Here is a 212,725-nt window from a genome sequence, read left to right on the forward strand (position 1 = left end):
AGGTGGCTGCAGACCACCTGTGCTGTTACAGCCTGTGTGCTCTGCTTATGGGACTTCACCCCTCTGCAGGATGCCTCACATCTTCAACAGCCCTGCAGAGGAAGCAACACATGATAGCAGCTCACACCTCTGCCTCCAATTCGCCCTGCCATGCTGACAGAAGGAGCCTGTCCCATTTTGTATTTGGTTTAATTTACTTGTGAACTATGTGATCACCTTTCAGAAATAGAGAAGGAGCCAAGTTAAAATTCATCTGTATACTTCTTGTATTTGCCTATTAAAGATAATTTCTTATACTTCTCAGTCTATACCTCAATTAAGGCATGGCAGTCACTTAGTTGAGCCAGCCCAATCAGCTCTGGGTAGGAAGTGAGAAAGATCAGTATAACTAAAGCTGCAAGGAAGCTGCAAGCAGGCACAGTGTAACTTTATTTTGAAGAAGAGAATAAGAAAAGATTCACCCACAGGAGAGTGCATAGCACCTCTGTTCCTACTGACAGTGCCCACGTATCCTCTGATGACCACATGAGTTCAGGACCAAGCTGAACTTGTCCTGTCACCACATCTCCTATAGCGCAAGTTGTTTTTGCTAGAAGTCTGTTAATCCAGTATGGAGTGAATCCAGCTTTGTTCAGCTTGTGAAATCAGAGCCTGAGGTGGAATAGATGCAGATCATTCTATTTGCCCACATCAGAGATCCTTTACAAGATACCTATCTAAGTGAAGATACTGGAGAGAGAATTAACCTACTTGAATAACTAGTGGTTTTAACTGCTATGAATTACAAAACGTTCCCCTGAAGAAGGGAACTCAAGTTTCCCTGGATGACCAATTATACAGCAGTACAGGGACAACATTCTCATTGTTGTGCTGTAATTTCACATTCAGCCAGGCTTAATGAATTAACATGCACTGCAGCCTGGTGAGAGGGCTTACAAACAAATACATTGTAGTCACCAAAATAAATGTGACACTATAAAAGCTTGGGGAGGCAGAGGGAAAATTGGTGGACTAAGCTGAGCACTAAGGCTCCTTATCAACAGAGGACGAGGTTTGTTGTACTGACAGTAAATAAAAAAAGCACCCAGAAACCAGGTAAGCAGCTGAACTGCAGTCTGCAGTGTAAGCACTTCAAATTCACCAAGGCAAATTCACTTTGCCATCTGAACCTCCCATCACCCAATCTTCTCTCACCTTATTTAGAAGCTGAGTAACAGCAGGGTCTTATCTTGGGAAGTCACTCTCAGCTCAGCTGGGGAACAGTAAACTGGAAGCAGCATTTTCCACTATAAACACATTAATTGGCCATTTTCCCCACTCAACGTGTGCACAACTTGCAACACTAATGGGAGCTATGCAGGCTTGTCAGTTTGCTGCAGACATCTTTTCTTTGGGTCACTGCAAGCTCAACTGTCTTTCATTATAAAGACATTCATCAACTCTAAACAAGACCAATTTATTTCCCTTGAAAATAATTTTCTTAGTCCCCCTGTATAGGAGATTAAGATGAAAGCTGGTATGTCAGATGCAGGTACAAAACTTCATCATGAGTTGTTACAAGAGCCAGAACAAGGTTTTTGTCTCATGAATGATATTCATATTTTCAGGATTGAACTTTATGAATTAGAACAGTGAATAGAAAAACTAAGGTTTGGATTAGAAGATATTAGAGGTTAGAAGATGCTGTGCTACAGAAATCTGTTCAGATACAGTGACTTTATAAACAAATGTACTTCTCCAGCACTTTGGATTTCACAGTATGTGGACCACTACCAGGTTGAAAGGGTGCATGAAAAGGCAGATGCAGGCAATTTACAGCAAAACACACCAGTGTTTATTCTGCTGCAAATTTTGCTCCATGGCAAACTTGATTGTTAAGCAGAGTCCAAATGAAGCCTGCATACATTTGCCTAAGTGTATTCTACAAAATGTGTAGACATTTTACAGTTGTCAGTTTCACCCTGAAAACAGAATTTGGCCCAGTTTTTCTACTCATTGTAAACAGATTCTTTTCCTGAATTCCCAGACAATTAAATTGGTCCTTAGCTTAGACTATAAAAGTAACCATAAATTACTCTTGTTTGTGAGAAACATCTATTTGTATGCATATTTCATACAATAATTTTCCATTGTTGAGAACTCACATTCAGAGACCTTAATATGAATTTTCCTATTAAATCTGTCCTAGGAAGTCACTATTTAAAATCTCTCCCTCTCCTTTAAATTTCTCAGGATTAAAATAATTACTTCTATTTAATGTGTGATTGCAGACTCACCTGACCTGTCTCTGCAAGAGATCTGACAATGCCCAGGTCAGTATTTTCCCTAGTAAGAAAGCTCTTTGTACAGCTCACCCTGGGAAGCTGCTGAGCAGCCCATGCTTCAGCTAATAACCAGATTAGTTTTCCCATTTCCCACTTAGAACTTCCGTGGTGCTTGAATGGTGGAGGAAATTACAGCAAGTGGAAAATGAGCAAAGCAGAAAGGACAGACACTTCAAAAGACAAAGATTTTCTCCGCCAGTTATTTTGCAGCTGCCCTTAGCTGATCAGACCTCATTGATAATGTGAGGAAATATGGGGATGTTAGAAACAAATTACAAGGTTAAGTGAAAGCAAACTGGAATCCTGGCTTCTATTTGAAAAAAAAAAAACCTATTGTCTTTAGATGTACACATGTGGCAGTCACAGATGAAGATAAAAGCTGCAGACATGGCTCTGGGAGTGTGACATATAGTCGATGGATTGAAAGGCTTGCAACATAGGCAGAGTTGGTATTGCAACCTATTATTAAAGATAGCCACATTAGTCATAATATGATCCTATGCTAAGAACACTGGCAAGGTTTATTTTGAAGCAATCAATAGCTCGTAGTGAGGACTTGAAATTTGGCAGGAGGATATTCTTCACATTGTGCACAGGCTTTTTGTTTTCCCTTTGAAATCTCACATGAAGCTATCCAAAATATAAACTCTGGAGATATTGTGGTTTACGCATATGCAGTAAACACTTGTTAGAGTTCATCATCCAAAGCATCACATGGCTTGTCAGTGCCTGAATCTCTTACTGAGTCTGGATTTGATTGAACTGCTCTTTCACCTGCTCCATCCCTCAGAATGACTGGACCAAGAGGATACTGAAACATGCAGGAGGAGATCAGTATGGCAGTGTCAGGACTAAACAGATTTGTCAAGATATGAGGGAGTTGTGAAGACCCTTGACAATTTTGATGGCATAAAGCTCTCAGTGAGACTGGAATTATCAGGACAAGGATACTGGCTCTTGGAATCAATGGATCGGAGCAAGAAGAGCTCATGAAGAATTTGAGGTGTGTTTCATCAAATGCTTGCAGAAAGATGGAAGGTGGTTTCACAGTTAAGGAAGCTGTCCTGGGGAGATGAATTCAGCTGCAGAATGTGATGCCAGTGCGAACACTTACACTGTATTTTTCAGAAAAGATTATTAATTTATGTTGTCTCTGGTCCACAGCTAAGCAGAGGCTCTTCAGACTGATTTGCAGAAGTGCAGAGCAATTTACACTTTATAATAAAAACCGCTCTGAAAGAAATCAGGCCTTCCATATCTCAAAGCTTATATAAATGTCTTCTTCCAGCCTAAATATCTCCAGCTGTTAAAAAGGACCATATTTTCTAATCTCAAAAACATATAAAGAAAAAAATAATATAACCTACGTACTGAATAACAAAGATCATATAAAAATAAGACATGCAAGCCAAAATAGAGCTCACTTGATAATAACAGCTATTAACTATGCAGTGAGAGCTCTACAGAAGTCCCTTATCATTCAGCAATGCTGCTGCTGCTTCCCTGTGATCCTGCTGTAACACGGGAGGATGCACCTGCAGCCACACCCCGACAGGCAGCCCTGGAGGCAGTGCTGCTGGTTCCTGCTGTGCTGCTTTTACGCCTTCCATCTATTATTGCTCAAGATTAGGATAGCCAATGCCAGCGCAAGGATGTGCAACACCGTGTCATCATTTTAGAGAGATACATCACTGGATCAAAAGATGTCGATAAGAAGTCTTCATTATTAGTTGAGAAACCAGGGATATTAGAAAAGGACTTGACAAGTCCTTTTAGGTTTCCTCCTTCATTCTTCTGCCAGAGAGAGATTCTCCTCAGTTCACCCATCTTCAGGAAATCCTAATACCTTCGTTACTGACCGAGTTTCTTCATGCCTTCAGAAGCACGGTGCTCACAGAAATAATCTTCCTGTCCTCCTCCAACCCCCAAATCCATGACAGTCTGAAAGCAGAACTTTGAACCAGAAAAGTGAGAAATTTATTAGAACAGTCATTCTCAATGTGTGAGCCATGGCCTAAGGGTGATGACTACAAATAAGTGTCACAGATTTATGAGCACATTGCCACATCCGTCCTCATGGGAAAAAAGGCTATAGGTCATCATAGTGAAACAAAGGATTCAGAGTCTGAGTGTAAAACCAACAGCTAAAATAGATATTACATTGGTAAAATACAGCACTGACCTTAAAAAAAAAAAAAGATTTGCATTTAGCTTTTTACTTGCTTTCGAGAGAGATTTGCCAATTTTTTCTTTATAAGCTCTAATTTCTTTACATCACCTTTTCTAACATCTTTGAAAAAAACTGCCAACACGTCCTGGCTGCGTACCTTCTGAAAGGGTTTTGCTTCAGGATTATGAAATACTTTCTTATAGTCCTTCAAAGGAACAGCTTGCAACACGTGTGTGCCCAAGTGTGCAAATAGAATCGTATGCGAGTCAGAATGGCAGTATTCCAACACTGGGGAAGAGCACCTCAAGTGATAGAACCAATGTAAGGGTAAACGTCAGGGATTGCTGACACTTTGTGCACAGATGGGTTTATATTCCTTGCAGCTGGTTCATTAAGTAGCAGGGCATAAATCCAGGGTGACTGTGGAGAGCCAGTTGGTGCTTAATGTGAACACGACTTAAATGGGACAGCCACAGTCCATGAGTCTTTTTTGCTGCTTTTTTATACTGGTCTAAACTTCAGGTTACTGGGCACAACATGTGAATTATATTTAAATTCCTGTCCTTCTCTGATTTCCAGGTGTTCACTGTCAGATTAATGTTAGCGGTAGGTTGCAGGTTAGGACTTGTATGTATGCGATTTTGTATCTCAGTATGTTAGTCTGAAATTTTGTGAAGCAGTTTTAGAGATTAAGGTATCCGTATCACATCTATAACTCCTGTACATTTAGTGATAAGTACTTCTAGTGATAAAGTGTTAATGCTTTTTTACTGGGATAACTGCCATGCTAAGAAGGCTGACATGCCAACAAGCCAAAAATATCCCAAGCCCATTCATAAAGTGACTCCCAGGTAGCTCTAAAACAGCACTGACTGTAGACTTTACATTTATCCATGTGCAAAAAGCATTCCCTGAAATGTTAACGTTTCATTTGGTAAAAGAACAAGAGCATAAACGCTGACTGGTTTTGAGTTTTGGCTTTTTCTACCCTTTCTGTCTTGACTCTAATGAACATATAATTGGTTAGAGCTGTGTTTATCCCTACAGTGAGCTGGCAAGCCCAGATAACCGTCTAGATTCTTAGATATAAATAGGCACAGTTCCAGTGTGTTTAAGGAAGAAATGCTGATTTAACCCAGCTGAAAGCTTGGCCTGTTACAGTTCATGTTTTATTTATTCTTCTTCCATATGGATCTGTATCTTCCAGCGGTATAGATATAGTATGGCAAATTGAATCTGGATAACGTATCTTCTCTCATTCTCCACTGTAGAATACAGAAGGGTAGAGTTTTTCTTCTAGTTAAATATCTTCCAAGAGTCTTGTATCAATGGGACATCCCCATAGTCACAAGTATGATCTGTGTCTGTGTACGTAAAATTCTAGGAATAGATGAGAGAACTGCAAATGCTAGTCTGACATAAATAATGTAATTCCTACATAGCAAGTTGTACATTGCAAGCAGCTTTTTCTGGCAATGCTTTATATGATTTCTTAACGCCCAGGTAATTCTGTGCTTCCTGCCAAACATGCAGTCTTTGGGGAGAGATTTTTCAGGGTTGCCAATTTACATTCAAAAGTCTTTGCATACATTTACTAAAACAGCTGAATTCGTTGCAAATACGTGTGGATGTGTGTGAGCAGAATTCGATTTTGGTTTTGATTTTTCCCCTCCAGTGAGGGAAAAAATAATCTGTATCAAACGGGCAGGAATCGTAGAATCATGTCTGCTTGAGTAGATGAGCTGCATTTTCTGCAGAACGACAGGCAGATGGGAACAGAGTCTGCCATGGGAGAAACCCAACAAACACTGAGAAAAAAATTCCAAAGAAAGGATTCTGGGTGAATGGGAACCCAAGGCTTTTTGGAGGGGTTACAGGCATTTATACTGACCTGTATGCAGGAGGATTTTAGCTACTGTACCAGGATCGAGTCTGAGATACTCCTAGGTACAGGGGAAAGGCACAGAAAAGCTGCCCCATGCTGAGTGGGGACCTTTTGTACCCTGTGACTGTCAGATCTGACGGAATGGAAACCACTGAACAGCTCTGTCGTAGCTGAGGTAATGATTCTTGTTGACTGTTTTCCTTTTGCTGCAAAGATAGGAAGAGTCACACTGTGCCTGACATCTAAGGAGATTCCACAAGCAATTCGCCTGAGTCAGCAGGGCCTTTGCTGCTGCCTGCAGATAGATGGCATAAGCCAGAGCTCGGCTATCTGCAGCACAACTCTGGGGGGATGTGATGGAGGGAGCCTGGAAAAGGGACCAGATTTCATTACACAGTTTAAATACCTTATAAATATATATAATATATCGTAGTTGTTTCCAGTCCTGATCAGCTTTCAGAATCCCACTCTTTCCTAACTGCAGCCTGTCACTTCCTTGACTAATCCTCTCTCTTGCTGCCTTAAGTTAACACCTCTTTATTTCAGAAATTGGCTTTTTTAGATTTATACTCCACTAATTGGCTTTTTCACCCTCTGAACCTTTTCTGCTTCCTCCCGCATGCAATCCAGCCCCTTTCACCACCTAATCCCCTCTTTTCACACTTCGATTCCACCATTCTCTTTTTCCTTCTTTTTATTTCCTCCCGAAATGAGCTCGTACTCTTTTGCTACAACCCCTGAGGGTCCGGTGTTAAAAATCTCTGACTTATGTTGTGGTGCTAAAAATTTCTGACTTTCCCTGACTTTCATTATCTGACACTTGCAAAATAGGCTCTGTTCCTACAACATGTGTGGACATGCCAAGCTTGAATTCTTGTGCAATCAGACTTGTGTCTGTATTGCCAACTTTTATGGTTTTCTCTTGAGGCAGGGGATCTTTGTTTTTTTTCTGAAAGCCCAAATGTAAGGAGGCCATGTTAAAAATGCTCTGCTTCACAGAAGAGAAAAAAAAGGCAGAGAAGAAATAACTTCTAGCTCTCCTCGTTGTAGAAGCAGGTGGAAAATACAAATTATACAAACATTAGAGTCAGAGGGAACATAACTCAATTATCTTTATCTCTCTCTATATAAATCTCTTTATTGCAATCTCTTAATCTTATTGAAGGTGATACAGTTTTTGAATATCTGCAATGCTGAGCACATGTAATCAAACATATTTGCGATTCCTTGTGTTCACTTATTAAGTTATCACTGGCTTTTTCTAAATAAAAACCGAGTAAGTCAGAAAGATAGATTGCCTATACGGTATCAGAACAATGCTCTACCCAGTGTGTACAAAAGATTCAAAGAAAGGAAAACAGAGAACCAAAGCAGTGCCGCTCTAAAGGGGTATTTTAGAACATCTGGTCTCTACTGGAAGAAGCATTTCGCCAAAAATGGGGAAAAAAATATATTAAATAAAAAAGTAAAATCTTTACATGTATTCAAAAGCAAAACTTTAACGAAGAGGCTTTGATCTGCAAATGTAATTAGCATTAGAATTAGAGATGGAATGGAGATTTGTCTAAAAGCATTAATTCAAATCCCACGCCTGATTTTTTCTTATCACTGCTGTAATTCTAACAGTGCCTGTGGCAGATTCAGAAATCAGAAGAAAGGGACAAGGGCAGTAGGTCTCCCACTAGCAAAAAAAAAAGGGGGGGTGAGAGAGGGAAAAAAAAGTGTGAGATGGAATTAATCTATAATATCCCCAACCCAGCCCTGTTTTCAATGTATGAATTATTTATCTTCCAATCTCAAAACGCCAATAGATCTGTATGTGCCATTACTTTGATCTCATGCTGCTCCCCAGCACCGCAATGCCTACAAGATGGCTGTGGTAACCTATAGGCTTCAGGTATATTTCCTTTTAATAAAAGACCCAAACGTCGACTGCAAGTTGGTTCTGAAAAGTCTGGAATAAGCTTTTTTTTCTGGAAGCGATGGCTCCTTCCATCCCGCTGTGATGTGTGTGTGCTCTGGGCATGGTGTGCTGTCACACCTGGCTAAGCAACTCCACTTACCTCGGCTCCAGTGCCAGTAACAGTGAACAGTTTGGCCTGTTTGTTTGGTAAAACACAAACGGAGGTAGAAAGGTTAAAATGGACTCCTTTGTGATGTGTGGTCCTTTGTATTAAGACAGCTAATCAGTGTTTGAAGGGATGTTTGAGTTTAGGATTAACCTCTTTCCCTAGTCCCCCGAGCATCAGAGCATACATACGTGCAGACAAAGCGTTTTGTTTAGTCAACTGTAGTACCCGATACCTCTTTCAATGGAGAAGAGAAGGCAGCTCTGTGCTTTGATTCCTAAATCATAGGGCCTCCCAGTTTATTCACATATGCTTTTAAACACGCTTGATTCTCTGTACTCACCAAAAGCTACAGACATTAAAAACCTCACCCATTGCATTCGGCCCAAACGGTGCCCAGCTCAGTGCTCCCTGACAGAAGCCAAAGTTCAGATTCAGACATCTCAGCCTCTGCTCCATGCAATTGTTTCTCTAAATTGTGCTCTCTGTAAAATAATCACATGATGATTGCCCACTTAACAGAACGATTTGGCATTTATGGTTTTCAAGCCAACATTTTTATTGTTATTACTATTATTAAAACTACAGTTTTGCTTGATCATTTTTACAGTTCTTACCTTTTTTTTTTTTTTTTTTTTTCCTAAGAAAGAAAATAACTTTAGCGGGAACAAAGGCTGAGAGGCTGAGCAAAAGGCAGCCATAAGAGCCTTATCAAAGCCCCAACAGAGTGGGAATAATTATTCACACTCTGTTGGGGGTTCTAGAAAGACCATCTGAGGAAAGGATCACTCAGTCTTTTCAACATGTGAAATTAAAGGAAACGACTAGAAATTCGGTATGGGGTGGGGAGAGGGGAGCAAAGCAGGGGCGGCTGAGAGGAAGATGTGGTTTTTCCCCTTGCACTTTGCTCACCCATTAACTGACCACAGCCCAGCTGAGTGCCTGCACGGTGCCAACCAGGACTGTGAGCAGCTTCAGCCACGGGATAACGGCAGAGCTGTGTTATCAGCCACTTTTGATGGAGCTGTTCTGTTCACTGTCTCCCACTGGTGTGCTCGTTGTTTGTTCTGCACATGGAGACAAATATCTAAGCTTTAACTGATCAACCTAATTGTTCACTGTAAAACAAACACCTTTGTGCTATCTCCCAAGCTGTCCCTCATTCTGGAGGAAAGCATCTCTTAAATATTCATGGGGCAGCCTCACACTAACCGAATGAAACTTTCATTTTTAACCATTTGGCTGCTTGTTTTTTGAAGTTCACAACCTGTCACAATGATCAATATTGTTTAATTATTTCACAGGACGATCCCATCTGTCTTTACCCATTACTTCACACTGCAGCTCTCTGAGACAAAGTCCTTCCCTCATTTTTAGTGTCAGACGTCCCTCAGTGGAGCCTTAAAGACGTGGCCTCAGCTCTACAGTAACACAGCAGAGTCCAAGAAGGCTCAAACCATCACTGTGCTGCTGATGTCCCTAGGAGTTAGACAAATAATTTACACAAATGGGAAACTGAGGCAGAGAGCTGTGATTTACCCAGGGTCACACAGGAGGTTTGGGCAGAGCTGGAGCTTGGATAAAGCTTTTACAACTACAGGAGTCATCTAATGACCACCAAGTGAACTTAGTTTTTTTCAAAAACAAATCAAAACAAAACACAAGTGAAAACCTGTAATTAAAATTGAAAGAACTCTGGCCATTTGTAAAGTAAGACCTGCCTACCTACAGACTGGAGATAGCCCTTGGCATACTGGAGCCCTGCTCTGAGTTCAGGAGTTTCTCTCTTCATAATTTTTCCCTCTGACTTCAGCTCAGTGTAAAGCAACAATATGCTGCACTGGGCAAAGCCTCTGATTTTGGCAGGCATCGTGTCATGTTGATGGGCCCCCAGTGCCTGTAGCAAATGCTCACTTATCAGTGTCCCTGAAAGCAGCCATGTGTTTGGAGCAACGTATCAAAAGGATTACTGGAATGATTATTTTTATGATATTCTGAAAAATACTGCTTTTATTAAGCAGGCTGAATGTTCTGCACTGGCCATTCAAACAGCTCAGCATGTTTGCTAGCTCAGCATATCTGCTGTGATTAGGAATTATTGATAAGGATTGTAAGTTTTGTTTTGTTTTAACGTACAATTGAAGTCAACACTGGCAGGATTAAAATCTTCATTTGGAATGAAAACCCATCATTGCCTCTTATTTGCTCAGGAGTAGGTTTTTGGAGTAACTTTACAGTCAGCATTGTAGATGGCTTTGTGTTTGAGATAAGGCTGGTGACTGCTCGGATGGCACCTCACCTGCAATTTCAACCACATAGAATGCTGGTTTGACTCAAATACATTTCCTTCCAACTAAACCAGCCTCTGAATAAGTATGTTTAAAACTAAAGGTGATCTCTCAGCCCATTGATTGGGTCTTCTGCTTCTTGAATGTGTCAGACAAAGATTCTATACGGTTTTCTGGCTTGGGTTTTTGTTGAGAAGTGAGATAATCTCTTTGGAGATGGCCATGTTAATAAAGTGCAGCTTGACTCAACAGAAAAAGTCCTGACCAGCTGTTTTCATCTCTGATCATCTTCTAGATAAAGAATACTTCTGCCACTGAGTAATGAACAGCCCAAGCAGCCTACTGATCTTAGCCTGTGACTTCTGTGATCAGGAAGCTATGGAGACTTTTTTAGGTAGGATAGAATACTAAGCTCAAGATTTATTTTATAGGGGAAAAGAAAGATGTTTCCACTCTGAATTCATAAAAACAAAGAGCCATGCCTGAGCCTGAAAACTGCTGGACATTAGGCAAAAAGTTAACTAGGAGATGTAATCAAGTTGTCCACATGTCTAAATTATACATTCTTAAAGAGAAACGGAATCTAAACTGTTCACTGATTTGTGCCTCATGCTACATAATATTGTACTATTTTATTTTGTGAATTATGCTGTTGTCTAGCTACCAAGGTGGTGACAAATGGCCAGAAACAAAGCAAAACCAGGGATCTGGGAAGTGATTGCTAGTGACAGAGGATGGAGGTAAAACCACAACCAGAGCCCAGCGTGCCCTGCTGCTGAATATCTACTGGCCTCTTCCACTGAATGAGCTAAATCTTGTTGGGTTTGTGTTAGTGAAACTGCAGATCCCCAGCACAAAATTTTACCCATAGGCCTAGCTGAGCTGTGTTATAAATGTGCTCTGTACCAAGGGAAAAGTATTCTCTAGTGTCAAAAAATTGTTGGTGTTGCTTTGATTATTTTTTATTAAAAAAAAAAAAAAAAAAATACTTTCAAAGTGAAAAAGAGGATTTTTTTTTTTTTAATCTTAAAAGGGAAAAAAACAGCAGGGTGTTGCTTTCCTTAGTCTATATGCCCTTTAAAATCCGGCAGAGAATACCCTATTAATTTATTTTCTCTTTCCCAGCATCAGCCAGGTTTTGAAAGATGCCCATCAGATTGCAGATCTGTAGCTGACTTATTATTAGACCCGATGCAATGATGGAGGAATCATGAACAATTTTTTCCCCATACTCCCAGTGGCAACAACTGGTGACCACATGGCAAAAGCCCCGCTGATTTTTCCTCCGAAGCAAACTAAAGCAGATAAGGTCTGTCTCCCTCCACTGATACACAATGTAGGGATGTGCCTCTGTTATAACCCCCGCGCCACAGTTATTGTTAGCAGGTCAAAGCACTGAATATCAATAGACTAATTCCTTCACCCCTCCAACCCGTTCTCTGACTGGAATGTAAACTTCTATTGCACAGCTTTCACCTTTGGCCCTCGCCATCTTCATGGCTCCATACTTCAAAGAATTCTGCTCATGTAGAAAATGCCTTATTGAAGGAATGGTCATAGCTGCACAATTATTTCAAAAAAACTCGACATTGTATTTCAGCTGAGGACAGGAGAACTGGCGAAAGTCTGAATCACTTTCAAGATTCAGATCTAAATCCTGAGGTTTAGAAATATGAAAGTCAAAACTACAATAGTCCAAACACACAGAGCCTATTCTTTGCACCTTGAAATGTGGGAAATTAAAGAGCTGCTCTCAGTTTGACTACTCACCTTTCCATTTTTTGAGGCACCCAACAAAGTTCCCTGTGCTAATGAATACAGGTTTTGATTGTTGGATTACACAGATTATTTTCTGTCATCTTCCAGTCCTTTAAACAATTGCTTTCTTTGAAATCCCTTATGCAAGAAGCATGTGACCTTACAACACTCTTATTTCTCTTTTGTATTTAACATCACAGTCCCCTCTGCGACTATACACAATATGGGGAATGCAATAGGTCAGGTGAGGTGGTAGCTAAAAACGTAGGGTGCTCAACTATTGAAGCTAACACAAAATACACAGAAGAAAAGAGGGCTACAAGGAAAATGACTTAAAGGTAAACATTATTTTTCACATCACTTTTTGTTACAGTTTAAAAAAAAACAAGGAACCCATGATTGTATGTGAAACAGGATGCAAATACAGGGAAAACAGAAAATTAAATGGGATGTAAACATGTCATACAAGGGGGCCAGACTGCCTGGAACAAAACAACAGAGGTATCTCTGAGCCTAGCAAAGCAGTAAATAGCTTGTCCCTGAATCTGGTCCTAAAAATGTTTTACACTTCTACATCTTCCACTTCAGCACCATCCTGCATTTCACAGTCAGAATTATGTGCTTCCTGTTATCTTTAGGGAACAGATAGACAACACTCAGAGATACTGAGGCATGACTGTTAAAGCAACAAAATAGTAAGTGCTGGTTAAGTGCTGATGAGTGTTTTTGATTCTGTGTTGAGCTGCAGACATGATTTAAACGCAGGGTCAGTTCCATGTGCATTGGGCCATACTTTCTGAAGGCGAGGTTTTCAGGGAATTATTATTTGGTATTTGTTGTGTAGTACAATTCTTGATTGGGATTTCAATGCAGGAAAACACTTTGGGCACAGCAGGCTTGAAACAATGAACTGAACCTAACTTTGTCCAGCTCAGCATTCAGAATTGTTATTGGCAGGGATTTGTAGAAAGGAACCAGAAACCATAATTCAGCAAATTCGTTCTATCACTGCTCAACTTTCCGTCCTCTTAGTAAATTATTAACCTCAGCAACAACTCCGTTAGCAAAAGATTAGAGGCTGGATTCTGGCACCCTTGTTGTTATTGGTTAGCATTGTGAAGAGTCCTGTTGAATGCTACAGAAACATTATTTAAGGTGCTACAACTCTATAAGAAGAAAAGCATCAGCATTTGTGTTCAGTTACAGCATTAAAAAAATTGCTGAAGATTCATTTGGAAGGGCACTCTTTGCCCATTTCACAGAGCATCCCTCAGCTGGATTCCAGATACAGGAAAAGCAGACCTGGCCATTCAGTTTTTCAACCCAATATCTTCATAGAGTCCCTACATACAGCAATCTCAACCACCTCCTTCACTTAGTCTTACCCTTTTCAGTTTCTCTTCAGTTAAGTATACATACCTGTCATTTTACAACAATACAACTGTTTGGCAACCCATATAAAACAACCTATATTATATGTAGGCACTGAGGTTTCATCTCTTGCTTCTCTCAGCTATTATGAACCAAGAGTTATCATTTCAGCTTTCTGGAAAGCACTTGATACAGTCAGTTCCTTTTAGAACATATTTTGTTGGAAACTGTTAGAAAATTCAATAGAGAGACTTTGATCATGATCCATTCATTGACTTTTTTGGACTAACTCTTATATGGGATTTAAAGTGGATTTGAAGCTTCTGTTTCTAAAGCAAAGCATCTTTTCCAAATTCCTGCAGTGCCTCGTGGCATCAGCTTTGCTTTTGAAATAGAGAATGAGGATGCAAAGATATTAAAGCTAAGCTCAGAGAAACATGATTTTTCACCCCCTCTAGAAAAATAGAAACATCTTTGCTCTTTCTTTGAATACATAATTAGTGTTAATTGAAGAACCATGTCAAGAAATTTATATGGAGGGACAGGATATAGAATGCTCAGGGATTTTCATATCAGTGCCAGACCCAATAAAATGAAGATCTGCAGTCATACACTTCATGGATACTCGTGTCACATACAAGACCTACAAGCCATCATTCATTTTCCACTCATACTGTAGTCCTCACAAGCAGCTCCCCAATACAATTGTACCAGTTCAAAATCCTGGGGAGTACAGGCTGAGTCCTGCCATTATGCTGGCTGTGTTTTGTGGGGCTGCTCAACCTATGGGCAATAGCTGCTCAGGCAAATAGCCATACCCTCCTGGTTACACTGCCTCAGCTCTCTTGACTGAATGGAGAAGAGCTTGCTTTTTTTCTGGTAGACTCATTTGCTGCTGTACTTCATAAAAACGGCTGAGCTCACAGTGGTTCTACTGACTTCAAGAGATGAGTATGAAAAAATTGTTCTCAGCTTCTTTGATGATATGATGTAAGTATCCCTAAACTCTGTGAAAATTTAATTTTCAAATTAAATATTTCACAGAAAGGGCTTTCAGATAGCTAGCACTCAGCAAAATTTCCATCGAAATCTCAGGTTTCTATTCTAACAAAAAAAAAAGTCATAAGAAAACCTTAAGTACTATGAGCTTCTTAGAAAAAAATAGTTTTTAAGCAAAAAACTATTTTTCTTAAGCGCATCCTTATAAAAGACTGAAACTTCTCTGAGTGCTAACTCATGTCACATGTCTAACTCCCTCATTCATCAAAACGAGAAAATTACATAACACAGAATTCCCATTCAGCTTTAAAAATTTTCCAGCTGTTCAGCAGTTCCCTGGATCCAAATCAAAGTCTGCAGATCCTCTGGGGGTAAAATCTCTACTGAACTAATAGCACAGTCTGCATTGAATTGCATTATTAAGAACATCCATGGTGGCTCCATGAATCTGCCTGGATGCGGATCAGCTGCTCCTAATTGAATCATGGGCTACATCATTGTGTCCTTATGTCCTTGGTATCACTGTTTTGGTTTTTTTGTTTGTTTGTTTTATTCCTGATATCTTATATTCTTGCTTCCTTTCTTCAAAATTCTGTCTCTGGCAATTTGACACTAAAAATAGCCTTCTGAAGGTGTATTTCCAAAGTAATGGGGCATTGAAATGGAGGCAAACGCCATCCTCATCTTTGGGATTGCATATCTATCTGTAAGGCAGCCTCAGGTTTGTTTAAAGTGAAAAGCAGAATGATTTTTTTCTTTTTTTCGAATCACTGGTTTTCTGGTTATCATTTATAGGTGTTTACTGTAGATCTAATGACCACGTCCTTTACTTTGAAACTGGAAGAAAAACACAGTGAAAAATTGTTCTCTTCTACATGTGCTGTATTCTGGTTCAAGTAGACCCTCGTTGATCCATGAAAAAAGAGTGGTTTTTTTTAGTGCTCATTCTGTACATAGCAACATGCAAAGCCCAGACTTGTGCAACAAGATAAAAACTTGAACCAATGTTCAACTAAGCGTCAGTTGCAGGAGTTCCTTAATGCTGGAGGAATTCCTTGGATGCTTGGGTCTTTCTGAGCGTCTTCTATGGAATCTTTTACTCAAGTCACTAAGAAGACATTGCACATGGGAATGAATGGTAGAAATATCCAAGCAATGTTAAAAAAAATTGTTGCTCTGGTACTGGAAGTGGCTTTGGCAGCACAGGACTCCATTTGGAGCACTTTGTTCTGTTGAACAGAAGCAAAATTCAGTCACCTGCTCTCAGTTTTATTATTTTACTTTGCTAATTCACGTCTGTTACTACCTTTAAAGCTTACAACTGAAATGGAAAGTTGTGAATTTTAGTATAATTAAGTGTGATGATCTTTATAAAGGGTTTTGCTTCAGGTTTGTGTGCACGTAAATTCTATAATGATTAAGTAGATCTTCTACATCAGACTAACCATTTGAAACAGTTGTTCTGAATTGGAATGAGTTTATTTTCCTGTTCAAAATGTGTTCAGTATAAAGATTTGTGTTTCAGTGGCAGATAAAGAAAATCCAATAAACAAGCAAAATAAACCTTCAGTATCAAGTCATATGCTAAGGCCAACTTGAAGAGAAACTGTTTGGCTGTTCAAAAAGTAGTCAGTAATCCCATTACATAGTGACTACAGTTTGCTGCAAAGCAGTCCTGAAAAGTTGAAGAAATAGAATGTTTTGGACAGAGACTGTAAATGGAAGCAAGGCTGGCAGTTTCGTCCTCCATCAAATGTTCCTTTTTCAAAGATGAATCATTTCAAAGGGTAAAAATGGACATAAACAGAACAAGCTTACAAGATTTTATTCTTTTTTTTTTTTTTTTTGAGTGTGAAGACTTAAATGCTAGTTTTCATTTCTTAAAATATGCTAATTGATTTATTTAGTGAATAAAAGAAGGGAAGAAAAGCACTTCACTGTATTGCAGAAAGAATTATCCCTTATAATGGATCAAAAATTTGAGGGAATAATTTAGGGGAAGCTTCTGTTAAATAAATTAGAATAAAAACCTTGAAAAGGTTTTACTTGATGATATATGCAGGAAGTTGTGAATCTTCTATCAGCAGATAATACCAGTTCAATTCAGCATGTGATTGCTTGTAGCTTGTTAGGGAACATCTGACACTGGGCTCAGTCAGAGGCAGAGACAGAGCCAATGAGAACCAGCGAATTCAGTTCGTTCTAAGAACAATTCTGGAGGTCTTTTGGGATCCCTGCACACCTCTTCTGGGTTCTTTCAGAAGTCTAATGGGAGTGTGGAATGTAAATTCAAATCTTTCTCCCCGTGAACATACATTTTACCCCAGTTCTACCTTCATATGCTTCTAACATTAATTTATTTATTCCCTCTTGCCATTCAAAAGATTTGCCATCAAAATAGCTATCAGAAAATAAGCTAGGAATAAACCACGGATAAAAAAAATCCCATTAGACATTGCTAGGGCCAGCATTTCATTTTAGGAATTACCTTGGAACTGCCTGTACCGATGTCAGGACCCACAGAGCTCATACTGCTTCTGAGCAGAACCTGGCTCTATGCAAGTTCCTCAAATCCAATTGGGCATGCAGTGTTTGTAATGATTGAAGTGATGTCCTGTTTTGCAACACCCACGAGCCTTCGAGTTTTTCGACATGTTTTATAACTGTTTGTGCTATCCAGTTAAAAAAATAAACAGAACAAAACAGAAAGCTTGTAAAAGAGACAATTAAGTGTCTTAGGTTGAGATGCTCCATAATTTATTGCAGATATATGAGAGAACATTTGTAGAATGCGTTTAATTCATTTAAAAGTAATGCAAACATTGATATAAATTAAAACTCCAGAATGCTCTCTCACATCTTTTCTCTCCCCATGAGAGGTGAATGAAAATGATTTATTACTCATAGATTATAATTGCTTAAAATAGGTTATGATGTAAGAAAAAAAACCTAATCCCTTCTACCAGGCAGGAGCAAAATTCTACAGACAGAGAAATTACATCTAACGCCAGTATGCTAAGGAAGAAACATCCTTCGTCTCCCTTTGGGGAAACTCTAAGAACATCTTTTTAGAACTGTCAAAATTCACAAGCTGTAATAAATTATTCTTTTTCATTACCCATTTATTAAGTAGGCTGTTTGGTATAATAGCAGAAAAATTCTGTTTAATTTTTGCAGTATTACACTACTGTGATTTCTCATTTGAAACAGACTAGTTATCAAGAGCAGTGATGTGTTTTATTTTGTACGTTGGGACCATCCTTCCTCTGAATTCTGATGAAGACAACTTTTAGAGCATGTAATGCTCTGCCTGTCAGAACGGGTGCATGTCAGGGAGGTGCCTGGCTCAGTGGAGTTGCTACCCTTTGGACTAGTACGTGTATGCTCTTGGATTGCAAGTGCAGTTAAGTTGTGCACACGAGAACCACCGCTGCTTTTCTACAATCTCTTCGTTAACATACATCACAGTGCTTGGTACTTTTTCCTCTTTGAAATTCTGGATCCCATCCTTCTTCTCTCTCAGATCTTGAGGAATAATTTATGATGAAAGGAGTTCAGTCACTGATTGCAGCATTTGTATTAGCATATTTGATTCAGTTACTTGAAGAATTAAAGTGGACATTGGATAGAAGATTTAGTACCACGTCAAACAGGAAATCTGAGGAAAAACAGATCACAAGACAAAGATTTTTTTTTTAAAATGGCACTGTTGTAAATAATAGTTGTTATAGGGAGCCCATTAACAAGTGCAAAATTCTGACTGAAATGTAATACTTTTTGCTGGATAAATGGCTAAAACTTGGGCATGGGAGATGAGAAATCTGCAATCATGTCCTGGCTCCATTACGGATCTTTGTATTGTCACAGATCTTTGCATGAGACATTTATTTACATTACAATCCAAAGTTCTACTCAGGGTAAAGCTGCTTTGCCCCAGTGGTGTAAGTGAAACACTGAAAACGCAAAATGAAAGCAAAAATGCATCTTCAGGTTTGCATAAGTTGGAGTGAATGCTCATGCTCTACCCAATGCTTATCACGCATTAAGAGCTTTGGAATCCAAGACCCAAAGTTAACAAACACACTGTAAGTGGGTTTTTTGGGAATACCATCAGCTCTCGCTCAGCTGTCATGGGCCACATCCTTCCCATGCACAAGTCCAAATGTCTGAGGTATAGTACTAAAATAGCAGCTACACTTCCAAGGGCAGGCACTGTGCAACTCAGGGGAGCTGTCAGATCAGATCCCCTGCTGGTAAAATGAAACTCTTGTGGCTCACCTGGCATTACACCATGCTTCTCCTGTGGTCTGCTATGCTTTTTGGACAGGGTTGCATATGTGGTAACTCATAAACTACACAGTGGAGCTCAAAACTTCAGATTGCAAAAGCAGAGAGAATAGGTGACTAAAATATTTGGGGTGAAATTTACTGCCCTCTTGCTCCCCAAAAAGGAAACAGAAAGACAAAATAAAACCTACCTATTACCTATGCCCTGAGAGGCAAGAAGCCAGGCGTGCTGGCTTGCTGGCTTTGGTTGAAAATATATAAATAAGTGGTGGTTATAAAACCCACATTGTATCTTCACAGCCAGCAGCGACATAAAGCTGCTTTCTTCAGCTAGGAAGTGGATTACATTTTTATAACTAATCCACAGCTCTTTGGCTGAAAAGATTTGCTAAACCCCCCCCTCACTACGTTTTCTTTTAGGTCTGTGCACTCTTAAAGCTTGCTTCCACCTTCTTTCACCTACTTCCCAAAAGTGTGTGCGTGGCTATTTCTGGGGATTTGCAGTATGTAACTGTATTTGTGCCTGGCATTGTTAGACAGGATTCACAGACAGGGAAAAAAAAAACAAAAAAAAAAACCACCAACAAACAATTCAGTGCTTCACTGATCCATAAAATCATTATAGGCAGCATTTCAGCTTCAACAAGTGCCAAAAATTCTCCTTTTTTTCCCCCTGAATATAAAAAATAAAGCAGAAACAAAAATAACAAGGCTATTAATCTTTCATTAAGTTAAAGGGATGAAAAGGAATCGCTTAAAGTATCATTCTTTACTTGCACCACAAGATTGGATGCCCCCTGCTAACTTCAAAGGCTCCAAAAGAAGCTGGTTAATATTGTTGGCACAGAACCAGACTGTGGTTTACTTTAGTTTTTGTGATTTTTTTTTTTTTTTTTTAAACGAAAGAAAACATTAAGGATTGGACACTGATTGCTGAGTAACAGCTATTGAAAGGAGCTGCCTTTTGTGCTGCTACCAGCAATATGTCAATTTTCAGACGTGTAATAGCTGTTCAAAAAATCGTGTCCATCACTGCATGAGGGCAAAAGTCTCTAGCGTTGCTCCTATTTGTTCTGTGGTTTCAGATCAGATACAAATCATTACTTTTGCTGTGTGCCAAAGTGTTTGGACTTGCAGTGGCTTTGCTGAAACATGGGCTTGGTCTGTCCTGAGTGCCACACAGAGACACAGACAGACCCATCACGAGGTGCCAAGTCACCCACCTGCTGCCCTGCACAACTGCCATCAATTCTAATTCCTCCCCAGCCCCCAAATTTGTGTCTGCTGAAAACAAAGCTAATTGCTACCGAGTGACATAACTTTGTGGTTACACTTCTTTGTGCAGGGGTTTCTTGTCAGTGTTGTGCAAGCTGTTAAGCCATAGATTGTGGTTGCTGCTGCCTGGCAAAGGGTAAATAACAAGAAGGAGGGAAAAGGAAGGCAGGAAGTGCTTGTGATGGTTTGATGATGTGCTGATAGATTAATGTGCTTGGCTGAGTTGTGTGGTGGAGGCTCATGTAAATCCATGTTGCTTGGTGTGCGTGTGTGGCAAAGGGACAAAACTTTCAGTATATTTTGCCTTCTTTTTCAGAGATAAAATAGTTCAGCCTCCACTGCACAGCCAGCCTCCAGCCTTTTTCCTTATGTTGATAGTAAGGTTTGAACATGTACAGTGAAGCCTGCTGAGGACTGAGCGCTCAGTTCTCTGCGTGTCCATACAACTTTTCTTGGGCAAATAAGTAGAAGGCACAGGGAACATTCCTGCAACCACACAAAGCTGCCACTCCAGGTGCTGTGTGTACAGGGTGATGTGAGGTCGGTGAGCTGCAAGCAGTGCACAAGTCTGCAGAAGCTCAGCTCTCGCATGGAGGAGCTGTGGATAGCAGCCATGTGCGTTGGGAAGACCAAAAAAACAGGCATGTTCTTCTACACAGACCTAACAGAAAGCCAATCCTAGGTGCCAAAAGTTGCTAGTAGTCCTAAAGTAGCTAAAAGTGTCCTGTTCCTGTGTAAGCAAAGCACTGTCAGTGTTGGGATCTTCTAATAACAGCCATGATGCAAACTTCTAACACAAGTCCAGACTTCTGGTTGCTTGCTGTAACGCGTTTGGGTATAAAACGGCATGAGAAAGCACCAGCTGAGAAGTTCAGTGCAGTGTTTGGGAATGTTCTGGAAAAAAAAGGCAGTAGGCATTTTTAAAATAGAAGGTGTAGAAACAGGGTAATGTAATTAGAAGAATCTACTGCATTTGATCTGTTGTCATTCATCCCCTAAAACAGCACTATTGGATCTGTGCTTTTGAATCCATATTACAGAATAAATTAGGTATACCCCATTCATCCCTATGAATTTTCCTTTTCTACTTATTCCAGGCTATTAATACATAACAACAGCAAATAAATTTGGCCACTTTCCCCAAAGTGTCATTCACCCAACATCATTCCATCATACTCGCATCCATGATCTCTTCTGTCTGTTCCCTCTTGGCCAGATTCAACATTCACCAAAAAAATTACATTTAATCCAGCATCATTTGCATAAGGTGTAAATACATTCTTGCATATGCCAAATATGACAGTTATCTTTAATTCTTTCTTTCAAACCACTTTTCACGGAAAGTTTGTAATAGTGCCACTATAACAAATAATGTCCCCCCATCTTCTAATAAACCATTTTATTTGTCTGAGTTAGCTCATAAATTCTTTGGGGCAGGATAAAAGGACATGACCATTATCCCTTCTTTTATTTATTTATTGGGTTTTTTTTTGCACCAGGAAGCATATATTTCCTGCACAAAACAGCAAACTGAGCTAGTTTCACTGTTTGCTGAGCAGGTTGTCCAGTGCTTCCTATTATGAGACACCTCTCAGTCACTCATAGTTCTGCCAAACTGCGTGTTTGTCCTGAAACGTGCGATCTCAGCCAAGTGCTGCAGTCATTTCTGAGACTACGATGAAGGATAAGTTTGTTGTGTTTCTGTGCTGAAAAATTCTGGCAGACACAGAGACAATAAAGCTGTCATTTGTCTTCACAGAGCCTGAAAGCGATGTTTTTAATGCTGACGCTGTAATGATAAGTGCTACAGAAGTCTCCATTAGGAAACTACAGTTGTGTCTCAAGGCCAGTTAGTGCAGTAGGTACAAGACAGGGAGCCACACACTGAACAGTGGAGGTAAAGGGAAGCACTGAACAGCACAGATCTGTTTCTGTGTGCTGAATGAGGCATGGGTTCTCTGGGAAAAAAGAATGTAATTATGTAATTAAGAATTCTGCCATAATGTATAAACAGCAGGAGGCTAATGCTGCTTCACGAGCAACTCAACTGCTGGAATTTTCTTATTTTTAAGTGCTTGTGTTTGACCTGAATAATTTTCTTTTAACTTTTTTTCCTACATCTGTGTAATAAGTAATAGGGCCTAATGCAAACAATTCAAAATACAATTATTTCATTTGGGCATCCATGTGAGTTGCATCCATTTGGGATAGAGTGGCTTCTACACAACAAAATAAATTCTTCTTCCCTGGAAAATGAAACGTTTCCTTCTCCCAGATTTATCTGATGGGGTTTCCAGTTAGGCAGGATAAGGACTACATTCTCCAGAAGTATCTTAGCCAGAACCTGAGGAAGGATGCATAAACAAGTACATCACCTGGGCATCCTTTCCTACTTTGGGACTTATGGAATCCCTTCAGCAGGGTTGCTACCAGGGTTTTCATCTGCATCCTTTCCTTTTGCAGAAATGCAATGGGTGCATTCAGTTGTCTTCAGTGGGCTTTGGATCAGGCCTTGGGCATGAGTCAGAAGTAAGCGTAAGGAAAAATAGTACTTTAACACCCTATACAGGCCAGGTGTGTGCTGCAACTTTGAGACTTTTTACTGAATTCACACTTCACTTTGTGTAATGTTTATCACAAAAAGGTTTCTTAAGCTTAGCTAAGCAAAAAGACTTTTCAAGAGGGGAAATGGTTCGTTCACACTTGAGAGAGCTGCCCCTTAAATGTTACATTAATGGTAAGATCCTAAAAGAGCCGGTCTGAGGTGAGCAGTCTTTTTCTTTCCTTTTCTACACTATCTTTGCTGAAGTTTTCTTTTTTGCTTATAGTGAAGGAGAACACTTTTTTTTTTTTTTTTTTTTTTTTATCACCAACTTCAACCACAGGGTCAGCTTTAATTTGGGTGAGTCAGAAACATTTATCTTTGAAGTTCTCCCATGCCTGGGAATGAAGTGTTTCTCCTCATCTCAGAAGACAGACATTTTAAATAATTGAAATGCTAAAAAAAAAAAAAAAAAAAAAAAAAAAGAGAGAGAGAGGCAATAATAGCTATTTATTTAACCTGCCTTATAGCAGGCCTGATTTATATGTTTGCTGGTAGATATAAGATTTTAAGAGACGTCTTTAGTTCCTCTATGACAACGTTTATAGTTTGTTTATAGAAAGAGATCTGTGCTCCAGATTTTGCTCTAAACTCTGCTCGCCTCAGACAGTTGTTGCAGCAGATAGACTTGACCCAGTCCTCACCCTGTTTAAGATGTGTTTTATTTTTGCAGGCATTCCATAGTTGCAGGAAGCACTCAAGGCTTAATCTGGACCACTTGTCGGGTAGTGAAAGGGAAAAAGCAATACAGGGAGCAATCCTCTTGAAAAACCATACATGGGTTTAGAGAGAGCTCAGCAGGCCTGCAAATGCTGTAGGCAGCTTTGAAATCCCCAGTTTGAGATGGGCCAATGAGTCTTTGTTGTTGATGCCCCAAGGGAAAAGCTAAATGTAGTGCACATCACAGTGTGAATGCATACCAAGAATAAACAGAGATTTTGCATGGTTTGATCTGTACATCCTTTTCCTGCCTCCTTCTGCAGTTTTGGTGGAAACAAAACTGCTTAAAAGACAGAAAACCCTGGAAATATGTTGGTTCTCAGATTGTAAGTTGTATGTCCAAGTTCGTCAAGACTGAAATCTTTTGTCTTCTCATAGTTTGTGCCTGTGGGCAGGAGAGCATGCCATCAGTGCAGCTGCCTGACTGTTCAGAGGGCTGTGCACAGTGGGAGCGAGCATATGCTATCCTTGGCTTTATTTCCTTGGGAATATTAGACATATTGACACGAGTCTTTGTAATATTCTTGGCTTCTGTGGTCTTCTTTTGCTGTACCCATAGTAACCGGACTGTAAGTATGCCTGGTATTGCCAGTGCGTGTCTCTCCTCTGTGAGATCTTGTATGGTGTATATGAAGGCCTGTGGTAAGAAACTCACAACATTCTGAGTCTCAGAGCAAGCAGTCTTTGCTTCCTTTTTCTTTAGTATTTGAACTACCCATTTCTTCTGAGACCACAGTATGACTAAACAAGAAAGAACAAACCCTAAATATACTTGAGGAACACTGCAGTGAACTTTAATTTAGCTATTTTAGTTCCTTTTCCTGCTTTCATACTGAGCCTAACTAAACAATTAGTGTCACTAATTCGATGGAAACTCTTCGCAAGATTTCCCACGTGAACTAACCTCAGTTCCAAGATAAGAAAGACATGCAGTGGAGATCAGTGTGGGCACAGAGAACATTAGCCAGGCTGAAGTCAAAGTAACCACAGCAGCTGCTACTTACGAAATTCTTAACTCTCCTTGAATGAGAGATTTGGATGAAGGAACAGGAAATTCCCTGGAACTGATAAAATAAAAAAAATAATTTAAAGGTGTGTGATGTGTGCAACTATTGCTTCACCTTGCAAGAGCACTGCTGTTTGCTGCTCTGCTGAGAGGGGTTCTGTCCCTGATTTCTCAGATGGTGACAAGGATGTTGGCCCACTTGCTACTCCCATCTCTTATAAACTTTGTGGTGCTTTTGTATTTCTTGAAGCTTTGTGGAAGCCAGGCACTCACTATATTATATCAAGACTGTTTTCTCAGAGATTCTTTAGCTCCATGACTTCTGCAGATCTACTTCCCTGCTCTCTGGGCATGCTGGTTTTCAAGCAGTGTTCATGTGAGTGGATGATGGGAGGAAACAGGGTTCATTCAGTGGAAGGAGTAGTCCAACTAAATAACCCTTGTGTCATGTGAGTTCTTGTGAAATTGATGTAGATAAAAGTATTGATGGTTTGAAAATTAGTTCTTCTGTCCTTCTCTCCTGGGCCTTAGAGAGCTCTCAGATGAGATCTGGGCTATTTGGCTGATGTCTCTTTTTTGTGTTCTTTCATTTCACCATTCTGTGCTCAAGCACATATCCCTGAACACAGGACGTTTGCTTATGAAATAAGATTTTTCTTTAGAGATGTCTTTGGATAAGATTTAACAGATTAAGGGGTTAAATGAAAGGATGGAAGAAGTAGAAATAGTTCATCTTTTGGTATTCTGTTAAGAAACACCTAACGCATGTACACACTCTAATCTTACCAACCCCATAAAACAAATGGAAAGTTAATGAAGCAAAACCCTCAGTCTAATATAAAGACAACTACCCACCTGAAAAATGATAAGCAGCTTTCACATTCCTTCTTTGGACAATGCTCCCCTCACACAGACCTGAGAACAAACCCAGTGCAAGAATCATTCGTGCTACTACTGAGCATTATGTAAGGCTAAACATAGAATTGAATGGCAATCTTCTCAGACCATTCTCTTTCCTAAGTTGCAGCATGCATACCATGACACATTCCTCAACTGTTGTTAATTTAAGGGGTTGAAGCAGAAAAGAGGAGATTCTGGAAATGTCATGCTGTTCCATGTGGGTTAACTTAAGCTGGGGTATCTATGTTTCCAGTTTGAGGATTCAGAGTGACTTGGTGGAAGACTCTCATTTGCTCTTTTTCTATCTACTGTTTCTCTTTAATCTGGAAATCAAGAGGACCAAGATTTAATATTAGAATTCTGCACAGCAGATTGTTAGCAGTATTATGAAAAATAATTTATATATTAGAAAAAAAAAATAAGGACTTTTTAGTCTTAAGTAGATATAAAATGAAATACTTTTTTTTGATTATATACATCTGTATCTGGGCAGTTAAGATTTTAGAAAGATTAATTTGTCATTTTCTTTCGTAATGGAACCCTCAGACCTATATTATTATCTCTCCACTTATCTAGCTAAGCTCATTGTCTTCAAGCTTTTAACATATGTTCTTAACTATGTTCAGGAATCACTGCAAAAATATCTTTTTTGTTTGTTTGTTTGCTCCCTCTTATTCCTTTGTCCTTCTGGGAGCTGCACAGTTCTAACAAACATCACTGTACAGAAAGAATATCCCACTGCTCAATTTTTTTCTGCCTTTGCTGAGTTCTGTTTTCATTTAGACACATAGCCAAAATTCCATACTTGATCAGACTAGTGCTATAGTATCCTGTCTTTAAGAAAGCTAGTAACAGATGCTGCATAGGAAGGAGAAAGGAATGCTTTGGTTCGGAACCCAGGGGTAACCTGCCTATGGGGAATGATTTCTCCCCAAGCCCTAGCAGTTGGAGACTTAGTTATGCCCTAAAGTATAAAGCTTTATATCCTCTGAAAAAAACTGCATTTTTTCTTTTTCTGTTCCTCTTTTTTTTTTTTTTTTTGATAGCTATCACAATTTCTCAAAAGTTTTTGTGAAGTACGTAATTCTTCATGGAGTCCCATTAAGTTCTTGCCTCCACACTTTGTAGGGTAACAATGAGTTCAATAACCCAATTACGTTCAGTTATGAAATAAATTTTTTCTCAGTCACTTTCCTTTTTGGTCTATTTCAATTTAATTAAATGGACAACAGTTAAAGTATACTTTTCCATCTTGAAAAATAAATTCCTCATCGTAACTTCATCATATCATAGAACTTACCCCGTTCTTTATTTCTCACTTTGAATAATTCGGAGTTTTTACACTGATGAGAGACTGTTTAAGCAACCATCTCACTTATCTGCTGTAGAAACAATATTTTAAACATGCAATTTTCCATGAAAGAAGCTAGTTCAACAAGTAATTCTCGTCTGTCTTTGATGGATCATTTGCTCAGACATAATGAATTCTGCAACATCTGATAACTTTATTTCTCATAAAATAATCACAGTAAAATAATGAGTTACTGTATCATTACTTTCGCTTTGTTTCTCACTGCTTGCCTTTTTCACTTGAAAGAAGTCCTTGAGTTCTTGATTAGTCTTCATGGCTTAAAGGACTTGTCTTTGGCCAGGTTGAAAGAAAAAATCAGTCAGATTCTTTACTTTTCACTAAGCATTGCTCTGAAATAATGAATCGTATCCTTTTCCATGACACAAAACATCAAGGGTGGCTTCCTGCTCACTATGGAAAGACATAGGTCCATCTTTATCATTGGGATGAAACACTTGTTAACATAATCTGTGCAGTGGTTCGGGTATGTTAGCCTGCTAGACCTCTGATGAGATAAGCCAGAGATCTTAAGAAGAAGAAAGAGATGGAGAAACAGAGATTCATAGGAGAAAAAGAAAGTGGGAGAGAAAAAAATGATTTTAGATGGTATCAAACAAATGAAAAGTGAAGTATTTTACTGTCAGTTCTCTCCCACCAAATTTGCCTCTGCCCAGTTCAATCCTGGTACCTTCACTTAGGTCAGAGATTTATTAAAATGCAATGAAGTAACAATATTTCTGGAAACTTTGAACCATCCTGGAATGCTTCAAGAATTCTTCCTAAAGGGTCTGATCCAAAACCCACAGTAGTAAATGCTTCCCATTGATTTCAAGAGGCTTTCAATTTTGCCATGATCTTGCATCATTTAACTGAATGCTGAAAGGTTGCTGGCAAGGTGTTCAAGAAGTCACTACTGCTGTTATTAAGAGAATTCATCATTAATAGAAATAAAATACCAGACTGTATTTGCTGAAATAGTAACAATACCTCTCCGTCTGATAGCTGTGCACAATTAAAATCATGACAAATTCAACACTGAAAGGTCTGAAGAGTTAAGATTCATCAAAAATTTGAAAGCTGTAGAATTTGCACTGACAGAAAGGGCTTGCATTTACTTCTCAAACAATCTTTATTTTAAAAGTATGTGCACTTTTTCAAATGTTATTTCATGTCCTGTTCCTAGCAATGACCTCTACTATCTGTGCTGGACTTAGATATTATTTTTTTACAGAAAAGAGATCTCTTTAATCAGCTTAAAAAACATTGTGAACTGAAACAGCTCTTATTTAAAAGTTTAACTTTACTTTCATCAATTTATAATCAGAGTTCCTCTGGTATGTTTGATTCCTGACAAACAAGGATAAAAGTCTTGTGCCCCCATTGCTAATGAGATGATAAAACAGCAGGGATCAAGTTTTTAATTACTACAGGCTATGCACTGGAGAGGTACCAATGATATTTTCTATTGCATGTCTAAGTTGTAACTTCAGGCTTATGACAGTCATGCTGTGTTCCTCTGCCTTTGATGATCACTCATCTTTGTCTCCTGAGAACATACAAAAATTTCTGAGCTTGGATCCTGGGGGGCTTGCAATTATTGCTGTAACCTGGCACAGGTTCCAGTGTAGTACCATTGCTGCTCAGCAAGGATCTGATGTCTGAATGGAGGATAGCACATGCAAAACACTATGAAGTTTTCTTCTCAAACAATCTGGATTCTCAATTTACTTGTATGCAAGTCCCTTTAATAATTATGATTTTAATTAAGCTCAAGAATAATTTAATATTGTTTCTCTTTTTCCTATCAGAAGCACAATCTATTACCTTCTCATTTATGAAGAACTACAGCCACAGGCACACAGCAATGCACGTTTTTGGCACTAGGGGACTCAGGTCATGGAACACAGAAGCGTGTTTTTGGCAATGGTCGTCATTCCTACCCACATTTACAAGCTTGCTGAGCAAGTTTTTCAGTGTATAAGATTAATAATGATGCAAGAGATTTAAATGCATTTTCTAGTAGTAAATAATTCCATTATTAGAAAGAGAACTGAAGCAGATAATTTTGCAGACCTTCCCTTCCCCAGCTTCACAGATCTCAGCTACACTGGTCAATCTGCATTTGGCCACTATTCTATTTATTCAGATGTTTATTTTCCCTTTTCCTCCACAATGCTGACTTAGATAAGAGTGAATATTTCCTTTGGCTCCAGTGCAAGGCAAACACAAGGAGAGCCACCCATTCTGCTAACATAGACAAAGCAGAGATGAGACAAGAATGAGGGCATCTTTAGGTTACAAAGAAAGCCATCCCTGTCAGTCACTTTAGGATTGGATCACTGCTTAGAACACCAGAGGAAAACATGGTGTCTCCTCACCGTGAGGAACTTCTGAGAGATTTTATCCTTTAACACAAGGTTTGTTTTCTCATGAAGAATTTCTGAAGTCAGGCAATAAACACACCTCTTCAAGAAGAATCTGTCTCAGTGAAGGCCATGTACCTATGAAAGTTTGCTCTGAATCTGCTGCATCTTTTTCCTGCCACATTTGCAAAGCTCTGCCCTGTTCCACAAAATTATCATCATTTCCACTAAATTATGTTGAAAGAACACTCTATGGGCAAGTATTTCCTCTCAATTTTATGTTGTCTTTTCTGTTTAGCCTCTGCTTGATGTGAGGAGATGTGTGTGTACCCAAAATGAAGCTTCAGTTCATACTTTGTCTATGCAGTCAAATCTTAACCCAGGGAGCGTTCCATCTGGGGAAGAAATTAATACCAATCCAGCATGAAATGGAGTCACAAAAGGGGAAAAGAGAAGGAAATCAAGAACACGATGTCCTCCATGAATGCTGATACAGAAAAAATAGGGAAGTACTATTTCTTCATCTAAACTTGAAGATTTTATAGTAGCATCATTTGAGTATGGAAAAAAAAAATTAAGGAAGTTCCTACTTGCCGAGATGTTACAAAATACAACATGAAAGCAAACTAAGATATTAATTTCAGCAAGAATTGTGTATTCTGATCTGACTTGAATTCTCCAGAGATTGCACGTCAAACAAACACTGCAAAAACCAAGAGACCTGATGACCCACTTCTCTCTAGTTTAAGGATAAAACCCAACTGCTTAGTAGCCCTATCCAAACTGGCTGTAAATAATCATTCTTAAGAAAAACAGAGTGGTAATACTAACTTCAAAAAGTACCTCACAAATTTGGAAACTTTTGTTAAATAACCAACCACAATTAATGCACTTGGCTGCAGAATTCAATTGCATTTTAGAAGCAAATCATGAAGGAGATTTCATACTTGTTTTGTTTCAGCACTGATATGACAGATCAAAAATGTTCATGTTAGGGCTTCTGACTAGAAACCAAGCAGAGCTTAAATGCATTGATTTATTTTACAAATGTTGGGCATCCAAGAAATAAGACTATAGTTCTGTAGGGGCTATCAATGACACGAAAAAATTATACAGCTCATATGAACTCACAGAATCACAGAATCACAGAATCACAGAATGACCTGGGTTGGAGGGGACCTCAAGGATCATGTAGTTCCAACCCCCCTGCCTAGCAGGGCCACCAAACATACACCTTTACTAGATCAGGTTGCCCAGAGCCTCGTCCAACCTGGTCTTGAACACCTCCAAGGACGGGGCATCCACAACATCCCTGGGCAGCCTGTTCCAGGACCTAACCACCCTCCTAGTAAAATACTTCCCCCTAACATCCAACCTAAATCTTCCCTCTTTTAACTTAAAACCATTTCCCCGTGTCCTGCTATTATCAGCCCTTATGAAGAGTTTACTCCCCTCCTGGGAGTAAGTTCCCTTCAGATATTGAAAGGCTGCAATGAGGTCGCCCCGCAACCTTCTCTTCTCCAGGCTGAACAAACCCAACTCCCTCAGCCTGTCCTCATAGGGGAGGTGCTCCAGCCCCCTGATCATCTTCGTGGCCCTCCTCTGGACCCTTTCCAAAATCTCCATGTCTTTTTTGTACTGAGGGCTCCACACCTGAACACAGTACTCCAGATGGGGCCTCACAAGAGCAGAGTAGAGAGGGACAATCACCTCCCTATCCCTGCTGACCACCCCTCTCCTGATGGAGCCCAGGATCCCATTTGCTTTCCGGGCTGCCAGAGCGCACTGCTGGCTCATGTTAAGTTTCTCATCTATCAGGACCCCTAGGTCTTTCTCTGCCGAGCTGCTCTCAAGGACAACTCCCCCCAGCCTGTACAGGTGCCTGGGGTTCTTCCGGCCCAAGTGCAAAACCTTGCACTTTGCCTTATTGAACCTCATTAGGTTCACCCGAGCCCAGCTTTCAAGCCTGTCAAGGTCCCTCTGAATGGCCTCCATTCCCTCCACCGTATCGACTGCACCACTCAGCTTGGTGTCATCAGCAAACTTGCTGAGGGTGCACTCCATTCCCTCATCGATGTCATTAATAAAGATGTTAAAGAGCACCGGTCCCAAGACAGACCCTTGAGGGACACCGCTCGTTACCGGCCTCCACCTGGACATAGAGCCATTGACCACCACCCTCTGTCTGCGGCCTTTCAACCAATTGCTTATCCATCTAGTTGTCCACCCGTCAAATCCACTTCCCTCCAGTTTGGAGATGAGGATGTGATGGGGGACCATGTCAAAGGCCTTGCTCAGGTCCAGGTAAATGACATCAGTTGCCTTCCCTTCGTCCACCAATGCCGTCACTCCATCATAGAAGGCCACAAGATTAGTTAAGCATGACCTTCCCCTGGTGAAGCCATGCTGGCTATCTAGGATCACGTGCTCGTTCTTTATGTGATCAAGCATATTGTCCAGGAGGATCTGTTCCATAATCTTCCCAGGCACGGAGGTGAGACTCACCGGCCTGTAGTTACCCGGGTCCTCCCTGCTCCCCTTCTTGTAAATGGGAGTGACGTGACCCTTCCTCCAATCGTCCGGGACCTCACCTGACAGCCACGACTTCTCAAACCAATGCATAAACAGAATCAAGAGACATTTAATATGCTTTGTAATAGAACATGAAATGATGTTGACCATAAAATGCATATAATATAAACTGCAGAAATTACACCATTTTAATGATCTGTTCCTTGAAAAGAAAATGTGAAGTATTTAAAAGATTTAGCAAAACGTGTGCATAGATTGTATAAGTCATCATGGGTATCAATTATATCTCAAAAAAGTGTACAGCTCTTATAACACCAATGACTGCTTTTAATTACAGATGCAGTGTAATTTTCTTAATTTTAATGAGTCTTTTTCTATTATAGGATTAACTTGCACTGAAGCTGAAGAGGCCAAAAGAATTTTGAATTAGAATTCCAAAGACATTTGAGAAGCACACAGAACAGCAGATTGTTTTGGAATACATTGGTTTTGGCTCAAGTGCAGTCCGAAGTACTTTCTCATTCAATGAGACATCTCACAGGATCATGGCTTTTTATCCAGAATTGTAAAAGGTAAATATTGCAATGAGCTACAAGTGTAAAGATATCACAGATTCCTGTCTCTATAAAATACATTTGCATAACTGAAGTTAGGACATTACATCGTTATAATCCTTAATGTAGAGGTACATCAATAACACTAACTCTTTTAAGTTCCTGTGCGTAGTTCTAAGTCCTGTTTGATTGACATACTGTATCTATAATGAGTATGTACTATTGTAATAGCAGCAATGTACCGGCCAAATTTCATCTGGTAGGCAAAGTAATAAGTGACATACTACATCAAGGTCAAAGAACCACTTGGAATAATCCTGAATCAAAAACAAAAACAAAACCCAGAGGCTTTTCATTCATCATTAGCATCACCACAATGCATTCTAAAAATATTGAAAACGTTTTACTGAAAAATGATAGAATGCAGTTCACTATAGGCCAGAGTGGAGAACCAGTGATTTGAGAGGATACATCACTCCATATCGTGGGTGCTCTAGTTTTTGTCCCCTTCTTTGCCTTGCTTACCCAAAGGCTGATCACGGTCAACAACTTGCTACCTATGTTCAGAACATTTTTTTTTAATTTTAGCACATTCTTAGGCTACTGGTCACCAATGAAATCTAATGTGAGACATAAAGATGAGGGACTTTAGGATCACAAACAATTTATGGGAAGCATCTGCTTTTGTGCAGACATGTGAAGTGTCAGTATAGAGATTAGAAGGCATTGTTCAGTGTGGAGAGCGGGCTCTAGAACACAGAAAGAAAGGAAGGTCAGGAACATTATACATCCATGATGCTAAAACTATGCCAACTTGAAGAGTTCTTGTTTACAAAGAGGTGAACACAGTTCTTGAGGCTACAGCTGCACCTGATGAGTGATTTCAGTATGCTGAGGACATCAGCATTTGGAATCCCATTTTCTTCAGCAAATTTCTTTCCTGTGATTTTTCCGTTCCTGTGACTTTTCCTGTAGTGTATATCAATAACATTATTTTGCTTATACAAAAAGAAAACTAGATAATAGGTGGTTCTTATGTCAAGAGGACTGTAGTGCTTTTCTCTGACTGCTGGGTGGCCTTAATATTTAACTCATAAATGGGCAAATGTCAAAGCAGATCTCCTACTGTGCCTGACTCCCTCTAACAATTAGGTGCTGTTTTATTGTTCTGGGGCTTAGTTGTGAGTACAGCTGTCAGCTGACATAACTGGTAATGGAAGGACCGCATTCCTTATAGCTAGACAACTCCCTTCAAAATTCAGGACATATTTACAGCCATCAGATTTGCAGTATCAGGTTCCAGACTATAGCTGTGCACAGCATACTTATATCTGAACCTAATTTACTGCACTCTTAAAATATACATATTTAACCCCACTTTCCCCCTGGAAAAAGAGAAGGGAAGGGAAGGGAAGGGAAGGGAAGGGAAGGGAAGGGAAGGGAAGGGAAGGGAAGGGAAGGGAAGGGAAGGGAAGGGAAGGGAAGGGAAGGGAAGGGAAGGGAAGGGAAGGGAAGGGAAGGGAAGGGAAGGGAAGGGAAGGGAAGGGAAGGGAAGGGAAGGGAAGGGAAGGGAAGGGAAGGGAAGGGAAGGGAAGGGAAGGGAAGGGAAGGGATCAGAGCTTCTGTCCTGCTACAAGCATACTTTGTGCAGCTTTGGAAGAACCAAACAGCTTCATGGCCCCACTGGAAATTCTCTCTTCCTTGGAACTGCTGTACAGCATAACCCTGCTCTACTGGTTTCAGCTCCCTTCCCTCTCACACAGGTCACAGAGAGTACAGGACAAGAACAAAGCAGCAGTGAGCACTGCTGGGTCCCCAGACACTGCAGTGGACCTTTGGAGAGAGAAATAATTAACATAATTTAGTAGCTTGCTAAAAAAGCAAGGTAAAAAAAAAAAAAAAAAAAAAAAGACAGCTCAGCTGCGAAGGTTGTTGGGAGCATGGATAGGCAGAGGGCTCATATTTATATTCACTTAAGAGAAGTACAACAGCCATATGCCTTGCCTGTCTTGGTTCTGTCTGAAAGGTGTTTTATCATCCTATCATCGTTTTTCAGACACACTCTGTAGACTCCTGTGATACTTGGAAGGGCAACAAATTTCTGTTGAGTCTGATGGCTAATGAGGAATCACTTCCCCATCCTGACATACTAGTTCTTCAAAGGCTCCGGGTGGCAATGCCAATTCAGTGCCTGCCAGAAAAGCTTGCTGTGCTGGGTGAAGGGCCCTAGGGAGGCAAGGGTTTAGAGCAGTAGTGTTGCTGGGCAGTGCCAGCACCTGTCCTGCTCAAGGTGCTTCTGTGCAAGCTGTCCTGCAAGGATACAGGTGTGTGTCCCCAGCCACCACCTCTGAGCAGGCAGTGGGTGGCACACAGAGATGGTCATTCCAGACATCCCTCCCATGGCCTGAACCAGACTAGATAGCAATGAGAACAAAGCATGGATGCATACTGTTCCCTCTGACACATGGTGATGTGCTCCAGGCTGTGCTGAGATGTGCTGGAGCAGCCTTTTTCAGGAGGTATTCCTGAAAAGGAAGATGCTGCTTCTTGCTGCTTTAGCCAGAAGGTGCACACAGGCCTAATGCTGCAGGATTTGTAGCTCTTTGTGTACTTAACACAAGGCATCAGTGATGTTCTACACAAAACCTTTTCCCTGTCAGCAGCTGTCAGGCTTGTTATAAGCTGCAGTGGAGCAACCAGTCAGGACTTGTGTCTTTCTTGGGGAAAGCATTGTTGTGAGCATCGCTGTGCTCCTTTATTCCAGAAAATCAAATTTACTCTTCTCTATTCCATATTCTAACCATAATTTCCTGCAGCAAACGTATCGTCCTTCCAGCATGGAAAATAAGGCAAAAACAACTCATTCAAAGCTAGTAGTATTTAGAAAGAGCATATAGAAAACTTTGAATCTGTGACACCTCTGTTCCTAACCTTACATCAACAAAACCTTCTTTTGTATCAGTGGCACTTTTTCAGTAGAGATTGTATCAGCCACAGCTTGTTACCAGAGGCAGAAATTATCAGAGAAAGAAAAACAACAAATAATCTAACAGTAAATATTAGAAGTTTATTAGTAGTTGCATACTGACCCTAATGGAGATGTTAATTCTCTGAATTATCTGGTTATCTGAATAGGAAGAAGTGGGGAGGAAAAAAAAAAGGAAAAATAAGGCAAATAAGATATTTCATCTGCTTTCTAAATGCTGCTAATCATTCACCCCAGTTTTTGTCAGATAAGAAAGTTCCAGCAGTGGCTATTTGTGAGTACTTCATGCAGTGAGACTTTTAAAAAATTATTTTTGCCCAGGAGACAAATGTGTAACCATATGATTTTTTCCCCCTGCTATGTTAAAAATGCATTTATATTTTTTCAAGCACACCCCGATTAAAGAGGGCACATCTGTTTTAAGTCCTTCTTTATGAAAATTACTGAGCTTCCTCTGAAAGCTTATCTTTTAATTTCAAAATTCTTTGTAGCAATAACTTAGATAATAACCAACCATATTTCTGTCTTCTTTGGGAAAAAAAAAAAAAAAAAAAAAGAGAGAGAGAGAGAGGGGGAGAGAGAAAGAAAGAACCATTTTGAGCTTTGAACTCCCCCTCCCTCCCCTCTCTGGGTCTCCTTTGAAAAGGCCCCCCTCATTTGCGTTTAAAATGGATGTTTCATACTGGTTGATTAGTGTTAGTATGGGATACCAGCCGCTCTGAGCCCAAGGCTCAGCTTGAGATCTGCGGATTATTCATCAACTTCCCCGGCAGGGGGGACCGTTTCTCACTTTCACTGCACAGCAGCAAAGTGTTCAGCTTTGCTTTTTAAGATTTTTTTCCCTTTTCACAAACTTTTTTTTTTTTTTCCTCCCCCTATGAAGGGGTTACTTGAGTGTACATAACACCAGATCACTTTTAATACCGAGCCTCCCCCACTCCGACTGGCTTTCTTGCCCTGAGTAGCACGTAATGGATCGGGATGTATTTACCATATGTCTGTCTCCTTACAACCATTGTTTAAGGCAAAGATCGTTTGAATATGTAAACTGAAACTTGGAGAGCACTTGATCTTATCATTATATTAAGGCTCTATTATAGCATCTCACTTTTTTCTTGTTTTTCTATACGTCTCACTGATGCTTTTTTATCATATATATTAGGTTAGAATAGGTGTAGAGGATGTATGTTAGGACATGTCTGTAATAACAATACTTCAACAGCACTTATTATCACGGCATTCAGCATGTAGAGCACCAAGTCTGAGCAGAATTGTTATTTGGTGTTGGCTACCTGTTTGTTTGCAATCTCTTATTGTTGTTAATAGCTGTACCTGCAGTGCTAATGCTTCAGAACCAATGAAAAGGGAGTTTTGCCTGTGCAGAACAAAAGCAAATAGCACACAATTTTGTGTGCCTAAAATCTAGCCCACTTTCGTGTCATCTGATCTCACAAAAGATGGGATCCCTACAAATGTGAGGTCTCTCAGCTCTGTAAGATATTATGGATAAGGGAATACAATAGCAACACGAAGTTGTTCTAGGCATTTATTTGTGTGCATACACATATTCCTTTGCTCCTTTGTCTCCAGCTGCCTTTAGGCATTCATTCTTCCTTGAACACAGTGAATAGATATGGAGTTATAATGGCTACAAAAGGGCCCAATTACATTCTTTTTGCTTTAGCCACCTAAAACAGGGATGAATCTTGATAATAATTTAGAAAAATCTATTGCTGATAGAAAGAAACCAGCACCTGCAGAACATTACCATGCTAACAGTATTCTGCAGAATATTCCTGAGCTTTGGAGCTCATTGCATGAACTGATGGAGTCCAGACAAGAAGATCAAATCGAAATTCCAACATTTAGGTGGCAGAGACTGACATACTGAGACACAGGATGATTTGGTGCAGTGCTCACAATCAATCATTCGTCTTTAAACTAACAGCTATCATGAGCTGATTTTTCCCTTTTCTCCCCTGCTCTCATCCCTGAGGAAGAAGCAAGAAAGACATATTTCATTTGGTACTTATAGTGAATTATGCTTCTGGGATGCTTTCCATCTGCCTACAAGGAGCTTAGGAGGAGTCAGAGGTGCTCGCTGTTGAACTTGATCAACAACTTATCCCTGTCAGAATCAGGTGAATGCAGCACTGAACATGGAGGTACTGCACACATAAAATGCCCACTACAATGATGCCAATACAATGCATTTTAGAACCCATGCACAAATGATAGTGCCGAACCATCCGATGTCTTCAGCTGACTCATGAAAACCACAACAACAGTACCTCAAATAAGTGTTTTCTGTTCTTAATTAACGACATAGCTTAACAACACAAATGGGTTTCTATCTCCTCTGCTAGGTCAGCTGTATAAGCTCTTTTCTTTGTAAGAGCCCTGCATTGGGTAGCATCATGGATCAGATTCCAGCCCATAACGCATTTTAAATAGAAGAGAATTGCTACATCTTCAAATTAATGTTATACAGATCAGGATCCTCACTACTGCATTCATCACCATGCTTTCCCACTGAAGTCTATTGGGAATCCATGCAGCAGGCAACAACCCAACATTTTAAAAGTTAGCCCAAATAAAATCTTATAAAATCGTGGCCTGCAAATGTTCCAAGGAAAGTGAGTGACATGGTGACAGATGTTGTGTGTGCAGGTAGATGTGTATTTTGCTCAAGACAAAATGTGTCAGTATGATTTAAATTCGATCGCAAAATTAATTATTGGGATTTTTAAGCCATTTGGTCATTAAAGTATCTTCAGAATAAAGAAAATAATTCTGGTGTTTATTGTTTTAGTTCAATTTACATTGGTAGTATAAGGAGCTGACAAGAAATGATGACAAATAAGCTATTGTAACCCTTTGGGAGTTTATTAGGTCATTTGTGCGACCATTGAATAGAGTCATTTGTTACCCTCAGGTGTTTGAGAGCCTCTTTACCCTTGGGAAAGGAATTTAACAAAGGAGTGTATTTCAAAGAAGGCACTCTGTGTTTTCCACCCTTTTTCTGAAGTGTTTTCAAACACACTCCAAGCTAAAAATTCTCAGAAGTGAGAAAAAGAGGTATATATCAGACGACCCCTGAAGCAGCTGACAATCCCAGGGAGCAGAAGATAGGGTCAGACTCTAGATGCTTGAATCCCAAATACATTTTCACCATAGGAGGCCCTGATTTATTTTTGCCCTACCCACTGGTGACAAACTTTGAAATGCACAATACAAAAGCATTGGACTAATGCCCTACTTGCATTTTTTTATTTGGCTGAAATGTGACATGTCTTGGTTTTTTTTTGTCTGGTTCCAAAAGACATTGGTTGGGTCCTTTGTTGCAAAAAGATATTGCATCTGCCTTAATCTATATATCTTCTTAATTAAATAAAGGATTTGCATTTGTTTAGGCTATAAGAAAACAAGTTGTCAGGCAGTTCAATATAGCCACGGTGAGGAATCTGCTAAACACAAAATTAACAAAAAATTAACTACATTTCTAATTATCATACATTTCTAATTGTCATCTAGGTAGTTATTTGGCCTGAAAGCAATGGTCCAGGCAATCTCTCCAGTCCAAAGAAGAGTAAGAAAGAAGACAAAGGAAAAGGAAAGCTCGCAGTGAATCTGTGTATGTACATTTTACATTTCTTTTTTATTTCCTCAAATAGCAGCAGTGAAATTTTACTCATGATTCCTTCCTAAAATGTGCAGAGTAAGCAGTTTTAGCATCACCCAACTTGCACTTTGTTCAGGAGGTGCTATCCAGTGAGTTCACTAGTTCATTATTTCTGCTTAATTATCATACTTAGAGATGAAAATCTGTGGAAATTAAAAGGCTTGTTGTGGCAGTGATGAAATAACAACACAGCCTTACTGAGTAGTGAAAATTTACCGTGTGGAAATCCTGAATTTAATAAAAACAGTTGATGTAGACCAAGTAATGAACAAGTTTGATGGTTTTTGTTTTTTTCCATGCTGACTGTTGCTGCTGGATCCAAGGCAAGATCAGTCCTCTTTGTTTCAGGAAAAGAAGCCTTTCTATTCAAATTTTGTTTAAAATAGCTTGTATTTGTAGAACCTCTCAGAGAAGTGAGACAGAGAGAAATAAGCAAATCACAGAATGAAAAAATGCAAATTTAGGATGATCCTTAAAATAATAACCAGTATCAAGTATGGGAAAATGTTGACATCATCTTTTCATCTTGTCTTGAAGTACTGCACTCATTTCTGGCTATTTCATCAGAAAGGTATGGGTAAGTTTTCATTAAACTGCACTGAAAAAGACTGATTTTAGAAGCACAGAAATTTTACTCTTATATTCTGTAATCAAGAAAAAAAAAAAGGAATGGTCTCTTGTGCTACAGTGACCTATCCGCGTGAATTTGGCTTCGTTAATCACAAAGGATAAATCTTGCAAATTACAGTTGTCATTAATTTTAAACTAACACTGATCAGTCCTGCAGCACCACAGCTCTGTTCTTCATTGTGCCGCTAACAATGTAGAAAAGGTACCAATGACTCCAACAATTCTATATATTGGCTCAATGACTGATTTGTATTTTTTGTCTGTGCAATCAGAAGTTCCTTCTTGTCGCTGCAAGGCCGTAAACCTGGGTTTAGTGGGAACCATTTGAAGAACTCTTTAAGAGTTTAGAAGAATTTTGTCTCCTCCTACAAAATTCACTTTAAAATGTGGGTAAGGCTTCAAAGGGTTGGAAGGTGGTGCTTTGAGTGATAGTGGGAGGCTGGAAGGCATCACTGTGGTTTTACAGTGCCCACCAGTCTCCTTTCCATGGCGGAGTGTCAGGCAGGAGTTAACTGCATGTTTGAGGAAAACAGAACAAAGCAGTGTGAAAAAGAACCTGTTTTCACATCTTTCAGAGTTCTGGATGGGGTTTTGTTTTCCTTGACAGAAGCTTGAATGTAGTGTGACATTTTTGGCCTATGTTTTTTGGGAGCTGACTATTGCCTGTCTGTGTGTACATAGCACATAAGAAATAGCATAACACTGTCTGTGTTCTTTCAGGCAGGCAGGAATTTATGCAATCCCAACACCCTTCACAAGCAGTTATAGAGGTTCCCACACTATCTCAGGGAAGGTCCTACAGATTTTGTCACTCCAATTCTTCCGTCACTGAAAAAATCCACTTCAAGCAGTTTGTAGCTCAGATGGAAACTATAGCAGGATTTCAAATTTTGCACCTGAGTTCAGCAAATTGAAACTCAGTGTAATAAAGATGCCTGGCTATGATCCAGAGTTCCCTTTCATAGTAAACAGGACTCAGAAGGAGCCTTAGGTAGCCAGTGCATTGAGCCAGCATGAAGTCTGCATACTGGACTTGAATCTACCTGTCCCTTCTTTGCATTTATAAAGATGGATGCAGGCTTGACTCAATAAAGGAAAGCTTTGCAAAGTAACAGTAATTCCCTCCCCATATTGCCTGTAATGCATGCACTTGTTCATACCAAGGAGGAGACTACAGTTGTTTTTTGTATTGTGAGTTATTTCTTGCTCTTATTCAGGGCTGCAAATGTGCAGTCATCCACTTACACTCCACCTTGAACTCTCTCTCAAGCCAAGCATCCTCCAGCTCTTATCTATCTTCAAACAGCAGCATCTATCTTTTTTGATTACACAAGGTGGATCTTTCACAAAGAAAGCTGATTCTTATGGCTCCTCTTGTCTCTTGCTTTTTCATTTCACAGTTGGACTCACTTTGCTTATGGTTCATGCAAATAAGCCACGTGTGCTTGGAAGTAATCCCTGATGAGGAATGGTTGAGGTTAGGTTGCTCTATGGGATTTCATGCAGCCTACAAAACCTCTTTGCTGAGGCTGAATTTGAGAGCACGGAGAAATTAAACTGTCTGTAGGTGGATGCTCTAACAGTGACAGTTGCTTATTCCTGGCTGCTGCTCATACTTGGTTTCTGTCTTTCTCAATGGCCTTCCAGTGTCTTTCCCATGTTATCATGGATGTAATCCACACAAGGAGTGCTTCTAACTTGAGAGTCTTGTTTGCTCCTGAACTGCCTCTGGTGTAAAGAATCTGACAAGTTTTGTCAAGGCAGTTTTGTGCTGGGAAAGTACAAAACAGTAACTTGGAGTGCCTGGGGAAATTTATAATCAGAATGTTCAGGGCACATGAAACTAGGCACCTTCAAGAAAAGGCAGCGTCCAAGCAAAGCATTCCAGTATTGCAGTTTTGTATTCAAGTTCTATGTCATACACTGCAAGTACACACAGAGTCCATCTGCTCTCCCTTCACCCATCAGAACACAAGATGTCAAAAGTGACACCAGGTCTTGACAATCAAATATAGGAGGAAAAGATCACTTTTATCTGTGATACCCACTTGTGCAAATGCTATATGAAATGTGACTTAACAGTTTACAAAATGTACAGCAGAAAGTCAATCTTTCAGGAACAGTAATCAATTTTAAGCATTATATTTTCTCTGGATCGCTTACAATAATGAAGCAATAGAATGTGATTAAACACTGCCACTTGTGGAAATGTTTAGATGTACATGGATAAATGCAGCATCCTTTGCAAAAGGTCAAGGAATACTAAATGTACACGTTCTATTTTCTGCTTAAATACAATAAAGAGAGTTGCTTTCATGCAATAAGACATTCAGGTTAAACTACTATGGAAACAATACAGTGTATGCAGTTTGGTTGATGCAGATACCCAAGTGTAGAAGCTGTGAGAAACCTGTTTGGTACTTAGTTGTCTCCTCCATTCTTCTCAGCCATGCAGATCAGACACTATTTGCAGGGAGCGAAGAGCGAGGTGATTTTTCTAATGCCTTAGTACTGTTGAGAGATTTGATCTGCACTTTTATAACTAAAGATATCACTTGTGGATTGTGTTCCTTGTTCTGGTGGGAGCATATCTGCCAGATAACCAGGAGTTTGACCACTCTTCCTGAAAAGTTACTGGAATAGCACACTGAAATCGTTACTTCACTTGCTTGGATAGTTCTAAAGATTGTGACTGTGGATCTGATAATTTCAGCAGCAATGCTGTGCACAAAGGAGAAGCAAGGCTGTCCTCTGACACTGGACCAGTGACACCAGTACCTAAATCCAGCACTGTGATCCTGTGAAAACACTGTGCTGCAAGTCCACTCATTCTCATGCATGCATAGCACTGATAAATGTCTTGGTAAAAACATTTCAAAAATGATTTTGCAACTTAAGAAAACATACTTTAGCAATTACCATTTCCTTTACCATGAAACCAAATTCACTGTACATTACAGCTTTAAAGCTGAGATCTGAGGTTCAGATCAACTCTTTAATCCTAACTGTGGCTTCAGGTACTTCCTGATATTTATGAGAAATGCTCCAGGCCTGCAGCTGGGCTTTGAACAAAAAAATAATGAACTTCGTTGACTGTGAACAAAGTTCCACATTATTTTAAAGAAAGTTAAGCTATGACATTTTTTAATCCAATGCTAAATCACATAACCCAAATTCTCTGCATAATTCAGGAATGTTCAGAGCAATAAAAAGACAATTAGATCAAACCTGCTTGCTAAATGAGCTGAAATCAATCTATCTGAACTTGAGGATTTTCACTAGTCTTTCTCCTGAAATACGTCTCATTACTCTTTGGATGAATACAATACTTTTACTACGTAATACCTGATTGAAAAGACTTGTTCAGTTCTATTCCAGTGTACTCCATAAACTGTCTCCTCTTATAATTTAAAAATGTAAAAAGAGCAATATGACATCTTACAGAATTGCACACTTATATTCGTGCAACAAGTTTTACAAATCATTTATCATAGGTCCTGTTTCTGTTTTTAATGTGACCTCTTCATTCAATGTTACTAGTTATTCAGAACTTACATCAAATCACTTCTTGCTCACTCCGCACATCAGATGTCAGCTCAGAATGATGTGAAATTGCAGAAATTAAGAGAAAATAAAGCTGAGTTGATTCAGTGTGGGAAATTTTGGCAGGGATATGATGGTTCATAAACAAAAAGGGCAGTTTCTTTTCAGGAAAAGAGGGCTCAGGGCACTGTCTGACAAAACAGGGCTTGGAGTGAGCAGTGATGATAACTGTAGTGATCAGATACTCTGGTAAACAGTGAGCACATGAAACAGAAAAACAGCTTTTTTCTATTGAATCAAAACAAGTTGTTGTCAAGAGGAGCAGGGGAGAGTCCTTTGCAATAGATGAGAAGCGAGTCAATGAAGTTTAGGAGGAGAATTGCTGACAATAAAAGTTTAGACATAAGAATTAAGAATCTTAAGGAAAAACAGAAATTAGGGATGAAACAATAGACTACAGAAGAGCAGAGAAAATATAGTTGAAAAATTTGTTTTCCCCACTCCCAAGGCAAAATGCACACGCTGTATTTGTTGTGTGGAGAGTTGGGTATTATCTCTTTAGTAGCAGATTTTTTCCCTAACATGCCTTTTGCTTTCTGTTTTGGTATGTAAATAATAGCTTCCCAGTCCCCCACATTTCACTCACAGTAGCACAAACACCAGGCCCCTCTGTGCAGGCCAACCAGATCCTCTACCCCGAGCATAATTACAGTAAATTAAATGTGACATTAAGAATTTGCATTGGGATGAAGCAAGACTGTTAACTCATGAGATATTTCTGATACTAAGTCAGCTTTTAAAACCTTGTCTCTCTCTTAAAAAGATAAGAATGTAAAAATACTGTGATTGAGATTGTGAGTTCTCACGGGAATGTGAATTTTAAAGTTTAGTTTTGATTAATTCCTATTTGATTTTTTTACAGAATATTTAAAAGGATTCAGGCCCAACATGTTGGTCTCTTGAGAATAGGGCCACATGTGACTTACTGTGTTCTGCTGTGAGATGTTCCTTGATTTTTATTTCCTTCATCACAGCAGACAATACTTCTAAATCTGATATCTTGAAGTATTGCCTTTTCTGGAGATAGAACCAAAGAACTGTGGATACCTGAACCTGGTGTTATAAAAGGAGTATAAAGACAAGACATTCAGCTCACACTGCTGGGAATGTACAATATGGTTATATTCTATGCTAAAGGTACCGAAGTGAGCATATTCTTCAATGTATGCATTCAAATCATTTATTTATTTGTCATTCAGGATCCCAAAGTGCTGCTAACTACACAAGTTAACAGCTGTCTGCTCATACAGTTCCTGGCTCCTACCTCCTCAGGCATCTTTTTCCTGTTTATACTTGTACATCAGATGGGCCTTTGGAAAAATCCCTGATTTTCTTTTGTTCTGTTTTCTTTGTTCTGTTTCCATGCAGTCTTTTCCCCTTTGGAGATGACATGTATGGGAAATGGCTTATTGTAGCAACAGGAGACAGAAGCAAAAACAACTGCATCATGGGTAAAGCAAACATCAAAGCAAAGCACAAGCCAAGTAGCTGTGAAAAAAATGATTTCGTATGTGATACTTCAGTGTGTTGAAATCCAACATTGGTAGATTTTTTGGCAACACAGAAGAAATAAAACACAAGCGGCTACCACTTTCAAAATCTCATTTTCCTCTGCATTTTTTACTAGAACCAGACAAGACTGTGGACACAACACACTTGCTGCAGTTGGTGCATTGCCATCTCTTAGCTTTTCTAAGATGTGAAAATACATTAACCTACCTGTAGGGATGGTTTTAACCAGACTTGAATTGGATTAAAAAAAAAAAAACAAAACCAAGTCTGAAAGACCGTGAAAAGCAAATTGGAACCCATCTTTCATTAAATACTAATTACCTGTCTGACAACCCACGTACAAAAATTAGTGTGCTTATTGCAGATGTATTGTTATCGTGGATGTATGTGTATTGCTGTAGGTAGCCAACATGATTAAGTACTTTTAGCAATTTGTATCTAAAGATAATTAAGTTCTGCAGTGAAATGGAAGGAATCTGGCATAAAAGAAAATAAACATTAAGGATGGCAGATATTTTAAGTGAATAAACAAATATAACTATTTCCAACACACACATTCTCCTTTCTCACAGTTTACATAATGTAAACGGCTCTGACAACATCTTCACATTCTGTTTATCGTTAAATAGAGCTGAGCTAAGAAAATCTGCATATTGTGTTTCTGCAGCTTCAACCTCCTGACCCGCTGGAGAGTTCTGCAGGCTACCGAGCAATGAAAGTTCCCTCTGTGGGTAAAGAGCCCATGGCAAGCAGTAATCAGCGCTGCAAAAGCAGCAAACATGCCTCATCTAAGTAAGTGTATGTGTGGAGTTTGTTAAATATTTATCCAGATTTATATTTGAGTAATAAAAATTACATGCTGGAAGTACTTCAACTATCTTTAAGCAGCAATATCCACACTTCCGTAGTTTGAACGCTTTTATTTTTAGTTTGTAAAAGAGAATCTGGTTTCCTAAGAGGGTTACTACGCTGACATTAATTAGAAGCACAACAAAAAAGGCTTTGGAAGCAAACTGACAATCCAAATCAAACAAAAGAAGGTATTTTTATTATTTATGTTAATACCACCACTCCTTTTCCACCTGGAATAACAGAGAACAAAGCAAAGCAACTTTGTCCTCTATTCATTGCAGGTAGCTGAAAAATTGCAAATGACCTGACGAGATCCCTCTGGTCTTTTATGAAGGTACGGTTTTAATTAGATAACGTTATCTCCTGTCCCTTGAAGTCGGTATCTCCAGATGCATCACAGCCACCTAAGCCTCCCGTAAAGGCACACTTACAGCAATAGAAAGCTGCACGTGAGCCTTGGCTCTGCCTGCACGGCTGTGTTCCCACTGCAGTGGGGGAAAGCTTGCAGACAGAGGCCATCAGAGCCCATTCCCACTGAAGGCCGATTACTTTCAAGCCATAAGATTTGCTGGTTCTGTGGTACCTAAAATAGACACCATGATTCTCTGGAAGCAATCACAGCAATTGAACCAGCCTTGGTAATTAGGAAAAGGCTTTTTTTTTTTTTTTTTTTCAGCTGGATGGCCGTCTGCTGATGAACGTCTCTCAATGGAGGGATGATTGCTCACGTATTCTTAATTGTTGATGCTTAATTGGATTGTGTCCAGTCCTCGATTCCAACTGCTTCTATGCAGAGTGTATTTAAGTCCATTTGTGCCTATTTTTGTCCACATTCTGTGCATGCCTGGAACAGAACAACAAGTTTTAACAGCAGCTTTGTACACGCTACTGACAAACGCAATCCTTCACAGAAACAACTTTCATTTCTTGTTTTATTGCTCCACCTTCTGGTTAACTCACGTTTATTTTTCAAGCAAGATCTGGAGCGGGAATGGAATCACACCTAGCTGGGAAACTCCCTCACAAAAGCTACAAAGCTCTCAACGGCCGCTCGTTCCGCAGGGCGCGCCGCGAGGCGGAACTATCGCGCCTGGCACGCAGCCCTCGGCTGGCAGCGGCCCCCCGTCGGCACTCTTCGGCACTCTTCGGCAGCTCTCGGCCTTCGGGAGCCAATCAGAGAACTCCTTGCGTTCCCGCTTTAGCTCGCTAGCGCGTGCAGGCTGAGGAGAGTTCCGCGGGCCGGGCCTGAGGGAGGCGGCAACGACGACGACCGTTGGTGGCGGATTTCTGTGGTCCGGGAAGCCCGGCGGGGAGATAGGCGTGTGGTATTGTGGAGAGGGTGGTCTCCTGTGTGTCGCTGGAGTGGGAGCGGCGTCGCTTTGTGACTGAGGTAATACTGAGGGCATGGCCGGGCTGGTGGGGGAGGGGAAGCGGATTTGCGGCCGAGAACGGCGGAGCCGGAAGGGATGGGCGCTGTGTGAGGAGCCGGGGTCTCTGGGGGCCGTTTGGTTGGCTGTGTGCTACAAATAAAGCGTTTGCTGCCCCGCTGGTAATGTAGTGAGTTAGTCTGCGTCGAGTTGGTAAGTGTAACCTCAGAGTGGCGTTGGTGGGCTCAGAGTTTGAAGTTCTGGCCGTGTCTTCACAGCTTGAGAATGCCTGGCTGTGCTGTTAGGCTTCGGTTGGCTGTAAGGAGCTGTTAATTACCCACACCGCATGGGCAAATGAAATAGTGCTGCTTATAATATAGCTTTGAGTAAGACTGAGCACTAATGGGTGCTTTTTCTTCGAAGGGAACATGACGGGAAGAGCTAGAGCCAGAGCGAGAGGGAGGCCACCAAGTCAGGAGTCTGCCATTCCTTCTGTGGGAGCTGCATCTGTAAGTTGGTTCTCTTTAATTAGCACAGCTGTGCCTTGAAATGTGCTGCTGCCCACTGTTTTAGTATGTATGTGTTAAATGAAACTCCTGTGCAGGTTGGCACTCGTATCCTGTAGACTGCATGCATCTTTCTCTGTGAAGCTGGGTTTCGGAAGTGCTTCCAAAGTCATTTCATAGGAGGGTGCAGAAGGAAGAAGAGCTGACTTCTAGATAATCCCTGTTGTCCTTGGCACTGGACTGATACAGAGGCATTGTAACACTGCAAAGTTGATTCTGCTCTTTTTTTTTTATCAAAAAGAATTAGTGAGATTAAGGAGATCAGAGATCTCTTTACATAACTTTCTGACAACCTGTGATTGTTTGGGGAGGGGGGGCAGGGAGCCTTTCTGAAGGGAGAAACTGCAGCCTTCAAGGAGGTTGTCAAGAAGGTGGAGCTAGGCTCTTTGTATTGGTGCATGGTCGGAATATGAGGGAACACAAATCCAAATGAGTTGTTCTGACTGGATTGAAAGTGTATAGGAATTCCGGGAGAGAAAGGCTGGCAGGTTGTGTGTTGGTGTAATAGGTTCTGCTTTGTTGCAGGACAGAGCCTTTCAGCTCTCTGGCTCAGGTTTCGCCGTTATCCGTGATATTGGCCTGTTGCTTGCTTGTACTTAGAATAGTGAACTTGATTTTTCAACTTGGGGAATAACTAACCATACTTGTGGGGCAAACTGATAATCTGGTCAACGTTAAACTGAATTGTGGGATTGTTTGTGGCTAACAGACATGCTTTGTAGTTGCTAAATAGCATAAATCTCTGTAACTTCCCTGGGAACTTGAGTTGTTTTGTGGAGAGAAGATCTCGAGCTAGTACAGCTTATTCTGAAAGTATTTGTGCAAGCATGATGCTTTTTAATATTACGTATTAAACTGAACATCAGGGTTAGAAGAGCTGTTTTTATAAAATAGACATTTACTTGAATTATCAGTGGAGATACTGAGAATGAGAGTAGTCCAGATATTCTGTGCGGGGCCTGGAGAGAGAAGATTTACATTTACTGCTGTTAAATGAGCATCATCCCAAACCCCATTGTTTTAGAAGGAAATTTGAATATACTGCTACACTTGGGTGCTTGGATATTCTGGACTTGATCAGTGACTTTGCTTTGTTGTATACCCAAAATGCTGTTTCTTCAGTTGTACTGGAAAAAGTTGTTCTCAACTATTGCAGGCTCAGAAGGCTTTGCCCAGTCGTCCACCTGGGCAGAAGCAATCTCTGCAGCCGTGTCGTCCTCCAGCACTGGCAGAAGAACCTGGTGGCCGTGGGCGACAGAGAGGCCCTCAGGATGCTCCAAAGACACTAGGTCAGAAGGAGGATAAAAAAATTAATTTCCCACAAGAATATGTATTTTGAAGGGACTGCAGTTAATGTGCTCTTCGTGCAGCATTTCCAATTCTTTTCAAAATAACATCCGTTACTACACTTTTGATAAGTTTAGCGTTTACCTTGTGATGATGGTGTTGTCTTGGTTCGGTGATGCTGCATGTTAGAATGACTTTTGAGAACTAACTATAGTAGAGCTTGAACAGAATATGATCTTCTGTATCAAAACAGTGAATAAATAAGATTCTTTTCCTCTGTCTCAAAACAACAGGATTACAGATTTCGGCAGGGTTTCAGGAACTGTCTTTAGCAGATAGGGGCGGACGTCGTCGGGATTTCCATGACCTCGGGGTAAATACTCGACAAGCCATAGAGCACGTTCGAGAATCAAAAATGGGTATGTTCAGGTTAGATCATAAACAAATATAACCAAGTTGAAATGAACAGTAATTTTGCTTTCTTTCTTTTTTACATCCCCTTGGGAGCCAAGTTTAAAAAATAAATAAAAAATCCTTATTATGTGCTAGAAGAAGATATGAGTTGTTCCTGACACCTGAAGAAGAACAGTAAGATGATGTGTGACAGATGTTGTGTAGCATTTAAATTGCAGGGATTCAGATGTGAGTGGTAGTCAATGTATGTTCCTGATGTCCACTTCTGTAAGCAGCACTGCATTGCAGGGCTCTTATAGGTTTGCTTATGGAGTTCTGGATTCATAACACACTTGAACAAACTTGTAAAGATCTGCAAAAAATGTACAACTTGAGACCTGTTCTGAAGAAACAGTTTAGTTTAAGTAGAAGGTAATTAACTTCTGCCCTTAAGATGAAGTAGTGAAAAGAAGTAGAAGCAGGCTGCTGTAGTTGTCCCACCTCATTGCTACACCCCTGTCCTAGAGTTCTGTGCTGACAATAGTTTTATATTGCAAGTGGCTCTGAGGGATATCACAGCAGTACTACTGCACCTGCAGCAGTCTGTGCTGGCTGAATGGTCCAGCAGTGGTGAGAAGTAATTCTGCTCAAGTCACTTTGGGCCATAAGCAGAGTAGCTCTTATCTGTATTTTTTATTCAGAATTCTGCTAATGCAACTAGATTGCTGTACCGAGGCAGCTGTATTGTTTTCTCTTTGTACTTTTGTACAGGTTTCTGGTAGAATGTACGTGCTTCATAGGATGTTTTGTTTCCATCTGAGGTGTTACATTTCAGATAGGAAAAATGGGTGATCCAAATCAGATTAAAGTGCATAATCCTTACTGGCTGCAGTGTGCTTTAAAAAATTATTATTATGCTTGTAGTTTTAAGTCTAAAAGAAACTAAAATGAAACTTAGGGAAAAAAAAAAAAGTTGGGAAAAAATGTGACCTGGAGTTTGTTCTCACTGTGTAGTGTTTTTATTTTTAAATCTTGAGATATCAAAGGACATGTCATATCTTCATGTATGAATGGGAAAGTGGGCATCTATGCTGATTGGTACTTGTGTTAGTTCCTGTTCAGTGTTCATGATTCACAAAAAAAAAGTAAATTGTCCATTTGTGTTTTGGTGGCAGTTCATCTCTTTAATATACAGTAGCTGCCCTTTAGGAGGTTAAGTAACTGATGTGAAAGCGTACCTCCTTTGATGTAGGAGTTTTCCTGAGGGACAAAGGAATTATAAAAAATCTCTGGTGACAGTAAAAATGCAATGCACGTGGAGTAATTTCTATGAATGTTACTATTGTAGGACGGTTGCTGAATGTAACTATGTGTATGACTTAATATTTTAATTTTTCAAAGTTATTAAAACTGTATAGAATGGTAAAGCTGATGTAATTACTACTGTGTTCGCTTCTCATTTTAGGCTCTTCAGGTGCTGTGATAAAATTAATTGCAAATTTTTTTCGTCTCACATCTCGACCCCAATGGGCTTTGTATCAATACCATATAGACTATAATCCTGAGATGGAAGCACGTCGCCTTCGATCAGCTTTGCTCTTTCAGCATGAAGACCTAATTGGAAAGACACATGCATTTGATGGTTCAATATTATTCTTGCCAAAAAGACTGCCAAATAAGGTGTGATACGAGAGTACTGTCTTGCTTTTCTTTTGGCTTGTGTTTCATGACATTTCTTGTTTCATACTAGTCTGGTTCGACTTAAGGAATAGATGTCTCGGAGCAACATTTAGTTGAATTGAATATGATAGTATAAGCTAATTTGTTTCCATAGAGAAATTGGGTAATAAACTTTTGATTCTAATGCTCAGACTCTGCAGACTGGCATACTCCTCTGCATAGAAGCAGATAGTACAGACTGTATTTTTCCATTAGCTGTCTTTCTGCTTGGATCTTTTCATAACTTGCATGTTCTGACATCCACTGTCATGGAAAGGCTGGATGTACTGGTTATACATAGTAAGGTTTTAGTAGCTTGGGGGGGGCTCTGCGGTTGCCCCTGTGGGAGGAGTTCAAGTCTGCCCTGTTACATACAGTTATTTTCAGCTGCAACAGACCAATGTTGAGCCTGTCAGCAGAGCTGGTGGCACTTCTGTGAAAGCATGGCAAAGGGGGGAAAAGTCTGAGCAGTGCGAGTGTGAGAAGAAAGGAGCAACAGAGGATAACTGCTGACTGTACCAACTGGCTCTGCCTGTTTTTACTGAGTGTGACCAATGGCATTAATAAAGGCAGGGGAAAAGAGTCTGGAGTGAAGGAGGGAAGTTGTTTACTCCCATGTGCTTTAATGTTTGTCTCTGCTCCCCCAGTATCTTGCACAGGATGCCTGGGGTGGTAGTCCCCATTCTGTCTCTCACCCAAACAAACCAAGCATTCTAGGCTGCAGTTTTCAGCTATAATAGGAAATCCAGTTCCTGTTTCAGTAAAGTCTCAAGGTTATTAATGAAAATTTGAATATACTAGTACAATCTGATATTAATGAAGCAAAGTCTACGTATAACCTGTTTGCCTTTAGTTTTATTTATCTAAGTTCACCTTTTTCAGGTTACTGAAGTATTTTCTAAGACCCGAAATGGAGAAGATGTGAGGATCACAATCACATTGACTAATGAGTTACCACCTACTTCACCTACATGTCTGCAGTTTTACAACATCATTTTTAGAAGGTTTGCTTGCTCAGCTGTCTTTGTAAGAAGTGATTTGAAAAATATCTGGCTTAATGTTTCATTTCCAGAGAGTGGACTACAGATCAATATGATAAATGTAAACTTTCCAGCCTTTATAGCTACCATTTCTGTGTGGCCAGCCACATCTGGTAATGTTTTAGAGTGTGGCTGCATGGTGTTGATGTGCACTGGTGTTGAGGGACTGAAACTGCTTGCTTACAGAAACTGTGGATGTCCCATCCTTGGAGGTGCTCAAGGCTGGGTTGGGTGGGGCCCTGAGCAGGTGGTTGGCAGCTGTGCCCATGCAGAGAGTTTGAATTGGATGGCCTTCAAGGTCCTTTCCAACCCAAACCATTCTATGATCCAGGTGGTTTTGGTACGTGTTAGTGTAAAATTAGTTTATGCCTTTTCCCTGAGCAGGTTGATTCACACTGCAATGCTTATTCATCTAGGCAGTTAGCCCCTTTCCTGCCCTCTTCTCCTATGTGTGGATTTGCCTGTTAAAGCAAAAAGTAGTTCTGGACCATGAATGGAAACAGTTGCACGAGAGGTGGGACCATAGATAGTTTGATAAATAATAATGGTAAATAATAACTTTATTTCACCTTCCAGGCTTTTGAAGATGATGAATTTGCAGCAAATTGGACGTAACTATTACAACCCTAAGGACCCAGTCAGCATCCCTAATCACAGGTTTGACAAAATGGACACCCAAGGGAGACAGAGAATGATTTTTCAGTGTTGCTCCAGTTGCTTATCTTATAATAAAGTCATAGATTTAAAAAAATGTTATTCCCAAGGAGCATGAGACCTCCTTGCTAAACATCCTTCTGTGTAACATCTGATCATTCTTTAGCAGTGTGTGTTCTGTTATTACGTTGAACTCACATGACAGAAACCCTGCATAAATGACCATAAAGCTGAAACCTTTGAACCTTTTGAATTTACTTCTAAAGTTCAGCAATGTCCAGCCTTTGTTTTGACAGCCATTTAAGCTGCCGAGGAAATTCCTATCGGCCATATGCCAGTGGACAGGTAGTTTTGCAGCTTGTCGATTGCAAGATGATGTGTTTTAACTCTGTCTCCCTCACCAGGATCCAATAGAATATGACTGATGCTTCTAGGTAGCTCTAGGTCTGCTGTACGTGTTGACAACCTTGAGTTTGGCTGGTGCCCCTTGATATGGCTGCAGCATGCACATTGCTGTTGGTCTAGCCTACATAACCTGCTTGGTGTAAGAAACTAGACAGAGTTCTAATAGATAAACTACTGGTCTTTTTAACACAACCCTTGAACACTCATATACTGTATACTTAAGATATTTAAGTAGAATTTTGAAACACTGTTTTTATGGGAGTTTGGTGATATTGCTGTATCACAAATTGTTTAAATCTTAAGTTGTCTAAAGATACTTGCATTTAAAATACTTCTTAAAATTAGTTTTTGTTATCTCACGTGTATTGGATAATGGTTTATTTGTATCTTGATGGCTTCAAGTGTCTGAGACAGTGGACAGAAATGACTCAAGGGTCTGAATAGAGATGCTTTAAATCACTGTATGCATTTTAAGATCCTCTTTGTTCCCTTTTGATAGGTTGATGGTTTGGCCAGGCTTCACAAGTTCTATTCTCCAGTATGAGGAGAGCATTATGTTATGTGCAGATGTGAGCCATAAGATTCTTCGTAGTGAAACAGTTTTGGATTTTATGTATAGTCTCTATGAACAGGTTGAAGAGAGAAGATTTAGAGATGCCTGTGCAAAGGAGCTGATAGGTGTAATTGTTCTTACGAAGTAAGTCTCTTTGGAATCTTCTAAGAGATCTGTTTTGTTTGGTTTTTTTTTGTGGTCCATGTCTTGAAGAATACAATGAGGTGTTGGAAAGCCAAAAAATTTTAGCATTGTCCCATTAGCAAATTAACTGAGGTGACAGCATTTACAGAAGCAGGAAATGCATATTGGATTAATTCTGTTTTCATTTGGTGTGTGCAGTGCAGTGTATCTTTTAGTAGAATTGATACCTGTCATAAAAGGAAAGTTGTAGTTGCTGCTGCTCATATGAGCAAAACTTCCAACTTATATGAGTATTGTCATTAATTTTTTCTTCATAGTTTTGTTTCATTTGTAGTTGAGTTAATGATTAAAAAAAAAATCAAAAACTGATGAAATGGTTTATTCAGGTACAATAACAGAACATACAGAGTTGATGACATCGACTGGGATGCCAATCCACAGTGTACTTTTAGACGAGCAGACGGCTCTGAAATCAGCTATATAGACTACTACAAAAGGGTATGGAAACTTACCTGTCAGTTTGTGTGGTATGCTTGAACATGGAATTTTAGAGCATTGTTGGAAGCTCTACCTATGATGCAGTTGTCTTTAATAATTTGTAATTTGAATGTAACTGTTTAGAGTAGGAAATTGTGCAATAAGACCAGGAAGGGGAACAGGGAGCTCCTGGCAAAACTCAAACACAAAATGGAAGTATACAGAGTAAAAGCAGGGACAAGCAAGCTGGAGTGAATAGATGGTGTCCCAGCATGCAGGGATGAGGTTAGGAAAGCTGAAGCCCAGTTGCAATTTAATGTTGTGAGGTGTGTAAAAGGTAACAAGAAATGCTGAGTTGGAGAAGCTAGTTCTGCAAACTTTCTAGTAACATGGATGATGAGGAACTCATTAAGGCATGCTTGACTGGTGTGATAAGTTTCTGTGATGAGTGACTGGTCTGTTAGAGGAAGGAATGCCATGGATATTGTCTACCTAGACTTAGAAGTCAGGGCTGAAAGCCTTACTGTAAGATCCTTGTGGAGAAGTGGATGAGGTATGAGCTGGATGAGAGACAGTGAGAGGTGGGGGTTGAAAACTGGCTGAATAGCTGGGTTCCAAGGCATAAAATCAGGCTGGAGGACAGTAACTAGAGTCTTGGAACTTGCCCTGTTTAACATCTCTACTAATAGTTTGGATAATGGACAGAGCATACCTTCAGCAGAAAGGTTGTTGATGATTTTCTGGAGGTTGAAATATGTGGACAACATCTTAAGGAAATTACATTTTATTAGTTTTAGGCCATTTGAGACAAAGTTTATGTATGAATTTATAGCTCAGCCTTCTCTAAAATTAAACCTCCCTTTGAAACACAGTGAACATCGTTTTCTACTGCAAAAAAGAATGTGGCTTCGTTTAGATTATAAACTAGGATGAGTTTTCTTTCCCTTCTAGCCTTTGCTGTGATCTTGCTCTTTTGTTTTTTAAACGGTATTTTTTTCTGAGGTGTGATTCTCTTTAAGAATAAGAAAGAGTTAAACTGTGAAGTATGTTTTGCTGTCAGCCTTTTTTTTTTTTGTCCTGTCTAAATTAAATTAGTGACTGCTAAACAGACCAACTCTTGCCAGATGCATGGAAAAGTTGCAGAAGGGTTGAATTTCAGACTTGTGAGGAATCTTGTTTGATTCATGGGATGTATTGAATTAAATTGCTCTACAGGATAGGAACCTTGTCCATTAACTAACTGAAATGAGCATCCTAATCTTGTATTAGGTACTTTGGGTGGTATTGCCTCAAGCTAGGCAGGACTGTTTCTGCTGTCTCTTGCAAGTCAATATCTTAAAAATTAATAATCTTATCTCATTAATAAAGAGAACAGTGCTTCCTTGTTTGGCTTTTCCTGATGAAAACAACTTCCCCTAAGTTAACATGTAAATTGGAGGGGGGAAAAAAAGTGGAAGGCTGCTTTTTTTATTTTTTGAAAGAAATTTTCTGAAATAAGCATTAAGAAAACTTGGTGTTTAATAGAGTGGCATGCAATATATATTTCTAATACAGCAATATAATCAAGAAATCAGTGACTTGAACCAGCCCGTCTTGATCAGTCAGTGTCGGAGGAAGAGAGGAAACGTGATGGTAGGACCTGTGGTTCTAATCCCAGAGCTGTGCTATCTAACAGGTACTGTAGCAGTAGTTTTCTCATATCAAAGCATCTGTCAAGCCATGCCTCTCACTGTAACTGGTATTTTGACTGCATCCATTACAGATATGCTGCTGTGGTGGTGGCGGTTCTTTCTTCTGGGGAGACTCTGGACCTTAATAAAGGTCTTAAACCCCTTTGAAGTGGTGGGTTTTGACTGTTTCCTGGGCAGCCATAGATGGAAAATATTTATTATGTGGAGGTCTGGTAACTGCTGCAGATACCTCACCTGAAGTTCAACAATTGCATGTGAATTCCACCAGTTCTAGATGGATACCTGGAGTGGTTTGCAAGTTGTTCAGTTTCAAGTTCTGAATAAAAGCATAGTACTTTGACTAGGAGACTTCACTGTCAGCTCTGACATCCTAGTCAGCTCTGCTGGCCCGTGAGGCACCTTCCTCGTCCTTAAGTAGCTCCTAAACTTATAGCAAATGCTAAAAGCCCATTATTCACCTTAGAATTCAGCATGTTTTGATCATGGATCAATGCAACAGCTGTGCCTATCTTACACAATGACCTGGGCAGTCTCACTGACAGAAAACGAAGAGATAGTGCTACCAGGAAAGGATTACTGAGCATTGAAATTTAATGATTTAAGTTAGAAGAGAAAGCTTAAAGACACTCTTGTTGATCTTTAAGAAGATTTGGTATCATGGTATTATAAAAATTTTTAAATGTTGAACTTGAGAGTGCAAATCTGATACCAGTGTGTTCAGCAGGTAGAGAATTTAACCTTGTTTACTTTTGCTTATGAAATGAATGAGTAAAGCTATTTTGGAAATCTCTGATTCTTCTAGACTTTGGCACTATTAAAATTTGGCTCTGTACTGGTAATCTTCAGTGCATGGGAAAATGAATTCAAAGCTCTGGTGTTCTGACAGAAATTGTTAACACTAGCATGAGTGCCTTCCAATGTAGGGATTCATTTTTCATCTGTTCAGCAAACTTCCTTTTGCTTACTTGCCCTTCAGAAAACCAAAGGGGGGCAATAAGGAAACTGTAAAATACAGTAAAGTTGTCTAAATAGTACTATGCTAAGAAAAGACTGAGGAGCTTCTATAGTGCAGAGACAGTGAGAACTTTCAGTAAACCCATGTAATATGGGAGGAAACAATGCGTAGAAGTAGTATGTTATTAGGAAAAAGCAAAACTTCTGTACTGTACAATCATTTACAAAAGAATCAGTAGGTACAGTGGTATGGAGTGTATTCTTACAATTTAATGCAGACAAGCATTAAAATGCTTTACATAGCGTTAATTACTGCATACAAATAATTATGTCTCAACTAATGCAGCTTGTAAGTGAACTGACAAGGAAAAACTCCAGTTCTAGACTTCAGAGTTCTCTTAGTCTTTAGTCTAATCTGTTTTTGTTATTGACAGGATTAACTGAGAAGATGAGGAATGATTTTAACATGATGAAAGACTTGTCTGTTCATACACGACTTTCGCCTGAGCAAAGACAACGTGAAATTGGAAAGCTTATTGACTACATGAAAAAGTATGTTCCCTAGGTATCTCCTGTACTTCTTGTCATACGCATTTGTTGTGACAAACTTATTTCTTGCAAAAGTTTTGTAAATCTTAATTAAAAAAAAAAAGTCTCAGCAAGAATGAACTTGTTTTAATTGAAGTGCTGTCTTCAAACAGAGATGAATGTGTTCAGAAGGAACTCCGGGACTGGGGTTTAAGCTTTGATTCTAACTTACTATCCTTTACGGGAAGAGTTGTTCAAGCAGAAAAGATCCTTCAAGCAGGAAATGTGGTAAGTAAATTTTCCTGATCTGTCCCCAGTGAAGCAAGTTCTTTAAAGGATGAAATGCTGCTTGTTGGAGGAAGGATTGTGAGAGAAAACTGCACGCAAGTCACTGTCCATGTGATTTAAATGTGACTGTCCACGTTCTGTTTAAAAATCCTTGGCTTGCCTTACAGTTGTCTTCCTTGCAAAACAGTCCCTTCTGTCTGAACAAAGAGCTTTCAGATACAAAAGTAGGAGAATACAGTTGTTTGTAGTTAATTTCCATTTATTAAAATACCAAGGCTTTCAAATGAAAAGCCACTAAGTTGTTCTGTGGGCAGAACACACACAGAATCTATTCACTCCAAGCTGGGTAAGTCTTTAATATGAATTAATGAGATTCCATGAAATTGTGAATTTCTGTAAGACATAATGTTTGGTTTGTAGTAGTTTGTGCTATAAAGGATTTGATGGTTTTCAATGGATGCTAGATAGAAAATATTCTTTAACAGTACTTAGCTAAGTATTTTTTTCATATTGAAAACATCTTACCCCTTCTATCTGGGGAAAATAGATATTAATACGTGAATGGCTTTGTAGCTATATCCAGCCAAAGCCTGCACAGCAAGTAGTTACTTAAAATGAGGGAAACATTTAAAGAGTGTAGGATGCCTTGTTAGGTGAAGTTCTGCTGATGTCTGAGTGACATTAGTAGGGAAAAAAAACAAAGCACCCACAAAACAGCACGAGAGTACTTCTATATATTCTAGGTAAATGTGTTTGCAGTCTGTCTTTGAAGTGTTTGATAAAGTGGTGTTTCTCTTCCATTTGTTATTTACAGTTTGATTACAATCCTCAGTTTGCTGATTGGTCACGAGAAACCAGGGTAGCTCCATTAATCCGCGCCAAGCCTTTGGACAACTGGTTACTGATTTACACACGGCGCAACTATGATGCTGCTAATACGTTACTGCAGAATCTGTTCAAAGTCACACCATCTATGGGAATCAGGATGAACAAGGCAACCATGTAAGTACGTTAGTCTGATGGGAAAATAACTGTATTTTTAGTAAGGTCTATTTGTTAACATGATTAGTTTGGTAAATAAGATAGTATTGAATCTCAAGTTACTTACTTCTACTGTAAGGTTTTAATTTAAAAAAGAAGTTCCTTTCAGTTTGCAGGTTCTGCAGGTTACTCAAGTAAGTGATGTTTCTTACTCATACTTCTCTTAGTGGAAGCTTTCTTTGTGGGGGCTGAGGCGTGATAAAGTCAAATAGCATTAGCCATCTGATCACTGAGCAGAATGTTCTCAGATGGTCTTGTGTAATACAAGGAGTGCATGTTTTAATGTTGTCCTTCACCAGACCTTCCTTTATCATTTTTACAGATAGCATTGAATATTTGTCCTTGTTTTAAATTTTATCTCTAATCACTGTGGAAGCCTAAGGGAGGGACTTCTTAGTGATCAGAAAGTACAAATATTATGTGTTTATTAACAGCTGTAATTAGGGCACATAATACTGTGCTGATGCATAATGGGTATTTGTTTTTGCTTGAGGTTTCAGTAGCTGTTGGAACAATTAATACTTACAGGAAGAAAAACAAAACATTTCTCCTCCTTTCAGGATTGAAGTGGATGATAGAACAGAAGCTTATTTAAGGGTTTTGCAACAAAGTATTACTCCAGACACGAACATAGTATGTATAACTTCAAAGCATATTCATCTCTAATTTGTATTTTTAGACTAGTGGATTAATTCTCAGAAATAAAACTCTTGGCTTGAGGATATCTACCATCATCTCCTGTACGCCCACTCATAGTGCTGTTCATACTCAGTGCACATACCAGTAGCCTCCTGTTTAAAAAGCCTTTGTGCTTGACTCGCAAGTATAGCCACTGAAACTTTCCAGGTAGCTCTTTCATTATCAATATTTGACTGTTTCTTGAGTGTAAGAAACTTTGGAGCAGTAACAACTGCTATGTAATTCTTTGAATTCAGATTCTTAATAACTTTTTTCCCTTCAAAAGGCAGTTTGTATTTTGTCTAGTACTCGAAAGGATAAGTATGATGCTATCAAGAAATACCTATGTACGGATTGTCCTATTCCAAGTCAGTGTGTGATTGCTCGTACTTTAAGCAAGCCTCAGACTACTCTGGCCATAGTGACAAAAATTGCCTTGCAAATGAACTGTAAGATGGGTGGAGAACTTTGGAGTATTGAGATCCCAGTAAGTGTTTTGTTGTTTTTTTTTTTAATTGCTACTTTCTTTATTCAGTCTTATTTAAAAAAAAAATCTTTTTGCAAAAATAAATCGGGTGCTCTTAGTCTAGTTTGTTTTGTGTCTGTGACAAGAAGCATGAAGCTTAATTTCACGTAAAAAAAACAATTCTTAGAATTGCGTCTGTGCTTTTCTGAAGTGAACTGAAACTGCAAATGGTTACATCTTGATCTTGATAAATTTTAGGATAAAGATGATAGGTGCTCTGTCATGTCTGCATATGCTAACACATGTTTTTGTATTGATTCCTTTTAAGCTGAAACAATTAATGATTGTGGGCATCGATTGTTACCATGATACTTTATCTGGAAAGCAGTCAATTGCTGGATTTGTTGCTAGCCTGAATGAAACAATGACAAGGTAAGATTTGAATGCCAAAGGAAAAGAATCTTAATCAAAAAGAGTCTGGAATGTGGTAGGCCATTGTGAAAGCCTATGAATTGGTTTAACTGTATTTCTAACAATTATCTGTGAATAGGAATAGTTGTTTCGCTCCTGAGTTCTTCCTCGCACTACATCTGCTAAAGAATAGCCTTGTCCTTTTTCCAGAGCACTTGGCAGTGAGAGCAAATGGGATGCATGGGGGGGTGTCAGGGGGACAGGCTCGTCTCCCAGTTGAGTTCACTTGAATGACATTTTTTTTGATTGAAAGGAATTTAACATGGTGTTCAGGGACTTGTCTACCAGAAGAGTTTTGCAGAGAGAATATTCTCATAGTACACTAATTCCTGCTTGCCTGCCTTGACCCGCAGTAATCTTAAAGTCTGAGAGTAGCCATAGCCATTTTAATTTAAAAATACATATTTTTTTGAAGTAAGCCATGTAAATGTTTCAGAACTTGTCTTTTTTCTGTTGTTCACAGGTGGTTTTCACGCTGTGTTGTTCAAAGCCGTGGGCAGGAACTTGTGGATGGGCTCAAAGCCTGCTTGCAAAGTAAGGGAAAGCTTTTTGTTCTTGTGGAGGAGGAGTTAAGGAATGACAAATTCCCTTCCTCAAAAGATGTCTGTTTATGTGTCTTGAAAGGAAGCATTATCAACTTGTACTTAAATAACATATTAATGTTTTTTAATAAATATTGCTGAAGATGAGTATTATTTTTCATACGTTCTGTTGTTGATTCCTGTATCTTCTAACAGTAGCTAATAACTGTTGTCAGTGTGCATCAAAAAAGATTTAGAGGAGCATCAGTATCTCTGTTAAGGAAGTCACCCTGCAGAACAAGTGGAAGCAACATTCTAAAATAGATGTATTTTTTTTTTTTTTTCCTTTTTTCTTCTAGGGTAGGGATTTGTTTTGAATTGGCATTCCTGAAACATTCAGGGGGTGGAATGAACAGTATTTCTAGTGGAGTATTGATTTGCTCTTGTGTGTTCACACTGCATCACCATGAGATTGCTGCTTATTTCTCTTGATGGTTATTAGGAGCATTATTTTTTAACAGTGCAGATTCAGAAATGCCTTTCCATTCTTTTTTTCTTAGCTGCTCTAAGAGAATGGTTCAAGTGGAATAAGTATTTGCCCTCTCGTATTATTGTGTATCGTGATGGTGTAGGAGATGGACAGCTCAATACTTTGGTGAATTATGAAGTGCCTCAGTTTCTGGATTGCTTGAAGTCTGTTGGTAAAGACTACAAGTAAGTCCATTTCTACTAGACCCTTTTCTCATACCACAAGAGAAACAGTCAGGTTACAAAGAGTGACTGCTGATTTAGATTGTTTCTTCTTTTCATCTTTGTTTATTTTTGCTTGTGTTTAAATCACTGCTTTTCTGAGGGTTGTTTACATGATTTGAGATACCCAACATATAATAGGATAGGAAATATTTTAAATACATGTACCACGAGTATTCAGTGCACAGTGTACACACGTGTACATATTCTTCAGTCATTCTTGATGGATATGGAAATCAACAGCTGTTCTTAGTAGCAGTGAAAGCGACTGTACAATAAGACAGTCCTTAAGTTCTGCACAGTTCTGCTTTAAATGTTCCCTACCATGGGATTTCTTTAACTTGACTGATCTCTTTCTTGATCTGAATGATGAAATTATTTCCTGAAACAACAGACAAGCAGAACACAGAACAATTATAAATAGGTAAAACTGAAATGCTCACTTCCTCTGTTTAGTTTCTGTAATGGTTTGCTCTTTATCAAAAACACTGTTAAAACACAGTGTCTTCTACCTATAGAAGATAAAGGAGAGAGATAGTAGAGTCAAATTTGTATTTAGGAGAACTTTTCTGGTCTATTTGTCTCCCTGTGAAATTAAATATAAATGAATTTGGTGGGAAATAGTATCAAAGTTGCACCAGAAACTGAAAATCTAAAGTTACAAACAAGGTCCAACTTAATCTAAATTAATGAAGGCTTACCTGTGAAATTGATGTCCTGCAGAATTCTAGTTATTTTTTAATTGGAAGCTCTAGAGAATCTGCTCCTGAAATATTCTCCATTGTTGTGTTTTGTTTTTTTTTTTTCCCCAGGACAGAGTTACTTATTTTCTTCTTTCTCTTAATTCTACTTATTTCTTTTAGTCCAAGACTGACTGTGATTGTTGTGAAGAAACGAGTGAGTACCAGATTCTTTGCACAGGTTGCTGGAGGACTTAAAAACCCACCCCCTGGTACTGTCGTTGATATAGAGGTGACCAGACCAGAATGGTAAGTTCTGATATTCTTGCCATTGTTAGCAACCTGATAATGAAATAAATACATCCAATATTAAATGTGGGATCAAGTAGAATACTTTTCACACATATGCCTTTTTGACATGATGCCCTACTGTGAAATGAGTACGTGTAAGTTGTATTATTCTGCAGTATTTTCGTATGCACCTGTTGCATCTATAATAGTATTATATATGTTGTAAGTGTATATGTTTTAGTTCTTTTCTGGATTTATTTATTTTAAAGGTTAAGTACTGAGTGACTGCTGATAGGATATTATAACTGTCCTTGCCTGAAGCTAAATTTTGTCTGACTTTTGTTTTTGACATTGAATTTAAATGTTGTCACTTTTATGAGCAAACCTTGAAAATTTTCTTTGGCTGGTAATTGAAAAATCATGGGAAAAAGACTTAGAACAATTGTGTGTGTGTTCATGTAAAACATGGCAGATGCATTTCTTTAGACTTTCCTCGCCTTTCCATTTTTTCAAGTTAGACTCCATGGAACATAGGTCAGGTATTGATTAAAATGCAGAGTTTGCTGAAAATGTTACAGTGTGTCCAGATGTGATCAAAGGATGCTGGAGGATAGAATGCAGTTTTGTTGTTACAATAGCCAGTTTCGCCTTCTGTATTTTTGTATTTTACTAGCAGTGTGTTCTCATACTGCACGTGCACTGTGGCCAGCAGGTATTTCTTCTGAAAAGGATGATGTTTTTCTTGTAGAACGGAGCATTTCTGCAGTAACAATACACAAATGAGGAATATAAGGTACATGTACGTGCAGAGTGCTGCACATCAGGAGGGATGAGACCTTCATGGTCTTCATCTAAGTATGGAAATGGTCTGATTTACATTCTTGAAGATCTTCTAGCCTTTCAGGAATAGAGGAAATGAATGTTTTGTAAACATATGCTTTGGGGCTTAATGAATGTTGAGAAGTGATTCTAGAGAAACAAGCAGGAGAAACTGGTGGGTATGTCCATTGTTTTTTAAGAAAACCAGACTTCTGGGTTTTGTTTCTTCTATTACAGGTATGATTTCTTTATTGTGAGTCAGGCAGTGAGAAATGGTTGTGTCGCACCCACTCATTATAACGTAGTATATGACACTAGCAAATTGAAACCAGATCATGTGCAACGTTTAACCTACAAACTTTGCCACATGTACTATAACTGGTCGGTAAGTATTTCCTTGGGGAAAGGATAATTTTTCTCATGCTGAGCATCTCTGTGTCGTAAGAACCCATGGGAAGGTTGAAAAAAGGTATCTGATAAAAACCAGTGCAAATAAAAAATGTTTGCACAGTCCTTTTTAATGCGTTCAGTGTAAGTAATGTTTCACAGATCTGCATAAATGGCAGGGAATTGTGATTGTGAATTCCAGCACACTTTTTGTTAACTGAAATAATTCTTTTATTTTTCTCCTCCTTTCTGCAGGGTGTTATCAGAGTACCTGCTCCTTGCCAGTATGCCCATAAATTGGCTTTCCTTGTAGGACAGAGCATTCACAGGGAACCAAACATGTTGCTTTCAGACAGACTTTATTATCTCTGAAGTTACCAGTTTAACAACAAAAAAAGTTCCTTTCTAGGGAAGATAGAAGTGTGTGGTTTGGGTTGGTTTGTTTCTTTTCATGAGACACATGCATGAGTAGGTGCAGTTGTGGAACTTTGTTTCCACTGTAGCAGGAAAAAGATTGGTGATAGCAGATCTGTGTTTCGAATAAGACTTTATTCAACTGCATAGAGGAAAACATCGTTAGAGACTGCTACAGATTCATAGGTGGAGTGAACTCAATTTGGTGGCTGACATTGTTCATTACTTTTCTCATTTAACAAGCGTTCACTTGATTTCCTGTGAGGAACATAAGTATCTACATCAGCATTGACTTGAAAAAGAAAGAAAAAAAGTTGTGCTATTTACAGGGCTTTTTGGTTTTTCACTTCCAGATATTTGGAAGGGTTTAGGTGTCAGTTCAGATTGTAATTCTAAGGTTCTTGCTGGTAACTGTTGAGCAGGAGTGGCTTAATTTGCAAGGCAAAACATAGAGTACTTCAGATGTTGTATTACCAGCTGTCCTGTTAAACTAGATCAGACAGAAGTGTTTGATTAGTGCTGTTTTTTGAAACTGACTCGCAAACTGTTACTTTTCTTTGCAAGATTTTAATAAAGTTGTAATCCTGCTTCCTTGATCATGTTAAATGTATTTGTTCTGCATTAGTAAAGTCTGGCCCTAGCATTCCCTGTGCCATGCTAATGTAACTTCTATAACCAGTTTTTAGCTTTGTACAGCTTCTGGAGTTCTGCATTTTTTGATTTATTCTTTAATAAACATGAGCAGCTTCCTAAAGCTCTGAAAACAAGGAGGCTCTGCAACCTGTATTCAGTTAGGCTTTTTCTTTCCTCAGCTGAAAGAATATCTACCTCTTCCTTGCACTTGTACTTTGTAATGGGGAGGCATATGTTTTTCTTGGGAAGTGTTACACCTTACTGATGCTGTATAGTGCTACTGTAGTACTTAGTATCACTTATTTCTTCATAGTTAAGTAAAGTATTACTTCCTTGTGCCTGTCCAGGCTGTTCCTTCTCAAGTGGTTTATTTTGTTTGAGGTCAGCAAATGTGGGGTTAGTGTGACTGCTTCTGTAAGCAGCTAATGACAGCTTGGAGGTTGCTGCTGCATAGTGCTTCTCCTCTGTGTGGGTGCAGTGTTTGAATGCACAGCTTGCACAGCTACTGTAAGCATAACTCATTGCTGCTTGTGCATGTGTCTTACCTGTTACGTCTTAATCTTTAGAGAGAGAAAAGCCAGCGCAGAACCAAAACGTGGGTACAGAAGAGGTACAAAAAATACTGCACTCTACAAAATATCAAATTATTTATTTATATAAAATATATTACACAACAGTTGTACACATGCACACACCCACACAGTACTTTACCACAAATTTAGGCCATTTATTTTCTTTAATTGTTACAATCTAGCACACAGTATCTTACAGTAATTTACAGTATTATCTGAAGACACAATGGGGAAGCTTTGATCATTCATTTACAAACCTTCCATAAGTTACAAAAAGAAAGGCAGTCTGAAAAGTATGTATAAACAGTAAAAACAATTTACAAATGGACAAGAATTACAAAATAGTAACAGCCAATGACTGCCATCAGTGTAAGATTCTTTTTACTGAGTTGCCAATATTGCAGTTATTATTTTTATCACCTGTTGCAGCCTTTTTACAGGCCACGGCTTGTGTATGTAGCACGTCGTTGATGTGAGACGTGCATTTTACCTTGAATCTGACATCAGCAACATGAAGAATGCCTTTTGATTTAGGACTGTACCTCCACCAGCAAAGTTGGGGAGCAAAGGTATTATTATTTTTGGTGGTGATTTAGAACAGAGAACCAGGATCTCCAGAACTGGAGTTGGTAGAATTTGTACGCTTGAAACTGAGGGTGAGGCTCTGAATAACTTAGAATGCATTGGGTTTCAGTTTAGTGACTATCTTGACAAAATAAATCCACAGAAGAGTTTTGGTTTGGAAGCAGAAAAAAATATATATATGAAAAAAAAGTATTTTGCGCAACACTTTCAAACTCCCAGGAGTTACATCAGACACTGAATGGAGTCAGCAACATCATATTTGATCTTAAATTACCGTGATTGAGGGAGGATGAAGATAGCTGAATACACAGTACGTACAAAGTATATGTTGTATATTTATTAGACAGTACAAATCATTGTGCATTAATAAGGCAAAACATCAAGGCTGATTAAACTAGGAGTTTCAAGACCATTTCTTTAATGAGTAAGATGAGACACAGAGGGGATGATCTCTGAACTGGAAATCAGTGAATTAATGGTTGGGGTTTTTTTTCCCCTTACATATGGTTAAAGGAGAATAAAGGCTGAGATTTATCCAGTACTTGCAGGTGCTGAATAGACTTCAAACAAAATCATGTTCTTCTAATCTTAATTCCACAAAGCTGTTGGGTTTTTTTTTGTAATTTAAAGAAAACTTCTCTTTTTTTTTTCTTGCTGTTTTAAGCAATCCAGATGATTCTGTTGATGTCAGAGTTAAAAATGCAAAGGTTTGGTGAAGTTGTACTGCATAGTCATGAAAGCCCTAGTTTTGATATTAAAAAAAAAAAAAATACACAGACTGGAAGCTTTACAAGTTGTCCAGGAGCACATGAATCATTTCACTGCACCAAGCTTTTTCAGCAGTTTCTTGCCTTTGGAAAGCAGCCCCTTTTTCTTTTTCGAGGACATATCCCTGCCTCTCCCGGGACTACCAGAACCCATAGGTGACGTAGGTGACCCAGAATGAAGATGAACTGTGGGGGATGGTGCTCTCCTTGATGTACCTGTATTCTCAGGAGGAACCTATTAGGTACATTGTTATAATTTATTGAATGTTTGAAAGCTAAGAAAGCTGTTAGCATCAAGAAAGTTGGCAACATCACTTGTCCCATTACCCACTTAAACAAAAGGGTTGGTTCATTTCTTGTTTGTGCTTAAAATATGATATGGGCTTATGGAAAATAGATACATTTTGAGAAAAGTGTAGACAATAGAAAACATGCCAATGAAGCCCTATTTTGGTTATACTTTTTTAAAGAAAGTTGGCTACACTTCCCAGGCCTTAGTACTGGCCACAGAAGCTGCAAAACTGGCTTTGCATTTCAGTATGCTCTAGTACAGAAAGGAAGAGGGACACATTCAAATATAGGTTGAAGAAAAAATAAATATATTCAGTACTAGAGATCAGCACTCTGTAGAAACAAAACTGTTTCAAGGAGAAAATACTCAAACAGTAAGTGATCACATGTTTCTTAGTGTCCTTTAAATGCCCTGTCTTTAAAATTAACTAGCATACTTTACTTTATATACATATTTGAGAGGATGGCACACTGGCTTTAAAAAAAAAAAAATAGAAAAGGAAAAGAAAAGAAAAACAAAAGCTAAAATGAACCTTAATTGCAATCAAAGAAAGCTTAAAGACCCTGACTGCTTGATGTGTATGCTGCAGCTATGAGGTTGCTGAATGAAGGTGAATACTTGTACGATAACTAATGACAGCATTCCTAGATATTTTAAAGAGCTGTTTGCTTTAATCATCAAAAGTACTTGAATAAAAATGCTAAAACTACTTACTTACACTCATCCTATCGTAACTACAGTGCCCTGCTGACAAAATGTGGCAGTATCTATTAAGGTGCTGTTGTCATAGTAGAATCCATGCTGTAGGAACCTCTCTTAGCTTGTAGATCAAGTTAAAATATTAGCAGTTTACTGGCGTGTGCAACAGCGAGTTAAGCAACGGGGCTTCAAGCCTACTTTGATTTTAAATCAAGGTCTAATCCTAATGACAAAAAAAAAAACCAAAACCAACTTGGTAAAGCACCCCAAGGTACACCTGAAGATACCATATATTTAGTCTAATGCATTCATTGAGTGAGCTGCATGTTTCATACTGAGACTTCTATTGCATTGGTAAACCAAACAGTTTCTAGTATTTTAATTGAGCATTTTCTAGGAACATCTGAGTAAACTGTACCATATGGAGGGATTTTTTTTTCTTTAGAATTTTTTTTAAATCGGTCTCAGGCAAACTGGGGTATAATTGATCATGGAAAACATATTTTAAGGCAATTTAAGTAGCTATGTTGGATTGTAAGGAGTTTCTGAACCAGCTCTACCCTCGTACACTGCAGTACGCAGCAGCTTATGTTTCACTGGTACACTCTTTTAAGGGTTGGGGTGTTGTGCTTTTCTCTTGATAAAGGAACTTGGAATTCTTACATCTCAGGTTGGCTAACAATGCAATATGCAGCTTTTGTTTGCAGGGTAGTTAGACATCAAACTCGCCTTTCTTTGTTAACATAAACATTTCGCTCATGAAGAAATATGTTCCAAATGTTGACCTTCATAAAGTGAGGTCTAATTGATGTATTTCTAAGAATTCCTTTTTAAAGGATTTGTCTCCTAAAAAAAAAACAACACCTAAATTGACTTCAGCAGATACAGCAAAAGCATACAGCTTTTTCTTCTGTGGCCAGTCATTTTGGAGACATATTTCTTTTCTTTTCCCCCACAATTAAGTTTCAAGACTTGCATTAGATAGCCAGGTAGCTTTAATTGAAATCTCTATTGGTATCTTCAGTTGCTCACTTACGTGAAGGCTACATTGCCTTATTAAGGTGTGAAATGAACACTCTTCTTCTGTTTCCAAGCAGATGAGCAAAGAAATAAAAATATATATAAAATATATAATATATAAAAGTATTGCAGTGATGAAACAAAACAAAAAATGAGACACTAAACATGATTAGTTTTTCATAAAAGTCTCTAGGCAATTAATGCTGGTTGGAATAGAAAACCATAAGGAGTAAAAGCTGAACACTGTCATTGGGCTGCATTTACAGTTTGTACTTAAAGGAATGGTTCTACTGCTCTGTTCACAAAAACTTTTGCCTTTGTCTAAATAGTGCACATAGAAAAGATTGGTTCAGAAGCATTTTGCAGTAACTACTTTCACCAGGGAGAAGCTGTTTAAACTTACAGATGATGACTGAGATTCTCTAATGACTGCAATCAAATGCTAAATTTAGATTCTTCATATTTTAAATGTAGCAAGCTACTTCTTATGTTTTATATATTTGAAAGTTAATTTAAATGAGCAAGTGGGTTTAAAATGTTAAAACTCATGTCTAAATTATATATGAGACAGAATGGAATGAAAAATAAAGTAAGTTTTCAGTACTTGATTGCTTACCCTTTTTGCTTTTGTACGCATCGGTGTATCGTGAAGGTAGCGTGAGGGTGCATCAGACAGATAGACTTCAACATCATCAGGCACTTCTTCAAGAAAGTTGGAAGGAACCAGCCCCTTCTGCCCATTCAGCTCACCCTGTAACACAATGGATGTTTTAGGGAATGCTTTAATTAAATGAAATTCAGGTTACCAAGAAGGTAAGAAAATACTTTTGACTATATTTCTCAGCCAGAGAGGAAGAGGAAATGTCCACCTAAGGTTAGATTTACAGGCTTCCATTTCTGTGATCTGGCAGTGAAGACTAGCCGTTAATTTTAAAAAATTGTTCTCACCTTCCTGTTTTTGGCTTTAATCCCAGGTGATGCACCAAGACTTTTATCTAAGAAGTATACTTTGAGTAGTGTAACAGTTCAGTCACTCATCCTATTTCATATATAAAAATGATGACATGGAACCTTCATTTTGTGTGCAGGAAATTCCAAACTATGACTTGACAATTCAAATCCCTTCTCAGTAGGTGTGTATGTGAGACTTCTCAGTCATTTTAGACCAGCCTGGGCACCCAGAGTCACTGTGCAATAAATAAAGCTTACATGCTTCTGGGAATTGCAAGAACTAATGAGTATAACAGCAAAGTGAATTCCTGCATTATTTAAAAATAATGGAGAAACAAGATGAGAAACCCCATGCAGTTTCTAAATTCAGGAACTTGGGATGCATCTGGTCACAGGCTCTACACTCCAAAAGCAGTTCTGAGGCAATCAAATTATTTTTTTGGTCCTCAACAGCAGTAAAAGGGAACTGAAGGAGATAGCAGGGCTGTTTTCTGCAGCTAACATGGTGTGGATATGGAGAAATCCAAGCTGAGAATGTAGACTGAGAGCTACTGCTGGAATACTGTTTCTCAGGAGGAAATTCTCTCTCTTAAACAAATGAGAGAGTAGTATGGATCAGTTACTTGTTGCTCAAAATGCCACTGAACTCCTAATTTCAATTAAATAGCTATAATCAGAATGGAGTCTATCTAGATTCTCTTACTGGATGAAATGCCTTATCCATTAAAATAATTTATAGATTCACGTAGATTAATGTGTGATCAAAGTACACATTTTCCTGCAAACTGTATACTGTAACTATTACTTACACAGTGCTAGCAATAGCTCTGAGTTGCATCAACCCTATAAACTTGTGATCAAGTATTAAGAGTGAGCCATCTTCAGTAGAGACAGTGAAGTCTTTTGGATTCTGCTACACAGCTGCAGGAACTGCATGCCCAGCTCTGAGTGAACTTATAGCAGTTTGAAGGGACCAAGCAGGGGACAACTTACATAGTAAAATCCATCTTCATCAATTTCACCAAAAACAGTAATAATGTCCCCTGTGCAAAACGTAAGTTCAGCCTGCAAAAAAAAAGGAACATTTGTTTTGTTAGACAAACATTAATAGTTTTCTTTTTAACAGCAAGTCCTTTAATATTTTTCATTCTTCTATACTAAAACAGTGAAACTGAGGTGAACTTTAAGATCAATTGTCAGGATTTTTTAGAATGTGAAATCAAAGCACCTCTCTTAGTAGGTTGCAGGCAGCTGCAGGACTCACTGTGCCAAACAAGCTGAATGCAACCTACCCTGGAGATACTCAAAATATATAGCCTAGACAAAACTGGGCTATGCAACCAAATTGAGGCCAGCGCTGTGATGAGTAGGGTGATGAACACTTGGCTTCAGAGTTCCCCTGAAGTCACTCCTCTGGTGAGGAGGAACAGGACACATGGGAAAGAACAGCTGAGAATGTTGGGTTTTGTTTTTTTCCAAAACAAGAACTAAAAAGCATGGAGCTGAATTGGATTCTGTTCAGTAAATGTGTGTAACAGTCATCTCCAGTCTCTGACTGACAGAGCAGTGTATTTAGTTCTTTAATTGTCTGGCGTTTCATTTAAAAGTTTTTAAACTCTGATGGCCCTGGGAAAGAAGCAGAATGAGTACGAAGTTTGCAATATATCAGTGAAATTTATTTCATCTATAAACTACCTGGTAACACCGTAGGTTTGAACCAGACTTGGTTCACTGAGAAATGGAAGACAAATCTGAGTTTTGACATAGAAAGTACCAAATGCTCCAAAATTCACTCTCTTGTTTAAAAATAAATAAATTTTTTCCTACACACCAATTAAACCAAAATCAAGTTATAAAAAATTAAATGATAACTGGGAAAAGCCCTAACTATGCAGCATTTTATTTATAGCTTTCAGTGTACTGACATTCACTGCATATATAAATGAAAACTGCATCAGATCTTGACTGAGGAACTTACCATGTAACATCAAAGACAATGTAAAAAGTGATTCCATTGTTGCTGATGACAAATATGGAGAGATGGGAGACTGCATGTAGGTAAATGGAAGATAAACTCATAACAAAGATCTAGCTAATGCTCAGTTGTTTAAATGAAGATCTAGCTAATGTTCAGTGATTGCTTAAGATATTTTTACATTCTTATTAAAAAAATATTAAGAGACAAGACAGTTACAAAAGCTCAGATACATTAATTAAGAAAAGAGTCTGATATACTATGAATGCTGTTCCACTGTGCTATACTAGTGTGGTTTGAGCTGCAAAAGGCTGATTTTGAAGGAATGGTAAGGTAGGTTACAGACATTTGATAGCATGCTTGTCAGTGTGAGATAGAACAGTGTTTGGAAATAACCATCTTAAACAGAACCACAAAGCAAATTTGAAAACAATGAATGGAAAATAATCATTCTCTACTATTTGTAGCAACACCATTTTTTTTGTCCTTACAGAAATTCATTTTAGATAGATACATACACACACACACAATGCACAATCATATATCCATAACTGACAGTTTGTGGTGAGCCATAATAAATAAATCCTACAAAATATACTGCTTGATTGTTTTTCAACAAATGAAATTCTACTTGTACAGAATTTGCTGTAAATACAAGTGTATCTGAAAATGTTTCTAATTCGTAATTATTTTTTTCCGCACATTAGCTGTTACGTGTAACAGTGCTTACTAACACCAGCTACATTTGAATTAAATTATGGCTCCATAAATGGTAAACACAGTAAAAAAATATGTAAATACCTCTACATCAACGTTAGGAGAACTTTCTCTGGGATCGTAATCGTACAGTGCTACCATCCTCCTTGTAGACACTGAGTGCTGCCTGCCGCTCCGCCTGTTTCTTTCTGTTCCAGTCACAAGGAGAGGAAGGGAAGGAAAGCTATCAAAGTTATTTTGAACACAAGCCACAAGGTGCATTTTTTTCCCCACACCATACACAACAGTGCAGTAACAATGTGGTATTTCTCTAGCACAATGGTAAGATGCCATGGATTACCACAAACCTAATAACACAGATAAAGGTTTCAAACCAGCATATGCATTTCATCAATAACAGTTTGCTTGCACTCTTCATTTTAAGCTACTGAAATCTCTGAGCAGTATTTATCTGCAAATGCAAAACAAGTGCTCTGAAATCTTCTGCCATTCTTGGTTAGAAGAATCGAGTTTATGAGGATGTTCAAAGCTAGATGTCTCTGATTATGGGTTTACTCCATTTCAGTACAGTTACCACACTTACTACCTGTTCCTCTGCCCTCCCCTGGTCACTGGATTATTATTCAAATTTTTGCTGGGAGACAGCAATGAGAACTGGGCACTCAGCTGTCCCCAGACAAAAGAGGTTACCATTAACTTAGAAGTTTGCAATATTTTTCAAGACTCCTTGACAACAAAAACTCACTCTCAAGTCCTGTTTGATTTTACAAGTTTAATTTGTGGGGAACAGAAAGAAAGGAGTGAAATAGTAGCTTAAAGGAACCACATGCTATGTTTACTGATCACTATTAATATTTACCAGGAAGTCCAAAATGGGCCACATTTTAAATTTGAATGATATTAGCATGATTCTTGCAAATGATTGCTGCAGCAAGAGAAACATGCTTGTTAGTGCTACTTACAGACAGGCATTGAGGGCAGGCCTGATGAGCATTATGCAGGTGACAAAGGAAACCTGAGGTTGGGAGGCACCCTGTGACTTCTGGCAGGTGGGTGAATGTCAAAGGTTGAGCTAATGTAGGAGCAAACACTGAGTGTAGCATGCACTCACAGATTTCACATCACCCTCCAGCTGACACTGAAGCATTCAGTCAGAGATCACTTTTGCAGGGGGTGGATTTGAGTTATTTTTCCAGTTACCAATGCAAGGGAATAGAACACAAAGAGAGATCCAAAATGGAGGCATGGACCATAACAGAAGGAGGACCCAGTTCCCTGGTTTCCCAGAACCCATACTCAGATGACTACCTCAAGAGTAGCACTTTTCAGTTTGAGATACTTCTTGGGGCAAGACACTGCCTACGGTCTGGGCTCAAGGACTGTGAGCAGGAAAAGAATCCAAAAATGGTTCCCTGTGTATTTGCTATGTGACAGTATTTTCCAGCTTCTGGTTTCCAAGAGATCAAAGGCATAAAAAATATATATAAAACTAGACAGCTCAAATCATTTCAGCTAATTCACAGCTTGAATCAAGTTATTGTTTCTTAGCACAGACCTCTTTTAGACTTTCTGGATCTGCGGTGTACAGAGCGTGTGCTCTCTTTGAAACGGTCACAGTTGACTTCAGGAAAGGAATGCATACAAATAAAAGAAGAGAAGATATGAAGCTGTTCAAAGTTCTGCTTTTAAGGATTAAATGTGGGCAAAGGATTAAGAAAAATAAAGCCATATGAACACAGCATGTAAGGTGTCTGATATGACATTAAGAATATGAACAACAATATGAAGCAGACTAACAGAGCCTGCTAAACGATCCACGTGGGCAGCTTCTGTGACAGCAAGGATCTGAGCACATGGATCTCTTTGCTATTCAGACTTCATAGTTTTAAATTAAGCCAAACTGACTGCTCTCTCCAATCCATTAATAAGAGCATTTTTTGTTTGTTTTGGCTTCTCGTGTTTTTGTTTTAATGTGGCTAACAACTTAAATCCACGTTAAGCTGAAAATAACACGATGCTTTTGAATTGCTGAAATATTTAAAGGTGAACTGCTGGGGGTAGGTTGCTAACAGCTCTCAGAAATGTCTCAGAATAAAACTCAGTGCTTAAAAACGTAAAGCAGGGCAAAATTTCCATCTCAAATTGCCTTCTTCTTTCCAAGAGAATTTCTCAGCTATTTCAGAAGACACTGCTGGTTGAGTGCAATGAAAAAAAGATGGTATTTGTAGAATATGACCCTTACACAGCCAAAATATTAAAATCATAGGGTGTTAAATATATTAGTGGCTTCATTTTTCACTGGTGTTCTGTATCAACAGTGTAGTTACTTAAGTAAGAATTGAGAGCACCGAGCAGGTCTTAAAGCAGTAAGTTCCAAATATGGCTGCTGAGGATTATATTTTCTGTATTTAAATATGTCCTCATGAGAGAATTAGAAGTACCTTTAGACACTTAATCCCAGCACAGCTTCAGTTGTGTTTACAGATGTAACCACAGCAGGTTAGGTGTCCGATTCCAACAGACTTCAAATGATGTAGACTCGTGTTAACAACTACATTTGCAAAATAATGCTGTGGACAGCCAACCTATGAAGGCACATCTGTAAGACCCACTGTCTGCCAGTCCCAAGCTTCTGAAACGGATGTGCAGGTGTAAGTGCTGTTCCTAAGGAGCAGATGGGCAGTGGGGTTTACAAGTGCATGAATGGGAACATTTGTTGTATTTCTGTAGCATAAGCCAATAAATAAATGGATTTGAAATGACAGCAATTAAGAACTTAAGTTATCCTTTCCTTTCATAGACAACAGAAACTTTAGAAAATAATATCTTGAAAAGCAACAAAAATAACTTGTCTCACATTTACTCATGTTTTGGGATACAATCAGGTTTTATTTAATCTAAGAAAACAATTGTGGAAGACTCGTTTTTTTAGCAACCACTTTTACAGTTCACTTTTAAACAGGACTGAACCAGTTCCAGCCCTTTATACTTTTTTGAATTATGTTGAAAGCTTTGTAATGTATTAAGATAGTGCTATAAAATTTGCAGTTAGAAGAAAATCTTAGTTAAGATACTTGCATTGTGTACCTCTGTACAACACTGTAACAATGATGTCATGCAAGTGGTTCGTAACAGAATCATTTGGCCAATCTGCTTTTTAAGGGGTTTGTTACTGTAAAATCCATAAAATCTCACAATATGTAGTGCTATCCCAAATTATATTATACATAACCCTTTGCCACAATCCCTTTAAATTGTTGGTAAAGTAGGAAAATGTAGAAGAGTATAAATAATGACAAATAAGTGATTCATTTTATGCTTTGCAGCAGTGAGCATATCACAAGGCACCTCAGCACAGCACGCTCCAAAGCACAGGGATCTTGTTCTGTGTCTTTCAGGTAAGAAAAAGGTTGTAAAAAAATACTAGAGTAGTGAAGATAAAAAAAACCTTCTTTGCAGCAAAAGGTGTGACCAGGATTAAATATTGGTTGAATAAAGTCATCCAGTTACTGACACAGAATGTATCCCACAATGTAGTAAATTGCTGCAGAATTTAGATGCATCTGCATACAATAAAAACAAAAGGCAAAGCAGATCCAGCCAAGTTAACAGCACCCAAGAAGTAGGTGAACTGGTGCACATATATTGTTCCTTACCTATTTTCTCTACTGGTGTGTTCAAAGGAAGAAAACCTTGTTTTAGAAGCTGATCCATCATCTCCTCATCATCTGCTTGGATCTCAGAGACCATGTTACATGGGATAAGGCCGATTCTTGTACACGTTTCTCCACGATAGAATCCATCAGCATCTTTGTCCCCATAGACCTGTTATTTAAATAATAATAATGTTGGTCAATAAAGTTTTAGCATTTAGGATTCTTTACGAAGGCAAAATGGTTTCCAAGGAACAGATGATTACAGTTCAGATGTAAAATTATATTAGTTTTTACTAATGTGATTTAAATTAAAGAACTGAAACTGCTAGGTTAATTTGAATTTTGATTTCTTAAGCAGAAATTGGACTTTTTCTGTTAGCATTAAGGAAGCACAAAATCAAGTGACAACACTGAAAGTCAACAGTTTTCCTAGGAAACACGAATTAAGCTACAAAAATAGCATGAGCCTTCATCAGTGAGAACAGGTAAATAAAATTTCTGCCTTCTAAAAAGTCATACTGTTTGCCAGTGACAGACAGGCCTTTATCTAAGATTATACCACACCAAAATGATGACTTTAAGGCAAAACTGATGATTAATTTTAGATTATTTCTTGTTCAGGCAAAATCAATTTCTTTATTTCTTTTTAATAAAAACAAACAAAAATCCAATCGCTTCAGTTCAGATCAGAGTGTGAAAAAGTGACCTTTCATCAGCAGTAATGTCACGGTAACTTTATAGAGCAGGAATGTTTTCAGTTTTAACCACTTACCTGGCACGATCACTACTTCACAGTACAGCATCTGTGTAATTCATGTACAGGACAGACTTCACACAGCTCATGATGGAACTGACCCACCACCACCCCAAAGCTCAGGTGATGTATGAAAAGCACTTTGGAAATGCAAACTAAGCCACGTTCACATCAATGTGATGAGAAATAAAATGCAGATTGCATAATAATTACCATGGACCCAAACAGCAACTAAACAGCAGTCAGATAAATAACTTATATAGGATGTTTCTAGACATTTCAGTGGCAAACATGTACACATTAGCAAGGAAATAATTTAAATAAAAAATTCGGTAATTAAAGTTATCGAGTAAAGAAATAAAATAAATAAATAAATAAAAGCAGAGAAAAGTAAGTTCTTACACAATTTCCATATCTTTGGCATAAATTTGTATCAGTAAGGAGGTAAGCAAAATATCTGCTGAAGTATTTAACATTAAATGTTTGTTATTTTGTATACAGACAGGATGCAATCCAACTCAGTGGAAAGAAGTAAATATTTTAATAGTTTAAGTTACAATTAATTATATCTTTCAAGCAGGTACTGTAAAAAGTGAGGTTCAATTTCAAACAATACCTAAATCTCAGTTAAACCTCTGAGTACCAGAAGCCCCACCTCCTTCCCTTCCTCATTTCCACTCATTTTGCATCAGATTAGATATAAGGCTGTAGGAGGAAATGCTTACATCTGCTGATTCAACTGAAAAATCTGCTAGCTTTTTAAAATCTGAACAGCAAGCTGAGCAAATTTGCCTTGCAGCTGCACAATCATAATGAGGCAAGCTGTGATAGAGGGCATGAATAAAGACACGGATGGAGCATAACACTATCTCTGCCACCTGAAACAGCTCATCTTTCTTCTGCTGCCTCTTCAAGGGTCAGCTTGCACACCTTACACTGATTAGTCAGAAAAGGAACTTTTCCAGTTTCAAAGAGGAAGACTCTGGAAAAGAAATGCCTAATTTTGAACCTTAATACAGCAGCTGTGGGTACTAAAGGAGGTAAGCACTTTCACAGTACCTTTGCAGTAAAGAGGACAATTTCCTTTAGTAGTTTTCTCTGCAGGATTTGTAGCAATGGACATAGGGGGCTTCTGTCACAGTTTTGTTTTAGCATGTAACTCTGGCCATAACTACCTAAGGCAACTTTGAGCTTTTTGCCCATTACCTAATCATTTTGAAGCCCTTAGCAGGAGGCATTAGATTCCAAATCCAACAAGATTTACAGCCAGAACCTTGGAGAACAACAAAAAAAAAATCTTGGACTCTAGTCATACAAGTTGCTTTCTCCAACAGGAACAAACCTGTTACCTGTTTGTAACTCTGTTTGCCTTTAGATCTCACCTTAATGATCTGCCCTTCTTTAAATGGCAGCTCTTCCTCTGCAGCATCAGGATTTGGGGACATTGTCAGCGGGTCGTAGTCAAAGAGTGCAACAAATATTCGAGTAGAAATATCTTCTGTTCCAGGATCTGTTTCTGATTCTTCATAAATATCTGGAGAAAGATGGTCATGGCCACCATAGCCGTCTATGGAAGTAAATTCAGAAAACAACAATTCAGTAATACAAGTTGGCCTCATTCTTTAACTATTCCAGTTAATATTTAAAAAGTATTGGGCATTTCAGTGAAAACTCAATGTGTGTCCTATCGCGTTCAACATTTTTTTTAATTAGCAAGACAATTTTTTTCTTTAAAGTATATTCATAATCTGCACGGAATGGTTTGCTGATCTGCTACACCACACTAACATTTACACAAGTGAATACGGCTCAAAAAAACAGGTTTTTTTTTTTTTTAGATTTACTATAGTTTGCAGCAAATTAGGGTAGCACCTTAAGAGTGACATAACGATAGGTTTTACCATTGCTGCAAAAATAACCATGCTTTTGATCCAACTGTTTTCCAGCACAGCTGCTTCTGTTCTTCAAAACGTAAGAAAGCACATCCCAGCTGTGCTGACATACCATGTTTTAGGTACAGGGTTTAAAACACAGTTCCAATCTCTTCTCTCCAGACAGGTAAGAAGACATATAGTGCAGCAGTGTTAAATTGTGCCAGGGTTGGACCTACACTACTATTTTGTTTAAAGAGAGTCAGTAGTTAACATAGCCAGCAGTGCCTCCAACCAACACAAACACTATAAAATGTAATAAAATCCAGGAACAATGGTTAGCTATGACTGCATTTTATTATAGGCTTGGTAGGAATGATCATCCATGAGTATCACGATACTTGGCACTGTACTGCAGTCAGAGCAAGGTATCCAATCAATTAGGATATTAAAGGTGAAAACTAGCTTTTCATTTCTCGTAGCTTTCAAACTTTCCAGGTTACCTGGAGAATTCATTTAGTCCATGATTCAACAACAGATTTGAGGATGGACTTCAGTAAAACTGAATTAGAAAACTAGGCCAAAAAAAGCTAACAATGAGTGTTTTGATTGACAGGTTTCAAACACTTAAATTTTGCTTTGAAAGAGCACATGGCAGCACTTTCACAGAAACAAAAACAGGACAGCAGAAACAAACATGCTCTTTCAACATACATGAAGCCTAAGACCCCAAAATAAAGCACTTAAAATTACAGGCCACTTCAGTAAAACTTACTGTGCAAGTCCCACTCACTTAAATGGGAGCCACATACTTTTACTCTTTGCTAAACTAATACTTATCATCTAGTTTACAAGACCTTTCACAAGAATAGAGAATGTGATATTATGAACAACAATGAAAATGTAGTAGCTATATCAATGTTTTCCCAAATACAATTTTAACTGTAATCATCTCTTATGAGGAATTTCTTTTAATAGTTTGAATATTCAATACACAATATTGCAACATTGCTCTTTTTGCCACAACTCCAGATTTCATTTGATATTTGAGATGTTTAAACTACCACAAAATATTTTTAGAGGGTTGCAGCTTTAAGGGAACAGCTACTGACTCTTGGGTCCAGATAACAAGAAATAATGTGAGTAAGGAAAAATGCAAAACAGCAAAAGGAAAAATTCCAGCCAAGAAGCTTTATGCAGACACAAAGCACAGAAAGGAAGTCAGGGAGAAATGCACGTATGGGACAGAAAGCAATGGGACACAAAGGGTGGGATTCCTCTGCTCTGTTCTCTCATAGTCAGTTTGCAGTCTGTATGTGGTTTGTACTCATGCCCACCAGGTAATATGAAACTGATGGGTTAAGGGTGGGACTTCTTGTTTGTTCGTTTTTAAACTACAGATTGCTGCATCCTACTCTGACTGCAATTAATGGGTGCAAACACAAAGTATAGCTAAACATATCTCAGTTAAAAGCACTGACCTGTAATAATCTGAATCAAAATAGTCAAAGTTTGCTTCAGTGAATGAGAAAGCATTAGCTCATTAGCTACAAATCTTACTTCTCTGAAGAGGTATATACTACACATACACATGTAAATGTGTATGTAAAATCTCAGTCTTTGGATGCAGCCAGCCAGATTCCCAGCTGCTGCAGTTTACCACCATTGCATTGAATTCATTAGCTATACACCAATTTACACCTCAGGGACTGCAAGCAAGTCATGTTTTCAAACTCAACAGTCAATTACTATTTGCTTAAATTTTCAGGGACCATTTTCTTCATGCCAGAAATGAGGAAATAAAAGAAAGAAAGAAGTGCTTCCTACTCTGTACATGACCTAGGCTGCTCTTACAGGTTAAATGTGAAGACACTCCAATTCACTGAGTTATGAACTATGAAAACTGAGTTGTTGATCATGTAATGATTTCTATGTTGATGAAGCAACAAATACTATCAGCACTCCTATTATCGAACACTGTTGTGACATAACAGCTGTTTGAGCCTCTCCAGCCTATATGGAAACGTGCTCATTTTGATGAATGGTTGTTCAGGGATATACAGTAAATACTGACTGGCATTAGTAGCAGCGTAGCTTCACAAAGGTTCATGCAACGCAGTGTGCTTGGACTCAGCCAAGCATGGAGAGGTGGCTGGCTGCATAGCAGTTTCAGGATAGAGAACTGAGGGTTGTTTGTCCCTTACATCTGAGTTGGAGAAACTTACCTGACAGCAGACAGGATTTAAGAGCTAGTTCCCCTGGCATTCTGCATTGCATGCAATGTTGTCATACAGAAACCGCACTTGTTAACACGCAGCTCTAAAACGTGTCTGTCATAAAGGATGAATAATGTTCGGCATACCGTATCTATATTCAGAGGCCATGGTACGCTGCTGAGGCCATTTCTTGTGTCCACCAATGCTGCGATAATAAGCTTCTTCTTTTACAGGTGAAATATTTCCCTCACTACCTGACCGAGACCGCCCGCCTTCACTGTTACTGTCCATTGTAATTTCTATGGAGAAAAAGGGAATGATCTATTAAACATATTGTACTGTTGCCTTTGTGGAGGCTCCTGCGGGCAGGCTTTGCCTACCTTCTTTTCTGACTTGCATACAGTAGGAAGCTTTGCCAGATGCCTCAGCCTCTAGAAATCCTCCTTCAGCAGGGGAGTCACAGAAATGTGTGTTTTCTTTTTAAAAGCTTCTACATTTTGTGCTTTTTAAAATTCAAACAGGGTAAATATTATCGGTTAGATCTTTGGATAGGAATCATCTTTTATTATGAGGTTCAAATAATCCTACCTGACAGATCTGCAAGGTCAAGAGCACTGTAAACTGTGTTTCACCTTCTAAAGTATCAACCTAAAAACAAAAATTAATTAATTTACTCAAATCCTACCTTCAACAATAACTAATCCAAAGTATTTATAGCTTAATGGAGAAAACACCTCAAATAATTTATATTTTGTAAAATTTGAAGAAAGCATCTCTGGAATCCTGACAATGTTATAGTATTGAAGTTCTTTCCCACTCATTTAACCTTCCAGAGCTGCTTTAAGAACTTCCTGTAGTAAGTGATGCAGAATAACTCAGTAAATACTCCAGGCACACATGTAAAAGAATAAGCTGCTGCCAAGAAAATTGGGATCCACACTTTTGAGCACTACACTGAAGCCAATAAAATAGTTTCGTATATTTAAGCAGTCTAAACTTTGGCATATTATAATGGTAGAACTACAATAATTTCATTCTTCCAATATCCTATTTGCAGCCCTTATTCATGGGAAATTTCTGTGTCAGTGGAAGTTCTGAATAGCTAGTTCAAGTTTAAGCAATCCTCTACTGTATGATTTTGGACAGCATAATTTTACCTCGTTTTATTGATAAATGAGTTAAATACATTTAACTGGGACATTCCATCTTCTACAATTCTGTCTTCTACCATTTCGTCCAGTAAACTTCTAGGAAGCAAGTTTTGTGCACAGTTTTATCTAATGTTTATTTCCTTTGTCTGTTCTCAAAGTATTTTAATAAGTATGATGCTAGAAGTGAGAAAATGTTTCCCAACTATTTTAATTACCATTTTTTTTAGTCAGAAGTCAGGCCTCTTGGTATCTCAGCCTTTCATACTTTAAGTTGCACTAAAAGAGATAAAACCTAGGACTTCAGTTTCTGTTTAATAATGTTTGATTGATTATAAGCAATTAATTTCTTTATCTGACTCCTGATTGATTGCTACTGAACCACTAAAGAGCAGTCATTACTTGCTGCCATTTATGTCCTCACTTTGTTGACAGAAAGTGAACTCTGGCAACTTAAATTACTTCCCTATTTTTCAATTGAGTGGAAACCCGAAGTACTAATTCAAACAAACTGCCTACTCTCTCACTATTTATATAAAAAAATTAAATACTTGGCTTGAGTAGTCCAAATGTGAACAGAATGTTTACTCTCGAAGAAAAAAAAGGCTGCTTTTGGAAAAGAAAGAAAAAAGACATGAAAATCTAACAGTCCTAACACCACCTCCTGAATGCTGTTTGGTTCAGCTAACAAGTGCCTGTCAATAAAAGTACACGAGCCTCCCTGGAGATGATTCTCCTCCATACCATTTTCATATCAGTGAATTCCAATAATATCTGTATTATCCTGGTTTATAGCAGGATGTGGGGAGAGAATCAGGCCTCTGAAAAACCATGTTGTTACACTGCAGCTATTAAGACAGTTTCTTGTATTACAGCTGTATGTATTGTGACCTACAGTTTCAATAATAATAATTCCTGCTCAAGTACCAAAATAATTGTGCCCACTAAGGGGATTTTGCTTTTTTTTTTTAAAAAAAAAAAAAACACTGGCATTTTAGTGTAAGCTCATAAAAAGGGAAAATTATTTAGTATTTTTTTAAAAAAAGCACTCCTTTATGATCAGTCTCTTTCCTTCTGATAATCCCCATTGGTGATGCCTCTCATCCACACAAATGTCAGATGAGAATTGTCTAACATTGCTTTCTGCTCCTGCTGATGTGAACAGTGTTAAAAATTAAAACGAGACTGATTTTACATCTTCACGGAGTCACGTTCTGCTAATAGCTCACATTACAGTTGCTGCATTTGTTTTGCATGTGTTTCCTGATTTTTCAGTCTGAATGTTCCTTATCTGTCAACATAGAGTGCAAGTTTTACAAATATGTATTTGTCCATATTATCTTGATTCCATTATCTTTTCTGCACGACTTTTTGGATTTCCTGGTATACACCAGAATAAATTTTTACTCATAAGTAAGCCAGAATAGAGATGAAATATAGTAAACGTATGCAACTTGTAACATTTAAGAGCTTCAATTTTCTCCTGGTGAATTCCAAAAAGTAGTCAAGAAAATGGAAAGTAAATGCAAAATGACGGTTGATGAATGGGGAGATGGATGGCTGAATGGATCATCAAATGAGTACATTTATTTTACTGATGGTATTCCTGCCTGCATTGTCTTTTTCTTTTTAGGTAAGATTTAATAGTATCTAACCCAAGCAACACCCATTAATTCAATGAAAATAATCCCATTGATGTCAATGCCTAGCAATTCAGCCCCCGTGAGACCCCAGTACACTTATATTTAGCTCATATTTAGATGGAGAAGCTTTTAGTTCCATCTCACCCCATAGCTCAAGACAAGTGTCCTTTGTAAGGATCGCCTCCCCAACTCTGAGGCTGCAAAGAACAGAAATGCACCAATCTGTCCAACTAACCAATGGAAGGGACCAACATTGGTCGAGACCTTTGTGGCACTGCACTGCCATGAGAGGACCTTCGCCCTGCATGCTCCACCCTTTCAGGCCGTCCTGCAGATGATGGATTACCTAAAAGCTAAAAAAAACAACAAAAGAAAAAACAGGTTTGTAAATTACATCCATGATAACATTATGGTTATATGGTTGGAGATTAATCGGGTCAATCACATTTGGAAGCAAAAGCTCTAAAGGCAACTAAACTTAGTTTTTAACTCAAAGGTTAGCTGAAAAGTAAATATTGTTGCCTGGCAAACCTGCAAAAGGAAAAAATGGTTCCCTGATTTATGGCAGTTTTGCAACCAGGAGTCACACATCAGAACAAAAAGAAAAGAAAAGAATAATTTTGAAAACATTCTTTTGCCTTTGTTGTTGCTGCTAAAATGACATAATCTCCTGAAGAGTCGTGCAACCAGTCATGAGAGTTCATGATATTGGACTGCACTGAAAAGGCAAGCAATTTTTTGTTGTCAGCTATGCAGCTCTGACCAGTTTGCAGCATGTGAACAAGTGCATATCCTCTGTCTTTGAGCCCACTACTTTTCTATAATGGCTTTTGATTGTTAAAGCCTTTTAGATGTTTTTGGAACATGTAGAAGGGAATGTAGACACATTTCATCTCACATCACAGCTGTCTCCCTCTGTTCGTTACCCTTGCAGAAAACATTGCTATTTTAATAATGAAATGATACTATTCTAATGCTCTCCAGAGTTCATCATGCAGCCACTGAGATTGATACAGCTTGGGGATCTGTTTTAATGGGAGAAATTTTTAAGGATCATTTCAGAATAAACTGCTGGGCTAGAAGAGCAGGCAGCTGATTTCTACTGCTATATGAAATACGCTTGATCTGATTTCCACTCTGGACTGCTGTAGACAGGAAGGGCAAAGAACTTCTTTGAACTTTTGGGAGCTGGGAAGCCTATGGATACATCTATAAAAGCACAGAGACTGCTAGACTAATGGACAGAAACACAATTAGGCAGGATCACACAGAGGCATCCTTGAAAGATGTGGAACAGCCCTGTCCTCTCTCTTTCGAAGAAGCTGTTTGCCTGCATTCTCACGCAGAGATGCAGACTGCAACTTCAAAGGCAAGAAGAGATGATCTAAAAAGGAAGTCGAAGTAGCGACAGCGCAGAGAGAAGGGAGGAAATGGAAATATGATGAAACCTGTGACTCAACAAATGTGGGTCACTGTTACACTGGGGAGAGTCTTGACTGTCCACAGATGATTCATGATAAAGAGCATATCCTAAAAATTCAGTGAGTGAGATGAACAAAAAGAATATGATGAAATGGATTCGAGATATTTAAAATAATAATTACTGATGAAATATTTTTCCAGTTGAAATGCAGTGTGTGTTTTTTTTTAAAGCAACATTTAGATGGGCAAAATAAAGTAAAACATTTGATGGGAAAAATTGTAGTTCAGCTAACCCTTAATTAAAATTTAGATTCAGTTGTCCTTTAATAAAAGCAGCCATTGTTGTAATTTGTTCTGTGGGAAAATCATTGTAAAGCAAATTAAACTGATTTCAGCATGACATAAAAGATGACTGTAAAGCAAAACGCAGAACAAAAATGAATGGGGAGGAAAAAAAATGGGAAAAAATGCAGCAGATATGTCCAAAAGATGGACTCTAAAAATTAATTCAGAAAAAAAAACAAAAACAAAAAAACACAAGAGAAAGAAAACTGATTTGGCAAGCAGATGTTAGAAGGAAGATTTACTTCACACACCAGAGAGTCTTCTGCATCTCTGTGGGATGACTTTGCAAGTGGACCAGCTGCCCTAGAGTCAGCCATTTTTAAGTCGTTCTTCCAGCCTCCCTGAACATCTTCATTTGACAAATTATCTGTTCTATTACATTTCTGAGTCTCATACTTTTTTTCGTAACTGGACTTGACCTGTTCACTCCTGGGCTCTACAAAGGAAGATCCCAAGTCACCAAAATCTTCTTCAATGCTGGTTTGCCTTGTTAAAGTTTTCCTGCGAGCAAGCAATGGCCTCATGCTTTTCCTGCAGGAACAATCAGCAGTGTCTGCACAACAGCTAGATGCAACATTGGCAGAAACTGAATCGCAAGTATATCTGAACGTAAAACGAGATTCTTCTTCTTCACTTCCACAGTCCAGTCCACTGTCTGGGCTTCTTGATAAGGACCGGCTATACTTGCATCCTTTGTCATCTGCAGCAAAATCCTCCATGCCTGAAATTCTGTGCTTGGCTGGGTACCAGAAGTTGTGCTGCTGATCTTGATTGTAGGGCCTAGGTGGTCTAGAGTCTCTAGCTATTGTGGATTTCTTTTTATAGGGCATACCTAAACCCTGCTTGTACAGCAGTTCAGAGTATTCACCATCCTCTTCAGCTACTTCTGGAATACTGAAAAGCTTTTTACTGTGATGTATCTGCTGTGAAAAGTCAGGCTGTTCCAAAAAAGTGGCGTCAGTGGTCTTATTCTTATTGCACTCCTTAAGATTATGTAATGTTAAAAACCAGAGAGGGAACAAATAGTGTGTGACAAAAATAAAATGGGAGGGAAAAGGGAGAAGAAAAGAAAAATAAAGACAGAATTAGTTTTAGAGCAATGGCAAACATAAGACATGCAGCTTATTAAGTGAAAAGGATGTCATGCTTTGAATGAGAATCTGTGAAAAATAAAGACATGATTAAGAAAGTTTCTGTGTGTCAGATACAACGAGGAGTCAGTACAAACGGCTGAGTGATGCTCTAACAAGAACAAACCCATGCACTTAAAACAAAGCAATAGAAGCTGCATACAGATTCCAGCATGGTGAATGAGAATGGCATTAAAACATGGCACTAGTGCTGAGTATGATCCTTACCCCATGACAAATTGGAATTTAATTTTTCTTTGTAACCAGAACCCGTATCTGAGAATGAAAATTCTGTTCTAACAAGCTTTCTTGCTTTGCATCTATTATATTATCCTATATAAGTATGAAATATCCCTAAAACTCCTGCCACAGTAGAGAAATTTGCAAACATCATTAAAGCTTTAGATTCCTTTAGAAAATCAAAAAAAAAAAAAAAAACCACAAAAAAAGGCATCATCATTTTTAAAGCTTGGCTTCCAGGGAAAGAAACCAGAGGAGCTGGCTGCTCTCTGATGCCCCCTGGTCTGACACTGTCCTCAAATCTCCCATCATAATCTTGTACCTGCTTGATAAAGCCAGTATTTGAAAATCAGCCTATTAGTAGAACTAAGTTAAAGTCTCTGTTTATACCAGAAGTGGATACAAACAATCCCATCTTGAATAAAATAAGCATTCTGAACACAATAATGCTTTTGACATTTTTGTGTTGTAATTACACAAAACACATGTTGGTGGGACAGAAGAAACCTATGCAGTATCTTTGCTGGACTCCAAGAAGAGACTATATATGTCTGACCTATCTTAAATTATAAATATGCATCACTCCCATGAAACTTTTATGACAAACTGCCATAGAAATATGAAAAAGTCAATAAATATGAGCAGGAAAAGTTTTATCTGAGTTCAAGTACTCCTCATTCTAGAATACTCAGATCTGGTAAGTTAGCTCAGTCATCCCTTTATCATTGATGCCTGCCTTTGTTTTAAGGAACCATTGGAGGAAATAACTTCCCAATAAAGCAAGTATATGTCTGCATGCAAAACATTTTCTTGTTACTTGAGGGTATCTATTTCCTTAGGAGAAAAAAATTACAGCTGAAAGTGCATGGTTGGCATACTTTCAGATGCAAAAGGAACACAAACCTGTTTACTATGGAAAACCCAGTAAATATGCTTTTTTTGTTGCTGTTGACAAACAAAATTAGATCGAATGAAGGGGAAATTACTGAGCACTTTGGGATCAGAATCTGACCTGAAGTATGTATCCAAAAACCTAACAATACAGTGGGTAATATTTTCCACATGAGACTTTGACATCCATGAGTCCTTCCCCAGGAAGTACTCACAGGCTGAATTCTACTTCTGCAGATTAAGCACCATACCTTCCACATACACTACAACATAAACAGAGGTATGCCAGCAGAATTCAAAATGTCTAAAATGATTTACTACACCAATTAAGGGTCTGGTTAGATGTCAGAATTGACAATACTATCATAAAACTAAGGAATAGGTATAATTTCTGAAGTGTGAATAACAAGAACAGTGTAAGGACAATTTACTTTTTCTCTAGAGGAAAGGGTCAGAAGCAGCATGCAGAAGGATTTCAGATTCAACCTTTATGACAGCAGAAAAATTGAAACACTCATCAGTTTTGTTTTGAAAAAGCACCCCTCTCATTCCAGATTGAGTCAGAATAAAAGGCCTGAACTTACAGTACACGAAAGCAGTTACAATGGTCACAATTCTTTTATGTGTGTGAAAATAGCACTGTTTTTAGTTAAATAACAAAATACTAGAAGAAAAATCCACCTGTGGTTTTCCTTATCATTCAGGTTATCCAGCTTGCTAAGAGAAGAATTTAGTGTAATTGATATACACACAAAAAGCAAATACAGTTTACACAAACATACTATGGGAAAAATACGTTCTGTATTCGGTAAGTTCAATGTTCTGCATATACTCTAATTGCTGTCTTTCATGATTAATATTCTTATATAGTGTTAAAACAGAATTTCTGACAGTTATTTCCTGTTGTCTGGTGATTCCTTAATTACCCCAAATCTCCTTCTCACAAGTGTGCTTTAAAGTCAGAGAAAGAGATGGCACCGGCACTGAAAATAGGAAGAAACATATCTGACAAGAAAAGCCTAAATTGTTCTAGGTGGAATTTTTTTTCCTCCATAGGTATGCATGTTTATATAATCAACTCATTGTTTGAGTAGTACTTGCACTATTTGTCATATAAACAAGGGAAAAGATCCCAGATACAGAGCAAAAACTACAACTTCCACAATTACATATAGAAAAGCAGTCAACTAGCTAAAAGACTAGATTTCCAACGATGGAGAGGAGAAAAAAAGAGAAGGCAAGAAACAAATTCTAGGTCTACACAGCACTGTTATTTTTAATCATCTTCAAAATCCATAACTGACAGAAAAAATGCTCTGAAGGAAGAATAAAAACATGGAGGTACTCTTAAGGTTTCCCTGCAGTCACACTTACCTTAAGTGCATTGTGTGAAGTCAAACTGACTCGTCGTCTTCCTCCATCCTCCAGCTGCATTTCAGAGTACAGCTCTTCCTCGTCTTCCTCCATAATATCAGACAAATCAGAACCTCTGCTGCTCTCTGTATGGTAGTCTTCGCCGTGGCAATAGTGAGGCTAATCAGCAGAGTGAGAAAGAAAAATCTTTAATGACTGAAATTAAAATTTCTTGTGCACCACGTATGAGGACCAGAAGTATTTCCTTGGTTTGAACATCATTGTAATACTACACATAAATGACATCATGCAGGTTGCTCTTTTGTTTTAGTGAATAAAACTTTTTTTCCATTTATGCTCCCATTCAATTCAAGAAATCCAGTCTCAAATCCATAGGTGATCCAAAAGATGCATTCAAAGCATCAAATCTAGCTTTAGTCCTGATCAAATTCCTATAAAGAGGTCCTTCATGCATCAGTAAACTTGCTGACCAAATTGTAAAAGCCCTAGGATAATTCACATATCATCTGTTCTTCACAGCTGTTTGTTACATCACATAATAATTTAAAAGTGATCAGCACTTAATTATTGCAGCATGTTACCATCACTGTATAATATAGCTAGCTGATGGAATTTGAAGCTTTCATTCTGTTAAACATTGTAGGAATGGACTGGCTATAGTTGTAATGGTCTTTTAAAACTAGTTCAAATATTTTAAGTTCCAATTAGAAGGAAGATAAAGAGGAAAAAATATGTCTTACTAAATTGCTACTGTTAAGCAGGTGTGGCCTTGGTTTAATTCCTGCTTAGCCAGAATGCTACATCCAACAAACCAGATCAGAAACTAAACTCATTGTATTTCCAAGGATAAATTTTTAAATGGAGCTGAATGTCTGCAGTAAAACAATGCAAGATTATAAAATAAAAAAAAAAATCTCATGGATTATCAAATGCCAATACTACTGCAATAAATCCATGCTTGCTTGGACCATCACACCTAGAAAGCTGCCTCCACAGCTTATGTAGTGTGGTACTAACAGCAGTAGAGTACTGCTAAACAGCCATCCAATGATTTAAAGAAATCTTTTAATACAAGCACTAGATCAATTAAATTATGAAACGTAAATAGGACATGATATATAAGGAACAATTGTGCACTTCTGCCTAAGATCAATCTGTATGGAAAAGGGCACACAAACTTCACATTCAATAACTGAACTATTTCAGATCTGTGATCCATGCTACCCCTCCTCATGGGACATTTTTAAACTGAGGAGTTTAAAATTCATATTTCCTCCTCCAAAACATAATACACCAAACGTGAAGGATCTCCATGAGTGGCCATATCTAATGCTCATCAAACACTTGAAGAAAAACCCTAACATTACTTGCATCTATCTGCACATTTTTTTCCACTCATCTATAAATTAAGGCAAGTAAACTGATACGAAGTCTGAGACCTTTGACTGCAGATCAGAATACAGAATAGCACTTCTTGAAGATACCAGGAGCACATAGGCATTACAATAAAAATATCAAACTAATAATTTCTTATGGAGAGAACTACCACAGATTATGTCTCTCCATTTTTTTCCAATTGTTTCTTTACTAACAAACCACATGGTAAAAGTAATCTTTCATAAACAACGTAAATGAGCAATTAGACTTCAAATAGGTGTATCTCACTAAGCTTTAAACGTTTAATAATCAATTTGCACTTAACACACTGCAGCTGTTTTACAAGATATAATCTAACTACTGTTCCTCAGAGTATATTTTTAGTGTTTTAAAGCGATGAGGAATCCTTTCAGCCTCACACACACACACACAAAATTCTAATTATATCTGAGAAGGCTTGAAGCCAGACAGATTTCAAATCTGGCCTTGAGGACATAACCAGTACATAGCAAAGCTTAATCTCTTCAGGCTTCAAAGAATATAAATCTAAGGGTTCCCTGACTTTAAATGTTCATATCCAAGCTGTCTGGTTTTTAGAGCTCAGTAAAGCAGACACATTCCAAATAATCTTTGGATGATCTAAGTATTAAGCCCACTTGCAGCAGCTTAGTATGCTTACAGTAGATATACCCAAGTTTGTTTAACTTGGTCAAATATGAAGAAATACATATTTGTTAACAGAAAAAAACCCTAAGTTTATCTTAGTCCCTTTACAAACACTATACACAGTTTACACTGAGCTTTCTTAGTGAGATCACTAGTCCTGATAAAAAATCTTGGTCTCTTTGCATCTAGAACCATTTTAATTGTATACAGATGTAAAGATGCATCTCATTCATGAGCACATTTTGTAAGTATAGCATGATTAGATATATTAAAAAAAAAAAGAAAAATGGAAACCACTCTATGTAAAGATAACACTAAATGAAATCCTCAAGCTCCAGATTTGGAACACCTGAGATTTGGAGCAATGTTTATACATATATAAATGATTGAGCTTCTGCGATGAGCTGAACCAAAACTCCAGAAGGTTTTAGAACTGGTGCAAAAAGAAGGAAAGTCACTGCTAGGAGCCTTCAACATGTGAAGTCAGATGTTTGGCTAACAAGATTCTTCAACCATCCCAAGATGTAAGAAAGCATCTCTTTGCTAAGATTTACAACTCCTTTGAAAGTAATCTATGAAATCACTTCATGTTTGTTTCGAGTTGAATCAAACTAAAAGCACCACAGATGTGGAAAATTCTTTTGCTACATCTTTCTATTCCTTAAAGCATCCTTCCCTGAGTATATATGATTTTCTGCTAATTAGCATTACAGGTTATGGCTTTTAAGGAGTAAAAAATCCTTCCCTCTTTCCGTTTTTTCCTCCCACAGTATACATAATAGTAACACAGAAAAATCCCAGAGCCCAAATGTGACTTTTTTTTTTAATGTTCCCAGTACTTAAGACAGCTGCATAGTATGACAGTCTACAGATGCATGGTACCAAGCATTCAGTTCTCATCAGAAAGTCTAATGCAGCAGTAACAGGACATTAATCTGTTGCCACACAATTATACCAGTATGGTTAGAACAATTAGTTGCCCCGAAGACCATGCTGAGCTTCACAAAATAACTCGTTTCATATTAGATAACTGACACAAAAAAAGGCTACTTACTTGCTTTCCAAGTTCTGATCCTTTCAAGAAATCATCAACTGAAGCCCCCCTCCTTTTGACATTGGGAGAATCATATCCATCCTCCTCATCATCTGAGTTAGCGTACTGTGCTGCATTGCTCCTTTCACTAAAAACACTCCTCCTCTCCATCTATCAAACCAACAAAAAATGGAAAATTGTAAAGATGACTTGATCTTGCAACCAGTGGAGAAATGGCTAATAAGACATAAAAACTCAAGAGCACAACATTTTAATATACTCATGGTTTAAAGCAACGTTAGTTTTCCTGATTAACCTTTCAGGAGAGGCTTCCTTCCCATTCTCCCCTAACCCCTCCCAGAAGTATTTTCTGGAAACATTTCTAGTGCAGTTATGAAGCTTCTACTGTTGGTCAAACATTGATCAATGGTTAAAGGCATATTTGCTGAAAATACAACACAATTTCAGTATACAGCTGCTTCTTAAAACACTGATCTTCAGCTCTGGGAATGTATTAGATGCTCAGTAAGGTATATACTACAAAAAAAAGTATAGTTGATGGAAAATTCTACAATGAATAAAGCAAGTCCTAAAAGCTGCAAGAAAAAAGTTGGTCTTTACCCTATTGCTCTCTGCAACTCGCTGTGCAGCTTCTCTTGCCATGGCTTTTGCAACAGTATTTGGGACAGGTGTGCCTTGAGGTTGAGGGAGTATTCGGTTAGGCGATGGAGATCTTCTCCCCTGAAGTGAGCTGTGAAAGTTAGGGACGGGTGGTTCAAGTGTGTGCCCATGAACAGGGGATGCTGAACGAGTCTGCTCCCATGACTCATCTATTTTTAAATGTGGACCTAAATGTTCTTCTTTGGTTTCTGGGGCTCCGGCACTTGCTAATGGCTTAGATTTGGGAGCAGTTCTGGGGTGAGGGGATGGAGGCACCAGTAGGTCAGATGGAATGGCAGCAACAGAAGAGTCCACCGATTCCCCTTGTGCAGAGAGTGTTCGAACAGTGACTTCCTTTGCTTCAAGATTTCTTAGTCTCATTAGCTCCACCAACGTGTTCTCTGCTGTTGGAAAGATCACCTCTGCCACCTGTGTACACAAATAAGCAACATACTAGCATTGAAGATACATTACCCTCCCTTGAACCACACTGATGAAGAGCCTTCAATGTTTTAATATGGAGTGAAAGGGCAACACAACAATTAGTACCAGTTGCCTTAATTCTTTCCAACTCATATGTCCAAAAGCTGGAATGCATATAGAAAGGGAGCTAATGATCAAATAGCACAAACAAAAGAACAAGTACTGATAAAAAGCAAGAAAGCCTAGCACACACTGAAGTGCCATCACACATTTATTGCCACCTTTGTCTGCCAACAGAAATTCACCTCATGTAGATGGTACCTGTAATGCTGGAACTCACCCGTTGACCTTTCGCATAAACACCATAGCCTGTGACATTGGCACCGTGGGAGGTCCCTGTTGCTGTCAGGGCTGGTGGCTTCCAGGACACCTGTATGGTTGCTTGGGTGGACCCGGCCCGGACAGTAACATCTTGAGGTGGAGCTGGAGGACCTAAGACATGCAAGACTGGTCATCATTGAGCCTTAGAGTGGAGTCCGTAGATCAGCTTGAGAGTTGGAAACTACAGATCTCAAAGCACTTATTTTGTTCAAGAAGACAAAGTATCATTATTGAGTTACAGTGTAAAAACAGAAGCAACACTCAACATGAATTGATCCTAGGCCTTACAGCCGTTAGCTAAGCTCTATTTACAACATAGTTTGCAATTGCATTGCACTTTGCTCAGGACCAACTTTTATCCCACCAGGCTGCATAACTGCTACTTACTCTAAAAAAAAATGTTAATGGATAAATGTGAGGGAAAAGGCACCCAGAATGACACTGTTAATAAAAAATGGCTGCAAGTGACAGCAAGTGACTGGTATATATCTTTGCACTGAATGCATGTTGCATTCACAGAAATGACTTTGGAATTCTGCTTCACGATCATCAGTGCCTCCAAATCAAGATCAACAGGTCAGAAGTACACTGACACTAAGGTGCACTGGATGCATGCAAGGCAGAACTGGAACCTTTTCAATCAGCAGCATGTTGGTGTAAAGACAACTGGATTCAACATCTTCTATCTGCACTGAAGAAAAATATATATCTACTAACCTTTTAAGGCATTTAGCATACATTAGAGAAATAGTACACCAAGTACATCCTTAATTAAAAGACATTATCAACCTACTATAAATAGCTCTACTTTGGACAGGAACCAAAGTAAAACATCGTAGTTTATTAGTTCATGAATATTTCAGGCATCCTGTTCTGTTAATTTAACAGTCAAACACTGGGAAGTGCTTCATGATAAAACACTTCCGAAGGACGTTTCAGCTGCAGCCACCCCTGGGTAATAGCTGGGAGAACACAAACCTTAGCAGCTGAGAGTTTGCTTTTTCCAGTGAAAAAGCACCTCCAATTTCTGTTCATCTACTGAGACAGAAAATTACAAATACTCTGTGTGCATTCATTGCTGCCAAACACATCATCATACAAGTGTAAATTCCAAACAAGCCCCATCCTCCAGATACACAGTGCATTTCAGTGGTTTGTTATCACTGCGTTTCATCCTTCAGTATAGATGAAAATCCTTTAGCAAAGATGGAAATAAAATTCTGGTCATGTTCAGGACACCACAGGCAGAACATGAAATTTTTCCCTGTAACATCCATTGCACCTAGTGTATTTTTAACTAGCAAGACCAAAGCAGTAAAACTAACCTAACCCACTTTCTTCCCAAAATAAGATCTTGATTTAGGAGTCAGTTTCATCTTCCCTTTTTTTTCTGACAGCCTGTATTATCAATTCAGCATAATTCTTCAGCTTACAGGAAGAATGCAACTGATCTATTCCAGTATCTTGTCTCTGTCAGTGACATTCATCTGCTTTTACAGGAGACAACACCTTTCTTCCATTCTCTCAAACAAACAAACAATCCCTAGAGAGTTTATTTCTATCTTTGTAGCCTGTAACAGAGGTTGGTTTAATAAAATGCAATGCATCTCAACAGAGAACATGTCATTATTGCTTTAGCGTGCTTCAGCAACTAGAGGGAGTTAAAGACTCTTAAGAGTTTGGCCTGAAAAAAATCGCACTCAAAAGGCATTTCCCAAATAACAAAGTAGTCAAACAAATTTAATTCACCATACGGGCAATATCTCCCAGGTACAAAGTTTAAAGTGCTCTCCTCCTAGCAGATGCTGCAATAGTATCACCACTTATCCCACTGAAATGACTGAAAACAAAACAGTAAGTGCCCAAATTGAGGACATTTTTACTAAACCTATAAATCAACAAGAACAAAAGCAGCAGACATACAAGTGTAATTCCTTCTCTCAGTTCAACCAACTGTCCTGCGTGTGTCCTTACATGTAAGTCACACAACCCAAGGAAGAGACCAGAAATAATTCCTGTCCCCTTGCTGGAATTGAATCCCAGCAGGGAGTCAACACACTGCACAGTAGATGTCATTGGAATTCCACTTGCCAGGAGTCACTTGTGCTTGACTGTCTCTGCTTCAGAGGCATTCAGTGCTCTAAAAGTATGAATATAAAGTAAATCTCCTAATTGTCTTTGATTAGACAAATCTATAAGAGATGTTCATATTTTTTAGGTACTACCATACATGACGAAATCATGACATTACCCTTTCAATGTAGTACACTATTTCAGCTCTAGTCTACAACTTTACATCACAGTTTACTGGGACAAGAATCATAATTTATCTACATCTCTAATGTAAAAGCAAGGTGGGGAAAAAGGCCCTGACTTTCCAAAACATGACCAATTTATTACCTCCACAAATTCGAATTGTACCTGTGATCACAACCACACAACCAAAACTCATCTGTATCACCCTAAATCACTGTGATCCTCTAAGATGTCTATACTGCTTTCTATTCCAGGAAAGGACTGGGTCATCTGCATAAAAAGTGCATTTGGATACACAAATAACATGCTATAATAATAATCGTTTCTTTCCAGAGCTGTCCATATGAACGAAAATAAATTGCCACCAGAACTACTATAACTAAACTAATTAAAAACAAGTCGAGATTATTTTGATAAAACACATTCTAGCATGTGATGATGTTCTGCATGCCTTTCTCTAGCTTATCTCCCCAAAATGTACCAAGGAACAAGAAGGAGAGTAAAGCAGGAGAGGAATAGGAATAGGTAATGCAGATGAGTCATAGGTACCATTAAGCAATCTAATAGCCCACATCCTGTTCATGAAAGTGACACTGATTACAGCATAAAGCTAAGGGAGGCTAATTTATCTGGAATTCTTACAGAAACACAACTGGAGAGTTTGGGACAGGGAGAAAGATACCAAACCTGCTGGCAACGTAGAAAATTCCACAAAGGCTTCTTTTTTTTCTCGTTGTTCAAGGGGAAGCTGCCAGGGCATCTGATGGGGCTTTGCCATGACTTTCACCTTGTAGGCCATATTGGGTTTCAAATTAAAAAAATGGTACTTGTAGCTAGCAGCTTTGACAATGTCAAACTCTTCTTCATTAAGAAAAATGACATGACTGTAATTACTGTTTGTAGGGAGCCAGGACAGCTCAGCAGAAATCTGGGTTATGTTGTCCACTTTAAGATTAGAGGGGGCTACAACGACATCCTTCCCAACTAACAAAGTGCACTGCAGTTCATCTGAGTTACCCTTATTTGTAATGCTCTGAATTGAGATTCGGTATGTACAAGTAGAAATGTTAAGCTTTTCTATAAGAGCTTTCGTTCTGCTTCCCAAGGCTATGTTCATCCGTACTTCTTTGTCAACCAGAACATTATAGCTGTTAATGGTTCCCCATCCGGGTGGCACTACTGGCGGCTCCCAGCCCACAATGACACTTTTGGCTAGTTGTTTAATAAGGGTGATTTTTCTAGGATAAGGCACAATGTCTTCTCCAATTTCATCAATGTTCACATCCAGAGTCCCTGCACCGTTGCTGATTACGCAAGAGTCTATGTGACTTGGTGGACTGATCTCCAGGATATCTCCTTCCAAAGTAGAACCCGAATGGTTGATGAAATTCTGATCTTGTTCACTGCTTAATGTGCTCGATAAACGGGTCTCATTGTCTTGAACAAAATCCACAAAATTCGAAGGGACTAGTCCTCTCTGTCCATCTAGAAGCTCCCCTGGTGAGAAAGAAAAATGTCACTGAAGTCCTTGAGGAGCACACCCCTTGCATGTTAATGTTCTGCAGTAAGTGGATAAGATAGAAGTGAAAACTGTACATGAACAGCATTTAGAGTTTGACAAAGTAAAAATTTAGTGTAGCAAAAACCCAGAACTGCCACTAAGCTTTCTTGTCACCTTAAATCTACCAAGCAGGAAAAGTTGGCAATATAAAATGTCTTATAGTTAGCTATGCCGCAAAGGGAAAGGGTGGCTTTGTTGGTACAGAAACTCTGTTAATTAACATAATGATGATAGGGCTAATTTTAGCAACTGATTTGATAGTAGATGAAGGAGAGCACAGGGAATGTGTTTGACAGTTGAACTGATTTAAATCTGCATCAATTAGCATGAATACACAGATTCAAAAACCTACCTTCATAAAAGCCATCTTCATCCATATCTCCATACACATAAAGGTACTTTCCTGCTGTAAGAGGGAGCTCTGCTTCTGGATTTTCATTTGGTCCATCAAAAGGGTTGTAGCTGCAAAGAAGTACAGATGAAAAACATGCATGTATACTTACAACCCCCACATAGCTGGATACTAATGTGAAAAAGGTGTACAGTTCTAAGGCTACCTTAGATGGTAATTCAGTTTTGTTTTTTTTTTTTTTTTTAATATATAACCCTGGCCTAAGTTTCTATTCTGAAAGTGAATTAAGGAGATATCACTTGGAAGGTCTCTTCCAGTTCTCATCTTCTCCCTTTTCTATAAGACAGTCTTCTACAGTGAGCTCCAGCTAAACAAAGATACTTATAGACAAAACTTGTTATAAAGTTTTTAAGCATATACTCATCCCAGAGTGTGTACAGCTGCAGCCTGTTACTTAACTACTCAAAGAGTGCTCAAAGAAAGCAGGGCCATAGATTGTAGATCCACCTGCCAAAACTTCACTGCTAAAAATGTTCTTGCAATTGGGTTCTGACCAGGAACAAGAACTGGCTCCAGCTAACGATGTTTGTTACCTATAACGTGCAATACAAAGATGGACTTTCCCAGAATATCTCTGCTTCGAGGTATTGGAATTCTGATCATTATCCATCTGTAAAAGAAAAAAAAAAAAGACAGAAAGATTTCTAAAAGTTCCATGCATCATTCTCCTGACAGATGAAAAAAAATCAAAGTACATGTAATTAAGAAAAAAAAAAAATTTGATATGAATCAAAATCAGTCAAATTTACTTAGAAAGTTACTTAGAAAGATTTAAAATGTAAAGGAATTGTAAGTCAAATTCCACGGTAAAGAAATTGAGCTATTTCTTGGTATATTCTAAGATCTGAGTCTAGACATTAATTTTCCTCAAAAGCTTGCAAAGCTGACCAAAATATAGACTGGTTCTTTGTCATTTAGTAGGTAACAAAGATAGTGAGGGATGTACTTTACTTACTTCATGGTTTACTTTGAACTCTTTCAGGAAAAATGAACCTTTCCCATAAGATCTGGAGGATTTCATTAAGGTAGACATACTAGGATTAACATTAGAATCAAACAGGTAAATCGTCCAAAACTGGATTATCATTTTACAGTCTGGACAGAGTGAATACTGAAATACAACTTTCCAGCCTAAACGGGTCCCTGCTTGATTGCCAGTATGGACCAAAAGTGCCCCAGAAAAATACTGAAGCAAGTCAATTTTCTTCTGAATTAACTCTTAAGACATGGGTTAGCTTGCTAGGAAAGCACAGTACACACCATCCTGCCAACGAACCACTTTCAGTGGATAACAGCAGCTATCAAGTATTCTCCCCCATGTTGCTCTGGAGATGCAGGCAACTTTTGAAGGGTTATTGTCCTGATGTCTGAAAGCTCATAACTTATCCCATGCTTATTCCAGAAGATTGTTACTAAGAACAGAGAAGTTGCAGAGAGAGTTTTGCAGAATATCTTTTTTTTTTTTTTACTGTATCGTGTAAGTGTCCCACTATTAGATTTTATTTTCTTAAAAGACTATTTCCTAATGATTTTATTCACACACTTCCTCCCACACCTGATACCTATAAAAAAATGGAATTTAATTTCTGTTTGCTTGCATAATATAAGCATGCATCACATAATTACTTGACATTCTCAGTGAGATAACTCAAGAATAATAGAAAAATGGAATTAAATCTTACATGCACCTTTTCTGTTTCTTGCTGTTAGTTCTGCTAACCTAAATCTCATTTTTAATCTACCTTTTCTGATTTGACTAATATGGGCTGCTTTTTCTTTTGCAGCCTATTCAAAAAGCAGTTAATTCTCCCACATTTCATCTTGGTAAGGACACATATGTATTTAATTGTGGATAAACCTTAGATACATCCATGGAATTCTAAGACTCTGAAAGTCTCCGTGAAATTCCCTCTCCTCACATGCACAATTTGCCCCAGAAAATATGAATTTTTATGTCTTTTCTTTTTAAGAGTTGGTGGATGATCCTGCACCAGTCTCTGAATAAGAGAGACCCTGGCCCCATACCATGTAATTCCAGCAACAAATTTAATAAGACTCACGTCTGAATCAAATCTGCATCTTGGGGTACCAGATCTTGACTTTGACAGGAATGTAGGTTTGACAGACAATTGTTCTGGTTTGTCTCCAGATATTTGAAGGGGACGTATAAACTCCGAAATCACACAACGACTTCCAGAAGGACTTTCATGACCTGGCATGAACAAATAATAGCAAGTAAATAATAGCAAGGGGTTATTTTTTTTCTGTATTTTAGAAATCATTATAAAAACAAAACAAAACAAAAACTTCCTCTTTGTTTTTGCATTAAGAATAAAACTAACAGAAAAGAAAAATGCAAGGAATCAGTTCTTTAGAAAACACAGCAGTTTCTGGAAATGTATCTTCTTCCTTGAAATATCAAATAATGTAAAAAAAAAAAAAAAAAAAAAAAAGCGCCACATATCTTGTGTATAAAATGTTGTAAAATCCACAGACCACCAAACAGCCATTATTTTGTCGTGACTGGCAGATATCTGTCAAGGAAATCTGAACATCCTTTCAAGGGAAGAGGCAAGGAAGAGCTCCAGACTTAAATATAAATTACCCAGTGAGAACTGAAGCTGACCATTCTTGCAGTACAATTAGACATGCCGTTTTATTTATGGGACCGCTGATTCACTATGGACTACCTAAATGATCTAGAAAGGCCATTTAAATGCACCTTTTATCTGATGAATAATCAATCTTGAAGCTTTTTCTATTGGATTGTGACAACATTATATGTTTAGAGTGAATCTTTAATGTTCTAATCTATTCTGGCTAGGTTATTCCATTTCCTGGTACATTAAAAAAATAACCAATTAAGGCAAAGCAGCTGGTCAAAAACTGATCTCATTTCCATCATTTGCTTTGCCTTGAAAGCTGTCCTTGTTTTTCCCCATGTGTTCTTTTCTTCCTCACACATAATACAAATAATTATTCTTCTTGTTCAAAGAACTTGTTTGCTGCAGCACTACCATCATTATTTCAGAACAGTTGATTTTGAGAATTAGACATCCTGCCCATTCCTTTAAACACCATTTTATTGTTACCACTGCATTTACACTGAGAATGAATATAATCCAAGGATTTCTGACGTTTATACTCCAGTGCTGCAAGCCCTGAACTCTAAGAAGAATAAAAATCAGTAGGTTAAAATGCACAGATTAAGGCCTCTAAAATGTCTTCAGTACAGATCTACTTGTACTTTTTGTATTTCCAGTCGAGGACTTTTTGCAGGATTTTTGTTTGGTTTGTTTTGAAGATTTTATGAAAAAGCTATTTCTATTACTACTTGACAATAAGTACTAAGTAGCATGGAAAGGCTGACTCAGAACCTCAGAAACTTCTGTTGATTTTTATGTGAGGTCTAGGGCCTAATTAAATGAACTCCAGAGGTACAGACCAGACTTTCATGAGTTGTCAAAAGCACATTTCCCTACCTGATCACCTTAACTTTAAAATATTTACTGGTTTGAAAATCCTATCCCTGGAGACATCAACAGCTAATCCTCTTGCTATTAAGGAAATTTCTATTAATTCTTACAGCCATCAGATGCTGCCTTTTAAATTCCCTATTTAATGCACTTTAATATCCACATGGCTAAGATTTACAGCTCCAGAAAAGCCTACAGATTCATATGTACCACAGCAGTCAGTCTACTAACAGCTAAAATTTTGTATTTTAAAATCTAAGCTACACAAAGAACGAAGTTATTGAAGCGAAATGAAGGAGGGATGTCACCTTGGTTCCTTTTGAGTTGGTTTCACACTGAGCACAGCACCCTTCACCAAAAATAAGCACTCATCTATAGTGGTAGGGAAATGATTTATGATTTCTAGGCCATAAGCCTCAGAATTTTCCTAGAAGCTTAGGAAGAAAAAAATAATACTAATAAGAAATTAGCTATTTTGTCTGTCCAGTTCTTCTTTGTATCTGTTCTAAAACAGTTTTTTGGGGAATTTGTAAGCTATGGGAATTACCTGGCAATAGGAAAGTTTCTTTGTATAAATATTAGTAAAAAATCATCCATCAGGGATGATATTGAGCTAAGTTTCAATTGTTTTTGAGTAGATTTCTCAGCCTCAACAACAACATTAGACTGTCACACAGAGTCCAACACAATTTACATGCCAGTTCCCTTCAGGTGTCCTCAGGTGACTTCTTGCCTTGAAGTTTCTTAAGAATAATGAATAGTTAATAAAGATATGTAGTTAGGAGTAGTTGCCTCTGGCAACAGGCAATGATGGCTTAGCAAGAATTCAAAACAGATCTGGGCAAAGCACACTCCATTGAGTATTCATCACAATACATGCATAAGAACACCAATACAGATTTATTTTTTTAATTTTACATTCTCCAATTCTTCTAAAATTCACACCAACAATATTTTTGTGTAACTTCTTGGTTTCTGAGATACCTAGCAGCTAAGTGTTCAGCCAATTTAAGCATGGTAAAAAATTTAAATACATTTGTATGGTTTAAGTAACTACAGATAACTAAACCAAACAACTAAACCAAAAATATTTTCATTTTTGTCAGAATGTTGCATTCAGTTTTGCCATTTACTGCCCACCCCTATCTACAAATTACTTTTTATGCAGCGGCTAACAAAGCACAGGTGTCTCTGTTCTTTCTTTCTCCATGAATAATTAAACAAGATAGCAGACCAATCCTTGCCCTGAAACTGGAAAGGTTTTCCAACAAACCATTTATATGGTGTTCCGCTTCCAAAAGGAGTAGATACTTCCATAAGAAATATATCATTTTGACACTGAACAGATTTTTCACAATGACTCCTAAGAATGATTAGAGATAAATTTGCTCCAAGCAGTACTTGAATAAAACAAGAACAATCTCAGTACAGGTATAAGAAATATTCTGAAATTGAAACAAGTCACAAAACAGGATTAGGACCAAATTCTATCTTCCATTTGTATAATCAAACTCTATTTACAAAACTGAATGGCATCTTAAAGCCTACAGGGCAGAAGAGACCTGCAAATAAAATGCTTGCCGTTACCTTTGCCTAAAGAAGTGGCTATTCCATTCATTAACTGGGATAGAGATTTACTGGGAGAACCAGAGATATCTGAGGATGTCAATGAGTTACTGCTGAGGAGATCAATCTTCCCTGCTTGCTGCCGGAACTTCTCTAGCTCCCTGGACAAGAGGTTGAATTGTTCACTTTGTGTTCGGCATTTTTCCTCTAGCTCTCGGACCTTGGCCTGCACAAGCAAGACAAAACACAGACATTTAACTGAGATCAGAGCAAGCTGTAATGGGGGCCAATTTTTGTTAAGTACCAGGAATCCAGGATAGGCAAACTACTTGAGGTAAATGCACCCACTATTTGTTTGTTATTTTTTTTTGGTTTGGTTTGGTTTTTTTTTGGTCTCCATTTTCTTTTATCCCCTTAAGTTCTCACATTATGAAGAAAACCTTTTAGTAGCTCTGCAATACTGGGGTAAATACTTAACTCCCAATTTCCAAAGTGGAAATTCCTCATCGTATTTTTTTGGCAGTGCCAAGAACACTTTCAGACAGAACCTGTAGCTTCGTGACTTTTGTATCCTTTTCCAATATTTTTAAAATCTTTGGTATTTCTCTGAGGTTTGCCCATCCTCACTAATAAGTTGAATCATCCTGTATTACTAAATAAACATTTATATGTTAAAAATCAACAAGAACAGCAAAAAACAGTGTTTCATGCAGAATGTAGGATTAGCTACTGGCTGAATTCCCTTTCAAAAATAATGTTCCTTATGGTACGTGCCAAACCACACAGAAGTAATCCAGACACCAATCAAGAGGAGATTGTTTGCAAGCTTGTGAGAAGTACAAAAATATCACTGTGGGCAAACAGTTCTGTTTTAATTTTGAGGCATCAGGAAGTAACAAAGCATAATTAAGGATAAGTTTCTGTGCTGACTTGTGAAATTTGCCTACGTACAGTCTAAGAAATCTTGACATGGAACAAATGGATGGGATAAGTGAAAGGAATGATTCCTTGGCTGAGAGGAACAATAAAGGACATGGGCATTCAGGATTTCCTCTACAACTTTAATTCTAAGAAAATGTAAGAGTGGCAAAGAGACTAAAACACAAAGATACCCTTTATTTCACCCAAAGCTGTATATTTACTGCATCAACTGAATTAAGAATATATTAAAGTTTTTAATACAGCGCATTTAAATTCCAATCTGTGCCTACAAGCAGCCTGCTTGCATACATTACGAAGCACTCCCAAAGAACTAAAGCTCTCAATGTGGTTGCCCAGACAGATAAGAAAGAGTATATTAATTAATACCTGTTGAGAAAACTGAAGTATGAGCAAAATTCTTTAGAATGTCATTTGTGAGGTCTCATTTTTCTTGTAAGGAAAAACATTTGGCCTGTGCTCTGGAAATATGCCAGAGAAAAGACTGATGTTTGAGACACAGGGAGCACTCGTGCCTCATGTGCTATGACCCAAACACTGCAAGCAGACACAGTTCAACAGAGGCAGTAATAGGCTCCTTTTGTGGAAAGCTGATGCATTATATCCTAATCTTGTGTTTCATGATGAACAAATATCACATTCCTTCATTAAAATCCCCTTTACTGCATATGCCTAGTTAAGCAGCTGTGCTAACAAAGGAAGGCTGGATATTGACAAGATCCATTCAACTGTACTAAAAGTTTCTTATTCTTGAAAGAGGAAGATTTTCTCAGCTCATATGAAAAAAACGCACATACTACATAGGAATAAAACTACATATAGTACATAACACAATTACAAGGGTCTTAAAACAACTAAAGATAAACAAAATGCTCCCTATAGTCCCTGAAAGAACACAAAAGCCCAAATTTCTCACTGAAGATTGTGCTTTGGCTTGTTCCTTTTTTGTAATAAACAGATTTTTACAGCTACAATGAATTGTCAGGATACCATTTCTTTGAACTGATAAAAACACAAATTAATTTAATTCTGTTAAAGAAGTCTTGGTGTATCTATCTGACTGATTATGAAACACAATAATAATATAGATACTGTGGGAGTTTTACACAAATATTAAGTGCTTTGTTCGATTTTATATTTTCACTGTGGTTTTCAGTAACCGAAATGTGAGCCTTTGCTACTTGTCACTTTGCTGCATGAAAAAGACATTTACACGCAGTTTTAAAAGAACATCAAATGGACAATGCAGTAAAATGCTTTGGGTTTTTAGATCCTCCCCTTTCCAATGGTAAGTTTTAAAACAAGCTACTCAGTTCTTTAAGATACATTACTGACCCTTCCACACACAATTATGGAAACTCAAGCATAAAATAAAAAATAAAAACATCACAATCCAGACCCAATCAAGATGCTAAGGCTGTCATAAAAGCATATTTTTGAAAAAAAAAAATAAATTGTATTATTTATTATTTTAGAGATTATTTGCATCTCATTATTTGGCTTCTTTGGCTTTTCTAATCAAAGTCAAGACGTAGAAGCGAGCACAAAGCTGTTACTCTATAAAGTCAAATACTGTCACTAGATCCACAGCAGTACTAACAAGAGACAGCCCTGCACCCACCTTTGTTTCTTGACTTCAGTGAGGTGCTTGGTTCATTGCTAATTAGCCTGACACACTCTCCTGTAGAAAGCCCATGTGCTTATATGTCACTGCAGAACTAAGCATGTGCTCACACTCTCAGAACAACTGGATTTGTATTCTTTATCATGGCACTGCCTGTAAAGTCTATCTCAATATACAAAGTGCACCTGATCTAGCTAAAACTAAACCCACCATAGCAGTCTCTGTATGAAAAGACACACTGATTGCAGACCATATTGAATGTACTTCACTCAGGACTCGGGAAGTTTCTCATAAAATACACAGTGAGCTTAATATAAAACGAAGCAGACTTCATCTATTACAAGACAGATATTGTTTGCACAAGACAGGTAAGATGATGACCAGCTTTCTAGTGGACAGTTTGAATTCAGGCTAGTAATTCATTTCATAGCTTAACTGGCTACGTAGATGCAGTGACTTTCAGTAAGGGGCTTAATAAATCAACCCAAGGTGAAAACATAAAACTATCTTTGTACAAATCACAAAACAATCTGAATTCAAACAAAATCCACAGTCTGAAAGCTACAGTCTTGAATAAACTATCAAACCATTCTTAGTGGGCATGCTTGTCAGAAGTTTACTTTCAGAAACAGTACCTTATTCCTCATCGAAACATATCATACTTAAAAAAAAAAGATCTGATTTTGATTATTTGGTATCAGGCTAATCAATGCCAAGCATGCTTGCATAACAATGGTTTTAGCACGCATCCCATGCAAGGTTAGACAGGACTATTGTATTCATTTTAAGGGGAAAGGTGCAGGATTCAGCACAGGGAATGGAGAATATTTGCCCTAAAATACCTGCATGCTGTCCAGGGTGTTCTGGATGAAGGGCAAAGCAATAAATTCCAAACAAGACACAGTAAACAAAGATATATGAAATAAAGAAATAAAGACAGTTCTGAACACTTTTGATTTAGCATTTCAAAGTAAAATACATTGAAACAGTTAACAGGTATAAAAACCAAACATGCATTAACGCAAATCACACTATAGAAGGTTTCAGAAATCAATATCACTGCTGATCTTGAATTGCAAAAGGCAGATAAATAAATAAAATCAATGGGTCTAAGGCAACAAAAAGCAAAAGCTTAAGAAACCTTGATGGGGTTATGCAAATCAGAGTTTGCAAACAAATCAGCTAAATAGGAATTTTGTTTAGCTTGAGGGAGATAAATAACCACTTGCTTCCTTTGTTCCTACTTATATTTTCCTGCATCATATACTTTCCACCAGACATTAAATTATTATCTTATATTCTTAAAGGCACAAATTTAATATATATGATAATAATGAAAGCATATGAGTAAAAGCCTTCCTCTGAACATATTACTTTAAGTAACTAAACATTTTTTAAGAGATTATTGATGTATCAGAAAGATCACCTTCAGTTAGCACGTGACCAATAGGTACACAGAGTATCTACCATGAAAACAAAAAACCACTAAAAGCAGATTTTTAAGTGAAAATTGACAAATGCATTTGCTATACTTGATCCATGGTATTGTATGTTCTTTAGGTTAGTAATTTATGTTAAGAATTGTATGTATTGTATGTATTTATTGTATGTATGTATTGTATTGTATGTATTTAATGCTTCTTTCTTTCCTCATGCAGAAAAACTAGTTTGCTAGTTATCATAAAAAAAAACTAATTATGTGTGGAAAAAGTGAAGAAAAAAAGAATAAAAGGTAATCTGGATGTGAAACATGTTATTTACTTCTGTATCTATATTTCCTGACACTTTACCTTGTCCAAGTGCATCAAATGATATAATTGGAACTTAAAGAATCTGTTGAGTCTAGCTTTGAAAAACATTGGAAGAAATTGTTTGCTGCAGGGACCTTTTTGCAGGAGTTCTGATTTCTGCTGTATGTATACTATCTTATACAGCACTGTGGAACATCATGCATTTCTAAACAGCTGCCTGGGAAGGGAATACAAGGCTGCTACTGTTTGCATACATCATTTTACCATACATATAGTGTATGTACCCACTATAAAGTGCCATTATTTTAAAAGTCCTAGTTTAAAAACTGTAAAAATTTCACTCTGGTTGAAGACATAGGTTTTGCAATCCTTGCCCTATTCCAACTAAAACTGTCAGCAAAGTTCATGGTTTTTGAATAGGAATAAGAATTTGCTCTTATTTTCATGCCATTTCTATGCAAGAAACAACTAGTTCTGTATCCTCAGGCACAGCAGACTAGATTACTGGATTTTTCCTCAGGATAAGTTTTCAGAAAGTACCCCATGCAAATAAAGCAATTTCTATGAGCAGTTCCTAGTGATAGTACTAAGGTTTTGATGCATCCTTATGGATAATGTTGTCTTAGTATATGCAGGATTAAAAATTACTAATGCCTATCACCTGAATAATCTCTCAAAACTTTATTTAACAGTGTTTGCTTAATAAGTGCTATAGTCACTGGCAAATTCCAAAAACATATTTCAGCACAGTTGGGAAATGCTAAGAAAGGCCACTGTGGGTGACACACAGTAATAGGATTAGAGGCAGGATTAAAGAATCGAATCTTTCAGAAGTGATGATACTGTTACTGCCTTCAGAATGAAACCTCCGTAACCACAAGTAACACAAAACGTATCTTCTTACCTCTAGCAACTGAACTGCTCCTTCATGTTCCTTCTTAGCTTCAACCTGAGCCTTATTTATATACATTGAAAAAATGAAAAGAAAAATTAATTAGTCATGTCATATATAGTATGTTCTAGCCACAAAGAGTAGCATACCATATACTCAAATCCAAAGCTATTTACAGTCTTGGAGGGCTGGCTTAGGCAATCCACTATAGCACTCTGGTTCTAAGCCACCAAAATATCTGCCTTATTTTTTGGAGACAGAATCTCAGTGAAACTTAATAGCATCAGTATTTATTTGGCCCAACACAAGCATGCTCAACACTCTGCATGATTGCAACTATCTCTGAAACCTTCTAAAATAAAAATGAAAAATGAACCGTTTCAGTAAATTCTGTATTTGAGGAGATTCAGAGCAGAATCAGTATATTTGCTAAAAAAGGTGACACAAAAATTAAACTTATTCTTTACATGAAGCACCATCTCACAAAACACTTGAAGACAACCATAAGAAAGGTTGTCTGTAAATAGAAGTACATCATCTAGACTTCAATCAACTGGCCCAAAGAAGAAAAGAGGGAGTCAATGATAGCACAGAGGTTGTTTGAAGTAGCTCAGAAATCATCAAATTTTGATCACGAAAAGTCTAAGCCTTAAAAACACAAAAAAGCAGCACTCAGTAACTCTTCATTGCCCTTGCTTTACTTCCATTTAAATTTTCACTGTCTTCTTTATTGAAGCTAGAAGTTATTTATTAACCCTTGTATCAGGGTGATGGCAGTGCAATGCACAAACTTTGCCTGTTAGCTTCTCACTGCTTTTTATCAAAGACCACATTCAGAATATTTCTTATCAGAGAAATGTCTTCAAAAACTTCAGTTTAGCAGAGGGCAATGCCTCACAAACTTTCTAGATTAATCTGGAGCAACGAAGGACACTGACACAACTGTAACAACTTATCCTCATGCACAAGGGCCATCATGCTTGCTTGCTGGCTGGAAGAGAAGCCAGCCAGGCCATAAAGTCACAACAAAAAACACATATTCAGGCTATGCTTTCACTGTCATGCATGGTAATAAAACCTGTTTTGGCCCTGCACACATAGTCCTACTTCTTCCTGCACTACAGATGAGTCTTATTGCTAGCACCTGATAAAATAATGGCTCAAGGAGCATTAGTGAACATAGCAGGTAATAGAAAGCCTGGTGCTATCCATCATTACAAGTTTAATAAAATCCACCCAGCATATGAGTTTTTGATAAACGATTAGGAAAGCTGTGTCAATAGCTATCTATCTTTTTCATCAAACCATCCTATATTAAGGTTTCTTGAAGAAGACAACCTGATTCCCCTTCAATAAAAAACTTGGATGAACAATATTACATTCTTCCTTTTAGGCTGATAACCTGAAGAATTCGTACACGTATAAAGAAGAGAATGAATTTTTATTTATAATATCAAAATGTGACTGCAAATGCATCAGGCTCTACTAGTAATGTGCATTTTTTTCAAGTCTAAAAATCTGTGATTCATCTCATCATGACAATGACACAATGGAAAAGAATTTGAGCATGGAAAGGCAAAAAACAACACATGCTTGCACGCGCACACACACACATAAATCCACCAAAAGAAAAAAAAAGGAAATGAACAAAATCCCAAAATACCACCACCACCAGGAAAAAAAAAATTAAGTTCAAAATTTATGTGGAGGTTCAAATAATGGCAGTTACATGTAACTAAAACTGATGTTTTGAAATACAGCTAATAGATAATTTTCTTTTAGTCTTTTCTATTTTAACTGGAAGATTTTGGACAAATGAAACATTCTACTGGAAGCAAAACTGTAGCTATGTTTTTTTTTTTCTGCTGACAAAGTCTGTCCATGCCAGCCCTTACTCAAATTACCATTGGTGTTATTATTTCTGTGTTTTGATCTACTTCAGCAACTGGAAACATCAACATTAATATTGAGACAAAAACAACTTCAAATGACTTTGGCAAAAGTGAAACTCAATACCATGTTTTTATGTATTATAATGAATATTGAGAAGATGCACCGTAATAAAATATGTCTACTTGCAAATTAAAGAACAAGCCTAACAATGAGGTACTTAAACAGCCATTTAGTTCATGAAAAAGATCAACTGTAATGTGTATGGACCTTGACAAGGAGTTGCATTAATCTAATATAGTGGGAAAAAGTAGTGTGACTCACCAGCGACTAGAAGAGGAAGTCAAAGAAATCCTAAGTCAGTGTCAGTGAGAACGATTAACTGACAAGGGAATGATAGATTCTCTGCATTTCAATTACCACAGAATTAAGGCTGGATTCTTTCCCGACACTTAAGGAATACAAAAATATTCCCAAGCTTGATGTAAAGACGAGGAAGATGGGCTGGGATTTTGGGGTGAAAATAGGAACTACTTATGTAGCTGTGGATTTAGTTTCTTTAAACCAAGCGATTGTTGTGACATGTGCTTTATCACTGTAATTTGCTGTTACATCTTACTTTCATTTCCTTCACTTACCTTCTGCAGGAGTTCAATTTCCTGCTGTTTGGCGTTGAGGACAGCCAAGGCTTGCTCATGCTCCAACTCCAGCTGTTGCCGCCGTTCAGCAGCCTCTCGCATATGCTGTTTCAAAGAATGGAAGACAAAACTATCAGGGGATTCAACATATCTTAGACAAACTACTGCCAGTCCCAGGACTGCAGATGGTCAACATAAAAACATTCTGGTTTCACTTTTAGACAAAAGGGAATCTGAGCAGAATCTTAAATTGGTCAGTACCAAGATGAATATTGTCACTGCTAAATTCAGGTATTCTGACAGCAATATCTGAGGAGATCCGACTGTCACTGCCAGCAGTGTGGCCTCTGTGATGCCTAAGTGAACAGAAGTCTTTTTATCCATCAGTTACATTTTTATATATGACATTTAAACCAAAGTAAAGCTTGGAAAAAAATCAGTTTGACAATTCCCTAAATGCCTCATTATCTAGAGTTTGTTTCTGTCTTCCAAATGATGACCCCCCCCAAATAGCTTACTTTTGCTATTCTCTGCTCATTAGTTATGGTAAATTACACAGAATAAAACAAAAACAGATTTAGAAAAAAATGACTTCACAGTATTTTAAAAAAAAGTTTTAAGAACAGTTACTATAATGATTCAAAGCAGTATGAGGCACATTTCTTGGGAAGCTGAACAATGTCAAGATACCCTTTTAGATAGAAATCTTTTTCATTACAGGTTATTATTCTCTCAACAGCACTGTACCATTCAAACACCCTGTTTAATAAATCAGAGTTAAGAAAGATCACTAGAGATTCTGATATCTTTTCTGGCAAAAAGGGTATTAAAGATTTTTATTTTCTAAATTACATATTCTAACACTGTTCTGAGACACAGTGCCTTATCTGCACACCATGAGCTATTACACAGAACCTATTAGGAATATGCAGTTAGAAATATATGGTGGCAGTTGTCTCAAACAGGCCAAAATATCTCTTGTATACAAGAGAAAACTGTATCTAGCATATTGCTGACTTTTTAGGAGCTGGTGTCATTTCCTCTTCCAAGCCTGAGGGGAACAGATTAGGGGAGTGGAGGAAGATTGCAAAGACCACTAGAAGATCAGCAAGGTGGAAGTTCTGCGCTGCTGAATTCTTTCTCCTTCTTCCTTCAAGAGTGGCTTGCATGATCATATTGCCATCAGCTTGTGTAGGTGGTGGCAATCCATTTTTCCTTGTAATTGATATCATTTGTGAGGAAAATTAGAACTTTCCAAACACGTAAATTTGCATTTCCCTTTTTGCAACCTTTCTAGGGATCATAACAATGTTATTCTAACATCAGAAAGCAAATCCATATCTAGAGGAGCACAGAAAAATACAGTAAGATCTTCATATTTCAAAACAACTGGCAAATAATCCTCTGTCCTTCAAAGAAATTGTGAAGAAGGAACCTTTTCAGTGTATCTTTCAGATCAAAAGTGGGAATCCTGCTATGCCACAGAGAATTAACTGATGACATCACGGACATTTAAATTTTCATTAAAACTTGTTTTATACTACAGATGTCTAGCACACTTCTGAAATGGCTCTTAATGACCTCACTAAAACAGTTCTTGTTTTTCCAGCTTCCTTATGGGCAGCAGGGAGATATGACAATGAATAGCCCCTACTAGCTCCAGCCCACTCACTTCTTACACAGTACTACCTACAGCTGCAACCAAAACAAAGGAACTGATTATATCTTACAGCAGAGATTTTTACACTTCCAAAATGTGCAGCTAACCAATGTTAAAACAAGCTCAAATAGCTTTTAAGTACTAGAGTGTTGTTCCGACACAGAACTCATACATGATGTTGAATGGGGAGCAAATTTCATTGTCACCCAAGTACTTTTCTGCTCAAAGGACTTGTCATCTGTGCTTGCAGATGGGTGGGCACAATTTCAGTGACATGAAAGAGAAAAGCTGGCTGAACACATCAGAAAATCAGAACTTTTCTGTTTCAGAGGCACAGAAGATTCCCATGAGTTAGCTAATTCAGCAATTTTTCATCTTTCCTTTTCAGCTTTGTTGATATATCCTGAGATAATAGAAAGTAAACTATACTTCTCTTCTGGCAGAGAAACTAGGCTAAGTATTTCTCAAAACTTTCCACTGGTTGGAAAGCTACAAAGCATTTTTTAAACCACAAATTTCCTGAGCATATGAGGACACATGATATACACAATTAACTGCATCTGTCTGGGCAAGCTTTAAGGAGGAGATTTAGGATTTCAAGTCTCTCCAAGATACTCTGCCCACAAGCAGGACAGCATCTTCAACTATACACTGAAACCCCTACTGAGAAATGGACTTGTGAGTAAAAACACATCTTTGAATTTTTCTAAATTGAAAAGGAAGCACCAGGTTGATGATATGCCAACAACTGTATCTTAGAAAGCAAGTCTGGCTAGACACCATTAATTTATAATTAATTAATATGAGGAATATTAAACAAGCTATAGAAGTACTGCACTGCTGGACTTCACAGTGTTATACATACCTTTAGGACCTGCTCTAAGTTCTCCAGCTTGGCTTGGAGCTGGTGTTTTCCCTTTACAGCCAAATCTCGTTCTTTGGTTACTCTGATAAGCGTTTCTCTAAGATGGTCATAGTCTGACTTCACCTACAACAATAAATACACAATTAATCCTTGAATACCTTTGAATATCTGAAAAAAACATTTCTGTATATGAAAATGAAAAAGGAAAGAAGTTCAAAGAAAAAGGAAACAATAAAAGGTAGATGGAAGGGAATGTTTTTCTGTGAGGAAATTGCTTGCACCCCAAATAGGTGTATATAGGAAAGACATTTTCTTTGAAGGTCTAAAATCTGGCAACCAAATTGTGGCAATGCATAAAGATCTCAAGTTGAATAAATACATGTATTATACAGTAAATACAATAGATGACAATCAAAGCAATTCCTATATAAAAATGGACTGAGCTTTTGGTACATACTGAAATACAACTCACACATTTTAGTTCTCCTGAACTATTCATTAGTTTAAATTGACATCAGGATAAAATCAAATACGGGACAGTGCACGATCAGCCTGTGCTAGTATTTTAAATCAGGGTCTCTATAATACTGCAGGTTTCTAAAGGATCAGATACTCACCAAATAGGATTTGTTTTCCTGTTTATTTGGTGCTAACTTAACCATTTCAGCATGTTTATAGGATTTCATAGATCACCAGCAATATCAACTATTTTATAAGTGCACACAAAGCAAGAAAACATAACAATGAACTATTTCATTCCACCATGGAAAAGGCCTTTTTTTGACTTCACAATGGATAAGAGTCTGATTTATAGGAAATAACAAACATTTTATGAGTTTATATGCTATACTGATATGTAACACTAGGATTCGTACACAGCTCAGATCATATCAGGAATAACAATTTTATGTTAATAATGAAAAGTCATCCATAATAAGTATCTTCATCAAACATCCACATTTTTTTTTTCATTAAATACTGCTGTTCCCCTCTCCACAGTGCTAATAGGAGGTAAGAAAGAAAAAGAAAGAGCCAAAATTTCACGGAATTTCAGGTGTTTCATGAAACAATGTTCCAAGAAGCACCTGTTTTCCTTTGTTAACAGTAATACAAAGTGTAGAAGCATGAACAGTGCTTGCAGGATTACTGAATAAGGACAGGCAAAGCAGTATGAAGAATTGGGATAACGCTTCGACTTGTTTTAATCTAGGTGCAGCTCATCTTTATTTCTAGCTTCGGTTAGGAGAAGTGACAAGTTCTTTTTACAATTTAATTACCGTAATTCCATTTTCTTTAAGAACCAAAGGCATTAAGCAATCTCTGACATGGATCTCTCTGAGATGTTTTCTAAAGCGATGTTTTGGAAACTGATTCAGCCTATTTGCCTTCTGGCTACAGTTTGTTAATTTGCAAATTTCACCATGGACAAAACAATCTCAATGGTTGCAGCCAGACCTCATATTTGTCTTTGTAAGAGGGCACTTTAGAGTGCAGTGGACTAGAAAAAAAGAATGAAGAAAATGAAACAAATCATGTTTTCCACAAGAACTGATGCAATTACTGTCAAACTCAGGATTTTTTTTCCCCATGCACAGATTTTTCTTCTCCTCTTCCCTCATTTCTTGATAACTAAGGAAACTATTAAACAACTGATTTTCATAATCTATTAACTTCCTGCGTCCTTTGTATTGGATTTCATTGCTCAGATCAACCAATATATATTGTTGAAGAATAATGGAGTGGAAAAAAAGAAGCAATGAAGTATCACCTTCAGTGATGCAAGTTTATTATTGTCTGATCCTCAGTTAATTTACTGAGAATGAATGAAGTGGAATATTTTGGAAAAGCTTCAGGAAAATATTTCTTAGGCTTTAATTTTCTCTGCCTCTGTAATACATGATACTGGCAACCTTTGTAAAGAATCTTCTAAAACTAAATAATCACTGCAGTCTGAATAATTTTGGGGAGGGAGCAGGTAAGCATGGCAGCATTCTGATTTACGCTCTTCCCTTTTGGCAGTAAAGGGTCTATAGGAACAAACAGTACCTGTCAGGCTGCTAATGTAATTTGGGAAGGAAACGAATCAGGGAGACGTAGAGTTGCAGATATTTTACACATCTCAGGATTTTTGTTCAGGACCAAAGAGCACATACTCAGACTAATTAAAATTTAAGATCACCCAAGTGATAATCCAATTCTCTACTTTCTACAGATCAGTCTTTGAACAATGTTCTGTGTATATTTTCGTTCCCTAGATTGGAAATAACACAACTATTTCTACCAATTGCCTTCTGATAATTAATTTGTTATTTCTAGCAACACTAATAATTCTAGTATTCCTGCAGTGCCTTATTGCCAGGACTTTTTCCTTCTGAATATTGTATATCACAGAGTAGCATGATAAATGTACATAAATAGCATAAAACAGCATAAAACTTGATGAGTCCTTTTGTTTGTTTGCTTTTGTGTGGACAAAACTTGTGAAGTGCAAATGCAATGCTCCCTACCATTGTGTAAGAACTTACAGTATATGCATGAACTTGAATTACACAGAGCACATCAAAACATCAATATTTCCAGTTGATTTAAATTGAGTGCCATCATAAACAGTTCTAGTTTCATGTCAGAAATTAGGGAACATTTTGATCTGCGATGTTTCTCTGTTCAGTGCATCAACAAATTTATTTTTCATCTCACAACTTTCCACTTACTAAACGTGTCTTCATTTGTGTCAGTTAGGAAGGCCAGAATACTGCTCAAGCATATTTCACTTTCTGAACTCTTAAATGCCAAAACTACCTACACAGACCAGAAAAATAAACAGCAGGTTTATTTTGTTACATCAATGAATAACTCTGTCAGCCAATTGGTGAAAGAAGTTCTATGAGAAATGATAGCTCTCTTCAACTGACATGTTCAGGCTGAAAAATATTCTCTGCCACTCACAAATTCACTGTGTTGTACATAAATCACAAATGCTGAGTTTATGACTACTGTGTCTGAATACAGAAGTGCACCTTCTGCCCTATCTCTAGACTTCTGCAATATGTCAACTTTTCACACCACTGAATTTGTTCAGAAAAAAAATGATTCAGAAACTACCACAAAAATTGTATGATATCAGGTATCACAGAAATAGATTCCAAAGAGATAACGTCTCTTCTTTTCATATAAAAACACTAACATGCATATTCACTTGAACAGAAAAACAAGTCAAAGCCTGGTGTCACAGCACTTCTAGGGATACAAACCCTTTCAGAAGAGCTCCGCTCCAGAAATGTGACTTTGTTCCTCTTATGCAGAGTAACAACACAAAACTGCATAAATTAAATACAATTTTGTTCTTATTTGGTGCATTTAAAAGTAGCACAACTCATACTTGCCCCTTCCTAGAGCTGAATTTCAACAATTACATTGTGCATAAATGAGCAGTTGTTGTATCTGTGCTACACAGCAGAATGCATAAACATTCTCCCAGCTCCAATTGCTCAGATAAAGTTGGCCTGTTTTTCAGGTCAGCTCTCAAGGGGGAAAAGAACAAACTAGGTTTTCCCCTTCAGGGCTGAGCTCTGACTCTATTGGATTTCTGCACTCAACATTCATGTGTGTTTAGTTTCACACTTTCTTAATAGTAAGAAATAATCTGAACCACACAATCTATCCTTGGTCTCATTTTATGTATGGGGGAAGGAGAAAAAAAACAGAAAAAACAGCAGCAGTTCCTTAGAGATCTTGTTAGACAAGCAAGAACAAACAAGGTTTGTTAACAGCCAAGGTATGCTCCAAAATTCCTCATATCTTGCATATTTTTAGAACTGGTGAAAGTGAGAGGGTATACTTACAGGAAGTCTTTGATCCTACATAGGCTGGGATATAAAAATCAGTAGCACAGACACACTGAATTTTTGTAATGTGCCCTGTATAGTATTTTACAAACATTCATAGTATGATAAATCCTGACACTATAATGGTGAAAGGTAATTGTATTATTAATTTAGTGACTAAGGTTGATACTACACCTTTGTATTTTAAATTGTTTTTAGTAGTGTTTCTCAAGCTCTTCACTTCAGAAAGAAACAAACGTTACCTATATTAAAGTATTTTTAACCACGTAAGTCATCACTTTCTGATAGTAAGAGAGCTAATCTTCTTACTGACACCAAAGTACTAAGCCCTCACTGCATTAATGCTGCATGCTATTTCTACACCAGCTAGAATATAAAACTGCCTATGTAAGTGTTTATGTGATTTGGGAACCAAACAGTAAGGGCGGTGTGTAAACAACAATAAAAAGAAGAGAAAAACATTAAGGAGATGAAGAAGCTCCAGATAGATGGATGAATAAAATTGAGTAATTCTATGATCCACATCTTCCGCCCAATATAACACACTGTCACACTGCTTTTGTATATAAAAATAATTTATATTCTCATCAACTAAAAATTTCCAGTCTGCTTTGATACTGGGTGCTACATAAAAAAATTTGAGAGTACATGCACAGCCATCGCTAAATCTCACTATTTTGCTTTGTCTTAGGACTAAGTCAGACCTCCTTTGGTTTGGAAATACAGTGCTCTGTGACACAGGCGTCAGAGATATCAAAGCATGCAGCTACCACCATTTTGCAAGGCTTGGGGATGGGCTTTCATCAGCGTCTGTATGAGCTACAGCTTTTCTGATGTGAATGAGGTTGCTGAGCAACTCACTTAAGCCCTGTAGAAATCCCAGATTGGAGTTTTATTTTTAGCTAGATGTAGCCTTGTAAAGTGGCTGGTTCATGATGTTTCTTCCACTGAATACATATGTAATGAGGTAAGGCACGTCAGCCCATGCTACTTAAGCCATGCAGAATTTGCCACAGATAAAAATCACAGTACTCAGGAAGATCTTTTGTCCTGAAATGGGCAAAGAAAAAAAAAAAAAAAGAAAAAGAAAAAAGCTTACTATGAAAACAGGACCTAGAATAGCTGAGACACGGACTTATGCCATATGTCATGCTACAGGGGAAATAACAGCTGATAACAGAATTTGCAAAATTTACTGCTGGACAACGAATGGCATTTCAACATTTTATTGAGAAAGGAAGAAATTGCAAGGGAAAAATGCAGAAGGGAAGGAAAAGACACTGCCAGTGAGAAATCCTTTTTGTCAGCATTCTTTGGAAAAATTAGAGACTTTTTTTCGATCAAGTCTCATCAAAATTACTGAAAAAAAATCATCTTCTTTCCAAAGCCTAATACCAATTTGTGGTATCAAGGAAAGATGCATCAGGAATAATGCATCTCTGTACCATCTACCAGTCGGTCTTTTTCATTTGTTATTTTCACTTGAAAATAACATTTGTTTGTCAGATACATACATAACTTATTTTTAATTAAAATACTTTGTGTTTTCTAAGAGAAAATATGAACTAGAGGTGACTACTCAATCCATCTTTAACCACTATGAAGACTGACTACTGTAACAAATTAATGTATGTGTTTTGTGCATAGGATTGGTACCTACCTGGTCATATTGCAGGGCTTTGTGTGACACATTTGCATACTGAAGGCTCAGGCGACTCTTTTCTTGCACAGCATCCTTCAGTTCATTTTTCTAAAACACAAGAAAAGAGTGAGTGTTATAGACCATTTATCTCCATTACAGTACATCCTATTAAGTTCTTAAGGAAGCAATGTTTTTGCATTATTTGGTATTAACATACCATTAAGAGTAGTACCAGGCATAAAGCCAAAGGCACTGAAGGTGCAGAGGCAGAAGATTAGCTTACAATTACAGTTGGCTCTATCATAAAACCACATGTTTTCAGTAGATGATCTGATTAAAGATGTGCAGACAAACAGATGACCTGACATCACAGGCCTGGTGCAGATAAATACATATATATTTTAAAAAATGTCTTCCTGCAGATGCAACAAGGAGCTCAAACCAGCTACCTTACTGAGAGCAGGGAAGAAACTTGGCTTCCAGAGTAAAGCAATATCCTCAAACTTAGACCTAGAAGGCATTCTGAGGGGAAAAGCCAACAACTGAAATGTGTAATCATGTACGTGTCTATATTCATATATGTCACTAGATTTATGATAACTATTTCTATTTGTAGTATGTCTGCTTATAACAAATGCATATATACACGTTTAAATTCAATCATTTTTAGAGTCTGGGTAGAACACTTGCATGCTACAAGGGCAGGCAAATCCAAAATGCAGACAGAAGACAACACTGTCTAAATATCAAGATATTAACTACAGCATACAGGTGGGAAGCTATTCTCTTGACTGAACGCTACTGAACTACACCAAGACATCAAATCACAGAATTTTCAGTCTCCTACTTGCAGTTATACCATCATCTCACACTTAAGGATATCACCAACTAAAATTTCTCAAGTTCTGTTAAATCTATTGTTCAGGATGCAATTGAAAGTGACAGTCAGATCCTGAGATGCTAGACAGTTCTGAAGGACAAAATGACAACAATTTCTTAGCTCACGTTACATTTTTCAAAGGTGTGAATTAAATCAGCAAATACTTTTACAATACGAGCAAACTGCACTGAACAGTTCCTTGGATATGTGAACAAATCATCAAATTCTATTAATTACTAAAAGTTATTTGTAAAGCATTGTGTAACTATTGTGCATTTCAGTAGGCAAAGATAAGCTACGCTGGCTGCCCTGAGAAATCCTTAGAACACGCTTCTGTCAAGCGAGATTCAACATTGACTTTAATGGATCAATTTGCATTTGTTATGAATCAATATTGCTCAGCTGACTTTAATGGGGAACAAGTGACAATGCCTTATCAGTTTTTAATAAGGTTATTAAAAGGAATTCAAGCAGAAATGGAGGGGAGGAAGAGTGAAGAGCAAAGCAGTAATTGAAGGGAATCTAGACCAGCATCCTTCACATCCTATTTAAATTCTCCACAATAGAAAATACTTCCTGAGATATGGCAAAGCAATTGTGCTGGCTGATATCCTATCCAAAGAAAACACATTTATTTGCAAGGACGAACTTAAGTAGGGCAGCAACTATCTCAGTTTCATTGGTACATAGTAGTTAGTCAATTTGCTTTTGCTTTAATTTCTGTTCATAGTGGCAACTTCTTTCAGTCTTCTTTTGCACTTGTCAGAATAAAGGAACACATATGTTCCTCATCCCAACCAATTCCATAAAAATAAAGAATCCCTTGGTCAGTAGCAGGAATTGCTGCTGATAAATAAATTGCTGCTCAGAAAATACATGTAAAGACGACCAACAAGAAAGGAACTTGAATGCAAGGGTTCACTTAGCTGAAAGACATCTGTGCACATTATCAGTGTGCTTTGAAATAACATACACACATGTACTGACAACATTCCTATTGCTTGCTTTCAGAATAAGCACTAAGGAAACAGAGAATAAACAACTCAAAGGTCTCAGAGCAATAATGTGGTAAAAGCAATGATGAATGGAAGCCTTCTAAGCCTTCCTTTATTGAGCCATGTCTGCCAAAGATGTCATCGTTACCGTCAATTCAAAATTTCCCACAATTTTAGTTTAGTTTTAATGACGTATCTCTCAAAAGTGGACCCTTACAAGAGGGCTCTGACAGAAGAATTCTGGTAGATTCAGCTGCAAGTGGTTAGTAAAGAGCAGGGGCTTGGGTTGCTAAAGCTTTTGATCCATCTCCGCAAGGATGGCAAGTTTATGCAATTTTTTCCTAAAAGTTTTCTGCAACTTCTGAGATGTGCTTGGAATTTTTGGGTTTATACACAAGACTTCAGTGGGTTGGATCATGGCAAATATTGTTAACAATCTAAAATAAGCTGCCTACCCAGAATTTCCCCTTATATCCCCACATGAAAAATGATCTAGAAAGAAAAAAATATATAATTCTTTTTGGCATCATTGGCAGGCTGGAGAAAGGAGGTGCATATTCTGCTCACAGAAGAACTACTGCAGAAGATAACAAAGAAGCATACAGATGAAGTATCCATCACACTATTGAAATTCCTCCGGGTACTTTTATACAACAGTCACACGAATCTGCTACATTTGATGAATATATTTGCTCGGCATACAAGAACACACAGCAACTGAACATATATTAGCTGAATGCTGTTGTTCACACAACTCATGTAAAGTGACTTCACGTACAGTAGGTGATTCTATTATTTACTTGGCCCACATTTTCACTTATCTGTATGAAAAAGTTTTTAAACAGTACTGTTTTCATACAGTTGTTGAATACGAGAAAGCAACTGAACACAACAAAAACTAACCAAGAATACTGAAATTCTCTTGCTCATAGGAAGAAGACCAACAGACAAAACCCTTGCTCTTCCCAAAGCATTCTTGGAATAACAATTTTCTACCTGATCTATAGAAACAGGAAGCAAGTTTATTTATTATCTGACAGAAGCCTTAGCTGAAACTCAGGTCTGTGCATTGCACAAATATAAAAGAAATGGCCAGTACTCCAAACAAGTCTATCTTTTAATTTAAGAAGATAAAGAAATAGAAAAGGAGGAAACAGAAAGGGAGACATCAAGGCACTTGCCAAAGGTCATGCCCCTAACCAGGTGGCTTAGTGACAGACTTACCCCAAATCTGCCTTCCCACACATTACTCCAGTCATCTGCCATGTCCTGAAAGTAACCCGTGACGGGATTAACTGAAGCAGCACATACTTAATGCCTACACGGGAACACAAGCCAGCTTCCGTATAGCAAACGTGAACCGTACTCAACAGTTATGTCTTCTAAAAAAGATTAAAATTTCTTTAAGATTTCTTAAAGTTTAAATTTCTTAAAGATTAAAATCTCTTCTTCTTAAAATTGCTCATGGGCAGTTTTCTCCAGTGTTGAGTACTTCCAGATGCTAACTGTACTTAGAGAAACACTTTTAACAGTACTTCTCACACGTCTCCTCTTCACACCACAGAAGGAATTTCTTCTCTTGTGGCTGTGAAATAGCACCTGTATTTTTGCAAATGATAGTTATGCATTGTTTAGTATTCATGGCAGTTAGTGATTCTTTTCCTAATCCATTGACTTCAATATTTTTCAGATTAGCTAAATATAAGCCTTCAACAAAAAAGACCAAAGTTAATTAAATCATCCCAGAACTAAATTTCACCCAATAGAAAATTCATATATTAAAAGTGAATTCAAGTCATGTAGAAGAAAAGGCCATTTTACAGTTTTCTTCCATGGATGAAACAGAAGATTCAGATATGTAGCATAAAATCTCAGTAGCCCAGTCAATCTCTGAAAGATGACAGTTCATGGCTGCCCTGCATACACCACCATGCTGTATATACCCCATGTGATGGGTCAGAGGGGCACAAAAAAGGTTTGTTTTCCATTTGGGGGAAATCCAACACATTAGATTAATATCCTATTATGTTGGAAGTTGTCTTCGTAGGGATTTTATGGCTGTATCCTGAGAGTTTTGAAGCTTCAAATACATTTTAAAGGAGACAGATGTATTTTGAAAATGCTATACAGAAATAAGTAGAATCCTTTTCCATTCGCTTTCATGTACTTGACAGCTAGCATTGAATGCATTAACAACAGGGCAACACTTCTCACTTCAGTTCTTACGACTGCCAATTTCAAACAGAACCTCCAAGTCAACAAAACAAAGAGGTCAGCAAAATACATAGGGCAGCCATCACAAATGACAGATTTCCTGGCAGTGGGCTGGATACACGCTTCATGCCTCCAGGTTGTCAATGAACGCTAGGGCTTCTTCCCTACAGCCTTCCCTACTCTCAGTTTAATAGTTCTACCAGAAATCTAAAGGGAACATACCAAAGGATGCCCCCTCCCCTACTGCTTGGATCTAAGTGGAGATTTTGTGGAATTCTGCAGATCATTTTTGGACTTGACGAGATTCAGATTTTGTCAGCTCATGACAATGAACCACCACCAGACCAAAAAGCAATCCTGTGCAAAGCACTACAGTACAGTCTTCCCTCATTTTTTATCTATTTTCATAAAAGTTATTTAACTTTTGACTCTTGTTGCAAATTTAATGAGGGTTTTGTCCTTTTTTCCCCTGCTGCTCTCTGAGTTGTTCTTATTTTACTCACTGTATGTAGCAATTCCAGCAATTTAATTGTGCATAAGGAGCCATATTAGGTCTACCATTTAACTTATGCAAATCAAACCATCACAGCTGTTAATTGAGATGAGTGGAGATTAACAACTCATCAGGCCAGTTACTCCAAGACACTGTACTACACTTCTGCCAAGCCAAATGCTGACTGAATGTTAGCAGAGCACTGAGCAAGTGGAAAGGAAGTAGGACTTCACGTTTTCAAAAAATCTCACTAGTCCACAGTCTTGACATTGAATTTTAAATACTAGTTGGACTGGCTGTTATCTCTTTCTAAAGACACTGCTGCACAGCACATTTTTTAACAGCAATAACAAAAAAGACAAACAAAATAAACAACACGGGTTTGAAGAGGTTTAATTAACTGTGATAAAAGATAGCATGCATCCAAAAATTTTAGAGAGAAATGAACGTGGGAATTGAATTATAAAGATGGAAAAAACAAAAACTATGTAGAAATACTCAACTTCCCTCCTCCTCAAAAAAAAAAAAAAAAGTATTGTCACAGATAATAACGAGCTGGTGACAGAACAAGCCAAAACACAAACTTCTTTATAATATATTTAGGCAGAAGTTACACTGAACTTAGATTGCTTCTACTTAAGCTTTTTCAACAAGCAAATATGGAAAACACATACCATGTTTACATATATCACATATGTGATAGGGTGCCAGTCAGCATGTATTCATGTCAGGACTCTATATAGAGTAATTTGCAAAAAGAATCTGAAACCTTGTCTTTAGCATGTCAGACAAAATCCCAAACAGCAAGGATATTTACTGATGTATGTAAGAAATGCTTCAGGCATTTTCAGCTCAGGCATTTCAATTTAAGAAAACACTAAAGATGATCTTTTCAAAATCTTTGAAGTAAACTGAATCAGAAAATTGACAGCCCTCCCAAATGTATAAAAACACAATCAGTCCTACAGTGTGCCATTTTTTAAAGGATGCCCAGAGCATCGCAGACACACCAGCATATCCTTCACAAGAAATGAGACAATTAATAAAAATATCCATTAAAATTTATAAATAAAAACATATCAGAAATAAATGCATTACCTTATATATGAGTTGCATCTTTTAAAGTGCAGAAATGAAAGCAAAAATGTGTGTTTCTAGTAGAGCAAAAGTAGAAATTCTCCTGCAGATATGAGGACTGGCTATAAAAATTCACAGTAGGAGGATGACTTCTGTAGATTTAATACAATCTGACACCACTGTCTGGGTAACAAGGTTCTACATTGCCTGGAGAAAGGCATCTGTTGCCCTGTGTGCTAGTTTGCTCATCCATCAATTATATTTGTTTTCTTTTTTTAAAGAAAAAAAAAAAGTTACACGCTATTCATTTATTGGTAGCCTTTTTTCTTGGAGACTTGTTTTGCCAGTAACCTGGAGTGACTGCATTAGAACACACTGACTGTAATCCTACATGATGTTTCTCTATTTTGACGAAGCATGCACAGAATCACGTTATTCCAGGAGAAAACTGAAAACCAGTAGTCTAAAGGTACTTAAAGAAAAAGGGTAGAATAAACTTCTGATATTTTCTCACATACTTCTGCCATGTACATGACTCATTACTAAGGTCAAGTTTAACACCACCGTTTTTTTATTATTTTTTTTTTTTTAAGGGATAAATTTTAAAGGCAAAGATTATTCATCCTCATTCTATTATATCCAACATACCAGTAAGATAAACGTAGGACCAAAGAAAGCCCTAAAAGACGCTGAATACCTCCCTTCTCCCCATACCACAAAGGGTGCAGCACAGCTCTACCCAGTACTGTATTTCACCATTACCAACTTAATAGTTAGAACCTTGCAATTGTAATGATATATATATATATTGTAAATTAGTGGAAGGCTGATTATTTTTTATTGCATTTGAAAACTAAAGACTTTAAAATTTCTCTGTGATTCTGATTCTGAATTGTCACAGACAAGTACACATTATCAAGCAGTGCAGGAAAGTAGTCTAACATTTTATGATGTTAGTATTTAAAGACTAAAGAGCCCTATTTTACTTCAAATATTAACAGACGTGCATTTTTTTTTTTCTGCTACTACTCTTCAGACAAAGGAAGACCTATTTAGAAGTGCTTGAATTAAAAAAAATCCCTTCCCAATTAGATTTTCTTCATTTTTAAAAGAGACATTTTCATGCAAATTGTACTTAATTCTAATAAAAGAAAACAAATGCAGCTTTACCCTCTAATCAGTAGGCTGAATGTAGCATAATAAACACTACATAAAAATAGCACTACTTAAAAAGCACTACCAAATAAGGAACATGGGAACTGTAGCAATATATCATATTTGGAAATCACCAGTGCCTTGCTTGGCACACTGCAGTGACCTCGACCAGATGTTAAGAAACATAAATAAAGTACTGAATTATTTTTCACTTTAGTAAGACTCTTAAGATAATAGGCGTGCACTACCAACTCATTCCATTCATGCTCCTTTTAGAGTATTAGCTCTTCATGCACTGTTTCTCATAACTCAGCCCAGGCCACCTTTTGCAGAAGGGAAAAGGAGACAGAAAAGGAGACTTCAATATCAGATGTACCTGACTTGGAAGATCCCCCAATTTTGGAATCTTGTGTATCCGTTTTTGATTTGCTGCTCTAAGACAACAGCTATCTTTTTTTTTTTTTTTCTCTATTCTCCATTTTCTTCAGCCATGCACATCATATGAAAATGACAAAACTCTCTCATCAACGATGAAAATAAGTGATATTTTTGATATGTGAAGTACAACAGTTTTATTATCACGCCCACCCCCATAGATTGATAACACATCCCAGATCCAACTACAGCTGTGTACAGTGAATTATCAAATACACGAGTTTACACAAGTTCTTTTCAATTCATTAATTTTGGATTTACATCTACTCTGGCTGAAGTAAACGTGAACATAGTAAAAACAAAGATTTCCCAGGACAGCACTATTTAGTATTTGCAATTATGTCTGTATTTTCTGACTCTCTGTTTCCCCTGTAAGGCACATGGAATATATCACCTACACACAAAGGCCAACTTTGCACACTTCAAATTAACAACACAGAACGAAGTCTCTGACTGGCAGTAGGTGGCACTACATCTTTTGGTTAGATTCTGCAGAAAGCATTATGTAACACAAGCCCAAATTTTCAGTAACATGTCTGTAAACCTTCCCAGTATCTGCTATGGAATGTTATTATTGGATAGCTGATTAATTACTTAATGACAAAAACATACCTAACCTTGACATGGAAAAGGAATATAAAGATGTATAGCTGACAAGCAAAGAATCAACCCAAAGCAATTCTAGGCTTATTAATTTCAAAGAAAAAGAAAAAAGCAGAGGTTAATTCCCAACAACAATAGGTTATTTATACACCTTAACACAGTAATACTTGTAGGTGAGCTGTTCCAATAAGTACAATTGTATGATACTGTTAATGCTTTCAACAATGACCGCATGAAAAAAAACAATAACTGGCATAAATTTTGATAGTTTTATACCAAAGTAATGCTACCACTGAAAATGCTCCTCCATAACGTGCCTTAGCTTTTGTCAGGTTACTCTCTTGAAGATGCCCCTTCACTTTGCGATAGTCAAAGCTACTGTTTAGCATTTCCATTAAAAAACAGGTATTCATGTTCCATCATGCTGTCAGATAACAGGCAGCTGCTGGCAACACAAACACAGTCAAGGATACCATAAAAATATCTTTCTGCAGCCATAAGTAGAGAATCAATCTTAAACTTAGTATCACGGCAGTGTTTTGCATGGGACAGTATTAGAAAGTTAATCAGTTTGATTTATGGGTTGAAATAAAATCAATATTTATTCAGGGCTTTTCCTTTCAATTATTTTTACACTCACATCTCAATCACCAAATGAACTGGCACATCTGAGAGGCCAGATCTTAATTCTCATTTCCCATGGCACAATTTGAGTTTATTCACGGGTAACTTATAAACAAGCAAAAGAAAGAAATAATCTGAAATGATCCACTCCTAAGGGAGAAAGAAGCGAACACGGAGTTACTTGAAGAAAGGCATAAAGGAAATGCAGCGCAGGGTAAACAAGCTCACTGAAATGCTGGTAGCAAGCTGTCTGAAGGGGACATTGCCAGTGGTTCCCTTAAAAAATATTTTCTTACTATGTTACCATCATATGGCATAATATTTTGTTTTACATCTACAACAGGTAGTGATTTTTTCTATTGCCTGGACATCAATGGATGTGCCAAAGACATACCTTAGTTTTGTATGTCAAACAAAATGCAACCAAATATTTAAAAATAATTTAAAATGTATGGTTCTTCCTCCTGTTTTCTATAAATGCGTGGATTTCCACTCAAACTTTGTGATTATCCAGAAGGAAATTGCTGTCCACATTTTCCATTTGCTATGATTTCACAAGTGGAAGAACAAACAAAGCACGTCAGCTAGAAACACATGAACAAAGTAATTCTGATCATCACTGGAGCTCATTAGGGATAAGGTTGCTGCATCTCTTTAATTACCTACTATGTCATTAAGGTTTCTATTTGCTGATTAACAGAAGGCATACAGAAGACCGGTGAATTGCAGTGTGGGCTTGAAGATTTCTCAGTGGAATACCTTACAGGATCTTCTACAGACCATTTATGTTAATATTCTGCTAACACAACAGTTGCAGAGACTGTTATATAGAAATAGCTCATGGAGAAATCTTGTCAGCTCTGATTAAAGAGTCCGTTTCACTGTGCTATTTCTTATGATAGAAATTTCTTATTTTTCTAGAAATAGAACAAGCCTTCTTGTTCTATTTCACTGATAATTAGAATGCAATTAGTTAGATCAGCTTTCACAAACATTTCTCAAAAAGCTTTCCTTTCCATCATGCACAAAGAGGAGAGAAGACCAAACAAGATCAGCTGTTGTCATGGCAACATCATGCCCCAGCAGGTGGAAAATGCAGTCCTGTGGCACTAAAAAAGGATGAAATGTACTGAACTTAAGCATAACACCAGCTCCAGCTCAACAAGCTAAGGATGTTTTCAGAGATTGCCAACTCTTTAAGCAATAAATTTAAAGAGACAAATGTTAAAAAGAAGTGTGAGCTGTGGTGACATTAGTAATGACACAGCTGTCTCAGTAATTTTATTAGGTAGGTTATATCGACATTGTGCACAGTTCTGAAAATCTACAAAAAGTTTAGCACAATACAAAAAATAAGTGACTTGAAAGCAGAAAATATTTTTTCATTTCAATACAAACATAAGAAAAATACGCAGAATAATTTAGGATCTAGACATCAAGCTCCAAAGGTTCTGTTTTCAGAACAGGTAAGACTGTAGCCTTCAGGACTTCCGCTAAATTAAGTAAAAACCAAACACTAAATGAAATTATGCATTAAGCTAAGCAAAATGGTATGGACCACTGCTTTCCTTGCTGTACAGAATGGTATGATGATCATTCTGTAGTCCAACAAAATCTTCTTCAACTCACACAAGCTACAACTAAATGCCAACCTTAAAACCTTTCATCCCCATCCTGTTCCAAGAAAAAAAAAAAAAAGGAGAAATACATCAGCTAGGAAAACTATCATTCACCAAAAATGATTTTGTTTTTCAAAAAGCATGTCAATATTTTCTGAATTTTCTTAAGGTTCATTCAATCTTGAATCTTAGTAAAGGACCAAATTTCATTTTAGATTCATAGAATCATCAAGGTAGGCTATACACAATCAGAAGAAAGTCCCTGCCTAAATATATTTTGTCTTTCAAAGCATAAGACAAAACTGCTAAAATTAAGTCTAATTAATATATATAATTTCGGAAGCAATAATCCTTTGCTTACAGAAAAAGGAGAGTAGCTTTATAGTTTTTTAATAGCAGTAAGTGCTTGAAGACTCCTTGCAGCTTTGAGTGATAAAGATATTAGGAAAGGTTATTTGACAGAGCACAGACAGACATGATGACAGTGTATGATCACCATTAAAAAAATCTTGAATATACCTATACCTATAAATACACCCTGAGGATGTCAATAGTTTGTACAGTATTCCTTGAAGGAATACATAAGGCTTGTGTTTCACCAAGATGCACATGGTAATTAAGATAAAAAAAATGTTCACTGTTTTTGGATTCTTCCAATGGTTAGTGACACCCCTGAAAAACAGAGCCAGCCACCAGCAACAAGCACTTCTGGAAATGTTTCACAGATGATTTGACTGGCACTGAACAGCAACATGAAAGCAGTCAGAGCCAGATACTAACACAGAAATCTTGCTGTATGGTATTGCATGCAAATTTGTAAGTCTTTAAGCCTTTAAAAACTACCACAACTGCTTTGGATTCTTACTTTATTTTGCTGTCATAAATTTGCTCTGCATTTCTATAGTCTATATGGAGAATTTTCCAAGCACCTTTGACAAGAACAGACCATAGACAAGAGTCATACATATCATAAAAAGCAACACAATATCTGAACAGCATAGCTAGCATGTTATTTCTCATTATTTTCTCTTTACTAAGTCTAACTAATGCAGCCAGGGAGATATTTACTTCTCATTCTACTTTCCTTAAGATAAACTCAAAGGATCAACAAGGCCTCAACTCATGCAAGGAACTAGCTAGTAAAGAGCTGTGGAATACTGACGTTTTATCAAAACTCCATAGTATTTTCCTGTTCATTAAACTCTTAACATAAAAAAAAAAATAAGTGTAATGCTTGAAGCGTGCATTAAAGTTGCAATCAGACTTCTCTCTGCTATTTCCAGCTCTTTGCAAACATGTTATTTGGCATCAGTTAAATTTGCTTCAACGTGACTAATTAGGTGTATATAACCCTCAACCACTAATTATTTCATTTCCTAGAGTTACATGTGATAGCAATGAAATGTATTTCACCCCCACTTACTCAGAAAGTAGTCCTGTGTATACACGACTGCGTCCGTCTGCCCTCCTTAACGACAAAGGCAAAGAAAAAGAGTCAGATTCTTTTTCTGCTCATTCATGCTGCTCTGCATCATGCTGCAAAATTAAAATTAATCCTCTTTACCAGCTGAGGCTGACCTTTTAGCCACTGGCTGGAAAGGGAACATCACTCCCCTGGGGGCTGTTCGAGGGGAGGGCGTTAGGCACGCCTGACACCTCTCAGCCACCAGATGAGAAGAGGCAAAAGCACACTGAAACGGGTAATTTGGTAAGGTATGATTAGTTTTACTTACACAAGGCAGGCTGGCAAGCCATGCTCAGCTTCACGCTTCCCTAAGTACCTGCAGCAGAGAAGCCTTTTGTGATCTGTAATGTCAGTAAACATTTACATTTTGGTTTATTCTTTAAAAGTCAATTATTAACTGCTTGAGTCTGAACAGAAAGATTCTGTGAGCTTTCGCTGTCTGTGTATTCCAGCCTTCTATTCCTAATCCCTGAACTAGACCAGGGTATTCTAGGACTTAAAGCATTTATATTCACGTAAATAATCAAAGTTTATTCACAGTTGTTTCCAGGATAAAATCTTAACATGTCAGTGAAGCACAGAATTTATAAGATGTGTAAAATAGTTACAGAGAGGGCAAGAGGCTTTTGCCTTCTGTCACTCAAAACAATCTAAGTGATAGGAAATTTCATTTCTTTGAGCATAAAACCTTTTTAATGCAAGTATGCATTATGCATATCCTGAATATAACTTTTAAAATCGCTTTCTCTTATTTCATATACTATTACATAAATCTTGAAAAGATACATGGTCTTTGTTGTTGCAATTTGTACATTCACTGATATTTAATCATAGTCTTACATTAAAATATAAATGCCCTGAAAGCAGTTTGTAATTCTGAAGACCTTTAAGCTAACCAACCAGGTTGCCCTCTAATCAGAGCACAGAATTAATCTTTTGTATAAAATACCACCAAATTAGCAAATAATCTTTGTTAAGGAGAAAAATCAAAGGAGAGGAAAAGTGACGCAAGCTGGTTCTGATTTGTGATTAACAGAAAATAAATCCTGACTCGCGTGATACATAGAGGGGAAATACAATAGAATTAAACTCTGCACGGTGAAAAGCCCGCAGAAGGAACTCTCGGAACACAGTGGGACGATGCAAAGCACTGATACTACTACTGCCACTGCTACTGGATATACTATTCCACTTTATAAAATTGAACACTGAAAATTTCTCATACTGAATTAAAGATCAAAAGAAAATAATTCCAGTGCTAATAATATTTAGCTTCAGGGGTTGTCATATTTAATTTTTTCAGTTCATAAAAATCAGTTGTTGTGGCAGTCACAAGTTGAAAGCCTCGTGGAAGTTCTCAGGAAAGGCTCAAAGGACAGAAACAAGTGAAATACTGATGAACACAAGTGTACAAAGAATGCTGTGTTTGCAGTGTTTCAAGGTGCTACACAACAGAACAATGTTAACAAAAGTACTGATGCTACACTTATAAATTTTAAAGCTAACTTCTAAACGAACTGTGATTTTTAATCTCCCCAACGTAACTGAAATACACTGCCAGGTCGTACAGACTAACAAATACAATTCAGCTGCTGGCCTCTGGGGTGCCTTTTGCGACAGAACGTAGGGTGATTTTAACAGCAGCTTTCTCTATTCCCACATCTGTATAGCTCTTCATCTGAGCAACACTTTTGTTCAGGTATCATTCAACATTGATCTAGAAACCTCAAGATCAGGAAGGTTTTTCAAGACACCGCAGTAATTAACATCAACTGACTGATCAAAGCTTAACTGAGATTTTTTTTTAATATAACATTTCAAATAACTGATGGAGTGATTTATTTGATCCACTGAAGAGCTTTTAAAGTCATTTAAAGGTGTACAGCCCAAATCAAAAGACCAGTATCTAAGTTTTAAGAAAGAAAAGGCCAATGAGGTGAAAAAAAAAAAAAAAAAAAAAAGATTAAGGAGTAATGATTTCATTAATGAAGGATATTATTCATATGAAGTATCAGGTTTGCAAACAGTACCATAAATAGTAAACTAAATTTACTGTACTGTTTGCTTCACCAATTTTCTTCTTTTTCCATTCACAGATATATGAAAGGGAGAAGCCTCCATTTATAAAACACTATCCCAAAATCTGAAGAAGAATGAATGCAGTTTAAGTTTCAGGAATATGGAGATTCACTTCATTTTATTTCATCTGAGCTTTTATCACTTCATAATTTCTGAACCTTGCACATTGTGCACCAGTGCAACTGAGAAAAACAATGAACAAGTAGTTTATCTCTACTGATTAAAAAGGAAAAGTTGCTCTTGTTTTATATTTCTAGGAAGTATCAAAACTATGTTTCCACATGAATCATCAATTGAAAAATGAAAGAAATTTAAAAAATAAGATACTACATTTAAAAAGCCTCATGGTTCATCACAGCGTAGCAGTCATATATAGAGGATATTAGCATAATTTCTGAGCTCATCAATTAAAAATGAACCTACAGCTGAAATCTACTCATCAAGCATGAAATAGATCTCTCACAAGTTGATTATAATTCTGTATGCAAAATAAATCCTTGGAGGATATTTAAAAACTAAAACAAAATTTCCAGCATTTTAGACACTTGAGACCAGTTACTGTCAGCTGTATTTCTACCTGTCTATTACAAATGTCATTAATATATAATTTTATTCATATTTAAGTATTTTTAAATTACTATTTTTCCCCCCTCGATGTATTTACTTGAACCAAGGCATTCTGAAAAATCTTCATTTCTCAAGCAAACTAATTAGCTCTGATAAAGCCAAAAGAAATTAGCGTCAGTTAAATATAAACAGATAATAAATTCAAGTGATGCTTCTGAATTTCAATGGACTGAATTTCAAAACACAATGTTAATCAAGAAAAAAGTTTTAATTTTTCTCTCATTATGAATAAAGACTCTTAAATGAGGAAGCATTTTTAGGGACATGAAGAACGCCAAAAGGTGATGTAAATGTAAGTGGATGCAGGAAAGCTGGCTATCAGGATGTTTTTCAGAATAAAACTCAAGAAAAACAAAAGCAGACCCCAAGACAGCAGCAATAATTCAGTCAACTACCCTCCCTATTTTTAAAATAAAATGTACTGTACAAATGCCTGTTCTGCATCTGTGTGTAATGTTGCAGTCCACAAATGCCATGAGCGAGTGTAAATGTTGCTAAGCTTCTCTACATGACATTTAGGCAGAAACTCATACTGACACTAAGTTAAATTAAGTTGATCATGACTGCTATGGATAGCAATAAAGTGAAGAATGACACTGAAAATTTCATTCAGCTGCACATTAAGTTTTCTAAAAACAGGAGCTTTTTTTCCCCATCTATTGAATAACGACATCTGCCTCAAAAAAGTGATTACCTGAGATTGATGAGGTTCCAGAGATCAGATGTCTTGACAGATTCCCCTGCTCCAGTGACAATTAAAATGTCAGTCATTCTAATAGGCATAACAGCATACGAAATATTGATATTTCTCCTAAATTTTGCAATTCAAAATATATAACCCATGGAATTACTGTTTATGCTGCCTGTAGCACTTAACTAATTTCTACTTTCTTACAAATATTTTGACTAGAATATACATCTATGAGAACCATTTTGTAGCATCTCGTTGCAAATGATATCCAAGAGGCTGCCTTTTAGTGAACTATCATTTCAGTGTGAGTGTGCACCTCATTTGAGGATAACTTTGAACACCACAGACAATTCTTTCCCTCTTCTACATGCATTCTCACTTAAGATTCCATGAAACCCACTAGTGCCTGCAGGCATGAATAGAGAGAGTTGGACCTAGGATTTGGTTTATCATTTATCTCAATAACAATGACAACGCTTTGACTTTCTTCTTAAATTTGAATATCTCTTCATTAGCGATCTTTTCCCTCCATTAGTGTTTTACCCTTCTATTTTATGAGGCCCCAGCAAATTATTCAATTGCGTTTGACAGGAAAACATGTTACAGGCCATCTGATTTATTCATATTTTCTTTTCCTCCACTTTACACCACATTTAATGTCTGAAGTTAATTATATTATAGTTGTTAGGACTTCTTCCTGTCAATCTTTGATTCTCAAAAATAAATTAAATAAATTAGTTTCTGGAATAACTTGTGAAGATCAAAATTGCTATATATACAAAAGACAATCTATTTTCCCTTCAGATTCCCTTGATAGCACTACCACCCAGTGTGCAGCAGAAGCACAAACTCCTCCCATGTTTCTTTCTTTCATAATTATCACTAGCAAATGCTGGAGAATGGACAGAATTAGAAATAAATTAGTATCACTCATAAGTCATCATTCATTTGAAGTAGATATAGCCTAAATTCTCCTCATTGTGGATAAATAATCTACTTACGGTCAAGTCTAAATGCAAAGACACTCCCTTGAAATTATTCTGGGAAAAGAATATCATTATTCATTGGCAATATGTCAAACACAACTTTCTGTTTCCTTTGAAACTTCTCCAAATCACTAATTTTAAACCTGTGCCTCAAGTCATTTGATGTATGATAGATTATCTGCTGAATATATATCTTTCTCTTAGGCATTTTAGGTTTTATGCAGCTATGCCAAGTTTAGTTCTGCTTAACAGACCTATGAAGCTCTTCAAAAAATAAAAAATTAGTCAGGAGAAATTAGTGGCTGAAAAAAAAAAGAAAAAAAAAGCATAGTAAAATTGAGAAAGAAGTAAGATTTTCTGAGTTCTCTCCTTATTGGTACTGTAACTCACTAGAGAATCCATGTTACCACTCTCCTTTTATTTTCTGCTGAAAAGCAGGCAGATGAGGGGAGCTTGTTAAGTCCATTTGTTCAAACTTATGATTTTGTTTCAGTCTTTGTCAAAATGGAAACTGCCACTTGATTAGGAACTCAACCAAATGCCAACTCCTGCAGCCTTCAAACACTCAGACAACGCTCCGTTTACCCAGAGGAAACGAAACTCACTGCCAGCATGTTTTGTATTCAGGGTTGTTTTTTTGTTTTTTTTTTGCTCCATTCAGAGGATCAGAATCTGGGCCTTTTCTTTACTGTTTTCAGCATAATTCAGCATGATTAAGCCTTGGTGCTGCCAAGACCATATCACCTTAAATAGGTTTTAGCTACATAATTAACCAAACGACTTATCATAATTTTGTTCTTTCATTGAGAACAACTGGATTGACATTAATGCTGTCTCCTCAACTCAATCTGCTAAGCACTGCTAGCTGAACCACATGTAGGAAGGGAACGAGCATTTCCCCTGAGAGTCCCAAACAACCCACAGTGAAGGGATATGCTCCTGCACAGAAGGTGGCAATCTGAACATTATGGCAATCTACAGTCCTGCCACAGCAAACCTGCAAACTCCTAGTGTGTTCTCTGGTTAAAAACAAATTTGGAATATTTTTCTCTACTCTGCCAGATTGTCAAATAGCATTATTTCTTACGTGCAAAATGGATGTTGAAAGTTGCTCAAATGCAAAAACGTGTCCAACCCTGCCATAATATGGAAGAGAATAATTTCTAAATTTAGGAAGTAATTGCTTTGCTGTCCAGTGAAATGTACACTATAAAAATAATCTCCTCTAGGCAAGACCTCATTTTAAACTCCAATTCAGATTTCAGTGAACACAGGCACTAAACCTCTGGAAAACAAGGCCACTGTTGTAGCTTGCTGGTTGCATTGGTGCTTGCTCCGAGTCACAACAAAATCAAAGTAACAATATTTAGTGCCTCACTGTCATCCAAATTGTTTTCCAAATAAATTATACAGTACCCTCAGATATTTTTTTTTTTCCATGAAGAATCCTGACTTCTCCACTTGTGCTTTTATTACAATTCTGAACAAAATTTTTCACATTTCTAACTTTGTGAAAATGCAAGGAAGGAAAGGTTCTTGTTTTAAATACAGTCTACCCGACATTGTTGCCCTAGGGCAGTTCCATCCAAATCTGAACCCTAGGAGCACTGAGTCTTTCATTTCAGGACTTCCAGAGAACTGACTTCAAAGCTTTTGAGATCCAGAAGAGACTAGAGAACAACCTATCAAACAAGATGGCAACAGAACAGCTTGCCACCTTCCTATTTAAACTCTCAGTAGCCTTATGGTATGGGCCTTCAACACACTGCTAGTTCCCCAACAGGCTAATCAGTACCATTCATGGTTTTATGCAAGCATCAGCAGTGATTTACATGCATTTATCACACATAGACTTTAGCTTCACTTATGTTACATATTAATGAATATTATACAGAATATATCATTCAAAGATGAACACATTCCACATTTAAATGATTTTAGAATTCATAGGATTGGGCATCAATCCAGCTGGGAAAAAAAAACCAAAAAGCAACAATAACAAAAGCTAGAAACCAAATATGCAATGAGTTTTCACTAGTGTTCAGAAAGAATTAAGGTGAAAATGGAATGGGGCTGCACAAACCAGTCTGTGAACTGAAATTATAGGCAAAAGTTCAGGGAGAAAACAGGTCTCCCACCAAGTGATAAGCAAAAGCTTCTGTGATAACAAACTCCTGAAGTACTTTGTTGCCTCTGAGTATTGCCTGGCTGTGGGAAGAAGAGGAAGTTTAGGAGAATAAAGCTCCTATCTCCTACAGTAAGCCCCCTCAAAAGATTCAATCACACTGCTAGCTGCTGGCAAGACACAACCCTGGAGAGCAAGGGTTTCACACAGGTGAAAGTTTTTCAGTGGCAAAAGAAAAAAGGTAAAATGCTTTGTATTGCATTTGAAGTGTTGATGCTTAAAACATAAGGAAGAAAATGTGCGAGTTACAGCAAAGTCCCACGGATTCAAAAATTAACTGTTAACAAGGATGATACCTACAACAGCAGGGAACAGTCACCACAGATTAGAAGAGCAGCGCTTACACTTTTAGTGAGGACTCTCACTGTGCTGGAGCAGAGCTTTGAACATAGCACCATATCACTTGTAGGCCTTGACACTATATACATACAATCTGATCTTTCAAATCTAGAAAATGCACTGCCATAAATAATCAAGACTATGACAAGGATCTGTCAAATCATCTTTGGCCTTTCCTGCTTACCATGAAACTGCATTTATTTGAATAAAGTTACTACAGAATTATGACAAACCACAGGCAAAAATATTAAGCCTTTGAAGAATTCTACGTTTCTTTTTTTCATTTTGAATTGAATCCATTTTGGTTCATGCCTGATATAAAAATATTACCAAAATTACCCAAAATACAGATCAGAACAAACCCCAGTATACACAAGTGGTTTGTGTTAGGGAGTTTAACAGACATATTTAAACCTGTGAAAGAAGGTTAGGTCACTGTGACCTAAAATTCACTTCTCTTTAATCAGTGATTCTTCAAAAGAGAAGACAGCATACCAGTTATAGAGGGATTTTCCTATTCTTTTGTATAAACCTTTATTACATGTACTCAGTGCATCTACAGTACAATGACAGGCAGAGAGGTAGGCACAGAATGGCTCCTCTTTTCAACTAGGTGAGCTAACAGAATAAAGCTTCTAAAAATAATTCACTTTGTTCAGCAATAGCTTTTGTCATTGTTCTTCTTTTCAGTGTTCTTATGGTCTGTGAGAAAGGCTAATTTTTCTTCACAGATCTCTGCATGTGTTCTAACAGCTCAATCCAGGCTCTGGTTTTTCAACCTGCTTGGGAACCATTAGAGGTATTTGCAGAGTGGGAAACATTTAAGTCATTTGAATCAAACTTGCTTGAAAAAAATGTTTATCGTGATTTTCAACAGAAAAGATTCAAAATAGGAATCATGGGGGAAGAAAATTGGAAAGAAAAATATTAAAGCTTTTCTTCACTAGCAGAAATTATTCATTAACTTGCTATTAGTGAGTAGGAAAAAAAATAATAAAAGGAAAAAAGGACATTGTCTATTTCATTCAAGGCACCAGTTAAAGTGCAGTCTGGTTATATATAGTATTCATTCCTACCAAATGTCTGTATCTTTCACTTCATTAAAAGGCTGAGAACATAGGCAAGCAGCACTTTTCCACAGAGTGAACCACAATTCTCTTGCAGAAACCCACTCATTTATTTGCAGTAATGTGGAACCACACCATTGCCCTTGCCCTTTGTGACCACCCCATTCACAGCTGTGTCACATCACTGCAACTGCTGACCAGGATACAAGCTCCCTTCTCCCTCACTGACAGATGCTCTTAAAACTACGAAGACTGGAGGAGGACACGACTGATGGAAACCAGATGGAGAAGTCAGCAACATGCCCAGAGGATTCCTAATGATTCACAGATCACAGTTGGCAACTTGGCTTTGGAAAATTACAATGAACACATTATTACAGGGCTTCTGTAGCTTCTTATTTCATCAGTATTTTACAACAGCAAAACTTTTTTCCATTTCTTGATTTTTGTTTTGTTTTATATATTTGTTTTATTTTATATGAGATAAAATATTGAACCTAGATAACACTCCATGGTATTCAGTTACTTCAGCGTGGCTGAACAACATTTTTTACAGTGCTTTCCCAGCTGCTCTTTATACTTTACTAAATATGATGCTACTTTTTCCTGGAGTTAAAGATTTCCCAACCACACTTGAGGGCTTGTCTTGCCTTTAAATTTAATTATATGGTAATGTGCTAAAAATGCTGCTACATGGGAGGACTGCAGTCTTATTCATTTTATAGATAAGGATGCAGTCCTATTTCAGGAAAACTATTTCCAGAATCTGAATAATCGAGATCTTGAAAAGGGTGACTGTACGTATGGTCCCAGCTCATCTGTCAATCTCATTTTATTCATGTGACAAGAAGCTGCACTCACAAGGCTTGAATCCAAGAAACAGCACTGAAATAGAATTCTTAAACTGAAGTTTAAAAAGCCCACAAAACTTAAAAATATCATTACAACAACAAAGTTGGGAGGGGGCATGATGGAGGGAGTGGGACAACTCCTGGAAATTTTCTGTATTGGTGTTTTAACAAGATTACATAACTTAGCCTCACATAAGGCCTGTGTGTAAAGTACATGCAGAAAGGCTTAGCTCTACAAAACAGTGGTGCAGTCAAGAAATACTGACTTAAAGCTTGCATCACACCTGTCACGTAAAACTCTCTTGACCCAATCATGCACCTGCGACTTCCTTATTGGTTGATTCATTTCCTTTTAGGAAAAGAGAAGTAAGGGGGCATTTCGTTTTTTTAGTTTTTCATCATTCTCTAAGAAAGCAGTAACGAGATCTACATTTTCTTTGCTAGAAAAACAGTACTCATTTCTGAGCATTGTAGAACGTAGCTGAGTGTAGGCATTATGGTCACTGCAACGTATGTAAACTTAATATTTTGAGATGCTTTTTTCAGTGTATTCCTTTTACTTGAGCTGTCTCTTGGAATCTTACACATTCAGATCCATAAAAAGAAAAGAGATCCTTCATGGCAGGCATCATGGGTCTCACCAGAGAGGATTATAATTTCACTCAAAAAAAATCAGCTCAATTTTCAAATACACAAAATAAGTTAGAACAGGACATCTAGGATGGCAAAACAATTTGTTTATAACCTTTTTGCTCCCTAGAAAATCTAGGAGGCATTCATTATTTAATCAGCCAGTCGATAAAAATTACATGACTTTTAACACGCTTTTTAGCTGCTTTTAATTGCTAACATTTACATTGCTCTCAAAATGACAAGGTGTCTCAGCTGGAAATACAGTTAAATTTTTAATAATGCTGGAAAGCAAAGCAGCAAATCTTGCACTGTAAAATTTAAACATACACAGCTTTATATGCATGCATTTATACATATATGTAATATACTATTTATTTCATAGGATGATTTTATACTTGTATAGCATAAAATTCTTTTTACATATATAACGTAAAAACGCTATACTTATTTCTATATATATATTTATATATATGTATACACATATGCATGTACATTCTTACCATACCTATAAATTAGTGGAATTTTGTCAGTTAGGAGATGAGGCTACTACAGATCAGCAGTATAACAGGCTTGCTCACTATCATTTCATAGTTCTAATGGAAAACACTTAAAAAAAAAAAAACCTCACATGAAGTAAACACACTTTATTCATGTGCAAAGCCAGCTATCAATTACTTTGTCCTTACCTTAAAAGCTTTTCTCTCCAAGCAATTAATTTGTTTTAGTTTTACTACTCCCTCAAATGTCAAATACTTTGCAATTCTACGATCTTTAATTGAGACTGTAAATCATTAAATACAGCATACTGCCCAGGAGAGATAAGCTGTGTCTATGTGCTCTCCTTGTCTCTCTGTGGCTCTCTTAGGCCTTTTGCCTGACTAGAACTTGAACAATTTACCCAATTTTCTGTTGGAACTTCAAATTAATTCTATACTTGTTCTGTGTTTATTGATTACATTAGCCTTAGAAAGCAAAGGTGTACTAAACACAGCATTATTACTCTTATGGAACTAGGTTATTTTTTCATGATTATTTTTGCTAGAGAACTGAAAATTTCCTCGTGGTGTCACTATCAGATATCTTCTATGTTATATGACCATTTCTGATAACTTTACAGACATGTTTGCTGCCAGAACTTTAAAATATCTGTTTAAAAAAACCTCAACTGTCTGCAGTATTGGCCACAAAAGAGTTAATAACCCACAGCCCCAAGGTAGTGCTATTAGGTTGCCAAGAGACACCTCCAATGTAATTCATATTGACTTAGGGCTAAAGACAGCCAGACAGTAATGTTGTTATAACATCCCCATAGGCTTCTTGTTTCTTTGCTCCTAGCAAATTATTCAAACAAAAAACATTTTAAGAAGAGTACTAGAAAGCAATGAAGATAACCATCAACACCCACCACTACCTCATACACAACTGATAGAAGTGGACACAGTTGCTCAAACTCAATCCTTTCTCTAGATATCTTTTCTCCTTGGTCTCTTGCACCTTTTTTTCAAAAGGACATGTTAAAATTTTGGCCTCCTCCTTAGTGTATTTCTTTCTATTTAAGCCCTGGGAGTACCTCAGTTCTGTGATATAATTCTTTGGAGAATGTAAGTGAAAGTCAAATTCCCTATGAAAGAATTTAACCAGTGTGGAGAGCTGGAAGTACTTCAAAGCCATTAAGACATAAGAAGCTGTATTTACCAAAGGAAAATAATGTGTTGAAGCTTGCTGCTCTCTCTAACGAGAATGTAGGAGGTATCTTTGCTTATCTGAACAGTGAGGGTCATAGCTGTCCAACTTTCAGGACTCTCCAGTAGCTTTAAGAAAATTAAAAAACAACACAAGGAAAGTTGGAAAACTGAGGGTTTTTTTTTCAGATCAGTGGAGAGAGAATAGTGCTGATACAGAATGAGCAAACAAGGTTCCATATTTCTTCTTATACTACCAAATAAAGCCTGCAAACAATGCTTCCTGATTCAAATACAACCAATATAAACTGTGTGAGATAACCAATGCAGATAGAGACGTGCACCAGAGATGAGGAACATGCTGGTATTCCCCCTTGAAGCAGTAAAGTAACATCATAAGGGATTAATTACATAATTGCAGAAACACCCAGAACACACACTGCCACTATTATTAATTCTCCTATATTTAGGTGTCTTTTACCTCTAACTTTGCTTTTCTACATTAACTTCAGATCAATATATTGCCAAATTAGCAAAGTAACCTATATATATATACACATATATTTTTTTCTTACAGAAATACAAAAACAGTATCTCTCATGAATACATTTTTGACAACTTTGTTTATGTGCTACTTATTCCCTACTTGGTTTACATTTCAGAATCTGACAGGAACAGGGCTTAAACCATTAAACCATGTTATAGGTATTAATTAATGGTTTTCACTCATTCACCAGCTCCTGAAAGGAGAAAGATGGATTAAAAAATATATTTACAGCAGAATTTAATTATCCATTTTCAAGCCACTGGCCTCCTGGCAGAAGTCTCTCAATGCAGTGCAGAATAGGACTTGGATTAAGAATTAATTTACTGTCAGCAATGATCTACAATTTAATGACTTAATCAAGTTTGCTATAAAATTGGTAGGGAGCTCTGGAGCCTAATATTGCTGCAGAGCCTGCTGCATCTAAAGACAGGTTTCAGAGAGCCATAACATAATCATCATCCAGCAAATCTAAGATCTCTCTCATTATATAGTCAGGAACTATCTCTAGGAAGCTTAGTGCTGACATTACAAAGTTATGGGCCATATATTTGAAGTTCAATGCATACATTTGGCTCTTCCCTCCTTTTCCAGCTAAATCTCCTGAAGAAACTGTACTTCATGCATACCAAGACTAGCATGTAAATACAGACCGGTGTGTGACTCTAGCACATTTTGTTTTGTCTTTCCAAATCACAGTGCAAATATGGAAAGTAATTAATTTTAAAAAGATGAAAGGTTTCAATACACATATTTTTAACTCTATTCAGAATTCTCCCCACAGTGAGCAATAGACTACAGAGTTCTCTCTATAGGAGCACAGCTGAAGAAGAAAAAAAAAGAGATTAAGAAAATCACATAAGGATAAAATATGCTGTGGTCTGAGCCTTCATTAGAATTCTGAGATTTACAAGATCATGCTTATTTAAAAAATAAAATCAGTCTACATTTTCTGCTAGGAGCCAGCCAGTGAAGTACTGCAGTTCTAAGTGTTGAAATGGAAAACGTTATACCAGAAATTGTGGCATAAAAACTCTTACCTTGAGCTTTCAAGGCCATATTTGAATGAACCCAGGGGCTCTAATCATTCCAAAAAATATGAGTAAGTTTCTCACGTGGTGTGTTTAGCTAGGCTGAAATATTCCAAACTCTGCAAACAACCACCAGTTGCCAGAATACCCTGGGAAAAACCATCAGAGCAGCTTACCAACTTTACCACTGTCACTGTTTTATCCTAAGATTATGAATCATCCTTCTGTCTCTTTTTCTGATACCCATCCATATTTATATCACACCTGACACAATGCCACTTGTACATCCAAATGATTCTTTTTGCTGCACTGAGGACTGTCAGTTTGTTGTCGCCTTCTTTTTTTGTTTTTCAAACAACCTGAGAGCAGACTGCCATCTGCTACATGGCAACAAAATTTAATGGAATACTGGTGGAAAGGTTCAGCCTTTACAGCCATATCACCAACATTTGCCTCTGACATCATAGGCCAACATAACAAAACAAGAGGCATTACTTTCAGAACAGCCATCGTATAAAGCTGCTGTATAAAATTGTATAAAGTGTGAAGAAGATTATTACAGAGAAATACTCCTTCCTGATACATGCACTTATCCTGGAAGACCACACTCTGTCTTCATTGTTAAAGAAAATCATGGTTAAAAATGATGAAACTAGTGCGAAAATGAGACCTAGTACAACTCTAAAAGATACTGAGCTTAAGTTTGCTGAGGTGTTTGTGTCATTCAAAATCTTTGGCTAATAGCAAATTCTTGTAGTACTTATATTAATGAATATGATGATGTCAAAACTTGAGTGTGCATCAAATGTGAAAAAAGAATTATTATATTCTTATTTTCAAAAAACATCCATCCACAAAACAAAGCAAGAAAAAAGTGCATAGACATGGTAAACTATTTGTAAAATATAATAATGTGGATGGGATTGCAATTGTTTGACTGCAAGAGGTAAGCTGAAGAAATAAAGAATGCATAGACAATCTCCATAAAGAAAAGGAAAAGCTGGATTTTTAACCATAGCTTCTTTCTCTCCTGCAAAAAGTATTTCCCAACTGAGTTTAGATGTAACATATAAACCAAATGTAAGTCCTTTAATGTGTTTGACAATACTATAAATACTTGTGGGTTTCAATATTTACAGTTGTTTTAATACTAATATCTCTGCCCATCACTATACCATTTGCAATTACAGCAGTGCATTGGAAACAGCAGTTTCTACTTTTTGAACGTCCCTTTCTTATCTCAGGCACTACTTAATGTGACTAGCAGTCCTAAAACAACCCCTCCACACAACACAGTTTCAGTGCTTCATCAAATCCTGAGTTCTCCATTTACATATCAGCACCCTGCTTGGTTTCACTTTAGCTCACATGCGCACCCACCCTATATGGCACAGGTGATTGATTTATTTATTTTCAGCACAACAGGAAAATGGGTGTTCCCAAATCTCACTTTTTTTTTTTCTGAATTATTAATAAAAGATTAATTTAGTATGATCAAATATTTAATTACAATTTATGGTCTCTCAAATAAAGTTGCACCATGCTAGATTTCCTTTACAACACGGGAGAGTAACAAACAATGCTTTGCTTTGTCAATTTGGGAGTGAATTTGCTTTCTCTACAATCATCTTCAAATATATGCCACGAGTTCCTCTCTAAACAGTTGCAGAGGGCTAGATGCTAAGAGCATGCAACAGCAAAGCCCGCCCCCAGCTCAAGTGGGAAGCTAGGCTGCTCACCATCAAAATGCCAAAGGAACAAAATAGCTTACTTGTCCCAATTTCTTCATGTTATTTCTGTGTACTTATAAAAACAACACAACTCATTAATTATAACCTTTCAAGAGTGCTGTTTTTTTTTCCCCTAAACTATTAAAATTTAGAAGAACTGCAACCACAGTACTGATAGAACTATTTTTAGCCTTCGACACACAGAGAATATTAGGAAGAGTCTCATCTTTCTATTAATGCAAATTTATTTAAGCAGTCAGTGCAGGAAACTTTAAAATATGCTAATCGCTGCTTCTTTGGACTGCAGTCTCAAATGTCTTTGGTGATGTGTACCTACCACAGAGAGGCTAAGTAAAAGGATCACTGTCTATATTTACAGTGTCAGGAGGTATTCACATCTGGACAAAGTGACAGACAAACTTATTTTTTATTGCTACATTTGTGTATGTTTTACATTTTATGAATTTTTACCTTTAATATCATTTTTATATACAACACTCCTATTTCCTGGTATCTGAGCTGAATTGCCATAGTGTGTTATAAATGGAAATGCTTTTGATAATCACATGCACTGTTTTTCTTTTTAAAGTGATTCAGTGCTGATGAAAACAGGCCAGATTGACAGCCTTGCAGATTGGAGTTCCCTGTTAATCCACAAAGAACACAAGGCACTGTCAGGGCAGTAGTTGGGCTAGCTTCCCTCCAGTCTATCTTAATTTAAATCCATAAGAGAGAAAGAAAAAGTAACACAACATACATATAATATCTCCAAATTAATAGCCTGACGTGGCTGGCATACATCCTTGCCTCACTTCGTATTTTTACTCACAAAGAGAGTAATCTAAGAAAATGATGCATTTCTATGACTGGTCTGCACCCCACGAACTGCTTCACAGAACCCTTAAAAAAAACCCACACACATTTGAATTCTGCAGCACACATTATTCTAAAGACAGCATGTGATTTTAAGTGTGCAGTTAAATGAATAGATTGTTTTCATCTAATAAAGAACTGAGCTAATGTCACTAGGCTTGCCGTGGCTTGAGCACCCCTCTCATGAAAGCAAGAGGTTTTCATTTATTGGGTGTCCCATCAGAAATAATACATACTTCCTGCAGAGGTTTGCTTTGATCAGAATAAACTTACCCAAGATGGGTATATAACTCTCAAGTTTCATTATATTTACAAAACTTCATATATAATTCAGGAGCAGCGTGGCCAAAATATTGGGAATTATCATTCTAGAATGTACTTATTTAACTGGAACAAGTTGCAACAAACAAGCATCACATCTGAAAGAGCAGGCAGAGCCACTTGTTCAAATCACCAGCCCAAATCTGTAAAATTGAACTATGAATTTAAAAAACAAAGGCCCTTTTTGAGCGGTACACAAGTCAGTCAGCAATTAGGGAAGAAAATGCTAACACAGAAATGAATAAACAAATACAAACACAGGATTTTAAAATACCAGAAGTAGCTCAGGCAGAATACTTAAGAGTAAAGTCACATGCCTTAGTCACACAGCTACATAAACACAAAAAATCAATGTGGCCAGAAATTTGTTTCATTGCACAATGATAACTGCTAGTCTAACATCTTTTTAATGTTTGGAAGTAAAATTCTGCCTGCCTATAGTAGACTAGGAAACTGTTAGTAAAGAGACACTGAATCACTGAATTATCCTATGCCTTTTTTTTTTTCCCCCCAGTGGACTTTCATGTGAGAAGTGATCTGCAAATTTTCACAGCAACTATATCAAACATGCCATCTATTGCTACAGAAGGTAACAGTAAATAAAAAGAAGTAAATTTCAAAATAAGTCCACTAGTGGTCTTAATGTAGTGTGCTTTGCTGTGGATCATCTTCTGTTCCTTTACGACAGCATTTAACATTTTATGAATTCTAAAAAGCTATGCAGAGAAAATCAGCTGTCTTGCTGAAATGGGTAATCTCAATTACATCATTGAGATCGTGCTCATAGGCCAACGTGCTTTTGGCTCTGTATGAGCACATGTATAAAATGCACTGCTAATTATTTATATAGCTCATTATCACCTTGCTGTGTTGGACACAACTCATTTCCTTTGTCCACCCATTGCCTTTCAGGTAACAATGAACTAATGGGCAGAATGTGTCTGAAACTATTGCTTTCTCAAGAAGGTAAAAACTTAACCAGTACAGAAACTTCACAGGAACATTCGGTGAAATTCCAAAATGATATCTAACTGTCAGTAGATTTAAGAAATAAGGCATTTAGATTGCAACCTTCCCCCTAAACACAGAAAATCATCTGTCAAGCTTTCTTTAAGAGCAATGTAAGTATTTCACAAACAGCTGTGTGCATGTGGAAAGAGCATGAGAAAACATCCCAACATATGTTGGGGCTAATTTCTTCCTTACCCCCTTCTTCTCCCCAAAAATAAGCTACACCAAGGTCACAGATAGCGTACCACTTTCAGTAAATATTCCTCATGGAGATAAACTGTGGCCATCTGTATAGTGGATGCTGCATGTACAGTCACAAACACCTATATATACAATAGCAAGAGAGCCAGGCAGCTAGGCTGAACTCGAGCACTGTATCAGAATCACTCTGACTATCACATTAATATCCAGCCTCATTGCTCTGCCATCATTAAGAGACTGTAAAGTACCTCTGAAAAGCAAGGAATGCTTGTAATACTCATGAATTTAAAAAAGTCTTTCTTTTTTCCCTTCAGCCCAGGTTTTGCCTAACATGATGAACATCTAGTGCACTCACCTCATTAAACAAGGAATCCAAGAAAATATTTCAGAAGCCATCATGACAGATTCCTGCTTTGCACAGAGGCAAAAGGCTTACATGGAATACAGCTTACTTCAGAGAAAATTGTATTGCTGAAGAATACAGTAATTACAATTTTTCCACCATGAACGTGTCCGATATGGTTTTATCTCAGCAGACTGATGCTGTTAGAGAAACTCTGCTGACATATTGCTACTGTGGTGAAAATGGCATTGTACTTGCACTAATGCCCTTTTTATCAACCTTAGTTCAACATTCAGAGCCCTTTAATTTACAATCAAGGACCTGTACGTCTTTCACTGCAGCTGCAGGTAGTGTCAAATGCTGCTGTTGCCTGGTAACTAACAGGTAACTGGTGTGAGTCTGCTGTATTTATGTATGCAGAAAGCTAATGACAAAAAAAACATTTGTATGTAGATTAAGAAATATATATATTTGGTCTTCATTTACTAAAATACAGGATTTTCCTCTAGCAGTGAAGCCATTGCTTAATCATTCAGAAGAAGAATTGCACTTCTTCTAAAAATCCTTCTGATATATATAAATTTATTTATATCATAATTATTAATATTATAAATTATAATTATTTAATTATAAGTATTTGCAATTAAACAGTGAATAGGAGTGAACATAACTTAAAATGAGCCCCAAAGTACTGCAAATAAATATACTATGAAAGAAATATTGTTCAGTATTTTGTTAGGACACTGTAAGTCCTGCCATCAAGGTACCTACTGCTCTCATTATCCTACTGCTCTTTCTGTCAATTTTCCTGGCGTTTACCCATCATCTAATGATGATGAAAGAACATTTTGCTTAGATCTAATAAGAATTCCTTTTGCTGCAGCCTGTCTACTGTTTATTTTGCTTTCACTGTGCATCTCTGCAAAATGTTTGGCCCTGTATTCACTAGCCATCCATTAGGAAACATTTTTTTGAAGAGTAATAAATGCACTACATTATCCCTGAACACACAGTCTTCTGTTTTCGTGCAAAACATATCAAGACAGTCATTACTTATACATCACTCAAGAGGCACCACCATACAAAATATGTTTGCCACGATAAAGAGTTAACTCAAGACTAATAAAATTATCTGATATATTTTGAAAGAATTAAGAGCAACAGTTGCTAATGTTGGGAACAAGTATCAACATTGAGTTCTGCTTTGTAAACTGAATTTTAAGATGTATAATTGGCTCAGCACTAGCAAATAATGCTCTCCTATCTCATCTGAAGAGAGTATTTATCTGAAAAAATAAATAAATAAATATATATATATATATATATATATCCACCTACTTCAGTCTGAGAAACAAATCCCTCAAGTATGTACCTAAATGGAAGCTCTGGAACTTTCAGTTTACTGTTTCAGGTAATTCTGAACTCAAAGAACAAGAATGATGTAAGCTACTTCATCTTGAACTAGTATGCGTAAATGAATATCTGACACTATGCTCTTGATAAAGAAAAAATTTGAAGTGCAGCTTGGCTTAGCTGTTGGCAAAAAAGTAAAACTCTAATAGATGATAGATGTTTCCTTGCCAAGTGACAAAGTTGCACATTGCTTTGCACTGAGAAGCAATTGTTCTGTTTCCACATCAATAAAACAAAAACCAAAGAATAAAGTCAATCTAGAGATCCAAACTTATTAAAAGCTTTTCCTACACTGTGTCATTGATTTAAGTGTCTTAGGACTTTTATAGTGTTTCCAAAGTAATATAGAAAATATACACAGTTCCTGAAATTCTTGAATTTCCAATAATAATTTTCACGTCTCCATTATTATTAGAATGTACTATTAAATGCCAGGTTTGTTTCTGCAGGAAGTAGCATGCATGAACATCAAACATCTGCCCATTGCTCCCTCCCCACAGGCATGCCACAGCTCTCAATTGTGCCATTACAACTGATTCTGCAGCTGCACAGGGAATTGCATAAGGCAGTGATCTGTGCTAAAAATAATGCTGGGGTGAACAGGGGGAAAAGTACCCTGATTAAGCAGGCATTTCTATTACAAGGAAAACCATGAAATTGTGGCTTAGCTATCTGAGGCAATTCACAAGTTTTTAGCCGTGTACACAGTAGGTCTCTACATGCAGAGCTGCACTTACTGCTGAAAACAGACTGCAGAATTCAGCTCAAGACAACTAGTTCAATGTAGCATCTACAAAAACTTCAGAAAGTTTGTCTCCCTTCTTCTCAATACTTTTGTTTTCTTTATTAAGTCAATCTCCTCCTCTCCCCCGAAAAAACAGAAAATAATTGCACACACTATAATTTTATATTCCAAAAAGAAGCAAAGTACTTCATGTAATAAAATCAAAAGCAGGTAAAACAGATACTAATTACAGAAAACAAAATGTAGTGTTCCATCTACAACTCTGAATTTAAAAAGAAATTTGCCCCTTCATGTATTCAAAGATGTTTGTACTTACGTAGTAATATTTTATCTGAAAAGAAACCAAGGCCCTGTATTTGAGCCACTCCACCAACACAATCCTATAGTTACTATATCCAAAGAACCTCTGAAATGTATTTTTGTGCTTTAACTGCAAAAGGTGCTTGAAAATTAGAACACATGCAAGCACACAGAAGTCCAGTCGGAAAAATCTGCTGATATTCAGAATCAAGTGTCCATACATATGTATATGCCAGAGCAGACCGGGCTGTTCTGAACACAACCCTCCAGCATTGGATCCTGTAATTTTGTGTACATGTATACAGAACAGAGCACTCCAATTCCTATTTATATCACATTTTCCTTCGTTAAATTCTCCTTTCAAATTTAAAATTATATCCTAATCACACATTTATATTACTTATATTTTCTATATATCAATACAACATCTAATGCTATAAAGATGGTGGAGCTAAACCCTCCTTCCCTCAACTATCTGCCTCAAAAGATCTCCAACCCCCTGTTGCTAGAACTCATGCAAGGAAGAGAAAGAGACAGAACTTACTGAAAACAGCCAGTGATGATACTCTTGATTTAATGTGGAGACATGAGACTTAGAAATCTGGGTCTCTTCTATAAACTCAACCTGATCAGATGTGCATGCTGAAGTTGCAGACTGCAGGCATGATGGATCATTTCCAAACTGTGTACAGAGAAACAAAACAAATAAGTGACCAGTTTGTTTAATCTGTGTTTGTACGAGCTGACTAGCACTTACCCTTCTTACAACAGTGTGTTTCATTAACATGTTTTTCACTGCAAGTTACCCTGAAAACTTCTTGAAAGGGATAATAGAAATAATGCACTAAAGACAATGTCAGGGAAAGCAAAAAGACTGAAGTCTGACATCAGCCTTATACAAAGTATCGCTAGAAATCCTGTGTTGTGGTTTTTTGTTTGTTTGTTTTTTGGTCAGCTCACCTGCAAGTGCTTAAGAGGCATCTTTAGGTTTGATATTTTAAAGTTTTTTGGAAGGAGCCTGCAACAATAACATTCTCAAAATTCTTTTTTAAAGACAAACACACTACATTTTCAAGGAAATATAAATTGAAGTGACACGTTTCTGCCAAATCTTAAGAGAATTTGGTGCTATTTCAAAAATATTTAATCCTTTGCTTAGCACTTGCTTTTCTTACCAACAAGAAAACTACAATTACAAAACGACACTATAAAGACCATTAATTACTGGAATAGACGAAATTCAGTATCAGTACTGTGATAATTTCAAACAAATGAGCTCAATGTAAAAACTAGCACAAATACAATAAATTTGTTCCTCTTATTCCCAGAATCTGGCTTGCTAGTGTATCAGTGTTGAAATTGACAACATAAGGATATCTATGGGATTATCCACTTCATGGATAGTAACATATAGGTGAGCTGGAACTCTTTCCACTAGAAAAGGATCAGAAATAGGTTTGTTAACAAATAAATAAATAATGAGATGCAACTTAGAACGCTGTAATTAAAGTGTTCTTTTATTGGTACAGTTAAATGACCTCTAAAACTTCAGTTCAGTAGAGTACTTCCAAAATATGCACAATGACCATCACTGTATTTGAGCAGTGCATGCATGCAGTAGATTTGTATGCATATTCAACAGGCTATCCCTTGAATTAAAACATGTGCAGCACATTATTCATTACATACATTAGAGACTGACTATTCAACAGTATTTACAAAACAAACACAAAATGTAAGTGTAAAGATAAACATCTCTGGTCCGAAATCATGATTAAAAAACCAATGCAACAACAGAATAGATAACATCCTGCAAGAAATTCATTGGCTTTGGTAGATGGTAAGCATAAATAAGTCCTTTGAAATATTTTAAACAACTTATTTTTCACTAATATTGAATTCTAAAAATAATTTTGTATATGGCCCCTCCACAAGCAAAATGGCAAGGCATATGAATTGTACCATATATGCACAAGCTAAATATCATAGGTTATTATCCAACAGATTGTTCTGAGTTAATGATAGATACTTCCACTTGTACCCCCACATTTCTATCTATGTTTAAATGTCTTTACTTACATAATGTCAAATATCTTCATCACCAATCTAATTCTGATGGTAACATCAAGGCTGTACTCGCAAAGCATGGAAATCACACTGAAAACATGAACCCTTACATTTTTGTTAGACTTGGGCCTGACAGCAAAGCATCTTTTATTTATTCATGAGTTTCCTGAGAAGAACTAGTGGTTGCTTTGTGTCAGCTGAATAGCATTGTAATTCAATCTTCACTGGAACCTGTTTATCTGAATGACTCATTAAAGTGCAAGCTTACTGCTAAAGAACTCTGTTTCATAACAAGTATATTTTGTTAAGGAAATACGTGTTTAGAGAAGGTCACTTTATGCGATCAATGAGTTTATCAAAGTTCATTTTTCAGAGGGCACATTATTTCTTAAAAACAAAAACAAATGAAGGAAAGCATGGTCACACCTGCCAGTAATAGAACGCTGCAAGGACTGCATCAGTGGCTAGTAGAATATTTTACAGGCAAAGGCCTTGAAGATGAGGGCTCGCTGCTGCACTAGTATAGAAGAGTTTCTGAAGTGCTCAAAGCTTGGCATGCAAACACAGGATTTTCAGTCAAAACACAGCCAAAGGACTCCATCCCATTTTGTTACAGTAATGCCAAGGTCTTCTGAAATTCTAGTCTTTCCGAAGGGGAAACACCTCATTTTCAGAACTAGGTGAGATCCACATTTAAGTAGGTGGTATAACATACTTTCCCATTCCATACAGATGTCACAGGACTTAGGGAATAACATACCTATTCATAGCACCCATTCCTTGGGTGAAAAGAAAACTGCTTTCATGTAAAATTTCTTATAGAAACAATTCATTTTGTTCATGATTGAAATGCTGCTCAATGAGCATGGCTGATGTAAAACCCAGTGGTTCTTGCAAAATGTCAGGAAATACAATTTCTGAATCTTACGGCCAGTGAAAGCAAAAATAGACTGCAGTCAACCAAAACAATTTGAAATTACTGCAGTTTGATTTGAAGGTCTGCATAATAAATCTGATGAATTACCATTCCAGCACCGAAACAAGCAAAATATTACATGCAAAAAGTAATAGGATCTTCATGACCATAAAAAAACAATACCAGGGTACTGCATCTTACCTGAAAGACAATACCACAACTACTTTCAGAAGACCCCAACAGTTCCTCCTAGATTTGCAGCGAAGTACTGGTACTGATCCAAAACCAAAGCCCAAGGAAACATTGAATGCTATAATTTTTTCAGCACAACTGTCTGCAGCTTCTGGGGGTGGTTCCTTATTTTCCTACACATTCCTAACCTTGTGTAGTTTATAAGATCTGACAGGGTCACAGTGCAGTAATTTGGCTGCAGGCAGCCACCTTTCCAAACACCACACACATATACACACTGTGCTTTTTGGACTTTCTTGCCACCAGAAAAAAATAACAAATAAAAAATAAAACAACATTCCATGCATTTTGCAATTATTTTTGTTTTTAGTTTTTCAATGCAAAACAGCCAGTATTTATTACAAGTCTTTTCTACCACCAAGTCTTATCTAAATCAGCAGCTCTAGAAGGCCAAAGACACAGGAGTATAACCAAGGTTAACTATAAGTTACATGGACAGAAACAGGGGAGAGACTGAAGAAGAGGGAACATGCTTTCTACAACAGAAGAAGGATTTCATAATACTGCTATCATCTAAGAAGCAAGCCTTAAAGAATTATGAAAAATAGCTTTTTAAGGAAGAAAAAATCCTTTAATCGCTTGCAAAATTATTACCTCTCTTCAATAACATGCTCACTGTTAATCAAAGGATTCAAAAAGAAAAACACCAAGCATTTCAGTTTTGAACATGTTAACCACAACAATGCATACCTATTCTTTCTAATTCTGAATGCATTTTGCTCTTCAGTTACACTACTCCTTGATCTTGCACTCTAAGAACTGTACTTGGCTACAGGAAATGAGAGCATATATTTTCTCAGACTGGAATGTATGGAAGAAAAACACAACACAGGTGATTCATTGGTGAGGAACATCAGTGTAATATTCACTAGAAACATGGAGCTGTTATAAAAAAAAAAATCTGTGTGGGGAGAAAGAAATACGGAGTTTTGTCTGAGGAAGCCATGATGATCTTAGAAATGGTCTAAGTAGCAGGTTTGGCACCAGCAGTGGTTAGTTTGTCCTCACAAAATATCTCAAATACCATCTGGAAAATCCAGCTCCTGATATCCTTTCAACCCATGCAACATATGTTTGTTTTAATACTCTGGTATTAAGTTAAATAGTACCTCCACCCTTATTTCAACTGAAAATAGAGAAATATTTTGATGGTATTTGACCCATGCCTTGAGAGTTTCCTGGTGGATTAAACAATCACTAGTTTTGCACTATTTCTTCATATTTCAAAGTCACAAAACAATCAATTAGGAAGATCACGGCACTTGGTCCTTAATCTTATTAGAAAAGACAAATGGTTGTGGAATCAATTATTTCATAGAGATTACTGCCTTAGCACCATTAGCCTCATTTTGAATTTTCAACTTCATTGTAATTTTCTCCACTTTTTAAAATTACAACCCTTAATTATGTTCCTTCTTTAATCAACTCCATAGCTACATCCGTTCATTTATGGATGCACAGAAACTAAGAAACAAAGAGCAACTTGCAAAACTATACGGCCAGTACAAGAGCTTTCATAGCATTTGGAAGACCTTAATCTCTACTCTAAGAATTGCAAGCAATACTTCCTTTTAAATATACATATGTCCTGGTTTTGGCTAGAATAGTTTTCTTCCAGTAGCTGGAATGATGCTGTTATTTGGATTTTGGATTAAAATAACGCTGATAACACAGATGTAAACATTCTTGCTGAGCAGTGCTTGTACTTTTCAAGAACATTACCTCCGAATATGTGTCAGCGGAATCGCTGACTAAACTGGCTAAACATTCACTCCAGAAATTTATTAACACATAGGCATTCAAAAAGTGAGGAACACCTACTGGACCTTCTTCTAAACAGAAGAGCATCGATAAGTAATTGCTCAATATCAATACCTAACATAACACCATGTTTTTGATGTTTGGTATTTTAATAGAAAAGATTAATAATAATTTTGCAACAACAGTACTATTCCCATGAAGTTCTACGTTTCTCCATTAACTTGAGAATCTTTCTTTTTGGGTGAGCATGTGATCACAGCCAGGAAAGGACCTGTCTCTGTTCCTAAAAGTTGATCTTAGCAACTTCTTAAGTATTTGAACTCCTCAACTGGGCACAAAGGCCAAGTGCTGGTCTTCAGTGGCCTGGGAAAATTGGAATGACCAATAATAGCCTTTGTCTGTCCTTGAACTAGCTCCTCTATACGAATTCTTTATTATATTTCAAATAAGAGAGCCAAAAACTTTTTTTATGTTTCATCATTATTGCAATACAGCAGACAGCACAGCCATATCCTCCTGATCATTAGATCATTACAGATGATCTAATTGATTGTTACAGATTACATCATTAGATCTTACAGTTTGGGAGTTATTTTGTTTTTTCCTTCTACTTAACCCCCACACATTGACTCTTTTTTTTCTTCTTTTTTTTTTTTTTAAATCTTACTCCTTTCTCTCCAAATCTGTGATCATCAAAACTCACTTTCAGGCTCAGATTAAGGCAAAATCTCTGCCACACCAAGGACAAAATCCACCCTTTTTTATCTGTGAAGTAAACAGCTATTGTTACTATACTCTTTGCTTTTAAATTATTCTTAAGTTTTCTGATGTGCTAAGCAGGAACTGATCTCTTAGGAATGCAGAAGGCTATGAAACATCAAATATATAAATCTAGAGCAGCAAGTTTTCCCATTGGTCCAGGCATATTTCTCCTTCTGTTTTGTTTGCTTAAAACTATCCTGTTACAGATAGAGAAATTTCTTGTAATTTCTTGATAAAGAATCAAAATGATATATTACTTTAATTATATTTTTTATTTTCTCACACATAACTAATAGAACTTTCTAGCATCATTTGAACTGTGATAAAGTTTTCAAGTGATATTTATGAGCCAGTAGAATAAACGTACCAAAAGCAAATCAGCAATAAGAATGAGAAGTGCCAACACCCGCTCCACATGCAAACTTCTTCTTCAAACAGAAAAACAATAAGAAATAAGTAAACAATAACACCCCAGGATCAAAGGAATCCTATTTCACTGAGCAAATTCGGACAAGGTCAGAAGGCCTGATCTTTGGCACTGGTGTATTCTGTCTGAAAGCTGAGCTACCATTTAAATACTTACTAGGCAGAGCTGTAATTGCAGGTTGAGAGCTGTGAGACAGCTGTGCATGTACAACATAGGAAAATGAAAATATTCATGGAAATGTGAAGGAAAAAGAGTATTAAAACATGGCATTTTAATGACATCTGAGTCAGGATGCACAAGGTGATCTGTAGCCTCTTACTTGTGTGGTCTGTCATAGGAGACAGGACAGAAGAGAAATTCAAACTCTTAATAGCTGCCAAAAAAGCAATGAAAATAATAGTTTCAAATCAAATGACAGAACAATAAGCAGTAGATGGAACTATGCATCATTTTTGTGAGCATTTCTAAAGAAATAAAGAAAAGGAAAAAAAAAAAAAAAGGGAGGAGAAGCAGCTGCAAGTATGGTAAAGAGACACGTTGCAAAAAATTTTCCAGAACCTGCTGCATCTTTTAACTGGCTACTATCAACAGTACAATATCTCAGCAGATTAAGGGTTCTTGCTACATAATCTCCCTTCCTTTCTGGCTTTTAGTCCCTTTAATTAAACTAAACACACACGCGTCCCTCTAGTTTGAAATCCACAGAAATTACAGATTCTTTGCACGCAACTCATTCTGTTTGACACCATAAGCAATGCAAGAAGATTCTGAGAACTTACAGTACATTCTTCCTACATGAAAGGACAGATAACATGAATCAAAAGCCAACAGCATACCAGCAAGATGTGCAAGGGCTGTCTACTCTGCCACTCCTTGTCTGTGTTCCCCTTCTTTTCACAAGCCCAAATACACCTCAAACACACAATAGAGAATATTTCCATTTTGTTCATTTACTAAATTACCTTTCTGTCACACAAAACACCATTGCATAACTAGAGAGGACAGAATATCACATGCTTATATGGGTTAAATAATATTTTGAGATAAAGATATTTAAAGAGCTCTTTTGCAATAAGCCAGATGCTTGAAATAGATGGAATTGCAAGATAAATTATATATTAACTGTTTCCATCAGCGACCCTATTAAAACAGTCCTTAAATATCTGAAGGGTATGAATCTCTGGTTTAGACTCAGAAGCAGCAGGCCGAGAACAAATGTATCCTGTTGCTGGTGCTGCTCATTCCATCACTTTTTAGAAAAGATCACTACCTGCATAGCAATCAAGTCTAATTTCTCCATGATACTGGAATTTTTTTGACTCAAACTTTGCCTTTGATAATTGCATAATGCATTTCCAAAGAAATGCTATTTCCTCTTAAGTGATTTTGAAGTATATAATGAAATATTTTTATTGGTAAAACAAGCCAACATCTCAAAATATTCCACTGATGACACCTGCTGGATTCGCATAGTGATTTCTACCACTTTCTGACCACATTTCAGGTTACAGGCAATCAGGATATCATTTTTAAGAAAATAAATCATGTAAGGATTCACGTCATTCATTGGATTCAGTGCAAAATGGAATGACAAAATCCATTATTCCATTTTGCAGTCATGGCACTTTCAAAGGAAAATGTTTGGATTCAGAGATGCAAATGCTGCTTTTCAGCACCGGTAAAAAAAGAATATCTGAATTAATTTATTTGAATTATATTTTGCAGGTAAATGGGGCAATAATGGCTTGAACTAAAAAGTCAGTATTTTAACTCTAATTAGAAGATAACAATCACAAACTCTTTTCCCCCCACTTGTCCAGATGCCAGTGCCAGGGATTTTTAAATTAGGTTCCATAGAATAGGATTTGCACTTCACACAAGTTAGTGGATTCCTCACTAGCTCAGATTTCAGCGTCAATCCATCTACTTTATATTCTACATGTTACAGTTTAACTCATTTATTAAAATCCATCTCAGTACTCAGTGTTTTAGACAGCTCTTTCACAAGGTCTACCATCTTGAAGGAAACCCACTTTCAGTTTTTAAATATAACATTGCAAAATGACTGATGTTTTGTCACTGCCCTCTCCTGGAAGAGAGAAAAACGGGACAGAAATCTTTAATCCATACTCCGGGGTTATCAGGTACTTGACAATTGTTCTAGAGCTCTTTTTATCTTCAAGAGCTCTTGAATTTTAATTTTCCCCATGAGGTAGATGTGCAGAATGGTACCAACTACGAAGTGTAACAACAGAGTAACAACAAGGAGGTGGTGATGAGGTAATTGAACCCTCTGAGAGGTTGACCGCACAAGACCTTGTTGATTTCAACTAACAGAACACTTCCTGCTTTGGAAAATAAGCACTAATCATATTCCAATAATCAAGCAAATGTGCAACTCATCTTCTAGGCTAGATGTGACAAGCTTGTGTCCTTCAATAATAAGGCTTGATCCACTAGTTTGGACTGCTAATGACAAATATTTGGTGACTGACACCTCTTTCATAAGATGAATGAGGAAGAATAAACAAGTAATAAATGTTTGTCATCAGAGCACAGGAGTGAGATTCAGGGGATGCAGATCAACTTCCTGGTTCTACACACTTAACCACTGACCTTGTATAATTCATTTGGCCTCTGTGTAAAGAGGAAAAAATTATTCACAGCAAACAATTCAGGAATAAAATATAATGGTATGGAGCCACAGGAGTGCCACAGCCATGGCAGATTATACAAATATCTCAGTAGGTAAAAGAATATAGGTATGACAAGGAAATTGGAGGAGTGATTCCTAATTGTCCATATCAGTAAATCCACTCAATGATGGTATTTGATTCCTTTCATCTCTGTTCAAATATCCTCCCAGTCTTAGCCAGATCAAACAATGCCCATTATGACAGGGAACAGAAAGCAAACGCTACTGAAAATGCTAACTTTAGCTTGAGGATTAATTATACAGATTCAGCTTTGGAAGAATAGTGAACTTGATTGTGAGTGGGAAGATTGTTGTTTAGAGTTTTTAATAAATAAATTTAAAAATTAGAGCTCACTTGTCACTTGCAAATCAAAGAAAGAACAATAGGATGCACTGGAGGCTATCCAGGCACACAATCAGAGCAATGGAACAGAACCATCTCATAGTCTGCATCACCAGAATAATAAAATAAAATCAGACAGATGACACAAGAAAACAACTAAGCAACAGTGTGCAAAGCCCAAAAAATGAACAAAATTGTAAAAAAAAAAAAAAAAAAATCATTATTTTTAGTTGATAATCAAACTACCTGGCAAAGTGAACCACTTCCTCCCAAAAGAAAATAACAAAAATTAGCTAAAGCTTTGGTCTTTTTAAGAACAATATTTTAAACTCTCCCACTGCTGTACAACTTCAACACAGAGGCAGTAGTTTAGGACATCAGATTTGGTATTAAATGAGCTATAGTATCTATTTCTCCCCTTCTTACTTGCCCTTCCTTCCTTATGTATCAGCCACACCAATTTTTCTTTCATTTGTATGCGTGTAATCAATACCTTTCTTACTGGCATGATCCTAGAATGATACCACCACAATTCTAAGAAGAACAAGCTCTTTAAGCCCAAAGTTATTACCAACATAAAATGCAAATCTTTTAGAAAGGATTTGAGGTGGCTTTTCATAAGAAAATGACAGTTGGAAGAATGTCTAACTCCCTTTGACATAAACAACTGTACAGAAGCTAAAGATTTGTCTCTTTAAAGAATTCTCAAACCCAAACAAAAGCCAGAAGGCATCTGGTAACAGCTGGTACCTTTCAATAGCCAAATAATCTGAGTTTGACATCCCCATTTTGGCAAAAGAAAATGTATAATTTTGGCAAAAACAGTCTCCTATCACTAGACAAACAACATCTTGAGCTTCTGTTGTAGAGTCCACAATTTTTCTATTCTTTTCTACGTGTAATACTTTCAACAGCATATGTGGTAAACAGCAGTACCTCTTAATTCTGTGATCACCTGATACCTGGTCTCTGTTGATAGTTATAGATGATTTTATGACTAAGTTTAAATGTGTCTGCCAAAACAGAAAGTGAACCTGCAGAGAAAAAAACACTGTAGTTTTTTGTGCTTTTTTCTTCCAAGTGCAAGTCCTCTGGCATTAGCCTTGCTGGATCTGTGCCTATATATGCAGCCAAAAACATTAACAAACAGACTAGTCCTACAGCACCGCCACCTGAGCACTGCAGGCTTTCCCCTGCATTCCAAAAACACTGCAGTCCACAGCTTTAACTCTACAGGTGAATAATCTGTCATTCTGGCCATGCACTAATGGGCTAATCAAAAGAGATTTTCAGCCTGCAGAGTATAAAATAGGACTGCTTCATTCTAACATCACAGAGAGAAGCATCAACATCAGACTGCAGCCTTCAGGTCCTACCCACCACTTGAGAAACAATCATTTTTTCAGATAGAAATAATTTTGGATCATCTATGTAGAAATTATGACGTGAAATAAACTTCCCCAAATTTATTCAAATTACACAGATATAATAATAAAGAACAATTATACAGATAATTGGTGCTTATTATTATTAAAACTGAATCACATTCTTAAACACAATTTTATGTTTAAATCTCCAAGGCATAATGTAGAGGTATATAATCACCTAAACTGGATCTAGTTGTCTGGGCATTCTTACAGCCTATGGAAAAATGGGCACTTCTAGCATGTAATTCACTTCTACTATATGACAGATACTAAAAAAAGAAAGCTTTTTTCTCCAGCTAATTTTTTATCACATATTACTAAAGTACCACACTGACAGAGTGCTGGCCATTGGTCACAACCTCTCTCTGACTGATGCTATAACTAGTCTCTTTTCTTGCTAAAGCTACAGCAAATTTACTTTGACCTCTTACTTGCTTTTCTTAGCAGTCATTTCTCAGTTCACTGAAACCTCACATCTGTGCTTATACATTCAGTTCACATGAAATTGTGCCTACAGTAGCTGATGACTCTTGTCCTTTTTTAGGGGAGCTCTTTGAATAAAGGCAAGTTAAATGGCTAAATAATCATAGTTCCAGAATTAAGTCTAGGAAGTGAGAACTAATTTATTTTGACTTATCATAGAATCATAGAATGGCCTGGGTTGAAAAGGACTTTCCTGTTAAGTCACATGAAGATCAGTTAAATGATTGCCTCTTTTCCTCCAATCCCCATCTGCATACTTTATGAGCAAAAGGATGATAATGCAGGGCACATCTATCGTCCTCTTTGATCCGTTTAATGAAACTGAAATCCACTGCAATTTTCTGCTTTCCATCGTTTAAGGAATATAGTTACTCTGAAAATACCTTGAAGCTTCAAATATTCTTCCTCATAACCAGATTTTATTTCTCCTAGATATCTTACTTCTTTATCATTGCCACTATAACTTATAAATCTTCTGCCTGAAGCTCCACAAACTTAAGCTCCTTCTTGAATTTGCACCAAGACAGCTTTTTTGGTTTCTCTCTCTCTCTTAAGCAAGCGTCACATGTTTCTAACTACTGGTACAGGTGCTGAGATAGCATTTACTGTATGACCTCATATATCCTGAGATGACTAACAAGAAGTCTTCATTAAGTCAATATTTCAATCGGTAAGTTAGCAGCTGAGAAGTTCAGGGCACTATCCATTCTGTATGAGAATATGGAATCCACAATCATGCTGTGACCATACACATAAGTACAGAGAAAGCTGCTTCTTTTATCCAAGAGTCAGCAACAAAGCCAAGGCTACTGTTGGCACATGAACAGCTTCTTTAATTCCTCTGGAAGAAGCCTTGCTAGCCATCACATTCCCAATAACCTGTCTGTAGACCCTCCACTATTCCATGGTTCACAAGCTGCTAAGGAATGTAGAAAATAAGAAGGTCAGGCTGACAAGATGCACTTAGTATATGACATCAGTAAAATACATCATGTCATGGTGTAAATGACAGAGAAGCAGCTGTAGGTGAGAGGAGAGAATGAGACTGAGTCAGCTTGTGAAAGTTTCACTTCCCAAGTGACAGATTTGTAAGGTCTGTAAATAGGTTGCTACATCCTTGTTAGGGTATGTTAAAGGGAGCACCACAATATATTAAGTGATTTGTTACAAAGCCTTGTTCTGCTATATTCTTTCTTAAGGATGAGAACACGGCAACCAGAGAAATCAGAGTACAATTTTTACATTGACCTTCCTCCTCTTCACCTTTAACACTGCAGATCAGTGCACATCCTACTTTACTTCTGCAGGAATGTCATTACTGCAAAGATTGGAATATATGAATAAACAAAAAAAAGAAACATCACATCTCCTTTAACTCCTCAACTTGCACGTGCTGCTGGCAAGCGTAGAAAAATGTACTGGAAAGAAGCTAAGAATGCCTCAGACTGTAAAGGCTAACACTGCTGTAGAAGGGCTTGGTTTTGTACATTGATCACACTTGCTGTCATCCCGATTCCTTCAATATTTTAACTATATGTAGCTTCAGTAATTATATTAATAAATTCCCAGTGCAGATAGTATGCTAAAATCCACCCACTGTTCATATAAGAAAAAAGGAAGTCTTGAAATACACTTTTCTCTTCTAAATCCTAAATAAAAAAAGACAGATCCTGGCCTGATTTTCTCAGAAAGAACCATTCCCTAGAAACATCCAGCAATCTCGTTTCCCTGCAAGATCTTAGGAATAGGAGAATTCCCCATCAGATTAAGATATGTATCTTTTTTAAGGTAGGAGCAGCAGATTTACCAGATTCCTATCCATCTACCATCACAGACATGCTTAGCTCAGATCCCAGTCATAGTACCTCTACAAATAACAGCTGAAGACTTTAAATCCAAATGCACACACCTGTATGCAAACTAAACAAATGCAAACTAAAAGAATAAGTCATCAGCAATCATTTGTAGTCAGACATAAATTCAGCTCCTGATAACAAGCTACATAATCTACTGTAGAAAGCTTTGGAGTACTGCATTCAGGTTAACTCCACAGCAGATCTTAAGTGATCAAACTGAGTTGTACACAATGCTGAGTTTATGTTACAAACTACTAAATTCTCAAACGAGGAGGAGAACCAACTGAATCCCATAATATAACAAATGATATCAAAAGAAAACATTTGCTAGCAACATAAAGGGAGATTTCTAAGCAATGTGTGCCACATTGCATATTACATCTTCTTGATAACCCTATTCTTGAGTTCTGCATGTGTTGTAGAGAGGAAGGGACTAAGAAGCACTATCTGCACAGCAAGACTGACACTGTTGCTATCTTCTCCTAGGGAACTACGAGCACCAGTATTTCTACCAGTTGAATGCAGTATATATAACTGCTGCAATTTTGTGTGTTGTTCTGTTGGTTGGGTTTTTTTTTTATTATTATTATTTTGTTGTTGTATTTTTTTTCTGTTGTTTTTATTTTCTGCATCAGGAAAGTAAAGATTCTAAAAGTGTCTCATATATTTTACTAACTCTAACACTGACTTGTTGCAGAAACCTGGAGAAATCATGTTTTCTTTAAAACAAATGGGTTTGATAATCATTCTTACAAAACACCTGTGCAGTAAGACAAGGTATGCAAGCCCTGCAAAAGCTCAAACTGAAAGTGCATCACATGAAACTATCAAACCTACAACAGTATGTCCATACAACAATGCATTCAACAGTTTTTAACCATAAAGCCCATCCTTGCAAAAAGATAAACTACTGCCATCCCTGCCTGCTCTGCATTCTCCCTTCACATGACTGTGGCACATGTATATATTTTAAGACATGGTTTACTTGCTATTTTAACTCTTAAAAGTTCTGGTACTAAGTTTACAGATGCAAATTCAATTTATTCTTAACATGCACTGTACAGTACTCATTTTAAAAAACATAGAATGTTTCTTAAGCTCTTTGTTTTAAAACCAGGTTAAGATCCTTTCTAGAAAGGAGAATTCCTACCAGAATCTCATACATCAATCAAGTGAAAGAAGTTTCCATGACTCTTACTTACTGAAATGGAAGGAGCAAAACCACTACTGCACCACTGATAACCATCTTCCCCTGATCTTTCCCCAAAAGCATCCATGGAAAATTCTGAAGGCTTTTCCAGAAAGTAGAAGCTGAAGCCTTATGTTACTGTCAGAAGCTGGCAAATATGTGTGCACAGGGGACTTTCCATTTCTCAAATGACCACACAGGTGTCTGAACCCAGGTGTGAGCCCTGGGCCCCCATGAGGTGAAGCCAGGGCTGTCCATTGCAGACACAGCTGGTGCCAGCAGGACTGAGCAGCGTGATAAGCAGAGGGAGAACAGCACTTGTTTCTAACATTGCTCTCCTCCCCTTTCAAATGTGTGGTAATTTTAAGTGACATGCGATACTGAGTAGGATGTTGTGATAATTTCCCTAAATTACTTATTTGATGCTTTTATGATTTATGTAATAGTATTCTATTATCAATCCAATAATGATGTATAGAAATACTTGAATGTTCCTGTGGGACTTTGCAGGTTTTCCACAAAGCAGACTCGATGGGTCTATAAAAATTACTTCCCAGTGTTAGTTCCCATGCACACTGGATCACAACAGTAAGATTCATGCACATGAGGAAAGATTTACAACTTTTCTAAAGAAGATATGCTGCTCTGAGCCATTACAAATAAAAATCTTCTAAGCCCTGCAGTTATTGATACAAATTAAGAAACTCCAGTAATTGGAACAACATGGAATTTTAAAAGCAATGTAGCTCATGCACATGCATTATTCTTTCTAGATAGTGTCAATTATACTTTTAATGACTGTTGCAGATAATAAAAATAAATTACATAGTGCTATATGTCTCAGATCTGTTTTTTTTTTTTTCCTTCTAAAGATCCATGATTGCTATGAAAATTCTGTCCTCTTGGCAATTATTACACACCACAAACAAAACATTTTTATCCTCAAGGCAGATTTGATGTCAAGGACAGTTCTTTATGCTTACTTGTGAATGTTAGTTGTGGAGGGGCAGTAGCCTAGAAACAGGAAGCTTTCTTTTTCTTTACAGAGATAATTTAAGACAGCTGAACAACAGAGGCCCCTACCTGCAATGAAACATTTGCAGTTTCAGTATACCCAGCATGTAAGCAAGCAGCCATTTGGAAAACTGACAGACTATAGCCTCCATGATTTACAATAGCAGTAATTTAAAAATAGTAATTATCAATTTCCTAACTGTTTCCTATGAGCACAACATAGGAAATAGTCAATTAATTTAAAGTGGGAAAAAAAAAAGGAAGCTTTTTAAAAATATCAATACTTATCCCTTCTCCCTTCTTATCCAACATTTAATTAAGAGAACCAGTGCTGTGGAAAATGCTTTGACATGGCTCCACAAACAATATCCATACATCTACCACTGATCCAGCTGAGAGAGCTTAAGCAAAAAAACCCTGAAGTACTTTGAAAATTTCTCATCTGCAAAATGATGAGAAATCGTTTTTAATTGTTCTTAAGGACTCTGTAAAGAGCTTTTAGTGAGAAGAGCTATTCCAAACCACAGGCAAAACAAAATGCAGAAGCACACAATCACATTTCAATAAGAAACGAACTTACAAAATATCTTCATAATAAAACAAACTCACACCACCCAACATCATAACTACCTGTTCCTAGTTCTTAACTGCAACTTTTGTTGCAAGGCTACAGGAGCCCTTGGTCACTGAGCCTTCCCAGCAGGTAAAAAAGCTGAGGTACAGAAGATCTCCTCTGACCTGCTCTGAACACACAGAATATAAAGTATCAGAGCCTCAGATAAGACCCACATCTTGGCCAAGAAACCAGAATGAGATTTACTTTCTCCAGGGAACAGCACTGGTCAGTCAACAGTGAAATGCTTAAACTGCACTGGATAGCATATAAACACATTTCAGGCAACAAAAATGTGAAACTATGCAAAGTAGGACCAAAAGATGGTGCTGATTCAGGAAAAGAGAGATAAGCTATAATTCTTAGTAGACACATTGCTGTCACTTATAAAAATGCTCCTGCAGAACAGCAACCTAATGAATTTCCATGCATTAAAAATTGATCATCCCTGCACAGCATTTTTTAAAAAAAAAAAACCCTCTCTCTATTGATTTATGTTTTCATTTTGCATAATGCGCCAGAGTTTAATGAAGATTCATAGCCAGGGGAAGGGGTCAGAGAGATAAAGATGTTTTCTGTGTTTGTTCTGTACTCCGGTCACTTCAAGTCTAAAATGAACAAACTTACCAGGAAAAGAGAACAGATCCTAGCACATTACATTTAATATTCATGTAATCATTACCTGCTATGTCAGTGTTTAAGTCTAACTCCTCCCCTCTTCTGTCCTAAAGGAAAGGCAGAAAATGCAGACTGCAAAGCACTGCAGGGAAGTAAGGAAATTGGCCCGACAACTGAGGGCACAAATCTTGTGCCAGAACAAACCACCACAAGATTTCTACAGTTGCTCTCTCTCTATATATATATGAAAAACAACACTATCAGACTGTTGGCTTCAGACCGAGCCTTATGTCAGGCCCAGTATGACACAAGCACATTTTCCCAAACTACTTAAAGGTTATGTAATAGAGATCTGCAGAGCATTAGCAGTCACATGACATGTCCCACTAAGATTTCAAACTGCCACCTACAAAATTTAATTAGCAAGCAGTAAACAGGAGAGAAAAGAAAAAAGTATACTCTTGGAATTAACAATATTTGTAATGTTTTAAATCATATACAGAATTGAGGTCAGCGGAGTAGGAGAATGGGAAGGATTTAACAAATAGTTATAATTGTGACTATCAAAGAAAAGGGAAAACACAGTAAATATGCACACATTTCTTATTACAGTGACAATTAGAATTCAGCTGGATGAAGCATCTAAGCACTATCAACTATTAATCTTCAGTGAGAGTTTAACTCATCAGCACACTGTCAGACATACTGTGCTCTGCTATCCTTCCTGGTGTAAACTACAACAGATTTCTGTAAATGTCCCTGCTGATAAATACTACAGTGTATTTTTAAGCAACCCCCACAATATACTTACTGGAGATATGTTTTCCATTTCTGTAAAAAGGCATCATGATATTCTGTGCAGAAGTAATAAAATTTTTCAACTATATGAAAAGGAGGTATAGAAATATTCAGCAGGGGCTCAAATGGTAAAGTTATGGAATAACTTCCTGATTCTGGAGGACTTCAGTGTCAATTCAGGATTTTTTTAAGCCAGCACTAAACAAGGTAGCTTGGTTCCAGAAGGGCTTCCTTTCCTTCTCGAATTGGCAAGAGTGGATATTCTTGTCATTGTTTTTCCCCGCACACATCAGGTGTAAAAATGTAACTGAACCTGACTGTAAACATTATTTATGCTTCTCTACAAAAAAATACAATAAAATTCTGGCCTCAGTGGAAGCAGAGCGTGCAAGTGAAGGCTGCCCACCAGTGCACTGAGCCCAGCTCAGGCTTTTATGAAGGCACAACAATGAAAAGCTTAAAGAATGCTTTTCAAAGAAAAAAAAAAAAAAAAAAAAAAAAAAGCTATTTTCCTAATTGTGAAAACAGAGAAGAGAAACTTTGCTGTGCTATCATACTTACTATGGTTTCCTCTTTGTTCTTCACCGTAACATTTACACTGCTGCTGCTAACCAGCCAACATCAAACATTCAGCTCAGTAGTGCTTATGGCCTTAGAATTAAGAAGTGTTATACAGTTTCTAAAACAGTAAAGATAAAATCTAATGACAATTTAAAAAATTAAAATGAAATCTGACTTGCAATCCTCTTTTTCGCTGCAATTTTTCTACCAAACCACTGCCTCCATCAAGGAAATTACGCTCTTTATTTCATACCCATGAGCACAACAGAAACTTTAGCAAAGCAAGTAAAATGTTATTTCAAAAAGCTCAAAATCAATTCAGATTCTTCTGGTCCCTTGAAATACACACACACACACATATATATGTATATGTACATACATATGCATACATTTAACAGATCATCAATGTATAATGTGGGCTGCCAAGTGATTTATAAGTGATTTATAAATTTTGTGGTATTTGTAAGTTTTAAGAAGTCTTCAGTTTGAATTTTTCATATTTGAAGCCAACAAAATAAGTAGAATGTAGTGGAAAGTATTCATTATTATTCCCAGTTACAGAAAGAGAACAGAGCCCAAGAGATACCAAGTATTTTGCTCAGGGCTATTCACAGAATCCGTGGCAGAACTGGAAATCATGCTCTGATTTCCTTAGCAAGTCCCATGTTACAAGCAGAAACCAATGTGCTGAGATGCAAGCCTACATGCCACTCTAATTTCCTTATCAAAATGCCAACCACAGGTGGTTTTACTATCATACTTTATAAAAGGAAAACACATCCAACGTGCAATTAAGCAGAAGATGGTTACGTTTAGCAAAAAGCCCACACTGACCATATTCAAACTTCATTGTTCAGCACCTGCTCCATAACTCTACCAACTATTCTGCCAGAGTAATGTTGTCACTGTCATTTCCCAGGAACCCACCGTGCAAAACAGCCTGGTGAACACAAACTGTTTTCATGACATGTAGCTTCTTCAAGACAACATTTTCCAGCACTGTGTCTGTGTTCTATTTTTAATGATGATACTGGCACATAGTTTTCAACTCTAGCAGTAACTAGTATATGCTACTGTCAGCAGTTCTTCAGGGCAGTTCTCACCTGTGGTGGACTGCTTACAAGATCAGCATCAGATGAAAAATCATCAGTGGTACTTGGCATTTTTTCAGAAAATTTTAATAGGGTTCAGTTACTTACATCTATGTATGGAAAGACTGGCAAAATGATAGAAAGGAAGTGCTACCTATTTGCCACTTTATCAGAGCATTCACTGGACATGACAAGCTAATGCTGTCAAAGGGAAAACAAACAAAGGATTTACATAAAATTCTACTTCAGTTGCTTTTGCTGAATACTAAAACATAAATTTGTCCAAGGAAAAAAGCCTTACCTAACAGATATTTCAGTTGCTCTGATATATTTCATAGCACTGAGGAAGGTTTATAACAATTTCAATTAAATGAAGAACAGCCTTGACTCTCAAATCACAATTCATTCAATGTAAATATGGAATGGACAGGACAGAGAAATGTGTGACAAACCAGTTCTCTATTTCAGAATAAAGCCAGTGAGATTTTGGATATTTAATTTCGATTAACAGAAAGGAAAAGTCCTTAATACCAGAGGACACGAATTACCCAGCAATCGTAAGCATCGTATTTCTAGTCCTAGCAATCCAGAAAGGCCTGTACTTTTGTAATAAGCTATCAGCAGAATGAACATCTCTGTGGTTAAACATTCAATTCATACACAGTGTCATACACCTATCAAAATTATGAATGTTCACATCTTACACATATATAAAATAGAATGAATGGACATACAAAGAGATACATATCCTGCGTATGCTGAAAAGTACTTAAAAGCTTGCATCAGTACGAGATTGGCCACGTATAAAGAGAGATGCTTAGATTTTGAAGCTTGTAATCGTCAGTTAAGTAATGCGTATCAGATAGTTGGTTGATTTTAAAGCCATAATTTCCTTACAATTTCAGAAAATTCAACACCTTTCTCAAAAAGGTGCTCCAAGTACAGTCACATCACTTTGTATGTAATAGCACTGCATCTCCATTCACTGCTTCAAGTACAGTCATGCTGTATGTTATCAAGCTGGAAACCGTTCAGGTATATAGCAATGAAAAATCAAGGTTGCTGTCTTGTCTGCAGGCAGCATGACCACTTCCCTGGCTTAATTTGGAGTAGGGCCTTTTCCTTTTAAAAAGAAAATAGTGTGTACAAAACCACTGGATCTTTAAGAAAAAGAACCAAGAGTCATCTAAACAAGACACAACATCCTCCTTTATGGTACTGAAAGTAATGCAAGTATATTTCATAATTCATATTTCATTCATACTAATGAATCCTGGCTGTCATCTGTGAGATTTGATCTGAATCTCTGTTCCTCATATGCCTGCTGGGTCAACCTGAAAGCCTTTCTCTAATAAAAATGTAACACCTCTGGATCAAAAAGGTAAAATAAAAAGCAACTAGAGTAACTTTCATATCCATGCATGTATGCTGTTATTTTTTATTGTATTTAATTTCTGGAAACTTCAACTCAATCACTGATCTCTGTTTTAATATTTCATACTGTTTTAATATTCCTAAGGCAGCTTTTCAACCTTGCTAATAGTCCTTATTCAAATTTTGTTGATTGCAGTCCTGGTATAATCTTCCTGTCTCTGCACTCTCAGTGAATTTCTTAATATCGAGGGCTTTAATTTTATATATTTCTTCTAAAAATTTCCAGTCGTTTAAGGACTTGACTCTGTATTTACTAGATGCAGTGACAAGACTCATTAATTAGTTATTCCACTGAGCTATTTTATATATAAAATCAGTATCGCAGTCTGCACTGGAAAAAAATCCCAGTCAGTGTTTTACCACTAAAATAACAGGCATCAGTAGCTACAAAAGAAAAACCAAAGCCTCAACGTGTGCTTACATTTCCCTCGGTTAAAACAGTATTAAGACCATATGCAATTGTAATGTTAATCATCATATCCCTATTGGAAAGGCATACCTTCCCTGTCCAAGCCTATTGGCGACAGCCAGTTTGTGAGGTTAAAAAAATACCGACATAAAACTGCAGTATTCCCTCCGATACTGAGAACAGCCTACCTGCACATGCTAATAATAACTAGTATTTGAACTAGCATTTGTTTGCATATCCTATAATAAAATGCTGCTGTACTTCTCTACGTATTCATGTGCATAACATAATTCTCACAAACACTGCTATACACAGAGTGTTCATATGTGCAGCTGCAGAAGATCTCTCCCTCCAACAAAAAGAGTGAGATATTTACTTGCAGTAGGTCTAATTTAGCATTAAATGCCAGACAAACATCACAAGTAATTTAATTAACAGCACTGCTTCGGAACAGATTCATGACTTTGCCATGACATGACAATACACATCTGCAAAGCAAAAGGAGACCCTGATATGCACCATGCTTGGAGGCTCAGGTTGCGGGGGAGGGGGAGGCTGCTAGCCAGTATGATTACTAACTTTGCCCACAGACACCAAAACAGGAAAGAAACATGGCACCACTAAACCTGTGAATACAGTATTTATTTCATAGGAAACCATAAAAAATGACAGGAAAACGACAACAGATTAAACATCAGTAGGAGGGAGGATGGAATAATCTAGCAAGAATTTAATCCCTTTACCTAGTATTACTGCATGACACTAACACATTTTATTATTCTAAGCAGCGCCTACAAGAAAACATTCAGTGAAAGGCATCATCAAATTGCAGCAGAATAATAAAGTTTGTCTGCTTCTGATAAGAGTTACAGATGCATTACTGCTAATTAAAAAAAGAATTCTCCCCCTGACACGCACGCACACGTACAAATCTTCAGCTCTCCCACCCTCAGTCAGCCTGTAAAGCATTTAGCAGAAATAGCTATTTTTAGAAGAGGTGAAATCTCAGCATACCTTCAAATCAAGTGCTTCCGACGTTCAGCATTCATTGCCGAGAAAGCTCTGCAGTCTACTGTGTCAAATTACAACCTTGGAGAGAGAGGCAGCAGCAGCGGCGGCGGCGGCAGCAGCAGCATTGGTGTGTTTGCACAGCTTGTATTCAGGCTAGAAATGATTCATTAGTTGTCTGCAGGGAGGCAGGGTGAAAAAGAGAGAGCAAGCATCATCAGCCATGCAGCAGCTGCCAGAGCCTATGAAACAGCAGTGCTCACACACACATACGCACACAAAGATGGCTTTCCCTATTTGCCAGTTTCTCTTTCACATAGTATTAACCCTGACACAGCAGCAGGGAGCAGAGACGGGAGCTGACAAGCAGCAAGTGGGATCAGGGAAGGGTGTGTTTCTGTGAGGGAGGACTCGGGGAGAGGCGGGTGCTGGGAGATTTTATTTTACCTCCAAGTAATGCTATCACAGGATCTTCTCAGTAGGTCATCTGTGGCCTACTGGCACGAACCAATGAACTGTAAATGTGAGCTGCAATTTTTTTTCACAGCCAAGCCTGCCCAATGGAAGGCTTAGAAACTCAAATGCAGAAGGGTATTAAGACAGATTACCTGGAGCATCCTAACCATTCTGTCTTTCCTCTCCTAAAGAAAACCGTATCCAATACATTCACACAAAAACTTGTTAGTGTGCCACCAGCCTCTCCCCAGCAACAAGAGGGAGGCACTTTAAGGACATACTTTAAATAAATGTGTTTTAAAACATCTGACTTCAATCTGTTTTTTTTAAATTATTATTCTAACTCAGAATTTGACCACTGGTGGGAATGAGTTCATTATAACATAATGAATTCTTAAGGCTCAGAAAGATTAAATTCTCAAGAAAACATGAAGTTTTGTAGAATGTGTTTTCCTTTTTGCATTTAAAAGAGGAAAGAAATATTATGCTCCCAAGGCACTATTTTATTAAATTCTGTTAAAGTATATTGCAGGATATCAGAATGTGATCTTCAGAGTAACAAGTTTCCTCTAAAAAATGTCCCCTATTATAGGAATGAAACAGATAAAAATCAGTCGAGGTGTGCTTTCTTCTCCAAATGTCTTATTTGTAACATTCTAGAAAGACTGCAGTTTTCTGAATGGGAAGTCCAACTTCTAAAAATAAGGTACCCGAGACCACTCCTCTTTTGTGCCAATCTCAGCCCCAAATGACCTTCCCAGAGATTACTCATGTACCCAGAAAAAACAAAACTCTGGTATTTTCAGAGAGAAAAGCTGTTCCTACTCAGGATCATATGTTCCTTCCCAGATTAGATTATGGCTTTGATCATCAGGCAAGCGCAGCCTTACTTTTATACTGATCTGTGGCATAAATTGTTTTTTGGGTGGTTTTTTTTGTTTGTTTGTTTATTTTTCCAACTCTTATTTTGGCAAGTTAGATTTTTTTTTCCTCAGTTGAGCTGTGTGCAAGCTTTAAATCCAAACATTCCTTCCAAGTATGACTATATCAGCGCTTATCACATACTGTACTTCAGCAACAAATACAGATCTGCAGCATATGACACAAAGTAATAGCAGAAGATTCCAGGTGACACATTTTAGAAATCTGTCTTGCTTAAGCTAGAGACTAAATGAACATTTCTATCGCTTCACATGCATTTGTACAGGCAAAAGAAAAAATGCCTATGGCAGGTACCTGAAAATAAGTCATATTACTGTAAAATCACATAATACAGGACACTGAACAAAACCAACTCTTGTTATTCCTTCTCAAAGGTAGGTGTAAAGCAAGTATACTCTGGACATGGGTGTGTGTGGAGGTACATGTATAAAACATATACATTACCATAAACTTTCTGAAAACCTCATGTTCAAAAATATGGAAAATAGAAGTAAATTAAATAACTCAAAAATAACATAGCACCTAGTCTTTTAAACCATTAGCAAAGATGTACTGGTATGAGGAATTAAAAATAGATGCTTTACCACAGGCAACTGTTTAGAAATCTAAGTCTTCAAACTTGAAATATTCAACCTATTGAAGTGTGGCAGATGAGGACTCACATTTTAGCAAAACTAGAAGAGGTTAAGTCATTGTTAACATAAACAGTTTAATATTTATTCAGTAATTTATATTGCCAAACATCAGCATCAAATCTGATGTGGCTTGACATTCATTTTTGCTTGTTCAGGGCTGGATGCAGCTATGCTGATGAGGGGCTGCTGGTAAATAGGAATGCACATTAATGGCACTGCTGAGAGGAGACAGAACTACAGTTCTGTAAGTCATGCCAAGAAATCTCCCCAGAATAACAATCCTGATAAAATGATCGTACCTGCTGATATACAGAAAGATGTCAAACATCTTTCTGTATGCAGTAAGAGTCTAGGAAGTGCCATTTTAATACCAAGAGTGCATACATTTTCACAGACCAAATGCAATCTCTCCAGAGATGTTGTTTCTGGTCCCTACAAATTACATACAACAATTAGTTAAAATACATCTCAGGAGGCCTACCTTTCTCTTACTACTTTTAGAATAGCATTAGAATAAAACCAGACAAAATTGTGATGAATCCTCCCCTTCCTACTTCTGTGTAAAATGGGAGTTAGAATTGAAAAAGTTGTTAACAGATCTCACCTTGTTAGCTGCGAAAACACACATGGGGCTTCCTGTGGAGATAAGTGATAGTTGTCTCTGAAGGCACAACAGTTCTTTCTGAGATTGTTTCAGTAGCTCTTCTGTGTTGCTCAGCTTCTGCCCCATCAGGCCTTCCTGAATGACAAATATTTCAATTTCTATTTTCTCAAATATGCGGCGATAGTAACAGAATTTCTCTTAGCTGAATTTCTGGGAGAACAATAACATTTGCTCTAGCAATGTATTTATGTTTATGCATTTGACTTTCTTAACTTAATAATCCTCTGCCATCAGAAAATTGGGATTTCTCTTTCATAGCATCAGCAGCAGAACATCCTCTACCATGCCCTACTCCTTCATGCTTAGCAGTTAAGCTCCTCTGGCTACTCAGGACAGGTAGTAATAGCTCAGGCTGAGGCAGGAAACAACTTGCACAGTTCAAACGTTTTGGAACTGGATGAAGTTCTCTTATATGATGTGCTGCTGTAAAAGGAGGCTGTAAGATGCTGCTGGTACGTAATGGTATGTAAATGAGTACAAGATAATGTTGAGAAGAGTTCACTGCTAATACAGTAACTAAGAGTTTGGTAATTACATAGTATCAGAACACCCTTGATGCTATGAAGACTAACAATGCTCTTGGCATTAGGCAAAGTATGGCCGATGTGTCAAGGGAAGTGATCCTTCCCCCTCCACCCAGCACTGGTGAGGCTGCACATGGAGTACTCTGTCTAGTTCTGTGCCCCCCAGTACAAGATAGACATGGATATACTCAGAAGAGTCAAACGTTGGGCCATCAAAATTACAGAGGGACTGGAGCACATCTCCTAAGAGGAAAGGCTAAGAGAGCTAGGATTGTTCAGCCTGGAGAAGTAGAGGCCCAGGGGATCTCATCAATATATATTTGGGGGGAGGATGCAATGATGACAGAGCCAGGCTTTTGTCAGTGGTGCCAGAGCCAGAAGAAGCAATAGATACAAACAGGAACACACACATTGTCTAAATATCAGGACAGTTCTTCAATCTGTGGATAATGGAGCACCGGCACAGGTTGCCCAGAAGGTTGAGGGATCTCCGTCCTTGGAAATCTTCAAAAGCTGCCTTCATATGGGCTCCCTGCTCTAAGGAGTTCTGCCTGAGCAGGAGAATGGGACCAGATGATGTCCAGAGTCTCTTTCAACCATAACCATTCTCTGACCTGATTTAACTGTTTACTGGCATAGTTATGTATTAAGAACAGAACTGGATTTTAACCTACCCTTAAGCATCCTAGTCGATTTTTGAGTTCTTCGCACTCCAGCTGCAGCATTTGGATCTCCAGATCTTTTGTACTTTTTGATTGTTTGTTGATATTTTGCAGATGATGGGCCTTAACATTGACTAAGTGCCTTTTCTGCTTTAAAGGAAATGTTCTGGTAATAGTTTTTGTGATGACAGCAGAGTTATTGGATGGCAACATCAAAGGAGTTGAAGGGCTGACACCCTAATAAAGAGAAAATACATTTTTAATGTCATTTTTGCTAAAACTGTGTCTGAGGGAAGAGAGTAATTCAAATTTTTCAGAAATCATAAGTGCATTATTTGAAAATTCTCTTTTTAAGATCTTTCACTGCTACAGTCAATGAGCAAGAAACAATCTCAGTCAATCACAGGAAAAGGAGGAATAACTCAAAGTGAAAAACAGAAAAAATCTTTCATGCATTTTTTTTTCATTCAGTGAATGCCAGCAAGCTACAACCACTTTGATTATACAGATATCAGTGTATTTACCACTTTGATAGCAACACAATACTGCTGTTTAGCCACCATTTCTGGTTGCTTACTTAGTGTTTTATCACATAACAAATTGAGTTATGCTTGCAGATGCCTTGGACACGTGCCTCACTTAGAAGCTGTGTTCCAAATATGACTGAGATGCTGTATTCCAAAGGCACATTCAAACATGCTGCATACCCTTCAGTGGGAACCACCTGTTAGGCAACATGCGGGAAATGAGACTGCCTTGGTGTGTCCATCAGCTACTCAGATGCCTTTTTTTTTTTTTGTAACATATAGCTATTCTTCTCAAAACCTTTTATCAGGGTAAATCTTTGCAAAAATGTAGTGACCTGCAACTAGTTCTATGCACTTGTCAACTGGCATACAACAGCAGCCACATTTAAAGCTCCTTCATTTTATAGTTAAGCTCAGTCTAAGCCAGAAGTCAAAAAATGCTAACATGTTATGACATGCTTATAAGCATATCCATCCCACTCTCATCCTGACACTTACAACCACTGCATCATTTGAACAAATTGCTGATTTCTCAATGCAGTCTACATTTAAGTCGAGCTTGGTGTAGCTTTAATGTGGAAATAATAACTTACCCCAATTTGTGTCATACACTGCTATGAACATTAACGTTGAAAACTGACCTCACAATCTAAAGCCGTGTAGGGCTTCAGTTACAGCAGTGTTAAAAAACCCTTCCATTATCACCTCACTTACATTTTGCTCTTGTTGTTCACACCTAATTCCAGAGAAAACAGCTAAATCCTCAGTTCTCTGTTCTGTGATATGTAAACCCCAGAGTCTATGCAGTGCTTTCTTATTTTCCTTACAAACATTTTGCCAGTTTTTCTCTTGCTGAGATCTGTCAGAGCTGCATTACCAAAGAACAGCTCTCTCTGCTGCTGTGTTATTCATCTCTCCAGGCCTTCTTTTTTTATTTTTCTGTATTGGAAATGTGGAAGAAAAAAAAAAAATAAGAGGGTGGGAAGTGCTGCTTTTGGGTTACTTTCTCCACGTGGGCATTCTGAACACAGCTTTGCCAAACACACATCGTTACATGAACCCTCCTGAGCTGCACCCCCAGTCAACAATTTATTTTTTTTTTTAAATACTATTTACACGTATACCATCCTGAACATAAACCCACGAACTCTGGATCAGCCCAGCAGCATCGAGGGTTGACCCAAACCTGCCCAAACACCTCCCGTGAGCTCTCCTACATCAGGAAACACACGGTTAACGTTTCCACAAGCAGCGTGATGCAGTATTTAAATTTAAAAAGGAAAAAATAATAATAAGATTCTCCGACATTAACCAGCCTAAACGATAAGTTATAGAGACTTATACACAGATCTTCCTGCTGCAGTGCCGGGGTGACCGTGGCTGCTGCCAGACCTCACCGCCGTGCCTGCATTCCTCAGCGGCACCCGGCTGGGACAAAGGCTGGAGCACCGCTGAGGAGTTATTGTCAAAGCAAAGCAGAGCAGGTTAGGGAACAAGAAACCTAAGTATCTGCACTTAAAATAGATCTGGAGGGTGAGAAACACAGACATAAATTACAAGACCAACTACTCGTCCCTCTCTCGTTTCATCCGCTTCACCCCCTCGGTTCCCAACTCCTCTACTTCCCCCTTCAGGAAGAACGGGCTACAGCGCGGTGCTGCACGGCCGCTTCCCGCCCTTTTTGCTCATCACGGCCGCTTCCCGCCCTTCCCGTGCACCTGGCGGCTCCGCAGCCGTTAATCTGGGCGCCGCCCTCCACGTGTCCGAGGCGCCCGGTCCCGCTGCACGCGGCGCTCTGAAACTGTTTGTTTTGTCGTGAGCGCAAAGACGGAGAAAAACTGAATTAAACTGTGATGTGTTACACCTGTTAAATTTGCACGAGTATTTAACAGGCAAGTTGCATCTGTTAAGCATTAAGCCGTTGAGTAAACGGTACAGTAAGAAGTGCGAGCGATGCCAAACACTTAAGTGTTCATTGATTTATTAAAAGAAATTTTACCGTCTCTGTATTTGCTGAAGGGAGAAGCACAGAGCTCTGGAGAGCTGATCCATTAGCAAATGGAAAACATGAGGCGGAATGAACATCGGATGAATCTCCCAACCACTGACACCGCCAGCATGGCTGGGAAAGCCTTCCTGTGGGGGTAAATGGGGCACTGCCCCAGCTGGAAGGGAATCTTGAGAATATCTTCTGTTTCCTTTGTGTAAACAGCACAGCAGTTTGCGCTAGACCATAAAACCAAAATACTCATAGCAGGGAAGCAAAATTGGTTTGCCTCTGATTCCGACCAACACCATGAGAGCTGCTTCAGCACTTGGCAGTGAGGCCACCAAAGACACACGTATCAGCTCCTTACCTTGCTCTTCTTAGGAGTTACTGAGCTCCCTTTCCCTCTGCTTCTGTCCTCAGGTCTGAAGTGTGGGAGCTTTTCAGATGTCTGTTTTGCTTTCTTGTTGCCCTTTTTGGACTGCGGAATGTAACGCGTCAATATCTTATTAAAACACATTGCAACACATCTAAAATACTTCAGCGAGTTGGCTGGTATGACATAAATTTGCTCTTGCATAATAAAGCACCAGATTCAAAGTACAGCCTTGAAGCTGAAGAAGGCTGATGGAACAAATTAGATGTGCCCTTCACACACTGACTGTGGCTGCAGTACGTTTGTGGCAGAGCACAGTCACCAGTTCTGGGTCTGTGCAGCGCTTAGCACGGCGTCAGTAGTGCTGATGCTACGAAGTGAGAGACCAGGTACCATTACAAACCAAATTATAAGTAATATTATTAGAAGCATTTTGCTCCTTGTGTGGTATTTTGTCTGTTTGTCAATTCTAGGAAGAAGCTCAGGTTTCTGTAGAAGATGGGTGAAAGAGCAGGGTTATAAGTAGCATGCATTTAAAGGTAAGATGTATTACTTCATCAGATTACTCTAGCAAAGAAGCGCATTTTCTGCTGTATCCTTGGAATTAAATGGGATAAAGAAGCACAAAGAGTGTGGGCCTTTTGTTCTTTCTGCTGTTACCCAACACAGAATGACAGGGTACAGAGTAAATATGCATTATTATTCATTGTTATTTGAAGTGTACTAGAAAGCTTAGTGCGGATTGCTTTTGTAAATTACAAGATATGGCTGAAATCACATGAACTTTACAGTGCGCTACATTCAATATGAGCAAGTCTTGTATCATAGACCTGGGAAACCTAAACAACCAACATCAAGCAGCTAGGGAAATGGCCTCACACCATATTGCAGTTCACTGCAGTTCAGAATTCCTTCTTTCTTTCCTCTGCTCATGGATGTTTAAAGGAAATTTCATAATGGAGGTTCCCATTATCACACACACTGCATGCTGTCTTGCGAGCACCAGTGAAGAAGGTGGCATTTTGCACAACATAATAATTTAGGATAACTCTGACCACTCCCAAAGAGTAAACTAAAGTCATCTGTTTCTCTTAACACCACTACCCATATTGTCACCCTTTCTCTGCTAACCATGAGTCAGGTTGTCTCTATTTCATCAGCATGACTTGGCATTTTGTACCACTGGGGGAATGAATTTCATGTTTGGAAAATGTTGGACCTTACAGTAGCAAACAAGAGGCTCTCTGCAGAAGAGGAAGTTTTGAATCAATTGTTTTTTTCTAGCCAGCTCTCAAAATGCTCTAACTTCTGCCAAAAAACAGCAGGAGGAAAAAGCAGCAAAACAAACCAAATATAAAGAAAAAGTGAATTGTTTCTAATAAAGCAGTTAGCTGCTTGAGATTGAAAAGAAGCCTTCTAGTAGCTGCTCTGCAGTCACTCATTGTGAAGCAAAGGCGGTCATTAGAACCACTCATACTACAAATACAAACCATCTGTCACAGTTTTAGCTTTGATGATTTCTGCTAGTTACAGCCCAGGACAGCTGGGAGGAATCCAGAAGTCCTTTTTGAACAATTAATGCACCATTCCCTCCTCTCTTACTCTCTTTCATTTACCTGACATTTTGCCAGTGGGAAACATCATTTCAAAAGACACAGAAACAGAAAAGGTAGCAAATATATGGAATAATTGGAAACATATTTGAGAGATGAGAGCACAGAACTGTATACAGAGGAAGTTACTGCATATAAAAACATTTTGATGAGAATTAAACAACTTTTTTAGAAAAACTTTTCCAGAAAGTTATTGCTGGACACTGAATTAGACAATTTACATCATCCATGTAGGCACTGCAGACAAGTATGAATACTTTTACTCTACTAGACTGCTGTATAATAAAACAGATTCAAAGAGAAATAAAGCTGAACAAGGTCTTGGCTGGGACCAAAGCTGGCACAGCTTATTGTGGTTGCGATGGTGAGGGAGGAAGGGAGGTAATGCCGGTGCTAATGGGAGCAATCTGCACAGCAGCAGGGTTGGCACTGGCACTGTGTACTGCTGCCACAAGGAAAAACAAAATGAAGGTTTTCTCAAACGGACCTGCTATTTCCTGGCCTTGCTCACAACTTCTTTCTCCCTTTCTCTTCCCATAGCTTATTTCACCTCCCAAGAGTAGGGGAAGAAAAATGAAAACCATTTTCCTATCCAAGCTCCCATTTCCAAAACACTAAGTTCCCGAAACCCTGCTTCCTCACAAAGCTGTTGGCTTTCTCTCAACTGCAATAAACCATTCATTTAAAAAAGAACGTCACATACATTTTTATTTACTTAAATAACCACTATGCTGTACAACTCAGTTGTTTTCCTTTTGTGTGTTACTATATTGAGTAGCAGTGTTATATACATCAACAGGTAAGCACAGAATTTAAAAGTTGATTACAGAGGGCAATGGACCAGTTCTTCTTTAATCACAAAAAATATATATTTTAATGCAATCAAAATAATTTCAGATTTACTTTCCCAATACTAGATGATAGGGAAATCAACAAGAACGCTTATTTTTATGTCTGTGTAGGATATAAAAAATGCTTAATGGAAAAAGCAAGAAAAGCATCCTGGCCTACGAGTCTGTGAGTCATTCTTCATAGCAAATGCTTGCATATAGTTTAGCAATGAACAACCTTAGATAAGAAGAATGTAGAGAGCCAACCTGTCAGCTAAACCCAACTCTGCTGAATATAGATTGTAAATCCAGATGGATTACAGGGCAGCAATGGGGCTTTGCCTTTATTTTCTTCAAACTCACTTGAAGTTTACAAAAATGTCCGCTATTTCTTAGGATTAAAAAACAAACAAAAACCCCACACATATCAGCTGTAATTAAAAGTACATTCCAACACTTGCTGAATTTTATCTTCCTGTGATTTTACCTGTTTTTTTTTTCTTTTTTTTCTAATTTGTTCTACCTTTTTATTTTCCTCATATCACAAGGAAAATCAGCCAAATGTTCTAGTGGAAAACTGTATAAATGACTAACTAAAGCCTCACAAGCAGCTCCAGAATCAAGAGAACACAAACATGCCCAGCTGTCATGTTCTGCACAGACCCAAAGTATCAGAGCCATTCTCCCAACTTGTCCTGGCAGTGGGTGACCTGACCATCTGGGATCAAGTTCTCAGGCACAGGGCAAGATTACTGTAACCTAAAATTAGCCTCCAAAATTCATACATAGGCTATCAACTATCCAGCCATTTCAGAAATGTAGATCATACATTATGCTACTAACTTCAAAATCCTTTTCTGGGAACTTGCTACAGTCATTATAACAGTTCTGAACCAAGTTTTAGGTGGATTTTTTTTTTTTTTTTTTAAATAGTCTTGTGAGCAGTATCTGTAAGTTAAAAAAAGCTTTATATTGTAGGTGTAGACTTAAATGTACTCTTCTACACATGCAAATTAATTTATTTAAAAATGGATGTGCCACTTCGTAGGCAGCTTAGGAAGAAGAGACTTTTTAATATGGGGAATGTGAAAAGGATCTACAATTATTTTAACAAAAATGCCTAAGAATCTATTGATGAGGGACAATAATAAGGTCACAAGGATATACAAATTGGGTAACAGTTGAATATAGACCCACAAGGCATTGTGTGGAAACCATTCTGCAATGACCATCGGCAAACACCCAGTAGTCAGAGAGAAGTACATACTAAACTAGAATTCTTATTATTTGTTGTGGAGATTAATAGCACAGAGATGAAAGAAAGAGGGACAGATTGAGAGGGTAGTGACAGACTCCCGGGCCTGGGAGTTTAAGCTTTAAACATGATTTATGTCTCACTTCAGACTTACCAGGGACATTAAGAACGCGCCTTCTGTCAGAAGTTTCACAAGCTCTAGAGCAACTCTTCTTCCATAGAATGAGTGTGTGATTTCAGGCACAGTATATCCAAAATAGCCCACCTTTGTAGCCAAATGAGGTTTGCAAGTGTTATAATGTTATGGCTCACAAACATGATGCTTTCTGATCTCCCCTTTCTAAACCAAGCAGTAGGTTCTAGGTTCTTGTTTTAATTAATTAGCTTGCATACTAATCTGTAGCAGAAAGCTTTTTGTTAACAAGGCTTTATATTGCTCTTACATAACTCAATGTCTAAATTAAAAAAAATGCTTATTTTAGACATTTACTTATCACACCACAAAAAAAGCAAATAATATAACAATAACAAAAAACAAAAAACCAAAAAAACAACAACCAAGAAACACCACGCAAGCTTTCAAACAAGTTCTTACATATCCTAGATTGGAAAAGGTTACTCACTACTTTGTCTTCCTCTTGATCTTTAATCAAGGACTTAGCTGCCTTTGGAAATGATTGATTTGCCTTGGGGGAATCCAGTACAGAATAGCCATGATCCAGAATGTGACTGATAGCTTTCTTCTGTAATAGAGGGCGAAAAGTGGCTTGAGAGTATTTCAACTCCCTAGAGAGAAGCTTAAATTGGCATACAGATCTTCTGACTTAATAAAGTCAGACAGCATCATTTCACTAGTTACAACTTCAAGGCAACAGACATATTACTCAAACATTACTCCTTTCCTTTCTCGATGCCTTTGTTCTCTTCCTTCCAAAACATTCACAGCTCACATTGTGTCTTTAATCCAAGGTTTAGGGAGGCTGGGTCGGCATTCTGACACTCCTGGAAGGAAGTGTCTTTCCATTTTTCCTGGTTGGACTTCTCAAAGATAACCCAAATAACACAGGATAAATAAGTGGAACTCAAAAGACTCCCATTTTCCTCTGAAAAGTTTTATTGCAGATGAGTAGTCACAGTGTTTTTGACCCTTTGAAACTAGTACTTTTTGTACTAGCCACTGAGACATATATGCCTCTTATATTTGAGTAACAGCTAACAGCCACAGTATGAATGTAATCACTACTTAAATGCATTGTTTTTAAATTGAATTTCACAGTGACCAAGTGAAACAGAAAACTATATTGCTTAATATGCTCTTTGAAATTTTAACTTCTACCTTACTCTACCACGGTTCTGTTTTTCTGTATTTATAATATATTCCAGCTTAATTAAAATATGCAGCCTAAGCAGAAGTATCAAGTAATCAGAAGTAAGTATAAGATCAGTTGCCCTTTGCAGCATCTCTCCAAGTTGATGGAAAGATTCCAACAAGAGTCGATTTGAGTCTGAATTAACTGCCAGCAAACAAACTCCAAGCTTTTGGAGCCTCTCTGAGATTAACATTTTTCTTATTGATTTCTAAGCATCATGGACTACATCATCAGCCCTACTAATCTGGAGTAGCATCACTGCACATAGCGAGTCTATGCTTCATTGGTGTACCAAATTAAGATAAAGCCTGTGACAAAAGATAGATCTCCTTGGGGACCATAACATATAAGCATGTGCTTAAGCAGAACTGTCTATTTTAGCAGCAAGTTCATGGATGCTTATCAGTATATTAGTGAAATATTTGTTAGCTGCTAAAACAATAATGATGTTCTGAATTTTTTATAGACAAGCGAGCAAGGCTATTTAAAAACAAACACACACAAATGTATGCTTCAAACAAATTTAACATGATTCCCAAAATGAAAGTAAACTCAAACTTTACCTGTAAAGAGATAAACAGTAGCAGAAACTGGATTAACACTCGTTACTGCACAGTGGTGCTACCTTTAAGCCACAACGCAGCTTTGTTTCACCCACAATTTTGTTCCACACTACACTGAAAAGTCAGAGAAGCCTGAACTTAAAAAAGCCTCCTGAAGTGAGCAGGTGATTCTTGTGCAGCAAACAACATCTGGAATGAGGGCCCATGCTCACACATAACAAACAGCTGTGACAGTTTTCCAAATAAAAATGTGCAAAGTGAATATAAAGGAAATTGAACAGTAGTACTCTGAATTATTGAAAGGCTAGCTAAGCAGAACAAACATAATTAAAGGGTCTCATTATCTTCTAAGTAATCATTGTAAATAATGCTTTGGATAATTACTTCATTAGTTTTCAAAACACTGGCTTTTATTCTCCTCTGAGATTCCATCCACTGACTCTAATGTGAACAAACTGCCAAAAGGGAAAATCAAAAGTATGTGAACTGGAAATGCAATGTTTAAATCTGCATGAACTTAGAACCAGAATGTTTTCTTTTTTTTTTCCCCCACAACTTTTCAGAAGGTTAAAAGCCGTTTGATTTTTTAATCTACGTGTTTCTTCTCCCCAGCTTGCTTTCTGATGCAGTTAGATCAGTTTCCTATCAGCTATATTTATACTTTTAAGATGGTTGGCAGCTGTGTGGATAAAACTAAGATTAGTCTCTATCATCAGTAATTGTCCTTATTTACTAGGCATGCATACCATTGCTTTTCTTCACTACAGATACCATGACGTAGATTCACTATTAGAATAGACAGTGACTCTAAAAGCAATGGCATCAACAGAAGGAAAGCAGAAGATCAAGAGAAGAAATTGGAAGAAACTTTAAGACCTGCAGTGAGATGGTTCAAAAGCTAAGAAAGTCTGCATTTGAAAAGTATCTCTTTTTCAACAGCGTTCTGTGAGTGTTGCCAGTAATTAAAATAACACCATGAAGAAATGGCAGATATTTCCCTCATCAGGTCCCAAATAGTGCTGCACTGCAGAAGGCTGCTGCTAAGAGTCACAGTATTTTAAAAGGCCTCTGCCAGAAGTCCATTAAAAAAAGTAGCAAGAATAAAATGTCTGCGGAGCAAGTTAGTAATCAGTCAATCCTTTAGACAGAAAACAACATAGCAGAATTAATCAGCAATAAGAATTAATTTTCAAGAAGATGATTGCTTAAATTTTGAGAAGGGAGATCAGTAAAAACCATAGAGTCTACAGAGGGAATGGAGATGAAGTTTGCAGAGGCTAGAGAGCTAATATTAGATAAATATGCATGACTAGACTGACGATATATGCCCTGATACAATCCTAAACTATATAAAGGTTGCAGTAATAGACATTAAATATATTCTGTTATTGCAAAATTCAGATTTTTATTAAATACATGCTACTAAACAAAAAATTTTCACCATCAAAAAGGCTGAATGAAATGAAAATGCCTCCCAGATGTTAGTTTCCAAATCCTAATCAGTGCTCATTAAAAAAAAGTGAACAGTATAGAGGAAAGGGATCTTACTCAGTATATATTCAATTATGCATACTCAAAATACTTAAATCCAAGGAAGCATTCTTCATTGTACTACCTCCTGTGTTACTGCAAGGTCAGCATTTATAGGCATTTTCCACACGATGGAGTATCTGGGGATTAACAGTAAGCCTGTAGAGTCCATTACAACGGCAGGCTGGTAAATGTTGACTTGTTTTCCTTTATTAAACTATCACCACTTAATAAGATACTATTGCACTTCTGTAGCAAATGCTAAGACATCAGTGTTGTAAACTTAACTTATACTTTAAATAAATACTTTAAATAAGTATATTCTGATGACTGTAGTTTGAAATTAAACATATAATCAGATTTCAATTAGAACAATATAATTCAACTCCTAACTCCTCCCACTCATTTCCTTATTTGTGAAAGAAAGCTGTCTGGTTATGTTTGTTGTAAAATATCACAGCCAGACACTCTTCTTCCCTTCTTCTTAAGTCTTCCTAAGTTAATTAATTTAATGTGCAATTTGCTCTTCAAAATAATCAATTATATTTTCTAGTTAACAACTCCTGTTTCATAAACAGGCCAAGGAACAAATCCTTCTCTTGGTCAATTCTGTCCTCAATTACTCAATTTTACTAGATTCTAGACTAGTAAAATAGCTTTGTTTAGTGGACTTCTTCTAAGAAAACAAAGTCACCAAAAGGTGTTTCTTCCAGGGATAGAGAACAACAAAAGAATCTATTCTGACCTGACAGACAGCACTGCTTTCCGCAAGAGGTTGTGCTAGATGGGCTCTAAAGAAACTCCAGAGGTTTCTAACTTGAGTTATTCTCCAGTTCAGTGATATAAGCATATTCATCAGAGGTTCATCTCACGTTTCAGGAAAGGCCTGAACAAGAACAAGCCACCAATATTATCTACACTAGTGCTTGTATATTTTGTCATTTACCAGCCTCCACAGATTATTTCAGGACTTTTAAATATAATTTCCATAACAAACATACTCAATGTTAAAAACATCAATGCAGATTACACAGTAGCAAAATCAAAATACTAAAAGTCAACAGCTCTGTACAGTAAGACTAAGTTACCTTAACAAATATGCATTGAAGCTGCCTGTGAAATTACATGTGAGGACTGTAAAACGAGCTGTTATATTAATGGCACCTCTACTGATCCATCTTCATTCTGACATATTCTTTAAATTGAGCTGCCCTCTGTTAGTTTAAAGTGGTCCAGCTCAGTTTACTGGAGTTGACTGGAGCCAGCATGGGCTGAGCCAATATACTCTTATGTTCTCTCCGAAGGTTGTATATTGTAAATCGAGTTTGTTTTCTTATGCATAACTCTTGCTTTCTTCCCAGTCCACAGTCTGCTACATATTGTTAGTTACTCATATCATAACTTAGCAATTTCTAAGAACTATTTACTAATGAACATCAAAATCCTCCTTCCCTCCCCTACTTACAGAAATGAAAGAAAAAAATTGGATTCAAAAGCAGCCAAGAAATGCAATCAAAACATTCTTTAGAATATGCAAACAATTATGTTGTAAGTACTTACCATTTCTATGTTTCCCTTGGTAAAAAAAAAATCTTTGAGAAGTACTTTTGTTCATCAAAACCTAGTTATAAGTGCCTATAAAATGGTCTTTTTATTCCAAAAAGCTGATCTGTAAATGCTGCACAACCACTGTGCATGTGGAAGGACTTTGCATGTTTGACAGAGGTAACTAAAATAGTGACACTATGCAACTGAGACAGCTACTGTACGTGACAGAAAAGACTGAGCTGATTCACAGGTGCAAAGGCTGACCCACTGACTGTAATCAGAAGCATGCCTGGTTATTTGTAGTCACTTATCAAGCCACATGAATCTATCAAATCAATTTAATATTAGGTAACGTAAGTCTTTGAAGTAAGAAAAAAACACTGAAGGCTTTCTCTTACGACCTACACTAAGCTCAGCTGACTGTTTCCTTCTCTATTTGTGGCTTTTTTTTCCCCTAAGTCAAATATAACTGCTCAGTTATCTTACAGTCAGACAAATCCATCAATTCCCAATGTCTGACTGCTTTGGTATTTACTCCCAGTGCATATCTCCACTGGTGTTAGATTGCTAAAGCAGCTAAGAAAATTTACCTCTATGTGAAGATTGCATTGAATCAAATTAAATTAATGAAGCCATAGGCACGCTTTCTTAAAAATTTTCTGAAAAAGCTCCCAAGCCACAAAAAGAGCACAACCACTCTTTCCTCTCAAAGAATATTACACTGAGGATTGTATTGCCTTTGTTATGGCCCTGACCATGGAAAGGTTCCCACCTCAGTATGTGACACATGCAAGTACGAGGAGAAAAGGCACCAGAAGAGGAGCCCCAGTGCAGGTGGCAGCTGTTCCTCCCACGCCATGGGGCTGCAGCTGTCAGCTCCAAGACTGCTTGTTCCTGCTCACCACTGCTGCTGGAGACAAGCAGGCAGGTGAGAGGTAGTAGTACTGCACACAGCTGGAGGAGAAAGAATAGGTTATACCATCACCTGTCAGATAACACCATTCAATGCCTTGTCAGCAAAAAGCTATTACAGTGGTAATCCGCAATCTAAATTTTAAATATTTGGAAACACTGACAAGCATAGTTTCAAACCGTGACTGAAAAGACACCGGTGGATAACCAGTACACTCGTACACCAACTCTGAAGCTATTCCAATGATCTAGGAACTGAGAAGCTAGGGCAGGCAAGCAAGGTCATCATTTCAATTCAGTACCATAAAGATGCACTTTTATAAGGATCTTTTTGAAAATACATGAGTACCTTTATCCAGATACGATTACTCTATTTTTCAGGTTTAATATTTAATCAAGCTACATGAGAATACTGTAAATAAATAAGACACAGCAGTTGTTTGACATGTGTGCTGGTATGCAAAAGCACACCAGCCTTATTCAAACACTTACTGGAAATATTCACAAAGGTCACAATAACATCATGAATATAAAAATAGCCACAAGATACTTGCTTAGATAAATTTATTCGTGCATGGGTTAGAGATAATTCTCCACAATATTAACAGAACAAAGAGGTTTATGTGAAAAACAAGTTTTGTTTTAAAACAGAGGCAGCTATATAACAAAAGAAGAAGGCGTGGAGTGGTACATTCTAATTTCTGTTCTTAGAGGGCAAAGTACTGCATTATTAATTAAAAAAAAAAGAAAAGAATCAACATGACTGGATTTGGGGCACTATTTTAGATAACCAGCTGTTGAACGGAACTGATCCCCCTCCCCAGTATACTTTGTATAAATAATTAATATTTTTAAAAATCTAGAAAACCATAGAATAGAAAATATATTACCTAGAATGATTAAACATGCAACCAATCTTTCCTTACTTTGCATGTAAACTTCCCCACAGCCGTTGGTGAGTGTTCTAGATGTCAAAGTAAAAAAAAATTGTTCATTAATGAAGTTAATTTCTTCAAGCAACTTCTTTATGGCTGGCTTGCAAAAAAGAATTTTTAAAGTTTTTAATGTTTGACATCTGAATAGCTCCAGCATATTCACAGTATAATCAGACAAAGCAGGAATATCCATACATATATAATATATTGTAAACTTGGTTGAATTTTACAAAGTAAAAAAAGACTGAATTACATTTTAGTGAATAACTGATCTCAGACACTTCTCATAAAACGTAAGTTCAAGGATTCTAATCTGAGTTATTGCAAATAATGTTATAGTTTAATATTTGGAAACATTGACAAGCACTGTTTTAAATCGTGTTTAAAAAGTCACACGTTATAATTTCCTCTATTTCTCTTACAGTGTAAATATATCTACATATCTACATGGATATCCTAAACAATGAGAAATCAAAAATTCAAGTTACAAATATTTTACACACAAAATACAAAAATAACCTTTAACATTAAATGCAGTTATTTGGTTACATATGAAGTCTTTCAAGCTTTCAAGTCTTGCAAGCTAGTATTACAACACAGATGCATATATACTAAAACACTTCATATATGTTATATAATACATTTTGTAACAAATCAGTGTCTTAGTCTATATTACATTTTTAAGTTTTCTGAGTGTTTATTCTTCCCGTGTGCTCTATTCACACCACAACATTAGCAAGCTTCTGAAAATCAAATCTTGACTTGGCTTTATTGAAGCAAGTATGATTTCCATCATCCCTGCAAGCAATAAGGCTGAACTGTTATTTTGTACAAAAATGATTTGTAAAATTACCTAATGAAGATCAAATTGTGTGCTTTGTTTCTGTATTACTTCTACCAGAAAAAAAATTTCTAATATAAAGACAAGGAAATATTTAAAGCAATAAGCCATTGTCATATAGAAAAAAAAACTGCTAAGTTTTTTAAGAAAAATTTTTGCTTCTCAAAGTGTAATGTAGGAGGCAGACCAGTAAATATCTAAGTGGCTTTTTCAGGATAAAATATTTTCTCACTTGCTGGAAATAACTTTTAAGTATTAAGCTTAAGGTTAAGGTGAATAAATACATTTAAAGGCATAGCTACAGTTAAAAATATGTTCACAGAAGTACTAACTTAGAAGCAGCACAGGGAAGGTTATAAAAATTGTGATTAGAATTATAGTAGCGATAGGAATAAAAAAATCCAAACAGTCAAAACTCAAGTATCTTAACTCCCTATTTAAACTGTTTGTAACACTGAAATATGAAAGCATCCAAGTTGCTTTAGTTCAAAACAATTAAAAGCAAGTTTCAGTCTTACTGTAAATGTATAGTTTATGATAAAAATATACATAACCTGGTACATTCCAATCTTCATTTATAAGTAAACATTAAGTGTGACTGTTTTCATTTTAGCCATTAATGATAGGTCATCATCACATATCTGTGTAAGGCATCTTCTATCAAAAAAGGTTTGGTTTTACTGAAGATATCTTTTGGAGCTTCTGAAAATGTGCATCTTTTAGAATACGCTTGCTATGATAGTGTTGTTGCTAGGACAACTCCAAGTATCAGAAGTAGTACAGTTACACATATAATTATGAATATCAATTTCTGGAAAAAAAAAAGAGAAGTTCAGATTGAAGCATCCAGACAGATACAAAACTACTTAAATACGTGTATACCCACAGCAAACTAATAACACTGGTATCTATTTCAAGTGCTTGGATTTTCTTTTTGAATGAAACTTACTGCCATGATTTCCTGTTGTTAGTCATTCTTCTCTAACATACATAACCACAATTAGTAACTAAGGTGTGTAAGAATTCTGTACTTTTATTTTGAGAATAATTATTACCCATATGCAACTTCTTTAAGTATTACATATAAAAACAACCACAACAACAAACATCTACTTATCAAAGTCAAGTCAAATATAGTAACACTGCCTAGAGCTGCCGTCCTTGGATAAATATTTGTAGCCTGTTCAAACTTTTGCAATTGCACTCAGGGAAATTGAACAAAACATCACTAAGAATACTGTATAGTTAAAAGCTCAGAAGAGCTGCACAATAATCAAAAGGTTCTATGAATATACATAGAGGTGTGATGTTATGTCACGTAGGTCTACCAGTAACAATACAGTAAAGCCTGTTATCTGCACATAAACCAAAGGTGAGAAAAAACTCCAATCTAGTGTCAGAACTAAAAAACATGCATACCAAAATGGTGTTAGTAGAAACAGCAGAATTCCTGACTAGCTGTCTGAAATGAACATACTCCCTCATGGTCCTTCATAAATATTTTGAAGACCCCAGAGGTAGAAAGTTGAGTTTCTGCTGGACTCTTCTGAGTTAATTACTACCATCTCCTTAGCCTGGCTAGATGTTATTATGATAAGAAGTAGATTAGTATAGCAAAAGTATTAATATTGAAAGAATTCTCACACTTGCATCCTCAAATTCAGGTTTGAATCTCTGCAGATTTTCTCTTACAAATACATTGTCATCTGGTTTCATATGGACTACTATTAATACAAGAGCTTCATTTTAGGATGCTCTACAACACAAAATAGCCAGCTTTATGGCCTGCAATCACCTACTTCAATGCAAGCTCTGTTTAAAACCAGAAGATCACATCTGACAAAGTTCCAATTGTAACCTGTATCTTAATGTAGTCTGTTTGTTGATGTGAACTTGAAATATATTAGAAATTCAAAGAATTGAGACAATAAGTTGTGGGGTTTTTTTCCCCTCCTCATTTCGTTTTGTGTTTACAGATCATCAGGAGTATGACTGCAATCTGTAAATTTAACAATTCACCACTAGATGTCAGTTTTCAGCATGCATGGAACTTTTATAGCATGCAGAGGGTGAGAAGGAGTCACCAGTTAATGTCAAATTTGCCTCCCTCTCCAGAGGTAACTGAAAGCATATTAAGAGTTAGTACAAAGAAGTTACCAGAACAAAATAAGAGCAAAATTAGTTGATTAGTTACTTACTGCCACGCTGGCAGGAAGTCATGCATGCTGAAGTTATCCAAGTATCACCGAATACCAACAGACAAACCAATAATTAGACCAATTACAACAATCAACACCAATGACACAATGATAATAATCCACATTTTCTGTCAAAAACAAAGTATTATTTTAATATCAGGCACATTAAAACTTGTATTTATTGTCAATTTTTAAAAGTCAGTTCCCAGATCCCCATTCATTTTTAAAGCTTGCAACATTCTTGCTTAGAGAAAATTTTATCCAATTCTTCTGGTATAAGAAAAAAATACATTTTTAAACAGTGTTTACAGGTAAGTTACTGTGATTAACACTGATGTAGTGATCAAAAAGAAAAAAAACCACAGCTCACAAGTATGTAAGTGGGTTCCTCTGGAGTTTAACTATAGTTAACAGAACAGGCATAAAAATAAAAGGAGATTCCTTTCTCTGCTAATAACACCAAGTTTTAGTATTAAAGCTATCAAACAAATTCAACACATTGCTTTTGTTATGGTGGTGAAATCCTTTGGTAAATCTTCCTCTGTCATATACTGATTTATAACAAAAGCCCTATAACCCAATGTTTTCTCTCTAATTTTAAATACCAAATCTTTAAAATAGGGTAAGTACATCTATTAATTCTACCTGAATAAGTCAAAAAAGTTCAACTAAAATTGAAGGCTGCTTAACAGCACACAATGTTAACTTGCTGACTAGGACAATTACAAGAAAACCACATACCCTTCGTGCTTTACTTTGATATTTAACTGCCTTCTTTGTCTCTTCTTTAGCATGTTCCACATAATCTGTTGCATTCATCACGTTCTTTTCTATGTTGTTGATCATTTCACCCTTAAAATTAAACGTTGAACAAAAAGTTTATTACTGGCATCTGGGGATCCCTGTTCCATGAATCTGAGAAAAAAGGCTACAGGATAACAACATCATTTTAATCAAAATATTTTACATTAGTGGCAGACTTTGTGCTTTGATATGCAATGAAAAAAAGGGAATGAGAAGCAAGGGCTTAAAGATCTAACCAAAATGGGCAGGGGAGGTATATTTCAGTTTTGAAGGAATGCACCATTGACTGGTAAAACACACCTTGCATTCAAAGATATGTTTTCAGATGTTCAGTCTAAAACTGACATACCAAAAGGTCACACATCCCTGATGTGCTTTGAAGTGGGCAGAGATATTGACTATTTTGATACAAAGTCTAATGGTTATCTTCAAGAAAAAAAAAAAAAGCAATCCCACACATACAGTGGTAACTTCAGGAAGCAAAATACAAAGTTGAGCATATATAATGTCAATACATAAATTCAAATTAATTATGATGAATGAAATTTGGAAATGAAATGGAGGATTGGTGAAAAGTAACAGTAAGTCTATTACCTGCATTTCTGTCCATCAGAAGAAAAACTCAGCAGCATTAAACAGCAAAGCATTAAAGAATGATGCACAAGCAATTTTTTTTACTTTTGTTTAGTTCTAGTTCACTAGGAAACTACCAGTTTTCCCTGCCTATATATTTAACATTAAAGCAACACAGGACTTAAAAAGAACAAAACTCAATTTAGAAAAAGGTCCTCTTCAGGAAAGTTTCTCTCCTCAACATTATTCCTCTCACTTCCCAGCAGAAATAAAAAACCTCTAAGAATGGAAGATCAAAATACTATAGTTAGCTAATATGTATACAAAGACTGCAAATATAACAAGTTTACACATACTTCAAGTTAAAAAACATGAATGAGAGACAAACTGAATTACTTTTCAACTGATCCCTTTATGTTTGTGCTTATTGTAACAATCATGCCTTTGTATTATACGCAAGTTGCAAAAATCCTTGCTATGTTTAATTCTTACAAATCACCATATCAGTGAGAATCCTGGACTTCCACAACAATAGCCAGTATTCCAGGACAGAGTTGTTCTTAAACACACATAGAAGGTTCCAGCGTGTATTGAAATACAAGTATGTAGCAGAAGAAAGTATACTTAGGATCCTAACTGCAAAGAAATTCTAGGCTTAGTTATTCAAAACACATACTGTCAGTACATCTCAACTGTACATTTGTTCAAAACAAAACAAATTTTAGTGATGAACTTTCATATATTCTAACTGTGGCCCAAAAACACTAAGAAACAGATCTGCATTACTTCCACATATTTCTAAAGACGAAGACAAAAAAAAAAAATAACTTCAGTAAATGTATTTTAATTGGTTCATTTACCTGAGTCTCAACAAACATAGCCATATCCATAAACATTTCATGCAGTTCCCGTATGCTGGACTCCAGTTTCATAATGTCCTTGTGCCGTGACTCAATTTCATTCAGAGCTTGCCTAGTTATTTGGGAGTCTGATATAATCTTTGGTAGAACAAAAGATACGGACATAAGTACTTAAGCATTGAGACACACTTCTAAATAGCAGAACAAACAGAACAGATTATTGACGTGACTGGACCAGAAATACATACGTCAGAAGTGAAAATTGAAGGATTACCACTCTCTAACATTTCCTCCAGTTCCTCATCAGTGGTGGTTTTTCCAGCTAGAATAAACATAACAGTACTTCATATAACATCACATAATAATGAATAAAATTTTGCAGAAGGATAACAATAAGAGAAAATTCTTGTATTGCAATTTTTCAAGATAAAAAAAGCAATACTTAGCCATTACTGGGTATCAGGGCCGATCCAAAAGTAATGCTTCCTGTTTATTATATTGACCCATGATGTCAGAGGCAGATGTTGGTGGAATGGCAGGAGAGGCTGAACCTTTCTGTCAACATTCCTTCATGCCTTGTTGCCATGTGACAAATGGCAGCAGAGGGACAGCCTGACAAAAGGCATCTGACAGGGAAGTGCATATGGAGCAAAGGTGTGTCGCTGAATTCATTCGTGCAGAAAACTGCACACACTGACATTCATGGATGCTTACTGAACAGAGAGGCAGTGTATGGTGAGTTTCAGCAGTGGCAGTAGTGGGTTACCTCCACTAGAGCAGATATTTACAATAGCTACATTCAGGTTCCTGTTCGAAGCAGGCAAAAAAATGCACAGCTAATAGTGGTAACTATGCTAAAAAATAGAGCAAATTCTCAGCTACAAAGCACTATCATATAGCAGTGTTATACTCTTTGTATCTGTTGTAATTTCCACAGAAATAAATGAGAGGCATTACTTCATGCAGTGACCTACATACTAGCTTGCATTTAAAAAACAGAAAATATCAAGTAGTAGCCAGATAAATGTGACAGATTCAAAACTAGGGTGAAGAATTCCTGATGATTTTTTTGGTCAAATTGAAGAATTTGATCAGAAATGTTTACAACACACATTTGAATCCAGCTGGGTGTTCTGCACAAGGAAGAACTTGTATGTATTTACATAAGATTCAGTATTTACCTACACAACCAAGTTGCACTGACACCTGATTTGCTCCCTCCCTCCCACCAGCCACTGTGGCAAGGGATAGAATCTTCACAGAAAGCAGACTCTAGCAGCTAACAGAAGGTTACATTCAAATCCCTTGTAGAGAAGATTACCACCCATAGACTACCCTCATTTTTAGTTTTCATAGTTCACCTAACAACTTATGTTGTTCTCTACTGCATGTTAGCCATTGCAGTGGTAAGATGAATGCAAGTGTCTTGAGTTACACCGCATATTCAAGTTATTTCTATTGTACACAGTATATTCAACTTATTTTACATAGGAAGATTAAGGATTTGTATTAATTTATTTAACTCTATCTTAACAGATGAAAATTACAGTTTTAATGTTAATTACATTAATACCCAAGAATGCTACAAATCCTCCCTTAAAATTTTTAGGGCTGAAGAAAAGGAAAAGGAGCAAATTAGTTCATTATGACATTAACCTAAAAGAACTGCATGCTGAGATACTAGGGTCCCTTCCCTCAGAAACATGAGCAAAGAATTTAACTTGCCAAATAAATTACACTGAAATGCTGAATTAAATCATACTCAGTATGCAAGTCTAATGAAAAAGAAAGAAGAAGCAGATGTTAAGTGAAATCTTACAATTTGCTAACTTTTCTGTTTTCATTTTTTATTAAAGATATATTTGCCTTTACGGGAAACATTCACAAGTTTAACTTCAGCTACAAGAAGTTATGGGTGTTTTGGATATGTTCTGAAATAGATGCTGTAGGTCAAAGTTAAGGGCCCTTAGGAATCAACAATTAGCATTAATGAAATAAGAGGGTGAATCGTTCAACAGATGATTACAGTATGTCTAACAGTAGTACTGATTTTACTGCAGATGAATTTTCAAAAAACAAACAAAACAGATTCTTACTGACACAAACAGCACAACATGAAAATGGATGACTTCCTGATTATCATGTTTTTGAATGGCTTTTCATAACAGTCACTATAGAATCATTCATTGTCTTGAAAACACAGCTTTTGCATGCAACCTAAATGTTTCCTTTACAAGACTGAAAATTTAAGAAATAAAGGATTTTTATTTAATATTCTGTAATAGAAATGTTTCTTTTCCTCTCCCTTTCACATGCTTCAAGAAGCCAAGGTGCATGGTCTTCAGTACCACCTTTAAGTAATAAAAAAAAAGGGAGGTATAACAATACAATATTTATTTTTATTTTATCTTAAAAAAAGCATATTGAGGTCACTTACTTATCTCTAATTGCCTCTGTATCCGACCTTTGCTGCGCTCTCGAAAAAGAGTTTGGGTCTCGTTGTATTCCGTCATGACCTCCACAAACTTGTGAGCTAATACAGAGTGCTGTTTTTTTCAGGATTTAAAAATGTGCAAAAAGGTTTATTTTCTTTCTTAATAGAGCAAATATGACTGTACAACAATCAAAGTGGTATTGAAATTTCAATCAAACAGAACGTGGAGTTCTGAAGCAGGAAAGTGAAACTTATTCTCTGATTAAGTAACATCCTTTCATTTTCTTTAAATTTGTTATGTTATCATACCTGAGTTTTTCTTATTCTGAGATCCACTGATGTTCGATTCGCATTTTCACCCTGATCAAAGCTTTGTTCAATAGCTAAGAGTAAATACAAAAATAGTGTGAATCAACAGAGCAAATACAGTACATGAGATAGCGTAAATTCGACAGTGCAGCTCAAAGTTGTTTGTGAACACTATACATCTTTACTTTTTTCATACACAAGCATCACATGAACATGCTTAACTTTTCTTGCATGCACATTTTCTGTATGTGTGTGGTGGTGGTGGAGGGGGAAGGGAAGTGAAATTTATATCTATTTTAAATAACTTATTTTTTTAAAACAGTAACTACATCAATACCTTTTGTAGAGTCACACTTATATCTGCTTACTCTGGGGACAGCTCAAAAAAATCTAACAAAATAGGTTGCCTTTACATTTTAAGTGATAAACACCATATCTAATTGTTTAGAGAACAAAAGTATACAGTAATTGCAATCTAGTGATATTCAAAGAATCAATATACTTCAAAACTTATACTGAAGAGGTAAAGGAACACCTATGGGGAAACTCACAATAAAATTACTTGGCCTGAAGAAATTTAAAACACAACAGATGCTATAGAGCAGTTTCTTATTTGTCACACAGACTGCCTCTTCGCAGCTGATCTTCTCCCAGAACAACATTTCAGTCACAAAATAAATTTCTACACAGAGAAATTACTTTGTACTTTCTACGTTATTTCTGCAAACCAGCTCTTTGCCCTGAGCAGGCAGGCTGTGCTGAGATCTGGTATTTATCAGCTATGAAGTGTGTTAAGGAAGGATGAAGTAGAGAATAATGTAAGTGACATACGCTGCACATCAGTTGGCAAGAATGGGGAAGTTCTTTTATTTTCAGAAGGTTAAATAATAAGAGAATACAGGTATTGCAAAAACACGTTATCAGGGTTCCAGTTTAATGTTGACATCATGGAGGAAGACGTTAAGCAATGAGGAGAAAGCACAACAACAAGAGAGACAGAGTAAGGTTCTGATGGTATGCAATCAAAAAAAAAAAAAAAGCAGCACATAAAATGTATGGAGACAGAAGTCCTTATCATGGTTCATTGCAATTCTCTCCTCCAATACCAACAGTAATTAAATATGTTGAGTTATGGAACTCAAAACCATGCAAGACCCAAATCTGTATCAACACACACAAAAAGCTGAAATGTTATATTCAGGGCTCAATGATTAAAACAGTTAATTATTTTCTTACTTTTTTTTTTTTTTTTTTAAGATTTGGGGACCAGCTGACAAGAGCTGGACAGTATAACATACAGATACAGAACAGAGTTAAAGGTTATAAATTCAGCTGCAATACATTACATCTGTAACACTGCTACTGCTAGCATCCTGAGTATGTTACAGGTGATGACAATTTTACTTCTCCCCACAACTTACCTTTTAGCCTAGCTCGAATTTTATTAGCAATCTTCTTTATTTCCTCATTTAATTCTTCAAGTTCCTCCTTAGTTCCTTAAAAAAAGAAGTCCAGAACTATTGATTATTGATAACATATCAGAAAGTTTACTTCTCAAAAAACATTCAAGTAATCTTTAGACACTGCCTATGACTAGCAACGTCATTACAAGCAATGTCATGTCCCTACACAGTACAGATGCATTATTGCATTTGTGCTTAAAATTGTGCTCTATCAGATGAGTTAGCAAGGACCATGGATTTTAAGGATTCAGATGAATGCTTCATTAACCAGACGATCATTGATTCTATGACTTAAAGCAAAAAAAAGCAATCAGCAGAAATCACTCAGAAGAATACACACACATCCATCCACAAATAAGGAAGATATGGAGAAAAAAAAATTAAAAACAAGTTCAGTTTCAACAATAACATAAGAATCAGGTCCACAAAAAATTACTCCACAGAAATACCTCTGCATCTTTTCTTCCCAGTTCACTAAAACCTGCCTAAAGCACAGGCATGCCTTGGACTATGAAGTGCTGAGAACAACTGCTGAGTTCTACTCTGACAGATTGAAATCAAATTTGTTTATTTCAGCTATCCAGTCACACATCCTTGAAATCTAGAACAAGTGATACTCACTCCCTTCAGGATTTGGGGCTGACAAGATAATGCTGTGCTGTTTTTTCACTTCTTCCACATTTTGTGCTATTTTTGCTATGTTATTTCTAATTTCCTCAACCTAGAAGAAGAGAAATACGTCAATGAAAGCATTAAAACAATCACACGTCAAGTTGTTGGGTCTTTGTAATACATCTTTGGTACTTCAAATCTTGAAGTATTCAATCACAACAGTAGTAAATATCTGACAAATTTCAGACTGCAACCACCCTCCGTGGACATTTAAACAGCTCTGCATTCAAAACAATAAAATCCACATTCATACTTTTATGTACCATGGAAAAGAACCCAGGAAAACACTGAGGAGGGTGCTGCGTGGCATGCAAGAAATCACAGTCTAGAGCCTTCACTATTTATTAAGACAGAACCTTACAGAAACAACAGAAATTAATAAACAAAGAAAATTTTAAGTCACGTGTAGCAAAAAGGTACGTAAAACTTCACCTGTTGGAAAAAATCATCCATAAAATGGTCTTTTTCAACAATAACAGTCTCTCCATCTTCATTTCCTTTACACTGTAAAAGATAAAAAAAATCTATGAAAACTCAGGATACTATTTTGACATCACTAAGGTTTCTTCCTTATTGCTTCTGCGTATACATTTTTGTCAGCAGCCTGATAAGTTAGGAGCTGTCCCTGTTCTGAAGACTGCAATCTAAAAACAAATAAGCAGAGGTCAAAGAAAGTCACCTGACCACTATAAAACTGGGAAGCTAAAGCACGTCCTCCTCTATAAACAACTCTAAGACAGAACCAGTCTAAGAGCTCTTACAGTTTTCATTCCCTGTCATAAAAAGTATTAAAATATAGTTTTGCAAATAAATATATATTCTCTCACTTGGTAAAGATATTTCCACAGTGAATCCCACATGAACCAACAAATCATATCCAGTTTCACCAGTATGGAGACAGTAAATGAAACCCTCACAGAGAACTGCTAAGAGGAGCATTGATGACCTTCTGACATGTGATGTAATGATTCAAACACTGAAAGCTAGAACAAAGAGCTATCAACAACTATTTACTAGTTTCACCCTTGGGTGCTTTCAAAGCTGCCATTCAACACCAATTTAGAGATAATTGTGTTATACTAAACATGCATGCATTACATAATGGATAAACCCTGGGAACAGGAGCCAGCCAAGCAGCAGCTCCCAGTGATGGCTCCTGCAGATTTCCAGAGCACTCAGCCCAGTGCATTCCCTGAGTGGCACTTCCCTAAACGATGAGTCAGCTCAGCACAAGTGGTTCTTGATATAAATAGATTCAAATTTGGTCAAGGGAAGAGAGCCATGCATGACAGAAGTAAGGAGTTCCAGTTTCATGTTCTCTAGTTCCCTCTGTAGTGCACAGACTGCCTGAACTGCACTGAATCCAAATTAGAACAAGATTACTGTATTGTTCCACAGACAGTGGATTATCACCTTACAAAAACTAATTACAAGATAGGTAATATTAAAGGATTTTCACAACCAACTGATGTCAAAACTTTCTTATTTCCTAATTAAGTTACATTCAATGAGGGTCTAAGCATAAGATCTACTGGGGTATTCCAAATCTTTAAGTAAATTTTTCATTTACACTTTGTTAAGGAATCCATTAAGTTGTATAATAATACTTTCGTCAGAAATCACCTGTTTTTCATGCTCATAGGAACCACGGTGTCCCAGCTGAAATAAAAGATTTGAGATGTTACTGCTCTCTTGGACCACTCCATGATCAATTCACTCCATGTCACGTCCCCAGCCATTTCTAGTAGTTACTCACGGGGAGATGATCCTTATGACAATATTAGAGAATCCATCCTTAGGGATTGTAACAAATTAACAGCCTTGCTTAATAAAATGAGTGACAGTCTATGCCCAAAAGAAGTCACTTAACTTTTACTCATATCAAAGACTGTGGTGCTGAAAAGTCACCAGACATAAGGCAACAATGAGCTACATTTTAAAAGATGTCTGTTTTCATCATTTATGTAAAGAACACCTTCTGCATACATTTACTGAATAAAAAAATGTTTTCTAATTATTTATATGGAAATTATTTAGATAATGAAACAAAAATAATGAAAATGGTATCAGCTAAGAGATTAAACATTAGCTTTTTCTGTGGTCAAATCTTATTAAAACACTAAACATCTGAGCTAATCTTAAACCAAAGGTATGAAGTCTTTCTCCTAAGTCCTACCTATACAAGTGCAGCTGCAACGAAGCTGAGCTGCGCCATCAGGCAGCCTGCAGTCTGTCCCACATGTACTTTGCCTTCACGTTTGGTTGCAGTGACGTGAATGACAGATATATTGGCTCTCTACAATTTGCTGAAAGATTTATGTACTGTCTACTTTGAACATCAGCACTTGAAGGACACCTGATGACTTGTCACCCTCTGTTCTTTATGTTCTTAAATCATCACATACCTAAGACATAGCTTATTCACTAACTCTTCAACTGAAGTGACATGTTCTTTTGACAAGCACAGTCCATCCAAGATGAAATTTAGCACAAACATACTCCTTCTCCTAGGCCTTATCTCTAAAGAACAAGTACTATTATAAAAAGAACTGATAAAAAAAAGTCTTACATTGATGCCAATGGCAACCTAATGGTCTGTTTGCAGCTCTAACCTTGACCTTGGGATTGAGAATCTGGGCCATATACCTCTAACATTCAGACATACACAACGTATCAAATTTCTTCCAAGGTGGGGTTAAATGACAGAATCCAGATACTTGGGCAAATATCATTTCTCTCAGCTCCCAGCTGAGATGGGATGCTTTATTGAACTTCTGACATTTTGCATGCCTTCCATAATGGCAGAAGTAAGGCTAGTTCAAGAACCCTTACCAAATTAATTACTAAATTTTGAAATAGAACAGATTTTTGGTTTAAAAATGACTTCTACTTGCCCCTGAATTCAATTCAAAGTTATTCTCAGTCCAGATCATGAGCTGTTTTCCTGTGTTAGGCTACAAAAAGAAATGACCATCACCACCCCAATGAGTCAGAGCCAACCAGCTGACAGACTGGAGCAGAATGCTGCAGTGAGAGCAGCTCCTGAAGTACAGCACCACCACACCCCATCTACCCCCACTCTGAGAAAGCAGCAGGTGCCTAGCTGCTGTCCATGCACAACTTATAACACCTTTAAAAATTGCACAGAGAACTTACAGGCTAAATAAGCTGTGTTGTCTAAAGTTATTTGGGATAGAAATCTGAGATTCACAAATATCAGATTCACAGCTGTCCCTGCACACCATAGCTTTACACACACACTCCCACATTATTCATAGAACTGAATGGCGTACAAGGAAGCAACGTTCAGGACACTGTAAATCTTTATGGTTGCCTGTCCCAAGTAACTCATTACCTTTGTTACACAAGTAACCTTTAGCTCATAAAAAAATACTACTTAATGTGTTTTTATGCACTCTAGAATCACTTGGTTTATCTAATCTGGAGAAAAAGGAGACTCTAAGTTGACGCCCTTGCTCCCTATAACTCACTGAGGAGAAAAGCAGAGGTGGTGCTGGGCTCTTTTCTCATGGAATCGATGTCAGCATACACAGGAACAGCACAGAGCTGCACCTGGGAGGTTTGGATCAGACACTAGGAAAAGTTATTCACCATGAAAGTGGTTAGAAACAGACAACCTGGCATGGTGGCTTGACACCCCACGTCTTCAGGTAGCGTTTGGATAATGCTTTAACTTTTGGTGTTTGAAGTGGTTGGGAAGTTGGACTTGATCACCATAGGTCTCACATTAAAGTTGAAGTCTTATGAGCCTCCTTAAATACTTACCAGAGAATTTCCTACTGCAGAGGTGTTGCTCCAGGTGTCACTGAATCTACAGATACCAGGCTTCCCCTGATCTGCAACAGTTTATTCAAACCACACCAGTGTTTCAAGAGATTCTTTCAGAGCATCAAGATTGCTCCTTTTCTGACAGCCAAGGAGATGTACCAGGCAGCTGGCAGGTCCAGCACCACATTAAGGTTCCCACCTTCTACAGAAGGCATAATTTCCTCTACTTGGGTATGGGATGCAGTATTACCTGAAGGCTATACTAACCGTTAAAGGCATGCCATTTCTTTCTGCAGCAAGTATTTTAACACTGTTTAAGCACCAAATACAATGTATTTACAAGAATATCAAATAGCTACAATGTTATATCTTAATAAACCACAAGCACTGACAGGTAACATTTTTCCCCCTTCGAAAAGAGGACTCAAGAAAGGCATTATCACTTCTAACAACATGCAAACTTCAGTTTCTATTTCTCCTAAAAGAAATACCACACTTAACCAAAAAGGGAGAGTACACACAACATACACTGGCGTTCACCATTTCTATTTATTCTCAAATTAGAAAAGAAAAAAAAAAAAGTGAAAAACCATGCAGGAAAACTTTCATTTAAACCAGGCCACATCCTGTTGATGAGAGGCATCGCTGCGCCTCCCTCCAACTACCCCATTTGCTTCCTCAGAATGCCGTTTCCAGAACGCAAGTAAAGGGAAGGAAGGGAACGGATAAACACGCCAAGCTTCCATTTTGTCAACACGGGCATAATAAACCCTGCGGAGAGCCGGACCGCCGGTTACACGTCTCCCGTCCGGCACGGCGGTCCCACCCGCGCCGCGAGCATTTCCCGCCCCGAGGACACGCCTGTGGCGCCGCCGCAGCGGCCCGGGCCGCGCGCCCTTCTCCGACCGTTACACCCCGCGGCCACGGCGGCCCCCGCCGCCCTCACCTCTGCCAGGTCAGCCAGCCGGTCCTTCATCCCCGCGGCGCCTCAGCTCCTCGCCGAGTGCCGCTCCCGCGGGCTGGCTCGCTCGCCCTTCGCCGCCCCCCCCGCAGCAGCCGCCGCCGCCCCGCTCAGGCCGGGCCCAGCGCTCGGCCCCGCCCTCCTTCCGCGGTGCGAGGGGCAACGGCCGTGACTCCTCCCCACGCGACGAACCGGAGCCCGCGGCGCAGCGCACACGCGCGCCCCCCGCGCTCCGGGGTGACGCTACGAGGCTTCGCGCATGCGGCCGACGCGCCCGCCGGAAAGCTCGCCGGGGCTTTGCTGACGTCACGGCGGGCGATGCTGGGCGGGAAGGGATCTGCGGCTGCGCGAGCGGAGGGGGCGGGGTTGTGCCGTGAGGAAAATGGGCGGGAAAACGTACGTGCGTGTGCAGGAGCGCGCGCTGGCGGCTGTACGGTACCGCAGTGACCTGCAGGGAGGTGCCGGTCTCGAGGCGGCCGTGCTGCCAGATATATACCCTCAAAAAAACGTGACTGTCGTGAGGGAGTTGTCAAACGTTGCCATGTCGTTGCGTTTCATTTAATTTTTCTCCGGTGCTTGACGTGGATAGGCTTCTCAAAATCACGGTCAGTCCCAGAGGCGCACAGCCTGCTGCTGACCGCCGGCGCTGAGCGACCCGTTCCTGACTGGAGCTGAGAAACACGTTCTCCTGCAGCAGAAGATGGAACACCCACTTTTTTGTAACTCTTCAGCCAGAAAGCGTTGAAAAGCTTTGCCTTGCAGTGATAGGACCCCCAAAGCAGTAAAGAATGTTATTCTAGTGTTAGACTGCAAATTTAAACTTCATGAGTCAGCACTGTGAGCTGCTGTTAACTAGTGTACGAGCCATTCTGCCTACCGTGCTGAGAGGCACTAACTTCCCTTCAAACCTTTCAGTGCAGTTCCTGGTGTTGCCTTGAATATCAGTGCACACCTTGGCTCCTGCTGGACCTCCTATTCCAGAGATGCTTCCACAATCTCTGCTCGACTTGAGAGATACGTCCACACGTTGTTGTCTTTGTCACAGTTTACAAATTGATTTTGTTTCCTGCTAATAGGGCAGTCAGTAAGTTAAGATACTGTTGATCTCTGTGACTGTATCCTTTTGTACCATTCCTCATGGGCACCTTCACACCCTTACTGAAGGGCTGTCTTTTTCCTTGCACGCTTGTCTGCCTCATTGAGATGCTGAGTTTGTTCATGGCTGACCCAAATCAAGATATAGGGAACATCACGTAAGAGTGTTTTAAAGGTAATTATTCTGCTGAGTATCTTGTGATATCTGGCTAATCTCTTAGACAGTGACCTAACACAGCTGATGAACACTTTGGAAGCATTCTGTTGCCTTTCCAGAATGAAGCTATCTGGAGCAGGTGTTTTGTACATCCTCTGAACTGAACGCTGACTTTACTGACTTTTGCATGATAACACCTGGATCCCACACAATAATTTATAAGCATTTGTAAATATTTGACAGGAGCTCAAAACTTGTGGTAAGGGACTTTTAGCCATTGATTTTACTTATTCCAAGTTAAAGTATCAGATAGTATTACCGCTTACGTTTGAAGAAAGAGAAGATTGTTTACTTATACATTTCTTACTCCAAGAAGTTTGTGAAGTACACTGAGCATTCTGCAAACAAAGTTAGAGACTGATTTTTTTATTCCCTGGAAGTTTTTATATTCTTAAAAACTGCCAAACTCCATTAACGTGGCTTTGTGGGTTCCTACTTATAAATGTACACCTATTAGCCAAGAAGAAGAGTGGAATTCACAAGTTGTATAAAGGTAGTGCTGTGCTAAGAAAAATGTATGGGCTACATATTACACAACATATTCTATATTCTTCCTAGCACCTGGAGGTGATCAGCAAATGTGCTGAAGAACACCAACAAAACAAGCACCAAAAACCAGTTTGTCCAAAAAAAAAAAAAAAAAAAAAAAAAAAAGGAAGAGAGAAAGAAAGAAAAAAACAAAGAAAAAAGAAATAAGCAACCGGTTCAGCAAGGCAGTATTTTTTCCAACAAAGAAAATCTTATGCAGTGCTTAAGATTCAATTGCTATCAAAGAAGCAAAATGTAGAGCAGAGTGCAGTGACTCCTGTAGATTTTCTCTCCACTTTGCCACGAAGTGGGAGACGAACAGGACATGAGCTGCACTTGCATGTAACATCTACCATTGAATAACACTGGCGTTAGTTCAGGCCAGAGGCATTTAAAAATCCATCCATTCTAGATTATGGATGCTCCAGCCGGCATTATGCAGACCAAGTGAACACTGCCGAACTACAGCAGGGGAAAAATCGGAGCACACGGACATGAGTGCGAAGCCGGGAACTGGGAATGCATCCATCTATGCAAAGCATCTGCCCCGTCCTTTCAAAGTTTATGAACAACTTCGCTCCGCTATAATCCGAATGCGAGGGCTCAGAGAATGCTACGGGCAGCGCGGAGCCGAGCACTGCCCACCCGCCTCCTTCCCAGCGGCAGCCGCGCGCTCCGACGGCTGCCGGCCGCGCAGAGACACGAGGTGCCGGGGCCGGCAGAGCCGGGCCGCCCAACGAGCCGCAGCCATGGCGCCCAACAACGGCCGCCGCGGGTCCGAGCGGCGCGCCCGCCCGCCCACGTGACGCCGGCCCCTCCCCCTCCCCGCGGCCGCGCGGCGTCGCTCTCCGGGTATTTGAACCGCGCTTCCGCCATCTTCCCAGCGCCCAGTCACGGCACGGAGCGACGCGGATAGCAGCCTCGGTGAAAGGTAACGGGGTCGGGACGTCCTCCTCTTCCCTCTAAGGCCGGGCGGGGGGAAGCGGGGCCGCCGCGAAGGAGGCGGTGGGGCGGTTGCCGTTAGCGGCCGCCCGGCGGGAGCTGGGCTGGGTCGCGCCGAGGCCGGGCCCGCGTGAGCGCCGCGCCGGGCGCCGTGCCTGCGTGGCGGCCCCGACCTCCGCCCCTCGGTGCGAGCCGTGCGGGGCGAGAGCGGCGCCAGTCTCCGTGCCGGAGGAAAAGGCGGGCGACGGGCGGGAGGGGAATGGGAGCGGGGCCTCCAACGGCCCGGGCGGCCGTGGGGGGAGGGGAGGCGCGCGCTGCTCAGTCATGGTGCCGTGGGGCCCGGCCGGCGCTGCGGGGACGGGGGCTGCGTTCGGAGCCCGGCGGGACGCGTTCCGAGCTCCGCCGCCGGGAAGGTTTTCGGGCGGGACGGGGGAGCGACGCGGGGCAGCGCTTCCTAGGGAGCGAGGCGAGGCCGGCTTTCTTTGAGGCGCCCCGCGGTGGCCGCGGTTCGGCCCCGTTTTCGTAGCCTGGAAGCCCGAGGGGCGCGGCGGCGGCGGCCTTCCGTTACGGGCTCCGGGGCTGGGCGGGGAGCCGTTGCCGCCATTACCGCGTTCCCGCCGCGTGCGGGGCGGCCCGGAGGCTCTTCCTGCCCCATCCGGGGCCCGGGACCACGCGCGGGGAGGGGAGCGGCGGCCCGGGCCGAAGCTCGGCCTACGCGGCGGCGGCCGCTGACTGGCGCGCGGAGCACGCGCCTCGGGAGGCGGTTTGGGAGCCGAGAACGGCGGCCGGCCCCTTCCGGCGGGGCCTTGAACCAGCTCGTCTCTGTGAGCTCACATGCTTCCATTTCCCCTGCAGACCCAGCATGGCCGCCCAAGGAGAGCCCCAAGTGCAGTTTAAGGTAAGGGGTCGTAACTTTGTATTTTTCTTCCTCTTCTATAGAAAAGTATCAAGAACAACTCTCAAGAGCTGCTGTGGATGGTAGGTTTGGTTTTAAAGTGCTGACTTCTTAGTAATGTGCTTAGCCCATTGTGTGCTGCCTTGCCTTACAACAGCAGTCTATTGCAAATAGCACCAGATTGATAGTGCAGCTTTATATAAAAATAACTTTACATAAAGTACCACTTAAAACGTGTTGACTTCATGGAGCAACATTCACAGCAACAAAGTGCTGGGAGTGATTTAGAGCAACTTGTTTTATGCTACATCCCCTACTAGGGGCAGAACATCATTGAGCAGAGTTGTTATCTTAACAGCCAGAAGTCATTAAGACTGCTTCATGGAAGATTGATATTTGTTGTTGTGTTTTTTTTTTTACAGTGTTCATCTAGTATATCCCAATTGTTACTAAAACAGGTTTTTTTCCAATTACAAGATTACAGTTCTTTTCTCCAGTAATTCAGATGCTTGTAGTTTAGTATAACTGTGTGGACAATGTGTTCTAGTTGTCAATTACAGGGAGTAGCTGAATTTGGACAGGAGTTATAGAATGACAGGTTTAACAAATTGGAGCCCAACATAGTAAGCTATTTCATTGGGAATTTCAGTGCTTACTCTACAGTATTTTGTAAGACAAAGCATGTTGCTCTGACCTTCTTTACTTAAATGTATTTACAGCTTGTCCTGGTTGGTGATGGTGGCACTGGTAAAACAACATTTGTAAAACGTCATTTGACTGGTGAATTTGAGAAGAAATACGTAGGTATGTCTGAAGAAATACTCAAAATCTAGTGTGTTAGAATTAAAAGTATAGTTTTCAACTTACCGAGTGCTCTTTCCTATTACTGCAGCAACGTTGGGTGTTGAAGTTCATCCTCTGGTATTCCATACTAATAGAGGCCCTATTAAATTTAATGTATGGGACACAGCTGGCCAGGAGAAATTTGGTGGTCTGCGAGATGGCTATTACATCCAAGGTAAGATGTGTTTATATGTAGAGAGATCCTGTGTTCTATTCAGTTTGGCCACTCTGAAAGCTTTCAGTGTGGCTTTCACTGATAAGCTGGTTTATGAGTTTTCAGATTCTGTATAAATATGATCAGATAGGTTTCTGTACTAAAACTTAGTTTCAGTCTACTGCTGCTTTGATATTACTGAAGAGTAATCATGTACCTTAAGTGATAGTTCTCATGAAATTAAGTGGTTAAGAGATAAGTGTGCTTAATTGAGTAAAAACTATCTGTATTAGTATCCTGTGCTGGTGCAAAGACTGGGAAGAAACGAGATGTAAAACTTGAAACAGTATAAAGAAGTTCCAACCTCTATTAAGGATATGTAGTTGCCTTTCTAGATATGTAGTGATAGTCCCTTATCTTCAAGCTCTGTTTTGTGAGTACTTAAGACACCTACATATCTTTTAACATTCTGCAAGAGAGGCTTAAAGCCTGACTCTTCCTTTAGAAATATCAGAATCAAGTGTTCTTTTGCAAGCTGTTCTGGACAGGGGCATTCCAAGATGTGAACTACAAGCTCTCAACTTATCTGAAAGCCTCAATAGGCTGAGATTAGTTCAGTAGGTGTTAAGATGCCTTTCTCAGGTGCTTAGATGAACTAAAATTTTCTTTTGTTGTATGGCATGAATTACATGAGGATTACAGTAGAATATTCACAGGACAGCTGTATGAATAAAACTAGGTGGCATTTAGGGTTGAGCACCAAATATGTAAGATGACAGGATGGGGTCATGGGCTGAGTTCTGTGGACTCCTGCACATTGATCTTCCTGCATGCTGATCTGGTAAACAGCATATTATCAACTGTGAGACTGAGAAGAAAGCTAATGCTGGTGCCCCTAATAAGTAATTACTGTGGGTACTCTTTCTCACTCCATTTCATAAGAAAGTGCTTGCTTGTTTGACAAAATTGTTTGGTTTTTTTTTTTTTTACAGCTCAGTGTGCCATTATAATGTTTGATGTAACATCAAGAGTTACTTACAAGAATGTACCTAACTGGCATAGAGATCTGGTACGGGTATGTGAAAACATCCCTATAGTGTTGTGTGGCAACAAAGTGGATATTAAGGACAGAAAAGTCAAGGCAAAATCCATTGTCTTCCACAGGAAGAAGAATCTCCAGGTATGATGGCATGAGTTTGCAGGATTAGAGACTTAAGTCTATTAACTGCATTTGTGTGCTGTTCAGTCATTCAAAGTTAGGAATAAGATGAAATTAGACCAAGTCACAGGAGAAAGTAGAGGTGCTATTGTGTCCTGAAATATCTTTGATCACACTGTTTCTTAAGAGTATCAATTTCTGCATATTGGCATGAAACTGCATTTCTAGTCTCTCGTATTTCAAATGCTTCTGAGGGCATAGACAGAAGTCAAGAAGTTGAAAAGAATACTAAGACACATTAGAGCTGATTGTGTGCATCTTATTAGGTTCTAAGTGTTGGTAGCAGATGGTCTTCTATGTGTTGAATATACTTTTTTCTTTTTCTTCAGTATTATGACATTTCAGCCAAGAGTAACTACAACTTTGAGAAGCCGTTCCTCTGGCTTGCTAGGAAGCTAATTGGAGATCCTAACTTGGAATTTGTTGCCATGCCTGCTCTTGCACCACCTGAAGTTGTTATGGACCCAGCACTGGCAGCACAGTATGAGCAAGACTTACAGGTAACTTAGGAAAAGTGGTACAGTCAAATGATTACCTTACAGCTAGTATCTAGATTTCTGGGGCAAGTAACCAAGAACAATTACTAAATGTTACTTCTCTCTTCCAGATTGCTCAAACCACTGCACTGCCAGATGAAGATGATGACCTGTGAGGGATGAAGCTGGAGCCCAGCGTCAGAAGTCTAGTTTTATAGGCAACTGTCCTGTGATGTCAGTGGTGCAGCGTGTTTGCCACTTTATTATCTAGCTGAGCAGAACATGTGCTTAATCTTTGGGATGCTGAAAGAGATGAATGGGCTTCGGAGTGAGTGTGGCAGTTCAAAACAAAAAACCCAACAAAACTTCATAATTTTGGACCTGCATATTTAGCTGTTTTTTGGACTGCAATTACTTTCCCTTTTGAGTTTCAAATATAAGACTGCTGCAGTCACATCAAAGTGTTATGTGGTAAATCTTGTTTCTGTCATTCCCATTCTTTTTTTTTTGTTTAGATAATAAAGTTGTATTTCAAATATCTCTAAGCAAGTGAATTTTCATGCGTTGTTAGAAAAAGTCTTGAAAGTGTCTTTTAACTGAGGCTAATGCTTGTCTGTCTCTGCATTCTTAATATTTTCTTCCCTTTGTTATGCTCCTCTTACTAAATCAGAGCTAACAGTTAACCTTCCATTGATTTCCTGAAGCATATAACTAAAGTATCTGAGGGAAGCTGAACTAACTGCCAGGTGAAACTAAAGCAGTAAACACTTGACTGGCAAGTGGAGCTGGAGTGCCAGCCAGCTAAGCATAAATTGACCCATAGCAAGTGGGAATGTTTGTGTTCTGAGGAGTGTCTTAAGAGTTAATGTAGTTCAGCTTGCATATGCTACCTTTAGATACTTTCTCTTAACTTTAACTGTATTACAACATGCCTTCACAGAGCTGTTTTCTTAAGTAGTCAAGAATGACATTTAGGTCTGTTAAGTGACTACAAGCTGTATCTTTGCATGGAGCATCATTCAGTAGAGCTATAGTTGATGAAACTAAGCATCTTAAAACTCACTAACTAGAAAACAGTTGTAGATGAGCTTAAAATGCTCTTGGCTAAATCTTGGCTAAAGAACAGCATATTAACTGAAACCCATAAATACCTAGACTTTACTGTAACTGCACCAAGTTCTTAATTTGAAACTAGCTTATTCCAGCACAAATGATGGAAAACATCAACACTTATAGAGAATAATCTTGGTCAATATTAGTACTACCAGTAAACAAAGAAACCATTTTTCAGTAGTGTTTGAGTATGTGAAGCCTTGGAACTCTTCAGTTTTGTATTTTTGGTTTCTTAATAAAGTGGAGCATTTCATTCCTTTTAACTTGCATGTTTGTATACATAACTCCTACTTGAGTATTTCTTAACACTTCATTCTGATGCATATCAGCAAAAATTGACTATTAAATGTTTGAGAACAATATTATATAATTCGTGTAAGTTTAAGTTCTGTGGGTTTTTAAAATAATGAGATTGTAAGCACTTTAGTTCACTGAGAACTTATTTCACTTAAGGGGAAGATGAGGAATGTCATGCTTGCCTTGGGAAAAGAGAAACTTTGACTTAACATCCCACTGGAATTTCCTGCTGCATCATCTTGCTTCAGCTTCATATTACAGGGTCTTCTCTGTAGAGTTTACTGACTGGTGTGTGTCTTGGTTGCTGGTAGCTTGAGTACCTGCTGCTGATTTACTGGATGGGGAAGCCTTCAAGTTATCTCACAAAAAAACACCATTTCAGAAGCGTAGATAATTCAGAAAAGTAATTCCACAGTGTTGATAGCACAGGGTGGGAAAAGAATATAGTATGAGTTAGGCTTGTATTATTTCATAGGTGTGTGGTGTAATCTCTACAACTCCCCTGCTCTATCCAGGCACTAGGCTTTGAATTACTACCAAGCAGCTAAAGACTTCTAAAGCAGAGTGAGATAGTTCATCTTTAAAAAGAGATGTGACAAGACTATGAGGTTCTTAAGTGTTAATACAAAGTCCTCAAAAGCTTGGGAGTAGGCAGCAATTCTAGTCCTGCAAAGTAAACCTTCCAACTTTCCTTCTTGTATTTAGCTGCTAATGGTTGATTGAATAACGCAGGCTGTGCTGATGTGAGTGTGCAATTTCCTCAGCTGCAATTTGTTAAAATTTTTAAAGATTTACAGCTCTGCAGCCTTTTAATAGTTGGGTTTAAGGAAGATAAAGTTACTTAGTCAAGTAATGAGGAAAATTATTTTAAGAAGCTATTTAATAGTCATATCATTAGTGATGTAAGACAAATCCCTTGCAGTACCAACTTTGTTCTGCCTCCTAAACTGCTCTCTGAGGTTAAACATGGGCTCTGATACGTTGCTACACATCACTTAGTAAGTTTTCCCACTCCA

At 37.8% G+C, this 212,725-nt stretch overlaps 4 protein-coding genes across 7 annotated transcripts; 2 read left to right on the top strand and 2 right to left on the bottom strand.

Moving 5' to 3' along the window:
* The first annotated feature begins 46,857 nt into the window (after positions 1-46,857).
* PIWIL1 (piwi like RNA-mediated gene silencing 1) lies at positions 46,858-65,067 on the top strand. The gene is made up of 21 exons (XM_031592717.2): positions 46,858-47,109; positions 47,510-47,595; positions 48,809-48,941; positions 49,233-49,358; positions 50,798-51,012; positions 51,934-52,055; positions 52,668-52,748; positions 53,650-53,847; positions 54,234-54,345; positions 55,879-55,999; positions 57,404-57,521; positions 57,671-57,785; positions 58,600-58,787; positions 59,387-59,459; positions 59,791-59,991; positions 60,299-60,402; positions 60,905-60,975; positions 61,523-61,676; positions 62,576-62,701; positions 63,740-63,887; positions 64,145-65,067. Exons 2-21 carry the CDS (start codon positions 47,515-47,517, stop codon positions 64,259-64,261), a joined length of 2,604 nt encoding a protein of 867 aa, XP_031448577.1. The 5' UTR covers positions 46,858-47,109; positions 47,510-47,514; the 3' UTR covers positions 64,262-65,067.
* A 575-nt stretch (positions 65,068-65,642) lies between these two features.
* Positions 65,643-189,121, bottom strand: RIMBP2 (RIMS binding protein 2). 2 transcript variants are annotated; one of them, XM_090120721.1, is made up of 31 exons: positions 188,982-189,121; positions 186,377-188,133; positions 182,792-182,911; positions 178,465-178,575; positions 175,593-175,817; positions 174,335-174,469; positions 150,518-150,655; positions 118,780-118,869; positions 113,275-113,397; positions 110,750-110,854; positions 108,234-108,284; positions 106,421-106,441; positions 103,037-103,241; positions 100,034-100,185; positions 98,507-98,583; positions 97,914-98,023; positions 96,688-97,497; positions 93,704-93,855; positions 92,902-93,369; positions 92,302-92,451; positions 89,205-89,363; positions 85,821-86,552; positions 84,038-84,155; positions 81,158-81,310; positions 78,307-78,491; positions 76,171-76,339; positions 74,070-74,135; positions 72,599-72,702; positions 70,816-70,887; positions 69,488-69,622; positions 65,643-67,095 (listed from the first exon to the last, which is right to left on the bottom strand). In XM_090120721.1, the coding sequence occupies exons 2-31, from the start codon at positions 186,485-186,487 to the stop codon at positions 66,907-66,909; spliced, it is 5,436 nt and encodes a 1,811-aa protein (XP_089976847.1). In that variant the 5' UTR covers positions 186,488-188,133; positions 188,982-189,121; the 3' UTR covers positions 65,643-66,906. The 2 variants fall into 2 exon arrangements, with proteins under 2 accessions (XP_089976847.1, XP_031448574.2); XM_031592714.2 differs by lacking the exons at positions 74,070-74,135; positions 85,821-86,552; positions 106,421-106,441; positions 186,377-188,133; positions 188,982-189,121 and adding an exon at positions 182,323-182,433.
* Positions 189,122-189,212: 91 nt separating this feature from the next.
* Positions 189,213-204,179, bottom strand: STX2 (syntaxin 2). Of its 3 annotated transcripts, none has more exons than XM_031592721.2 (11): positions 203,916-204,179; positions 199,613-199,684; positions 199,130-199,229; positions 198,467-198,541; positions 197,046-197,119; positions 196,740-196,848; positions 194,551-194,624; positions 194,303-194,440; positions 192,807-192,917; positions 192,145-192,193; positions 189,213-190,678 (listed from the first exon to the last, which is right to left on the bottom strand). In XM_031592721.2, the coding sequence occupies exons 1-11, from the start codon at positions 203,943-203,945 to the stop codon at positions 190,587-190,589; spliced, it is 924 nt and encodes a 307-aa protein (XP_031448581.1). In that variant the 5' UTR covers positions 203,946-204,179; the 3' UTR covers positions 189,213-190,586. The 3 variants fall into 3 exon arrangements, with proteins under 3 accessions (XP_031448581.1, XP_031448579.1, XP_031448578.1); XM_031592718.2 differs by having other exon boundaries at positions 190,580-190,678; positions 192,066-192,193; positions 203,916-204,172; XM_031592719.2 differs by lacking the exon at positions 192,145-192,193 and having other exon boundaries at positions 203,916-204,164.
* Positions 204,180-206,593: 2,414 nt separating this feature from the next.
* RAN (RAN, member RAS oncogene family) lies at positions 206,594-211,675 on the top strand. Its single transcript, XM_031592722.2, has 7 exons — positions 206,594-206,701; positions 207,568-207,610; positions 208,327-208,411; positions 208,500-208,625; positions 209,597-209,784; positions 210,153-210,323; positions 210,431-211,675. The coding sequence occupies exons 2-7, from the start codon at positions 207,575-207,577 to the stop codon at positions 210,473-210,475; spliced, it is 651 nt and encodes a 216-aa protein (XP_031448582.1). The 5' UTR covers positions 206,594-206,701; positions 207,568-207,574; the 3' UTR covers positions 210,476-211,675.
* The last annotated feature ends 1,050 nt before the right edge of the window (positions 211,676-212,725 follow it).

Source organism: Phasianus colchicus, chromosome 18 (assembly GCF_987193195.1).
Source record: "Phasianus colchicus chromosome 18, bPhaCol1.hap1.1, whole genome shotgun sequence".
Lineage (NCBI taxonomy): Eukaryota > Metazoa > Chordata > Aves > Galliformes > Phasianidae > Phasianus > Phasianus colchicus.

What these genes read in the sequence shown, in the direction of transcription:
- PIWIL1 (XM_031592717.2), top strand. Translation starts at nt 47,515, where the DNA reads ATGACGGGAAGAGCTAGAGCCAGAGCGAGAGGGAGGCCACCAAGTCAG. An exon ending in CGTTCGAGAATCAAAAATGG is followed by an intron (nt 49,359 to 50,797) that starts GTATGTTCAGGT and finishes TTCTCATTTTAG; the next exon opens with GCTCTTCAGGTGCTGTGATA. An exon ending in TACAACATCATTTTTAGAAG is followed by an intron (nt 52,056 to 52,667) that starts GTTTGCTTGCTC and finishes TTCACCTTCCAG; the next exon opens with GCTTTTGAAGATGATGAATT.
- RIMBP2 (XM_090120721.1), bottom strand. Translation starts at nt 186,487, where the DNA reads ATGAATATGCTTATATCACTGAACTGGAGAATAACTCAAGTTAGAAAC. An exon ending in AAAGCAGTGCTGTCTGTCAG is followed by an intron (nt 182,912 to 186,376) that starts GTCAGAATAGAT and finishes CCTCTATTACAG; the next exon opens with AAGAAAGCTATCAGTCACAT. An exon ending in TGCGTACAAAAGCAAAAAGG is followed by an intron (nt 67,096 to 69,487) that starts GTAAGCAATCAA and finishes TGTACCTAATAG; the next exon opens with GTTCCTCCTGAGAATACAGG.
- STX2 (XM_031592721.2), bottom strand. Translation starts at nt 203,945, where the DNA reads ATGAAGGACCGGCTGGCTGACCTGGCAGAG. An exon ending in AATTCGAGCTAGGCTAAAAG is followed by an intron (nt 197,120 to 198,466) that starts GTAAGTTGTGGG and finishes ATTTACTCTTAG; the next exon opens with CTATTGAACAAAGCTTTGAT. An exon ending in ACAGAGGCAATTAGAGATAA is followed by an intron (nt 194,625 to 196,739) that starts GTAAGTGACCTC and finishes TGTTTATTCTAG; the next exon opens with CTGGAAAAACCACCACTGAT.
- RAN (XM_031592722.2), top strand. Translation starts at nt 207,575, where the DNA reads ATGGCCGCCCAAGGAGAGCCCCAAGTGCAGTTTAAG. An exon ending in ACAGGAAGAAGAATCTCCAG is followed by an intron (nt 209,785 to 210,152) that starts GTATGATGGCAT and finishes CTTTTTCTTCAG; the next exon opens with TATTATGACATTTCAGCCAA. An exon ending in AGTATGAGCAAGACTTACAG is followed by an intron (nt 210,324 to 210,430) that starts GTAACTTAGGAA and finishes TCTCTCTTCCAG; the next exon opens with ATTGCTCAAACCACTGCACT.